The sequence below is a fragment of the Schistocerca cancellata genome, chromosome 9 (assembly GCF_023864275.1).
Source record: "Schistocerca cancellata isolate TAMUIC-IGC-003103 chromosome 9, iqSchCanc2.1, whole genome shotgun sequence".
Classification (NCBI taxonomy): Eukaryota; Metazoa; Arthropoda; class Insecta; order Orthoptera; family Acrididae; genus Schistocerca; species Schistocerca cancellata.
Window position 1 is genome coordinate 55,046,522 of NC_064634.1, and position 288,358 is coordinate 55,334,879.

A 288,358-nucleotide genomic window follows, 5' to 3' on the forward strand; every position below is an offset into this window, starting at 1 on the left:
TTGCCCTACAAAAACAAACGCTAATTGTGTCTGTCTTTTGACTTCAATGATTTTTCCTGGAAATGCTCCCTTAACTTTAGTTTTGTGTAACGGGAATACTGGATAATCATTATCGCTACTGCATCTGTTAAATGTGTCTTCGTTAATTACACACATTGGTGAGACTGAATCAATTACTGCTAAAACATTTTGTGACATTGAATTTATCTGGATTATTGGGTGGCATATAGTTTTCTGCATGATCGGTTTTACGTGTAACAATGTGTCTCGAACGTCGTCAAATGTAATGGCATTCTCTATCGTTATCTTTTCTCCGCCTTTATTCATAGTGTCGTCATTTAGAGATTCATCACAGGCTATCTCTAGTCATAAATGTTCTGACGTTTCATTTTCTGTTGGAGAGTGTTGTGTGTTTTCTATGAGCTGTACTGTTCTACCGTTTTGATTATTAGCGGTAGGTGGCGGATGAAATCTTGTGTCTGGTATATTCATACGATAACTTGGTTGTTGTGCACTGTTTGAATTTCTATGAAAATTATCATTGTAGAATGTCCTTTGCGGTCGGTGTTCGTTTTCTCTCCTTCTGTCCTCATAACTGTGGTTGTACGGCGAGGCAAGCGTGTTTCTCTGAAAAGGCTGTCTTTGTTCTTTTTGTGTATTTTGCGGCTGACCCATATAATTGTTTGCACCTGTCGCATTTTTTTGGCGATGAGTCATGTGAAAGTTTGACCGGTTCGGCATATGTGTCGTGTTATTTGGATGGATTTGTTCTTGTCTTGAATTGTAACGTACATTGTTATTATACTGCTGTTCACTGAATCCCTGTGTGTATTCTCGATTAAAGTTTTCATTTTCGCTGCGAAAGCGTCTATTATGATTGTTATTGCCAAATCGTGTTTGCTCAAAATTAGTATTGTTTGTCTTGTTTGCCTTATGTCGTGAAAAGTTCTTATTAACAAACGCATACTCTGCTTGGTGTACCTCTAGCAATTGCAGGATGTCTCTAAATGCGTACACGCTGTCCTTTTGCTCTGGGGAGTTTTGAAATCCACAGCTGTATTAATGCGGATTGACTGTATGGCTCATTGAGGTATTGGTTTTGTTCTACCATATACTCGAAAAATTATGTGATTGTTGGGACAGTAGAATTCTCGAAATTTGGCAGACTAATTAGCAGAACTTTAATGCTACTCTGTGTGGTATCTGACCAATATGCTGCTAGAAATGCTTCCTGGAATGCTTCTACTGAAAAACACTGTCTAGCAATTGGTCGCATTCTTCTCGCTGGTTCCCCTTCAAGAAAACTGATAATAAATTCTAGCTTATGTTGAACTGGCCATGGTAGTGGGAGGGCCGCATTGAATTGTTGGATCCAGTCCAGTGGATGTATTTGCGTCCTGTCGTTTTTAAATGTTTTAAACTTTCTCACTGAAAGGAAATGCTTGTGGTCGAAACCGTCATGTCTTTGTGTGTAATTATTTTCGTAATGTTGTGAGTATGAATTTGTGTGTCTTTCTGCCTGGTTAAGATCTCTTACTCTCTGAAGTCTGCTGACATTATACGTATTGTGCATCTGAGGCATGTCGTAATGGTGTGTGTTCTGTTGGAATTGATTGTTTGCAGTTGTTTCTTGTGTGTCAGCTATCCTTTGCTGTAAAGAATTGATTTTCGGATGTAACAAATTATTACGTGATTCTAGGTCTACGACTGCTTGTTGCAAATTTGTAATTTGCGTATCTTTACTATTAGAAATCTGTTGAACTGAGACTGGTGTAGTGTCATCTGCTTTACTGTCATTGGTAGTATCTAACAGGTCTATTTTTGTAGTGAGTTCGTTGATCTTTTCTGTCAATTCGTTTCGTAATTTACGCTTACCTTTGCTTGCTTTCTTAAAATCTGCTTTCAAATTTTCTGAGTCTTGATTGATTTCTATGTGTTCCATTTTGTCAGTTAGTGTCAGAACTTCTTCTGTTAATTTATCCATAATATTCTGGATTTCAGTGTGTGTAGAAATTTTCGCCTCAATTTTATGTGATTGGATTTCCGTGAGCCTCTCTTGTATTTGAATATTTGTCTCCTTAACCGTTTCGAGTGTATGTGATTGTCCACGTAAGTCTTTCCCTGGGCAAACACTTTCTTTTTGTCGTCCTGTCGCTTTTTATTAATTGTTTGTGATAGTTCTTTTCGTTCTTTATCCTGCGATCGAATCATTTTGCGGTGACGTATCAAACAGTTTTCTGTGTGATTGTTAAAACGTTCATCAATGTGAGCGTTTTGTTTAGAAAAGTTCTCTGTCATTGTTTCTCGTATGCTTACCGCGAATCCTTCTTGTTTATCTGTTATTTCTTGAATCTTGGCGTGTAATTCTTGGTTTGATTTTTCAGCGACCGCTTAAATTTCTACTTTGATTTCGTGTTTTAGATTTTGGTACATTTTGTCTAATTTCTGATCTGTGTGTGTGCGTTCTGCCTTGATTTCGAGTTTTAGGTCTGCTGATTCTTGTGCCCTTCTGTTAAAGTTTTGATTCATGTCTTGTCTGATTTGCAGCAAAAATGCCATTATTGGATCCGTTTCGGACCGATTTCTGTGTGTATTTGTATTCGTTGTTAAAGGTTGTACATCTGTGTTCACTTGAACATCCTCAGACGATTGTAATCACCTCTTCCGTGGTTTCGGAATTTTTGTCAATAAAACTGTGGTATCTGCTACGCAGATTGTGTAGCTGTGTACCGTTTGAATCTGTTTCGGCACGTAATGGAGTCACACTGTTTGACTGCATTCTGGTGGTCGTTACTGATACTATTATGTCTGCTACGCATAATTTGTGACTGTGTAGCGTCTGTTGTATTTAAAAACAAATTATTTTGCACTAATGTCTCATTATTAGTTGGCATTTCTGAAGTCGATTGTTCGTCAAAAGATTCCATATTATTACTACTCTCGAATGTCTGATCATCTAACGTTTCACTGTCGGGTTTTTCACAAGTATTATTTCTGTCTATTCCTGAAAAGAATTTCTCGCCAGTATTTTCTGCACTTTTATCGCTTTGAGAACGAGTAATTATTCTGCAACGGATTCAACACTGAACAAACACTTTTTAAGGAAGAATCAATAAAGCAAACAGAATTGCCGATGGGCTGTGACTTAAAGGTATACAGTTTAGTATAAGCGTTGCGCCACTTAACACTAGCTTATTCATACAATTGTCAGAAGTCAGTATATTCATTTTCATAGTAGATTCACTAAAGAGTCTTACTGATTGGATGTCGCCAAGTGAAATCTTCCCGTCTCCTTCATACCTCTTTTGTTAATACGCAATAACCGCCTCCTCTACACCTCTTTTCTTAATGATAACCTTCCCTTTTACAATAACCTATATAACCTTCCCTTAGGATTTCTATCTCTTGCTTAATAATAACAAATGAAATCTTCCCTTTGAAATTTATTCTCTTTCTCAATCTTCGCATACAAATTTGATTGCTGCTTATTAAAAGTGATTTTCTGATTATTTCGACGAAACATAGAATGTGTCGTCGTCGTGGTCCTCAGTCGTTATCTGCAATAACACAAAACTGTTCCTTACATATTTTATTTTTACTGTTACTGGATCGCCATCTGACTGCTACATCGAACTGCGACATGAATATACTTTGGTTTACTATACTCTATTAACTACTGGTGGGCTGTCATAATAAGTGGCTGTATTTATTACCAAAGCTGACGTTATTATTTATTAGCAAAGCTGACATTATTCTTTAATTAATTTGACTGAAGTTACGTAATTCTTAGTTAAACTTTTTCTCGACAAGAATAAAATTTTGTAAAGTTTTACATTGATGGTTTTTGGGATGGATTATAATTAGAAATGCAATATTGATGGCAAAAGTTAATTATATTCTGAATGAACTGATTTTACAAACGTTCAAATGGGACTTACTTTTTACAATAATCTTAAACTAGCAATGCGCAAACAGATCTTCAGTAGTCTTGAGTTTCTCAAAAAATTAATTCAGTAATATTAGTTCCTCTTATTATAATAGTTAGCCGATGTCTCTGTACATCCGTGTATAATCTCTTGTAAATCATAGCTGGTGGCTGGCAGGCACACCGCTCCTCTCAACCTCTCGCTTCAGACCTGCTACCGACTCGCTTCACATCTCGCTTACTGCTGACTTCCTACGAACGCTAAAGTGCGGTCTCACCTGCCAACAATGCTTTCTGGTGCAGACAATCCCTGCTACCATTAGAAAATGTATCAACGGGCGGTCTTTCCCGCTCTTTTCTTAAAATGTATACATATGTGGTCTCACTTGTCAACAATACTTTGGTGCAGAAATTCCCTGCTACCACAATTATTTCCAACATGACAAATATTAATTATTCCTACTAAATCCTACTAATAAAATATAAACATCTTTCATAAATTGTGGTTTTACAATAGACAATGTATATTGTCAAACCACAATTTATGAAAGATGTTTATATCTTATTAACAGGATTAAGAAGGAATAATTAATATTCGTCGTGTTGGAAATGATTGTGGAGCTAAAGGTTATATCTACGGCTTGTGTAAAGACTTGATTGCAGTTATAAAAATCGAAGGTCATGAAAGGAAGCAATGGGTGAGAAGGGAGTGAGGTAGATTTGTAGCCTGTCCCGACGTTATTCAACCTACGCGTTGAGCAAGCAGTAAAGGATGGGAAGGAGAAATTTAGGTAAGGAAATGAGAAACTGAGATAAGGGAATTATTGTCCAGAGAGAAGAAATAATGAATTTGCGATTAGTCGATGAAGGGATGTTAAAATGAAATTATCATACGGCATTATTGGTCGGGAAGGGAAGAAGATTGGTCCTGCAATTTGGTCTGCTGCAAAATCCTTGAACACATTCTCAGTTCGAATATAATAAATTTTCTTGTCCACGAATCAACATGGTTTTAGAAAGCATGCTCGTGCGAAACTCAGCTTCCCCTTTTCTCACGTGATGTACTGCGAGTTATGGATGATGGGCAACAGGCAAATCCCGTATTACTAAATTTCCGGAAACCTTCTGATACGGTGCGCCATGGCAGGCTGTTAAATAATGTACGAGCATATAGAATAGGTTCGCAATATTCGTGTGAATCGAAGACGTCATAAGTTAATAGAATCCAGTATGTTGTCTTCGAAGGCGAAGGCAGCAGAGTTTCTATTACTGCGCTGTATGAGAAATGTAGCCCCGAACTACAGCTTTTATCAAACTTCCTGGCAGATTAAAACTGTGTGCCCGACTGAGACTCGAACTCGGGACCTTTGTCTTTCGCGGGCAAGTGCTCTACCAACTGAGCTACCGAAGCAGGACTCACGCCCGGTACTCACAGCTTTACTTCTGCCAGTACCTCGTCTCCTACCTTCCAAACTTTACAGAAGCTCTCCTGCGAACCTTGCAGAATTAGCACTCCTGAAAGAAAGGATATTGCGGAGACATCGGTTAGCCACAGCCTGGGGGATGTTTCCAGAATGAGATTTTCACTCTGCAGCGGAGTGTGCGCTGATATGAAACTTCCTGGCGGATTAAAACTGTGTGCCCGACCGAGACTCGAACTCGGGACCTTTGCCTTTCGCGGGCAAGTACTCTACCATCTGAGCTACCGAAGCACGACTCACGCCCGGTACTCACAGCTTTAGAGTACTTTAGAGCTTTAGAGCACTTGCCCGCGAAAGGCAAAGGCCCGAGTTCGAGTCTCGGTCGGGCACACAGTTTTAATCTGCCAGGAAGTTTCATATCAGCGCACACACCGCTGCAGAGTGAAAATCTCATTCTGGATACAGCTTTTATCATTTGCAGCTCAGATCACGCACTGACTGTAAGTGAACGACATGTTTTACTAGTATTATGCACTCAGTAGTTAACCTATTTTCTCCAAAATTCGCGTTATTAATACAATGTTATGAATTGTATTCGGAAATAAGGAATACGATTGTACAACGGCTGTGCAATTTACCAGTAACAACGGTCCTGGACTCGAACCCAGATTTCCCAGTTTACGCGAACATTCGCTTTAACCGCTTCGTCTATGCATGCACGACTCTTAAGTCAGACCTTAATTTCCGTATCGCCTAACGTCTAAGTGCCACTACCTGAAGCCACATAGAGCTTCGTCTATGCAGATGATTGTGTCATCACCGTCCAAGCCCGCTGCTTTGAAACTTTTGAAGAAAATCTGTCCAAACCATTGAGAGAACTGTCAGCTTACTACAGGGAAAACCAGTTGAGACTAAATCCTGGAAAAACACAGACCAGCTTAAAAACCGGCAGGCAGCTAGAGTCCTTAAAACCACCTGGGAAGAAACAACGCTAGAACACTGTACGTGTCCCAAATACCTACGGGCCACCCTTGACCGGGCATTAGCATATAAGAGAACTGCCTAAATACCAAGCAAAAAGTGACTGCCAGGAACAATATCATCAGAAAGCTAACAGGCACAACGTGGGGAGCACACGCCAACGCTGTGAGAACCTCTTCCCTTGCATTGTGTTACTCTGCCGGAGAATACGCAAGCCAACTGTGGTTCAATTCTTGCCACGCCAAAACAGTAGATGTCGCTCTTAATGCTACTTGTCGTATCATTACCGGGTGCCTGAAGCCTACTCCTCTGGATAAACTGTACAGCCTCGCGGGAATTGTACTCCCCCGACATCGGCCGAAAGGTAGCAGCAAAAATTGAGAAGAAAATATCAGAAACTTCTGAAGCTCACCCCCTATGTGGCTGTCAACCAGCAAACACAAGAATAAAATCCAGAAAGAGCTTCTCAGATATACCAGGGATCTAGTTGGGGCACAACAGCAATGCCGAATCGAACTATGGCGTGCCAGGTTTAACAGTACTGCGGGATGGATTACACCAAGCGAAAGACTAACACCCGGATACACAGCGAATTGGAGAACATGGAGATCCCTCAACAGACTAGGCTCGGGTGTCACGAAATGTAAGAGCAATCTGACTAAATGGGGTTTCCTAGAGGAGCCGCCACTCTGTGAGTGTGGAGCATCGCAGACGACCTCCCGCCCGCTCCAGTGTACTCGATGTCCAGCGACATGCACAACAGAAGACCTGCTACATGCAACGCCAAATGCAATAGAGGGCCGGCCGCGGTGACCGAGTGGTTCAGGGCGCTTCAGTCCGGAAAGGCGTGACTGCTACGGTCGCAGATTCGAATCCTGCCTCGGGCATGGATGGCTGTGATGTCCTTAGGTAAGTTAGGTTTAAGCAGTTCTAACAAGGGAACCTCCCCATCGCATCCCCCTCAGATTTAGTTATAAGTTGGCATAGTGGATAGGCCTTGAAAAACTGAACACAGATCAATCGAGAAAACAGGAAGAAGTTGTGTGGAACTATGAAAAAAGAAGCAAAATATACAAACTAAGTAGTCCATGTCCAAGATAGGCAACATCAAGGAGATGTGTACGCTCAGGAGCGCCGTGGTCCCGTGGTTAGCGTGAGCGACTGCGGAACGACAGGTCCTTGGTTCAAATCTTCCCTCGAGTGAAAATTTTGCTCTTTTTATTTTCGCAAAGTTCTGTCCGTTGGTTTATTGACGTCTCTGTTCATTGTAATAAGTTTAGTGTCTGTGTTTTGCGACCGCACCGCAAAACCGTGCGATCAGTAGACGAAAGGACGTGCCTCTCCAATGGGAACCTGAAACATTTGATCGCAAGGTCATAGGTCAACCGATTCCTGATATATTCTATACGACACTGATGACGGCATCTGCGTCACATGACAGGAATATGTTGTCGACCCACCTAACTAGTACACTTGGCGAATGGGTAAAAAGATTCTTCTACCTTGCCCGATTTAGGTTTTCTTGTGGATGTGTCGAGGTTTGTTTAGGTGTAACGTCCCCATACTACGGCGCAGTTATCTCGCATCGGACGGACGGACGGACAGATAATAGTTGTCTGAAAATACACTCCTGGAAATTGAAATAAGAACACCTTGAATTCATTGTCCCAGGAAGGGGAAACTTTATTGACACATTCCTGGGGTCAGATACATCACATGATCACACTGACAGAACCACAGGCACATAGACACAGGCAACAGAGCATGCACAATGTCGGCACTAGTACAGTGTATATCCACCTTTCGCAGCAAAGCAGGCTGCTATTCTCCCATGGAGACGATCGTAGAGATGCTGGATGTAGTCCTGTGGAACGGCTTGCCATGCCATTTCCACCTGGCGCCTCAGTTGGACCAGCGTTCGTGCTGGACGTGCAGACCGCGTGAGACGACGCTTCATCCAGTCCCAAACATGCTCAATGGGGGACAGATCCGGAGATCTTGCTGGCCAGGGTAGTTGACTTACACCTTCTAGAGCACGTTGGGTGGCACGGGGTACATGCGGACGTGCATTGTCCTGTTGGAACAGCAAGTTCCCTTGCCGGTCTAGGAATGGTAGAACGATGGGTTCGATGACGGTTTGGATGTACCGTGCACTATTCAGTGTCCCCTCGACGATCACCAGTGGTGTACGGCCAGTGTAGGAGATCGCTCCCCACACCATGATGCCGGGTGTTGGCTCTGTGTGCCTCGGTCGTATGCAGTCCTGATTGTGGCGCTCACCTGCACGGCGCCAAACACGCATACGACCATCATTGGCACCAAGGCAGAAGCGACTCTCATCGCTGAAGACGACACGTCTCCATTCGTCCCTCCATTCACGCCTGTCGCGACACCACTGGAGGCGGGCTGCACGATGTTGGGGCGTGAGCGGAAGACGGCCTAACGGTGTGCGGGACCGTAGCCCAGCTTCATGGAGACGGTTGCGAATGGTCCTCGCCGATACCCCAGGAGCAACAGTGTCCCTAATTTGCTGGGAAGTGGCGGTGCGGTCCCCTACGGCACTGCGTAGGATCCTACGGTCTTGGAGTGCATACGTGCGTCGCTGCGGTCCGGTCCCAGGTCGACGGGCACGTGCACCTTCCGCCGACCACTGGCGACAACATCGATGTACTGTGGAGACCTCACGCCCCACGTGTTGAGCAATTCGTCACGCTTCCAGTGCAACGCTGGATCCAAATTTTATTCACTTTAACATCTTCCTCCTTCCTGTTAAAATTATTACGGTGTTTATCAACCTCGATAGCCTCTCTATAACTGCGCACATGATAATGCAAGGTTTTACATTTGACGCTCGTCTCGCTGAATTTTATTTCGTGATTATTTTCCTAGTAAACATGTTCTGCTACGGCCTATTTATCCGTGTGACCCATGCGGCAATTCCTCTTACGTCCAACAGGACAGGTCTTAACACTTCTCTTTGCGGTATCGATTGAAACCTGTCCACAACTATAAGGAATTTTGTATACCCCGGTATAGCAAAAGGACGTCATGCATCTTTTGCCGATCTTAAGTATTCCTTTTTTTTTCCTGGTGGGTCTGAAAATGAATGTGGTCTGCTTACTCCAGACTTCCAAGAAGACAATACCCGCGTTCGCACAGCTTCACACATACATTCGTGGTCTGATGTACATTCTGGCACCTCACCATACTGCGACTACCCACTATATCACCCGATCTTAAACTCGTAGATAATGTGTGGGACTGTTTCGGACAGTGAGTGAAACCTAGGAGTCATCACTCCCCCATCTGGTAGCTCTGCGATACCCCATTATTAAGGAATGGCTTCACCTGGGTACGGTACACCTGAAGAAATACTTAGATTCTCTTCCTCGCAAAACTCCAGTCATTATCAAGACAAGAGGCTGTGTTACGTGCCCTTAAGCCCTTAAGCCCTTTTCACACGAGCGAGTGTCTGGTCAAAATCAACTACTCAAATTGAGTGCACGCTGCATGCCTGCTAGTAAATTAGCAACCAACCACGGCCCTAATGTATCGATGACGTCAATGATCTATAGCTTGTGGCAAGTGTGCAATCGTAAATTTCAGAGTATGCTGCACACTGCACTAGCGCGGAGACGTGGGACTCTGGCAGCGTCTGCTAACATTGCAAGTTATAACCCATTCTGGCCGAGCTCACCCCTATCATAGAAATTAATTTTGTGCTTCAATGTCATCTTAGTCTCTATTATATTGCAGTAAAAAAAAATTTTATCTATCATGTCCATTATAATTATCCGGGCTGTTATGCCGTGGTCGGTTGATGAATGCTGTGGTGCTTCCCAACGTTTCGTCTCCGACTGCGGGAGACATCTTCAAGGGGGTCCGTAGCTCGATGGAAGGTCCAACACACACACTGGCTCGCTACTGACTGCCGCTAAATTCCGTGACCGCGCGCCCCCGCGCCGCGGCGTGACGTCACGTGTTTTGAAAACGTCAGTGCAATTGGCCGCTGTCCGTCGCCGTCGATCGCCGTTGCCATCACCCAGTAGTGGACGAGTGGTACACATCTTCTTTAACACCGGCATCCATATACCGTTTAATTTGACGCCCTCCTCTTTTCGGTTGAAATTATTTGGGTGTTTAGCGATTTCGATCGCCTCCCTGTAGAGCCTTTCGTAATATCCGCTCGTGGCCGCTAGTACTTGCGTCTCCTCGAAACGAATATTGTGGTTCCCTGGCTGGAAAGCATGCTCTGCAACAGCTGATCGTTCCGTTTCTCCTCTTCTACAATTTCCCTTGTGCTCTTCCAAACGTTTACAAACAGTTCTTTTAGTGGTACCCACATAAACATCACCACAGCTGCATGGGATCCTATACACTCCAGATTTTTCCAATGGTTTGCGAGCGTCCTTGGCAGGCCTAAGGTATTCCTGTATCTTCCTGGTGGGCTTGTAAATTACGGTAATATTCCGCTTCGTCAAGATCCTCCCTATTCTTTCCGTTACATTTTTAACAAACGGCAGGAAAACCTTAGATTTTGCAGTAGCCTGTACGTCAGTATGATTTCTGCGTGGCTGCCTCAACGCACGTTTTATTTCGGCGGACGAATATCCGTTCTTCGTTAGTGCATTGTGGAGATGTTCCATCTCAGCGTCGAGCAACTCAGGTTCACAAATATTTCTAGCTCTGTCCGCTAACGTCTTGATAACACCCCGCTTCTGTTGTGGGTGGTGGTTCGAATCCCGGTGCAAATAACGGTCCGTGTGCGTGGGTTTGCGGTACACTGAGTGGCCCAAACTACCATTTTCGTTTCTAAACACAAGCACATCGAGGAAATGTAGTTTGCCGTCTGCCTCCTCCTCCATTGTAAACTGAATTCTTGAGTTTATACTGTTCAGATGTTCGTGGAACCGGCTTAGTTCCTCCCTACCATGTCTCCACAACACAAACGTGTCATCCACGTATCGGAACCATGCATTTGGTTTCTTGCTGGCAGTACCTAAGGCCTGTTCTTCGAATTTCTCCATAAAGAAGTTTGCAATTACGGGACTTAGGGGGCTTCCCATAGCCACGCCATCCGTTTGCTCATAAAACTGTTCATTCCACTTGAAGTATGTGGTCGTCAAACAACACTTAAACAGCTCTAAAATATCGGCAGGAAAAATTCGATCCAGCTGTTCCAATACATCATTAAGTGGAACCATGGTAAACAGCGATACCACATCGAAGCTGACCAATATGTCATCCGGCTGGACCACTATGCCATTCAATCTGCTAATGAAATGTGTCGAATTCTTTATATAAGAGTCCGAACGGCCCACATGTGGTTTTAACAGCGTAGTCAAAAACTTGGCTAACGAGTAGGTGGGCGAACCAATGGCACTTAGTATCGGTCTTAACGGAACATTTTCTTTATGAATTTTGGGCAATCCATAAAGCCTCGGTGGTAGCGCAACCGAATTGCAGAGACCTTTCTGTACACTCTCTTCAATGGAGGACTTTTTTATTAACCGCGACACAGTTCTGAGAACGTTGTTAGTGGGGTCCTTATTCAGCTTCCTATATGCTTGCGGATCCAGTAGATCCGTAATTTTTCTCTGATAGTCGGCCACATCCATAACCACCGTTGCGCTTCCTTTGTCAGCTGGGAGAACCAAAATACTATCGTCGTCATTCAGGAGTTTTAAAGCTCTTCTCTCACCCACAGTTATATTACTTTTCGGCGGTTTTGCATTGGCTAATATTCTCACTGTTTCTATACGGATTTCTTCAGCTGTTACAGAATCTACACTGCGAATTCCTGCTTCTACATTGGCTATAATTTCTTCCGTGGGCACAAAACGCGGACTAACAGCAAAATTTCCTCCCTTGGCAAGCACAGATGTCTCATCGTCAGATAACGAACGTTTGGACAAATTGATAACGGTCCGGGAAACGTCTAAATGCCGAACAGTCTGATTAGGTAGCAAATTATCAAACTTCTTCTTCTGTCTACTAGACGTCGTCAACATACGCTTCCCCATGGTATCATGCAGTAGTCTATCAATTTTATCCCAGTCACCGCTGCACAGTTTATTACTGATCGTAATATGGAGAGACATTAACTTACAGTTTGTGCTTGCCAAGTCCCGTCGGGTCTGCTGAATGCGCTCTCGTAGTAAGGCCTCCTCAGTCCGTTTGAAAATGCGTTGTGCCTTTCCCGAATAGAACAGTCGCTTTATCTTCAGAAACTTCGGTATAACGCCGACGGCTCTGCAACGAGACAGGAATGTGAGGGAACACAAAAGCTGCACTCTCTTCTTCTGGAGTCCTTCCAGGCGTCGCACTTCTCTTGACAACTCCTCACCGTAGAGGCGTCTGATACTAAAATGTAAACTTTCACGGCCGGAAATATCATGTCCATTATAATTATCCGGGCTGTTATGCCGTGGTTGGTTGATGAATGCTGTGGTGCTTCCCAACGTTTCGTCTCCGACTGCGGGAGACATGTTTATGTGGGTACCACTAAAAGAACTGTTTGTAAACGTTTGGAAGAGCACAAGGGAAATTGTAGAAGAGGAGAAACGGAACGATCAGCTGTTGCAGAGCATGCTTTCCAGCCAGGGAACCACAATATTCGTTTCGAGGAGACGCAAGTACTAGCGGCCACGAGCGGATATTACGAAAGGCTCTACAGGGAGGCGATCGAAATCGCTAAACACCCAAATAATTTCAACCGAAAAGAGGAGGGCGTCAAATTAAACGGTATATGGATGCCGGTGTTAAAGAAGATGTGTACCACTCGTCCACTACTGGGTGATGGCAACGGCGATCGACGGCGACGGACAGCGGCCAATTGCACTGACGTTTTCAAAACACGTGACGTCACGCCGCGGCGCGGGGGCGCGCGGTCACGGAATTTAGCGGCAGTCAGTAGCGAGCCAGTGTGTGTGTTGGACCTTCCATCGAGCTACGGACCCCCTTGAAGATGTCTCCCGCAGTCGGAGACGAAACGTTGGGAAGCACCACAGCATTCATCAACCGACCACGGCATAACAGCCCGGATAATTATAATGGACATGATATTTCCGGCCGTGAAAGTTTACATTTTAGTAAATTTTATCTATGTTGGTGACCACACTGCCAATATATAACACTACCGAAGTTTCGGTCACTGTTGCAAGTGACCTTCTTCAGACCTTTGCAACAGTGACCAAAATGTCGGTAGTTTTACATATTGACCAAGTTGTCACAAACCCAGGAATATTTTACTGACTGTGACAGTAGCTACGGAAGGCTAAGCTTATATCTCTATTATGTTGTTTGCTTTGAAATCGTAGCGCATTGAAAAGTTACATACGCTTCCGGTTTTTTTACCTGCTACTGTTCACCTGCATGAGAGACGAAATATCTGACAGCAAAAAGTGTTTATGTTTTGCAGAGAAAAAGACGATACTAAGGGAAAAAAATGTAAACAGATAGGGCAAACCGCTGTGGCCGAGCAGCTCTAGGCCCTTCAGTCCGGAACCACGCGGCTGCTACGGTAGCAGGTTCGAATCCTGCCTCGGGCATGGATGTGTGCTATATCTTTAGGTTGGTCAGTTTCAAGTAGTTCTAAGTTCTAGGGGACTGATGACCTCAGATGTTAAGTCCCATAGTGCTCAGAGCCATTTGAAACTTTTTTTTTTTTTGTAAACAGAGAAGGGAGTTTTAATGAAAATTGTTTCAACAGTGAAAACGTCATATTTACTGGACGAGAAAAATAATATTCGATCTTATTTGGTACTTAGCAAGAAAACAAGACACAAACGATAAAGCAAAAACGCACTATTTACTGCTTTCTGCGTTTTGTACAATGTGTTTACAAGTACATATTTTCTCGAGCGATTAAATGCACATGTTCTGAAATGTTTTGATGACACTTTTCCTATTCTTTCAGTTCTCAGGAGTGTAGAGACTTTACCACACGACCGTTGACTACAACTTACACTACGAATTCTGATTTGGTCATTAATAAACTGTGTTGTCATTTTGTTAACTACATTTAGATTTTTCCGTAAAAAGGGATGGTCCCTTGTAGCCTCACTGTAGCAAGAAAACAAGACACAAATGATAAAGCAAAAACGCACTATTTACTGCTTTCTGCGTTTTGTACAATGTGTTTACAAGTACATATTTTCTCGAGCGATTAAATGCACATGTTCTGAAATGTTTTGATGGCACTTTTCCTATTCTTTCAGTTCTCAGGAGTGTAGAGACTTTACCACACGACCGTTGACTACAACTTACACTACGAATTCTGATTTGGTCATTAATAAACTGTGTTGTCATTTTGTTAACTACATTTAGATTTTTCCGTAAAAAGGGATGGTCCCTTGTAGCCTCACTTTCACCAATCAGATCCAAAACTGAGCGACAAACACCTCTCACAACATCGGCACTCTTTTCGTTGACGTGTAAACGAAAATGACCGCTCTAGACAGACAAGACGCAGTACTGGAACAGAAAGCGCGGGCGCTGCAGTAGGTGGCACTTAAACTGAGCCGTAAACTGAGAGAAGAAAGTCCATCATGCAAATGGGGCCTTAGCGTCATGCCTTCTAGAATCTCTATTACCCGAATTGTGTTTGCCTGAGATTGATTCTTTGTCAGTGGTCAATCGCAGATTGAATGACTCATGTCGATTAAGTGCAGGATGCCTGAACCGTACAAACCGTGATCTCCTTTATATGTGTTCTGGAATAGACCCCCCCTCCCGCCCCTCCCCCCTCCCCCACACACACGCAAACATATCAGATGGCAAACTTTGGCGATGGCCGAACGAAACTGGCTGTGCGCAGATAGAACACATCCCCTGTACGCACATCAGCCAGCGGTGAGAAGACTTAAAACTAGGAAAGGTTTCATAAAAGTTGGAAGCCCACTAAACGAAAGTCAATCCACAACCAGAGAATCAGTGTGGAAACAGACATTGGATAAAGACAGCCTGAAAAGTTGGAACATTAATGAAAACTTCCTGCTGGATCACAGTTGGAATGGAGACTCTGAAACAGCCTAAACAGACTTAGGTGTCAAGTGGAAAGATACAAAGGATAACCTGTTCAAGTCAGGGTTCGCCAAAGAAGAGCCCTCCCAATGTGGAGGAAAACAAACGATGAGACACCTGTTGACCTGTCCATCCTTGCTGGCCCCATGCACTTTCCAAGACCTGTGGTCGGCCAACGACGCTGCAGTGAAGTGTGTCGAACACTGGAGAGAGATATGAGCCTTGCTATAGACAGTAATGACGACTTACGATGTGCGAAGATCATAAATGTATATATGAATGTATAACTATTATTTAGTTGTAGGTGTAACCTAGTATATACATCTTCGTACATCCATATTTAAACTGGATGAAGGTGGGACACAGCCGGTATAATTTTTATTAAAAATTCTGGTAGCGCACGCCGAGAATTTGAAACCGCACCAGACGTCATGAACGTCGAAGACCCCTAGAGGTCTCTGCACCATCGCGCCATAAGCCGTGGCGGCGCGCGCCTCCTGGCCCACATTTAGTGTGAGGGCGCCACCGCGGAATACGTGGTTCAAATGGCTCTGAGCACTATGGGACTTAACTTCTGAGGTCATCAGTCCCCTAGAACTTAGAACTACTTAAACCTAACTAACCTAAGTACATTACACACATCCAGGCCCGAGGCAGGATTCGAACCTGTGACCGTAGCGGCAATGCGGTTCCAGACTGTAGCCCCTAGAACCGCTCGGCTACTCCGGCCGGCGAATACGTGGTCCCAGCGGCCAATAGCGCTCAGCCAGTGAGTTTTGTCGTCGCGTGCGTATTGACATATCGCCTCGACAACAGACAGCGTATTTACCGTTCTTTGTTTTCATTACCAGTGGACGTCTTGGGTTTGTTTTTTTTTTTTTTTTGTTGTCCCTGTCACCCCGTTGCTTCTCGCCTGTTGTCGTCCTAAGGTCTCTCTCGATCGTCCGTTTTTGTTTCGTGTCCGTCCTTTCCGCTCTCCGTTTGGTCCCGCCGCGCTTTCTCGGCCAGCCCGCCACCGTTCCGGTCGCGGTTACAACAAAAATGTAATTCTTCCAGCTGCACTTAAGATTTTATATTTACTTCGTTCCTAGTTTCGACGTTGCGTCAACGCCATCTTCAGGCTCTTACACTTTGATGAAATCAGTTGAGTGTGGCTCAGTCTAGCAGTCCGCGGTGAGACGAACACGTGCTCCAAATGGATGGCGGGCAGTAACATGAGTTACGTTGTCTGGAGTGTGGCCACAAGCGGAAGTGTATCGTGATCGTAGTGTAGTTCAGACAAGATGAGAACAAAAGGACTGAAATGTAGTGCTAGAGATGATTGCTGAAGATTATGTGGGTATGTAGAGTTATGTAACATGACTTACTGCCCGCCATCCACGTGCAGCACGTGTTCGTCTCACTGCGGACTGCTAGACTGAGCCACACTCAACTGATTTCATCAAAGTGTAAGAGCCTGAAGATGGCGTTGACGCAACGTCGAAACTGGTAGCGAAGTAAATATAAAATCTTAAGTGCAGCTGGAGGAATTTCATTTTTAATAAGAATAGTATATATATATATATATATATATATATATATATATATATATATATATATATATATATATATACTCATGGAAATTGAAATAAGAACACCGTGAATTCATTGTCCCAGGAAGGGGAAACTTTATTGACACATTCCTGGGGTCAGATACATCACATGATCACACTGACAGAACCACAGGCACATAGACACAGGCAACAGAGCATGCACAATGTCGGCACTAGTACAGTGTATATCCACCTTTCGCAGCAATGCAGGCTGCTATTCTCCCATGGAGACGATCGTAGAGATGCTGGATGTAGTCCTGTGGAACGGCTTGCCATGCCGTTTCCACCTGGCGCCTCAGTTGGACCAGCGTTCGTGCTGGACGTGCAGACCACGTGAGACGACGCTTCATTTAGTCCCAAACATGCTCAATGGGGGACAGATCCGGAGATCTTGCTGGCCAGGGTAGTTGACTTACACCTTCTAGAGCACGTTGGGTGGCACGGGATACATGCGGACGTGCGTTGTCCTGTTGGAACAGCAAGTTCCCTTGCCAGTCTAGGAATGGTAGAACGATGGGTTCGATGACGGTTTGGATGTACTGTGCACTATTCAGTGTCCCCTCGACGATCCCCAGTGGTGTACGGCCAGTGTAGGAGATCGCTCCCCACACCATGATGCCGGGTGTTGGCCCTGTGTGCCTCGGTCATATGCAGTCCTGATTGTGGCGCTCACCTGCACGGCGCCAAACACGCATACGACCATCATTGGCACCAAGGCAGAAGCGACTCTCATCGCTGAAGACGACACGTCTCCATTCGTCCCTCCATTCACGCTTGTCGCGACACCACTGGAGGCGGGCTGCACGATATTGGGGCGTGAGCGGAAGACGGCCTAACGGTGTGCGGGACCGTAGCCCAGCTTCATGGAGACGGTTGCGAATGGTCCTCGCCGATACCTCGGGAGCAACAGTGTCCGTAATTTGCTGGGAAGTGGCGGTGCGGTCCCCTACGGCACTGCGTAGGATCCTACGGTCTTGGCGTGCATCCGTGCGTCGCTGCGGTCCGGTCCCAGGTCGACGGGCACGTGCACCTTCCGCCGACCACTGGCGACAACATCGATGTACTGTGGAGACCTCACGCCCCACGTGTTGAGCAATTCGGCGGTACGTCCACCCAGCCTCCCGCATGCCCACTATACGCCCTCGCTCAAAGTCCGTCAACTGCACATACGGTTCACGTCCACGCTGTCGCGGCATGCTACCAGTGTTAAAGACTGCGATGGAGCTCCGTATGCCTCGGCAAACTGGCTGACACTGACGGCGGCGGTGCTCAAATGCTGCGCAGCTAGCGCCATTCGACGGCCAACACCGCGGTTCCTGGTGTGTCCGCTGTGCCGTGCGTGTGATCATTGCTTGTACAGCCCTCTCGCAGTGTCCGGAGCAAGTATGGTGGGTCTGACACACCGGTGTCAATGTATTCTTTTTTCCATTTCCAGGAGTATATATATATATATATATATATATATATATATATATATTAATTACAGATGTAGCTCAGACACGATTAAATAAATAAATCGCGATTCAGCGGCAGTTTTGTATTTGATCTGACTATGGTGAAGCTTTCACACTACCACTTCACCCCAGGCCCCTTTTTAGACCAGTGAGCGCAGCGTACCCGTAACTTCAAGATGGAGCCACAACTGACTTCATAATTGACAGCAATTTCAGATTTCGAAAGTATGAACGTAGCAGGGGTAAGATACAGTGAGCGAAAAGTTATTTACAACTTATATAGAAACCAGACACAAGACAGGAGTTATATGAGTCAAATGACATGAAGCGAGTGAAGCAGAGTTTTACCCTATTCCTCTCGTTATTCCATATGAGCAGTGAGCAAAAGTAACTTAAGCGAAAGAGGAATTTGGTGAAGAAGTTAACATTTAGGAAGAAGAAATATAAACTTAAAGGCATGTCGATGGCATTGTAATTCTGTTTGTGACGGCAAAAGACATGGGAGAGACATTGAACAGAACGGGTAATATGCTGAAGAGCAGCTGTAACGTATTTTCGACCGAAGTTAAACAAGCAAAATGGAATATATCGGAAATAAATCGAGTGATGTTGACGGGATTAGTTCCGAAAAATGAAGCATTATATGAAACCTGCTGTCCGTGCAGCAAAATAACTTATGACAGCCGAAGTAGAGGGCATATAAAATAAAGACGCAGTAGCAAGAACGGCGTTTCTGTAAGAGATAAAAGGATTTGTGAAACACGGAAAGTCTTTTTTACTTGAAATGTTGCGAGATATTTTCTGAATGTGTTTGTCTGGAGTGTGGCCACAAAAGGAACTGTATCGTGATCGTTGTGTAGTTCAGACAAGAAGAGAACAAAAGCTTTGAAATGTAGTGCTAGAGAAGATTGCTGAAGATTAGGTGGGTAAGTAGAGTTATTAATGTGGAGATACTGAATCGATATGAGGAGAAAAGATATTTCGAGGCACATTGTCTAAAAGAGGGGATCGGTTAATAAGAGAAAACCAGATGCATCACGGAGTCGTCCATTTTGTAATACAAAAGAGAAGAGGGTGGGGCAAATTGTAGAGGGAGACCAACACTCGAATACAGCAAGAAGGTGGGAAAATGTGTTACACAGAACTTTAAAGATGGACACAAACCTGCTCGACTGCAAAAATCTTTATTTTCTAGTAACCAGTTTCGGTTAGTCTTTAACCATCCTCAGACCGGTAGCAGTGAATGCAGCGTCTGTTATAACTCCACGAATGTCAACTGCTGAGCACCCAGGCCATCTTCCCCTTTCTACACACGGACTGAACACCATTGTTACAACATGCACCATACACGTGTCTGACTAGCTGTCATTCTTCGCCAGACTACGCTTATATCGACAGTAGGCCGCAGGTCATAATGTTCTAGCTCATCAGTTTCGTTACGTATGAAGCTATTATACACTGAACAGCCAAAGAAACTGGTACACCTGCCTAATATCTTGTAGGGCCCCAGCGAGCACACATAAGTGCCGCAACACGACGTGGCATGGACTCGACTAATGTCTGAAGTAGTGTTGGCGGCAACTGATACCATGAATCATGCAGGGCTGTTCATAACTCCGTAAGAGTACGAGGGAGTGGAGATCTCTTCTGAACAACTGTAACGTCCCCTTAGAAAAATTACTGTGCTGATAAATCTCTTACATTATTTGATTTTCAAACAGCTGAGCAAAACTGTACGTACTCAGACATTTCGCTCTTTACCTATTCTGATCAACACTAAACTGACACACAATATTTTTTAGCGCAACGCAATCTGACTTTCAATCATCCCTACAAAAGAATGGCCCTGACTAACATTAACCTATACCTTTCACAAATCACTTACCTCACAAAAATCTTCGTTACTCAAGCTACTGCAATACAGCGAGCGCCACTACTGCCAGCTAAATAAAAGATTCAAACTACTGATAGGCATAGGTAGCAAATGAAAGATTTTGATAGAGAACAAACAATGTATTTACCTTAATTGTGTTCAAAAGTCATTATATATATATATATATATATATATATATATATATATATATATATATATATATATATATATATATATATCAGTTCATGATATCCAGTCTTACAAATTTACTTTCTCTATCCAGATCATCCGCTATCAAAACTCCGCCATCTCACTCCCCACATCCACCACTGCTGGCGGCTCACCTCCAACTGTGCAACGCTACGTGTTGTTAACATCCAGCTGCCCAACACTACAATGGCAGACAACAATGCAAACTAGCCACAGACTGCACACAGCACAGCCAGTGATTTTCATACAGAGCGCTACGTGGCGTTACCAATAAGTAAACCTAAACAGCCTACTTACATTTCCCCCATGTACCCCACAAAAAATTTTACAAATTGTTTTGGGCACTGGCCAATACATATTTGTTAAAAAATTTTCACAATCACAATAAAAAAGAAATCAAATGCACACACTTATTGATACAACGTTGGTCAAAAGCTAAAATTTTCTCACAGACCATAAAGACAGTCCTGATCATTCATCACAGTAAAGTTGCAGTGTTCTTTTCTCAAAGTCTGAGCAGTAAGAGAGAATGCACACGGAAGTAGTGGATTTCCATGGAGTCTTGAAGAAGTAGTGTTGTCCTTCCAAAGGAAAGACAGTGCTGACTCTTGACATGCAGACAGCTAATGGGCCACAACAGAGCAAACCCACAGAAGAGTCAGTCGAAGTTGAAGAATATTGGTAGGTAGGTCATCACAGAGCAGACCCACTGTAGTCCTGCTAGAGTGTATGGTATTGGTGGGCCACCAGAGGTGCAGACCCACTGTAGTCCTGCTAGAGTGTATGGTATTGGTGGGCCACCAGAGGTACAGACCCACTGCAGTCCTTGTAGAAATAATGGTATTGGTGGGCCATCAAAGGTGCAGACCCACTGTAGTCCTTGTAGAGACGGCCAGCAGCCATCTGTTGCGACTGTGCAGGTGCACACTCACCATCGAAGAGTCTTGCGGAGAATATAGCAAGTCCATAAACCACTCACAAACCACTCACAAAGTTTTTGGAATTGTCCTTAGAACCAGCAATGCTGTTAACCAGTCCCTTGCTGAATTATCAACACACTTGCAAACACTAACAGTTCCTACTTCTCACATATTGACCATATACTATGACCAACAGAAACGTTTGCAGTGAAATGTAACTTACAAGTTACTTAATTTGATGAACTGGTGTCAATTATAATTTTATAACATGAGAATACAATAACAAAGGTATAAAATACATCATTAAAGAACATAACAATACAGATAACATTTGTAGTAACATGGTCTTTACAAAAGAATCGAACTAACATATACATCAGTGTTACAGGAATTATGACATAAGTAAATATATAAAATAATGAGAATAGTTTTCAAAACATTAATTTCACACGTGAGCATTGAAACAGAACAGAATTAATAATGTCTATAAACATCTTTACAAAGAAAATAACATATTATTAATGCAAATTATATTTGAGGATAACAGTATTCCTCATCACAGTGAATGTACCTGAGTATTAGAAAAATTCTACAACATAAATCGTATTAGCTAAACACATAAAGACAGGAAAAACACAAATACACAAGAGCACACAAACACATAGCAGAATAACACAGGAGGAAAGGACAGGGTTTGTTTTCAGTGTAACGTTTGGTACTGCAGTCCAACCCAAAACTTCATTCCATAGATGTTTGGTCTTATTTCAACATTTGTTTCCACCAAAAAAATTCTATCCAAGCATGCTTTCTGTATTTATATGTTCACATATTTCTTACCTCATTATTTTTCTTCCATTATCTTACTTCATCATTTATTTCCAAGAAAATCCTACCTAAGCCCATTGTCCCTAAACCCCACTTCTTTGTTCATATCCTCTTTCAAAATACTTTTTTGGCCAAACCATTTTCTTATAGCTTCTCAATGCATTTCTTCCAATTCATCACAACCTGTTCTCTTATATAGCCTACCCCATCGTAAGCAAACTTAAATCTACTGAGCTCAGATGCTAAACTAAGGGACAAGGCAATGCAGCAGCACAAAACAATTAACACAAACAGCAATGACAAAAAATGGAAATTGGCAAAGCAAGCAGCATTATAGAAATCAGCAAAGCAAATACAACTAATATGAGGCAATGAGCAGCAACAAGAAAAATAAGTCAGTAGTAAAACTAGCTTAATACAATGTAAAATTCAGTAGAACTATGCCTGGCAAACAGCAGCAGCAAATGCAATAACTTATACCTAAACATGACATTTTACGTCATTTACTGTAATGTGAATCACAGGATATGCAATGTTGTTATGTTTTACGTCGTGTTCCTGGAGTAACATGTCCCTAATGTCTTCCATTTTTAGGTAATTACTAGCTACGGCAGCTGCGTCCTCAGTTTCATTTGTATGTTTTGTAGCTGCCAGTGGTATGAGTCATTGCCTATTGTCTCTTTGTTGGCGCGCATCGTTATTGGGATTTGGAGGCTTAACTTCTACAAATTCACCTTGTCGAGAGGGCCCTGCCCTGTTTGAATCCCGCAAGTTCTGATGCAATTCAGGTCTGTTGTTACGATCTAATTGTCTGCCGTCATGTCGGTAGATTCCATAGTTTCTTTCTTGTCGGTCAGATGGTGGAGAATTTCTCCCTGAATCGTAACTGTGTGCTGGTCCGTTGCATCTAAAGTTATTCTGTCTCCCTTGATAGTATTTACTTTGGTTCCCATATTGTCTGTTTCTCTGATAGTCTCTGGGATGGTCATTACCACAGAGAGGTGATCTTTCCCTGTAATTATTACTACTCTGCCAACGGTTGTCATACAGGTGGCGTCTGTTTTGGTCACGAATTGTGTTGTGAGAATAGGCTTGTCGTGTCCAGTTATTATTTCTTTCATTGCGGAATTGCGACGGATGTGACATGTAATTCTTGTGTTCCTGTTTTCGCGTTCCGCGATTGTCATGTCAATTTCTAATTCTTGTAAGAGTCCCTGAAAAGCTTCAATGTCGTCTTCGCAACGTCCTGCCAAAATAATATGTCTTCAATGTTCAGGTAATTTGATTAAGCAAATGCGGATGAGTTCTGAGGGTCTGTATGGGTTTGACAGGTACTGATTCTTGTGCAACATGTCTTCAAAATATTTCACAAGACTGGAAAATTCAGATTGTTCGAAATGTGGCTTGAGATCAATATGCTGAGAGGAAGGCATGGTAAAATTCTCCTTCACTGTGGCAGTCGTGAATGACCGATCGCATTCTTACAGCTGGTTCATTCTCTAAGTAGCCACACATAAATTCTAATCTGTGTTATAATGACCAGTTGGGAGGAAAACAATGAGAGAATTGATGGAGCCACGCTTGTGGATGAATGTCGTTGCCAGAATACTTAAATGTTTTGAATTTACGTGTAGTAATGAACAGCTTATAGTCAAAATCATCGTGTCGGCGAGTCGCATATCGGTCATTGTTACGTCGTGTCGGCGGTTCCATCTCAAAATTCGGTGCACCTTGCCAATTTCTTTCATAATTTCCGAAATGCCCTGTGTTATTATTTTGTGGCTTTTCCGTATTTCTAAGTTCCTCTTCCCGTGTTGGAGCGCGAGTGTCCTCTGAAATATGTAATTCTTGTATTACTTGTGCCAACTGATCTTGTACTTCCCGGATTTCTCTTTTGTGTTGCGTATTAATTTGATTCTGATCTTGTTTGAATTTCCTAATTTGTTCACACTCTTCTGTGTCATTACAGACTACCGGTTTTGTGTCATTCAGATTATCATCTACCTTCGGAGATAAATTATTTAGCTGATTCGAAAGTTCAACTACTTTCTCTGATAATGAACTAATTTCCTCCATGTGTCTTTCTGAACCAATTTTCAGAGTATCTACTGTGTCCTTTAAGTTTTCCTGAGTTTTTGCAAGTTGTGTAACCGAATCGGTAGATGCAACTGAGTCAGTTTTAGCTTGCAAGGCCTCATGATTTTCATGAACAATAGTTTGCAGTTCTTATATGGCTGCTTCGTGATTCTGTAATGCATTTTCATGCCGCGAAAAGATAGGTTGAAAATGCTCTCAAATTTGTGTTTTTACGTCATTACAGACTTTTTACATTTCGATTCAATGTTATGTAACTCAGTAGTTAAATCTTCACGTGTTTGTTCAAGTGTGGTGTCCAACTTTTGAAGATTTTGTTCCATTATGTCTAACTTTTGAAGATTTTGCTGTGTTTGTCTCTGATTTAGTTCCATTGTGTCTAACAGTTGCTGTGTTCATCTCTGATTTTGTTCCATTGTGTCTAACTGTTGCTGTGTTTGTCTCTGATTTTGTTCCATTTGTTGCATTAATTGCAATATTAATGTATTAGTGTCTGGAAGCTGTTTCTCTGTGCTTTTTGGCAGTGCATTTTCACCGGCAACATTCACATTTTGACAAGCAGAAAAGCCGGCCGCTGTGGCCGTGCGGTTCTAGGCGCTCCAGTCCGGAACCGCGCTACTGCTACGGTCGCAGGTTCGAATCCTGCCTCGGGCATGGATGTGTGTTATGTCCTTAGGTTAGTTAGGTTTAAGTAGTTCTAAGTTCTAGGGGACTGATGACCACAGCAGTTGAGTCCCATAGTGCTCAGAGCCATTTGAACCATTTTTTTTGAACAAGCAGAAAATGTGTCTTGACTCATTTGAGAAAACGGTGAGGACCCAAAACCTGAGTCTACAGTATTTGCAATATTGTGTTCTGTCATTTCAGATTTCTGAGGCGAGCTGTTGCCGACCGATCGATAGATAATGCTTCCCTGTTCACTACTTGTTTCACTGTCTACACCATTATTTGCCGCCCGTTCCATTTCCTTATGCACTATTACCAAATTACTACTTTGAATGTCTGTTAATTCATTACACAGTGGTGCTGATAAGCTACGCTCGTCGTCACTATTATTTCTCAGTTTACTTTGGAGCCTAGTGTTACGTTTTTCACACGCCATTATTGTCACAATATTTCACACGATAACACAGGAAAGCACAATTTGAAGAGCAAAATAAGAAAACACATTAACATAGCATTGAAAATAATACCTCGTTAATTGCTAGTGCAGCTGCGTAATACTTGGTGCAAATATACCTGCATGCCACAACTGTTTTACTGTACAACAATGAAAGACTGCAACTACAAAGGAGATTCTCTCTACAATTACGCGCTAGCAATAAACTAAAGCTACACTAATTACACAAACTACAAGAAAAAATCTGAAGATTCCAGTGAGGTATCCTCGGCTAAGGGTCGACATATGTAACGTCCCCTTAGAAAAATTATTGAATTACTGTGCTGATAAATCTCTTACATTATTTGATTTTCAAACAGCTGAGCAAAACTGTACGTACTCAGACATTTCGCTCTTTACCTATTCTGATCAACACTAAACGGACACACAATATTTTTTAGCGCAACGCAATCTGACTTTCAATAATCCCTACAAAAGAATGGCCCTGACTAACATTAACCTATACCTTTCACAAATCACTTACCTCACAAAAATCTTCGTTACTCAAGCTACTGCAATACAGCGAGCGCCACTACTGCCAGCTAAATAAAAGATTCAAACTACTGAAGGCACTAACTACTGATAGGCATAGTTAGCAAATGAAAGATTTTGTTAGAGAACAAACAATGTATTTACCTCAATAGTGTTCAAAAGTCATAATATATATATATATCAGTTTATGATATCCAGTCTTACAAATTTACTTTCTCTGTCCAGATCATCCGCTATCAAAACTACGCCATCTCACTCCCCACATCCACCACTGCTGGCGGCTCACCTCCAACTGCGCAACGCTACGCGCTGTTAACATCCAGCTGCCCAACACTACAATGGCAGACAACAATGCAAACTTGCCACAGACTGCACACATCACAGCCAGTGATTTTCATACAGAGCGCTACGTGGCGTTACCAATAAGAAAACCTAAACAGCCTACTTACACAACACGTTGCAAGGCATCCAAGATATGCTCAATAATGTTCATGTCTGGGGTATTTGGTGGCCAGTGGAAGTGTTTAAACTCAGAAGACTGCTCCTGGAGCGACTCTGGAGCAATTTTGGACGTGTGGGGTGTCGCAATGTCCTGTTAGAAATGCCCAACTCCGTTGAAAGGCATAATGGACATGAATGGATGCAGATGATCAGACATCATCGGTAACATTACATTTTTTTTCGTTGTTCCGAAGTGGAAAGTATTAAAAGCTTAGCGCACTGAAGTCCGCGAAAAATTTGAAGCCTCTATAAAACACCGAAAATCTTGGAGATATTGTGTTCTTCAAAAATTTGGCATGCCATTTCGTTGGTTCTGCAATCTATGTTGTGTACCATGGACGATCAGTTTCGTCTCTTATTAATTTCCTTGGTATCAATCTCTTAATTGCTGTCGATATTACTTCTCTGAATTCAATCCACAACTAGTCTACGCTTACACTGTCAGTTTGAAAGGTTTGGGGCCTGACACATAGAAAGCGAATTTTTATGTGTTTCATTAAATAGATATATTTTTCGTTTATTTTTCGAATTTGGAAGTTAATGTATTCCTCTGGCTACAAGGACCTCATGGTCAAGTAATCCATGTATCCATAATTATTTGCTCAGGATTATGGAAGTTTCCAAGAGGTGAAATGTGCATTCGCAACCATTCACACTTCGAGTGCGCTCCTGAATCAGTACCTCTAAATAATTTTCGCTCCTACGGACGATGTTTGTGCCTACCACCGCCTTTCTACATCTACGTCTACATGACTACTCTGCAAATCACACTCTGCAAGTGCATGGAAGAGGTTTGAACGAACCACTTTCATGCTAATTATCTGTTATTCCGCTCTCGAACAGTGCGCGGAGCTAACGAACATCTACATTTTTCCGCGAGAGCTCTGATTTCCCCTATTTACTTTAGACGATCATTTATCCCCCTGTAGGTCGGCGTCAACAAAGTATTTTTCGCATTCGGAGGAAAAACCTGGTGATCGAAATTTCGTGAAAAGGGCCCGGCGTAACGAAAAGCGCCTTTGTTTTAATGATTTCCACGACAAATCTCGTATCAAGCCCATGACAGATTCTCCCCTTTTTCTGAAATAATACAATACTGTAAGTAGGGTGTTTAGGTTTTTATGTTGGTAACGCCACTCGGCGCTGTGTCTGAAAATCACTGACTGTGCTGTGTGCAGTCTGTGGCTGGTTGGACTCATATTCGCTTGTATAGTGTTGGGCCCGGCCATCCTGATTTAGGTTTTCCGTGATTTCCCTAAATCACTCCAGGCAAATGACGGGATGGTTCCTCTGAAAGGGCACGGCCGACTTCCTTCCCAGTCCTTCCCTAATCCGATGAGACCGATGACCACGCTGTCTGGTCTCCTTCCCCAAACCAACCAATAGTGTTGGGCAGTTGGATGTGAACAGCGCGGAGCGTTGGGCAGTTGGAGGTGAGCCGCTAGCAGTGATGGATGTGGAGAGAGAGATGCCAGAGTTTTTAGAGGTTGCTGTAAGCGGACGAACTGGACGTCTGTCCGCCAGAAAAAGGAAATTTGTAAAGATGGATGTCATGAATTTATAGATATATATATATATGATGACTTTTGAACACTATTAATACATTGTTTGCTCTCTATAAAAATCTTTCATTTGCTAACCATGCCTATCAGTAGTTAATGCCTTCAGTAATTAGAATCTTTTATTTAGCTGTCAGTATTGGCCCTCGTTGTACTGCAGTAGTTAGAGTGAGGTAAGTGATTCATGAAAGGTATAGGCTATTGTTAGTCAGGGTCATTCTTTTGTAGGGATTATTGAAAGTCAGACAGCATTGCGCTCAAAAAAAGTTATGTGTCAGTTTAGTTCAAAAATGGTTCAAATGGCTCTGAGCACTATGGGACTCAACATCTATGGTCATCAGTCCCCTAGAACTTAGACCTACTTAAACCTAACTAACCTAAGGACAGCACACAACACCCAGCCATCACGAGGCAGAGAAAATCCCTCACCCCGCCGGGAATCGAACCCGGGAACCCGGGAAGCGAGAACGCTACCGCACGACCACGAGATGCGGGCTCAGTTTAGTGATGATCAGAATAAGTTAAGAGAGAAATGTCTGAGTACGTTCAGTTTTGCTCAGCTGTTTGAAAATCATCAAAATTTTCTAAGGGGACGTTCAACCCGAATTGCCCCTCTTTGAAATTTCTCGATGTGCTAGGTTAAGCCTGCCTGGTAAGGATCCCACACCGCGCAAGAGGTGCCCCAAAAGGGGAGAGACAAGTTCAGTGTTGGCAGTCTCTTTAGTAGATCTTCTAGATGTTGAAAGTGTAAGTACTATGCCAATAAAATTATGTCTTTGGCTCGTCTTCCACACAACATTTTGTGTGTGTCTTTTCCATTTAAGACGTTCGTAACTGTAATTCCTACGCATTTAATTGAATTTACGACCTTTAGATTTGATTGATTCTTCGTATAATGGAAGTCTAACGCATTCCTTGTAGCACTCTTGTGGAAAACCTCACACTTTTCATTATTTACGATCAGTTGCCAATTTTAGCTCCACACAAATATCTTATATAAACCGTTTTTCAATTGGTCTGGATCTCCTGATGACTTTATTAGACGATAAACGTTAGCGCCATTTGCAAACAACCTAATGCAGCTGCTCGGATTGTCTCGTAAATCGTTTACAAGGATAAAAAACAGCAGAGGGCCTATAACACTACCTTGTGGAATGCCAGAAATCAAATGACTTCCCTTCAGTTACTACGAACTGTGACCTCTCTTACAGGAAATCACGAATCCAGTCACATAACTGAGATGATATTCCACAAGCACGCAATCTGGTTTCAAGCCGCTTGTGAGGTATGGTGTCAAAGGCCTTCTGGAAATCTGGGAATACGGAATCAGTTTTAAATTCCTTGTCGATAGCACTCAACACTTCGTATGAGTAAAGAAAAAATGGTACAAATGGCTCTGAGCACTATGGGACTTAACATCTGAGGTCATGAGTCCCCCCAGAACTTAGAACTCCTTAAACCTGACTAACCTAAGGACATCACACACATACATGCCCGAGGCAGGATTTTAACCTGCGACCGTAGCGGTCGCGCAGTTGCAGACTGAAGCGCCTGGAACCGCTCGGTCACAGCGGCCGGCTGTGAGTAAAGAGCTAGTTGTGTTTCACAAGAGCGATGTTTTCTAAATCCGTCTTGACCATCTGTCAATAGACTGCTCTCTTTGAGGTAATTCATAACGTTCGAACCCAATATATGTTCCAACAACCTGCTGCATATCGAAGTTAATGATATGGGCCTGTAATTTAGTGGATTACACCTACTAACTCCCTTGAATATTGACGTGACCTTCGAACAAGTATTTTCGCCAACATAACGAGAGTAGATTGAGACATAATAAATGTGTGAGTTGAGTGTCTATTTGAAAAGAAAATCATGTTTCATTTGAACCGTCGAGTAAATGAATCATCTGAGTCTGGAGGAGGGAAGGGATGGTGTGAAAGTATAAGTTCGTGGCGAATGACGAAATAGTTTTCACAGTTTTTAACTGATGGTTTTGTGTGATCTGGTCCGACACCATTACGTGTTGCGGGACTGGAGCAATACAGACCACCGTTTAATGGTATTGCATGCTTATTCGGTTCGGGTGGATCACGCAAGTGACGAAAGCGTCATCAGACCGGTCCGTCAAGGACGGGTCTTTCTCCATTATCAATATGGCGTACATTTAAGGACATGTCCAGCCTTTAGTGGAAAGCTACCGTAGCAAAAACATGATTTCTCGCCTCCCAGCCTTTTCTGCGAAACCTGTCGTTTGAGGAAGAGCGCCAGGAATAGCGCACTTGTTTATGTGCGCGTGGCGGAAGCGCGGCCGCAAGTGTTGACGTCAGACGGTCGCCCGCTTCCACCTAGAGTCAGTCCAGCTGTGGCTATGAAATGATATACTAGTTATGTTTCTTAGCTTTTTGGACCTACTTGTCCAAATCACTGTTCAGCCCGATTAATCTTTTCTATTTTATTTTTAGTCATTAGTCTGGTTTGATGCGACCCTCCCAGACTTCCTCTCCAGTGCCATCATTCTGTCACAGAGTAGCACTTGCAACCTACGTCCTCAATTATTTGCTGACCGTATTTCATTCTCTGTCTCTCTTTACAGTTTTTACGCTCTACAGCTCCCTCTAATGCCACGCAAGTTATTCTGTGATGTGTACACAGATGTCCTACCATCCTGCACCTTCTTCAAAATGGTTCAAATGGCTCTAAGCACTATGGGACTTAACATCTGAGGGCATCAGCCCCCTAGAAATTAGAACTAATTAAACCTAACTAACCTAAGGACATCACACACATCCATGCCCCAGGCAGGATTCGAACCTGCGACCGCAGCAGCAGCGCGGTTCCAGACTGAACCGCGTAGAATCGCTCGTCCACAACGGCCGGCTGTCCCTTCTTCTTGTCAGTGTTTTCAATATACTCCTCTTCAAGCCGATGCTGCGCAGAACCTCCTCATTCCTTTATGGAGATGGTATCTGTTCTTTTGGACATGTCCGAAAGACCATCGGTGATCATGCAGCGCTCTAGAGTCAAATGATAATTCAATCAAGACCCTACGCTATCGACAGGTGTTGATATACATCAACGGGGACAGTTGAAAATGTGTGCCCCGAGCGGGACTCGAACCCTGGATCTCCTGCTTACATGGCAGACGCTCTATCCACCTGAGCCACAGAGGGCACAGAGGACAGTGCGACTGCAGGGATTTATCCCTTGCACGCTCCCCGTAAGACCCACGTTCCCAACTTAATGTGCACACACTACATTCGTAGTGCCCCTGCCCATTACACTCATTTCTCAATCTTACCGACTCCCGTAAGAATTCGGGCAATGTGTGTGCATCGACACAGAAGAAGAAGGTCAATGGCCGGTTAGCCTTAATTATATGAAGATGGTATCTGTTCTTTCGGATATGTCCGAAAGAACAGATACCATCGTGGCACACATTTTCAACTGTCCCCATTGACGTATATCCACGCCTGTCGACAGCGTAGTCATTTCATCATTCCTTATCTTATCCGCCAAATTTTCAACATTCTTCTCTAGCATCGCTTCTCAAATGCTTCGATTCTCTTCTGACCCGGTTTCCCCACAGCCACGTTCCAGTGCAACACAATTCTGTGCTCCAAACATACATCCTCAGAATTTATTCCTAAAATTAAGGGCTACTTTTGAGACTAATAGACTTTTCTTACGCAGAATTAACCTTTTTTGCCACTGCCAGTCTGCTTCTTTTATGTCCTCCTTGCTCCGTCCGTCATGAGTTACTTTGCTTTTTCTTAACTTCATGCACTTTGTGATCATCAATTCTGACATTAAATTTCTCGCTGTTCTCATCTACATCTACATCTGCGTGGATACTCTGCAAATCACATTTAAGTGCCTGAAAGAGCGTTCACCGAACCACCTTCACAATCTCGTTTAGCGCACAGAAGGAACGAACAGTTATATCTTTCCGTACGAACCCTGATTTCCCTTATTTTATCATGACGATGGTACCTCCCTATGTAGGTCGGTCTCAACAAAATATTTTCGTATTCAGTGGAGAAAGTTGGTGATTGGAATTTCGTTAGAAGATTCCACCGCAACTATGTTTTAATGATTTCCACCCGAAATCCAGAATCATTTCACTAACACTCTCGCTCCTGTTTCGAGATAATACAAAACGTGCTGCCCTTCTTTGAACTGTTTCGATGTACTCCTTCAATCCTATCTAGTAAGGATCCTACACCGAGCAGCAGTATTCTGAAAGGGGACTGACAAGCGTAGTGTAAGCAGTCTCCTCAGTAGATCTGTTACAATTTCTAAGTGCCCTCCCCATAAACCGCTGTCTTTGGTGGTTAGCCTTCCCACAACATTTTCTATGTGTTCCTCATTTCAAGTTGTTCGTAACTGTAATTCCTAGGTATTTAGTTGAATTTATGGCCTTTAGATTTGACTGATTTATCCTGTAACCGAATTTTAACGGATTCCTTTTAGCACTGATTTGGATGACCTCACACTTTTCGTTATTTAGAGTCAATTGCCAATTGTAGCACCATACAGATATCTTTTGTAAATTGTTTTGCAATTTTTTTTGAGCTTCTGATGACTTTATTAGGCGATAAACGACAGCGTCATCTGTAAACAACCTAAGAGGGCTGCTCAGATTGTCTTCCAAATCGTTTATATACATAAGTAACAGCAAAGGGCCTATAACACTACCTTGGGGAACGCCAGAAATCATTTCTGTTTTACTCGATGACTTTCCGTCAGTTACTACGAACTGTGACCTGTCTGACAGAAAATCACGAATCCCGTCACATAAATGAGACGATATTCCATAAGCTCGCAATTTCACTACGAGCCGCTTGTGTGGTACAGTGTTAAAAGCCTTCCGGAAATCCAGACATACGGCATCGATCTGAAATCCCTTGTCAATAACACTCAACACTTCAAGCGAGTCAAAAGCTAGTTGTGTTTCACAGGAACGATGTTTTCTAAATCCATGTTGACTGTGTGATAATAGACCGTTTTCTTCGAGGTAATGTTCGAACACAATGTATGTTCCATAATCCATATCTTAGTGATATGGGCCATAATTTAATGGATTACTGTCGCTACCTTTCTTGAATATTGCTGTGACCTTTGCAGCTATCCAGTCTTTGGGTACGGATCTTTCGTCGAGCGAACAGTTGTATATGATTGTTAAGTATGAAGCTACTGTATCAGCATACGCTGAAAGGAACCTAACTGGTATACAGTGTGGATCAGAAGACTTGGTTTTAATAAATGATTTAAGTTGCTTCACTACTCCGAGGATATTTACTTTTACGTTACTCATGTTGGCAGCTGTTCTTGATACGAATTCTGGAATACTACGTCGTCTTCTTTAGTGAAGACATTTCGAAACGCTTTGTTTAGTAACTCTGCTTTTCCGGTACTGTCTTCGATAGTATATCCATTGCTATAGCGCAGGGAAGGCATTGATTGTGTCTTGCCTCTAGCATACTTTACATACGCCCAGAATCTCTCTGGATTTTCTGCCACGTTTCGAGACAAAGTTTCGTTGTGGAAACTATTATAAGCATCTCGCATTGAGGTCCGCGCTAAATTTCGAGCTTCTGTAAATCTTGGGGATTTTGCGTCTGTTCATATTTGGCATGTTTGTTTCGTTGTTTCTGCAACAGTGTTTGATGCTCGTTATTAACTCAGTATTAAATGGCTCAGATGGCTCTGAGCACTATGGGACTTAACATCTGAGGTCATCAGTCCCCTAGACTTAGAACTACTTAAACCTAACTAACCTAAGGACATAATACACATCCATGCCTGCGGCAGGATTCGAACCTGCGACCGTAGTGGTCACACGGTTCCAGACTGAAGTGCCTAGAACCGCTCGGGCACAACGGCCGGTAACTCAGTATTATTTGTTGCTAAGAGTTCAAGTGTGTTTTCAAAGCCGTTTACTATTCGCGTGTGCTCCTGAACTAACTGCTCGAAATGATTTTCAGAGAATGAGTTTAGCACAATTTCGGATGATTTTTTATGCGTACCTCTGGAATTAAACATCTATTTTCGCCAACATATCGAGGGTAAATGAAAGTCACCACCAAACTCAAGTTTTATTTGTACCTTTCAGCGTTTGTATCATCTGAATTGGGAGGTCGTTAAAAGGCCCCAATTACCATTTTATTCTGGTCTGCCCATACTAACTGACTAACTACTTCAGTTTCGTGACAAGATAAACTACTTCTAATAGCAACAAACACGCCACCGCCAACCGTGTATAGCCTGTCCTTTCGGAACACCATAAGGTTCTTCGCAAAATCTTCGGCTGAGCTTATCTCTGGTTTTAGCCAGCTTTCAGCGCCTGTAACGATTTGAGCATCAGTGCTCTCTATTAGCGCTTGGAGCTCTGGTACTTACCCAACACAGCTACTACAGTTTACAACTGTAATACCATTCGTTCCCGTTTCTGCGTTTTCCTGTTTTCGGCCTGTACCCTTTGTGACTGAAGCCCTTTTTGTATTTTTCCGAGACCCTGTAACCCGAAAGCCCGCCCAGTCCACGCCACACAGCCCGTGCTACCCGTGTAACCGTCTCCTGTGTGTAATGGGCCCCTGACCTATTCCGCAGAACACGAAACCCAACTACCCGATGGCGCAAGTCAAGGAATCTGCAGCTTATACGTCGCAGAACCGTCAGAGCCTCTGATTCAGACCCTCCACTCGGCTCTGTACCAGAGATCTGCAATCTGTCGTGTCAACTATGCTGCAAATGGTCAGCTCTGTTTTCATCTCGCAAGCAAATCTGGCGTCCTTTACCACTTCTGTTAGCCGCTCGGAACCAGAAAGAATCTCTTCTGATCCAAAGTGACACACACCATTGGTACTGACGTGAGCTACCACGTGCAGTTGGCTGCACCATGCGCTCTTCATGGCATCCGGGAGGACCCTTTCCACGTCTGAAATGACTCCACCTGGTATGCACACGTAGTGTACATTGATTTTCTTTCCATTCTTGTGAGCCAAGTCCCTAAGGGACCCCATAACGCGCCTAGCGTTGGACCTCCCAACTGTCAGTAATCCAAACCTCTGTGACTGTCCGGGTCTTGCAGGCTGAGTGGTTTCCTCTGAAACGGGACAGGCGACGACATCTGGCTCGGCGACAGTGTCAGCCACAGACAGCACCTGGAATCTGTCTGTCAGACTAACTGGCGACTATCGGCACGGGCTATCTGCACGTGCTGCGAAACTCTACTGTAGACACTGACGAAAACGCAGGTACTGTGTCTAATAAATTAGATTAATACGCAGAGATTCAAAAACCTAACTACCGGAACTTGTAATATGTCACAAAATTTCTACTTCTGATTACTTTCGTCTTTCTTCGATTTACTCTCACTCCATATTCTGTACTCATTAGATTGTCCATTCCATTCAACACGTCCTGTGACGCTTCTTCACTAACACTGAGTCTAGAAATGTCAGTATCGAATCTTATGTCTGACATCCTTTCACCATAATTTTTAATTCCATACTTGCACTATTATTTGCGACATTTCCTCTGAGTCAAGAAATGTCATTATTGAATCTTATGTCTGACATCCCTTCACCATAAATTTTAATTCCATACTTCAACTATTATACGTGACATATAGTTCTTTGATCTGTAGACTGAAAATTAGGGATGAAAGACTATATCCCTGCCTTACACACTTTTGACTGCGAGTTCAAAGGAAGTAGTTTAAAGTACACTTGTTCGCCCACTGCTTGAATATCGCTCACCAGTATGGGATCCGTACCAGGTAGGGTTGATAGAAGAGAAAGAGAAGATCCATCGGAGAGCAGCGCACTTCGTTACAGGAACATTTAGTAATCGCGAAAGCGTTACTCAGATGACAGATAAACTCCAGTGGAAGACTCTGCAGGAGAGACGCTCAGTAGCTCGGTACGGACTTTTGTTGAAGTTTCGAGAACATACCTTCACCGAGGAGTCAAGCAGTATATTGCTCCCTCCTACGTATATCTCGTGAAGAGACCGTGAGGATAAAATCAGAGAGTTTAGAGCCCACACAGAGGCGCAGCGACATCTTTCTTTCCACGAACAACAAGAGACTGGAATAGAAGGGAGAACCGATAGAGGTACTAAAAGTACCCTCCGTCACACACCGTCAGGTGGCTTGAGGAGTATGGATGTAGATGTAGATGTACTTCGTTCTTGATCTTCCAATCTTCTGGTTCCCTCTTGACTCTTGTACAAATTGCATATTACCGGCCTTTGCCTATAGCTTGCCCATATTTTTCTCAGAATTTCGAACATCTTGCCCCATTTGACATTGTCGAACGTTTTTTTAGGTCGACAAATCTTATGAAAGTGTCTTTTTTTAGTCTTGTTTCCGTTACCAACTCCATCAGATCAGGCTCCTTGGAGCCTTTAGCTTTGCTGCAGGCAAACTGGTCGGTAATAAAATTGCAGTCGACGCTTCCTCTGAATGAGGCCGCTCCAGCGGACCCCGGCGGGTCTCGACCATTGGAGCGTCGTCCCGGCATCCTCAGAAGTCCTTCCTCCGTGAGGCTGCGAACAGTAAGAGACAGCTCTGCAGCTTTTTCGTCTCTTGTCTTTCTGTTGGCAGCATCCTCATCACAGACATCTCCGGCTTCACATTTTGAGAAAATAAATACACTTTCTATAAATGATTTTTTTTTTAAGTTCGCCTGGGTAGGAGCAGAAGAATAATGGTCGACATGAGCTCTTCCGTATGGAGGTCGCCTCCCTGGTGAGTGGAGCAGTAGACGAGTCTCTTTCTCCAAGGCGGGTGTGGCATCTTGGGCGAAGGGATGAAAGTTTTTTATACATTTAAACTCGTGTTCGTAAGTGTCCAGTTGCTATTTGAGAAAAGTGTAAAATTTCTCTTTGATCTCGAAATACATAATTCTCAGCGCAGGGCAGTCGAACAATATGGCGGCACCTCTGCTGTTCCTCCGCTTGCACCCAAAGCCGGATTGTTGTCTATCGTCTCAATCCTCTCCTTGACCATTCTAACAGTTCACACCAACTCCGGAGTGGACATTGGTCTACGTTTTCTGATACTTATCACTGCGGGAAAGAAAATATTCTGCTTACGATTTGGAGACGCTAGCTAAAAATGGTTCAAACGGCTCTGATGAACACTATGGGACTTAACTTCTGAGGTCATCAGTCCCCTAGAACTTAGAACTACTTAAACCTAACTAACCTAAGGACATCACATACATCCTGCCCGAGGCAGGATTAGAACCTGTGACCGTAGCGGTGGCGGAGGCGCTAGCTGTTTATTTCGCCCTCGAGAGATTCAAATACCATTTGGAACATCAAGAGTTTATACTGGAGACCGATAATCACGATCTGCCCGCCCTCGGTAGCTGAGTGGTCAGCGTGACAGACTGTCAATCCAAAGGGCCCGGGTTCGATTCCCGGCTGGGTCGGAGATTTTCTCCGCTCAGGGACTGGGTGTTGTGTTGTCCTAATCATCATCATTTCATCCCCATTGACGCGCAAGTCGCCGAAGCGGCGTCAAATCGAAAGACCTGCACCAGGCGAACGGTATGCCCGACGGGGGCCCTACCCACACGACACTTCATTTCATTTTTTATCACGCTCTCATTTAGGTTCTGGCCCATTCCTGTAAAACTGGATGCATTGCGCTGTGGACAGTTAGCATTTGCGCCTTTCGGCTCAGCGTGTAAAACGGTGTAATAACTTTGTAGCGGTACCATGAGTTGCGTGTTAGAGGAGCAACAAGGAGTGCTCTCTAGGTACCGCTGAGCTGGTGGAGCAGCAGGTTAATTTTGTTCTTACCGATATTCCCACATTATTTGGTTATTTGGTCAGTCGTCAAGAGGGGGACCTGCGCTAGGTGTATCGGAGGGCAGTCAGCATCGGGCCAGTCGGTGCCGGGTACGACTTGAGCGGAAACATCGTGTCATAATGTGGGGGTCAGGGGCAGGAAGCGAAGGTCATCCTTCTGACCGTGTTGATCAAGGTGGTACTTAAACAATGTCATAGTTCAGTGGCAGGAGGCCACATACGTTTCTACAAAACTATCCATAAAATCCAGGAATCACTTACCCGGCGCCGGCTGCTGTGGCCGAGCGGTTCTAGGCGCTTCAGTCAGGAACCGCGGTGGTGCTGCGGTCGCAGGTTCGAATCCTGCCTCGGGCATGGATGTGCGTGATGTCCTTAGGTTAGTTAGGCTTAAGTAGTTCTAAGTTCTAGGGGACTGATGACCTCAAATTTTAAGTCCCATAGTGCTTAGTGCCATTTGAACTTAACCAGCCTATATTGTATCGATATGATAGGAGGATGGTTGCTCAGTGTAATTACTGCCAGACAGCCAGCCGAAGGGCGCTACTTCAATATACTCGAGCTGAGACGCCCGTGGGGCTTCTGCCTCTTGCCCAAGGTGAGTATCGAAATATTTCTATCGTCGTTGATGGGTTTACCAGGCTCAGCTGGTTGTTGCGTCGTAGGTGTTAGCCATTTGAGTAGAATTTCTGGTTAGTGGTAATGCTCCCCCTACTTGTATGGAGTTTTGTGACTTTCGTTTCCGTTCTGGAGTTAAGCATGTTTCCACAGCCGTCATCCGTGCAGCAAGTGAATCGTAATTGGAAATCTTCACTTGTTGCCTTCCCCTCTGAGGCTCAAGCTAGTTGGGACTGTATCTTGTCCTCCTTAAATTTTGCCATTGATATCGCTAGACTTGAAGTACCTCACACTACTCCCACTTCGCTTATGGTATCTTAATTCTCCGTTGCCCAGTCTGTAGTACATACAAGATTTCCTGCCTGGCAATCCCACGGCTGAGTCTATAAAGGATGTGTGGCGGAGAGCGAAGACTAATATTCAGCGCGCCCATAGCAGCGAAGCACAGAACTAGGAGCATCGACCAGGAAATATCAAAGTCGGCGAAGTAGTCTTTGTCAAAAATGTTGGAGGTGGAGATTCAGGTGTAAAGGTTCCTTGTAAGTTATCTAGTTTTCTGGGACTGTATAGATCATTGGAAGTTCCCAATCCAGTCACACTCAGGGTCAAAAATGACTCTGGAGACGAACTCAGGGCCCATCTAAGTCAACTCAAATCAGATCAGAAACAGTGAAAAGTTTATGAACGCTCCGGTTGAGGTTCCAATGAGGAAGAAGGGGGAGGGGGCGGAAGAGAGTGAGGATTGAGCCATACTACGTCGATGGGTCGTGGTACGTCTTTGCCATGCCATCTTGGCCTCTAGCGGAGGCATGGCGTTTTTATGTAAACAAGTCATTGTGTGGAGCTAGTCGGACAGCGGCAGGCAGCGCAGGATAACGGGTTCTTCAGGGATGGCGCGTTGTTATTTTGGCTGTGCAATTTGTCAGATGACACTGCCTTCAGTCTTCCACCTGGGGGTTCGAATGTACGAGAATCTTTTTATAGTGGTGCTTCTAGAGGGCACCAGACGGCCGCAGCTATTCCTGTTGCGGAAGTCTGTGGTTGCGGTGCTTTGGTTAAGAGGGATGCATGCCGCCTTATAATTACTATGAGGTCCCGTTCTTTCGGTGAGTAAATTTGGGGACAGCGTGAGTTTCGCAAAATGTTCCTTTCTATTGACTTTCCAGAGCATTGCCATCCACGTATGAGCCTTTACCCGCCTTTAAGGCTAGTGCAACTATGAAAATACCGGCTCAATTTTCTCGCTTCCTTAAGCCCTGGTCGTCAGCACGTGGAGCGCGAGTTCTGCAAGTTTTTGTGTCAACTGCGTATTATACCTGCGTAAATTGGCAATTTTCTGTAATTCAGACATATTGTGTTACTACTTTATATATGATAGCACTGTGGACTTTGCTTTAAGTTACCTCATTCATTGCTGTGAGCGGCTTTAATGCTTGCCAGTTAACTTGTTAATTCTGAGAGAAAACCATTCAGCGTTATTTCTTTGTATATGAGGGACTGTCTGCTTAATGTAATCGAAGTTGTTTCTGCCGGCGGATGCATCCATTCAAATTGTTTTATTGTACCGCGTGGTGGCCCCTTGCTACCACTATCATTGGGTGTTGCTTTGAAACTGAATTGTCGTTGGCGGCCGAACCTTCTTCCCTCCTTGTTGAGATATTGGTGTGTACAGTAACAAACACCTGATTGGCTCTGAGCACTATGGGACTTAACATCTGAGGTCATCAGTCCCTTAGAACTTAGAACTACTTAAACCGAACTAACCTAAGGAGATCACACATATCCATGCCCGATGCAGGATTCGAACCTGCGACCGTAGCGGTCGCGCGGTTCCAGATTGAAGCGCCTAGAACCGCTCGGCCACAAAAGCCGGCTCTCCATTATGAATTTCAACGGAGTTGGGCAGTTTCAGCAGGACAATGCGACACCCTACACGTCCATAATTGCTACAGAGTGGCTCCAGGAGCACTCTTCTGTGTTTAAACATCTCCACTGGCCACCAAATACCCCATACATGAACACTATTGAGCATATAATAATAAATATTTTGGTTATGAATTAAGATGTCGGTAGCTTACAAATTTTTCTTGAATGAGATTTTCACTCTGCAGCGGAGTGTGCGCTGATATGAAACGTCCCCCTGGCTGTGGCTAAGCCATGTCTCCGCTATATCCTTTCTTTCAGGAGTGCTAGTTCTGCAAGGTTCGCAGGAGAGCTTCTGTAAAGTTTGGAAGGTAGGAGACGAGATACTGGCAGAAGTAAAGCTGCGAGTACCGGGCGTGAGTCGTGCTTCGGTAGCTCAGATGGCAGCCGGCACGGTAGCTTAGCGTGTTCGGTCAGAGAGCGGGTTGGCCTCTGTAATAAAAAACTGAGTGGAAGGATCAACCACTGAACTTGAACAGGATGTCTTGCGACGTCCGCAACGAGCAAACACCACGATCAATAACGAACAAAATGAAAAAAAAAAATATGGCAGAGTACTTGCCCGCGAAAGGCAAAGATCCCGAGTTCGAGTCTCGGTCGGGCAAACAGTTTTAATTTGGCAGTAAGTTTCAAATTTTTCTTAATTGGTTTGATTGTATATTTTAGGCATACATTGTTCAATAAACAATTTGTTTACAAATGATTGTCAACCCTTACTTTGGCCTAGTTTTTCCCCTTCCACACAACCATGGCAGTAGCTTTGTGCCATACCCATATGTGCTTTGGATTCTCTTTACCATTTCTTTCACAACCAGGGTTGGCCATGCAAAGCACGCCTTCTCCTCTTCATACTTCAAAATGGCTCTGAGCACTATGGCACTTAACATCTGAGGTCATCAGTCCCCTAGAACTTAGAATTACTTAAACCTAACCTAAAGACATCACACACATCCATGCCCGAGGCAGGATTCGAACCTGCGATCGTAGCGGTCGTGTGGTTCCAGACTGTGGCGCCTAGAACCGCTCGGCCACTCCGGCCGATCCCTCTTCATACTTGACAATAATGCATTCATTCTTATCAGCTACATCCTTACGAATGTTGACATACCTGGATCCTCCATTTAATGGATCATAGATATGTGTATGGATGTCCAGGTGTAGTTTTTGGCTGAGTGATTTAACTGAACCCCTAACTTCGATCTCTGAAAACTGGGCCAGTATAGCTCTCAAGGTCATTTCATGAAACCTCTTGGTGATTGATGTGTTCCACATTACAACGCCATTATCCTCCGAAAGATAATGAAGATTTGCCTTCAACGCCAGAGGCAAATTTAAGGGGGGGGGGGGGGTGATAGTTCAATGCAAAACACTGCACTGCTTATAAGAGAGAGATATTGTGGATCATTAAGAACCTTGAGTAGCGTTTACGTGACAGGAAGGCATGCTCTTAGAAGTTCAACAGAGTCGCAGTACCCTCCTGCCAGATTATCGATTCTAGTGAACGACATTCGCTCCTCAAAGGTGTCTGCAATCACTGAGTGTTCTGTGATCTGATGTTCTTCACTAAAAGGGCAGGAGAGGAAACTGCTGCTAGTCACCAAATCGTTGCTATTACTACAACTATAACTAGATGATGAACGTGTCCACCCTGTTGGCGAAGGTGGTTGTGGTGAAGTGTTGAGGGGTTTGTGCTCTCCCCTGCAAGATTGTCGAGGGCGAGGTGGAGGAAGAGGAGATACTGCAGTATTTGGCCAGTGTGAGCAGCCTGGGTGCCGGTGGTGGTGATGGTGAGTTATTTGCCAGAGGGAGTGTGGCCCGTGGACGCCAAAGCAGTGCTGTGACTGCGGTCACGGCTGTGGCGTCCCTTGCAGTAACAAGTGGCGCCCTCGCCAGTGATCCATGCCTCACCGGAAGCTGCTTCAGTGTTATGGGCTTCACCATTCCTATAACTGACGCCACATCGCAATGTGGGAGCTATTCTCTTATGCAGCCGCTATAGAACAGAGACAGTAATGACAATGAAGCACAACATTCCAGACATCACCAGCTGCTGCTACTGCTGCAAGGAAAGAAAGAACACGGATTTTATCTGTTTGTGAGTAGAATGACTACATGTACAAAAATTACCTGTTTCGCTCTGGTTCCTTAGTATCTCAATCAGGTCATCAAACACATCCCCATGCTGATGGCGTTCTCCACTTCCTCTACCCACTGTGACATTTAGTCCTCACCTGAATTGGGAAGATCCATTTGTCCAACTGACTATCACCTACAGCCACACATTATTTTAGTAATAAAAACAAATACACACGCATAAAACTAAAAGAATTTTAATTTAGAATATACACTAACATGAGATATGCGATTCCTCCTACTTATTCTCCACCTATACCCCTCCCTGTTCCTTTCCTTCTACCACGAAATCATCTACAACAACAATAATATGAGCCGTATTACTGTATGACGAAATTTTTATCAACACCAACATAATATGTATACACAATACCATGGAGAAGACATTTATACTCTACTTAAAATGCTGTTGTTCCTGTTGCTGCTGCTGCCGAGTTTTGTTCCTTGAAATCATACACAGCCAAGAATAGGCAACACATTATGTATACAATGAAATTTTTTAGAATTAAATAATGTATAGTACTAAGAGAAAGTGTATACATATGGTGTACCATAATTAATGGCGTAAACGCATACAGTTGAAATTACACGATACTAGAAGCAAAAGTCTCAGTAAATATGTTGTTGTTGTTGTCTTCAGTCCTGAGACTGGTTTGAGGCAGCTCTCCATGCTACTCTATCCTGTGCAAGCTTCTTCATCTCCCAGTACTTACTGCAACTTACATCCTTCTCAATCTGCTTAGTGTATTCATCTCTTGGTCTCCCTCTACGACTTTTACCCTCCACGCTGCCCTCCATTGCTAAATTTGTGATCCCTTGATGCCTCGGAACATGTCCTACCAACCGGTCCCGTCTTCTTCTCAAATTGTGCCACAAACTCCCCCCAGTTCTATTCAATACTTCCTTATTAGTTATGTGATCTACCCATCTGATCTTCAGCATTATTCTGTAGCACCACATTTCGAAAGCTTCTATTCTCTTCTTCTCGAAACTATTTATCGTCCATGTTTCACTTCCGTACATGGCTACACTCCATACAAATACTTTCAGAAACGACTTCCTGACATTTAAATCTGTACTCGATGTTAACAAATTTCTCTTCTTCAGAAACGCTTTCCTTGCCACTGCCAGTCTACATTTTATATTCTCTCTACTTCGACCATCATTAGTTATTTTGCTCCCCAAATAGCAGAACTCCTTTACTACTTTAAGTGTCTCATTTCCTAATCTAATTCCCTCAGCATCACCCGACTTAATTCGACTACATTCCATTATCCTAGTTTTTCTTTTGTGGACGTTCATCTTATATTCTCCTTTCAAGACACTGTCCATTCTGTTCAACTGCTCTTCCAAGTCCTTTGCTGTCTCTGACAGAATTACAATGTCATCGGCGAACCTCAAAGTTTTTATTTCTTCTCCATGGATTTTAGTACCTACTCCGAATTTTTCTTTTCTTTCGTTCACTGCTTGCACGATATACAGATTGTATAAGATCGGAGAGAGGCTAAAACCCTGTCTCACTCCCTTCCCAACCACTGCTTCCCTTTCATGTCCCTCGACTCTTAAAACTGCCATCTGGTTTCTGTACAAATTGTAAACAGCCTTTCGGTCCCTGTATTTGACGCTTGCCCCCTTCAGAGTTTGAAAGAGAGTATTCCAGTCAACATTGTCAAAAGCTTTCTCTACGTCTACAAATGCTAGAAACGTAGGTTTGCCTTTCCTTAATGTTTCTTCTATGATAAGTGTTACGGTCAGTATTGCCTCACGTGTTCCAACATTTCTGCGGAATCGAAACTGATCTTCCCCGAGGTCGGCTTCTACTAGTTTTTCCATTCGTCTGTAAAGAATTTGTGTTAGCATTTTGCAGCTGTGGCTTATTAAACTGATTGTTCGGTAATTTTCACATCTGTCAACACCTGCTTTCTTTGGGATTGGAATTATTATATTCTTCTTGAAGTCTGAGGGTATTTCGCCTGTTTCATACATCTTGCTCACCAGATGGTAGAGTTTTGTCAGGACTGGCTTTCCGAAGGCTGTCAGTAGTTCCAATGGAATGTTGTCTACTCCCGGGCCCTTGTTCCACTCAGGTCTCTTAGTGCTCTGTCAAAGGGTTGAAAAATCATACCTTAAGAGCTACGTGCAATCTTTCATCTTCGATACTGTGAAACAAATCTCTTCTGCTGCAAGTTCTTTGCTTTCCACATTATGAGAGATTGTTGTATGGACCAACATAACGAAAAGATTTTCAGCTAACATGTGCACTAAAACGCATATATTAAAAGTTATAAGCACTTGCTCATTAGAAGAGTTGTCTCAAAGTAGCAAATATATCTATATAATATTGCTGCAGCAGACACAGCTGCAGCTGGCTCTCTGCATTCTGACAATCTATTACACGCTGGACAAATACTTAAACAATGAGACAATATGCATTCATAACGAAATTCTTGTCACTCAAAATCATCTACAGCAACCTCAGATAAGCTGGTTTCCACATATTACATATACTGCAAAGATGACGAAAAAATATACTACTTACGACGATAATGCTCTCTACAGTTGCTACCGTTGCTGTTGCTGATCTAGTTCATAACTATGGTCATGTCATTTGGCAAGACAGTACTCAATAGGGCAGGTCTGGCGATTTGTGTCCGAGTAGTAAACCAGCATTTTTGAATATCGCCCACAAGTCTGCTAGTGGTATGCTCATCCTATAAGCACGTGACAGAAGCACGAACGAAGCGAAAAATCAATTTTCTGTGGCGACTGTGTGTTGGCAGCTGGTCACTCTCACAGCAAGATAAAAATATCTGTTGCCCTAGCGAATCACGCCATACTTCCCGTGGTTTAGTGTTCCTGCGGAAGGACCTCCGACACGCGTAGCGTTATATAGAGCCCGTGCTGCCTGAGGTTCGCACTTCCCTGTATTCCGGCGTCGGTCTCAACAGCCAACAATGTCTGCAGAGGGCGTAGCGGCGTGGTTGTTGGCTTTGCTGGCAGCAAACGGCACTTCGATGTTCGACTGTTTCTGCAACCAGTCTGCCAACCGCGAGTTGAGTTACAGCGAAGAAGTGATAGGGTTGGACTACTGCTCTTCTCATAGTAAGTACTGTTTGTTACTATACGGACTACACGCAACGTTATCGACTGCGCGGTTTTGAAGTACCTACTAAGAGGCAACGTGGACTGCACATAATGTTATGAAGCAAGGTAAAACGTCCTCAGCCAGACAGTGAATGACTACGTATTTCACGGAAAAACTACACTTAATTTTCAAACTTTCAGGTCAGTGGATTGTGTGCAGCCTTTTTCCAATGAGAAGGTAACGTGATGTAGGAATCGGAAAGACTATAAATTGACCGTCTACATACCTTCGTGGAGCCCATGACGTTTTACCAGATATGTGAGAATAGCTGGAAAACAGCGGTTGGTAAATGTGTAGGGTAGGTTCCACATTACCAAACAATGTTCGTTAGGAGTTTGTGACACTTGGCATAATCGTCACATTTTTCATTTCCTTTGTTATGTTTCTTATATAATAACAAAAATTCAGGCCTTGCAGTACAGAGTAATTCAGTATGGCTATTGAGACTAGAAATGGCTGTAACTCTTTAATGCATACTGATACATCAATTAAAATTACAGACAATGCATAGGAAAGTTCAGACTTTCGATCGTCACTCAAGCGCAGTGAACTGGAAAGTGATGCATGTCCGACGGTACGTGAGTGAAGAAAATTGCACTCTGTGTGTTACATTTTAAGAAATCATCGTTCTCTGATCTCACTGAAGATGAGATATTGTCCGGGACAGAACTGAGCACTTCCAGACGCCAACAACATTCACAGATAGCATCGGCGCTTAGAAGAAAGACGACCTTTGTAAAAAAGAAACGTATTATAGCTAAGATGTTGCCCGTGAGTTACATGAAATACATTTCAAATACGTAATTTTTTTAACTTTCTTTTATATTCCCTGCAATTCATATCGACTTATTGTTATGCACTGAACAGTTACAGACGATTGTAGTCGCAGTACTTGCTTAATCTGATTGGTTCATCTTTGAACGAAATACATCACCGATTCTGCATATCAGGGATTCGAAAGTTTATTGGTAGGATTGTAGAGTTATTTAGTATTTGATGTCTAGGCACAGGTCATGAAATTCGCGTAAATAACGAGCCGCTGAATTTGGCCGCTGAAGTATCAACATTAGTTTACTATAATGCTTCTCGAACCACTGTAGCACGGTTGTGGCTCCGAGACACGGGCAATTAAAATGCTGAAATATGACATCGAAGTCGGGGAAGACACAAAGCATGAAAAGCTGCAAGTGGGTCGCAGCTGTTACCGTATCTTCGATTACTAGTGCAGGTACCATGCAATCGCAGGGGAATGTGTCCCGTAGCATAATACGACTCCCACTAGGCTGTGTCCGTCCTTAGCGTGCCGCAGGTTTCGAGCCGCCGTTCATCTCGATGACGGCGTTTGTGGTGGAGACGACCATCAACCTGGTGTAGTGAAAATGTGATTCACTCGAAGAGGCGACACGTTCCCATTGATCCACGGTCGAATCCCTATGGGCCCGTGACCATCGCAATCGCAGTTGACGATAGTTTGGTCACCATGTTAATACGTAGGGGTGGTTTTCTGCAGAGCTCTATGCTCAATAATGTACAATTAATGGTGTGCTCCAAAACACCGTGCGTGCATCAGCATTATGCTCTTTCGGCAGAGACGCCATACATCACCATCTGCACAGAGTACACAGAGTACGCGAAAGAACTTGCCCCCCTTCTAACAGCCGTGTACCGCAAGTCTCTAGAGGAACAGAAGGTTCCAAATGATTGGAAAAGAGCACAGGTAGTCCCAGTCTTCAAGAAGGGTCGTCGAGCAGATGCGCAAAACTATAGACCTATATCTCTGACGTCGATCTGTTGTAGAATTTTAGAACATGTCTTTTGCTCGAATATCATGTCGTTTTTGGAAACTCAGAATCTACTATGTAGGAATCAACATGGATTCCGGAAACAGCGATCGTGTGAAACCCAACTCGCTTTATTTGTTCATGAGACCCAGAAAATATTAGATACAGGCTCCCAGGTAGATGCTATTTTTCTTGACTTCCGGAAGGCGTTCGATACAGTTCCGCACTGTCGCCTGATAAACAAAGTAAGAGCCTACGGAATATCAGACCAGCTGTGTGGCTGGATTGAAGAGTCTTTAGCAAACAGAACACAGCATGTTGTTATCAACGGAGAGACGTCTACAGACATTAAAGTAACCTCTGGCGTGCCACAGGGGAGTGTTATGGGACCATTGCTTTTCACAATATATATAAATGACCTAGTAGATAGTGTCGGAAGCTCCATGCGGCTTTTCGCGGATGATGCTGTAGTATACAGAGAAGTTGCAGCATTAGAAAATTGTAGCGAAATGCAGGAAGATCTGCAGCGGATAGGCACTTGGTGCAGGGAGTGGCAACTGACCCTTAATATAGACAAATGTAATGTATTGCGAATACATAGAAAGAAGGATCCTTTATTGTATGATTATATGATAGCGGAACAAACACTGGTAGCAGTTACTTCTGTAAAATATCTGGGAGTATGCGTGCGGAACGATTTGAAGTGGAATGATCATATAAAATTAATTGTTGGTAAGGCGGGTACCAGGTTGAGATTTATTGGGAGAGTCCTTAGAAAATGTAGTCCATCAACAAAGGAGGTGGCTTACAAAACACTCGTTCGGCCTATACTTGAGTATTGCTCATCAGTGTGGGATCCGTACCAGATCGGGTTGACTGAGGAGATAGAGAAGATCCAAAGAAGAGCGGCGCGTTTCGTCACAGGGTTATTTGGTAACCGTGATAGCGTTACGGAGATGTTTAACAAACTCAAGTGGCAGACTCTGCAAGAGAGGCGCTCTGCATCGCGGTGTAGCTTGCTCGCCAGGTTTCGAGAGGGTGCGTTTCTGGATGAAGTATCGAATATATTGCTTCCCCCTACTTATACCTCCCGAGGAGATCACGAATGTAAAATTAGAGAGATTAGAGCGCGCACAGAGGCTTTCAGACAGTCGTTCTTCCCGCGAACCATACGTGACTGGAACAGGAAAGGGAGATAATGACAGTGGCACGTAAAGTGCCCTCCGCCACACACCGTTGGGTGGCTTGCGGAGTATAAATGTAGATGTAGATGTAGATTCTACTTTACACTCCATATCTACATCTACAGCTACATCCATACTCCGCAAGCTACCTGACGGTGTGTGGCGGAGGGTACGTTGCGTACCTCTATCGGTTCTCCCTTCTATTCCAGTCTCGTAGTGTTCGTGGAAAGAAGGATTGTCGGTATGCCTCTGTGTGGGCTTTAATATCTCTGATTTTACCTTCATGGTCTCTTCGCGAGATATACGTAGGAGGGAGCAATATACTGCTTGACTCCTCGGTGAAGGTATGTTCTCGAAACTTCAACAAAAGCCCGTACCGAGCTACTGAGCGTCTCTCCTGCAGAGTCTTCCTCTGGAGTTTATCTATCATCTCCGTAACGCTTTCACGATTACTAAATGATCCTGTAACGAAGCGCGCTGCTCTCCGTTGGATCTTGTCTATCTCTTCTATCAACCCTATCTGGTACAGAGTGTTGTGGGTTGGCAGGAGAGCCAACACCGTATTATTAGAGGAAGCCGAAAGGCACGCGTTTTAGCTCACGCAGGCTGGCGTGAAGTCTGGAAAAGGACAAGGAAATTAGACTTTAGAAAAAACGAACGTAGCTGGTGGAATACTTAACTTTAATCCATTAATGATGAGCGTCGCTCTTGACGGTACATGTTTTACAGTATCAATAGTAACTGGTAATGGCGCCTTGCTAGGTCGTAGCAAATGACGTAGCTGAAGGCTATGCTAACTATCGTCTCGGCAAATGAGAGCGTATTTTGTCAGTGAACCATCGCTAGCAAAGTCGGTTGTACAACTGGGGCGAGTGCTAGGAAGTCTCTCTAGACCTGCCGTGTGGCGGCGCTCGGTCTGCAATCACTGATAGTGGCGACACGCGGGTCCGACGTATACTAACGGACCACGGCCGATTTAAAGGCTACCACCTAGCAAGTGTGGTGTCTGGCGGTGACACCACACAGATCCCACACTGGTGAGCAATATTCAAGCAGTGGGCGAACAAATGTACTGTAACCTACTTCCTATGTTTTCGGGTTGTATTTCCTTAGGATTCCTCCAATCAATCTCAGTCTGACATCTGCTTTACCGACGATCAACTTCATATGATCATTCCATTTTAAATCACTCTTAATCCCTGCTCCAAGATAATTGATGGACTTAACTGCTTCCAGTTGCAGACCTGCTATATTGTAGCTAAATGATACAAAGGATATTTCTTTCTATGTATTCGCAGCACATTTACTTATCTACATTGAGACTCAATTGCCATTCCCTGCACCATGCGTCAATTCGTTGCAGATCCTCTTGCATTTCAGTACAATTTTCTGTTGTTACAACCTCTCGATATACTACTGCATCATCCGCAAAAAGCCTCCGTGAACTTCCGATGTTATCCACAAGGTCATTTATGTATATTGTGAATAGCAACGGTCCTACGACACTCCCCTGCGGCACACCTGATATCACTCTTACTTCGGAAGACTTCTCTCCATTGAGAATGACATGCTGCGTTCTGTTATCTAGGAACTCTTCAATCCAGTCACACAATTGGTCTGATAGTCCATATGCTCTTACTTTGTTCATTAAACGACTGTGGGCAACTGTACTGAACGCCTTGCGCGAGTCAAGAAACACGGCATCTACATGGGAACCCGCGTCTATGGCTCTCTAAGTCTCGCGGATGAATAGCGCGAGCTGGGTTTCACACGACCGTCTTTTTCGAAACCCATGCTGATTCCTAAACAGTAGATTTCTAGTCTCCAGAAAAGTCATTATACTCGAACATAATACGTGTTCCAAAATTCTACAACTGATCGACGTTAGAGATATAGGTCTATAGTTCTACACATCTGTTCGAAGTCCCTTCTTGAAAACGGGGATGGCCTGTGCCCTTTTCCAATCCTTTGCAACGCTACGCTCTTCTGGAGACCTACCGTACACCGCTGAAAGAAGAGCGCAAGTTCCTTCGCGTACTCTGTGTAAAATCGAACTGGTATCCCATCAGGTTCAGCTGCCTTTCCTCTTTTGAGCGATTTAAATTTTTTTCTATCCCTCTGTCATCTATTTCGATATCTACCATTTTGTCATCTGTGCACCAATCTAAAGATGGAACTACAGTGCAGTCTTCCTCCGTGAAACAGATTTGGAAAAAGATATTTAGTGTTTCGACCTTTAGTCCGTTTCAGTACCATTTTGTTTTGATCCACCTACCGCTTTGGAACAAGACCAGAATTTCTTAGGATTTTCTGCCAAGTCAGTACACAGAACTTTACTTTCGAATTCATTGAACGCCTCTCGCATAGCCCTCCTCACACTTCATTTCGCTTCGTGTAATTTTTGTTTGTCTGCAAGGCTTTGGCTATGTTTATGCTTGCTGTGAAGTTCAAATGGTTCAAATGGCTCTGAACACTATGGGACTTAACATCTGAGGTCATCAGTCCCCTAGACCTTACAACTACATAAACCTATCTAACCCAAAGGACATCACACACATCCATGCCCGAGGCAGGATTCGAACCTGCGACCGTAGCGGTCGCTCGGTTCCAGACTGTAGCGCCTAGAACCGCTTGGCCATTCCGGCGGCGCTGTGAAGTTCCCTTTGCTTCCGCAGCAGTTTTCTAACTCGTATGTTGTACCACGGTGGCTCTTTTCCTTCTCTTACGATCTTGCTTGGCACATAGTCATCTAATGCATATTGTACGATGGTTTCGAACTTTGTCCACTGATCCTCAATACTATCTGTACTTGAGACAAAACTTTTCTGTTGAGCCGTCAAGTACTCTGAAATCTGCTTTTTGTCACTTTTGCTAAACAGAAAAATCTTCATACCTTTTTTAATATTTCTATTTCCGGCTGAAATCATCGATGCAGTAACCGCTTTATGATCGCTGATTCCCTGTTCTGCGTTAACTGTTTCAAATATTTCGGGTCTGTTTGTCACCAGAAGATCTACTATGTTACCGCCACGAGTCGGTTCTCTGTTTAACTGCTCAAGGTAGTTTTCAGATAAAGCACTTAAAAAATTTCACAGGATCTTTGTCCCTGCCACCCGTTATAAACGTTTGAGTCTCCCAGTCTATATCCGAAAAATTAAAATCTCGACCCAGAATTATAACATGGTCGGAAAGTCTCTGAACCCCACGTTCTGTGAAGAGTCGTGGATGTCTAACCATTTAGCGGCAAGTGGTAGTTTCACTGTCCATCTACCTGTTACCGTAGATGCCCACGACAATAGCACGCGAACATTCGTACAACTTCGCCGTTTTAGAGGTACCAGTCCACAGACTCTGCGTAATAATACTCTGCCCTTTGTCGTAGCCGCTTATCCCAGTGAATTTCCCCATTGACAGCCCGTATTTTGGCTTGGGTGATCCCCCGTCAATGTGTGCTCGACGTACATACTTTGTTATCGCGTCATGAGGCCAGAATGCCGCCAGGCAGCATCCAACGTCGCAGCTGTTATAATAATTTTGCTTATCAGTGTATTTACTTTAAAGTGGCGCGTGTTCTCTCAAGCAACAACTGGTAGAGATACCAGGCATTAGGGGGTGTGCGTATCCACGCGTGAAGAATCTGAGCATTTCACATGGGCCACAGGGTACATCTACGCTGCAGCCTCGCTGCTCGCTGGGGAGAGCTTACCTTGCAGCTGTTCACTTAAACTAGCAGAGTGTACGGCACAGCTGGAGGTAAGAGTTGTCGACGTTTCGGGACATGCGGCAATGGTCGCCGCGAAAAACGGATAACAGCTTTACGCCACCGCCTCGGAGCAGTGTAACAAGTGGCGTGACGACGAGCAGCGATGATGCAGCCAGTAAGTGAGTCAGGAAGGCTCGTCGCTGGGCAGCGCCGGCGAGCGGCGAGATGGCAGCACAGTCGCACCTGGTGTGCCAGTTAAGGCCAGTGGTGTAATGTGCAGCTTGCTACATGAGAAGGCATCCTGGATATGGTGTCACAGCGCGGCGGTTCTCTGGAGAAGGGGCGCCACACAGTTACAGGTATAATTACAAATCCTAAACATGGCTGCGAAACAGCAAGTGTGTAAATCTGAAGAGGTTGAAAAATCAGCCAACCAGTTGGAAACAGAGGTTTATTAGACCTTTGACCTACGTTTCGACATTTGCAAAAATATCTTCCTCAGAAATAGTGGACTGTTACATCACACGATTTTACAATAGAGTAGATGAAGCCAAGCGGCTCTTCTCATAGGCATAACTGACAAAACAAGAATTATCGCAAGCCGTGGCTTTAGATAGCGCCAGATACACGCAACTTACACAAATAATTTATCTTGTGACCCCTATTATAATTTCATGTTGAAAGGAGCCTCTACCTGTGGGCTCAGATGGTAGAACACTTGCCCGCGAAAGGCAAAGGTCCCGAGTTCGAGTATCGGTCCCGCACACAGTTTTAATCTGCCATGAAGTTTCATGTATGCGATTTCTGTCATCACTCCTCTGTACCGACGAAGTATCCTTTATTAGAAATGGCATCACAAATCTGCATAATCGTTACCTGTGGGCTACAGACAATTCTCGGGGAACGGTTGAGGCGTCCCTTCAGCATTGATTTAGCTTCAATGTGTGGGCAGAGATTGTCGGCAACCATATAGCCTACTTGGAGCGGTTATTACTCCACAACGCCTCGACGGGGGGACGTGCCTGGACTTCGTGCGGAGTACCCTGCTTGAGACTGTGCCTTTGGCGACACCCAAGATAATGTCGTTCTGTATGACGGAGCATCACTCCACTTCAGCATTACCGTTCGCCCACACCTCAACAACATGTTCCCCGGAGGTTGGATAGGACGCGGAGTTCCTTTAGCACGGCCTCCTAGATCACCGGATATAAAACCCCTGGATTATTAACCTCTGGGGGCATCTGAAAAGCGTAGGGTTTGTTGATGTGCGGACTCTTCAAAAGCGTGTTCACGACCCCTGTGACGCTGTCCGGAGAGAAGCCGGAACGTGCGAAAGAGTGCGGCAATACACGACGTGACACATTAACGCATGCATTGCATTCCATAAAGGCCGCTCCCAATCAATCCAAAACACAGGTCTGTGCGTTTCACTCGAGAAATAGACAAGCTAAAACAATAGTGGAAATAACTTGGAGGACAAGAGCCGGCCGAAGTGGCCGAGCGGTTAAAGGCACTACAGTCTGGAACCGCACGATCGCTACGGTCGCAGGTTCGAATCCTGCCTCGGGCATTGATGTGTGTGATGTCCTTAGGTTAGTTAGGTTTAAGTAGTTCTAAGTACTAGGGGACTTATGACCACAGCAGTTGAGTCCCATAGTGCTCAGAGCCATTTTTTGGAGGACAAAACAACTAGAAAACTCTGGTACTTATAAGTACCTGAGGGTAAAGCTCGACCGCACACATACTCCCGATGTTCTATGGACGTCTGCTGTAACCCTGTTTCTCTGCGGCATAATAAGCCGCACCAGTCTGGAAAACTCCGCAACACTAAGAACTTTGACACTGCTCTTTATAGGCCGCATTGTAACTGGGTGTCTACGAACAGCTCCATTTGACAGAATCTACCGTCTTACACGCATAGCAGTCCCCGATATCAGACGAACAACAGCGGCAGTGGTTGAGAAGAAGAAAGAGGAAAATGATTACAGGCATCCGACGTTTGGAAGCAAAGCGTGACATCTTAGCTCTCTCTGATTAACTGAAGCCATTCCATAACCGCCTTCCGCTTACCGGACAGAAGTATGGCTAAACAAGGCCACTGGAGCTAACGAACTAAACCTGAAGGAAGAACCCGGTGCTGGTTTCCAACTACCTTAACAAACGCTAACCGAACAGACGTGCAAGACTTTGAAAAGACTGCGAATTGGTCGCGAATTGCAGATAGAACTTTAAGCGGCGGGGCTACATTATTGCAGGTGCGACCTGCGAATGTGGTGAACTTAGATAGTGAACACCTCTTTGTCTGCCAGAAGTTGCCTGCAGGGTTGAGGACCTGGTTTCAGCAAATGTCCCAGCACTCAAGACGGCAGAATTTCGGGCTTCAAAATCAATTTGACATGTACAGTGTCTAATTTATATATTGTAGCTACTGTATTATATTGTGTTCTTTTGAATTTGTAAATAACTCTGTTGTACTGTACTGGACACGAAAAGCATAATAATGGAGGCTGCTTTAGACATCTGTGTTGATGTGGATGCGATGCAGCCCTGTACTGAGTTCCGGGCGATTTGTTTCCGTCGCCTGTACACCGCCCACATCCGGACACATGTTTGTAGGACCTCCATTACCAGTCAGGCATCCGTTCCTGCAGTTTGTCGGTTTTATTAACACGAAGACAGTAACTTGTTCTCGAAAGAACAGTTACTGTTGATGACCGTGCAGCTTTTCCCTGGAGTAAATGATGACTAACTGAAAACCTCAGCTGCCGACAGGTGTTGTTGATATACCTCGATGTGGACAGCTGAAAATGTGTGCCCCGACCGGGACTCGAACCCGGGATCTCCTGCTTACATGGCTGACGCTCTATCCATCTGAGCCACCGAGGACACAGATGAATAGCGCGACTGCAGGGACTTATCCCTTGCACGCTTCCCGTGAGACTCACATTCCCAACTGTCCACAATTCTACATATGTATTGCACCTTATAGACATTTGCCCAACCACTTATTACTCGCGCACGCTTTGACGATTCCCGTAAGAGTTTGGGCAACCTGTGCGCATTCGCACAGACGAAGTTACTGTCTTCGTATATATACACTCCTGGAAATTGAAATAAGAACACCGTGAATTCGTTGTCCCAGGAAGGGGAAACTTTATTGACACATTCCTGGGGTCAGATACATCACATGATCACACTGACAGAACCACAGGCACATAGACACAGGCAACAGAGCATGCACAATGTCGGCACTAGTACAGTGTATATCCACCTTTCGCAGCAATGCAGGCTGCTATTCTCCCACGGAGACGATCGTAGAGATGCTGGATGTAGTCCTGTGGAACGGCTTGCCATGCCATTTCCACCTGGCGCCTCAGTTGGACCAGCGTTCGTGCTGGACGTGCAGACCGCGTGAGACGACGCTTCATCCAGTCCCAAACATGCTCAATGGGGGACAGATCCGGAGATCTTGCTGGCCAGGGTAGTTGACTTACACCTTCTAGAGCACGTTGGGTGGCACGGGATACATGCGGACGTGCATTGTCCTGTTGGAACAGCAAGTTCCCTTGCCGGTCTAGGAATGGTAGAACGATGGGTTCTATGACGGTTTGGATGTACCGTGCACTATTCAGTGTCCTCTCGACGATCACCAGTGGTGTACGGCCAGCGTAGGAGATCGCTCCCCACACCATGATGCCGGGTGTTGGCCCTGTGTGCCTCGGTCGTATGCAGTCCTGATTGTGGCGCTCACCTGCACGGCGCCAAACACGCATACGACCATCACTGGCACCAAGGCAGAAGCGACTCTCATCGCTGAAGACGACACGTCTCCATTCGTCCCTCCATTCACGCCTGTCGCGACACCACTGGAGGCGGGCTGCACGATGTTGGGGCGTGAGCGGAAGACGGCCTAACGGTGTGCGGGACCGTAGCCCAGCTTCATGGAGACGGTTGCGAATGGTCCTCGCCGATACCCCAGGAGCAACAGTGTCCCTAATTTGCTGGGAAGTGGCGGTGCGGTCCCCTACGGCACTGCGTAGGATCCTACGGTCTTGGCGTGCATCCGTGCGTCGCTGCGGTCCGGTCCCAGGTCGACGGGCACGTGCACCTTCCGCCGACCACTGGCGACAACATCGATGTACTGTGGAGACCTCACGCCCCACGTGTTGAGCAATTCGGCGGTACGTCCACCCGGCCTCCCGCATGCCCACTATACGCCCTCGCTCAAAGTCCGTCAACTGCACATACGGTTCACGTCCACGCTGTCGCGGCATGCTACCAGTGTTAAAGACTGCGATGGAGCTCCGTATGCCACGGCAAACTGGCTGACACTGACGGCGGCGGTGCACAAATGCTGCGCAGCTAGCGCCATTCGACGGCCAACACCGCGGTTCCTGGTGTGTCCGCTGTGCCGTGCGTGTGATCATTGCTTGTACAGCCCTCTCGCAGTGTCCGGAGCAAGTATGGTGGGTCTGACACACCGGTGTCAATGTGTTCTTTTTTCCATTTCCAGGAGTGTATATATACGAAGACAGTAACTTCGTCTGTGCGAATGCGCACAGGTTGCCCAAATTTTTACGGGAATCGCCAAAGCGTGCGCGAGTAATGAGTGGTTGGGAAAATGTCTATAAGGTACAATACATATGTAGAATTGTGGACAGTTGGGAATGTGAGTCTCACGGGAAGCGTGCAAGGGATAAGTCCCTGCAGTCGCGCTATTCATCTGTGTCCTCGGTGGCTCAGATGGATCGAGCATCTGCCATGTAAGCAGGAGATCCCGGGTCCGAGTCCCGGTCGGGGCACACATTTTCAGCTGTCCACATCGAGGTATATCAACAACACCTGTCGGCAGCTGAGGTTTTCAGTTAGTCATCATTTACTGCAGGTTTTATTAATGTTCACGCTGTGCAGTTTAGCAGGCAGAATACACAGGAGAGTGGGTGGAATACTGGGTGCAAAATGCAGTACGCAGTGCCGCCAGGTAGGCCACCGAGAAATGGCTTTAACTTGACTGGGCATCGATTCGAAATGCGCTGGAATGGAGGGGTCCGTCACTGTGTGGTGCTCCAGCGCTGTTCCAGAGTCCAGAGTCTGCGTGCTGTCCTGCCAGCCTCTCGCTAAGCCCTGACCAGATTTTTACTGTGTGTGTGCGACCTCCGCTTAACATTCTGTTCGGGTCAACCTTCCTATACTGTCTGTAGCGAGGGAGGTCGGGACGTCACGGGCGACATGCAGTCTTGGGTTAAGTTGTTCAAGGGTAACGCCACAGGCATCTCAAAGATGGAGCACAGCCACCAGTCCAAGTTACGCACTATGTATTCTGAAGAACACGGAACCCTACGCAGTGACACCAACTGCAGGGCATCTATGAAGACGCCGATTGCAACCCAACGACGTTCGGTCTCCTCAGACCGTCCTGTGTCGTCGATGGGTGCGCGCCTTACTCTCGCGCGTCACGGGAAGCCGCAGGAATGAACAGTGCCCTACGTCTCAGAAAAGTTGGCAAAAAAAAAAAAATGGGAAAAAGAGCTTCAGATTTAAACGTAAATTAGTATGTAAGGGTTCTCGAGGTCTTTCATTACGAATTTACCATAATTCCCAAATTCAAAGTAGCAGCTCCAATATGGCCGAGCACTTCATTCAGAATTCGTTATAATTTCATTTTAATCAGTGTGTAATAGGTTTTTAGGTTGCTGGTCACGAATTATAATTTCAGAATGAAAAATAGCAAATAATGACCAATGAATATTACAACAAATAAAAAACCTGTCTTTCTTTGATTTTTATTGTGAAACTTGTTGAGTTACTAGCAATGTACGGTTAAAATAATGTAAATAAGCAAACACTGTAAAAATCAGTCACTTTCACTGTCAAGATAGTTACCATGTTCGAAATCAAAGTCAGTATCATTCTTATCAGAAATTTCTAGAAAATTTTCAGACTCATCATCAGGAAAAAGTAGAACCTCTGGGGTGTTCATTGATAATTTTTTACTTTTTATGGGTTCCATTTCTCTGAGGCTGGAAATAAGTGGATGTGAAAACGCCAGGAGACAATAAAGTACATCGTTCACTTTATTTGTGCGTATAATTTTCCTGGGAAACCCTTCACGATATATTTTGATATCTGTACTTCTGGCTTCCTGATAGTCTTCAGATGGTTGGCCTATTGCTAATATAGCTGATTCTGTTATATGAGCATCGTGCATTAATACTTTATGACCCGTCGTAGACATTTAAAAGCAGGAAAATTTGGTGAAGCACATTTTAACTATATCATGACAAAGTTTTCGAAATTTTTCAATGTTCACGTTGTCTTCACATTACGTGACATGACGTCCAAGATAACGTGAAATGTATGAATGAAATCCTCGTCCTGTCCCAGGATTTGAGCAGACACTGATAATTTCTCCAAAAAATTGACGAGCTTTATTGCCGTCATTGGAGTTCCTGAAACCAACTTTTTAATTGATCAAAAAGAAGCTCTAGCTGCGTTTGAAATTCGTTGTGAACTGTTTTTTTTCTTTTTTTCGAAACTCTCAACGCTTTTTGTCTTCTCTTGATCGCGTTTGCCATTTTTTTGTTTCATAACCCGAGGTGACTTAAATACTCAAACAAATCTTTGCGTGGAGGGTTAATAATCCGTAACGTAAATTGGGAACAATCGCTTCATTTCTTACAAAGTCGAGATTAGTAAATTGCTTTTCACACAATTAGCATCGGAATAATACACATCAAAACTATAAGAAAAGGCAGTAGTGATCGTAGTGGTAGACCTCAGTCTATGAAAACAGCTGCCGAGCATGACTTGGCGTCTTTTGTTCCTTATCTCAAAACTACAGGGAGATAGCCGGAATTTTGTTTCACACTCTGTTACAATATCGTATGCTATATTCCCCAAGTCAGAAATTCCTAAATACCACTTTTTTTTCTTTTTAAAGTATTCTGACAGGAAAGAAACTTACTGGCAGATTAAAACTGTGTGCCGGACCGACACTCGAACTCGGGACCTTTGCCTTTCGCGAGCAAGTGCTATTCTGGCTGGTTTGAAGCGGCCAGCCACAAATTCCTCTCCTGTGCCAACCCTTCATAGTAGCAGTTGCAGCCTACATCCTCAGTTATTTGCTGGATGTATTCCAGTCTATCTTTCTCTACAGTTTTTTATCTCTTACAGCTCCTTGTAGTATCATGAAAGGTCTTCCCTGATACCTAACAGATGTCCTAACATCCTATTCTTTCTTCTTGTCAGTTTTTTCCATATGCTCGTTTCCTCGCAGGTCCTGCGGGGAACTTCCTCATTCCTTTGAGTCCAGCTAGTTTTCAACATTAGTCTCTAGCACCACTTCTCAAATGCTCCATTTCTTTTCTGTTCTGGTTTTCTCACGGTCCTTGTCTCACTACCACACAAAGTTACGCTCCAAACATACATTTTCACTGAAACTTCCTGGCAGATTAAAACTGTGTGCCGGACCGAGACTCTAACTCGGGACCTTTGCCTTTCGCGGGCGAGAGCACTTGCCACCGAGTTCGAGTCTCGGTCCGGCACACAGTTTTAATCTGCCAGGAAGTTTCATATCAGCGCACTCTTCGCTATAGAGTGAAAATTTCATTCTAGATACGTTTTCACTGTTTGTTACCTCAGATGAAGACCTATGTTTCAGGCTAGCAGAATTCTCAGGGCAAGACATGCCCTCTTTCCTAACGCTAGTCAGCTTTTTATATCCTCCCTACTCTGTCCATCATGGGTTATTTTGCAGGTTAAACAGCAGAATTCATCACCTACTTCGTGACCGTCAATCCTGGTGTTGTTTCTCGCTGTTCTTATTTCTCCTACTTCTCATTACTTCCGTCTTTCTTCGATTTACTCTCAGTCCATATTCTGTACTAATAAGAATGTTCATTCCATTCAGCAAATCCTGTACTTGTCCTTTACTTTCACGGAGGATAACAATGTCATCAGCGAATCTTACCATCGATATCCTTTCGCCATGGATTTTTATCCCACACCTGAACTTTTGTTTTATTTCCATCATTATATGATGGATAGATTCAACAGTAGGGAAGATTGCACCCCTGATTTACACACCCTTTTGAACCGGATCTCGTAATGCTTGGTTCTCATACGTTATTTTTCCTTCGTGGTTCTCCTACTTTTTGTAAATCACCCCTATTTTTCTGAGAATTTCGAACATTATGCACCGTTTTGCATTGTCTAACCCTCATTCCAGGTAGACTAATCCATTGGGCGTGTTTCGATTCTGCTTACGTTACCAAAAGCATAAAATAGTCCCCCATTCGGATCTCTGGGTGGGGACTACTCAAGAGGATGTCGTTATCAGGAGAAAGAAAACTGGCGTTCTACGGATCGGAGCGTGGAATGTCAGATCCCTTAATCGGGCAGGTAGGTTAGAAAATTTGAAAAGGGAAATGGATAGGTTAAAGTTAGATATAGTGGTACTTAGTGAAGTTCGGTGGCAGGAGGAACAAGACTTCTGGTCAGGTGACTACAGGGTTATAAACACAAAGTCAAATAGGGGTAATGCAGGAGTAGGTTTAATAATGAATAGGAAAATTGGAATGCGGGTAAGCTACTACAAACAGCATAGTGAACGCATTATTGTGGCCAAGATAGATACAAAGCCCACACCTACTACAGTAGTACAAGTTCATATGCCAACTAGCTCTGCAGATGACGAAGAAATTGAAGAAATGTATGATGAAATAAAAGAAATTATTCAGATAGTGAATGGAGACGAAAATTTAATAGTCATGGGTGACTGGAATTCGAGTGTAGGAAAAGGGAGAGAAGGAAACGTAGTAGGTGAAATTGGATTGGGGCTACGAAATGAAAGAGGAAGCCGCCTGGTAGAATTTTGCACAGAGCACAACTTAATCATAGCTAACACTTGGTTTAAGAATCATGATAGAAGGTTGTATACATGGAAGAACCCTGGAGATACTAAAAGGTATCAGATAGATTATATAATGGTAAGACAGAGATTTAGGAACCAGGTTTAAATTTGTAAGACATTTCCAGGGGCAGATGTGGACTCTGACCACAATCTATTGGTTATGACCTGTAGATTAAAACTGAAGAAACTGCAAAAAGGTGGGAATTTAATGAGATGGGACCTGGATAAACTGAAAGAACCAGAGATTGTACAGAGTTTCAGGGAGAGCATAAGGGAACAATTGACAGGAATTGGGGGAAGAAATACAATAGAAGAAGAATGGGTAGCTTTGAGGGATGAAGTAGTGAAGGCAGCAGAGGATCAAGTAGGTAAAAAGACGAGGGGTAGTAGAAATCCTATGATAACAAAAGAAATATTGAAATTAATTGATGAAAGGAGAAAATATAAAAATGCAGTAAATGAAGTAGGCAAAAAGGAATACAAACGTCTCAAAAATGAGATCGACAGGAAGTGCAAAATGGCTAAGCAGGGATGGCTAGAGGACAAATGTAAGGATGTAGAGGCTTATCTCACTAGGGGTAAGATAGATACTGCCTATAGGCAAATTAAAGAGACCTTTGGAGATAAGAGAACCACTTGTATGAACATGAAGAGCTGATGGAAACCCAGTTCTAAGCAAAGAAGGGAAAGCAGAAAGGTGGAAGGAGTATATAGAGGGTCTATGCAAGGGCGATGTACTTGAGGACAATATTATGGAAATGGAAGAGGATGTAGATGAAAATGTAATGGGAGATACGATACTGCGTGAAGAGTTTGACAGAGCACTGAAAGACCTGAGTCGAAACAAGGCCCCGGGAGTAGACAACATTCCATTGGAACTACTGACGGCCTTGGGAGAGCCAGTCCTGACAAAACTCTACCATCTGGTGAGCAAGACGTATGAAACAGGCGAAATACCCTCAGACTTCGGGAAGAATATAATAATTCCAATCGCAAAGAAAGCAGGTGTTGACAGATGTGAAAATTACCGAACAATCAGTTTAATAAGCCACAGTTGCAAAATACTAACACGAATTCTTTACAGACGAATGGAAAAACTAGTAGAAGCTGACCTCGGGGAAGATCAGTTTGGATTCCGTAGAAATACTGGAACACGTGAGGCAATACTGACCTTACGACTTATCTTAGAAGAAAGATTAAGGAAAGGCAAACCTACGTTTCTAGCATTTGTACACTTAGAGAAAGCTTTTGACAATGTTGACTGGAATACTCTCTTTCAAATTCTAAAGATGGCAGGGGTAAAATAAAGGGAGCGAAAGTCTATTTACAGTTTGTACAGAAACCAGATGGTAGTTATAAGAGTCGAGGGGCATGAAAAGGAAGCAGTGGTTGGGAAGGGAGTAAGACAGGGTTGTAGCCTCTCCCCGATGTTATTCAATCTGTATATTGAGCAAGCAGTAAAGGAAACAAAAGATAAATTCGGAGTAGGTATTAAAATCCAAGGAGAAGAAATAAAAACTTTGAGGTTCGCCGCCGATGACATTGTAATTCTGTCAGAGACAGCAAAGGACTTGGAAGAGCAGTTGAATGGAATGGACAGTGTCTTGAAAGGAGGATATAAGATGAACATCAACAAAAGCAAAACGAGGATAATGGAATGTAGTCGAACTAAGTCGGGTGATGCTGAGGGAATTAGATTAGGAAATGAGACACTTAAAGTAGTAAAGGAGTTTTGCTATTTGGGGAGCAAAATACTGATGATGGTCGAAGTAGAGAGGATATAAAATGTAGACTGGCAATGGCAAGGAAAGCTATTCTGAAGAAGAGAAATTTGTTAATATTGAGTATAGATTTAAGTGTCAGGAAGTCGTTTCTCAAAGTATTTGTATGGAGTGTAGCCTTGTATGGAAGTGAAACATGGACGATAAATAGTTTGGACAAGAAGAGAATAGAAGCTTTCGAAATGTGGTGCTACAGAAGAATGCTGAAGATTAGATGGGTAGATCACATAACTAATGTTGAAGTATTGAATAGGATTGGGGAGAAGAGAAGTTTGTGGCACAATTTGACAAGAAGAAGGGATCGGTTGGTAGGACATGTTCTGAGGCATCAAGAGATCACCAATTTAGTATTGGAGGGCAGCGTGGAGGGTAAAAATCGTAGAGGGAGACCAAGAGATGAATACACTAAGCAGATTCAGAAGGATGTAGGTTGCAGTGGGTACTGGGAGATGAAGAAGCTTGCACAGGATAGAGTAGCATGGAGAGCTGCGTCAAACCAGTCTCAGGACTGAAGACCACAACAATAACAACCAAAAGCAACCATGAGAACTGCCTCTCTGGTGTCTTTACCGTTCCTAAAGTCAAACAGATCGTCATCTAATACATCCCCAATTGTCTTTTCCGTTATTGTGTATATTATTCTTGTCAGCAACTGGAATCGATGAGCTATTAAGATGATTGTGTGCTAATTCCCGAACTAGTCAGCTCTTGCAATCTTCGGGAATTTTTGGATGATGTTTATCCCAAAGTCTCATAATATATCACCAGTCTCATACATTCTACCCACCAAAGTGAGTAGCCTCGTTCTTGCCACTTTCAAACTTATTTGAGAAATTCGGAGGGAATGTTATAGATCCCTACTGCCTTGTTTGGTCTCCCAGAGCTCTTTTAAATTATGATCTCTTCCTGTAGACTAGTGTTTCTTCTGCTATCACTTCTTCAGACAAGTCTTCCCCTTCGCAGAGACCTTCAGTTTACTCTTTCCTCTCTCCTCTGTATTTAACAGTGGAATCACCATTGCATTCTTAATGTTACAACCCGTGCTTTCATGTCACTGAAGCTTGTTCTGAATTTTATAAATGCTGACTCAGCCCTTCTGATAACCATTTCTTTTTATATTTCTTCCCATTTTTTCTTGCAGCCATTTTGCCTTAGCTTTCCTGTACTTCCTGTTTATTTTTTTTCCTAAGTGACTTGTATTTCTGCATTCCTGAAATTCAGCGGACATTTTTATACTTCCTTCTTTCATGAATCAACCGAAGTATTTAATCTGTTACCCATGGTTTCTTCGCAGTTACCTTCATTGAACATCAACAAAAGCAAAACGAGGATAATGGAATGTAGTCGAATTAAGTCGGGTGATGCTGCGGGAATTAAATTAGGAAATGAGACATTTAAAGTAGTAAAGGAGTTTTGCTATTTGGGGAGCATAATAACTTATGATGGTCGAAGTAGAGAGGATATAAAATGTAGACTGGCAATGGCAAGGAAAGCGTTTCTGAAGAAGAGAAATTTGTTAACATCCAGTATTGATTTAAGTGTCAGGAAGTCTTTTCTGAAAGTATTTGTATGAAGTGTAGCCATGTATGATGTATGGAAGTAAAACATGGATGATAAATAGTTTAGACAAGAAGAGAATAGAAACTTTCGAAATGTGGTGCTACAGAAGAATGCTGAAGATTAGATGGGTAGATCACATAACTAATAAGGAGGAGTTCGTATTAATCTCACCTGATTTGTAAAAAAATGTTGTAAAATCACTCACTTCTCACTATCAGCACAATCAGAAATTAAATGTCAGTTATTTTCATACAGGCAAATCGGGATCGTCTATTTTACCCTTTTCTATTACGTAAAGTTCTGATATCTAAATCAAAGTTTTTTATTTAAGCACTTCCATATTTTAAGCATTTGTTACGCCTTAGCGTGCGCTTGTAACGTCCCCCTCACTTATCGACTTTAATGACATTGAAAACGTAAACCGCGTACACCTAATGGAAATTTGGGAAAAGCAATCGTCACCGAAGTTAATTTTTCGGTAAAGAGGGAGGAAAGGGTTACATCTAAATGAAAGGAAAAATGCAAATGAAATTGGTGGAAATTAATTTTGAGAAAAGGGTAAAATTAATAAAGAAAGTAAATGTGCGGTCGTTACGTTATCAATTAATTGCTGTTAATTAGATATTTGGGGAAAATTACGGTCGCCGGTCCTACGGACAACTACTATAATAACTAAAAATGAAAGATTAATGCACATATAATTAGCACTAAACGCGTGGCAACTGAAGGTTGCCACGTGTTGTGTGAAAACTGAATGTTTGTCAGAAGTAATAAATTTCGCTACACTCTGACTTAATTTAGCAAAAGAATTAATAAAACCGGAAAATTGAAAGTTAATTTAGTGACTGAAATTAATAGTGAACTTTGTTTCTGAATCACTACGAAATTCAATAAAATAAGATTAGTCTTGGGCTAGTTCAACAACCATTTCAAAAGCTACTTCAATCTACGCAGTTTAGAAATAAGGGATTTACCTTCGAACTTAAATTAAATGATTCTGAACAATTAACAATAGTAAAATTTAGTACGTACCAAGCTGAGCTGCAGTCACAGGTAAGGTAAAATATGGTAACAGAACTCGCACTCTTAATTTGTGCTTGTGTAATCTAAATATTGTAGCCAGCTATGAATACCTTAACTGAACTTTGAAATTAAAGCAGTGAAATCGAGTGATATTAGTTTAATGCTGGCGTTTGAATTTCAACGACACTCGGGTTCATTCCGGAGAAGAAGGGACCCTGCTTGGTAGTGCAATTGGGACAATGAGCAACAAAGGTTCATGCTACGTTGCTGTAATTTCGTGAGGCAAATTGAACACTTGGAAAAGCTTAGGTCTGCCATACAGTTCTATAACTTTACGTGCCTTTAGTCTTCCTTGTTGGTTGATTGAAAGTTTGAAGTCGTCGATCGAGGAGGTGGCGACAGTCACTCATTGTCGGCCGTCGCTGTTGCAGAAGCTGGATGTTGGCGCGCCTTCTTCTCGACACGGTCACCAGGCGAAACGGGCTCTTGATGTGCGCCAGCTAACCCGTCCGCGACACCGTGCCAGAAACTATCATAGCAAGTCGAGCGCAATTACATGCTGCCCAACCCCGAAAGCGCGGCAACTCGCGGGAGCTTCACTCAACACACCTGCTCCACCGCCCTAGCCCAGCCAGACTCCCTCTGCCCCCGTTCCATGTGGCAGAGTTAACACTACCCAAGATCCTAAACACTTTGGTTCTCCATACGACCTATCGATGTAATAGTTCGATAGCACAGTTTTCCCTAGGCAAGACCCAGAGTAAAAATACAAATAATATTTACAAAGCAAACCAATAATACATCGACATAAATGCATAAATATATATATATTCAAATTGTAAAACAATTACAATATATAAAAGACAAAGAAATGTCATATCTTCAGGTAACAAAATAAGGAAAAAATTTATAGTAGAATAGGTGGAAATAGGAGGATATGCATTACCGGCGTTAAACGCTGTTGATTCTAAATATACGGAAATTTAAAAATTCCGCGTGGTGGCGGATCAAATGGTGGTTAGCGATAATCCTTTTCACCTCTGCAGCACCCGAGCTAAATTGCTGGAAAATCTCAGATGAGAGGCAAATGGAGTTTATTATCTAATTATTGAATACCTGTACTCTGTGTTGCTTTAAAATGTATATCCATAATACATTTACCACAACACCGTCCTATAAGTCCAGGTAAGAATTGCCATTATAACAAACGAAATAAAAGTAGCTAGATACGACATACGAGCAACACGATCAATAACAAACGAGCAATAAAGATCAACAAAGAAAGAGATTGTAATTGTGATTTGCTATTTATACTCTGCTTACAGTGGCAGTGGTTCTTGTGTGTCTCCTTGCATCTACACCTCTTTCATTGTCTTTCATGCAATTAATATTTGTCATAATTACACAATGTCCCTGCGTCAGAGTTTGTTCATTGTTATACGTTTAAAAATATTGTTTAATTTTTAATGTCACTTTTTCTCTACGTTATGTACGATTTATTGAATTCACTACCAAAGGACGCAACAGTACTCTTTACGATCCAGTGTCTGATTTCGAAATCTGGCTGACCTTTATGTACTCTAGTTGGTATCTTCCCTAAACTCTCTGCCTTTTCCCTTTATACACTCCTGGAAATTGAAATAAGAACACCGTGAATTCATTGTCCCAGGAAGGGGAAACTTTATTGACACATTCCTGGGGTCAGATACATTACATGATCACACTGACAGAACCACAAGCACATAGACACAGGCAACAGAGCATGCACAATGTCGGCACTAGTACAGTGTATATCCACCTTTCGCAGCAATGCAGGCTGCTATTCTCCCATGGAGACGATCGTAGAGATGCTGGATGTAGTCCTGTGGAACGGCTTGCCATGCCATTTCCACCTGGCGCCTCAGTTGGACCAGCGTTCGTGCTGGACGTGCAGACCGCGTGAGACGACGCTTCATCCAGTCCCAAACATGCTCAATGGGGGACAGATCCGGAGATCTTGCTGGCCAGGGTAGTTGACTTACACCTTCTAGAGCACGTTGGGTGGCACGGGATACATGCGGACGTGCATTGTCCTGTTGGAACAGCAAGTTCCCTTGCCGGTCTAGGAATGGTAGAACGATGGGTTCGATGACGGTTTGGATGTACCGTGCACTATTCAGTGTCCCCTCGACGATCACCAGTGGTGTACGGCCAGTGTAGGAGATCGCTCCCCACACCATGATGCCGGGTGTTGGCCCTGTGTGCCTCGGTCGTATGCAGTCCTGATTGTGGCGCTCACCTGCACGGAGCCAAACACGCATACGACCATCATTGGCACCAAGGCAGAAGCGACTCTCATCGCTGAAGACGACACGTCTCCATTCGTCCCTCCATTCACGCCTGTCGCGACACCACTGGAGGCTGGCTGCACGATGTTGGGGCGTGAGCGGAAGACGGCCTAACGGTGTGCGGGACCGTAGCCCAGCTTCATGGAGACGGTTGCGAATCTTCCTCGCCGATACCCCAGGAGCAACAGTGTCCCTAATTTGCTGGGAAGTGGCGGTGCGGTCCCCTACGGCACTGCGTAGGATCCTACGGTCTTGGCGTGCATCCGTGCGTCGCTGCGGTCCGGTCCCAGGTCGACGGGCACGTGCACCTTCCGCCGACCACTGGCGACAACATCGATGTACTGTGGAGACCTCACACTCCACGTGTTGAGCAATTCGGCGGTACGTCCACCCGGCCTCCCGCATGCCCACTATACGCCCTCGCTCAAAGTCCGTCAGCTGCACATACGGTTCACGTCCACGCTGTCGCGGCATGCTACCAGTGTTAAAGACTGCGATGGAGCTCCGTATGCCACGGCAAACTGGCTGACACTGACGGCGGAGGTGCACAAATGCTGCGCAGCTAGCGCCATTCGACGGCCAACACCGCGGTTCCTGGTGTGTCCGCTGTGCCGTGCGTGTGATCATTGCTTGTACAGCCCTCTCGCAGTGTCCGGAGCAAGTATGGTGGGTCTGACACACCGGTGTCAATGTGTTCTTTTTTCCATTTCCAGGAGTGTATTTCCACCTCTTGTGATTCTTGAACAGCGTATTATATATTACACTATTGGCCATTGAAATTGTTACACCAAGAAGAAATGCAGATGATAAACCGGTATTCATTGGAGAAACATATTATATATGGACTGACATGTGATTACATTTTCACGCAATTTGGGTGCATAGATCCTGAGAAATCAGTACCCAGAACAACCTACTCTGGCCGTAATAACGGCCTAGATACGCCTGGGCATTGAGTCAAACAGAGCTTCGATGCCGTGTACAGGTACAGCTGCCCATGCAACTTCAACACGATACCACAGTTCATCAAGAGTTGTGACCGGGGTATTGTGATGAGCCAGTTGGTCGGCAACCATTCATCAGACGTTTTCGATTGGTGAAAGATCTGGAGAATGTGCTGGCCAGGGCAGTAGTTGAACATTTTCCGTATCCATAAAGGCTCGTATAGGACCTGCAACATGCGGTCGTGCTTTATCCTGCTGAAATGTAAGGTTTCACAGGGATCGAACGAAGGGTAGAACCACGGGTCGTAACACATCTGAAATGTAACGTCCACTGTTCAAAGTGCCGTCAATGCGAACAAGAGGTGACCGAGACGTGTAACCAATGGCACCCCATACCATCACGCAGGGTGATAGACCAGTAAGGCGATGACGAATACACGCTTCCAATGTGCGACCATCCTGATGCTGTAAACAGAACCTGGATTCATCCGAAAAAATGACCTATTGCCATTCGTGCACCCAGGTTCGTCTTTGAGTACACCATCGCCGGCGCTCCTGTCTGTGATGCAGCGTCAAGGGTAACCGCAGCCATGGTCTCCGAACTGATAGTCTATGCTGCTGCAAACGTCGTCGAACTGTTCGTGCAGATGGTTGTTGTCTTGCAAACGTCCCGATCTGTTGACTCAGGGATCGACACGTGGCTGCACGATCCGTTACAGCCATGCGGGTAAGATGCCTGTCATCATGACTGCTAGTGATACTAGGCCTTTGGGATCGAACACGGCGTTCCGTATTACCCTGCTGAATCCACGGATTCCATATTCTGCTAACAGTCAGTGGATCTCGACCAACGCGAGCAGCAATGTCGCGATACGATAAACCGTAATCGTGATAGGCTACGATCCGACCTTTATGAAAGTCGGAAACGTGATGGTACGCATTTCTCCTCCTTACACGAGGCATCGGAGCAACGTGTCACCAGGTTACGCCGGTCAACTGCTGTTTGTGTATGAGAAATCGGTTGGAAACTTTCGTGATGTCAGCACGTTGTAGGTGTCGCCACCGGCGCCAACGTTGTGCGAATGCTCCGAAATGCTAATCACTTGCATATCACAGCATCTTCTTCCTGTCGGTTAAATTTCGCGTCTGTAGCCCGTCATATTCGTGGTGTAGCAATTGTAATGGCCAGTGGCGTACTAACATGTTTATTGCGTAAATCTATCAGACTTTCTGCTCTCTCGTTCCTGCTACCAAACTCATATTCTGACGTATCCCGTTCCACTGCTCCTTCCTCTAGTACCTCTAGGTGACTGAAAGACGTTTCATAGGATTCTACAGCCTGTTCGAAATCTGCCTGAAGCCTGGACCGGCACCCGCCTGGATGGCAGCAGTGGCACGTCTGGTGCCGGTCAACTCTGGCCTGGAACTGCCTCAGCCTGAACTGGAAGGTCGGTGGGCCACAGGCGACGAGGGCTGCGGCGGCGTCCTGGCGGCGATCCACGAACTCTCCTGGGAAGAGGCCATCGAACTCGCCTGTCACCTCGTCTGCCGCATCCCTGCTGACTGCATCGACACCTGCTCTCTACAGGGGTACGTACGCCACTAGAGGCCACCGTCACCCACCCTACATACAGGGTGAAAAGTATTTAAACCGACAAACTTTGGGAGCTTGTAGGGGACATCAAAACAAATACTTTTCCCTAATGTCATCTTTTCCTATGAAGATTATTTAAGCCGGTGGAGGCCGTATTACGATCTTCAGTTGTTAGAGGGCGTATTACACTGTTCAGTTGTAGGCAACTGCTGTCCACCAGTGCAGTAGTGCACTGTCTCTGTTTGTTAGTGGAGCAATACGCTTGGAGTGAGTACACTGATATGGCTGGTGCGTACTACGTAGCGCGCCACAGCGGACGAGATGCACAGCGGATTTATCAACAACAATATCATAATCGCCGTAGCCCTCATCATACGACCTTTGCTGCTGTGTACCAGTGTCTACGTGAGACCGAATCATTTAGCAGATTACCTGGACAGGGACGCCGTCGCACGGTAAGAACGCTGCAATTTGAGGAAGCCGTCTTGCAGCATGTGGAGCGGGGTCCTTCAATCAGCAGTCGTGAAATTGCACGTAAAATGGCGACGAATCCCCACTTTTTTGTGTGCGGAACAATTCAGGACACACCTGATGTTTTTGCCCGTGTCAGACGGAACATGATCCGACAGTATAACCTTTGTTCACGTGTCAGTGGAGATATTTTTGAAAATCTACTTTAACTGAAATTGGGTTGTGTTAATGTGTTGTCTCTTGGTCATAAAAAACTGGAAAAGTGGTTCTTGGTTTAATTAATTTGCCGCCAGAGAAATCTTCCTCTACCGGTTTAAATACTCCTCATAGGAAAAAATGACATTGGGGAAAAATATTTGTTTTGATGTCTTTCGAGAGCAATTGCTACGTCCATTTCACTTATAGCATGTCCACAACCTGGAACCAGTTAATTATCCATCCAGAGCACAGTTTTCCCAGTGGTACCTGGAACAGTGTGAAATGCATCCTACATTTCCATCCTCTTTGTTGTTTACCGATGAAGCAACGTTCGGGCGTGATGGAATCTTCAACATGCACAATTAGCATATTTGGAGTGAGGATATCCCGCATGTCACAGTTACTAGCGCTCATCAAGTGCGGTTCTTCGTTAATGTGTGGGTCGGTGTTGTTGGGGACTGTTTAATTGGGCTGTATCTGCTACCTAGGCCATTAAATGGCAGGCACTGTTACAATTTTCTCGCTAGAGCATTGAAAGAATTGCTGGAAGACGTTCCGCTCCCTACAAGACAACGCATGTGGTTCCTACATGACGGGGCGCCGGCACATTTCAGTCATCGTGTGCGTCAGTTCCTGGACCGACGGTTCCCAGACACGTGGAGGTGGTCCTGTAACATGGCCCGCTCGATCCCCACTTTTTTGTGTGCGGTACAATTCAGGACACTCCTGATGTTTTTGCCCGTGTCAGACAGAACATGATCCGACAGTATAACCTTTGTTTACGTGTCAGTGGAGACATTTTTGAAAATCCACTTTAACTGAAATTGGGTTGTGTTAATGTGCTGTCTCTTGATCATAAAAAACTGGAAAAGTGGTTGTTGGTTTAATTAATTTGCCGCCAGAGAAATCTTACTCTACCGATTTAAATACTCCTCATAGGAAAAAATGACATTAAGGAAAAATATTTGTTTTGATGTCCCCTACAATCTCCCAGAGTTTGTCGGTTTAAATACTTTTCACCCTGTATAATACTCTTCTCAAAACAGTTGTGTGCGCCATCATCTGATTTTGTCTTTTTCCGAGACTAACATTTGTTAATAAGGACACCAGACAACACATAGGTCGCTCCCCCGCTCATCCCCACCACCTAGCCCCTCGTCACAGAGGAATGGACTCCAATACTCCGTATCCGGGAGGACGACGGTTCAATCCCGTCTCCAGCCATGATTTCCCTAAATCGTTTCACGCAAATGCCGGGATGGTTCCTCTAAAAGGGCACGGACGATTTCCTTCCCCATCCTTCCCTAACCCGAACTTGCGCTCCGTCTCTAATGACCTCGTTATCGACGGGACGTTAAACACTAACCTCCTCCTCCTCCTCCAATACTCTGTAACATCACGTCTCTCCTTGATTATGAATTGAACTAGATGTGGAAGAGAGTCCATAAGTTTCTTCAGAAATGTCACATACATAACGAATTCGTCTACTTGAGATCTGTTAGGAATTGAAATGCTATCTACTTGTGGGACATGTGATTTGTGCCGGACCGACCGGGACTCGTACCTGGAATTGCCGCTCATCGGAAACATACCCCATTACCATTACGGCTTCCCGTGCACGATCTCCGGATCAGTCCAAACCTCTAAATGCCACGCTTCCTGCGTCCCAATTGGTGGCAACATGACTTAGATTAGCGCATCTCGGTTCATGACAGAAACGTGTTCAACATTAGTACACACATCAAAAAAGTTTTGCATCACCTCAGTTCCGACAGTTCCGGAACCTCTACAGAGAATTGGAATAGAGACTAACTTAAACATAATTTCCGACCTTTTTATTGCTTATGAAAACCACTCATTGCACGTTGCACCACCATACAGCGAGGCCTTCAGAGGTGGGGGTCCAGATTGCTGTACACACCGGTACCTCTAATACCCAGTAGCACATCCTCTTGGATTTATGCATGCTTGTATTCGTCGTGACATACGATCCACAAGTTCATCAAGGCAATGTTGGTCCAGATTGTTCCACTCCTCCACGGCGATTCGGCGTTGATCCCTCAGAGTGGTTGGTGCGTCACGTCGTCCATAAGCAGCCCATTTCAATCTACCCCAGGCACGATCGATAGGGTTCATGTCTGAATAACATGCCGTCCACTCTAGTCGAGCGATGTCATTATCGCGAAGGAAGTCATTCAAAAGATGTGCACGATGGCGGTGCGAATTGTCTTCCATGAAGACGAACGTGTCCCTAATATGCTGCCAACCATGCCTTCCATGACCACCAGCGGCGTATGTCGGCCCCTCATAATGCCACCCCAAGACAGTAGGGAACCTCCACCTTGCTGCACTCGCTGGACAGTGTGTCTGAGGCGTTCAGCCTGACCGGACTGCCTCCGACGATTGTCCGGTTCAAGGCATATTCGACACTAAATAAACAATTTTTTCAGCCTTCAGTTGCAAGGTAATTTTACTCGTTTACCTAGGTTTCGATTCCAGTAATGGAATCTTCTTGAGAACAAAAAATAAAATTAATATTTTTTTTTTTTGTTCTGAAGAAGATTCCATTACTGGAATCGAAACCTAGGTAAACGAGTAAAATTACCTTGCAACCGAAGGCTGAAAAAATTGTTTATTTGCTGTACATTTCACAGTTGCTGACACGCTGCAATATGTTAAAGATCTCTATATTCGACACTCATCGGTGAAGAGAACGTGATGCCAATCGTGAGCGGTCCATTTGGCATGTTGTTGGGCCCATCTGTACCGCCCTGCATGGTGTCGTGGTTGCAAAGATGGACCTCGCCATGGAAGATAATGTGAATGCGCTTAGGGCAGCCAAGTGTTCTGAATTTCTCTGCCGGCCGCTATGGCCGCCCGGTTCTAGGCACTTCAGTCTGGAACCGCGTGATCAATACGGTCGCAGGTTCGAATCCTGCGTCGGGCATGGATGTGTGTGATGTCCTTAGGTTAGTTAGGTTTAAGTAGTTCTAAGTTCAAGGGGACTGATGACCCCAGATGTTAAGTCCCCTAGTGCTCAGAGCCATTTGAACCATTTGAATTTCCCTCAAATAAAATTATTGAGTCGGTAAACTGGCTAGCGACGATTTCAGTCATGTAGGTCATGGTCTAAAACGCATTGGGGAGCCAGTCAGCACCCGGAGACGGCCCGTCCACACTCCCTACATTAATACGGCATTCGAACCACGACATAGGGAGCACGGGTGGCAGCTTATGTAACAGTTTTTTATAGTAACGAAAAGTTTTGTAACCGCTCATATCTGAGAACAAGAACGGGTTTACATTCAATTTGGGCGGCAGCTGTAGCTCCACAATATTTGTTACCTCGTGCCTTCTAGCATGCTTGGATACCTTCAAAAATGGTTCGAATTGCTGTGAGCACTATGGGTCACCTAGAATTTAGAACTACTTAAACCTAACTAACCTAAGGACGTTACACATAACGACGCACAAGGCAGGATTCGGACCTGGGACCGAAGCGCTTGGATACTCCTCAGCATGTTGTCCAGGTGATGTTCCTGATGGCGCTATCCCAGCATGCTCCTCCTCTGCAGCGGTCTTCCTGCGGTCATCCAGTGTTTGGGGCTGGTACCTGCAAAGACGCACGCAGAGTTTCAATTGGTGTCAGTAGTCTCATTCGGTTCCATGTTAACAGACACCACTACCTATTTCACTCCTTTGATTCCTGCCTCCTGCATGAAGATGTTTGTGGGCAGGCTACGACGTTCTCGTGCAATATCGTGTGAGGTAACGGGCGAGCTGTGGCGCCCTGAAAATACACTCGTGGAAATTGAAATAAGAACACCGTGAATTCATTGTCCCAGGAAGGGGAAACTTTATTGACACATTCCTGGGATCAGATACATCACATGATCACACTGACAGAACCACAGGCACATAGACACAGGCAACAGAGCATGCACAATGTCGGCACTAGTACAGTGTATATCCACCTTTCGCAGCAATGCAGGCTGCTATTCTCCCACGGAGACGATCGTAGAGATGCTGGATGTAGTCCTGTGGAACGGCTTGCCATGCCATTTCCACCTGGCGCCTCAGTTGGACCAGCATTCGTGCTGGACGTGCAGACCGCGTGAGACGACGCTCCATCCAGTCCCAAACATGCTCAATGGGGGACAGATCCGGAGATCTTGCTGGCCAGGGTAGTTGACTTACACCTTCTAGAGCACGTTGGGTGGCACGGGATACATGCGGACGTGCATTGTCCTGTTGGAACAGCAAGTTCCCTTGCCGGTCTAGGAATGGTAGAACGATGGGTTCGATGACGGTTTGGATGTACCGTGCACTATTCAGTGTCCCCTCGACGATCACCAGTGGTGTACGGCCAGTGTAGGAGATCGCTCCCCACACCATGATGCCGGGTGTTGGCCCTGTGTGCCTCGGTCGTATGCAGTCCTGATTGTGGCGCTCACCTGCACGGCGCCAAACACGCATACGACCATCACTGGCACCAAGGCAGAAGCGACTCTCATCGCTGAAGACGACACGTCTCCGTTCGTCCCTCCATTCACGCCTGTCGCGACACCACTGGAGGCGGGCAGCACGATGTTGGGGCGTGAGCGGAAGACGGCCTAACGGTGTGCGGGACCGTAGCCCAGCTTCATGGAGACGGTTGCGAATGGTCCTCCCCGATACCCCAGGAGCAACAGTGTCCCTAATTTGCTGGGAAGTGGCGGTGCGGTCCCCTACGGCACTGCGTAGGATCCTACGGTCTTGGCGTGCATCCGTGCGTCGCTGCGGTCCGGTCCCAGGTCGACGGGCACGTGCACCTTCCGCCGACCACTGGCGACAACATCGATGTACTGTGGAGACCTCACGCCCCACGTGTTGAGCAATTCGGCGGTACGTCCACCCGGCCTCCCGCATGCCCACTATACGCCCTCGCTCGAAGTCCGTCAACTGCACATACGGTTCACGTCCACGCTGTCGCGGCATGCTACCAGTGTTAAAGACTGCGATGGAGCTCCGTATGCCACGGCAAACTGGCTGACACTGACGGCGGCGGTGCACAAATGCTGCGCAGCTAGCGCCATTCGACGGCCGACACCGCGGTTCCTGGTGTGTCCGCTGTGCCGTGCGTGTGATCATTGCTTGTACAGCCCTCTCGCAGTGTCCGGAACAAGTATGGTGGGTCTGACACACCGGTGTCAATGTGTTCTTTTTTCCATTTCCAGGAGTGTATTCTAAGTTCAGAGTTGGCGGCCACCGCTTGGGCCGTTTGGCAAGGCGCGTGGTGCCTGACAACGGTCGGAGCACGCAGTCCGTCGTCTGCGTGGCTGGGAATTCCGCTGTGACGAGGACGGAGCTTCGTGTCGATGAAGGAGACACGCCGGGAGTGCCGAAGATGGCGGACTTTGTGAAGCCTTAATGGCAGACATTTCACAGTTCGTATGGAAATTAGTAGTAGCCACGTGAATCAGGATACATAAAAAAAAAAGGAACATGTAAATTATTATTATTTGCACGACGATTCTGATGGTGAAGTCAGATTTTCAATATCTTTATTAGCTTACAGTTTAGTATCTGACGGTAAATTTTACAAGTATCACCCAGCAACGAGTTTCCAAAATACCGGGTGATCAAAATGTCAGTAAAAATTTGAAAACTGAATAAATCACGGAATAATGTAGATAGAGAGGTACAAATTGACCCACATGCTTAGAATGACATGGGGTTTTTATTAGAACCAAAACATAACAAAAAATACACTCCTGGAAATGGAAAAAAGAAAACATTGACACCGGTGTGTCAGACCCACCATACTTGCTCCGGACACTGCGAGAGGGCTGTACAAGCAATGATTACACGCACGGCACAGCGGACACACCAGGAACCGCGGTGTTGGCCGTCGAATGGCGCTAGCTGCGCAGCATTTGTGCACCGCCGCCGTCAGTGTCAGCCAGTTTGCCGTGGCATACGGAGCTCCATCGCAGTCTTTTAACACTGGTAGCATGCCGCGACAGCGTGGACGTGAACCGTATGTGCAGTTGACGGACTTTGAGCGAGGGCGTATAGTGGGCATGCGGGAGGCCGGGTGGACGTACCGCCGAATTGCTCAACACGTGGGGCGTGAGGTCTCCACAGTACATCGATGTTGTCGCCAGTGGTCGGCGGAAGGTGCACGTGCCCTACGCAGTGCCGTAGGGGACCGCACCGCCACTTCCCAGCAAATTAGGGACACTGTTGCTCCTGGGGTATCGGCGAGGACCATTCGCAACTGTCTCCATGAAGCTGGGCTACGGTCCCGCACACCGTTAGGCCGTCTTCCGCTCACGCCCCAACATCGTGCAGCCCGCCTCCAGTGGTGTCGCGACAGGCGTGAATGCAGGGACGAATGGAGACGTGTCGTCTTCAGCGATGAGAGTCGCTTCTGCCTTGGTGCCAATGATGGTCGTATGCGTGTTTGGCGCCGTGCAGGTGAGCGCCACAATCAGGACTGCATACGTCCGAGGCACACAGGGCCAACACCCGGCATCATGGTGTGGGGAGCGATCTCCTACACTGGCCGTACACCACTGGTGATCGTCGAGGGGACACTGAATAGTGCACGGTACATCCAAACCGTCATCGAACCCTGTTCCAGCAGGGCAATGCACGTCCGCATGTATCCCGTGCCACCCAACGTGCTCTAGAAGGTGTAAGTCAACTACCCTGGCCAGCAAGATCTCCGGATCTGTCCCCCATTGAGCATGTTTGGGACTGGATGAAGCGTCGTCTCACGCGGTCTGCACGTCCAGCACGAACGCTGGTCCAACTGAGGCGCCAGGTGGAAATGGCATGGCAAGCCGTTCCACAGGACTACATCCAGAATCTCTACGATCGTCTCCATGGGAGAATAGCAGCCTGCATTGCTGCGAAAGGTGGATATACACTGTACTAGTGCCGACATTGTGCATGCTCTGTTGCCTGTGTCTATGTGTTTGTGGTTCTGTCAGTGTGATCATGTGATGTATCTGACCCCAGGAATGTGTCAATAAAGTTTCCCCTTCCTGGGACAATGAATTCACGGTGTTCTTATTTCAATTTCCAGGAGTGTACAAACGTTAAAAAAATGTCCGACAGATGACGCTACATCTGATGGGAATAGCAATAATTAGCATAACAAAGTAAGACAAAGCAAAGATGACGTTCTTTACAGGATATGCTCAATATGTCCACCATCATTCCCCAACAATAGCTGTAGTCGAGTAATAATGTTGTAAACAGCACTGTAAAGCATGTCCGGAGTTATGGTGACGCATTGGTGTCGGATGTTGTCTTTCAGCATCCCTAGAGATGTCGGTCGATCACGATACACTTGCGACTTCAGGTAACCCCAAAGCCAATAATCGCTCGGACTGAGGTCTGGGGACCTGGGAGGCCAAGCATGACGAAAGTGGCAGCTGAGCACACGATCATCACCAAACGACGCGCGCAAGAGATCTTTCACGCGTCTAGCAATATGGGGTGTTTTTTTTTTTAGGTTCTAAGGAAACCCCATGTCATTCCAAGCATGTGTGTCAATTTGTACCTCTCTATCTACGTTATTCCGTGATTTATTAAGTTTTCAAATCTATACTGACTTTTTGATCACCCGGTATAAACGCTTCATCCGATTTCGACAATCGCCGTGTCTTTAGAAAGCTATTAGTGTAAACCTAAATCGGTATGACTTACATTCACGTAACTTAAATAGTACATGAGTTATTGGAGGTCAAATTGGCCGATTACTACCGATCGCGTCAGGCCATATGTGCTCCACAGTTACACGAAAAAACGGTAGCAGCGTGCATATAAACATATTGATTCATCTATGTCTTTTGTCAATATCCGATGTATGATATTGATGAAGAGACTGGTCAATTATTTACTGTGTTTTAGAAAGCACAGAGATATTAGACTCCTGGCCTACCTTTCGCTTATTTTCTTTTTATATGTGTTTATTTAATTGTTTAAGTATTTAATAATGTGTGTTGGAGCGGGTTTATGGTCCAGCCGTAGGAATAATCATTTAATATCAAGTAGTTAAATGTAAATCCAGTATTTCGTATGTGCTTACATATGTCTCATTATGATTGTGACTGTGTGTTGGCATGAAGACACGGCGTGAGCGCTCTAACCGATCACAGCGCTCGTGCATGGGGAGACTGGGAGGAAGCGAGTTTCCGGAGAGGACAGGAGTGAGTTCTAGCAGTGCGGCAGTTCTGGACGGTACGGCTCTGGACACGGGAGTGAGTGCTGGAAGCGGACAGTACAGCGCGGCGGACGCTCAGTCACGGGAATGACTTGCAGTGGAGCAGTTTGCGCGTGACAGCGAGAGATAGAAATATTTCTGAGTGCCGACCTGTGCTCTTGCGTGATTTCCGTGGCTTCTGCAGTGAAGATTTAGTGTGCGCTTTGAAGTGAATACTTCGCGAGCTATGTTGTTGTTCATAACTAATTATGTGCAGTTGGAATCTATTGTTTCCCTGTTATTCAGCTTATATTTTATTTAATTGCTGGACCATCGACATCAATATATGATTTGCAGTAATATACCGCATTCTCAAATGTACTTATACAATTGTACTCATCATTTAAAGTCGTTAAGGTAGAGCCTGCAAATTTTATTTAACTGCAATCTTTCATTTATAGATGTCTATATTACGTTCAAAATTCGCAATTGCCGAGTGACAGGAACATTCGACCATTCGATTTATGTGTCTGTTCATATTGTATACTGTAGACGCAGCAGTATTTGGCTTGTAATGCGGCAACTACTTATCCCAGCCCCTAGACAACGAAACCAGCCAAAACGTTTAATATTGCTACTCTGAGTCAGAGGGTCCGTAGTTATTTTGAAAGACCGCAATCGTTTTGAAAGATGAAACCATGCCCGAAATGTTATCTGTAAGACTGGACAACAAGTTGAATGATGCTCTTCCGATACTGCAAAGCACTCAAGTTGTCATCGATATCGATGAGACGTATCAGTTATCCGTGCATCATGACAGCCCGAAATATGATAGACCCAACCCAGCTGAGCCCGTGCCGCTTCATGTATGAGACCTGCGTTGGTACATGGTTTCCTCCACATTCTTCTACGATGAACTTCAGGCGTTATTTTACTTTTCATTTTACGCATCTAGATCTAGTTCCGGCTGACAAAACTCAGAGCAAATCCCCATGATCATAGAAAGAGTCAGTACATCTATGAATATCATAAAAGGCTAATAACATATTAAACAAAATTTACATGAATCTTACCCTAAGACTGGAAAGTTGCTCAGGTTGCACCAACAAAAACTCAAATGGCTCTGAGCACTATGGGACTTAACATCTTAGGTCATCAGTCCCCTAGAACTTAGAACTACTTAAACCTAACTAACCTAAGGACATCACACACATCCATGCCCGAGGCAGGATTCGAACCAGCGACCGTAGCGGTCCCGCGGTTCCAAACTGTAGCGCCCAGAAACGCTCGGCCACTCCGGCAGGCCTTGTACCAACATTCAAGGCCGGCAGTAGGAGTACTCCACAAAATTACAGCTCCATGTCATATGTAGCTGGATTTTGGAACATGTATTGTTTCGAACATTATGAATTACCTCGGAGAGAACGGTCTATTAACACACGGTCAAGACGGATTTGGAAAATATTGTTCTTCTGTAACACAACTAGCTCTTTACTCACACCAAGTGTTGAGCACTATTGACAAGTTATTTCAAATTGATTCCGCATTTATAGGTGTCCAGAAGGTTTTTGACACTGTACCTCATAAGCATCTTGTAAAGAAATTGTACACTGATGGAATATCGTCTCTATTACAGTACTGGATTCGTGATTTCGTGTCAGAGAGGTCACAGTTCGTAACAATTGATGAAAAGTCATCTAGTAAAACAGAAGTGATTTCTGGCGTTCCCCAAGGCAGTGTTATAGGTCATCTGCTGTTGCTTATCTACATAAGCGAATTAGGAGACAATCTGAGCAGCCCTCTTAGGTTGTTTGCTAATGACACTGTCGTTTATCGTCAAGTAGGCAACAGAAGATCAAATCCAATTGCAAAACTATTTAGATAAGAGATCTGTATGGTACTAAAATTGGCAGTGGTCCCTAAATAATGAAAAGTGTGGGGGTCATCCACATGAGTGCTAAAAGGAAACCGTTAAACCGTTAAACATAGGTTACACGCCGAATCAATGAAATCTGAAGGCCGTAAAGTCAAGTAAATACATAGGAATTACAATTACGAACAATTTAAATTGGAAAGAACACATAAAAATGTTGTGGGAAAGGCGAACCAAACACTGTTTCATTGGCAGAACACTTACGAGATGCAACAGATCTACTAAAGAGATTGCCTAATTATGCTTGTCCTTATCCTTTTGGAATACTGATGCACAATGGGGGATCCTTACCAGATAGAATTAACGGAATACGTCAAGAAAATTCAAAGAAGGGCAGCATGTTTTGTATTACCGAGAAATAGGGGAGAGAGTGTCACGGACATGATACAAGATTTGGGGTGGACATATTAAAACAAAGACATTTCTCGTTGCGGCGAGAACGTCTCACGAAATTTCAATCACAAACTTCCTCCTCTGAGTGCGGAACATTTTGTTGACACCGACCTACATGGGGAGGTGCGATTCACTTGCAGTTTTGATTTCTGGGCAGTATTAACTGAGTAAAAGCTGCTATTTTTGGAAATAATCTTGTACAATTAACAACAAACGCCGTTAAAGAGAATGTATTGAGAGGACAATGTCAGAATTCTGAGACGTCTGAGCAGGGTACACAAGAGGTACGCGAACTCACACCGCACGTTACCCGAAGATATATATATATATAGGGTGCTCCATTGATCGTGACCGGGCCAAATATCTCACGAAATAAGCGTCAAACGAAAAAACTACATCTTCGGCCGGACATGACTGCTTGTCCTGTTCCAGAGGTTGCCCCTCAGACTGCAAGATCCGGGCGGTCGCAGAGGGTGGGCTTACTGGTAGTTGGGAGCTCCAACGTCAGGCGCGTAATGGGGCCCCTTAGGGATATGGCAGCAAGAGAGGGAAAGAAAACCAATGTGCACTCCGTGTGCATACCGGGGGGAGTCATTCCAGATGTGGAAAGGGTCCTTCCGGATGCCATGAAGGGTATAGGGTGCACCCATCTGCAGGTGGTCGCTCATGTCGGCACCAATGATGTGTGTCGCTATGGATAGGAGGAAATCCTCTCTGGCTTCCGGCGGCTATCTGATTTGGTGAAGACTGCCAGTCTCGCTAGCGGGATGAAAGCAGAGCTCATCATCTGCAGCATCGTCGACAGGACTGACTGCGGGCCTTTGGTACAGAGCCGAGTGGAGGGTCTGAATCAGAGGCTGAGACGGTTCTGCGACCGTGTGGGCTGCAGATTCCTCGACTTGCGCCATAGGGTGGTGGGGTTTCGGGTTCCGCTGGATAGGTCACGAGTCCGCTACACGCAGCAAGCGGTTACACGGGTAACAGGGGTTGTGTGGCGTGGACTGGGTGGTTTTTTTTAGGTTAGATGGCCTCGGGCAAGTACAGAAAGGGCAACAGCCTTAAAGGGTGCGTGGCAAAGTCAGGACATGCGGGGACTAAGCAGCAATCGGTATTGTAATTGTAAACTGTCGAAGCTGCATTGGTAAAGTACCGGAACTTCAAGCGCTGATAGAAAGCACCGAAGCTGAAATCGTTATAGGTACAGAAAGCTGGCTGAAGCCAGAGATAAATTCTGCCGAAATTTTTACAAAGGCACAGACGGTGTTTAGAAAGGATAGATTGCATGCAACCGGTGGTGGCGTGTTTGTAGCTGTTAGTAGTAGTTTATCCTGTAGTGAAGTAGAAGTGGATAGTTCCTGTGAATTATTATGGGTGGAGGTTACACTCAGCAACCGAGCTAGGTTAATAGTTGCCTCCTTTTACCGACCTCCCGACTCAGCAGCATTAGTGGCAGAACAACTGAGAGAAAATTTGGAATACATTTCACATAAATTTTCTCGGCATGTTATAGTCTTAGGTGGAGATTTCAATTTACCAGATATAGACTGGGACACTCAGATGTTTAGGACGGGTGGTAGGGACAGAGCATCGAGTGACATTATACTGAGTGCACTATCCGAAAATTACCTCGAGCAATTAAACAGAGAACCGACTCGTGGAGATAACATCTTGGACCTACTGATAACAAACAGACCCGAAATTTTCGACTCTGTAAGTGCAGAACAGGGAGTCAGTGATCATAAGGCCGTTGCAGCATCCCTGAATATGGGAGTTAATAGGAATATAAAAAAAGGGAGGAAGGTTTATCTGTTTAGCAAGAGTAATAGAAGGCAGATTTCAGACTACCTAACTGATCAAAACGAAAATTTCTGTTCCGACACTGACAATGTTGAGTGGTTATGGAAAAAGTTCAAGGCAATCGTAAAATGCGTTTTAGACAGGTACGTGCCAAGTTAAACTGTGAGGGACGGGAAAAACCCACCGTGGTTCAACAACAAAGTTAAGAAACTACTGCGAAAGCAAAGAGAGCTTCACTCTAAGTTTAAACGCAGCCAAAACCTCTCAGACAAACAGAAGCTAAACGATGTCAAAGTTAGCGTAAGGAGGGCTATGCGTGAAGCGTTCAGTGAATTCGAAAGTAAAATTCTATGTACCGACTTGACAGAAAATCCTAGGAAGTTCTGGTCTTACGTTAAATCACTAAGTGGCTCGAAACAGCATATCCAGACACTCCGGGATGATGATGGCATTGAAACAGAGGATGACACGCGTAAAGCTGAAATACTTAACACCTTTTTCCAAAACTGTTTCACAGAGGAAGACCGCACTGCAGTTCCTTCTCTAAATCCTCGCACAAACGAAAAAATGGCTGACATCGAAATAAGTGTCCAAGGAATAGAAAAGCAACTGGAATCACTCAACAGATAAAAGTCCACTGGACCTGACGGGATACCAATTCGATTCTACACAGAGTACGCGAAAGAACTAGCCCCCCTTCTAATAGTCGTGTACCGCAAGTGTCTAGAGGAACGGAAGGTTCCAAATGACTGGAAAAGAGCACAGGTAGTCCTAGTCTTCAAGAAGGGTCGTCGAGCATGTTATAGACCTATATCTGTGACTTCCAGCTGTTGTAGAATTTTAGAACATGTTTTTTACTCGAGTATCATGTCGTTTTTGGAAACCCAGGATCTACTGCGTAGGATCAACATGGATTCCGGAAACAGCGATCGTGTGAGACCCAACTCGCTTTATTTGTTCATGAGACCCAGAAAATATTAGATACAGGCTCCCAGGTAGATGCTATTTCCCTTGACTTCCGAAACTTGAGTTTTCGAGCCGCTCACGTGTGGTCCCTAATTCTGGCCGGCGTAGCTCCGTCTACGTTCGCCTTAATGGTTTTAATTTTGACTGACATAATCTTATGATTATGCGTCTTTATTGTTTTAATTTTTAATCTGGGACTTGGCCAGTGTTTGGCTCTCAAAATAATTAAATTTTTTGTTCTGAAGAAGATACCATTACTGGAATCGAAACCTAAATAAACGAGTAAAAATTTCCTTGCAACTTAAGGCTGAAAAAATTCTTTATTTTCTGTACATTTCACAGTTGCTAACAAGCTGCAATATGTTAAAGATTTGTAAACTTCAGGTGCTTACTGACGTGTTGGTCGCTAGAAAATCGCAGGCGCTAAAAGCTGAGGCCACAGCATCACCGTAGACGAATCATAGAGGATACAGACATCCAGAGCCCCCTGCTGGAGAAACGGGCCACGGTAATCGCATGCGCGACGTGGGAAGAGTGCGTCCGCAAAACACGGCCCAGCAGACAACTGGCCGTCAGTTAACTGTCTGAAACTCAGTTCCCAACCTGTGTTGACTCAGATTCGTTCGTCAGCGGCCGGCGATGCCTTAGTACGGACAATGTTGTCATGTCTTTCTGAGTTGAAATTCCGTGTCTCTAGATGTATTCCCATATCTGCCTTACCCTCTACAGCTCCCTGCGGTACCCTGCAAGTTATTCAACGGTGTCTAAACGGATGTCCTATCATCCTGCCACTTCTTCTCGTCAGTGTTTCCCATATATTCCTTTCCTCTCCGGTACCGCACATTCATTCCATTCGGAAGGTACTTCTTCACTTTCACTGAGACTATAAATGTCATTAGCGAATCTTGTGATTGATATACTTCACCTTGAATTTTAATTCCAATTTTGAACCATTCCTTTGTTTCTGTCATTGCTTATTCGATAAATAGATTGAACAGTAGGGGCGAAAGGTTACATCCCTGTATTAGATGCTTTGCAATCGGATCACGTTGTTCTTCGTCTTCCACACTTACTATCCCTCTTGGCTTTTGTACAAGTTGTGTATTACCCGTCTCTCCCTATAGCTTACCGGTATTCTCCTCAGAATTTTGAGCATCCTGCACAGGTAGACATTGTCGAATGCTTTTTCTAGATCGACAAATCCAATGAACGTGTCTTGATTTTTCTTCAGTCTTGCTTCCAGTACCAACCGCAACGTCAGCACTGCCTCCCTGGTGTCTTTATCTGTCCTAAACAAACAGACAGTATTCTAATACACAACAAATTTTCTTTCCCTTTCTTCTGTATATTATTCTTGTCAGCAACTTGGATGGATGAGCTTTAAGTTGATTGAGACATAATTCTCCTACTTGTTAGAATTGTTCAGAATTGTGTGGATGATATTTTTCCGAAAGTCCAGGTGGTGTATCTCCAGACTCATACATTCCGCACAGCAACGTGAATAGTCCTTTTGTTGCATCAGCCCAATGATTTTAAAAATTTTGATGGAATGTTATCTATCCCTTCTGCTTTATTCGATCTTAAGTCTTCCAAAGCTCTCTTAACTTCTGATTCAATACTGGATCCCTTATCTCCTGTTTCTTCTTCTGTCACGTCGTCGAACGAACAAGTATTTCTCCACATAGAGGACTTCAAATGGTTCAAATGGCTCTAAGCACTACGGGACTTAACATCTGAGGTCATCAGCCCCCTAGACTTAGAACTACTTAAATCTAACTAACATAAGGACATCAAACACATCCATGCCCGAGGCAGGATTCGAACCTGCGAGCATAGCAGCAGTGCGGTACCGGACTGAAGCACCTAGAACCGCGCGGGTCACTACGGCCGGCCGATAGAGGACTTCAATGTACTTTCTTTCACCTGTCTCCTCTCTCGCCTGCATTTAGCAGTGGAATTCCCACTGCACTCTTAAAGTTACCAACCTTCCTTTTAATTTTACCGAAGGTTGCATTGAGTTGTCTATAAGTTGATTCAGTCCTTCTGACAATCATAGATTTCTCGATATCTTCACATTTTTCAGGCAGCTCTTTCCCTTCAGCTTCCCTGCACTTCCAATCGATTTCATTCCTAAGCGACTTGCATTTCTGTATTCATAAATTTCTCTGAACATTTTTGTACTCCCTTCTTTCATCGATCAACTGAAGCATTTCTTGTGTTACCCATATTTTCTTTGCAGTTACTTTTTTAACATCTATGATTTTCCTTCCACCTTCTGTGATTGCCGTTTTTGGAGATATCTATTCATCTTCAACTGAATTGCCTACTAAGCCATATCTTACTGCAGTATCTATAGTTTTAGAGAACTTGAGGCGTATCTCTCTATTCCTTAGTATTTCCCAATCCCGCATCTTTGGGCACTGATTCTTACTGCCTAGTCTCAAACTTCAGCCTGCTCTTCATCATTACTAAATTGTGTTTTGAGTCTATATATGCTCCTGGGTACGTTTTGTAATGCAATATCTGATTTTTTAATTCCTGCCTGACGATGATGTAATCTAACTAAAAGCTCCCCGTATCTCCAGGCCTTCGCCATTTCATCATCATTCATGAAAATGGCGAGATTGGGCTGAGGAAAGGTTGGGAATTTGTACGGACGCTGATAATCGCGCAGTTGAGCGCCCCACAAACCAAACATCATCATCATCATCATCATCATCATCATCCAGGCCTTCTTAAGTACACCTTCTCCTGTTGTGATTCTTGACCAGAGTGTTCCCTACTAAAAGCTGAAATTTATTGCATAACTCAATTAGTCTTTCTCCGCTCTCACTCCTATTACCAAGCGCCCGTAACTATTTCTTCCATTTCTTCCCCTACAAGAGCACTCCAGGGCCCAATGACTATTAGATTTTCATCTTCCTTAAATGTACTGAACTACCCGTTCTATATACTCATGTATTTTCTCTGTCACTTCATTTTCAGCATGCGACGTCGACATGTACTCTGAACTGTTGAGGTCGGTGTTGCTTTGCTGACGATTCTAATGAGAACAACACTACCACTGAACTGTTCACAATAACACGCTCCTTGCCCTACCTTCATATTCATAACAAATCCTACTACCATTATTCCACTTTCTGCTGCTGTTGATGTTGCCCCATACTGATCTGACCAGAAATCCTTGTCTGCTTTCCGTTTCACTTCACCGACCCACACTATAGCTATCGAGAGCCTTTGCACTTCGCTTTTCAGATTTTACAGCACCCTGCCACGTTCAAACTCGTAAGACGTTATCCTCTCGTTGGTAATTGTCTAATTCTCGTTGTCACCTCCCCCTTGGCAATCCCTTTCCAGATATCTGAATTCGGTACTGTTCTGTAATGTTTTCCCAAAGTGCAATCCGTCTGGTAAAATTATGCACAGAGTATAACTTAATCATAGCTAATACTTGGTTTCATACTCATGAAATAAGGTGTTATACGTGGAAGAGGCCTGCAGACACTGCAAGGTTTCAGACATATTATAATAATGGTAAGAGAGAGATTTAGAAACCAGCTTTTAATTGTAGGACATTTCCAGGGGCAGATGTGGACTCTGGCCACAATTTTTCGGTTATGAACTGTAGATTAAAGCTGAAGGAACTGCAGTAAGGCAGGAATTTAAGGATATGGGACCTGGATAAACTGAAACAACCAGACGTTTTAGTGAGTTTCAGAAAGAACATTACGGAACAGTTGACAAGAAAAGGGAAAGAAATACAGTACAAAAAGAATGGTATAGCTTTGGGAGATAAAACAGTGAAGGCAGCAGAGGATCAAGTGGGTAAAAAGACGAGGGCTAGTACAAATGCTTGGGTAACAGAAGAGACACTGTAAGTAATTGATTAAAGGAGAAAATCTAAAACTGCAATAAATGGAGCAGGCGAAAAGGAATACAATTAAAATTAAAGAGACCTTTGGAGTAAAGAGAACCACTTGTACGAATATCACGAGCTCAGATGGAAAACCAGTCCTAAGAAAAGAAGGAAAAGCAGTAAGGTGGAAGAAGTATATAGAAGTTCTATAAAGGGGTACGTACTCGAGGGCAATAGTTTGGAAAAGGAAAACTACGTAGATGAAGATGAAATGGGAGATATGATACTGCGTGAAGAATTTGACAGAGCATCGAAAGACCTAAGTCAAAACAAGGCTCCGAGAGTAGACAACATTCCATTATAACTATTAATAGCCTTGGGAGAACCAACCATGACAAAACTCTTCCATCCGGTAAGGAAGATGTATGAAACAGGCAAAATACCTCCAGACTTCAAGACGAATATAATAATTCCAATCGCAGAGAAAGCAGGTGTTGACTGGTGAAATGGAAAAACTGGTAGAAGCCGAACATGAGATAGATCAGTTTGGATTCAGAAGAAATGTGGAAACACATGAGGCATTAATGACTCTACTTTGCATAGAAGATAGGATAAGTAAAGGAAAACCTACGTGCCTAGCATTTGTAGGCCTAGAAAAAGCGTTTGACAATGTTGACTGGAATTCTGAAGGTGGCAGGTGTAAAATACAAGGAGCGAAAGGCCATTTACAATTTGTACAGAAACCAGATGGCAGTTATTGTAGTCGAGAAGAATGAAATCGAGGCAGTGGATTGGAAGGGAGCGACACAGGGTTTTAGCTTATCCCGATGTTATTCAATCTGTATACTGAGCAAGAGGTACAGCAAACACAAGAAAAATTTGGAGAAGGAATTAAAATATTAGGAGAAGAAATAAAAACTTTGAGGTTTGCAAACGACGGTTTTTTTCTGTCACAGACAACCAAGGACCTGGGAGAGCAGCTGAACGGAAAGGACAGTGTCTTGAAAGGAGTATATAAGATGAACATCAACAAAATCAAAAAGAGGATAATGGAATGTCGTTGAATTAAATAAGGTGAAGCTGGGGGAATTAGATTAGGAAATGAGGCACTTATAGTAGTTAATGATTTTTGATATTTGAGGAGCAAAATAACTGATGCTGGTGGAAGTAGAGAGGATATAATTTTTAACATCGAGTGGATCACGTAAGTAATGAGGAGGTACTGAATAGAATTTGGGGGGGGGGGGGGGGGGGGAAAGAGGAATCTGTCGCACAAGTTGACTAAAAGATGAGATTGGTTGATAGGATACGCTCTGAGGCATTGATGGATCACCAGTTTGGTATTGGAGGGAAGCGTGGAGGGTAAAAATCGTAGAGGGAGACCAAGAGATGAATACACTAAACAGATTCAGAAAGATGTAGGTTTCAGTAGTTATTCGGAGACGACGAGGCTTGCACAGGATAGAGTAGCATGGAGTGCTGCATCATACCAGTCTCTGGAAAAAAAAGGGAGATAATCAAGAAAGTTGGCTACACTTCATTTTATCGGCATGTTGAGTGAAGCTGTGTGTTCGTGCTGACAGACGTTGTGAGAAGCTCGTATTGTTGCGTTGTTACAGAAATGGGGCAGTTTGCATTAGAACAGCGAATTAATGGTTTGGAGAGTTATATGTAGACAAGCTCCATCAGGGAATGTAAAGAAATGTTTCTGGCGAAGTAGCCTGGTAGGAAACTCATCACGATCACCACTATTCAAGATCTGTGCGAGAAATGCAGGGACGCAGGATCTGTGTAGAACACTCAGAAGAACAGGCGACCTACAGCGAGGACCCCTGAAACTATAGACAAAATTCGCATGGACATTACGAGAAGTTCCTACAAGTCGGTGAGGATGTTATCACAGCAGGTTGGTTTACTTCGTACATAGCATCATCGTGTACTAAAAGACATGAAATTAAAAGCCTATCGTGTGAGTGTGGTGCAAGAACACTTAGGATCATGAAAAAAAGAGTTCATTGTTGTAACTGGCTACTAACATCATCTGGTACCGGTTACTTGGATCCCTTGCTTTACTTCATATCAGATGAGGCCTGATTTCATTTAACAGGCTATGTAAACTCCATGAATCGCAGATACTTGTCGCAGGACAACCCACATACTCTCTTCACTCAGAGAAGTTAGACATTTGATACGGTTTGTCGACACGCGAATTATTGCGTTCTATGTTTTTCAATTACACCTTAAACAGTGCCAGATATCTAGAGGTCTTTGATTCTTTCTGTGCACAAGTGATAGAAGTAGAGAAGCTTTATACGCTATTCCAACAAGACGGAGCAACTGCTAACGCGTCCAAACAAAGTATGGCCCAGATTACCAACGCGCTACTTGAAGACAGATTTCTCAGTAGAGGCCTCTAGCCACAAGATCCTCGGATTTGGAACAGTGTGATTTTTATTTATGGGGGACACTAAAAAGCTGTGATTTTTGACAATTTTTGCGCAATAGACGCTTTTAAACGAAAAATTACTAGAGAAATTTACAACATCACGCCTGCAGAATTACATCGTGTTGCTGCTACCGTCATTACACGAAGTCAGCTAACCTTGGACGCCCAAGGCCACTACCGACAGCATCTCTTATGAACAGGTAAATACACTACTGGCCATTAAAATTGCTACACCAAGAAGAAATGCAGGTGATAAACGGGTATTCAATGGACAAATACACTCCTGGAAATTGAAATAAGAACACCGTGAATTCATTGTCCCAGGAAGGGGAAACTTTATTGACACATTCCTGGGGTCAGATACATCACATGATCACACTGACAGAACCACAGGCACATAGACACAGGCAACAGAGCATGCACAATGTCGGCACTAGTACAGTGTACATCCACCTTTCGCAGCAATGCAGGCTGCTATTCTCCCATGGGGACGATCGTAGAGATGCTGGATGTAGTCCTGTGGAACGGCTTGCCATGCCATTTCCACCGGGCGCCTCAGTTGGACCAGCGTTCGTGCTGGACGTGCAGACCGCGTGAGACGACGCTTCATCCAGTCCCAAACATGCTCAATGGGGGACAGGTCCGGAGATCTTGCTGGCCAGGGTAGTTGACTTACACCTTCTAGAGCACGTTGGGTGGCACAGGATACATGCGGACGTGCATTGTCCTGTTGGAACAGCAAGTTCCCATGGCGGGCTAGGAATGGTAGAACGATGGGTTCGATGGCGGTTTGGATGTACCGTGCACTATTCAGTGTCCCCTCGACGATCACCAGTGGTGTACGGCCAGTGTAGGAGATCGCTCCCCACACCATGATGCCGGGTGTTGGCCCTGTGTGCCTCGGTCGTATGCAGTCCCGATTGTGGCGCTCACCTGCACGGCGCCAAACACGCATACGACCATCATTGGCACCAAGGCAGAAGCGACTCTCATCGCTGAAGACGACACGTCTCCATTCGTCCCTCCATTCACGCCTGTCGCGACACCACTGGAGGCGGGCTGTACGATGTTGGGGCGTGAGCGGAAGACGGCCTAACGGTGTGCGGGACCGTAGCCCAGCTTCATGGAGACGGTTGCGAATGGTCCTCGCCGATACCCCAGGAGCAACAGTGTCCCTAATTTGCTGGGAAGTGGCGGTGCGGTCCCCTACGGCACTGCGTAGGATCCTACGGTCTTGGCGTGCATCCGTGCGTCGCTGCGGTCCGGTCCCAGGTCGACGGGCACGTGCACCTTCCGCCGACCACTGGCGACAACATCGATGTACTGTGGAGACCTCACGCCCCACGTGTTGAGCAATTCGGCGGTACGTCCACCCGGCCTCCCGCATGCCCACTATACGCCGCGGTTCCTGGTGTGTCCGCTGTGCAGTGCGTGTGATCATTGCTTGTACAGCCCTCTCGCAGTGTCCGGAGCAAGTATGGTGGGTCTGACACACCGGTGTCAATGTGTTCTTTTTTCCATTTCCAGGAGTGTATATTACACTAGAACAGAAGTGTGATTACATTTTCACGGTATTTGGGTGCATAGATCATGAGAAATCAGTACTCAGAACAACCACCTCTGGCCATAATAACGCCGTAGATACGCCTGGGCATTGAGTCAAACATAGCTTGGATGGCGTGTACAGGTACAGCTGGCCATGCAGCTTCAACACGATAACACAGTTCATCAAGAGTAGTGACTGGCGTATTGTGACGAGTCAGTTACTCGGGCACCATTGACCAGACGTTTTCAACTGGTGAGAGATCTGGAGAATGTGCTGGCCAGGTCAGCAGTCGAACATTTTCTGTATCCAGGAAGGCCCGTACGGGACCAGCAACATACGGTCGTGCATTATCCTGCTGAAAAGCGAACAAGAGGTGACCAAGACGTGTAACCAATGGCACCCCATACCATCACACCGGGTGATACGCTAGTATGGCGATGACGAATACACGCTTCCAATGTGCGGTCACCGCGATGTCGCCAAACACGGATGCAACCATCATGATGCTGTAAACAGAAGCTGGATTCATCCGAAGAAACGACGTTTTGCCGTTCGTGCAACCATGTTCGTCGTCGAGTACACCATCGCAGGCGCTCCTGTCTGCGATGCCGTGTCAAGGAAAACCGTAGCCATGGTCTCCGAGCTGATAGTCCATGCTGCAAAAACGTCGTCAAACAGTTCGTGCAGATGGTTGTCTTGCAAACGTCCGCATTTGTTGACTCAGGGATCGAGACTTGGCTGCACGATCCGTTACAGCCATGCGGATAATATGCCCATCATCTCGACTGCTAGTGATACGAGGCCGTTGGGATCCAGCACGGCGTTCCGTGTTACCCTCCTGAACCCACCGATTCCATATTCTGATAACGGTCATCGGATCTCGACCAACGCGAGCAGCAATGTCGCTATACGATAAACCGCAATCGCGATAGGCTACAATCCGGCCTTTAACAAAGTCGGAAACGTGATGGTACGCACTTCTTTTCCTTACACGAGGCACCACAACAACGTTTCACCAGGCAACGCCGGTCAACTGCTGTTTGTGTATGAGAAATCGGTTGGAAACTTTCCTCATGTCAGCACGTTGTAGGTGTCGTCACCGGCGCCAACCTTGTGCGAATGCTAGTCATTTGCATATCACAGGCACTACTTTTCATGTCGCTCTATCACTTACTTCAGATAGCCTTCGGTAGTAAAAATGGCAGCATTAAGCCTTTGAACAAGGTCCTGAAAGTGGGCTTCATATGACAGTTTACTATCTAATGTAACACCTAAAAATTTTAACTGTTCAGTTTCACTAATCATATGCCCATTCTGTGAAACCAAAACGTCGGATTTTGTTGAATTGTATGTTAGAAATGGTCAAAACTGAGTCTTACTGTGATTTAGCATTAGTTTATTTTCTGGAAGCCATGAACATATGTCGTGAATTGTTCTATTTGAAACAATGCCAATGTTGCACGCAACACCCTTTGGTACCACTCTAGTGTCATCAGTAAACAGAATTATTTTAGAATCACCTGTATTACTAGAGAGAATATCATTTATATAAATAAGGAAGATGAACCGTCCCAGTACTGACCGCTGTGGCTCCCTCTATTTGACCATGACTCCTCAGACCCCACGTCACAGCAATTCTCAACGCTGTGGATAAAGACCTGGTGCTGCCTGTTGTTAAAGTAAGAGGTGATCAAGTTGTGAGCTACTCCCCATATTCCATAATGGTCCAACTTTTGGAGCAATATTTTGTGATCAACATTATCAAATGCCTTAGTTAAATTAAAAAAGATCCCTAGCGTTCTAAACCTATTGTTCAACCAGTACCTCAAAGAGAAAAAAACAGTATAGCTTTTTCACTTGTTAAACCATTTCTAAACGCGAACTGTACAATTGATAGCAAATTATGTGACTAAAAATGATTAATTATTCTTACATACCAAGCCTTTTCAACAACTTTAGCAACACTGATGGCAAAGAAATAGGTCTAAAATTGTCTACATTATCCATTTCTCGCTTTTTATGAGGCGGTTTCACTACTGAGAGTGCGCATGTGCGTGTGGGCGCTTGCGTGTACTGTGTATTGAACTGGGGTCCTAGAAAGGACGGAAAGGCTTGACCCCCCCCCCCCCCCCCGTAGCACTCATTGGTTCACAACCCCAAAACAGGCCACAGCAGTCCACCCACCTCACCGCCGCCCCGCACCAAAGCCAGGGTTACTGGAGGTTCGGCTCAGAGTGGAATGATCCCCCACCATGGTGGGAACGTCTCATACCAGACGAGTGTAACCCCACAATGTTTGCGTGGTGGAGACATTATGGTGTACGTGTAGATGGAGACAGTGTTTACGCAACAATCGCTGACATAGTGTAACTAAGGAGGAATAAGGGGAACCAGCCTGCAGTAGCCGAGGCGGATGGAAAACCGCATTAAAAACCATCCACAGGCTGGCCGGCACACCGGACCTCAACACCAATCCGCCTGGCAGATTCGTGCCAGGGTCTGGCACACCGCCGGCCGGAGTGGCCGTGCGGTTCTTGGCGCTACAGTCTGGAGCCGAGCGACCGATACGGTCGCAGGTTCGAATCCTGCCTCGGGCATGGATGTGTGTGATGTCCTTAGGTTAGTGACGTTTAATTAGTTTTAAGTTCTAGGCGACTGATGACCTTAGAAGTTAAGTCGCATAGTGCTCAGAGCCATTTGAACCATTTGACTGGCACACCTTCCTGCTCGGGAAGCAACGCATTAAACCGCGCGGCTATGCTACTGAGTACTTTAATTGTTTTGGAAACTGGCCATTCTTAAAGCAAAAAATACAAATTTGGCTAATTACAGAGCTAACATGTGCAGCACAGTACTTTAATATTCTGCTAGTTGTTCCATCACATCCACGAGAGTCCTTGGTCTTCAGTGACAAAAGTATTGACTCAGTCTCCCCCTTGCAGTATCACAGATAAATATTTCAGACATCAGTCTCGGAAAGGCATTTTCCAGGAGAGTTCTATGATCCCTTGTGGAAACTAAATTTTTATTTAATTCACCAGCAATGCTAAGAAAGTGATTGTTAAATGCGGTACATATATCTGACTTATCAGTAACAGAAATATTTTTACTACGAACTGAGTTTATATCGTCGACCTTGTCCTGCTGACCAGACACTTCCTTAGCGATGGACCATATTGTTTTAATTTTATCCTGTGAATCAGCTATTCTATTTGCATACCACATACTCTTGGCGTTCCTAATAACATTTTTAGCACCTTACAATACTGTTTGTAATGGGCTACTGTAGCTCGATTGTGACCACTTCTAAAATTTTGATATACACTCCTGGAAATTGAAATAAGAACACCGTGAATTCATTGTCCCAGGAAGGGGAAACTTTATTGACACATTCCTGGGGTCAGATACATCACATGATCACACTGACAGAACCACAGGCACATAGACACAGGCAACAGAGCATGCACAATGTCGGCACTAGTACAGTGTATATCCACCTTTCGCAGCAATGCAGGCTGCTATTCTCCCATGGAGACGATCGTAGAGATGCTGGATGTAGTCCTGTGGAACGGCTTGCCATGCCATTCCCACCGGGCGCCTCAGTTGGACCAGCGTTCGTGCTGGACGTGCAGACCGCGTGAGACGACGCTTCATCCAGTCCCAAACATGCTCAATGGGGGACAGGTCCGGAGATCTTGCTGGCCAGGGTAGTTGACTTACACCTTCTAGAGCACGTTGGGTGGCACGGGATACATGCGGACGTGCATTGTCCTGTTGGAACAGCAAGTTCCCATGGCGGGCTAGGAATGGTAGAACGATGGGTTCGATGACGGTTTGGATGTACCGTGCACTATTCAGTGTCCCCTCGACGATCACCAGTGGTGTACGGCCAGTGTAGGAGATCGCTCCCCACACCATGATGCCGGATGTTGGCCCTGTGTGCCTCGGTCGTATGCAGTCCTGATTGTGGCGCTCACCTGCACGGCGCCAAACACGCATACGACCATCATTGGCACCAAGGCAGAAGCGACTCTCATCGCTGAAGACGACACGTCTCCATTCGTCCCTCCATTCACGCCTGTCGCGACACCACTGGAGGCGGGCTGTACGATGTTGGGGCGTGAGCGGAAGACGGCCTAACGGTGTGCGGGACCGTAGCCCAGCTTCATGGAGACGGTTGCGAATGGTCCTCGCCGATACCCCAGGAGCAACAGTGTCCCTAATTTGCTGGGAAGTGGCGGTGCGGTCCCCTACGGCACTGCGTAGGATCCTACGGTCTTGGCGTGCATCCGTGCGTCGCTGCGGTCCGGTCCCAGGTCGACGGGCACGTGCACCTTCCGCCGACCACTGGCGACAACATCGATGTACTGTGGAGACCTCACGCCCCACGTGTTGAGCAATTCGGCGGTACGTCCACCCGGCCTCCCGCATGCCCACTATACGCCCTCGCTCAAAGTCCGTCAACTGCACATACGGTTCACGTCCACGCTGTCGCGGCATGCTACCAGTGTTAAAGACTGCGATGGAGCTCCGTATTCCACGGCAAACTGGCTGACACTAACGGCGGCGGTGCACAAATGCTGCGCAGCTAGCGCCATTCGACGGCCAACACCGCGGTTCCTGGTGTGTCCGCTGTGCCGTGCGTGTGATCATTGCTTGTACAGCCCTCTCGCAGTGTCCGGAGCAAGTATGGTGGGTCTGACACACCGGTGTCAATGTGTTCTATTTTCCATTTCCAGGAGTGTAATTCAAACTTTGTTCTACATGGTATCCTTATTGCATTAGTTAGTCATCTAGTCTTCCTTTTACTGCTAGTACCGTGTTTAGAACGTTTTAATGGAAAGCAACTTCCAAAGAGCATAAGAAATGTGGTAAGGAAAGCATTATATTTGTCATCTATTTTATTGGCCCTATAAAAATCCTGCCACACTTGTACCTTAACGAGGTTTAAAGGACACTGTGTTGCCATTGGATTAGCTTGTAATTATAAATAACATTTGTTTGAGTACAAAAGCATTTTAGTGTTAAAATTTGTGCGCGATGGTTTGAAAGGTCATTCACCCTTTTACTAACAGAATGTCCATCTAATAATGAAGAAGGAATATAAATACTGTCTATGGCTGTGCTACTATTCCCCTTCACCCTGGTTTGGAAAAACACAGTGTGCATCAGATCATATGAATTTAGGAGATCTTCTAGCGTCCTTTTTCTTGCACAGTCACATACAAAGTTAATATTGAAGTCACAATGTGTAACTAATTTTTGGTACTTCCTATAAATTGAACCAAGAGCCCTCTCTAGATTCATCAGAAATGTTTTGAAGTCAGAGTTAAGGGATCTACAAACAACAACAATTAGAAGTTTAGTTCCACAAAATTCAGCTTCCCATGGAGAACATTCAAATACCTGTTTATTGCAGTGCCATGATACGTCTACAGGCTCAAATTGAATTCTGTTTTTTACGTACGTGGCCCTTTTCCCACTCCCCAAAAAACCTCCATAAAAGCAGCCAGCTAATTTGTATCCTGGTAAAGGAAGCCTGTGAATTGTCAAATTATTTAATTGGTGTTCCAAAATACTAATAATGTCAGAGTCAACATCTATAAACATTTCACTAACTTTATCTCTAATAACTCCTGTATTTTGATGAAACATGCTAATGCCTTCACTACTTGGATACTTGACCTCCCTTGAAGATGGTTCCTTTGTTGGAGGGACTTCCTTTAAGTAAGGGTATCAGCTAACTTCACTCTAAAAAAAAAGGTGCAGGTTCAAAGCCACCAACTACTACAGGAACTTTCCCGTGAGTGGTCCGACCACCCACTACATTGTCACCTATAAGTTTTTCCAGCCTCCCCTCTCCATGCCTATTAAGGTGCAGTCAATGCCTAGTGAAACGCGATCTAGTACTAGACTCAATACGCACGACTGCAATGTGAGCCATGCTCCCCGTCATCAGCGCCTTGTCCAGCCCCATGTTAACATGCCTAGCAGTAGCGTTAAGATGAGGCCGATCATGACGCTGAAACAGTCGCAAGAAGACTATTTCCAGCTCCACCCACGTTCAGTGCCTGATCTTCTTTCGTAAAACTCCTACATAATTCTCTCACGTTAACAGTCACCTGAGCCAATCCTGTTCTATGCTTCACAATACTGGTGACCTGGACTTGAGTCGCCCAACACTTCCTGCAACTTCTAGCCCACATCTCTGCCATGCAAACTACCTAGCAGCGGAACCTTCTTTTTCCGGTAGAATTTGCAACTGAGGACTTCTGCATGATTCCTACACCTACATCTACAACAGGTTCCTCTCCATTAAACTCTAACAGTTGGTAAAATCTTTTGGTTACATACAAAGCAGAACTGCCTTAATATTTCCTCCTCTTAGCTGCCTTCTTACCAACTGTCAGTCCCCATCCCCCAGCGCCCTTACCCTCTTCAACTTATCTAGTTCCTCCTTTACATTTTGAAACTCCACCTGAAGGGCTCACATCTTACGCTCCTGCCCCTTTATCAGCTTATTTCCGCTCCAAATTCTGCATTTTAAGGAGAGGGTCTCGCGAGAATTCCCAGTGGCTTCCCCACTGCAATCCCCCAATGAAAATGCCTTGAACAAATATCTCACCGTAACCCACTACTCACAAACCTACGATAAAGCCCACACTTCTCACTCATGGTAAAATGTTAACAGTTACTAAAAAAAACTAAACCTGTGCGTTACCTAAGTTCGATTACAACAGTAGAACAATTTAAAGAACTAACAATTCCGTACATATATCTGACTTACCAATAACAGAAATATTTGCATAGGTATTATTGTATTTTAACAGCGACCAATTTCAGAAGTCTAGAATACCAATCACAATTTACGTCATAATAACTCTATCTAATATCTTGGATCATCTGTTAACGACCCGCGCACCCCTGTCAAAGAAAAACATAAAAATTTTCGGAAGCGGTAAACTGAGTTTAGCTTTCACTGTTCCGTTCTATAAACTACAAAAAAGTTTCAGAGTATAATTTTTACATCAAATTATACAGTAACTAAGCGTCTTTTTTTTTGAAAAAACAGGTTGAATGACACGGAGTGGAACGCGGAATCGCTGACAGCTGATCATGTACGGCGTCCCGTCCTCTCCCAGTTAGTGAACGCCGTTCAGCGCATCACAACTGCCATAGTCGCTAGCAGAAGATGTGATGACTATCAATACATCCATTTTGGAGCGGACACATCCAACAGAACGGGTAACTATGTTAAATGGAAATACTTTGTTGTCAAATAAAGTGTACCATAGTATGCTACTAAGAAAATCTTGTTTAAGGTAATAAGCAAGTCTACATCTACATCTACATCAACATCTATACTCCGCAAGCCACCTGACGGTGTGTGGCGGAGGGTAGCTTGAGTACCTCTATCGGTTCTCCCTTCTATTCCAGTCTCTTGTTGTTCGTGGAAAGAAAGACGTCGGTGCGCCTCTGTGTGGGCTCTAATCTCTCTGATTTTATCCTCATGGTCTCTTCGCGAGATATACGTCGGAGGGAGCAATATACTGCTTGACTCTTCGGTGAAGGTATGTTCTCGAAACTTCAACAAAAGCCCGTACCGAGCTACTGAGCGTCTCTCCTGCAGAGTCTTCCACTGGAGTGTATCTATCATCTCCGTAACGATTTTGCGATTACTAAATGATCCTGTAACGAAGCGCGCTGCTCTCCGTTGGATCTTCTCTATCTCTTCTATCCATCCTATCTGTTACGGATCCCACACTGCTGAGCAGTATTCAAGCAGTGGGCGAACAAGCGTACTGTAACCTACTTCCTTTGTTTTCGGATTGCATTTCGTTAGGATTCTTCCATTGAATCTCAGTCTGGCATCTGCTTTACCGACGATCGACTTTATATGATCCGTCCATTTTAAATCACTCCTAATGCATACTCCCAGATAATTTATGGAATTAACTGCTTCCAGTTGCTGACCTGCTATTTTGTAGCTAAGTGATAAGGGATCTATCTTTTTATGTATTCGCAGCACATTACACATGTCTACATTAAGATTCAATTGCCATTCCTTGCACCATGCGTCAATTCGCTGCAGATCCTCCTGCATTTCAGTACAATTTTCCATTGTACAACCTCTCGATATGCCACAGCATCGTCCGCAAAAAGCCTCAGTGAACTTCCGATGTCATCCACCAGGTCATTTATGTATATTGTGAATAGCAACGGTCCTACGACACTGCCCTGCGGCACACCTGAAATCACTCGTACTTCGGAAGACTTCTCTCCATTGAGAATGACATGCTGCGTTCTGTTATCTAGGAACTCTTCAATCCAATCACACAATTGGTCTGATAGTCTATATGCTCTTACTTTGTTCATTAAACGACTGTGGGGAACTGTACAGAACGCATTGCGGAAGGCAAGAAACACGGCAACTACCTGGGAACCCGTGTATATGGCCCTCTGAGTCTCGTGGACGAATAGCGCAAGCTGGGTTTGACACGACCGTCTTTTTCCAAACCCCAAGCTGATTCCTTCTGAGTAGATTTCTAGTCGATTATGGACTGTTTCGGAGCCGACAACGGTTTCGTAATCAAATACAGGATGGAGCAAATAAAAGCGGCCTGGACGAGTGGGTGCGACTGGACTTGAATGTATGCATGTAACAACTCGCCGTGACACGCATGCCACGTGTTGCTCGCCAAGTAATCCGCACCGATTCGAGCATAGTGCGAGCTGTGTCATTGTAAGTGGAGCAGTGCAAAGAGGGCTCCGGTACTCACAGTGGAGCAGCGGCTATGCGCTGTAGGAAATTACGTGACAGCAAAGTCGTAGAAACGGTGTGGCCAGTTGTTTGCCGTGAAGTTCAGTGGTGTCAAAGTGCTAATAAAGAGTGCCCGTGGAACTATTAGTCCGAAAATGGAGTCAGACAGGATCTCTTTCGAACAAGTCAAAATTCGTTCCGAAACATGCCCGCACACCAGAACATGTGGCTGCGGTTTACCAGAAAATGCTTCAGGGTCCTACCAAATCAACCCGACGCCTCTCGCAAAACACCACCATATCACATCGATCATGCGGGCGAATACTCCACATGCACCTGCACGTGTATCCCTACCGAGTCCTGTTGTTGATGCATCAAAAGCAGCAGATGCTCCTCAGCGCCTCCCGTTTTATGAGTGGGTGTTCACTGGGAAAACAATTAATGGCTTGGGCATGAATCTGTTCTTTTATGTCTGATGTAGCCTTGTTTCACCTGATTTGTTATGTCAACTCACGGAATCAAAGGTTCTGGGCAGTGGAGAATACCACTGCACGATCAGAAGGTTGGGGTTTGGTGTGCAGTGTCTGCACGCCGCATTATTGGTCCCGTCTTTTTTCTTCAGACGCTGGCTTCTGCGCGTTAGATAGCCCACATTTTGGAGCCGTTTGTGGGAGCATTAACGGAGGAGGGAAAGACCTCCAGTTACCTCCAACAGGATGGAGCAACTGCCCACGCAATCGGCCGAACCTCGGAGCACATTTACACAGTCTTCACGCCTGACAGAGTTGTTAGAAGAGGTCAATGTCGTCGCTGCCGTAGCTGGCCACATAGGTCACGTGATCTGTCAGTGTGCCATTACTTTGTGTGGGGAACCCTCGAGCCTAAGGTGTATCGCAATAGCTCTTCTTCAAGAACTGCAACAGACCATTCCGGATGCGACTGCAGCAATTCCAGCAATCCAGCTTCGATCCGCCTTCACCAATTTGCTGACTGTTATATTCTCCAACAGTTTATTGAACGTAAGTTCTTCTACAATACGATAGCTGGCTGTACAATAGATGTAGACGTCCGTCGATCTAGCCGGAGATGTGGTTCCTCTCGGTCGGCTGGTACTTTGATCGGCGGTGCAGCACAGCGGCTTGTGTGATATCTTCTCGGAGACTCTGCTATAGCGGTTGCCATTAGCAGCGGACGAAGACTGGTCTGCCTTCGACCGGACGGGCCTATATAGTGAGCTGGAGCCAATAGAAACCCGGCGTAGGAATCCGTGGCCGGATGTGTCCCGGCGACCTCTGCAAGGAAAGGTTCCTCTTAATCGACTGGAATCTTCGGCGTGTTTACCTGATGTCTTCGCCTGTTTGGCTGTTGGTTTGTTTCCCTCGTAGCGTGGCTGTTATGCGTGCTGCCTGCCATTTAGGGGAACCCGATGGCAGACCGTACAATGACCATGGCCGAAAAGAGCCAAGACTTGAATGATCGTCACTTTCAACCTTTGCTATAGTGTAGTTAGCACTGTATTTCCTCTCCTCTGCTGTATTTCCTTGCGCCCTTGAACTTGTTCTCTGGGACACTTTTATATGCCTCAACCTGTACATAGGAAGCAACAAACTTAGAACAAATAATAACAAAATTACAAGAAAAATCAGTATGTGCTGGCAACCAGATTGCACTTATGGAGTCTGTTAAGCCTCATAATGAACGTGAACACTGGGAACGAATTCAGTTGAAGCATCGTATTAGCATATCAGACACCAAACTATTAACATCCCATGAAACCACACCGACATACAGTACATTAAACTGCCTCTAGATCTCATCTATTTTCTGGAAGGCGGAGAGGTTATCAGTTTCTACAGGTGCACCAAATCCAGCTGAAGTCTATCACTAGATTACATGGAGTTACCAGACGGTGGTGATATTGCCTGCTATTTTTCAGAGGGCACTACCATAGGTTTTCTGTGCGAAATATATCGTGTGGTTTAGTATACCAGTTGAGGTGCAATATGACACCAAAGTATTTCTCAAGCTGGAAACGTATAAATACAGCCTTGTAAAATAGCAGTTGTATCGGGAGATGAAAGTGTTAATGGGATACTCAGCATGATTATATTAAATATTTGAAACCCTGATATAATCTAGACAGCACTAAGGACCAGTTTAAGACCCAAGCAATACAAATTGCTGCTTGGGATGCCAACAAGAAAGGGAGACATCCAAGTCAAAGCTATAAGATTTCTGTAGATGACGAAACGTAGTAAAAAGCGGCCACTAGTGGTGCCAACATGAGGGAGGTACCAGATGCACTGTAGATCCTAGATCTCTGCAAGAGAAGTTTTACAATGAGATGTGCTCACTAGAGTCGGCAAGTTGAGAGATAGGCTAGACGTGTCACACATGCAAGATGCCTGTACATGATGTATCACAATTAGAAGCGGGCACTGGTTGTCCCAAGTTAAGAGAGGTGACTGAAGCACGCCAGATATAAGATTCCTGTGTTTCACATACCACATTCAGAGGCGGCCACTACGCGCGGCGATTTGATGGACGTGTCAGATGTACCACAGATGTAAGATCTCTGTACAAGATGTATCTCTGTTAGAAGTGGCCACTAGGTGCGGCAAGTTGATAAATGCAGCAGATGCTCCTGAGATGAAAGATCTCTGCATGTGACATATTCTTATTAGATGCCAGATGTGCTAAACATGTGCGATCTCTGCTTGTGACGTATCATAATTAGAAGGAGCCACTTAGGTTGCCAAGTTGTGAGAGGAACCAGAGGTGCCCCAGATCAATATATCCGTTCGTGAGGTATCACAATTAGAAGCAGCCACTACGCATGGCATGTAGACAGACGCGCCACATGCGACACAGATGCAAGATCACTGTAGATAATGTATCACAGAAGTTGCCACTAATTTTGGCAATTTGAGGGATGTGCCAGATGAACCACAGATGTAAGATTTACGTTCGAGACGTATCACAATTGGTAGTGGCTACAGATGTAAGATTTCTGTATGTGATATAACACAATTGGAAGCGGCTACTACAGTTTGTCAGATTGACACAGGTTCGAGATAAGTCACAGGTGTTACATTTCTGTACAAAACAAATTGCAATCAGAAATGACCACTTGAGGTGCCAAGTTGAGAGAGGTGCCAGATATGGTAGAGATGCAAGAGTTCTATTTACACACAAAAAAGTTTTGTATCACCTCGGTTCCGAGAGTGTCGGAACCTGTACAGAAAATTGGAAAAGTGATCAACATAAACATCATTTCTGCCATTTTTATTGCTCATGAAAAATACACATTGCATTTTGTACCAACGTACAGCGAGACCTTCAGAAGTGGTGGCCCAGAATGCTGTACACACCGGTGCCTCTAGCATCCAGTAGCAGGTTCCTTTGCATTGATACATGGCTGTATTCGTCGTGGCGTACTAACCACAAGTTGATCAAGGCACTGTTGATCCAGATTGCCCCACTCCTCAACGGCGATTCGACGTAGATTCCTCAGTGGTTGGTGGGTCACGTCGTCCATAAACAGCCCTTTTCAATCGATCCCAGGCATGTTCGATAGTTTTCATGTCTGGAAAACATGGTGGCCACTCTAGTCGAACGATGTCGTTATCCTGAAGGGAATCATTCACAACATGTGCACGATGGGGGTGCGAATTGTTGTCCATGAAGACGAATTCCTCGCCAATATGCTGCCGATATGGTTGCACTATCGGTCGGAGGATAGCAATCACGTATCGTACAGCCGTTACGGCGCCTTCGATGACAACCATCGGTGAAGAGAACGTGATGCCAACACCGAGCGGTCCATTCGGTATGTTGTTGGGACCATCTGTACCGCGCTGCATGGTGTCTTGGTTACAAAGATGGACCTCTCCATGGACGTCGGGACTGAAGTTGCGCATCATGCAGCCTATTGCGCACTTTTTGAGTCGTAACACGACGTCCTGTGGTTGCACGAAAAGCATTACTCAACATCGTGGCGTTGCTGTCAGGGTTCCTCCGAGACATAATCCGTAGGTAGGGGTCATCCACTGCAATAGTAGCCATTGGGCGACCTGAGCGAGGCATTCATCGACATTTCGTGTTTCTCTGTATCTCCTCCATGTCCGAACAACATCCTTTGGTTCACTCCGAGACACCTGTTGAGAGCCCTTCCTAGCACAAAGTAACAATGCGGACGCCATCCAACCGCGCTATCGACCGTCTAGGCATGGTTGAACTACACACGACACGAGCCGTGTACCTCTATCCTCGTGGAATGACTGGAACTGATAGGCTGTCAGACCCACTCAGTCTAACAGGCGTTGCTCAAGCACGGATGTTTACATCTTTGGGCGGCTTAGTAACTTCTCTAAACAGTCAAAGGTACTATGTCTGTTTTACAATATCCACAGTCTACGTCTATCTTCAGGATATCTGGGAACCGTGGTGATGCAAAACTTTTTCTGATGTGTGTATGTTGTATCAAGTTTACAAGTGGTCACTGGAGGTTTAAAATTGACAGACAACACAGATGCGCCACAGGATTGACATTTATGTTTAGAAGTTTTGAACATGGCTGCGTGGTTGGCGGCCGTTTACAAAATAAAATTAAAGCAATAATAGCCCTCGGTCGCCAAAGTAAGTGTAATTTCTCTACCAGTATGCGATAGGCATAACCTTAAGAAAGTGTGAGCAACCGGTAAATAAATTAAATTTCTTTTATGTAACTACATCTACATCTACATACATACTCCACAATCCACCATACGTTGCGTGGCGGAGGGTACCTCGTACCACAACTAGCATCTTCTCTCCTTGTTCCACTCCCAAACCTAACGAGGGAAAAACGACTGCCTATATGCCTCTGTACGAGCCCTAATCTCTCCTATCTTATCTTTGTGGTCTTTCCGCGAAATGTAAATTGGCGGCAGTAAAATTGTAGTGCAGTCACCCTCAAATGCTGGTTCTCTAAATTTCGTCAGTAGCGATTCACGAAAAGAACCCCTCCTTTCCTCCAGAGACTCCCACCCGAGTTCCTGAAGCTTTTCCGTAACGCTCGCATGATGATCAAACCTACCAGTAACAAATCTAGCAGCCCGCCTCTGAATTGCTTCTATGTCCTCCCTCAATCCTATGTGATAGGGATCCCAAACGCTCGAGCAGTACTCAAGAATAGGTCGTATTAGTGTTTTATAAGCGGTCTCCTTTACAGATGAACCACCTCTTCCCAAAATCCGCCTTCCCCACAACTGCCATTACAAGCTTGTTCCACTTCATATCGCTTTTGCAATGTTACGCCCAAATATTTAATCGACGTGACTGTGTCAAGCGCTACACTACTAATGGAGTGTTCAAACATTACAGGATTCTTTTCCCTATTAATCTGCATTAATTTACATTTATCTATATTTAGAGTTAGCTGCCATTCTTTACACCAATCACAAATCCTGTCCAAGTCGTATCCTCCTACAGTCACTCAACGACGACACCTTCCCATACAGCACAGCATCATCAGCAAACAGCCGCACATTGCTATCCACCCTATCCAAAAGATCATTTATGTAGATAGAAAACAACAGCAGACCTACCACACTTTCCTGGGGCACTCCAGATGGTACCCTCACCTCCGATGAACACTCACCATCGAGGACAACGTACTTGGTTCTAGTACTTAAGAAGTCTTCGAGCCAGTCACATACTTGGGAACCAATCCCATATGCTCGTACCTTAGTCAGGAGTCTGCAGTGGGGCACCGAGTCAAACGCTTTCCGGAAGTCAAGGAATATGGCGTCCGTCTGATACCCTTTATCCATGGTTCGCTAGATATCATGTGAAAAAAGGGCGAGTTGCGTTTCGCAGGAGCGATGCTTTCTAAAGTCGTCCTGATGCATGGACAGCAACTTATCTGTCTCAAGGAAATTCATTATATTCGAACAGAATATGTTTGAGAATCCTGCAACAAACCGATGTTAAGGATATTGGTCTATTATTTTGAGGATACGTCTCTCTACCCTTCTTATATACAGGCGTCACCTACGCTTTTTTCCAGTCGCTTGGGACTTTACGTTGGGCAAGAGAAGTAAGGAGCCAATGCAGTACAGTACTCTCTGTAAAACTGAATTGGAATCCCATCAGGACCTGGCGATTTATTTATTTTCAACCCATTCAGCTGCTTCACAACCCCAGGGATGTCTATCACTATGTCCTCCATACGGGAATCTGAACGAGACTCAAACGGCTGTATGTTTGTACGATCCTCCCGAGTGAAAGATTTCTCAAATGCTAAATTTAAAATTTCAGCTTTCGTTTTGCTGTCTTCCGTTGCCAGGCCAGACTGATCAGTGAGTGACTGGATGGAAGCCTTCGGCCCGCTTACCGATTTTACGTAAGACCAAAATTTCCTTGGGTTTTCAGCAAGTTCTTTGGCTAAGGTATGACGGTGGTAGTGGTTGAATGCTTCGCGCATCGCTCTTTTTACAGCAGCACGAATCTCTACTAACTTTTTCCTGTTCTCATTCTCCCGATCTTTCTTGTACTGCTAACTAATTCGTTATATTTGTACATGACGTATTACATTTAGTTGCGGTTACTACGGTCGGCAAGGTTAGATATGTGGTAGATGCGCCACAGATGAAAGACGCCTGTATGTGATGTATCACAATCAGAAGCCGCAAAAAGTGGCGATAAACTGAGAGAGCTGCTAGCAGTGCCATAGATCTACTATTTCTGCATATGAAGTATCACATTTAGACGCGGCCACCAATACTGCCAAATTGAGAGATTTGTCAGATGTCCCGTAACTGTATGGTCCCTATTCATGGCATATCACAATTAGGAGCAGCGAGTTAGGGCTCGAAGTTGAGAGAAGACCCAGATGCGCCACAGATACAATACTTCCATAGATGACTGTTCACATTTAGTAGCAAATTGCTGTGGCCGGCTAGTTTAGATATGTGCCAGCTGTGCCAAATAGGTAAGAGCTCTGTACATGATGCATCGAAATTACAAGCGGGTAATGGTTGTGTCTTGTTTAGAGGACTGCCAGAAGCGCCACAGATGTAAGATTTCTGCATATGACAAATCACATTTAGATGCAGTCACTAGGCACGGCAAGTTGAAAGGAGTGCCACAGGTCACAGGTGCCACAAATGTGAGATATCTGTACAAGATGTATCACTATTAGCTACGTCCACTAGGTGCAGCAAGATGAGGGATGCGTCAGATTTTTCAGACATGTAAGATGCGTGTACGCGACACATCACTGCTAGAAGCGACCACAATGGTCGCCAAGTTGAGTGAGGCAGGACACGCATCTCAGGACATGACGTATCACAATTAGAGTGGGGCCCTACTATAGTTCAATTCTTTTATCTTGGTAGGTCGCGCATGCCCGCCCAGACGAGGGAGACTGCTGCATTGCGAGTTGCAAACGACGCACGCGCCAAGAGAAGCAGTGCCATAGTATAGTATAGTACGCAAACTTACGTTTAGGGGGGAGCGCGCAGTTCATGAAGTAAAGCCACCACGGCCGCATTAACCCTTTCGCTGCTACAGAGACGTGCTCACCGCATTCCGTGCTGTGCGCGATTTTGTCATCACTGCACTGCTCGGCTGTGCAGACACATGGTGTTCCGACTGCTATGACGCACTTATCGTTCGATTTCACAAAAACTATTTGGCCCAAAAATTTGATTTTTACACATCTTCTTGACTGATACCTTCCACCCATAAATGACTTAATTTTGTTTCGATGTTCAGCGCAGTTATTGTGCAGCATTAAATGTAGTAAACCACTGCACGAAATTTTGAAGAGTTTGCAGGGGTGAAAGTCCATAGCGTATACTTTCTGTATGGTCGATTTTAGTTGCCACTAGAAATTTCAAAAAATTACATTCAAACGAATAAAATTCATGAATTAAGACACTTCGATATTGTTTTTAAATAAAGAAAATATTAAGCATCGTACAAGGCTTGAACTCAGAACCTGTTGTTTAGCAGCTAACCACCTTAACCATTACGCTAACGCAGCTCATCATTCAACAAAAATACTGGAGTACTTTAAAGAGTCACGCAAAATACCGACAAACACTGTTGGTATGACTATGAATTACTCACGTTTCGTGGAAGTACGATAGGAAAAAAACAATTACTGCTGTTCTTTATTGCGAAAAAGCGGTTAGTGAGAATGAATTTCCTTGCTATCCCCTGAATTAGGAGGCTTATTACTTGTTTGGTTTAATTAATTAATAGAATATGAAGCAATTTGTATAAAGAATGATTTTTCCAAACTTTCTTTTATAGAAAGTCTGCTATCAAGACATTGCTTTTGTTCAATTACTTTATTTATGACTGAACGTTTCTAAAACTGAAGACACTCGTCCATGCTCTGCACTGCAGTCGAGCTCTGGCAACGTCGTTCTCTGTTCATTGGCTGACTGTGTTTTGTGACGTCAGATGCGCAGAACGAACCTAAACTCGGCAGCCGTCGTAAATGACGCGCACTTTAGTGCCAAGCTGAGACACGCTAGATGCGCCGCTGGTGTAAAATCGCTTCACATGACGTATCAAAATTAGAAGTGGCCACTAGAGTGCAAGTTAAGACAGGTGTCAGATGCGAAACATATGTAAGATTTCTGTTACGACGTTTCACATTCACACTATGTGATCAAAAGTATCCAGACACCCGGCTGAAAATCACTTACTGACGCCTTCCGTCGGCAATGCTGGAATTCAATACGGTGTTGGCACACCCTTAGCCTTGATGACAGCTTCCACACTCGCAGGAGTACGTTCAATCAGGTGCTGGTAGGTTTCTTGGCGAATGGCACTCGATTCTTCACGGAGAGCAAAACTGAGGAGAGATATCGATGTCGGTCGGTGAGGCCTGGAACAAAGTCGGCCTTCCAAAACATCTAAAAGGTGTTCTATAGGATTCAGGTCAAGACTCTGTGCAGGCCAGTCCAACACAGGGATGTTATTTTCGTGTAACCACTCCGCCACACGCTGTACATTATCAATAGGTGCTCGATCGTGTTGAAAGAGGCAATCGCAATCGCCGAATTGCTTTTCAACATTGAAAAGCAAGAACGTGCTTAGAACGTCAATGTAGGTTAGTGCTGTGATAGTGCCACGTAAAACAAGAAGGGGTGCAAGCCCCCTCCATGAAAAACACGATCACGCCATAACACCATCGCCTCCGAATTTTACTATTGGCACTACACACGTTGGCAGATGAAGTTCACTGGGCATTCGATATACCCGCAACTTGCCATCGGATCGCCGCATTGTGTAATGTCATTCGTCACTCCACACAACGTTTTTCCACTGCTCAATCTTCCAATGTTTACTCTCCTTTCGCCAATCGAGGCGTCGCTTGGCATTTACCGGCGTGATGTGTCGCTCATGAGCAGCTGCTCGACCATGAAATCCTAGTTTTCTCACCTCCCGCCAAACTGTCATAGTACTTGCAATGGGTCCAGATGCAATTTAGAATTCCTGTGTAATGGTCTATATATATATGTCTGCCGATTACACATTACGACCGTTTTCAACTGTCGGCTGTATCTGTCAGCGAACAGACGAGGGCGGCCTGTACGAATTTGTGCTTCACGTTTCCTCTTGACTATCACCTCGGAAACAGTGGACCTAGGAATGTTCAGGAGTGTGGAAATCTCGCGTACAGACGTATGACACAAGTGACACCCACTCACCTGACCACGTTCGAAGTCCGTGAGCTCCGCAGAGCGACCCATTCTGCTATCTCGCGATGTCTAATGACTACTGAGGTCGCTGGTATGGAGTACCTGGCAGTAGGTGGAAGCAAGATGCACCTCATATGAAAAACGTATGTTTTTGGGGATTTTAACCTCCCCCTCACTTATCCACCTTAATGACAGTAAAAATTAAACCGCGTGTACCTAATGGAAATTTGGGAAAAGCAATCGTCACCGAAGTTAATCTGTCGGTAAAGTGGGAGGAAAGGGTTACATCTAAATGAAAGGAAAAATGCAAATGAAACTGATGGAAATTAATTTTGAAAAGGGGTCAAGTTAGTAAAGAACGTAAATGTGCGGTCGTTACGTTAACAATTAACTGGCGTTAATTAGATATATGAGATTTGGGGAAAATTACGTTCGCCAATCCTGTGGACAACTACTATAATAACTGAAAAAGAAAGGTTATCGCACATACAATTAGCACTAAAAGCGTGGCAACTGGAGGTTGGCACGTGTTGTGTGAAAACTGAATGTTTGTCAGAAGTAATAAATTTCTCTACACACTGACTTAATTTAACAAAAGAATTAATAAAACAGGAAAATTGAAAGTTAGTTTAGTGACTGAAATTAATAATGAACTTTGTTTCTGAAGCACTAGGAAATTCAATAAAATAAGGTTCGTCTTGGGCTACCTCAACAATCATTTCAAAAGCTACTTGAATCTACGCAATTTAGAAATAAGAGATTTAACTTTGAACTCGAATTAAATGATTCTGAACAATTAACATTAGTAAAATTTAGTACGTACCAAGCTGAGCTGCAGTCACAGGTAAGCTAAAATATGGTTACAAAACTCGCACTCTTAATTTGTGCTTGTGTAATCCAAATATTGTAGCCAGCTGTGAATACTTTAACTGAACTTTGAAATTAAAGCAGTGAAATCGAATGATATTAGTTTAATCTGGCGTTTGAATTTCAACGACACTCAAGTTCGTTTCGGAAAAGGAAGGGACCCTGCTTGGTAATGCAATTGGGACAATGAGCAACAAAGGTTCATGCTAAGTTGCTATATTTTAGTGATGCTAATGGAATAGTTTGAAAAGCTGAGGTCTGCCATACTGAACTTCCGATGTCATTCACAAGGTCATTTATGTACATTGTGAATAGCAACGGTCCTACGACACTCCCCTGCAGCACACCTGAAATCACTCTTACTTCGGAAGATTTCTCCCCATTGAAAATGGCATGCTGCGTTCTGTTATCTAGGAACTCTTCAATCCAATCACACAATTGGTCTGATAGTCCATATGCTCTTACTTTGTTCATTAAACGACTGTGGGGAACTGTATCGAACGCCTTGCGGAAGTCAAGAAACACGGCATCTACCTGTGAACCCGTGTATATGGCCCTCTGAGTCTCGTGGACGAATAGCGCGAGCTGGGTTTGACACGACCGTCTTTTTCGAAACCCATGCTGAATCCTACAGAGTAGATTTCCAGTCTCCAGAAAAGTCATTATACTCGAACATAATACGTATTCCAAAATTCTACAACTGATCGACGTTAGAGATATAGGTCTATAGTTCTGCACATCTGTTCGACGTCCCTTCTTGAAAACGGGGATGACCTGTGGCCTTTTCCAATCCTTTGGAACGCTACGCTCTTCTAGAGAACTACGGTACACCGCTGCAAGAAGGGGGGCAAGTTCCTTCGCGTACTCTGTGTAAAATCGAACTGGTATCCCATCAGGTCCAGCAGCCTTTCCTCTTTTGGGCGATTTTAATTGTTTCTCTATCCCTCTGTCGCCTATTGCGATATCTACCATTCTGTCATCTGTGCGAAAATCTAGAGAAGGAACTAAAGTGCAGTCTTCCTCTGTGAAACAGCTTTGGAAAAAGACATTTAGTATTTCGGCCTTTAGTCTGTCATACTCTGTTTCAGTACCATTTTGGTCACAGAGTGTCTGGACATTTTGTTTTGATCCACCCACCGCTTTGACATAAGACCAAAATTTCTTAGGATTTTCTGCCAAGTCAGTACATAGAACTTTACTTTCGAATTCATTGAAAGCCTCTCGCATAGCCCTCCTCACACTACATTTCGCTTCGCGTAATTTTTGTTTGTCCGCAAGGCTTTGGCTATGTTGATGTTAGCTGTGAAGTTCCCTTTGCTTCCGCTGCAGTTTTCTAACTCGGTTGTTGTACCACGGTGGCTCTTTTCCATCTCTTACGATCTTGCCGGCACATACTCATCTAACACATATTGTACGATGGTTTTGAACTTTACCCACTGATCGTCAACTCTATCTGTATTTGAGACAAAACTTCTGTGTTGAGCCGTCAGGTACTCTGTAATCTGCTTTTTGTCACTTTTGCTAAACAGAAAAATCTCCCTACCGTTTTTAATATTTCTATTTCCGGCTGAAATCATTGATGCAGTAACCGCTTTATGATCGCTGATTCCCTGCTCTGCGTTAACTGTTTCAAATAGTTCGGGTCTGTTTGTCACCAGAAGGTCTAATATGTTATCGCCACGCGTCGGGTCTCTGTTTAGCTGCTCAAGGTAGTTTTTAGATAAAGCACTTAAAAAAATTTCACTGGGCTCTTTGTCCCTGCCACCCGTTATGAACGTTTGAGTCTCCCAGTCTATATCCGGCAAATTAAAATCTCCACCCAGAACTATAACATGGTGGGGAAATCTACTCGAAATATTTTCCAAATTATCCCTCAGGTGCTCAGCCACAACAGCTGCTGAGCCAGGGGGCCTATAGAGACATCCAAATACCATGGCTGAGCCTGCTTTAACCGTGACCTTCACCCAAATTATTTCACATTTCGGATCTCCGTCAATTTCCTTCGATACTATTGCACTTCTTATCGCTATAAACACGCCTCGCCCTTTACTGTCCAGCCTGTCTCTGCGGTATACATTCAAATCTGAGTTTAGGATTTCATTACTGTTTACGTCTGGTTTCAGCCAACTTTCTGTCCCTAGTACTATATGGGCATTGTGACCGTTTATTAATGAGAGCAGTTCTGGGACCTTTCTATAGACGCTCCTGCAGTTAACTATTAGCACATTAATATTGTTATCCCCTGTTGCATTTTGCCTACTCCTACCTTGCCGCGTCTCAGGAGGCGTCTTGTTGGGCCTAGGGAGGGAATTCTCTAACCTAAAAAACACACATGTGCACTCCACACGTACTCCGCTACCCTTGTAGCCGCTTCCGGCGTGTAGTGCACTCCTGACCTATTCAGGCGGGCCCTACATTTCTCCACCCGATAGCGGAGGTCGAGAAATTTGCACCCCAGATCTCCGCAGAATCGTCTGAGCCTCTGGTTTAAGCCTTCTACTCGGCTCCAAACCAGAGGACCGCGATCGGTTCTGAAAACGATACTACAAATAGTTAGCTCAGATTCCACCCCGCGAGTGAGGCTTTCCGCCTTCACCAATTCCGCCAACCGCCTGTACGAACTGAGGATGACCTCTGAACCCAGACCTTAGGAGTCATTGGTGCCGACATGAGCAACAACTTGCAGTAGGGTGCACCCAGTGCTCTCTATCGCCGCCAGCAAAGCCTCCTCCACATCTCGGATGAGACCCCCCGGCAAGCAGACAGAGTGAACACTGGCCTTCTTCCTCGACCTTTCCGCTATTTCCCTAAGGGGTTCCATCACCCGTCTAACGTTGGAGCTCCCAATAACTAATAAACCCCTCTCCCCGTGTACCTGCTCGGACCTTGCTGAAGGAGCGGCCACATGTCCACTGACAGGCAGAGTGGGCGATGCCACACGGCCAGCTTCCACCTTGACCCTCCACCTTGTGCGCCGCGAACGCCGCTGAACCAGCCACTCCCCTTGGGGAGAGGGTGGCTGAACCGCGCCCGGTACCCGTGAAGATGTCTCGACAGCAGGGACAGTGGGTGAAGCATGTAACACCTGTGGTGTACCAAGCGACGCACCAGACTCCCCACTACTGCTACACTCCGAGGCAGCAGCCTGAAGAGGGCTGACCGCGGCCATCAACACGTTCAGCTGTTCGCGAACAGTGGCCAGCTCCTCCTGCGTCCGTACACAGCAGTCACACATCCTATCCATCCTAAGAAACCAATTTACTGTAGAAAGTTAATCAACTTTTAACTAGACTGCTAATTCACTAAAGGCGGCTGATAGTCGACTAAACTGTCGTTGCTAGACACTTCTTGTAGAAAACAATGAAAATAGCACTACCTGTCTCTGGACTGTATTGAAAGCAAACACTAGCACTACTGGCACTATGGTTTACTAAAGGGACTCACTGTGACTGTATTCAAAACAAACACGAAATATATGAACACTATTACTAGTACTCGACAATTAAAGCTTCCTAAAAGCAAAACCACATGGAAGAAGAAGTGACAAGTAAGAAAAATACAGTTAATAATTAAAATAACGTAGCACGCTGCACAGCAGACGTGAAGTACACGGCAGTTACGACGCCACTGACACTACCAGGCGAAATGGGCTCTTGATGTATGCCTGCTAATGTTTCCCATCCGCGACACCGTGCCAGAAACTATCATAGCAAGTCGAGCGCAATTACATGCTGCCAAACCCCAGAAGCGCTACGACTCGCGGGAGCGTCACTCAACACACCTGCTCCACCGCCCTACCCCATCCAGCCACCCTCTGCCCACGCTCCACGCGGCAGAGTTAACACTAGCAAAAATCCTAAACACTATGACCTATCGATGTTATCGCTCGAAAGCACAGTTTTCCCTGGGCAAGACCCAGCGTATAAATACAAATAGTTTTTGAAAAACAAACCAATTATACATCGATCAATTACATGACGCATTACAATTTGATGTGGCCAATAGGGTCGATATGTTGAGAGATGCGGCAGATACGTCACGTATATGGGATTTCTGTACATGACGTATCACACTTATAAGTGTTTGCTAGGGACGGCAAGTTGAGTGATGCGCCACGGAATTAAGAGTTATATACTGACATATCACAGTTAGAAGCGGCCCCTGAGAGAGACCAGATGCGCCACATCTGTAGCATATTTATAGATTATGTATCGCTATTAGTAGTGGTTGCCTGTGATGCATAGGGTCAAAGGGCTCCAGTTGCTTCAAAAGTGTGAGATGTCTACATATGGGTATCACAACAATCGATATTTTTTAGAAGGGGTTAAGTCAATATAACCAACTGAACGAAAGATTAAAAGTGTGGGAAAAAAATACCAGGAAATAAGAACATCTTAGTTGTTCATTGATTGTTAATAGTTACATGAATAAAAATACATACACTGTTATGTCCATTTAAAATGTGGAAATGTCCTATCTTTTCAAGAAATTTTATGTCATTGAAAGGAGATGCAGAAAAAGGCTGATATTTGGCTACATTAGTGAATTAAGTATTACAAAAACTTCTTTAAGCCGCAGAAAATAAACACAATACTGTTAAACTTACGAAGGAAACACATAGAAATATTAGAAAAGGTAATTAAAAGTCAAGTCTTTCCACTAGTGATGAACTGTTCGTCAATCATCGTTAACTGCATGTCAGTAGTTCCCCATAGAACTGCATATGCTCACTTCGAATGTACTGCTACACCTTTCCCAAGTCTTGAATTTTTTACACTTCTCACTTAACTGGCATCCATTCTGCTGGTTAGGCAGAGTCTGAAGGTTCTCGCTGAGGTGCCATAAACAATGTGTGACCAACTAACCTGTTGATACACGTCAAACCTTTGATGGACCCAACTCTGGCACTCTAATATACAAAGTGAAAGAAACTGCTGACTGTAAAGTTATATCTGTCACATCCTCGCTTTTTCCTTATTTCCTCTGAGATTGTCGTCTTCTTATAGTATTATGTTCACCAGCCTTTAAAGTCCAGAGTGTCAGATGTGTCAGCGTACGTAACTATAAACTTTTCGAGTTTTGTACTACTTTGTTGAATGTTCTGTACTACGTGATGAACAGTGAATATCCTGTCATTCTGCCGAAGCTTCTTTGAAATGACGCCAAAGTCTCGGTCGTGTGGTAAAAAGGTGTGTCCCGTACTGAAATATACTGCTCAATAAGTCTGAAATATCCAGAATCTGTCAGTGAAAGTAGGAATCTAGAGAGCGTCTGGTTTTTGTTGTGTTCTTTGCAATTATCAGAAAACAGTCGAAACTCTGTGATATTTTCGCGGATGGACTTAACATAATCAAATAAAAACGAGCAGACTTTATTGGCAGCCGATCCACCGGTTGCTTCGTGGAGACATACAAAGTGTTTGGCCCGTTTTTTATGTCGTGAATGCAGAAAACACTGAGAGATCTTTCTCAAATAAAATAGATACTACACTGGTACTTTCGGCAGGCTAATATTTTGAACATAGTCAGATGCTATGGATAACATATGCACCTCTGTCTCGGCTTCATCTTGTTTTCGGTAGGCGAGAGGATACTGAAGTTTTCTGCTTCGGCGCTGGTGTATCATAAGTTCTGCCGCAGCTGCCGTTTTGCGGTATCATTGAGATGAGGTGATGTAAGATTCGATTTCAACTTTTCATACATACAGGTAGTGTCTGCATGAGGCCACACACATATCGATAATTGAATTTCTCTTGAAATAATTTCAATGGAAACAGTAATCTATTTTGGTATCAGGATGCTTCTCTAAGAACAACTTCCACATCGATTTGACATCTAATCTTAAACAATTTTGCAGGACAGGGGGGTGATTATTGAAATGAGAAAGGACTGAACACACTCCCTCACTTGATCGCAGACGGAGGAGGGGGGACTCATCTACCTCTCTCGTCTTCTGGGGTTTCACCAGCAATCTTCAGTTGCCTTTTCTTCGTTTTCGCTTTTCAATGATATCAAACACTGCGAGGAAAGCTTTCGTACATTCCTCTTCTCGAGATCTGCCTACTGAAACGTGTTAAGTGAAGCTAAAAGATTGTACCACCACCGGTTGTCCATATTTTCTTGGGACAGCTCCGCTTCACTAATGTTCAATCTATTAGCCCTTTAAAGAATAGACGTTGGTAATTCTGAGTTCAAATATCACAAATCTTTGTAAACATGTGCATGCAATTGTCTTCTCCAAGATGTTCTGTACATATTTCCATGCACTGGGAAAATACAAGGGAACGCAATTACGTTTAGGAGAATACGCAAGCAAGGATGTAAAACACAACAGTGCTCACCGACGGTAACGTACTATATAGGTTAATTTGATACAATAACAAGTACCAGTTCAAACCCACAAATCTGTAGATGATGCACAACCAAATTACCAGCTTACCTGTAACACAACGGTGGGTCGTTTAAACTGAATTGGATTCCCATTGTCATTTCCGTAGGCTTAGCCTTTCAACCGTGATACTTTTATTTTCGTGATCTCGTAGCAAAATTAGATATTGCCCTATTCTTCGTTTTCCTATCTCATCTTCAGTATCACTGTAAACCCCTTCCTTTTCACACACTCTGCTCTTAGTAAACATACCACAAACTCATTAGACAAATGATTTCGGCAGTCAGCTCTTCAACAGTCTGCGCGTCACCGGACCATTACCAACTGTTCACTGCTAAAAAGGTGCGTAAGTGACTTATGTCCATTTAAAACAAAATGTAATTTTAGAATTCGATGTTACAAGGCAACCGAATTTGTTATAGACGCCCTTTCAGACACAAATGATAGATCTACTCTCATTATGTATGAACCACTATACAACGCAACGTTGGCAAAGTAGTGACTTACGCCCTTTCAAAAAAGACCAATTCAGTTTCTAACGTGTGTGCGACTGCTTCTGATCTATCTCCCTACCACAACTGCGCAAGGACGTCCCGTGAGTGTTTTAGGAATTTGTGTTGAACCCACGGCCTGCAAGTTAGGAAGACACCAGCTCACCATGCAGAGTTCAGAACAGTGCAGCAGTACGGACAGTGATGTAATCAGACAATGAACTCAATGTCGGTTCCACTTCACTCCCTGTGAAGAAAATTAGTGTACTGTTTCAGGCGTAACTATATGTTAGCAAAAATGATACTCTTAGATTTCCATTATTAAGATTTATTTTTACTCATGACTTCATGACAGCAGTGTTAGCAAAAATACATGCAGGATGGTAAAATATTGATATTGGGTGTTCACAACTGTGAAGCGAAATTCCTAACTATTCTATGGTTCTTTTATAGTAAGATGGTGAATCATAGTGTCTGGGAGTCGATAAAACACAAATAAATTAAATACAATTGGGACCACGCATATCAATGAAGCTAAAAATGTACAACGAAAAGAATCAAATAATTGATGGTAGTCGGCAAAGAGCAGTCAAAAAAGAAGTGCACAATTAAAACAATTCAGTAGCTTTAGAGTATAAAGCACTCTAAAGTGGCTGACCAATTCTTTTCGTTAAATCGGATATCTCGCGTTTCTGCTTCAATTAAACGCGACAGTCATGAATATTACAATGAAATGAATACCCTTAGCTGCATACAAGCGTTGACATAAGTCAACGGGGACAGTTGAAAAGGTGTATCCGACCGGGACTCCAACCCGGGATCTCCTGCTTGCATGGCAGACGCTCTATCGAACTATTCATTTTCTTTCAATCTTTCAATCTCATTTTGTTCTATAGTTTTCGTTGTATTTGATCGAGGCGGACGTCCGGTGACACCCATTTAGGTTCTCCATTGATGTGTTAACTCAGTTTTTTTGTTACAGAGGGTAGTTAACCCTCTGACAGAACGCGCTGGGCTACCGTGCCGGCAATGTCCGCACTATATTCATAGTGCCCCTGCCCATCATAGTCATTACTTGCGGCTTTACCGCCGATTCCCGTAAGATTTCGGGCACTGTTTGTGCATCCGCACAGAAGATGATGGTCAAATGGCCGGTGAGCCTTATCTATATTTGTATGTTGTATCTGTTTTATATATATATATATATATATATATATATATATATATATACATATAATAGAGGGAAACATACCACGTGGGAAAAATATATCTAAAAACAAAGATGATGTGACTTACCAAACGAAAGCGCTGGCAGGTCGATAGACATAGAGACAAATACAAACATAGACACAAAATTCAAGCTTTCGCAACCAACGGTTGCTTCATCAGGAAAGAGGGAAGGAGAGGTAAAGACGGAAGGATGTGGGTTTTAAGGGAGAGGGTAAGGAGTCATTCCAATCCCGGGAGCGGAAAGACTTACCTTAGGGGGAAAAAAGGACAGGTATACACTCGCACACACACCCATATCCAACCGCACATACACAGACACAAGCAGACATTTGTAAAGGCCTTGCGAAAGCTTGAATTTTGTGTGTATGTTTGTGTTTGTCTGTGTGTCTATCGACCTGCCAGCGCTTTCGTTTGGTAAGTTACATCATCTTTGTTTATATATATATATATATATATATATATATATATATATATATATATATATATATGTTTAACTACAGGTCATGGTTGAATGTACGAAAAAGATTGAAGAGATGCAGATGGCCGCAATTTTGAGTGTCAATTGAATACCACTTGCTGGCGTAGCGTGAGCGCGCGTGTTTATCTTTCGTCGGCGGCCATAGTGCCTGCTGTCGGCGCGAGCTGTGGACCTGAGAATCTATTCTAAACCTCTCTCGACCGTTAAACACCAGTCTGCCACATTTCCTACGTCTTCGATGAAGCCGAGACTCCTAGCTGTTCCCAGCTAAGTTAATTGGCGTTGTACACGCTAGCTGGCGGGAATAGCGCGTACGTCGTTGCCCTCAAATCGCTCGCAAGAATTAACTGTCAGTGCTCGATGCAATTCTCTGTACTAGGAGACTTTGCAGTCCATCTCCTTAACAGTTAAGACCAGCCTGTAAACAAGAGTTCACATAATAGCTCTCGCAACCGTCTCAACGTGGCGCGAGTCGCCTTGTCAAACACTAGACGATTTGCTGCAAGAGAAAAAGCAAATTTTTTTCTACAATTTGCCTATAACAAAAGTGGTGGCCAAGCGTTTTATTTCTGGCCAATCAGCGTTCGTACTTGTTATAAGTCCACCCACTAGAGTTTCTGTAGCCTATAACAGGCATCGTTTCTTTCGTGGGGCAGAGTATGACTTCTGCTATGTAATACTGATATATACAGATTCTTTCCATGCGGGTTTTTATACAGGTGGCCATAGTGAGTCACCAATGTTTTGAGTTGGATTTCTCCAGACGTTTATCTGCCATCTCCTCCAACCATGTTCCTGTAGAAAGGCTTTCCGAAGGGTTGTCGTTAAAAGCAGGGGAAAAGGCAGCTTTTCCCACCGGCCTGCGCAGTGGCTCCGACGTTTCATTGTGTCCGCTTGATGTCCCACTGCGAAGGTTTCGAAGAACGTGGGATGGGCGTTGCCGTCATAAAATTCTCCTTCCCTCAGAACTGCGTCTCGTAGCTCGGAGCTGGGAAATTACTTATGTGCAATTACTGTGGTGAGTGTTAAGTACTTATATTCACGAAACGCTGACTTTCTTATGCGATTTGCCTGTCAGTAAAATCCGTACAATTTCGCAAAACTATGTTGTGTGACAAGTCGATTTAACCGGAATTGTTTCAGGAATTCAATGTAAGGTGTGTTATTTGCTTGACACCTTACAAGTTATTAGCGATTAATTGGGGCACAAAGATGAGAGTGGCACCAGAGGGGGCGGAACTGTAATATGCATCACAATTAGAAGCAGGCACTAGGGGCGCCTAATTGAGAGAGGACGTATGCTTAACAGTAAGATGTTCGTGATGTATCAATTAGTAGCAGCTGTTTGGGGTCATCAAAAGAGAGAGGCTGTGGTTACACCACAACTGTAAAATTTCTATACAGGATGTATCCTAGTTAGAAGTGGCCAGTAGTTGTGTGAAGCTGAAAGAGGCACCAGACCGGCCACAATTGCAAGATCTCTATACATGATGTGTCACAATAAGTAGCAGCTGCTTGGGGATCATGATAATAAGGGCGCTGGATGCACAAAAACTCTAAGATATTTATACATCATGTGTCATAATTAGTAAAGGTTCCTTGGACCACAGAGCTGAAAGAGACACCAGTTGTATCACTTCTGTACTTTCACACAACGTATCACAATAGGAGATTCGTTTGGGTTGCCAAGCTGAGAGACTTGGATGAGGTGCCACAACAGTCACTAATTGTGACACGATGTGTCACAATTAGTAGCAGCTGCTTGGGTTGCCAAAGTGAGGCGGGGCCCAGATTCAGCACAACTGTAAAATTTCCATACACGATGTGTCACAGTTAGAAGTGGCTGCTAGGGATGGCAAAATAAGAGAGCACCAGATACACCACAGCTATAATATTTTCGTTCGTGATGATGATTATTAGCAGTAGCTACTTGCGGCGCCAAGCTGATGTGGGTGCCGGATGCACCACAGCTGTAAGACACCTCTACTCTACGTGCCACCATTTGTGACGCAAAGCCGGCCGCGGTGGCCGTGCGGTTCTGGCGCTGCAGTCCGGAACCGCGGGACTGCTACGGTCGCAGTTTCGAATCCTGCCTCGGGCATGGGTGTGTGTGATGTCCTTAGGTTAGTTAGGTTTAAGTAGTTCTAAGTTCTAGGGGACTGATGACCTTAGAAGTTAAGTCCCATAGTGCTCAGAGCCATTTGAATCATTTTTGTGACGCAAGGCTAATGGGTGTGTCAAATGCATCACAACTATAAGATATCTATACTTGACATGCCACAGTTACTAGCGGCCGCTTAGGGGTCGGAGCCGATAGCGACACCAGAGGCATCACAGCTGTAAGATTTACATATTTACATACACAGTGTATCGCAATTAGAACTGGTCGCTTGGAGCTCTAAGGTAATATTGTTGCCTATATGTCCCAGTGCACGACACAGCTGGGAGCGAAAATACCATGTTTGAAATGTGAGAGTGGGGGGGGGGGGGGTGAAGAGGAGGGAGCGAGCATGACAAATAATATATTTTATATGTACAAAACATTCTCAAAATGACCCAAACTGCATGTACACTTACGTCTATGTGAGACCCCCACACATGGCCTCTTATGACTCGTACATTTTGTTGTGATAGTAGTGACGATGCAGACAGGTAGTCTGTGTCTTTCGACAGCTTTTGGGCTACCTGATGCCCTGCCTGGAAGTTTATCGCGACCTGCAGGCACACATGTCCTACAGAGGGCACGGGGCTCCACCAAACCCCAGCAGAACCGACACTATGAACTGGAAGAAAATAATAAATCGTTCACTGTCTTTTGAAATAATTAAAGGTAGATTGAAAACCATAGCGGAATTTGACACATTCTCTTTACTTCTTTTTGTATGCATTTATTATACCTGATACAATTAGGGCACTCATAAGTAACCAGACATCTTTGATGGATCGCCATTACCACATGCATAGCACATGAGCTGTACATTGTTATAATAACAATAATATTAACGATACTGGTAATAATAACAACAATAGGAACGGTAATAATAATAATAATAATAATAATGAAACTTCCTGACAGATTAAAACTGTGTGCCGGACCGAGACTCGAACTCCGGACCTTTGCCTTTCGCGAGCAAGTGCTCTCCCTACTGAGCTACCCAAACACAACTCAGGCCACGTCCTCACAGCTTTACTTCTGCCAGTACCTCGTCTCCTACCTTCCAAACTTTACAGAAGCTCTCCTGCGAACCTTGCAGAACCAGCACTCCTGCAAGAAAGGACACTGCCGAGACACGGCTTAGCCACAGCCTGGAGGATGTTTCCGGAATGAGATTTTCACTCTGCAGCGGAGTGTGCGCTGATATGTTGGTTCTGCAACGTTCGCAGGAGAGCTTCTGTAAAGTTTGGAAGGTAGGAGACGAGGTACTGGCGGAAGTGAAGCTGTGAGGACGGGCCGTGAGTCGTGCTTGGGTAGCTCAGTTGGTAGAGCACTTTCCCGCGAAAGGCAAAGGTCCGGAGTTCGAGTCTCGGTCTGGCACACAGTTGTAATCTGCCAGGAAGTTTCATATCAGCGCACACTCCGCTGCAGAGTGAAAATCTCATTCTGGAAGAATAATAATAATAACGGTAATAGTAATAAGTAACACAGTAACAAATACATGGAATTTTAACATACCGTTTAGCAAGTCTCTTTTGATGCTCTTGGTGAATGTGAGTAGTGACCCCAAAGTGAAATTATTACAGCACTATAGAAAGTATCATTGTGGAGAAGAGGTTATCTGGTCAGCTAAGAGCGAAAAATGCGAGGATAAGATTATACGGTGAGATGAAAGGAAGAAAACGGGAAAAGAGAGTGGTGAGGAAAGCATGGATACTGTTGACATTAAGGCAGAAATACTAGTTAGCTGTTGGACAGGCGCAAGGCAATTGGGTTATGCCGAGAGGGAGGATAAAGAAATGATAACTGATAATACTTTTAGCTTCACTCGGATGCAAGCTGATTTTGGATGAGATGCAGGTTACATAGTAGTTCGTTCCAGAGCTGTATGGCTGTTTGTTTTGTTTTGAATACAGTCAGAGAGAGTCCCTGTAGTCAACCATAGTGCCAGTAGTGCTAGTGTTTGTTTTCAATACAGTCCAGAGACAGGTAGTGCTATTTTCATTGTTTTCTACAAGAAGTGGCTAGCAACCACAGTTTAGTGAATAAGCAGCCGCCTTTAGTGCATTAGCAGACTAGTTAAAGGTTGATTAAGTCTCGTCAGTAAATTGATTCCTTAGGATGGATAGGATGTGTGACTGCTGTGTACGGACGCAGGAGGAGCTGGCCACTGTTCGCGAACAGCTGAGCATGTTGATGGCCACGGTCAACCGTCTTCAGGCTGCTGCCTCGGAGTGTAGCGGCAGTGGGGAGCCTGGTGCGTCGCAAGGTACACCCCAGGTGTTACATGCTTCACCCACTGTCCCTGCTGTCGAGATATCTTCGCCTGTACCGGGCGCGGTTGGGCCACCCTCTCCCCAAGGGGAGTGGCGGGTTCAGCGTCGTTCGCAGCGCGCGAGGCGGAGGGTCAATGTGGAGGCTGGCCGTGTGGCATCGCCCGCTCTGCCTGTGAGTGGACATGTGGCTGCTCCTTCAGCAAGGTCCGAGCAGGCACACGGGGGGAGAGGTTTATTAGTTATTGGGAGCTCCAACGTTAGGCGGGTGATGGAGCCCCTTAGGGAAATAGCGGAAATGTCGGGGAGGAAGGCCAGTGTTCACTCTGTCTGCTTGCCGGGGGGTCTCATCCGAGATGTGGAGGAGGCCCTACCGGCGGCGATAGAGAGCATTGGGTGCACCCGACTGCAAATTGTTGCTCATGTCGGCACCAATGACTCATGCCGTCTGGGTTCAGAGGTCATCCTCAGTTCGTACAGGCGGTTGGCGGAATTGGTGAAGGCGGAAAGCCTCGCTCGCGGAGTGGAATCAGAGCTAACTATTTGTAGTATCGTTCCCAGAACCGATCGCGGTCCTCTGGTTTGGAGCCGAGTGGAAGGCTTAAACCAGAGGCTCAGACGATTCTGTGGAGATCTGGGGTGCAAATTTATCGACCTCCGCTATCGGGTGGAGAAATGTAGGGTCCCCCTGAATACGTCAGGCGTGCACTCCACGCCGGACGCGGCTACAAGGGTAACGGAGTACGTGTGGAGTGCACATGGGGGTTTTTTAGGTTAGAGAAACCCCTCCTTAGGCCCGACAAGACGCCTCCTCAGACGCGGCAAGGTAGGAGTAAGCAAAATGCAACAGGGAATAACAATATTAATGTGCTAATAGTAAACTGCAGGAGCGTCTATAGAAAGGTTCCAGAACTGCTCTCATTAATAAACGAACGCCCATATAGTATTAGGGACAGAAAGTTGGCTGAAACCAGACGTAAACAGTAACGAAATCCTAAACTCAGATTGGAATGTATACCGCAGAGACAGGCTGAACAGTGAAGGAGGAGGCGTGTTTATAGCGATAAGAAGTGCAATAGTATCGAAGGAAATTGACGGAGATCCGAAATGTGAAATGATTTGGGTGAAGGTCGCGGTTAAAGCAGGCTCAGACATGGTAATTGGATGTCTCTATAGGCCCCCTGGCTCAGCAGCTGTTTCTGGCTGAGCACCTGAAGGATAATTTGGAAAATATTTCGAGTACATTTCCCCACCATGTTATAGTTCTGGGTGGAGATTTTAATTTGCCGGATATAGACTGGGAGACACAAACGTTCATAACGGGTGGCAGGGACAAACAATCCAGTGAAATTTTTTTAAGTGCTTTATCTGAAAACTACCTTGAGCAGTTAAACAGAGAACCGACTCGAGGCGATAACATATTAGACCTTCTGGTGACAAACAGACCCGAACTATTTGAAAAAGTTACCGCAGAACAGGGAATCAGCGATCATAAAGCGGTTACGGCATCGATGATTTCAGCCGTAAATAGGAATATTAAAAAGGGTAGGAAGATTTTTCTGTTTAGAAAAAGTGACAAAAAGCAGATTTCAGAGTACCTGTTGGCTCAACACAAAAGTTTTGTCTCAAGTACAGATAGTGTTGAAGATCAGTGGACAAAGTTCAAAACCGTCGTACATTATGCGTTAGATGAGTATGTGCCAAGCAAGATCGTAAGAGATGGAAAAGAGCCACCGTGGTACAACAACCGAGTTAGAAAACTGCTGCGGAAGCAAAGGGAACTTCACAGCAAACATAAACATAGCCAAAGCCTTGCAGACAAACAAAAATTACGCGAAGCGAAATGTAGTGTGAGGAGGGCTATGCGTGAGGCGTTCAATGAATTCGAAAGTAAAGTTCTATGTACTGACTTGGCAGAAAATCCTAAGAAATTTTGGTCTTATGTCAAAGCGGTAGGTGGAGCAAAACAAAATGTCCAGACACTCTGTGACCAAAATGGTACTGAAACAGAGGATGACAGACTAAAGGCCGAAATACTAAATGTCTTTTTCCAAAGTTGTTTCACAGAGGAAGATTGCACTGTAGTTCCTTCTCTAGATTGTCGCACAAATGACAAAATGGTAGATATCGAAATAGACGACAGAGGGATAGAGAAACAATTAAAATCGCTCAAAAGAGGAAAGGCCTCTGGACCTGATGGGATACCAGTTCAATTTTACACAGAGTACGCGAAGGAACTTGCCCCCTTCTTGCAGCGGTGTACCGTAGTTCTCTAGAAGAGCGTAGCGTTTCAAAGGATTGGAAAAGGGCACAGGTCATCCCCGTTTTCAAGAAGGGACGTCGAACAGATGTGCAGAACTATAGACCTATATCTCTAACGTCGATCAGTTGTAGAATTTTGGAACACGTATTGTGTTCAAGTATAATGACTTTTCTGGAGACGAGAAATCTACTCTGTAGGAATCAGCATGGGTTTCGAAAAAGACGGTCATGTGAAACCCAGCTCGCGCTATTCGTCCACGAGACTCAGAGGGCCATAGACACGGGTTCACAGGTAGATGCCGTGTTTCTTGACTTCCGCAAGGCGTTCGATAGAGTTCCCCACAGTCGTTTAATGAACAAAGTAAGAGCATATGGACTATCAGACCAATTGTGTGATTGGATTGAATAGTTCCTAGATAACAGGACGCAGCATGTTATTCTCAATGGAGAGAAGTCTTCCGAAGTAAGAGTGATTTCAGGTGTGCCGCAGGGGAGTGTCATAGGACCGTTGCTATTCACAATATACATAAATGACCTGGTGGATGACATCGGAAGTTCACTGAGGCTTTTTGCAGATGATGCTGTGGTGTATCGAGAGGTTGTAACAATGGAAAATTGTACTGAAATGCATGAGGATCTGCAGCGAATTGACGCATGGTGCAGGGAATGGCAATTGAATCTCAATGTAGACAAGTGCAATGTGCTGCGAATACACAGAAAGAAAGATCCTTTATCATATAGCTACAAAATAGCAGGTCAGCAACTGGAAGCAGTTAATACCATAAATTATCTGGGAGTACGCATTAGGAGTGATTTAAAATGGAATGATCATATAATGTTGATTGTCGGTAAAGCAGATGCCAGACTGAGATTCGTTGGAAGAATCGTAAGGAAATGCAATCCGAAAACAAAGGAAGTAGGTTACAGTACGCTTGTTCGCCCACTGCTTGAATACTGCTCAGCAGTGTGGGATCCGTAACAGATAGGATGGATAGAAGAGATAGAGAAGATCCAACGGAGAGCAGCGCGCTTCGTTACAGGATCATTTAGTAATCGCAAAATCGTTACGGAGATGATAGATAAATTCCAGTGGAAGACTCTGCAGGAGAGACGCTCAGTAGCTCGGTACGGGCTTTTGTCAAAGTTTCGAGAACATACCTTCACCGAAGAGTCAAGCAGTATATTGCTCCCTCCTACGTATATCTCGCGAAGAGACCATGAGGATAAAATCAGAGAGATTAGAGCCCACACAGAGGCATACCGACAATCCTTCTTTCCACGAACAATACGAGACTGGAATAGAAGGGAGAACCGATAGAGGTACTGAAGGTACCCTCCGCCACACACCGTCAGGTGGCTTGCGGAGTATGGATGTAGATGTAGATGTAGATGTAGAAGGAGGAGATGCACGAAGATTAGCGTTATGCCAACATACAGCAAAGATGCTGGCTGCATCCAGTCTAGCATTGCTATTTGATGTGCGAGGAGAGCTATTGAGGACCCAAGTAACTTAAAAGCGATTTATTTATTTACTCGTTTCAGAAGCATGATAAATACTGCATATACTATTAAATTCATATGTGATTATATAACAATCACAGTCATACACACATTGATTACAAAAAATAAATTAACAAAACAAAGGGATTAACCAAATATACATTGAGATAGCATGCCACCAAAACTGAGGCACACCTAGGGCAATGTCACTGGTAGAGTATAAATGATGTTTTGAGCATGAAAATTGGCAGAGAAGGCATTGACACAAATATCTGACTCTTTGTTGTTGGCCATATTCCCACTTGGTGTCCTATTACGACTTTTATGCTATGAATTAACCCTGCCGGTATCAGTTCTTATGCGGTTAAGAATCCTCGATGTAGCCAGCCTTGAAGATGTTCACGTGACTCCATCCAGCCCTGGAGCTTAGACTTTCACAATGAAAACGTTGCCTTGTTGTTGTGGTCTTCAGTCCTGAGACTGGTTTGATGCAGCTCTCCATGCTACTCTATCCTGTGCAAGCTTCTTCATCTCCCAGTATCTACTGCAACCTACATCCTTCTGAATCTGCTTAGTGTAGTCATCTCTTGGTCTCCCTCTACGATTTTTACCCTCCACACTGCCCTCCAATGCTAAATTTGTGATCCCTTGATGCCTCAAAACATGTCCTACCAACCGATCCCTTCTTCTAGTCAAGTTGTGCCACAAACTTCTCTTCTCCCCAATCCTATTCAATACCTCCTCATTAGTTACGTGACCTACCCACCTTATCTTCAGCATTCTTCTGTAGCACCACATTTCGAAAGCTTCTATTCTCTTCTTGTCCACACTAGTTATCGTCCATGTTTCACTTCCATACATGGCTACAATCCATACAAATACTTTCAGAAACGACTTCCTGACACTTAAATCTATACTCGATGTTAACAAATTCCTCTTCTTGAGAAACGCTTTCCTTGCCATTGCCAGTCTACATTTTATATCCTCTCTACTTCGACCATCATCGGTTATTTTACTCCCTAAATAGCAAAACTCCTTTACTACTTTAAGTGTCTCATTTCCTTATCTAATTCCCTCAGCATCACCCGACCTAATTCGACTACGTTCCATTATCCTCGTTTTGCTTTTGTTGATGTTCATCTTATATCCTCCTTTCAAGACACTGTCCATTCCGTTCAACTGCTCTTCCAAGTCCTTTGCTGTCTCTGACAGAATTACAATGTCATCGGCGAACCTCAAAGTTTTTATTTCTTCTCCATGGATTTTAATACCTACTCCGAATTTTTCTTTTGTTTCCTTTACTGCTTGCTCAATATACAGACTGAATAACATCGGGGAGAGGCTACAACCCTGTCTTACTCCTTTCCCAACCACTGCTTCCCTTTCATGCCCCTCGACTCTTATAACTGCCATCTGGTTTCTGTACAAACTGTAAATAGCCTTTCGCTCCCTGTATTTTACCCCTGCCACCTTCAGAATTTGAAAGAGAGTATTCCAGTTAACATTGTCAAAAGCTTTCTCTAAGTCTACAAATGCTAGAAACGTAGGTTTGCCTTTTCTTAATCTTTCTTCTAAGATAAGTCGTAAGGTCAGTATTGCCTCACGTGTTCCAACATTTCTACGGAATCCAAACTGATCTTCCCCGAGGTCGGCTTCTACCAGTTTTTCCATTCGTCTGTAAAGAATTCGCGTTAGTATTTTGCAGCTGTGACTTATTAAACTGATAGTTCGGTAATTTTCACATCTGTCAACACCTGCTTTCTTTGGGATTGGAATTATTATATTCTTCTTGAAGTCTGAGGGTATTTCGCCTGTCTCATACATCGTGCTCACCAGATGGTAGAGTTTTGTCATGACTGGCTCTCCCGAGGCCATCAGTAGTTCAAATGGAATGTTGTCTACTCCCCGGGCCTTGTTTCGACTCAGGTCTTTCAGTGCTCTGTCAAACTCTTCACGCAGTAGCTTATCTCCCATTTCGTCTTCATCTACATCCTCTTCCATTTCCATAATATTGTCCTCAAGTACATCGCCCTTGTATAAACCCTCTATATACTCCTTCCACCTTTCTGCCTTCCCTTCTTTGCTTAGAACTGGGTTGCCATCTGAGCTCTTGATATTCATACAAGTGGTTCTCGTCTCTCCAAAGGTCTCTTTAATTTTCCTGTAGGCAGTATCTATCTTACCCCTAGTGAGACAAGCCTCTACATCCTTACATTTGTCCTCTAGCCATCCCTGCTTAGCCATTTTGCACTTCCTGTCGATATCATTTTTGAGACGTTTGTATTCCTTTTTGCCTGCTTCATTTAGTGCAGTTTTATATTTTCCCCTTTCATCAATTAAATTCAATATTTCTTCTGTTACCCAAGGATTTCTATTAGCCCTCGTCTTTTTACCTACTTGATCCTCTGCTGCCTTCACTACTTCATCCCTCAGAGCTACCCATTCTTCTTCTACTGTATTTCTTTCCCCCATTCCTGTCAATTGTTCCCTTATGCTCTCCCTGAAACTCTCTACAACCTCTGGTTCTTTCAGTTTATCCAGGTCCCATCTCCTTAAATTCCCACCTTTTTGCAGTTTCTTCAGTTTCAATCTGCAGTTCATAACCAATAGATTGTGGTCCGAGTCCACATCTGCCCCAGGAAATGTCTTACAATTTAAAACCTCGTTCCTAAATCTCTGTCTTACCATTATATAATCTATCTGATACCTTTTAGTATCTCCAGGATTCTTCCAGGTATACAACCTTCTTTTATGATTCTTGCCTTATCAGGAGGTAATTCTTTTGGCTTTGGTATCTAAAGGAAACTTTTCCTTGATTTCAGATTAGGATAAGATTGTTGATGGATAGAGAGTAGATGGGCCTCAAAACACTCAGCCTTCCGTCATTCTAGATCAGCAGCTACTTCTCGAGTAATACCTGAGCTGAAATCCCAGGAGAGCAGGTGTCGGTTTCAGGCAACCGACAGTTCACCAGCAAGCCCCGTTGAGGGCAGGCCCCACAATGCTGGCATGAGTTGACCTGTACCACGCCTAATACGCGTATTCTGCAGCACAGTAACACACAGCCAATGCTCTGGTTCTGAGAAGTTGTGGTTTTGCACCCCAATTTGTTCCCTTTAACTTCCTCAAGATGTTAATTTTGGCACTGACTTTATTCTTGACGATGGAGCAGTATGTTCTAAAAGTTGTAACGCCGGAAATGCATATCCTCCTATTTCCATCTATTGTACTGTAATTTTTTTCCTTGTTTTGTTACCTCAAGATATGACATTTCTGTCTCTTTGTATATTGTAATTGTTTTACTGTTTGTATATATATACATATATATTTATACATTTATGTCGATGTATAATTGGTTGTTTTGTAAATATTATTTGTATTTTACGCTGGGTCTTGCCTAGGGAAAACTGCTATCGAACGATTACATCGATAGGTCGTGTGAAGATTCAAAGTGTGTAGGATCTTTGGTAGTGTGAACTCTGCCGCGTGGAGCGCGGGCTGGGCGGAAGGAGTGTGGCGGGAGTAGCGAGTGGAGCAGGTGTGTTGTGTGACGCTCCCGCGAGTTGCCGCGCTTTCGGGGTTTGGCAGCATGTAATTGCGCTCGACTTGCGATGATAGTTTCTGACATGGTGTCGCGGACGGGAAACATTAACTAGCGCACATCAAGAGCCCGTTTCGTCTGGTGACCGTGTCGAGAAGAAGGCGCGCCAACATCCAGCTTCTGCAACAGCGACGGCCGACAATGAGTGACTGTCGCCACCTCCTCGACCGACGGCTTCAAACCTTCAATCAACCGACAAGGAAGACTGGACGCACGCAAAGTTTTAGAACTGTATGGCAGACCTCAGCTTTTCAACCTGTACCATTTTCGTAACTATAATTACAGCAACTTTGCATGAACCTTTGTTGCCCATTGTCCCAATTGCATTGCCAAATAGGGTCCCTTCCTTTTCCGAAATGAACCCGAGTGTCGTTGAAATTCAAACGCCAGCATCAATTTATTTCACTGCTTTAATTTCAAAGTTCAGTCATAGCTGGCTACAGTATTTAGATTGCACAAGCACAAATTAAGAGTGCGAGTTTTGTTACCGTATTTTAGTTACCTGTGACTGCAGCTCAGCTTGGTACGTACTAAATTTTTCTATTGTTCATTGTTCAGAATCATTTAATTCAAGTTCAAAGTTAAATCTCTTATTTCTAAATTGCGTAGATTCAAGTAGCTTTTGAAATGATTGTTGAGGTAGTCCAAAACTAACCGTGTTTTACTGAATTTCGATGTGCTTCAGAAAGAAAGCTCACTATTAACTTCAGTCACTAAATTAACTTTCGATTTTCCGGTTTTATTAATTCTTTTGCTAAATTAAGTCAGGGTGTAGCGAAATTTATTACTTCTGACAAACTTTCAGTTTTCACACTACATGTGTCAATCTTCAGTTGCCACGCTTCTAGTGCTAATTATATGCGTAATAACCTTTCTTTTTCAGTTACTATAGTAATTGTCCTTAGGACTGGCGACCGTGATTTCCCCCAAATCTCAAATACCTAATTACCGCTAGTTAATTGTTAACGTAACGGCTGCACATTTACTTTCTTTATTAACTTTACCCCTTTTCGAAATTAATTTCCACCAGTTTCATTAGCACATTTCCTTTCATTTAGATGTAACCCTTTCCTCACTCTTTACCGACAGGTTAACTTCGGTGACGATTGCTTTTCCAAAACTCCCATTAGGTACACGCGGTTTCATTTTTCACTGTCATTAAGGTCGGTAAGTGAGGGGGAGGTTACAAAGTGAGGGAGTGATCCAGCGTTACCGCTAGGGACACTGACGTGAAAGAGTGTTCGCAGACGGTTTCATGGCAGGAGACACGTAATTTCCTTGAACCCTTTTTTATTCCTTGGATTCAAAGCCGAAGTTGTGATTCTGATGGACATGGCCCGAGGTGTTTATCCCTACGGTATGTACCAAGTTCCTTCAGAGCGCTATTGAGGGCGAGTTCTACCTCTTCGAAGGTTCCACCCTGGAAGTCTAGTGCAAGGTCGTCTGCATAGATAAAACTTTATGTTTTGTGGGGGAGCGGCTGGTGATTAGTGTAAATATTGAACAGTTATGGAGACAGCACTCCTACATGTGGAAATCAGTTTTCATGTATTTTCCATCTGTGTTGTTGACCTCGAAAGTCCACAAAAATCCCATGATTCTGCGACAAGGTTAACATCCATCTGGTATATTTACAGCTCTTCTGAGTGTAAACATTTTCTGCAATAGCATATGGCAGTGTCATATGTAGCACTTGGGTCAATGGAAGCATTTCAGATCCATTACCTATGTCCCGAGCAAGGTTCAGAACTTGTGCAACGGCACTTTTGCCTGCTCTAAAACCGGTCTGTTGAGAAATGAGATGTTTGTAAATAGCACGGACGAATGCGCTGAGTAACATCCTTTCAAAAATCTTATGAAGATGGTTGAGTTCGTGGGGACGATCTGTAGTGATTACTGAGAAGAAGAACTTCTTAACCAAGATCGCTATAACAACTTTGTTGTAGATAACCGGTTTCGCTAAGACTAAGCAACCATCTTCAGATCTTCATAACGGTTATTACAAACATCTTGTGCCATCTGCACACAAAATCTTTCCATTGAATTTCCAAGTACATAAAGCATGAAACGAGCGAAGCGTTGGCGCGTTAAAATTACCACTACTATGTACACCATAATTTGCTAAACGTCGTTCTCATAACATAAAATGTCCAGCCCACTAGGGCGCCATAAGATTATCTGTCAAGTCTGTCAGTTGTTCTTTCCAGGCTTAAGACAACAGTTACATGAGTTTTCTTTCGTAATTTTGAGATCCTGGGTGTCCTTATGCAGTCATCATACTCTGAGATGACGAAAGTCATGCGATACTTATATGCACATGTGCAGATAGCGGTAGTACTGCGTACACGAGGCACAAATGGCAATGTGTTGGCGGAGGTGTCATTTTTACTCAGTTGATTCGTGTGAAGAGGTCATTATCGTCGCATGACATGAATTAACAGACTCTGAACGCGGTATGGTTGTTGGAGCTAGACGCTTGATACATTCTAACTCAGAAATTGTTAGTGAATTCATTATTCCGAGGCCCACAGTGTCAAGAGTGTGCTGAGAATACCAAACTTCAGACATTACGTCTCACCACATACAACACAGTGGCCAACGGCCTTCATTTCACTACGGAAAGCAGAGGTCTTCGTGTAGAGTTGTCAGCGTTGACAGGCAAGCAACACGGAGCGAAATAACAGAAGAAATCAATGTGGGACGTACGAAGAAGGTATCCGTTAAGACAATGGGGTAAAATTTGGTGTTAATGGGCTGTGGCAGTAAACGACCGACGCGAGTGCCTTTGCCGACAGCTAACCACATTATGCGATACTTCTCGCACTTCTCTGCTCTCGGTATCATTAGAATTATGTGTATGATATTTTGTATGTATAGGTTCTACACACCAATTTGAATAGTCGTTTGATTGCTACTCCCCCAATGATTTTAGAAATTCTGATGAAATATTAACCTATCCCTTCTGCCTTATTTGATATAAAGTCATCTTTTAAATTCTGACTCCAACACAGTATTCCCTACCTCTTTCTTACCGACTCCAATTTCTTCTTCTCTCACCACCAGACAGTTCCTACCCCTCGCAGAGGGCTTCAGTGTGCTCTTTCCACTTATCCGCTCTTTCTTCTGCGTATAACTGTGGACTTCCCATTGTACTTCTAATGTTACCACCCCTGCTTATAACTTCCCAAAGGTTGCTTTGACTTTTCTACACGCTGAGTCAGTCCTTCCGACGAGCATTTCTTCTTAGATTTCTTCACATTTTTCCTGCAGCCACTTGGCCTTGTCTACCCTGCCCTTGCTATTCATTTCATTCGTAAGAGATTTATGTATCTGTGTAGCTGGTTTGTCATGAACATTTTTGCGCTTCCTACTTTCGTTGGTCATTTACAATATTCCTTCTGCTACTGAAGGTTTCTTCTGTGTTACTTTCCTTGTATCTACGTTGCTGTCCAATATTTTCGATTTCTCTTTTTACAGATGTCCACTCCTCTTCAACTCAATTGCCTACTGTGGGACTCGTGATCGCAGTAAGCAAATCATTAGCGAACTTCAAACGCATCATCTCTCAGTACTTGGGTAGTCCACTTCCATCCACACTTATTTTTGCAGGGAAGTACCTAAAACCGTGTCTACTCTTCATCATCAATAAATCATCACCTGAGTCTGTATGTGCTCCTGGGTATGCTCTACGCTTCAGTATCTGATTTCGGAATATTTGTCTGAGGATGATGTACTCCACCTGGCATCTTTCTGTGTCTGTAGATGTTTACCAAGTATACGTCGTCCTGTTGTGATCCTCGAACATATTATGCTCTATTTCCACCTGAAATCGGTTTCTCTTCTCTCACTCCTACTACGTATTCTCCCGCTACCCTCTCTACTTTCCTTCCCCTACAACGACATTCCAATCCACAATGCTCGTTAGATTTTCTTCTCTGTTTGCATACTGAATTACCCATTCAGTATGCTCTTGTACTTCCTCTACTCCTACATCTTTTTCTTGTAACATAAGCAAGTATACTTGTATTATTGTTGTCGACATTGGGTTGTTGTCGAATCTGATAAGAATAGCCGTATTACTGAAGGATTCCAAGTAACTTCCTTTCCGCCCTACCTTCTCGTTCATAACGAATTCTTCTCCATTTATACCTTATTCTGTAACTTTTAATATTGCAATGCATTTGTCTGATAAGAAGTCTTTATCTTCTTTCCGTTTCACTTCACCGACTCTACTACATCTAGACTGAGTGTACGCATTTCCCTTTTCAGATTTGCTAGCTTCTCTACCACGTTCGAACTTCTCGCATAGAATGTTATCTTGTCGCTTATTATTATGTCTTTTTCTCATGATCGCCTCGGCCTTGACGGTCCTGGAGATCTGAAAAGAGGACTCATCTGGAATCTTTTGCCAATGGACAGACGATCATGCCACTTTTCAGTTACAAGCCAAATGTCTTGTGGGTAAACCTTATATCTTTAATGGAGAGGTTTTTATTGCCATCTGCATTCTCATGCCACTGATGATTGCTGATTCTTCCACCTTTTAAGGGTAGTTTATTATCACACGATCAAGAGAGTACCCTGAACGCCTGTTTGCTCCTCCAGTCTCTTTTCAAGACCGTGGTCAGATTGAGGGTCACTTGTTAAGTGGTCACTGGTGATAATTTTTGTTCAAAAATCAAACAGTAACTGGGTACAAGGTGCACCCATGCAACCCGGGACCGAGGATGTTTCCGTTACCAATCCTGATGCTACCCGTAGACCACGGATCTACCATTATCAAACTTTCATCTCTCTTTACAAACTGCAAATCACGTTCAACATTCTCAAAATCTATCTCCACCTATTTATACTCTTCTCAGCGGATAACCTGAACTATGGTTATTAGGGTTGGTTTGTTTTCGATACTGGTGAGAACAATCCTGTCACTGAGGTGTTCACACAAACTCAATCTATGCCCCACCTTATTATCTATGCTGAATCCTGGACCTAACACATTACTTTCTGCTTTAATTGATGTTACCTCATATTTTGATGACCTTAAATCCTCAATTTATATCCATTTCGCTTCGTCGTCCCCCCCCCCCCACCCCACTTCCCACCCTCTGCTATAGCTAGGCCGAACGTTTGCATTTTCTTTTTCAGATTTTCTAGCTTCCCTACCACGTTCAGACCTGTGACGTTCCACGCTCCGATTCGTTTCATTGGTTATTCAACTTTTTTCTCACGGTCATGTGTCCTCTGCGAAGTCCCTCCCAGAGATGTACTTGCGCTACGGTTCTTGAATCTTTGCGAGCGGAGACATTATCATGATACTTTTTCACTTACAGGCCACAAGTCCTGAAGATTGCATCACGTTTCTGTAATGGAGTGGCTTCCTTTGCGATCTGCATCCTCCTCGCGTTCGTCAGTGCTGATTCTTCCGCCTTTTAGGGACACTTTCCCAACCCAGGGGCAAGACCATGACCCGAATACTTGTCCTCACCTGCGCCCTCTTTAACAAAGCCGAAATAGCCGAGCGGTCTAAGGAGTTGCAGTCGTGGACTGTGCGGCTGGTCCCGGCGGAGGTTCGAGTCCTCCCTCGGGCTTGGGTGTGTGTGTGTTTGTCCTTAGGATAATGTATGTTACGTAGTGTGTAAGCTTAGAGACTGATGACCTTAGCAGTTAAGTCCCATTTGATTTCACACACATTTGAACATTTGAACAAAGCCGTTGGCAGAACGAGGGTGAGTGCTTATATTGGAAGAAACTTCGGTTGCTTTTTCCCATGCTTACTTTAGTTTTATGGGACAATATCGAGAGTATTCTGCTCAATATGGCATATCTAAAGCAGCTTATGGACTCTCTTCGTCTCCAAATTGTGGCCATTATCGAGAAACGCTAGAGACAGTGTTATACGGTATTTGTATTACGTCTCCTAAGAGTAACTAATACTTTCTCGAGTGTGCTTGCATTTAACTAGCAAGGTGAGGATATTATGATCCTCTCTTTGTTTTTAACATGAGAGATGATCATTAAAATTGAATTTTTGATGTAGACATAATAATAGTGAGACTAATAACATAAACATTAACTCCTTCCAATAGGTCCTGTCTTGGCCATGGTACCGTCCGACCACCATGTCATCCTCTTCCAGTGTCTTCATGGGTTGTGGAGTAGAACAGAATGGGATAGTGCTACACTTTTTTTGCTATTGTTAGCTTTCGTGATATGGAACCGCAGCCACTCGGGCAAGCAGCTTCTCAGTTGGCATCACGTGAATGAGTGCACCCAGTTTCACTCCTCCCACCAGGGAAATATCCATGGGAGTACCGGGAATCGAATCTGGGTCCTCCACATGAAAGTCCATCGCACTAATCTTTCAGCTGCGGAGGAACGATATTACTGATAACAATAATAATGACAATAATAGTTATAATGAAAAATTGTAATGATAAGTGTTTTAGTCCGCTTAACTTCATCAGATGTACAGGATTCTAGAAAACGGCTTTGCTTTATACTATTACAGAGCAATGGTAACAGTACTGAGAGAATTGAATCTAGAGAAGAGGTTAACTGGTCAGCGGCGAGGAGGAGTCACAGGGCATGTTTGTGCGGCTATCTGGAAACATACTGGTGGTAACAGAAAGTGTTACCGATTGTGCATTATTCTTCTGGAATATGCTATTTAATTCCATGCACATGAACACTATGACAACAGTGCTTACCATTCTTGTCATATTCTGGAAAACTTTCAGACTCTCTTCAACAAATTTGAATGCAGTCTATAACTGCCCACGGCGTGTTGTGCCGACTCCACTGTAGCTTGAGTGGATTTTTAACTTTTTTTTATATGCCCGACTTCTAATTTCACCACACAAGTCTCCAGGGTTGAGCAGTTATTGCCCGATGACGACACGCAATACAGTTTGTTAAAGAGGAGTTCGCTGTTATTAATTATGTTTTTAGATTTAATTTTATTACTCGTACAGAGACTCAACGTTCCTTTGTTTAACAGCGCGTCGTCAAAATAAGTATGAAATGCTAATGTCTTTGCAATACATAATGTCGACTATTGCGTTAAAGTTCGTGCCTATTTTGCCATTTTAGAGAAGAGAAACCTTAAGCGCTTCTACTTCTATAGTCTCAGTATCAAATGTTCACTAATTTCAATTTATTTCCTATCTCTGTTCAGTATTTAACATAAATTATATATCAATGTAATTTCAGAGATATTACGTCGGTCCACACTAACGGAATAACACGTAATTGTCATTTAACATGACTTTTATTAATAATCCTTTTTCTTACGACGTAAATGTTATGAGTGATCACTATCTAGGAGGAAAGAGGGATTGATCCTAATCATGAGATAATAGCTTTTAATGAGCCCGCAATCGTTAATTAAATAAAAGTCACGTGCAAGGATGATATGCGAACAACTTTCGTTACGTCCGTTTTCACGTATCTGTCAAAACTAATCCTGTCGCCCACAATTCAAATTAACACTGACGTTAACCCCTTGTGTCGGAACATCGAATCGTAACTATTATGTGAAAGTTTATTCTAGTCCCCGAATTAATTCCTTTCAGATACACGCACCACCGAACAGCAGAACAGAACACAAACGACTTGTTTTAACAACCGAAGAACACAATGACGTTACATTACGACAATGTCCGCCCAATGAACATCTCTTTGACTTTATCTTCTCTACTCAGCTTAATTAAATTATTCCTAATTACAATTTATTCAGCTATTTAACGAAAACATCTAACAAAAAATAAAATAAATTTATCCCAACGTAAAAGATCGGTTATAAGTCCTATTGACGTATCCAATATCTTCCTTCTCCGTGACTTCAGGACATAGATCGGTATGTGTCTCGAGAACCACTACTTCCTGAGACCTTTTACCAGATCGTCTAAGGACAAAGGAGCGTCGATGTGACTGTCACAAATAGAAGCGAGATCCATCGCTGAACAACAAGTAATGCCCCTCAGTGTCCCAGTTGACTCTGTCTTTACACCAACCACGTTTCTATCGTCTGTGGCATGGTGTCAGTGGCAAAGGACAAGTAGAAACTCCCGATCACAACGCAGCTTCCATTTATCGATTCCCAGTGCTTAGTGGTCTTCTTGGCACATTGTTGTCTGGGCCCAACGTCTCGTCACACGTTCTCAAGTCACTGCACTACAACCCACTGTTTGTACGATCTGTCAGTACGATGTCCTGAAGTAACTCATTCCGAAGGTTCGAATACTCTCAAAGTCAGAAAGATGGCGATAAAATGCATGCGCACATCCTCCTGACATTCTGTGATGCAGTCTACCCCCGAAAAGCTCTAGCAGCGTTAGCCAAACACAACAGCCATCACATACCCACACGATTCTTCATAGATAGGAACCTATTTCTTCTGTATTGAAAGTACTAAAGGTAAGTTCGCATAAGGAGGAAGCTCCGATCAATATATCCACCAGTGATAAAAATACTGTGCTATGAGTTTGGTAAAGTTTAGTCATTGTGTCCATGCTAAAACTGGTAACACTTCCGACAGTGTGCATTGATCTTGTTTCAAAAAAGTAAATTCTACTTTTATACGCTCTGTAACCTGGTGAAGACAGAAAGCGAAAATGGTGCCTCTACAAGAAATCTGATCCATTGAGTTCTCTAGTATGTCGTATGTTTTCTTTTCCAGCACTCAAGGCCAAGGTGCAGGTTCGCCTGGAATCCTTCTCCACCTACTGGCGAAACAGTGCGCAGCTCTTCTCACTTGGTGTTACATACATTTCTCAACTGTTCATTCCACTCGCATTCGAACACATGGTAAGTAATGTTTCTTTTTTTCCTTGTTTGAGGTGTGCTGTATGTAGTGAGAAGTTGAAGTTTCTCGGAGCCTGTTTCCTATTTTATCTGGTTCATACTGTCGTTTTCTTCGTCGCTCCGAGTGTAACGTAAGTCTCTGCAAGAGTTAGGAACCCACCTCCGCGTCTTTCATCTTTGTGGGTTTCTTAGACAGAGAGCGATAGCTCGGAATGGACTGTGATAGGGAGGGAAGTCGGTTGTACCTTTTCTTCGTACTTTCCCTGAACTTACTTAATAGAATTGGGAAACTTCACCTCAAATGCTACTGTACAGGCCTAAGCCTCTTGAATACGTATTCTTCGATAGTATAATTATGTTGTTTTAATTTACGATTTCCCGGTTTTTGAGTTACCAGTTGTAACAACATTAGATATTCCATTATATTTAATACACAATGTTTTTATTTATTACTAAATATGGTTTGTAGTAAATATAAGCAGTTAAGTCCAAGAAATGCCAGCATTGTGAAGTGGAAAAGTCGCTTGATGACTTCCATTCACATGGTTATTCAGAGGATAAATATCAGCATATCTATATGTAAAAACGTCTTAAAATTTATCAAACAAGTAGGCACAGCGGAGTTGTATCTGTATATGGAAAGTATATGACACCTGTATATTATAAGGGTCATTTAGAATCAGTTATGAACTATGAGCGCACTAAATTAATGTCATCCTGGAAAAACAATGAAACTGGTAAGTGTGAAAACGAATATCCAAAACAGTATAAACTGTCAAGAAGTTAAAGATTCTCTTTGTTTTTCTTAAATCCTACAGCTAGGGACAATCGTTTAAGTAGATTGCAATATATACCTCCAAAAATGTAGAAAATATGTCAAAATCGTTTGTAAGTGTGGAGAAGACATCTACTGACAATCGAACACATAAAATTACCAGACCACAAGTCGGAATCTACCAGTTACACAGTAATACAAGAATGTGAAAATGTTGTGTGAGCTTTGCAATCCAAAAATTCTTCTTAAATTTACCTACTTTTTCTCACGTTTTTTAATCATTTCGTTTCCTAAATTAATATTTTTTTCCATGATTAAATACCATACCTATTGAACCAGATCACATTCGTCCAACTTCATGATTACTGTAAGAAAAATATTGTAATATAAACTACGTTTAAAAATTTGATGATGTTGTCTTTGGAAAAACTTGAACAGAAAGAGAAGAAAACAAGTGATTTTTGATCAAGATTTTCCATTTATCAGTAAACTGTTTGAGAAAGGAGAACAGGATAAGCTGTCGAAAAAAAGAGTCATTTGACATTAAAGAAATAACATCAAGATTTTTTGATAATTTTAAAGTGTGTTCTGTTGACTGTAAAATTGCTTTTAATAATGATAATATTAGTAAGCTCATTTATATAACAAAAACCCTTAAATCTATGTCACAACTATATAACAAGAAAACTAACCACAGAAAAGGAGATAAGCTGAATACAGGAACTACAAACCCAAATAAGGTTTAATCAAAGTAATACAAGATTTAGAACATCTGTTAATAATGAACAAAGCATTACAGTTTTCTGCAATAAAATCTGAGAAACATAAACATGTGACGAGTGTACTGCTATAGCGAATACTACAATTAGTATTCAAATGTTAGCGATTCCAAGCGTTACGGAGATGACAGATAAACTCCAGTGGAAGACTCTGACAATCTTTCTTTCCACGAACACTACGAGACTGGAATAGAAGGGGGAAGCGATAGAGGTACTCAATGTACCCTCCACCGCTCACCGTCGGGTGGCATGCGGAGTTTGGATGTAGATGTAGGTGTAGTAGAGGTAGTAAAATATTAAACCTAGCTGACGATAAAAAGGTTGAAAAGTTCATCACAAGAATTACTGATAACACTAGTTAACAAATTTAAACCTTTTTTCTACATCTGGTTTGTAAATGGGTAGCTTTACCTAATTTTGGGGTGCTGAATACACTGGTAAAATCAGTTTTCTCTATGATATCAACATTTCCTAGACACACAGTATAATAAAACAAGGTACTAGCGAAAATTGACACAATTAAGTGAAACAAAAATACACATTCAGAAACGTTTGAAATCAATACTGTTTCTTAAGTATATATGTGCATGAGCCAATGAAAGGTCCAAATTAGTTCAGAAGAAATTTTCACCTTTAATCGTCTTTGGTTTTTGAAAATGAGAAAAACGTGACGACGACCTCTTCTTTTGTTTGCCGTTTCATCACTCTCGCTAATAAGACCCTAGCAGTAGTCACCTATCATTGAACGGTTCCAGTTGCCTTGGTAATGGTGTTCCATGCTAAGAATGGCTTGGTGAAACCGTCACCACGCTCAACCCTTACGGCTCCCAAATTTTCCTGGAAGAAATCAACGTCACAACGTAAAAAGTGAATTTTAAGCGACATTCTACACCCAATGTTCTTATGGTTATCCAACAGATCATTCAAAAAGGTAACATGGTTTTTGTATTTTCTGTTACTCAAAAAGCCCTTCACAATTGCTTTAAAATAAGACCGAGCAGCTAACTGGATATCTGTGAGTTTGGTATCGAAGGTTAAATCTTTCAGAAATTTTCTTATTTGACAAGAAGAAGGGACCGGTTGGTAGGACATGTTCTAAGGCATCAAGGGATCACAAATTTAGCACTGGAGGGCAGCGTGGAGGGTAAAAATCGTAGATGGAGACCAAGAGATGTATACACTAAGCAGATTCAGAAGGATGTAGGTTGCAGTAAGTACTGGGAGCTGAAGAACCTTGCGCAGGATATACTGAAGACTGAAGACCTCAACAACAACAACAACATGGCCCAACAAATATACCCTCCTTCCACTTTTCCTCACTTAATTTGGGAAACTTTTCTTTTAAGTGATTGAAGGCCTCATCTTCTTTATCCAGAGCTTTTACGAAACTCTTGATAAGGCCCAACTTGATATGAAGGGGCTCAACCAACAGGGTATTGTTCACATTTACGTTTCCAGGAACATATGACTTCCTTGTAGGGCATTACTTGACTGTATAGTTGTTTTTGGTGTCACGGCTGCCCCAAAGGCACAAAAAGCAGCAGTATTTCTCGAATCCAGCCTGTAAACCTGTAAGGAGTGCAGCAACTTTTAAATCACAGCAAAGCTGCCATTCATGAGCCTTATATTTGATTGCCTCAAGCAGAAGTTTGTTTCATGTCTACTGCGTAAGCCAAAGGTACCGATGGGAATGCATTGCCATTATGTAGTAGTATTACTTTCAAACTGGTTTTACGGGTGTCAATAAATAGTCGCCACAACTGTGGATTATGTTGTAAACCTAGCTTCATCATCAGACCATTGACATCTACATCTACATCTGCATCTACGTCCATACTCCGCAAGCCACCTGACGGTGGCACACAACGAATCCTGCATATCGAAATACTGAACGAAGAAAGCACCTCTTGATCTGAAACAGGAAAGTTTTGTTCCTGGAACTAGAAGGTTCCGTTGTTGCAGCCTCGACTGCAAGAGTTCAGCTTTCTGTTTCCCCAAAGTCTTAGATCGCAAACCAAATCGTTCAGTTCCTTTTGATAAAAGAGCTGGGGTGACATGTCATTATACTGAGGGCATTACTCTTCTATATCTTCAATACTTTCTGATTCACTTGACATGGTGTCTGGTTCTGTGGCTTTCAAGTTACAGGCAAGAACAGGCAACCCCTCATCATGGGGCAAAGGCAAATGCACTGAGATACTTTTGGATACTTTATTTTATGTCTAGTGTTGCTTGAATGTCCCAAAATATTTGTAAGACAGAAGTAACAGGCTGAATAATGGTCATTAGGATCACACCACGCCACCGGAACAGCGAATAGCATGGCTCGGCGTCTTCCTTTCAACCACTCAGTAAGGTTGTGGTACAGGTTAGTCAGGGCATATGAGGTGCAACATTTTTATCTTGATCACCAATGGGACAATCAAAATACAATTTGTATGCCTTCTTAACCAATGATTGGTTTTCTTTGGACTTTTGGAGTGAATTTCCCACACATAACAAAAGTTGTCGGGGTGGTTTGGACAGCAACGAGATTTACTAGTTGCCATTTTACTTAGTGTAAGTTTTAAACATAAAAAGTTTGCACTTGCTTTCACAGGAAACATTCACTGATGTTCTCTTTCATACCAGGCATTTATTGACGATTTGTAGATCTTCTAGCTCTCCTCTGCAAATCAAAAACAAACATTTAAACATCAAAACAGGACAGTAAAAAGCGAGATACTGAAAACGAAAAATAAAAAGCCTTTAAAAACTAAAAAATGGTACGTGCTAGACCATTTTGAAATAAGTATTCAGTTTCTGCACACCAGAATACATACTAGTTGATGTATCACATCCAAGATGCAAACTGGCTGTTCACCAGTGTAACTATAATCTATGCTGTCCTAGAACTGTAACAGTTGTATTAACGCATCACACAAATATTATCTTAGGCAGAGGACTGACTGCAGCTGATATTAAGAAAAAAAATTGGAGAAGGAGGTAAATCAAATTACAAAAAGAGTTAACTAACATATTGTGTAACCAATTAGGAAAATACAATGACGAAGGGTTTACTCTAGAAGATATTAAAAACTTTGAATCACTATTACATACCAAAATAACTGTTTTTTTAAATTCTGAGAACTACCACTCCTCTTATGTTCCATCGAAATAGGCATAATGTAGATCCACTACACCTCACAAGGTAACACACCATGTCTAGCAGCTGACCTACTAATAATAGAAATTGCCCAGTTGCTGCTCACACCTCCACTGAAACCTTCCAAGTTTTTATTACATTTGTGTTCATGGACCTTATTGACACAATCTTTGCACTGTTTCGTCATACATTTTTAGTCCAGCGCCTTGCCTGTATCTACAGACGTAACTGTGTCAATCCCATTCAGCAATGGATGGAATCTTTTCTGCCCGGAATCGTTAAATGCAGCAACAATGTTTCAATGTTCATAGATGTTTCATTGGTTTCCATTAGGGCAGCATGCAAACGTTCATATTACTTTATTTGACAGGTGGCAGTGGGAGATCTAACATATCACAGAATATGTGGACCTCTTTTCTTGTAAATGCAATACACTTCAGGGCAAAAGCAACGCAAATATAAACATCACTCTATTTTGTGCATGTAACAGGATACGTCACTGTACATTTTGTTACTTTAAACACTTGGCATTCCATTGTAAGTTTGCTGGATAGGACTCTTCGTCCTCACTCTTCATCCTCATACGAAATTTTTGAACTTTTCACTATTGCAGTATTTACATTTAGCAACAAACAAAAGCACTTCTATAGAATTGGACTTACTAATTAAAATATAATCGTTATTTCACTGTTAACAATACCAACATGTTGTTGATTTTCGGTCAGATGTTTCAACTTGCGTTTTGAAGCATTGTCTGGCAAATTTTTAAGCCTAACCTCACTTCTCTGCGGCATAACAATCCCCTCACTTTTACGATTTCCAACAGCATGCTTGTGTTGATTACTTTAAAATATAAGGCTGCAATTAAACTTCTTCGTCTTGGGCATTTTAGGATGAAAAAGACTGAAATACGCAATCAGTACAAAAATTTTGCAACAAGAACGTGCACGAAACACGAGAGAAAAGTGAAGTAATCTACTTGTATCGACAGAAAGATCGACAGAAAGATCCCTCCACATAGTACAGTTGATGTGTTCAAGACATTACACAAACGAGTTGCTATGGAAACAGTGGTACCAAAAATTAATAAAGAAAAATTATAGGCAAGATTTTGTGTTTGACTGTAGTCTAAGAGCTAGGCATTCACACACCACATCTGCTTTAGAAAGGCATATAAAAATGATATGATGGCGCTCATACATATAAAGTACATATCTTTAGCATCAGAAACAATAGCAGAATTTTATTCAATAAAAAAATCCAATTTTGGACACTCACGACGTAAGGATCCGATTAATGATCACGGAATAGTAGATAAATTTTCTTTGAAAATGTCACATACTTCATTGGCCACCCATATTTGACGAGAATGTTCCATTTTAATAGTGTCAATACCAAATGTAAGAGCTACAATCATATTTTCAACCACATTTTGGCCTGAACCTTCTGGCATTACGTTGTATTTAACTATCTTTTATGAAACGGATATTTCTTTTGGCATAAAATTTATTTCACTGTCATTAAAAATTGCATTAAAAATTTTGTTATCTGACTTTTGAAAGACATGGTAACAAAAGATTACTCACAGGTAAAACACATCTAAATTTAGTCAACCTTCATGCTTACTAAAAATAACAATATTATAACTATCTAACACTTCATTAATAAAATCCTACATAATATCAGTATCATAATTAAAATGCACAAAAATAATTTAATAGCTGTAAGAATAAATAGCGAGCTCATTAACTTAGTCTGTCTTTCATTTTGTAAATATCACAGATTTTTTTTAGATCTTTTCTTCCTTTTCTTGCACCAGGCATATAAATAATTCTGATATTTCTATCCAATATCTCACGCTGAGTAAGGCTTTTACATAAGAGGGCAACAATCCCACTTCTTAACAATGATTGTTATAGTTAATTTCCATATATCTGTTTAATAATTTTCTTCTCATATTTTTGTACTTTGTCACAGACTTGGATACTTGGTTTGGTAAAAATCATAGTCATGAACGTGTTTAATATACAGCAACAGTATTTAAGTTTTAATAAAGGATAGAAACTGCAAACTGCTGTCACAAATTTTATAGCATTGATCTTGTTTCGACACTGATTAAGGGTATCTTCGTCAGAATAACTGTAGTTCCCTACAAAGTTTTTTAGTTAATGTAGGTGAATCAGAAACATCTGAAAAACCTTCAGTGGCACAAGACATACTAAAAAACAGAACAGTTGTTAATTACTTATCTACACATTGCATAGAAAGATAATAAAACTGACAGAATGAGTTTTTCACTCAGCTTCTGATATGAAACTTCCTGGCAGATTACAACTGTGTGCCGGACCGAGACTCGAACTCGGGACGATTGTCTTTATCGGGCAAGTGATCTACCATCTGAGCTACTGGAGCACGACTCACAACTTGTCCCCACAGCTTCAATTCTGGCAGTACCTCATCTCGTCGTAATGTATCAGATCCGTATCAGATGAGGTGCTCAAATCAAATAAACAAAAATTATTTTGTGAACATTAAATGATCAAGCATAACAAGCCGCTATGACTGACATCAGACTGAAAGGTCTGGCAACTGATTATATCACTTTGTGGAAACAGTGCTGTGCGCGCCATGTATGGGTTGCGAAAAATTAAAGTGCTACAAATTTCTTTATAAATTAATTTAGTTATAATAATTGACCAACTTTAACAAGAAGTATAAAAATGCGTTCTAAGTGATATTTATAGGAAGTGCTGAAAATTGAAGCAGAGATTGATACGCACCATTAATTCAGGGTAGATAACATTAAAGTGCTCAAAGCAATTAGAATTAGCATTGTAGGATAACTAATTACTTGGTCATTAACAGAATTCGGAATTAAAATAAGAGCTTAGAATCTGGTCAACATACAAAATTACTTTCATTCGATATTAACAACTCATAAAACGATGTACCTGTTCAAAGAACACTCAATGTAACAGAAAATAGCTTATATGTCTTTAAAAAAGGTACTTATGAAGAAAAAAGTACTGATCTCATTCACTTACTTGATAGTAGTGAAACAAAACCGCTTTGAATATAATGGATTAAATATAACAACAGCCTGACGGCCTCACAATGAGCAATCCGTTAATAGGCATCTTCATTAATTCACTAAAGACTTTTCAGTCTTTATGCAGCAGGTAATCTTGGTATTCAGTCATGTTCTATGTATGCAGACGATGTCCTGGTTGTTTGCATCGGACATGATAACGGAACTGATCACTTGTTTAAGATTCATAACAAAATCAATGAAAAAATTCTCACCTGCGAACTAGAGAACGAGAAAGGTCAGCTTAATTAATTGAATCTCACTTGAACTACAATTAACGATAAGACCTCTTTCGATATGTTTCGAAGAAACTAGCACAGACCATATGTTACCCTCCGGCTCAAAACAGCTCCGTTTTCACAAACAGCCTTTTTCCATTCAGCCTTTCATAGGGCTGTTGCAACGCTTTTATTTCCCAAAAGACGTAAGGTTAACACGAATTTCGTGAAAATTGTAGCAAGTAGTTATGACTGTGAATCTTGCAAACTCACTACTTCACGGAGAATTGCTAATAATGACAGTAATGGAGGCCAAATGTTTTCCTCTGTGCCGTGCTTAGTAACCTTTTGCTAAAGAATTCATTATCTATTAGACGAAAGGTAAGGATACAAAGTCACTGTTTCCACTATTAATAGTTACTGGAAGATCTAATTCACAATTTGATATCTTCGATTACCCCTAAGCATAATTCAGGAGTCTATAAAATTAACTATGATACTGAGTCAGTTTATTACACAGGACAAAACGGAAGGGCCGTCAGTGTCAGATGAAATCAGCATATATAAGAAAAACAGGGTGCTAATGTGCATAATTAATCTTATCATTTGAAGACATTAAGTCTGAAAATGAGCCAGTGATCATATTTTTGGCACTTTATTTTACATGTCCGGCCTGATCACGCAAACTTTTACACTTGACTATTTTCGGTTTCGGCTACTGCCATCTTCAGATCATAAAATATTCTGATGTAGTATCAACATGAAACTAAACGTGAAGGTACATAGTAAGTTAGAGCACTTACCATGTACCTACATGTTTAGTTTGACGTTGATATTACATCAGAATATTTTATGATCTGAAGATGGCAGCATCCGAAACCGATAATAGTGAAGTGTAAAAGTATGTGTGATCAAGACGGACCTGTAAAATAAAATGTTACAATTAGTCCATTGTGCATCATTCATTTAATACAGGACACAAACCGACGGGACCTGATGTAGTTACTATTATTGATAAAGAAAAGAGTGGTTATAGACTAAACAGACTTGAAGAGCTGGACATTTCTAAGCATGTGTATGGTAATGATGTACTCATTGCTTTCAACGAACAGCTGTAACTTTGGAATAAAAGCTTCTTTAACGGCTTCAAACTGCTATTCGCAACTTTTTGACCTACTGTCGTTCTTTGGCTGAAGATCTTTACACACAGTTGTCAGATTTCGTTTTCATCCTCTTTTAATTGTTTCTGCAATGATACACAGCTGTTATTCCTACTACGAAAATTTTGTTTATATTGAGCTCGTAAAGGTTATCTACACTGGGCAGATGGTGTGTACCAACTTCTGCATCAGTTGGCAGTATTTCTGTATATTTCCTTAATCACCTATTTTTATACTCCTATTATTAACCTTGATCTCTCGCTATAAGTATTTTCGTTTATAACGTAGTACAGTGATGTCCTGGAACTGTACTGCTTCCTGTGCTTAGCCGTGTTGGTGGTCTCGAACTGCTGTAATCGAACATTCTGTAGAGATCTATCACACGAGTAGCACTGGCACACCTATTAAGTTTTCTGCACACCGGCTCATGAAGCTGTGGGTTGGAAAGGGTCACACAAACAGGAACATCATCCTCAAATTTAATCCAAAAGTGAAAATCAGTTACTTTAAAACTGAGATAAGGCTTCACTGTGCCTGTGAAACTACAGCCTCTCTATGCCAATCATATTACACAAATAGGTGCATCATCTATAAATTTAGTCAGTCAGTTAATTTAAACTGGTTTCAGTGTAGCTGTGACCTTACACAAAGGTGCATCACGTTTAAATTTTATAAAACAGTGAAAATCAGTTATTTTAGTGAAGTTCACTCATTCTGCACGACTAACAGTTATCACAACAGTTTTTTATTTCTTTTCTTTCTTCTGAAAAGATCATTATCCCGAGAATCTGCTCTAACTGCAATATTCGCAACCATTCCTCACTACTAACTATCGATAACATATTCTTCATAATACTAAACTCAACATTCATCCTTACAATCATACATAAGTAAAATTCAGTCATTTTTTGAGACATGTCATCAGTGAACGTTAGTTCTAGTTGAACTTGTCAACACACCAAACTCATTTATAATGTAGAATTTCTTCCCTGTAGACAATCGTTGACAAGAAACAAAGAAATTAGTAATCATAATTTACCTTCAAGTGCCAAGGATAATTATATCAGCATGTAGAGATGAATAATTCCTCAACGTGGGTAGTAATGCATGGGATTCCCAAATAAACAAAAACAGTATTAATAAAATATGTTCGCGGCCTTATACATCGGTTAGGTATAATCAACACTTTCATTATTACAATGTTCTGCATTATCACAGAAACGCGAAATATGTAAGTATTAAAATAACAAGATATATCAGCACTTACAGCACGAAACGTTATCTGAACGTCATTAACTCAAGCTCATCTAAGTAGGGATCAACAAATCCCTTCCAGATCACATACTCACAGACTAACATGTTGGTTTGGTAGTTTACAAGTATGAATATGAGATTCCACTGTGAGAGAGAGAAAGGAAAATAACACATAATGAATGTCCACATAACGATACCACAAGAGCTGTTACATCAGGACCGCTCTACAATCATGCGAAAGGTGGATACACCCTATTTTTATCACTTCCTGTCAGTTCACAATAAATACGATACGTCTTCATCTGTAGCGGGTAATCAACCTCTCCATTCCTTACCAGGTCGTAATTGCTAATGGATTTAGTTACATTAATACTTCCGAAAATTTATCTGAAAAGTAAAGGATACATATCTTTACTAATATTTCTAATGAATTAGTTATAAATATTTAGACAATTTAACTATCTGGAAAGTACAATATGCATACTATTACATGAACAGCACCTCACACGTAAATAGTAAAATCAATTGTAACCATTCTCTCCAAATTGTAAATACACTCCTGGAAATTGAAATAAGAACACCGTGAATTCATTGTTCCAGGAAGGGGAAACTTTATTGACACATTCCTGGGGTCAGATACATCACATGATCACACTGACAGAACCACAGGCACATAGACACAGGCAACAGAGCATGCACAATGTCGGCACTAGTACAGTGTATATCCACCTTTCGCAGCAATGCAGGCTGCTATTCTCCCATGGAGACGATCGTAGAGATGCTGGATGTAGTCCTGTGGAACGGCTTGCCATGCCATTTCCACCTGGCGCCTCAGTTGGACCAGCGTTCGTGCTGGACGTGCAGACCGCGTGACACGACGCTTCATCCAGTCGCAAACATGCTCAATGGGGGACAGATCCGGAGATCTTGCTGGCCAGGGTAGTTGACTTACACCTTCTAGAGCACGTTGGGTGGCACAGGATACATGCGGACGTGCATTGCCCTGGTGGAACAGCAAGTTCCCTTGCCGGTCTAGGAATGGTAGAACGATGGGTTCGATGACGGTTTGGATGTACCGTGCACTATTCAGTGTCCCCTCGACGATCACCAGCGGTGTACGGCCAGTGTAGGAGATCGCTCCCCACACCATGATGCCGGGTGTTGGCCCTGTGTGCCTCGGTCGTATGCAGTCCTGATTGTGGCGCTCACCTGCACGGCGCCAAACACGCATACGACCATCATTGGCACCAAGGCAGAAGCGACTCTCATCGCTGAAGACGACACGTCTCCATTCGTCCCTCCATTCACGCCTGTCGCGACACCACTGGAGGCGGGCTGCACGATGTTGGGGCGTGAGCGGAAGACGGCCTAACGGTGTGCGGGACCGTAGCCCAGCTTCATGGAGACGGTTGCGAATGGTCCTCGCCGATACCCCAGGAGCAACAGTGTCCCTAATTTGCTGGGAAGTGGCGGTGCGGTCCCCTACGGCACTGCGTAGGATCCTACGGTCTTGGCGTGCATCCGTGCGTCGCTGCGGTCCGGTCCCAGGTCGACGGGCACGTGCACCTTCCGCCGACCACTGGCGACAACATCGATGTACTGTGGAGACCTCACGCCCCACGTGTTGAGCAATTTGGCGGTACGTCCACCCGGCCTCCCGCATGCCCACTATACGCCCTCGCTCAAAGTCCGTCAACTGCACATACGGTTCACGTCCACGCTGTCGCGGCATGCTACCAGTGTTAAAGACTGCGATGGAGCTCCGTATGCCACGGCAAACTGGCTGACACTGACGGCGGCGGTGCACAAATGCTGCGCAGCTAGCGCCATTCGACGGCCAACACCGCGGTTCCTGGTGTGTCCGCTGTGCCGTGCGTGTGATCATTGCTTGTACAGCCCTCTCGCAGTGTCCGGAGCAAGTATGGTGGGTCTGACACACCGGTGTCAATGTGTTCTTTTTTTCCATTTCCAGGAGTGTAGTTTGATGGTATAGTCTCTGTCTGTACCATATTACTAGGATCAGGTGATCTGAGCGACACAATCTCTGGATCAGAATTTTTATCAGTGCAGTGCGTAGTTCTATTACCACCTCCATGACCTTGATTACTGAGACATGTACCATATTTGTTGTTTCTACTTATTACACAATTACTATTGAAATTCCTTCCTCATACATCCATTATTCCCTAACCACCACTTGTCATTTCCATATTTGACATGTCACGAATTATTTTCGTCTTTATCATACGTTCCTCCTTGATAAGACCTCGAAACTGACATGATTCTTCTGAAAAGTTTGCTCCTCAATTTTGTATTCCAGTTCCTGTAACAAACTCTGAAAACTTCCTAAATCATCCTTAAAATGACCACAAGGCACAGTCTGGCGTAGATACTGACGTAACTTCGTGAGACAGACGCAACTCAGCTCAGTAGCAACAAAAGGATTAAATAAAAACTGATCTTTCTGAAACATATGTTCAAAGAATTGAGCAGGACTGCTGAAATCAGAATTCTAAAAATTTTCCATCTTCAGGATGTCATACTGAAGCCTGTCATTCACTATTTCAGACCAATATGCGGATAACAATAGTTGTTGGAACTGTTAACATGTTTCATAAAATCTAATTAATGCCTGAATTCAGACTGTGTGATCACTTTCTAGAGAACCATACAGTAATTCAAACTTATGGCTATCTGGCAAGTAGGCGGTAGGGGACAATGAAATTGTTCCAACGAAGCACAGGAAAGAATGGTGCTGAGCGAATTTTTAAAGACTTGAAACGTTTTTATAGTTTAAAAGTAATTACAACCGAAACCAGATATTTTCTCACTATACACCTTGTCTTTATAAGTATTTCCACTACTCTGCTCTAATACTCCCTTTCACATATACGTCTAGAATTTGGCACACCTGAATTGTGTGTATGCATATATTCCTCAAATATTTGATGTCTACTACTTTGTAGCTCTTTACTGTCACCTTTACCAATCTGCTTTTCAATTTCTGGGAGTCTCTCATTTAATACTTTCACTGTTTCCATACTCCTCTTATTGCTTTCGGTTTGCACATCTTTCAAGCTCAATTATGGTTTTATTTCCTCCTGTTCACCATTCGTGACCATGATCGAACTATTAGGACACTAAGTTGAATCATTCACTAATTGAGAAACCAAATGACCTATTTCATTTACTTTTCCCCCCATTTTTTCACTCTCCTTTTCAGCGCTACGCTTTATTTCCCTCGAGTATCAATTTGGTATGCTCAAAAACTTGTTCTATCATTTGAGTAACAACATTTTGACCATGAATCATCTCTATTCTTTGCGATGATTCCAATTTCGGTTTTTCAGTTTCCTTTCTTACAACTTAAAAATTATCGTGCAAGTGCTCAACCTGATCGTTAATATGTAGTAGGAACGATTTTTCTGGTTCTTCAATAGCGTCAGACTAATTCTCATGACCAGAAATTCCACCGTCGAACTACCTTTTCAACTCTTTCCGTAACAACATAATTATTCATTCCAGTCTGGGCGACTTTTTCCCTCGCGGGCACATACTTTTGTCCTTTTATATTATGCAGTCCTTCTCTTCAACTGAATGGCAGCAGAATTCTAAGACCACAGATTGTCTGATATTAAGAACTGCGGAACAGCCCCTTCCAGCTCTGCGCAGTCTGCCTACACAAACCCACAATAACAAGCGTTTCACATGTGTAGCTGCTCAGCGCCGACTAATTTACAACAAGATACACTGCGTTACATGGCGAGACCGGTCAGAACAGCCCACGTCAGACCACATCAGACCGACTGACTCTCTACAACTGCCTCTCTTTCTTCCTTTCAAATTGTACTTGCTCAGCCGGCAGTGTGGTCGAGCGGTTCTAAGCGCTTCAGTCTGGAGCGGCGCTGCTGCCTGGGGCATTGATGTGTGTGATGTCCGTACGTTAGTTAGTTTTAAGTAGTTCTAAGTTCTAGGGGACTGATGACCTCAGATCTTAAGTCCCATACTGCTTAGAGCCATCTGAACCATTTGTACTTGCTCAGATAGCACGACCACGCTCTAGTTGTTCATCGGCCGATCACCGACTCCAAAAACCACAAGTAGAACTTAAGCACTTGCCATGTAGCAGAGATAAATATCGGAATCGATCGACGTGCGATCGAAAAATGAAGCAAACAGCTCTGCTGTATTCGGTGCCAGATTACGTGTTACGAATGAAGGGATGCCGAATCAATAGACACCCTTCAATCTGATCCAGTAAAATTACTTCTGCTCAACAAGAACGATTACGGAATTTAACTCTTCTAGTTTCTCTTCACATCAGTTAATACAGAGTGGTTATGATTAAACTTTCACTACTTAAGTCAGTGTAGATGGAAAATATTCACCGTATGAATACCCCACTTAACAGGAATTATGTCCAGACTGTGCCCTGCAGGATTCGCTTCGTTAGTAGTGTTAGGTGTTGACAGATGTGAAAATTACCGAACTATCAGTTTAATAAGTCACAGCTGCAAAATACTAACGCGAATTCTTTACCGACGAATGGAAAAACTGGTAGAAGCCGACCTCGGGTAAGATCAGTTTGGATTCCGTAGAAATGTTGGAATACGTGAGGCAATACTGACCTTACGACTTATCTTAGAAGAAAGATTAAGAAAAGGCAAACCTACGGTTCTAGCATTTGTAGACTTAGAGAAAGCTTTTGACAATGTTAACTGGAATACTCTCTTTCAAATTCTGAAGGTGGCAGGGGTAAAATACAGGCGAGGGGCATGAAAGGGAAGCAGTGGTTGGGAAAGGAGTAAGACAGGGTTGTAGCCTCTCCCCGATCTTATTCAATCTGTATATTGAGCAAGCAGTAAAGGAAACAAAAGAAAAATTCGGAGTAGGTATTAAAATTCATGGAGAAGAAGTAAAAACTTTGAGGTTCGCCGATGACATTGTAATTCTGTCAGAGACAGCAAAGGACTTGGAAGAGCAGTTGAACGGAATGGAAAGTGTCTTGAAAGGAGGATATAAGATGAACATCAACAAAAGCAAAACGAGGATAATGGAATGTAGTCAAATTAAGTCGGGTGATGCTGAGGGAATTAGATTAGGAAATGAGACACTTAAAGTAGTAAAGGAGGTTTGCTATTTGGGGAGCAATATAACCGATGATGGTCGAAGTAGAGAGGATATAAAATGTAGACTGGCAATGGCAAGGAAAGCGTTTCTCAAGAAGAGGAATTTGTTAACATCGAGTATAGATTTAAGTGTCAGGAAGTCGTTTCTGAAAGTATTTGTATGGAGTGTAGCCATGTATGGAAGTGAAACATGGACGATAACTAGTTTGGACAAGAAGAGAATAGAAGCTTTCGAAATGTGGTGCTACAGAAGAATGCTGAAGATAAGGTGGGTAGATCACGTAACTAATGAGGAGGTATTGAATAGGATTGGGGAGAAGAGAAGTTTGTGGCACAACTTGATTAGAAGAAGGGATCGGTTGGTAGGACATGTTTTGAGTCATCAAGGGATCACAAATTTAGCATTGGAGGGCAGTGTGGAGGGTAAAAATCGTAGAGGGAGACCAAGAGATGACTACACTAAGCAGATTCAGAAGGATGTAGGTTGCAGTAGATACTGGGAGATGAAGAAGCTTGCACAGGATAGAGTAGCATGGGGAGCTGCATCAAACCAGTCTCAGGACTGAAGACCACAACAACAACAACAACAGTAGTGTTAGTGTCATGACTTGCAGTTAGATGCCGTACTGGTGCAGGCGAGTGGGGTTGAAACACAGGTTAGGCCACGTAGGGCTGGAAAACAAGCGTCAGTGTGCAATACAGCTGGAGACAGGCAACATGGGTCTAGGGCTTTACCCGCGGAGCTGTTTTATCAAAACAGCTCTAGCACTGGAACTCTTCGAGAGTAGTGACGCATTAAAGGAGTACGGAGAGATCCTCTTTCACACCGCGGTTGAAAAACATGATTCGTATGTTCGAATTAACTGGCGCATTGTGAATCGCTCTTGGGCGACGCCGGGGGCCAGTTGTGCCGTACATCGCTGAAGAAGTTGCTGTTGCACACAGCTGAGTATGCTGGACGCAATGTGCTCTCTTCAAACAGTGCGTGAACTGTGTCACAACAGCTGGACATCCATGGTCCACCATTCGAAAATTGCTGTGAACAAATTTGAAGTGATGTTTGTAATGCAGGCTGTCGTGGATGCAGGTGGTAGTCACACTGTGCAACGTTTGTAACCTGGAACGTAAACATGGCACGCAACTAACAATGGAAATTAAAACATGTTTCATTCAGTTGTTTTTCCGTTAGTCCTCTTCCGCATGTCCTTACAAATATTTCAAAAAGTTTCGTTGTCCTACGATCGCTCGTTTTTCATGTGATCGCTCAAGTAACGAATTTTTAACTATAAACACACTGTATACTGCTCGATATAACGTCTTAACCACTCCTCACCTAAACATTCACGTGTCTCTTTCCTGCAACTCTTATGACCAGTTGATAAGGCAGCCGATCTCAGCTTCCGACCCGATACCAGTGACTTGCTCGCCAATGCTAGAATTGTTGCGAAACGATAATGATCCAACAACGGCGAGAGACAGATAACAATGATGAAAACTTGAAGGTAACTCTCGTTGGCTAGGGTATGCAGCATCAACGAGCACAAGTGTTAAAGACACTGTGCTCTAACAGCAGTCACCATGCAGAATATAATTATATTGAATATGTCTTGACCAATGAAAATTTGTGCCAGACGCACTTGAAACAGGCTCCTATTTATCGTGGGCCTTCATCTTAACCATTGCGCCTTCTTTGCATGGCTCCGAATCTTACTCAAAGCGTTAAGGTCCCTGATGTTTCCACCTAACTGGATGTAATCTGCCAGTCCTGCCCCAACCTGCCACAAAACCCATCTAGTAACTATATCGAGGACAAATCGAGGAAAGGTCATGAAATTTCAAGTGAAAAATCAAGATTTTGTCAGAATGAGCGGTTTTTGTAAGAAATAAGGGGAAAAACAGATGCTTCAAGGAAAATATTTTTATTTTTCTGACGAAAAAGAGCAAAACGAGCCCCACATACGTAAGCTTCGTATGTCTCACACATGAATGATTTTGATAATAAATATTTTTCTAACGAAAAAGTGCAAAATGAGATCCACATACACTCCTGGAAATGGAAAAAAAGAACACATTGACACCGGTGTGTCAGACCCACCATACTTGCTCCGGACACTGCGAGAGGGCTGTACAAGCAATGATCACACGCACGGCACAGCGGACACACCAGGAACCGCGGTGTTGGCCGTCGAATGGCGCTAGCTGCGCAGCATTTGTGCACCGCCGCCGTCAGTGTCAGCCAGTTTGCCGTGGCATACGGAGCTCCATCGCAGTCTTTAACACTGGTAGCATGCCGCGACAGCGTGGACGTGAACCGTATGTGCAGTTGACGGACTTTGAGCAAGGGCGTATAGTGGGCATGCGGGAGGCCGGGTGGACGTACCGCCGAATTACTCAACACGTGGGGCGTGAGGTCTCCACAGTTCATCGATGTTGTCGCCAGTGGTCGGCGGAAGGTGCACGTGCCCCTAGACCTGGGACCGGACCGCAGCGACGCACGGATGCACGCCAAGACCGTAGGATCCTACGCAGTGCCGTAGGGGACCGCACCGCCACTTCCCAGCAAATTAGGGACACCGTTGCTCCTGGGGTATCGGCGAGGACCATTCGCAACCGTCTCCATGAAGCTGGGCTACGGTCCCGCACACCGTTAGGCCGTCTTCCGCTCACGCCCCAACATCGTGCAGCCCGCCTCCAGTGGTGTCGCGACAGGCGTGAATGGAGGGACGAATGGTGACGTGTCGTCTTCAGCGGTGAGAGTCGCTTCTGCCTTGGTGCCAATGATGGTCGTATGCGTGTTTGGCGCCGTGCAGGTGAGCGCCACAATCAGGACTGCATACGACCGAGGCACACAGGGCCAACACCCGGCATCATGGTGCGGGGAGCGATCTCCTACACTGGCCGTACACCACTGGTGATCGTCGAGGGGACACTGAATAGTGCACGGTACATCCAAACCGTCATCGAACCCATCGTTCTACCATTCCTAGACCGGCAAGGGAACTTGCTGTTCCAACAGGGCAATGCACGTCCGCATGTATCCCGTGCCACCCAACGTGCTCTAGAAGGTGTAAGTCAACTACCCTGGCCAGCAAGATCTCCGGATCTGTCCCCCATTGAGCATGTTTGGGACTGGATGAAGCGTCGTCTCACGCGGTCTGCACGTCCAGCACGAACGCTGGTCCAACTGAGGCGCCAGGTGGAAATGGCATGGCAAGCCGTTCCACAGGATTACATCCAGCATCTCTACGATCGTCTCCATGGGAGAATAGCAGCCTGCATTGCTGCGAAAGGTGGATATACACTGTACTAGTGCCGACATTGTGCATGCTCTGTTGCCTGTGTCTATGGGCCTGTGGTTCTGTCAGTGTGATCATGTGATGTATCTGACCCCAGGAATGTGTCAATAAAGTTTCCCCTTCCTGGGACAATGAATTCACGGTGTTCTTATTTCAATTTCCAGGAGTGTATGTAAGATTTCTATGTCCTACACATGAGCTGTGTTTCGGGCTACTCTGGTCCTGTGTACGCGACACTACATGAAGACTAACTTCATACTTTACTGAAGTGTTGCATTTATTCAGGCCATTGTTAAGTACATAGGCGAGATGGAACATCGTTTTGCCAGATGGCTAGTTCTGTCTACGCATAACGTTGTACTGATCTCCATGTATGGCCACTGCATGGCCAGTCCCTTCGGTCCATAGGCAGAGCATTTTATTATTGTGTTTCTCAGCTGTATCCTGCTGTATGACTGCGATGGTGCTAAGGTGGGAACGAGATAAAGACAGGGCAAGCAGGAACGCAAATTTTTTATAGGATTGAGCGGCTGCTAAAGCAGTATTTGGACCGCATCCGGGTTCCTGAGTCATTCAGTGCGATAACAAGACATGGAACAAACAGTTACATCAGCTGCGTGCAGTTCCTCTTTCTTTCAGTTGATATGATGTTGTTATGGAGGCAAGAGCTATGCTGTTCTTTTTCGTTTCTTATTAAAATTTCTCCCTAGTAAATTAAATGAAAAATGGAGCAGTTCACAGTCGCTTAACTTCGTCTTGTTTGTAGGGCAAACGGATTAACTAGCTACGGTAAACTAAGAAAAAATTACATAACTGCATTAATTAAGAAACATGTAAATATTCAGAGAAAAATTTAAAAAAAAATGGAAGCGACTGCCTTTCTGTAAATGAATCATAAATGTAGGTAAATGGATGGTAAACAAACGGCAAATGAATAAAAATGTAGGTAAATATAGGCAAATGAATGGAAAACGAGGACAACAGAAATCGACAATGATAAGTAGGGAGATGGAGAGCATCGAAGAAAATCAACTAATTTGAAGCAAATATCATAGAACAAGACGGAAACTTTGAGGACAACAGGATGGACCATAATAAAACTGTCTATATTTTTATATACATTAAATTGACAATAATTTAGACAACATAGAGCAGGCAGTAAAGGCATATACTAAACGTAGTGTGTTGAAGGACATGACCGAATATGATATGAAGTTATCTAAACCAAGACTGACTTGTAAGAAGTTTATAAACAAGGATCCACATAATACATATTATTAAGACACAAGCAACAATGGTATAAAGAACAGTACAGAAAATGTAGGGAATGAAAATTGGAATATGGAAAGAAGTTAGGTAAACCAAGATCAGCCTGTAAGAAAAGTTCAAACAATGGTCGTATGAGTAGATATAATTCTAAAAAAGTCTGTAACACATGGAATAGTATGGAAAATATGCAGACTGATATGGATTACAAACAGGAAAGTGACTCACAGGAAGGTATAGACAACAACGACACAAACTGCAGCAATTCGGAAAGTCTGAAAATATGTACACCATGTAACATAATGAAGAATTTAAACTGTTTTGAGAAAAATCATAGAAAGACTTTGTCTACTTGTTGACATTGTAGAAAATTAAGGAGGTCAGAGAATAAGGCCAAAACAAGCTGATTTCTAAAGCTTGATCCTTTTCTGAGAAATACGAAGCTTAGTTAAAAATCCATCAAAAAACTTACCAATCAGTTTTGACAAAAAAACATCTGAAAAGACACGAAATAGGTTCTCCTGAATGAGCTCATGACACTTGCGGAAAATTAAGAAAATACTGGAATTGTACCGTATCTGCACATGCATGGACTTCTGAAGGGGAATGAAGAATTTATCAGAAAATTAAAAAAAAAACTAAAATTTTTGTAAATCTTGCTTTAGGGAGAAGTACAAAAAATACGGAAAAAGGGAAAATCTTGACATCTGTCATGACTTGTCGTGTCTGAAGGGACTAACAGACGGTAACTTTTACTTTCGATCGCCACATACTTCATGTTTTGTATGAACTGTACTTCCGAATAAGTGGAAAATGATTACAATAGGTTCAAAGTGTTTTTCAGTTTTGGGAAGCTAGAGAGTGAAAGATATTTTAAAAAATGCTTTGTTTCTTGTAGTAACTGGAATTACGGATACGTTTACATAAATGTTTTCGGTGTTGACGACTCGATAAGTGCTGTACATAGTTGACTCAACAATTCGTACCGGAAAAATATGTGTTTAAATACAGGTGTTAAAACTGCTTAAATATAAAACTGAACGAAAAATTCAATAGTCCGCTGTAGCTGTATTTATTTAATTCGATTAGAGACCCACAAAAGAGGTTTCGCAACTTCCTAGTTACGTCTTCTGGTGTATATCCGTACAGAAACGTTTATAAATTGCGTGATAGGGAAATGAAGTTATATGAGACATCTTAAGGTACTGCGTGAACAGACTTGAACAAGGAAGAAAATTTTACTAATAAGATAAGAAGACTAGATGTGGATCAAACACTCTTCCCAAAGAACGGGCCTATACGCATTTAATAAAGAAAGAATGTAATTTCATACCAACAGATGGTTACTTACAAATGCTGTACCATATGTTGTTGGAGGTTGTTATATAATGTCACAAAGTAACACTTGAAGTAGCTAGGAAAAGCTCTGTCTCCCTCAACTGATAAAAACAATCATCAATGATGAACGTCCGATCTACACTCCTGGAAATTGAAATAAGAACACCGTGAATTCATTGTCCCAGGAAGGGGAAACTTTATTGACACATTCCTGGGGTCAGATACATCACATGATCACACTGACAGAACCACAGGCACATAGACACAGGCAACAGAGCATGCACAATGTCGGCACTAGTACAGTGTATATCCACCTTTCGCAGCAATGCAGGCTGCTATTCTCCCATGGAGACGATCGTAGAGATGCTGGATGTAGTCCTGTGGAACGGCTTGCCATGCCATTTCCACCTGGCGCCTCAGTTGGACCAGCGTTCGTGCTGGACGTGCAGACAGCGCGAGACGACGCTTCATCCAGTCCCAAACATGCTCAATGGGGGACAGATCCGGAGATCTTGCTGACCAGGGTAGTTGACTTACACCTTCTAGAGCACGTTGGGTGGCACGGGATACATGCGGACGTGCATTGTCCTGTTGGAACAGCAAGTTCCCTTGCCGGTCTAGGAATGGTAGAACGATGGGTTCGATGACGGTTTGGATGTACCGTGCACTATTCAGTGTCCCCTCGACGATCACAAGTGCTGTACGGCCAGTGTAGGAGATCGCTCCCCACACCATGATGCCGGGTGTTGGCCCTGTGTGCCTCGGTCGTATGCAGTCCTGATTGTGGCGTTCACCTGCACGCCGCCAAACACGCATACGACCATCATTGGCACCAAGGCAGAAGCGACTCTCATCGCTGAAGACGACACGTCTCCATTCGTCCCTCCATTCACGCCTGTCGCGACACCACTGGAGGCGGGCTGCACGATGTTGGGGCTTGAGCGGAAGACGGCCTAACGGTGTGCGGGACCGTAGCCCAGCTTCATGGAGACGGTTGCGAATGGTCCTCGCCGATACCCCAGGAGCAACAGTGTCCCTAATTTGCTGGGAAGTGGCGGTGCGGTCCCCTACGGCACTGCGTAGGATCCTACGGTCTTGGCGTGCATCCGTGCGTCGCTGCGGTCCGGTCCCAGGTCTAGGGGCACGTGCACCTTCCGCCGACCACTGGCGACAACATCGATGTACTGTGGAGACCTCACGCCCCACGTGTTGAGCAATTCGGCGGTACGTCCACCCGGCCTCCCGCATGCCCACTATACGCCCTCGCTCAAAGTCCGTCAACTGCACATACGGTTCACGTCCACGCTGTCGCGGCATGCTACCAGTGTTAAAGACTGCGATGGAGCTCCGTATGCCACGGCAAACTGGCTGACACTGACGGCGGCGGTGCACAAATGCTGCGCAGCTAGCGCCATTCGACGGCCAACACCGCGGTTCCTGGTGTGTCCGCTGTGCCGTGCGTGTGATCATTGCTTGTACAGCCCTCTCGCAGTGTCCGGAGCAAGTATGGTGGGTCTGACACACCGGTGTCAATGTATTCTTTTTTCCATTTCCAGGAGTGTACAAAACGAAGGAACAGAGTTAAGAATCAGAAACTTATCCTTGACTTAAAACGGTAAAGCAGTAACTAAAACGAGAAGGAGGTGGGGATAGTCCACAAGCAACATGGGACAACGGCAAAAAACGAGACTGACCTGTGTTATAAGTAAGAACCATCATCACTTTACCGATTAAAACATGTTCCTGTGGTCCTGTCTCGAGCAACAGATGAAGTCCCTCGTAAATATTATCCAGAAGTGATTGTAGGATGAAATAAAGTTAGGGATGATAACTAATACGATTTATGTATTGAAATCCACTGAAGAATTATTTTAACATTTCTTGCGGGCCACCAATGATTGAAAGGAAGAAGCTTTTGCTGACGATCAAACTTTCCGAGAGCCGACACCCTTGCGTTTGTTTGTCACCAACACAATATTAACGGTGGAAGGTGACAACACAAACTACGAGGTGCCTAGTGCGTTGTCGGAGCGCGTGCGGTTACGGAGGCGGTTAAGGACATCGAGATAACGCGTGGAACACGGAAGCTAATGGAAGCGCGCAGCTACTGCTATGCTGAGGAACTGCGGTCGGCACGCGAACTCTTACACTCGGTTATCTGTAGTACACAAAATCTGAACGTGGGTGATAACTAATATAATGACTTTACTAAAGCGAAAATTTTAAAATTGCTACTTATTTCTGTATCATTGAAACAGTGAATACATTAAATATATCAGATGACGTACATGTAAACTTAGATTTTGACACTGAAAACCTGTAATAAGGTAACCAGCTAGTTGGATGCTGAGAACCCTTACTTCAAAAACTCAGTCAGAATTGGCTAGGAAATTTTCGTGTCCTAATTCCGTTTAGTTGTTGAGGGTGTTATCAGAATACTGTCTTATGGAATTAATTATATATACAGGGCTATTACAAATGATTGAAGCGATTTCATACATTCACTGTAGCTCCATTCATTGACATATGGTCACGACACACTACAGATACGCATAAAAACTCATAAAGTTTTGTTCGGCTGAAGCCGCACTTCAGGTTTCTGCCGCCAGAGCGCCCGAGAGCGCAGTGAGACAAAATGGCGACAGGAGCCGAGAAAGCGTATGTCGTGCTTGAAATGCACTCACATCAGGCAGTCATAACAGTGCAACGACACTTCAGGACGAAGTTCAACAAAGATCCACCAAATGCTAACTCCATTCGGCGATGGTATGCGCAGTTTAAAGCTTCTGGATGCCTGTGTAAGGGGAAATCAACGGGTCGTCCTGTAGTGAGCGAAGAAACGGTTGAACGCGTGCGGGCAAGTTTCACGCGTAGCCCGCGAAAGTCGACGATTAAAGCAAGCAGGGAGCTAAACGTACCACAGGATGGTGCTCCAACGCACTTCCATCATGATGTTCGGCATTTCTTAAACAGGAGATTGGAAAACCGTTGGATCGGTCGTGGTGGAGATCATGATCAGCAGTTCATGTCATGGCCTCCACGCTCTCCCGACTTAACCCCATGCGATTTCTTTCTGTGGGGTTATGTGAAAGATTCAGTGTTTAAACCTCCTCTACCAAGAAACGTGCCAGAACTGCGAGCTCGCATCAACGATGCTTTCGAACTCATTGATGGGGACATGCTGCGCCGAGTGTGGGAGGAACTTGATTATCGGCTTGATGTCTGCCGACTCACTAAAGGGGCGCATATCGAACATTTGTGAATGCCTAAAAAAACTTTTTGAGTTTTTGTATGTGTGTGCAAATAATTGTGAAAATATCTCAAATAATAAAGTTATTGTAGAGCTGTGAAATCGCTTCAATCATTTGTAATAACCCTGTATATATATCCTCAACCACATTGAAAACACCGCCCTTTCTCTCTTTCTGCGATATCTCTAAGTTATTGAGGAGATACTGCACACAGAGAGAAAGGGCGGTGTTTTAAATGTGCCTCAGGAGATACACATGGTGGTCAGACAAAGTCTGAAAAGCTCGTATCAGTGTCGCAGGGTAGCTTGTAACGCGAAGTAATTTTAATGAAAAAAAAGTACGTTGCGCCATTTCCGAGTTAATGACACTACTGCCATTAACATTTCTACACCATGAAGATGACGTGCTACAGACGCGAAATCTAACTGACGGGAAGAAGATGCTGTGATATGCAAATGATTAGCTTTTCAGAGCATTCACCCAAGGTTGGCGCCGGTGGCGACACCTACAACGTGCTGACATGAGGAAAGTTTCCAAGCGATTTCTCATACACAAACAGCATTTGACCGGCGTTGCCTGGTGAAACGTTGTTGTGGTGCATCGTTTAAGGAGGAGAAATGCGTACCATCACGTTTCCGACTTTGATAAAGGTAGGTTTGTAGCCTATCGCGATTGCGGTTTATCGTATCGCGACATTGCTGCTCGCGTTGATCGAGATCCCGTGACTGTTAGCAGAATATGGAATCGGTGGGTTCAGGAGGGTAATGCGGAACGCCGTGGTGGATCCGAACGGTCTCGTATCACTAGCAGTCGAGATGACAGGCATCTTATCCGCATGGCTGTAACGGATCATGCAGCCACGTCTCGAGTCCTGTGCCAACAGATGGGCACGTTTGCAAGACAGCAACCATCTGCACGAACATTTCCACGACGTTTGCAGCAGCATGGACTAACAGCTCGGAGACCATGGCTTCGGTTACCCATGACACTGCATTACAGACAGGGGCGCCTGCGGTGGTGTACTGAACGACGAACCTGGGTGCACGAATGGCAAAAGGTCATTTTCTCAGATGAATCCGGGTTCTGTTTACAGCATCATGATGGTCGCATCAGTGTTTGGTGACATCGCGGTGAACGCACGTGGGAAGCGTGTATTCGTCATCGCCATACTGGCGTATCACCCGGCGTGATGGTATGGAGTGCCATTGGTTACACGTCTCGGTAACCTCTTGTTCGCATTGACGACACTTTGAACAGTGGACGTTACATTTCAGATGTGTTACTAGCCGTGACTATACCCTTCATTCGATCCCTACGAAACCCTACATTTCAGCAGGATAACGTGCATGTTGCAGGTCCTGTACGGGCCTGTTCGACTGCTGCCCTGGCCAACACATTCTCCAGATCTCTCCCCAATTGAAAACGTCTGGTCAATGGTGGCCGAGCAACTGGCTAGTCACAATGCGCCAGTCACTACTCTTGATGAACTGTGGTATCGTGTTGAAGCTGCATGGGCAGCTGTACCTGTAAACGCCATCCAAGCTATGTTTGACTCAATGCCCAGGCGTATCAAGGCCGTTATTACGGCCAGAGGTTGTTTTTCTGGGTACTGTTTTCTCAGGATCTATGCACCCAAATTGCGTGAAAATGTAATCACATGTCAGTTTTAGTATAATATATTTGTCCAATGAATACCCGTTTATCATCTGCATTTCTTCTTGGTGTAGCAATTTTAATGGCCACTAGTGTAGCATTGAAGTTAGCCACTCAGGCCGTTGCTTGAGCATATCCTAGCGGCCCGGCAGAGACGATGTCGCAAAACGTGTTACTCGTCTGATTACTTAAAACAGCAAAGAAAGCAATACAAAAACTGGACATGGGACGATACAAAGGTTGAGCAGTGTCGTTCGGTATCATCTCCGCTATGAGTACAACTGAAGCTAATGAAAAATGGCGGGCCGCTTGAATTTGCCCGAGCAACTGTATCATTGGCTTATTTCAATGCTAATTAACCCGGAAACGGAGCAAGGCATCAATTTTTTGTTAAGAACTATTTCGCAGCACAACCTACCCTGCAACATCCTTACGATTTTTTCAACTTTTTCTGGCCACCCTGTATATGGCAAAGTCCATAAGATAGTCCTGCGATTATTCAAAAGAAAAATGTAGCAATTTCAAAACATTGTTGTTTCAGTATCATCTCAGTTCGATTTCCTTAACTGTCTCACTACCCGGACGGCAGTTACCGCACACGCGTCGACAACGCACTGAACACCTCGTAGCTTGTCTTGTGCTGCGATTAGAAATTATCTTAGCGAGAAACACACATAAGCGTGTCGGCTCCCGGTAAATTTGACCATCAGCACAAGCTTCTTGCTATGGGTCACAAGTGCCCCAAAACATGTTAAAAACAGCTTTTCAATACATTAATTTTACACTCCTGGAAATTGAAATAAGAACACCGTGAATTCATTGTCCCAGGAAAGGGAAACTTTATTGACACATTCCTGGGGTCAGATACATCACATGATCACACTGACAGAACCACAGGCACATAGACACAGGCAACAGAGCATGCACAATGTCGGCACTAGTACAGTGTATATCCATCTTTCGCAGCAATGCAGGCTGCTATTCTCCCATGGAGACGATCGTAGAGATGCTGGATGTAGTCCTGTGGAACGGCTTGCCATGCCATTTCCACCTGGCGCCTCAGTTGGACCAGCGTTCGTGCTGGACGTGCAGACCGCGTGAGACGACGCTTCATCCAGTCCCAAACATGCTCAATGGGGGACAGATCCGGAGATCATTGCTTGTACAGCCCTCTCGCAGTGTCCGGCGCAAGTATGGTGTCAATGTGTTTTTTTTTCCATTTCCAGGAGTGTATTAGTGTCCATCAAAAACTTTATTTTATGCTTCAATCACTCCAGGATCCAATATTTTCCTGGATAATACTTACGAGAGACATCATATATTGCTTGACCCAGGATCACAGGATCATATTTTAATCGGCAAAATGGTGACGGTTCGTGATTCTACCACATGTCAGTCTCGGATTTTGGCTTTGTTTCACGTTGTTTGTGGACTAACCCACCGCTTTTTCATTTTAGTTTCTGCTTCACTGTTATCAGCCAAGGATCAATTTCTCATTCTTAATTCCAGTTCTTCGTTTTTTAGACTACACATTCATCTCTGATGATGGTTTTTAACAATTGAGGAAGACTGGGGATTTTCCTTAACCACGCCAACTGTTATTTTGTGACATTATGTAATAACCCCGTACACCACATGACATAGAATTTGCAAGTAATCTTCGGTTGGTAGGAAATTACTTTTTTTTTTATTAAATACGTACAGGACCGTTCTTTGTGAGGCGATTTGATCCACATCTAGTTTCCCAACAAGATGAGTGCAATTTTGTTCCTTGTTTAAGTCTATTCATCCAGTACTTTAAGAAATCTGAGAGAACTTCATATCCCCATCATCAAATGTATAAACTTTTCTTGTACAGATACATGCCAGAAGATCCAACTTGAAAGTTGCGAAACCGGTTTTGTAGGTCTCTAACAGACTGAAATAAATACAGCTACAGCGGACTATTCCACTTCTCATTCAGTTTTATATTTTAGTATTTTTAACACCTGTTTTAGTGCATGAATTGGTCTATCAGTTTTGTATAACCACTTAAGCTGTAGCTGCCCCAGCTTTGAAATTATCTGTAACGATAGGCTCTACTTCAACTTTTATTCGTGAACATTTCTAACCAGACTAAAGTGATGGACAAATTCTTTACTTCTTGAGGCAACACAGTCTAATAAACTAGAAGAGTGAAGAGGCTTCGGGTAACATATGATTCGACAGCCGTGCACTAGTTAGAAATGTTCACGAATAAAAGTTAAAGTAGAGCCTATCGTTACAGATAATTTCAAAGCTGGGGTAGCTACAGGTTAAGTGGTTATACAAAACTGGTAGACCGATTCATGCCCTAAAACAGATGTTAAAAATGTTGTTGTTGTTGTCTTCAGTCCTGAGACTGGTTTGAGCTGCATCAAACCAGTCTCAGGACTGAAGACAACAACAACAACATTTTAACACCTGTTTTAGTGCATGAATTGGTCTATCTGTTTTGTATAACCACTTAAGCTGTAGCCGCCCCAGCTTTGAAATTATCTGTAACGACAGGCTCTACTTTAACTTTTATTCGTGAACATTTCTAACCAGACTAAAGTGATGGACAAATTCTTTACTTCTTGAGGCAACATAGTCTAATAAACTGCAAGAGTGAAGATGCTTCAGGTAACATATGATTAGACAGCCGTGTACTAACCGGTTTTTTATCTACGTTAAGGGCTCACTAGATGAGATAGTTACTGCATTATGAGTCAACAATGAAGAAGAAGACGAACTAGAAGACTTAAATTTGTTTAAATTTTTTCAAGAATCTCTCTTCAGGAAGTGCGTCTACGTGACTTCATAAGCAGATTTTCTGAAGACTTGTAGAAGATTTGATCCAGAGATGAAAGACAGATATCTTAGGATTTCTTTATAACAAACGTAATAAAAGACAGAAATGAGTTGAAGAGACAGATGATAAACAACATGAGATGTTTTGAGATTTTTAGCAGATTTGCTTACCGAGAGCAACTAGCTGAATGATATTTACGACATAGAACTCGAAGACGAAGAGAATACCGTAATTTAGAAGGCGTTTTCCTCACGCAAATTGACCCATTTGTGGAACAAAACCTCAAAATCATGTACCTTCTCGAGGAGAAAAGAATTCTTGAGAACCAATCTCGGTAGACCACGCAACAAGTGGTTGTTTACTACCGTTGGGTGCAAGGAAAACTGATAATTTCCACAGGAACACGAATGTGTCTAGACTAGAGTTTACCCAACAGCAGTCATTGTTGCAGAGGAAATTTCATGTGAAAACACCGTCTTTCGTTCTCCTTCAAAAGTATCGGTGCTCCTAGGATCGGTCAAAGACGACTTAGTGTTGTCCAAGGTGGATGTTAATAAGATTCCGTGCGAGTGCGGCAAATCACATACGGGGCAAACGACGTGGACTGTTCTGGAGCGCACAGTGGAACACAAAGGATAGACTCCACTCCTCCGAGCCGGCATATCCGATTTCGCAGAACACTGTGTTCCTATTGGGCATTCGATGAAATAAGGTGCAGCAGAGATTGTGGCACTGGCTTCAAACTTTTGGAACTCAGTTATCGAAGAAACGGTGGACGGCACTTTCCAGTCCGATTCTACATGGAGTCCTGTCATAGAAACACTTCGTGCTCTGCGTAGCTGGCTCCGTTCAGCTATTTTACAGCGTCAAGATGGTGAATCGGACATCGACGAGGAGAGTTTTCACCTCGAAGTGCGCCCTCAGTAGTTCACAGGTCTGCAAGCAAGCAACGCATGAGCAGCTACATCTAGCAGCGTCCGGGTCCTAAATGGATGAGCTATGTGTTTTTCTCTCCAGTATACATCTTCACCGAAATATCGTGACGGAAAGTCACTGGCACCCAGCAGTTCGCCAGAACTTTTATGGAACGCTCTATACACTGAGAATGTATTGAATTTCACTTTCTTCGAAACTGTTACCCTAAAAGTACGCCGTCTTTCCTGCAGGTATTACCATTTGAGTTCGCAGAGCATTTTCATTATGCTCCCTTGTTAATTGCAGCTATTTGTTGTGGACTTCAGGCCACAGACTAGTTTGATGGAGCTCTCCAGGCCAGTCTATCCTGTGCAAACCTCTCCGAGTACCTACTGCAACCTGTGTCCTACGAAAACTGATTACTATATTCATCTCTTGGTCTGCCTATACAATTTGCTCCCCACCCCACACTTCTCTCCAGAACTAAATTGGTGATCCCTTGATGCCTGAGAATATGCCCTAGCAACTGATCACTTCTTCTAGTCAGGTTGTGCCACAAAATACTTTGCTCCCAAATTCTGTTCACTTGTTCACTACTACCTAATTAGTTACGTAATCGCAATCTACCTATGTAATGTTCAGCATTTTTCTGTAGCATTACATTTCAAAAGCTTCTATTCTCTTCATGTGCAAACTGTTTATCATGCGTGGTTCACTTCCATGCATGGCTACATTCCATACAGATACACTACTGGCCATTAAAACTGCTACACCAAGAAGAAATGCAAATGATAAACGGGTATTCATCGGAAAAATATGTTATACTAGAACTGACATGTGATTACATTTTCACGCAATTTTGGTGCATAGCTCTTAAGAAATTAGTACCCAGAACAACAACCTCTGGCCATAATAACGGCTTTGATATGCCTGGGCATTGAGTCAAACAGAGCTTGGATGGCGTGTACAGGTACAGCTTCATCAAGATACCACAGTTCATCAAGAGTAGTGACTGGGGTATTGAGATGAGCCAGTTGCTCGACCACCACTGACCAGACGTTTTCAATTGGTGAGAATTCTGAAGAATGTGCTGGCCAGGGCAGCAGTCGAACATTTTCTGTATACAGAAAGGCCCGTACAGGGCCTGCAACATGCGGTCGTGCATTATCTTGCTAATATGTAGGGTTCCGCAGGGATCGAATGAAGGGTAGAGCCACGGGTCGTAACACATCTGAAATGTAACGTCCACTATTCAAAGTGCCGTCAGTGCGAACACGAGGAGACCGAGACGTGTAACCAATAGCACTCCATACCATCACGCCGGGTGATACGCCAGTACGGCGATGACGAATACACGCTTCCAATGTGCGTTCACCGCGATGTCATCAAACACTGATGCGACCATCATGATGCTGTGAACAGACCTGGATTCATCCGAAAAAATGAAGTTTTGCTATTCGTGTACCGAGGTTCGTCGTTGAGTACACCATCACATGCGCTCCTCTCTGTGATGCAGCGTCAAGGGTAACCGCAGCCGTGGTCTCCGAGCTGATAGTCCATGTTGTTGCAAACATCGTCGAACTGTTCGTGCAGATGGTTGTTGTCTTGCAAAACGTCCCCATCTATTGACTCTGGGATCGAGACGTGGCTGCACGATCCGTTACAGCCATGCGGATAAGATGCCTGTCATCTCGACTGCTAGTGATACGAGGCCGTTAGGATCCAGCACGGCGTTCCGTATTACCCTCCTGAACCCACCGATTCCATACCCTGCTAACAGTCATTGGATCTCGACCTGCGCGTGCAGCAGTGTCGCGATACGATAAGCCGCAATCGCGATAGGCTACAATCCGACCTTTATCAAGTTGGAAACGTGATGGTACGCATTTCTCCTCCCTACATGAGGCATCACAACAACGTTTCGCCAGGCAACGCCGGTCAACTGCTGTTTGTGTATGAGAAATTGGTTGGAAACTTTTTCCTCATGTCAGAAAGTTGTAGGTGTCGCCACCGGCGCCAACCTTGTGTGAATGCTCTGAAAAGCTAATCATTTGCATATCACAGCATCTTATTCCTGTCGGTTAAATTTCGCGTCTGTAGCGCGTCATCTTAAATCTATACTAAATGTTAACAAATTTCTCTTCTTCAGGAACACTTGTCTTGCCGTTGCCAGTCTACATTTTATATCCTTTCTACGTGGACCATCATCAGTTATTTTGCTACCCTAATAGCAAAACTTATCTACTACATGAATGTGTCTCATTTCCTAATATAATTCCCTCAGCGTAACCAGATTTAATTCGACTCCATTCCATTATTCTCATTTTACTTTTGTTGATGTTCATCTACGACTTTAAGTGTCTCGTTCCATAAGTGCCTCATTCAATTCGACTGCATTCCATTATCCTCGTTTTTCTTTTGTTGATGTTTATCTTATATCCTCCTTTCAAGACGCTGTCCATTCGTTCAGCTCCTCTTCCAAGCCCTTTGTGATCTGAGAGAACTAAAAACCTTAAAGTTTTTCTGTCTTCTCCCTGGACTTTAATACCTACTCCAAAATTTTCTTATGTGTCCTTTACTGCTCGCTCAGTGTACAGATGTAGCTATCGGTAACAATTCTATCAGCCTCTGAATTTTTTGCATCTGGTAGGAATCCCAAATACTCGAGTAGTGCTCAAGACTTGGTAACTAGCTGTTCTGTATGTTGCCCCCTTGACAGATATGCCACAATTTTCTAGAATCCTCCCAACAAACCAAACTCGAAAATTCGCCTTCCCTACAGTGTGCTGGATCTATTTATTTTCTGCCTTGATGTGTAGTCAACGTTACTACGAGGGCAGTTCAATAAGTAATGCAACACATTTTTTTTCTCGGCCAATTTTGGTTGAAAAAACCGGAATTTTCTTCTGGAATATTTTCAAACATTCTCGCTTCGTCTCGTATAGTTTCATTGACTTCTGACAGGTGGCAGCGCTGTACGGAGCTGTTAAAATGGCGTCTGTAACGGATGTGCTTTGCAAACAACAGGCAGTGATCGAGTTTCTTTTGGCGGAAAACCAGGGCATCTCAGATATTCATAGGCGCTTGCAGAATGTCTACGGTGATCTGGCAGTGGACAAAAGCACGGTGAGTCGTTGGGCAAAGCGTGTGTCATCATCGCCGCAAGGTCAAGCAAGACTGTCTGATCTCCCGCGTGCGGGCCGGCCGTGCACAGCTGTGACTCCTGCAATGGCGGAGCGTGCGAACACACTTGTTCGAGATGATCGACGGATCACCATCAAACAACTCAGTGCTCAACTTGACATCTCTGTTGGTAGTGCTGTCACAATTGTTCATCAGTTGGGATATTCAAAGGTTTGTTCCCGCTGGGTCCCTCGTTGTCTAACCGAACACCATAAAGAGCAAAGGAGAACCATCTGTGCGGAATTGCTTGCTCGTCATGTGGCTGAGGGTGACAATTTCTTGTCAAAGATTGTTACAGGCGATGAAACATGGGTTCATCACTTCGAACCTGAAACAGAACGGCAATCAATGGAGTGGCGCCACACCCACTCCCCTACCAAGAAAAATTTTAAAGCCATACCCTCAACCGGTAAAGTCATGGTTACAGTCTTCTGGGTCGCTGAAGGGGTAATTCTGTTCGATGTCCTTCCCCATGGTCAAACGATCAACTCTGAAGTGTATTGTGCTACCCTTCAGAAATTGAAGAAACGACTTCAGCGTGTTCGTAGGCACAAATATCTGAACGAACGTCTCCTTCTTCATGACAACGCAAGACCTCACACAAGTCTTCGCACCCGAGAGGAGCTCACAAAACTTCAGTGGACTGTTCTTCCTCATGCACCCTACAGCCCCGATCTCGCACCGTCGGATTTCCATATGTTTGGCCCAATGAAGGACGCAATCCGTGGGAGGCACTACGCGGATGATGAAGAAGTTATTGATGCAGTACGACGTTGGCTCCGACATCGACCAGTGGAATGGTACCGTGCAGGCATACAGGTCCTCATTTCAAGGTGGCGTAAGGCCGTAGCATTGAATGGAGATTACCTTGAAAAATAGTGTTGTGTAGCTAAAAGATTGGGGAATAACCTGGTGTATTTCAATGCTGAATAAAACAACCCCTGTTTCAGAAAAAAAATGTGTTGCATTACTTATTGAACTGCCCTCGTATTTCAAGCAGCGCACTACTAATATTGTATTGGAACGTAACACAGTTATTTTTCCTTCTCATCTACATTAACTTATAGTTTTCTACATTTAGAGCAACTGCACCACACTGAACAGAAATTACATCCAACTCATGGTGTACGCTCCACAGTCACTCAACGATGACACTTCCGCGTACACTAGTGCATCATCAAGCAATAGCTGCAGATTGCTCCTGTCCATCAAATCATTTAAGTATAAATGTATAGAGACAACAAGACTGCTGCTATGATACTTCCCAGTGGAGCTCCAGATAACACCCTTGCCCCTGGCTAGCACTTGCCTTCCGGACAAAGTACTGGGTGCCTCTAGTGTATGTAAGAGAATGTTTCTTTATAAACAACGGAAGTATTTCGAGATATCAGAATTTCGTTAACCTCAGCCAGAACAACAGGTACGTCCGGCCGGTGTGACCGAGCGGTTCTAGGCGCTTCAGTCTGGAACCGCGCTGCCGCTATGGTCGCAGGTTCGAATTCTGCCTCCGGCATGGATGTGTGTGATGTCCTTAGGTTAGTTAGGTTTAAGTAGATCTAAGTTCTATGGGACTGATGACCTCAGATATTAAGTCCCATGGTGCTCAGAGCCATTTGAACCTTTTGAACAACAGGGATGGACTCACTTTTCACTGTCTGAGACTCGTAAGATCTGTCAAGTGTGCTACATCCCTTCATATCTGCAAGATATCGAGCGACAAACGGAAATTTTCAGCAAGAGCGAGCAGTGAGAAACGACGCAAGTGCGTCAAAGTTTTGAAAAAATCACGTTTGAATCACTTAGTTTTAAAAGCCTATTAGTCACTCTTTATGACAATTCCGTTTTATGAGACAAAATGAAAGTTGAAGAGTAGATGTGTTGAATCTGGTAAGCTTGCTGTATACAATGGCTGTAAAGGTATGGTAAATGTTTGCTTTGGTTTTGAAACGCCTTAAGTCACTGACATGCAGGGTTTACCGTTAGAATGTGTTGCAGGCATCAGCTGTTGGCAATACGAATTGTCACTTGACAAAGACAGTTCTATTAACCAGTCATTTCCAGTGAGAGGTCATTCCTTCCTTCCTTCCTTCCTTGTGGCAGAGACTTTTCTGTCATCAAGAGAAAGGTAAGGAAATCTAAAAATCTAATAACATGTACACATTGACAGCAATGCATCCCGTAATAAAAGATTCGCTGTCAACGTTGTAAAAGGTAATGATCTTGTTGCTTACAAAATCTGTTGCCTCCCCCCCCCCCCTTTATTCAAGAAAACTGCTCTGTCCATTGAATTCATGGTTGAGCACTGCCTCCCAACGTAACCATTTAGCTTACTCTGGAGATTATTTTGGTGTATTTAAGATTAGCCAATGGATTAAAGGTGTTGTACTTCATACAGTCGTACTTGTAAACTGTGATCCAAGCACCATTACGATGCCAGAAAAAGCGTATACTCCATCTACCTTCCTGTCGATATCAACCAAGTAAAGGATATTACAAAACTAGATGGATACTTATATAATTACGAGGAAACTAATATATTTAGAAGTACTGTGTATAACTGGACCACAAAAAACAAGGAGTGAAATGGGAATTTCTATTTTGATTGTAATGTAAGAAGCAAATCCCACGTATCAATATGTATGAAATATTTTTCTTGCGAAAGCTGGGCGCTAGTTATTAGTACTTCAAATGTTTATTACGTTTTATATTCAAATAAAGTAGATACACGAATCAGCAAATCCTATGAGTATGAATTTTCTTCTTTTCTTTAAGATATTAATAGAATATTGTTCATTCAATTTTAAAATTTCGTAAGTGACAGAGTTTTAAACTTATCTGTGGGGAAATTTAATAAGTAATTGAAGTTCGTGTCATACGTGCATGATGTCCTTCCATAAGTAAGGCAAAACGGTTTACAAATAGCTTCCAGTTTGTTCAGAAATCAGTTTTTTCTGTTTTCTCACAAGTTTAAATTACGAAATATACGGGGTTTCGAACATAACTGATTCATTTAGTATGTGGATATCTGATTCAGATTTGGAACGGTTATTACATATGTAAATGGCCACAATGTGTTTCCACACTTCTCGCAGTATTGGTTAAATGAGTAACATTTCGATGTAATAATCTCACGATTTTCTTAAAGAATATCGTATAAAAGTTTGAATAGAATTTTCTCCAGCCCCCAGCCGTGTCGGTTGGCTATACACGTAGGGGAATTACGCTGCTGATTGCGCTAAACCATTTTATTGCGATAGATTGCCGTTAGAGCAAGCGCTTTTACTGTAATTGCCTAAAGATAACTGCTGCTCTATTATGTAATGTTTCAGATAGGGAATTCCATGAGGCTCATAAGACATCGCTGGGCACTTTCTTTCCATTAATGTTTTACTCGATGTACAAAACTGAATATGTAGTCAAGTACTGACAATAATTTAAACGTTTTGTAATTGCGGGACCTGTAAGTATAAGTTAAGATTGGCTGCCGCTTCTCAGTATTATGCTAGGAATTTGAACTATTTTCTGTCTGTCACAGGGTAACCACACGAATGATCAGCAACTCCATGAATGGGTTAAGAACATGAAACATTTGAGAAACATACTTGACACGAAATTGAGGGGTTGGCTACATGACGTACAAGCCGTCAGCGAGCTGATAATGAACTACAAGATAGAAGAAGAGAAAGACCAGCCTGGGAATTTTGTACTCAGGTAACAGCCAATCTACATTCAAACCTTTATCAAACTCATTATGGTTGATGGACATTTATTTCACTTTAGTCCCTGGGAAGTATTCATTACTGTTATGCAAACTACTGATATCATTTAATTAAGGAAAGAAGACAACAGTGTAGGAGACGAATACAGTAAATTTTTCAGATTGTGTTTAGTCTTCAATTTTTGTGTTTGTCTTTATTCTTTAAATGAGCCACACATTGCGGAGCAGATAAGCAGACCACGCCATTTCAATCAACGGCATTATTACTTTGACTAGAGATAATACCATTGCTGCCAGATACTATCTAAGTTTTCATAATTTATGGAACCACTGATATCATGGGAAGACCTTTCTACCGGACACTGAATAAGTCGTTTACATAGTACTACTGTAAGAAACTACCACTCGTGACAAAATAAATTAGTCTCCTCCAGCGGAAATCACGCTAATACGGTGTAATACTGCCTCTAGCCTAGATAACCACAGGAATGCGACGAGGAAGAAAGTCCACACGACATGTCACGGACACTGAATAAGTCGTTTACATAGTACTACTGTAAGAAACTATCACTCGTGACAAAATAAATTAGTCTCCTCCGGCGGAAATCACGCTAATACGGTGTAATACTGCCTCTAGCCTAGATAACCACAGGAATGCGACGAGGAAGAAAGTCCACACGTCATGTCACTCTCTGTAAATGAAGAGAAAAGTTAAGCAGTGCTCGGGATTAAACAAAAATGTGGAGGGATCGTCTGAATGGATACGGTGATTTCTGTGCTTCTTATACCTTGCGCTGTGATTAGCGCGTTTAAATACACTCCTGGAAATTGAAATAAGAACACCGTGAATTCATTGTCCCAGGAAGGGGAAACTTTATTGACACATTCCTGGGGTCAGATACATCACATGATCACACTGACAGAACCACAGGCACATAGACACAGGCAACAGAGCATGCACAATGTCGGCGCTAGTACAGTGTATATCCACCTTTCGCAGCAATGCAGGCTGCTATTCTCCCATGGAGAAGATCGTAGAGATGCTGGATGTAGTCCTGTGGAACGGCTTGCCATGCCATTTCCACCTGGCGCCTCAGTTGGACCAGCGTTCGTGCTGGACGTGCAGACCGCGTGAGACGACGCTTTATCCAGTCCCAAACATGCTCAATGGGGGACACATCCGGAGATCTTGCTGGCCAGGGTAGTTGACTTACACCTTCTAGAGCACGTTGGGTGGCACGGGATACATGCGGACGTGCATTGTCCTGTTGGAACAGCAAGTTCCCTTGCCGGTCTAGGAATGGTAGAACGATGGGTTCGATGACGGTTTGGATGTACCGTGCACTATTCAGTGTCCCCTCGACGATCACCAGTGGTGTACGGCCAGTGTAGGAGATCGCTCCCCACACCATGATGCCGGGTGTTGGCCCTGTGTGCCTCGGTCGTATGCAGTCCTGATTGTGGCGCTCACCTGCACGGCGCCAAACACGCATACGACCATCATTGGCACCAAGGCAGAAGCGACTCTCATCGCTGAAGACGACACGTCTCCATTCGTCCCTCCATTCACGCCTGTCGCGACACCACTGGAGGCGGGCTGGACGATGTTGGGGCGTGAGCGGAAGACGGCCTAACGGTGTGCGGGACCGTAGCCCAGCTTCAGGGAGACGGTTGCGAATGGTCCTCGCCGATACCCCAGGAGCAACAGTGTCCCTAATTTGCTGGGAAGTGGCGGTGCGGTCCCCTACGGCACTGCGTAGGATCCTACGGTCTTGGCGTGCATCCGTGCGTCGCTGCGGTCCGGTCCCAGGTCGACGGGCACGTGCACCTTCCGCCGACCACTGGCGACAACATCGATGTACTGTGGAGACCTCACGCCCCACGTGTTGAGCAATTCGGCGGTACGTCCACCCGGCCTCCCGCATGCCCACTATACGCCCTCGCTCAAAGTCCGTCAACTGCACATACAGTTCACGCCCACGCTGTCGCGGCATGCTACCAGTGTTAAAGACTGCGATGGAGCTCCGTATGCCACGGCAAACTGGCTGACACTGACGGCGGCGGTGCACAAATGCTGCGCAGCTAGCGCCATTCGACGGCCAACACCGCGGTTCCTGGTGTGTCCGCTGTGCCGTGCGTGTGATCATTGCTTGTACAGCCCTCTCGCAGTGTCCAGAGCAAGTATGGTGGGTCTGACACACCGGTGTCGATGTGTTCTTTTTTCCATTTCCAGGAGTGTACATTCATATTCACAGCATGAAACGTTAACATTGGAAATTGGGAGCAAATTGGCCTACGTGTACGTCTCTGTACAAGTGGACATATGGGGCCACGGAGTGCAGTGGTCAGGACAAGAACGTCGACGCTCACGAATATACCCTACTGGCCATTAAAATTGCTACACCAAGAATAAATGCACATGATAAACGGGTACTTATTGGACAAATATATTGTACTACAACTGAAATGTGATTACATTTTCACGCGATTTGGGTGCATAGATCCTGTGAAAACAGTAACCAGAAAAACCACCTCTGGCCGTAATAACGGCCTTGATACGCCTGGGCATTGAGTCAAACAGAGCTCGGATGGCGTTTACAGGTATAGCTGCCCATGCAGCTTCAACACGATACCACAGTTTATCAAGAGTAGTGACTGGCGCATTGTGACGAGCCAGTTGCTCGGCCACCATTGACCAGACGTTTTCAATTGGTGAGAGATCTGGAGAACGTGCTGGCCAGGGCAGCAGTCGAACATTTTCTGTATCCAGAAAGGCCCGTACATGGCCTGCAACATGTGGTCGTGCATTATCCTGCTGAAATGTAGGGTTTCGCAGGGATCGAATGAAGGGTAGAGGCACGGGTCGTAACACACCTGAAATGTAACGTCCACTGTTCAGAGTGTCGTCAATGCGAACAAGAGGTGACCGAGACGTGTAACCAGTGGCACCCCATGCCATCACGCCGGATGATACGCCATTACGGCGATGACAATTACACGCTTCCAATGTACGTTCACCAGGATGTCACCAAACACGGATGCGACCATCATGATTCTGTAAACAGAACCTGGATTCATCCGAAAAAATGAAGTTGTGCCATTCGTGCACCCAGGTTCGTCTTCGAGTACACCATCGCAGGCGCTCCTGTCTGTGATGCAGCGTCGAGGGTCACCGCAGCCATGGTCTCCGAGCTGATAGTCCATGCTGCCGCAAACGTCGTCGAACCGTTCCTGCAGATGGTTGTTGTCTTGCAAACGTCCCCATCTGTTGACTCAGGGATCGAGACGTGGCTGCACGATCCGTTACAGCCATGCGGATAAGATGCCTGTCATCTCGACTGCTAGTGATACGACGAGGCCATTGGGATCCAGCACGGCGTTCCGTATGACCATCCTGAACCCACCGATTCCATATTCTGCTAACAGTCATTGGATCTCAACCAACGTGAGCAGCAATGTCGCGATACGATAAACCGCAATCGGGATAGGCTAAAATACGACCTTTATCAAAGTCAGAAACGTGATGGTACGCATTTCTCCTCGTTACACGAGGCATCACAACAACGTTTCACCAGGCAACGCCGGTCAACTGCTGTTTGTGTATGAGAAATCTGCTGGAAACTTTCCTCATGTCAGCACGTTGTAGGTGTCGCCACCGGCGCCAACCTTGTGTGAATGCTCTGAAAAGCTAATCATCTGCGTATCACAGCATCGTCTTCCTGTCGGTTAAACTTCGCGTCTGTAGCACGTCATCTTCGTAGTGTAGCAATTTTAATGGCCAGTACGGTATCTCGAAGGTATGAGGCGAAAAGTTCTACTGTACGTAGATCGCCATGAAGGGGCTTATTGTTGAGAACTGGTTAGTGGCAGGATTGTGGCTCACCAAGCGGTAGAGGGCTTCTCAATACTTACGTGTGTTTATAAATGGTTTGGTGTTCAATTTAGAGAATGTCTGTTACCCGTCTAGTCGCGTTTCTGCATTAGCGTTCACGTAAACGAGTGTATTTGCTAGTGCTGCGTTAGTGTGTCCCAGTCAGGAGTGCGGAGGAAGAAGCAGTAGAGCAGTAGAGAGTTTCAAGAGCCCACGTGGTGAAGGGCAGTCAGTTGGATAGATGGGACGAGTGTGTATAGTACAAGGGCTGTATGCATTTCACCGACATTTCAAGGAGCCGCTGTTTGTCGGCGCTGTAATCCAAGATGGCGGTGGTGTGAAACTGAAAAACACAAAAGACGTTTGTGGTGGAAAATTTAAAAAAAATAAGCAAGAACTTATTGGCAGGCAATTTAAAAGAAAATGCAAGATGGTTGTGGTGGCAAATTTTAAACAAAAATTGTAAGATGGCATTGGTGTGAAATTGCAAAAACCTATCCAAGGTGGCAGAGGTACCCCAGGTGCGCTTTGCAGTCCAACCGATATCAGAATCCGAGATGACACCATGTTAAATGGTATCCAGACGATTAGAACTTAGTGTCATATTCGAAACTAACCAAATAGAGTGAATTTACTATCAAATATATATATAGAAATATGAACAATACTACAATATTTCCATCTGAAAAGTAAATAACCATCGCTTGAATTACGTAATTATTTCATTTTCAGCAACCAAAGTTCAGTACATGTACTACGTGTGGTGCAAGGTACAGTGGGTGCTTAAATACCTGCATGTCTAAAATGACTGTATTATTTGTCAGAATACATGTGACAATGGTACTGATATAGCTTATAGGTTGCGTTGTGTTTGTCAACAGTGTAGAAAATGATGTATTATTGTGCTCCTTCCCTAAACAGGTGTCTGTTCAGTTCGGTTTTGTACTATCAGTAACATAGTGTCATTAAGGTCTAGGAGGAATAGGTTATATATTATAGCAGTTTCTGCTACATGTGCTTTGCGCTGTTACGAAACAAATTAGACGTGCAAATGTCGTTGTGGCAGTAAGTTCATAGTCAAGTTATAGCCGTCAAGTGGAGTTATACATTAATTGTATTCTTCTGATAACTGACACTTACAGAAAAATAATTCAGCCTTCCTATTTGTATGTGTCTACTGCCGCTGCTTGGCTACACAGCATATTATTTCAACCAAACTGTTTTTTGTAGAGTTGTGAGCTTTTCCAGGTTCGTTTCTGTCCATACCATCATTTTTGACCTTAATAACGTAGTGAGAATTTACATATAGATTGTGACATCTTTTATTTTTGACATATATTTTAGACATGGGACTACTCCAAGTTACACCTTTAAGTATATTAGTTACGGGAATAACATTGCGACAATAAACAAAGATCATTGTGTATGCGCTGCTGTCATAATTTTTCACGTTCTTTGTCAATATTTTAATACTTTATGTTACACTTTTTACATACTTCAACATTTTAGACATAGTAATAACACTGACATAACGGTTCATTATATGAATACATATTTGTCGTAAGTAATATATCGTTTTTCATCTACCAATAACACGGGCTCATTTAAACCTAGGAGGAATTGCCAAATGCTACTGTGGAATTGTGGTAAAAATTGAAATAAGTATTGTGTGTACTTATATATATTTTTGATAAATAATTCAGGTGCTTCAGATACATTTGAAGAATGATCAATATTACACAATTCACATGAAGAATTATTTTTGACATAGAAGTATTGTGGTGTTGTCAGTATCAGATGGTTTGGATAGTTTTGAGCATGGCTCTAAATTCAGATATTTTACATACTTTTGAACATGACGTCATCTTGGCTTATGACGTCAGGAGCACCGTAAAGCATAACTCTGATAGCTGTGACGCCTTTCATTTGTTTCAGGATTTCGACCACTCCTATCCTGCATTTCCTTTTCAATTAACCCCCCGCAATCATCCTGCATTTCCTTTAAAATTTCCCACCAGGTCCATCTTGAATTTTTCAGTGTCGTACCACCACCATCTTTAATTTTTGAATTCTCACCAATATGATCTAAGGTTTTTGAATTTACCAGCATCGCCAACCTGGATTTCAGCAACTGCAGTCTGACTAGATCCTTATCAACACAGGGCTGGAATGCCTATAGGCTACAGACATTTTATTATAAACATCTCTTTTGACCTCTCTCTCTCTTTCTCTTTCCCTCTCTCTTTCTCTGTGTATGTATGTATGTGTGTGTGGTGTGTGTGCGTGTGTGTGTGTGTGTGTGTGTGTGTGTGTGTGTGTGTGTATGTGTATGTGTGTGTGTGGATGGGTGGCTGCAGCTTGGTTTGTAGGAAGGAAGAACTGTTAAAGTTATCGTTTTTGGTGCCGGATGACAAGGTAGCTGCCAACTTGGGTATGGGTAAGCTACATATTATCATCCTGGATTTAAAAGTGGTGTTGTTGGGTTATCTTAGGTAGATTACTATGGGTGGATATGAAGATGGGAAGTTTGGATTGGGACTGACAGCTGTACTAGCCTTACTTACTAACAATCAGATCAAGGACTTTTACTGTTATGTGTGTGAGGAGGTTGGCACAGGATTCACTTTCAGGATGGTTGTATCCAGGTAGTGTACTAGGTCTCCTGAAAGACAGGTGACAAACTGAAGCCCTAACTGAAGTTCAGCATGAGGAATGCTGTGCATTGTATCCTGTCTACTCGCCAAACATGAGGTGCCTAGAAAACCTACTTTCTCGGATCACTAGACAACAATTTAAGCAAATCGTATTAAAGACGTTTATTAAAAAGTAAATTATTGCAATACTTCGTGAAATACAGATGAGTCACAGGCAAAGGACTACAGACAATATAAGAATTCTCTTCAGTATAGACAATGCTACATAGTAGAAGCGAAATGACTAATCGTGATGCTGTTCTTGAACCCACTGCTGTAGAACTGGTAGAACTGGGCCGCAGCTAGTCGGGTGCAGCGTTTATGTTCTCTTTGTGTAGAGGACGCTGCCGTCGCATTGTCGTCCTAGAGAGGAGTCGGTCCGTGTACAATTGACTGACGCCTTCTTCACAGCCCTTTATGCTCTAACGTTCCTGACTTCACACCGGAACACCGTGAATATACAGGTCAGGAACATTAATATAAGTGGAGAAGTATTATTCTGTGTCAGTGAGGAAGCTGTGATGGTTGTCGTGGTGGTATGTAGAGGGCGCTCAACAGCGAGGCTGTTAGCATCCATACTCAACTAGCAGAATATAAGTGTGATTATGTTGTATAAAGAAGTTGTATAGGGTAGCATAACTCAAACTGATGTAGATGGTGGCACAGGTGGCTTTAGTGTTATAAAATACATGCTGAGTTAAAGTATCCAGCACAGTGATTGAACAGGATACATGGCCAAATGCAGGTGTTTTTGAGGAATCCAGTTGCTAGTCCATATATGGGTGTGCATCAAAGTAATTGGTTCACTACCCCACTTTCGGCATGGCTACAGGATGTGGGTTGTTGATGCACTGTAGGTTGTAGGGAGACATGCAGATCACACGTTGGAGTAAAGCAATGGGTAGTTTGTTGATACAGCATGTTGGTGAATTAGGCGTTTTTGAAACATGTTGGAGTAAAGGATAATGTTCTGCTGTTATGCCATTTTGGTTTAGGAAAATCGTATAGGTAAGTAGTACATTGTAAACATGGTTGATAAACCATCAAAGGTGCAGTTCGTTGTGGGGGTAAATTCAAGTGGATTATAGAATGAGCAACGAGAGATAATCGATGAAAGGTGTTGGTACATTCGATAAAATGAATGGTATTGAGGACTACAGTAATAAATTTAAGTTTATATTTGTCTATAGGTTAAGAGGTGACATCATCAGTGGCAACAGTTCGATGGATTACACCACTCGTTTGTATAGCGCTCATTGTACTAGAGACATGTAATGGTTGGCAGTAGTAAGGTAGGGTGCGAATGATACCAAGGTGTGTCGCTGATGATGTCAATGATGAACGATCGATGACATCACAGGGTACCATCGCCCACCTTCCTCTTCCCCTGTCTGACGTATGTCAATAGCCCTGTGTATAAAATGGCATGAAACTAAAAATTTCCTGGAAAATTCAAATTTTGGTGGGAAATTTTAAAAAAGCCCAGTTGTGCTACTTATTTCGTGTAGAATCACGTTCGTTGTCCCATGTATCAACTGATGGGAAATTCTAAAATGCAAGATGGGGCAGTCTCATGCTGGGTGACCTGGAATACTGGGCCTAGCTTTATGACATGACAATCCGAGACTTGGAATACTACTGCTGCGTTAGTATGACGTTAGAATGCACGTTGTCTGACATCCATCTTGGTCATTCTTACACAGCACTACCATGTCAGAATAAAGGTCCAGGAATACTGGGACAGGCTTTGTGACGTTAGAATCCGAGATCTAGGACATTGGGACTGTAATATGATATTATCTGAGGCAAATTATATTTGTGCATGTTTAGGAATTCCAACCCCAAAGAAAGCAGGTGTTGACAGATGTGAAAATTACCGAGCTATCAGTTTAGTAAGTCACAGCTACAAAATAGTAACACGAATTCTTTACAGACGAATGGAAAAACTGGTAGACGCCGACCTCGGGGAAGATCAGTTTGGATTCCGTAGAAATATTGGAACACGTGAGGCAATACTGACCTTACGACTTATCTTAGAAGAAAGATTAAGGAAAGGTAAACCTACGTTTCTAGCATTTGTAGACTTAGAGAAAGCTTTTGACAAACTTGACTGGAATACTCTCTTTCAAATTCTGAAGGTGGCAGGGGTAAAATACAGGGAGCGAAAGGTTATTTACAATTTGTACAGAAACCATATGGCATTTATAAGAGTCGAGGGGCACGAAAGGGAAGCAGTGGTTAGGAAGGGAGTGAGACAGGGTAGCAGCCTCTCCCCGATGTTATTCAATCTGTATATTGAGCAAACGGTAAAGGAAACAAAAGAAAAATACGGAGTAGAAATTAAAATCGATGGAGAAGATATAAAAATATTGAGGTTCGCCGATGACATTGTAATTCTGTCAGAGACAGCAAAGGACTTGGAAGAGCAGTTGAACGGAATGGACAGTGTCTTCAAATGAGGATACAAGATGAACATCACTAAAGCAAAACGAGGATAATGGAATGTAGTCGAATTAAGTCGGGTGATGCTGAGGGAATTAGATTAGGAAATGAGGCAATTAAAGTAGTATAGGAGTTTTGCTATTTGGGGAGCAAAATAACTCATGATGGTAGAAGGAGAGAGGATATAAAATGTAGACTGGCAATGGCAAGGAAAGCGTTTCTGAAGAAGATAAATTTGTTAACATCGAGTCAGGAAGTCGTTTCTGAAAGTATTTGTATGGAGTGTAGCCATGTATGGACGTGAAACATGGACGATAAATAGTTTGGACAAGAAGAGAATAGAAACTTTCGAAATGTGGTGCTACAGAATAATGCTGAAGATTATATGGGTAGATCACATAACTAATGATGAAGTACTGAATAGAATTGGGGAGAAGAGGAGTTTGTGGCACAACTTGACAAAAAGAAGGGATCGGTTGGCAGGACATGTACTGAGGCATCAAGGGATCATAAATTTAGCATTGGAGGCCAGCGTGGAGTTTAAAAATCGTAGAGGGAGACCAAGAGATGAATACACTAAGCAGATCCAGAAGGATGTAGGTTGCAGTAAGTACTGGGAGATGAAGAAGCTTTCACAGGATAGGGTAGCATGGAGAGCTGAATCAAACCAGTCTCCGGACTGAAGACCACAACAACAACAACATGTTTAGGAATGTCTGCTGGACAAAGGCTGTCCTAATTAACATGTTCCACCAAGCTGCTGTTCACTTAGATGTGTATGGTCACTGTTTCACAGTGTACGTTTCTGGTATACTGCTCTGGAGCCGGAATGCTAGGACAGTCTAACAATGACATCAGAATGCAGCTCCGATCTTGTAGGATGTTTATACCAGTGTAGAATTTAGGTATAAGTGCGCAGCTCTGGGCGTACTAGCACTATTTCTGTGATGTCAGAATCAAAATTCTTGAAGCCCACGAGAGAAAGACAGGCCGTAGCATGTACGTCTCTCATAGCACATGGCACTGCATGTCTTAACAGTGTCAGGAGCCATCTCCAGCGTGGAATGAGTAAATATTTCAGGTGAGTTTAATAATTCTTGAATGTGCCTTTAAATAAATGGTAACTCTCGACAGCACTCGCCAAAGTTAAGATCTTTAATAGGTAACTATTCAATTACATATTGCTTTTCCATGGGACCTGCACAGAGCTGCACATCCGCAAATTGTGGAATACGAGCCGACTAGTGTGACATCACAAGTGCTTTGTGGGGGCGGTATGTCTTGTGGCCCCAACAAACTTATGGAATATTGACATTGTTCAGGAAGGGACAAAAGATGTGTGTGTGCAGGTATTGGTGTGTCTGTTAACCTACTTGACACCTTTTCCCAAGCTACTATTCCCTCAGGAGTGTATGTTCACTGCTTCTCATAACTCGTAAGTTTATATCTCTCCACATGCGACTCTATTTAAGCAAATACCTTTTCAGGGAGAGACCCCTATTCCTTGTCACAAATTTCTTGATCACCCAACCAGTCGAGAACTCAAGCACCACCCTGTCCTCTGCAACCTCACCAAGAGCCAAATTGCTTTTTTGTCACCCCACCATGCACCAATGACAATTACATTCACAGAGGAAAGACACATATGCTACCAATTCGGCAACCTACCGCAAAAAGGAGTACAGAAGTTCCAATTCACAACGTTAGTACGCTGCTGTGACAGCATCGTTGCCACATATCACATGACTCGAATTACAATAACCGGAAACATGAAATGGAATGGAAATGAGCGTATGGCATTGTGGACTGGGAGTCCCCCAGTCGGGGAAGTTGGGCCGCACAGGGCAAGTACTTATTGCATTCGACTCCACATTGGGCTACTTACGCGTCGGAGATGGGGATGAAATGATGATGAGGACAGCACAACACCCAGTCCCTGAGCGGAGAAAATCTCCCGCCCCAGCCGGGAATCGAACCCGGGCCCCTTGGCGTGGTATTCCACCACGCTGACCACTCAGCTAACGGGAGCGGACGGAAATATGAAAAATGCAGGAACAAACCCCCTGTCCTTCCAGCAAGCTGACGATATTCCTCAGGCCTCATCCTTCCTGCAGCAGACTTTGTCAGACGCTATATCCACGCACATTCCTACCAAGACCATATATCTTTACCGCCCCAACTTACCATCACAAACCATACTACTCCTCCAAAAACCCCATTGTATGTACCGCTCCTTGTTACAGACTTGTAGCCATGATACGCTCACACGCCACTGGCAAATAAAAGAGACATATCAGGAATTTATTAAATGCGAAAAACGCTATAACTGGCGCCAGACAGGCACCAAACTCAACGCTTAACTCCCCATACCTTACTAACTGCTTCTCTTTGGTAACCATCCGTTGCCTGACAACCTGAGCGAAGCTAAGCGTTTTGCATCCTATATGTCTAACATCTTCTCCACCGCTGAAGACCCACATTTTTGTTATTTACTTTTCCCTACCATCCTTGAGCGTACAAATAACGCTGTCCCATCCCTGGCTCGCAGCTGCCAGTACTTGCATGACATACCATACACAGAATTCAATACACCAATTACAGTAAGTGACCTAAAATAAGTACTCCGTAAGAAACGCAACACTTCTACTGGTAGCAAATGCATTACATATCGACACTTCAAAGAGTGCCCCTCCCCTTTCTCATCACTCTTTCAACCCCTTACGCCACTATCAATACTCAACAGTGAAAAACATCCAGAATCCTACTATTCCTCAAATACCACAAACCTCCTCCCACCATCCCATCTACGTCTAATGAGGACAGAACATAGATATAGAGTAATTCGAAGAAACACGAAAGGAATGGGGAGTAGCAGAAATGAGAACAGCGAGAAGCTTAACATCAGGAGTGGTGATCACGAAGTAGATGGAGTTAAAAATTCTGCTACCTAGGCAACAAAATCACCTATTACGATCATGGCAAGGAGGACATTAATAGCAGACTAGCACTGGTGAAAAGAACATTCCTGGTCAAGAGAAGTGTACCAGTGATAAACATAGGCTTTAATTTGAGGTTTTGTTTGGGGCACAGCATTGTAAGGTAGTGAAACATGGACTGTGGGAAAACCGGAAAAGAAGAGAATCAAAGCATTTGAGATGTGGTGCTACGTATGAATGTTGAAAATTTGGTGGACCTGATACGGTGAGGAATGAGGAAGTTCTCTGGAGAATTGGAGAGGAAAGCAATATATGGTAAACACGCACACGGAACAGGATGCTAGGACATCTGTCAAGAAACCACGGAATAACATCTATGGTAGTAGAGGGAGCGATAGTTGGTAAAAGCTGTAAAAGAAGACAGAGCCTGGAACACATCCACCAATTAACTGAGTATGTGTGTTGCAACTGCTGCTTTGTGATGAAGAGGTTGGTGTAGGAGAGGAATTATTGGTTGGCCACATGAAACCGGTCAGAAGATTGGTGAATCAAATAAAAAGGGGTTAGGAAATTTAAAAAGGGAAAGTTAGATATAGGGGGAATTAGTCATGTTCCGTAGCAAGAGGAACGGGACTTCTGGTCAGGTGAACGTAGGGTCATTAGCACAGTATCACGTGGGGGGGGGGGGGTAATGCAGGAGTAGGTTCAATTGTGATTATGAAAATAGAAATGCAGGCAAGCTACAAGAACAGCATGTTGAACGCATTATTGTAGCAAAGATAGACATAAAACCCACACCCACCACAACAGTGCAAATTTATATCCCAACTAGTTCCCTATATGAATAAGATATTGAAGAAATGTACGATGACATAACAGACATTATTCTGAAACTTTAATGGTGATGGGGCACTGAAATTCGATAGAAAAGGAAAAGTAGTGGGTGAATGTGTACTGGCGGAAAGGAGTGAAACGGGTAGACACCTGGGAGAATTTTGTGCAGAGCATAATTTAATCATCGCAAACTATTGGCTTAAGAATCATTAAAGAAGGTTGTGCACATGGAACAGATTTCTAGCCATGGAAAGTTTCAGACTGATTAGATAATGCTAACACAGATTCCGGTAACAGATTTTAAATTGTAGGACATTTCTAGGGGCACAAGTGGACTCCAACCAGTATTTATTGTTTATGAATAGGGGATTAAAAATTAAGAAATTGTAAAAATGTAGGACATTAAGGAGATGAGAGCTGGATAAGTTGCAAGAACCGGGAGTTGCTGAGTGTTTCAAAAGAAACTCTAGGCAACGATTTACAAGAACAAGGGAGAGCAGCACAGTAGAAAAGGAATGATTAGTTTTGATGGATGAAATAGTAAAATTAGTAGAAGATCAAAGAGGTAACGAAGGAAATATTGAATTAAATTGATGAAAGCAGTAATGTAAAAATGTAGTAAATGAAGCAGGCAAAAGAGAATCCAAACGTTTAAAACAGGACATTTGAAATGGCTAAACAGAAATAGTTATAACACAAATGTAAGGATTCAGAAGCAAATATCACTAGGGGATAGACACCTACAGGAAAAAATAAGATGCATTTTGAGGAAAGAGAAGCGCAGTATGAATATCAAGAGCTCAAATGGAAAACTAGTACCAAGCAGAGAAGGGAAAGATGAAAGATGGAGGGAGTATATAGGGAGTCTTCACAAGGAAACGTAAGAAATATTATAGAAATGGAGGACACATAAATGAAAATGCGATGTGAGATATAATACAGTAGCAAATATTTGACAGAGCACTGAAAGACCTAATCTGAAAGAAATCTCAGGAGTAGAGGACATCCTGTCAAAACTTCTGATAGCCCTTGGAGAGCCATGGCAAAACTATTCCATCTCATCTGCGAGATGTATGAGATGGGGATAATACTTTCAGACTTCAAGAAGAAAAAATCATTCAAATTCTAAAGATAGCAGGTGCCGACAGATATGAATATTGCCGACCTATGAGTTTAATATTCCATGGCTGCAAAATAGTAACATGAATTCTTTAATGGGAAAACTGGTACAATCGACCTTGGTGAAGAGAAGTTTGGACTTCAGAGAAATGTAGAAACAGGCAAGGCATTACTGACTCTATGACTTCTCCTAGAAGATAAGTTAAGGAAATTCAAACTTATGTTTATAGTGTTAGTAGACTTAGAGAAAGGTGTTGACAGGACTGAGTGCTCTCTTTGAAATTCTGAAGGGGCATGAAACGGAAGCAGTGGTTGAGGAGGTTTGTAGGTTATCCCCAATGTCATTTAATCTGTACACTGAGCAAGCAGTAAAGGAAACGAAAGAAAATTTGAAGTAGAAATGAAAGTCCTGGAAGAAGATATAAAATCTTTGAGGTTTGCCAATGATATTTTAATTCTGTCAGAGACAACAAAGGACTTGGAAGAGAAGTTGAAGAAAATGGACAGGAGGAGAGAAGATGAACATCAACATAAACAATTCAAGGGTAATGAAATATATTCTGATTAAAGCAGGTTATGATGAGAGATTTAGATTACGAAACTGCACATACATTAGTAGATGAGTCTTTGTATTTGGGCATGAAAATAACTGATGAGGGCCAAAGTAGAGAGGATATAAAATGTAAACTGGCAATGACAAGAAAAGCTTTTCTGAAGAATTCACTATTTGGGCTGCAAAATAACTGATGATGGCCGAAGTGGAGAGGATATAAAAAGCAGAGTGTCAACAGCAAGAAAAGCTTTTCTGATGAAGAGCAGAGTATTAACATCGAACTTAGATTTAAGCATCAGGAAGGCATTTTTTTAAAGTATTTGTATGGAGAGCAGCCATGTACCGAAGTGAAACGTGGACTGCAGCGGCTCTACACTTTCTCGTCTATACTGTACTGTACTAATGTCTACAGACTTTTCTGTTAATGTTTACTAAATAATCTATAAAGAACAATTACTTAATTGTCTCAGTGTTCTATAAAAAATGTAAATGTTTAATAATGTTAAGAAAATCGTCGCCTTGTTAACATTTATCTACACGCTATGGTTCTGTATGTAAAAGAAATAGTTCAGAAAATTTTGTTGTTTAGTTCCTGAATAATGACAGTAATGAGATTTCATTTACAATGGATACAGTCACTAACCAGATAATTTCCGAACAGCAGCACTGTGTTTTGACCATAACATAGCTAACAAATAGGCTATCACAATCCTAAGACCCCGCACAGTGTACAATGACCGTTGTTATTTCACTCATTTCACAGTAATACCACTTCTTACCTACTCACTGATTTCTTCTTCAAAGCCCCACTGTACTGGGACAATGCTGGAACCACAGTTTATACAGGAACAATTATTCGTCAAAAGTTACCACCTAGAAACCTGAAAACCTTGGGCTTCCTATGTGATTTTCTTAGTAAGAAAGTTTTGCAGCGTTTCATTTTAGATTTACTGTTGAAGCTCTTTGATAGAAACAGTACTTTGTTGTAAAAAACAAGCTTAAATTCAGAAGCTTTCAAGAAGAGTCTTATCTGTACAAATCATACGTTTTTTAAATTCAGCTGTGAGATCAGAAAATATCTATACTTTACAGTAAAGCCTGGCTACTTCATTTCGTAGTGGCTAAATATTAATTGCCTTCCTGTCCGTTTTCTACTGCTATTATGAATGCTAGAGAAAAACTACTTACAATTCAGCTTCATCTAGTGCTGTTTCTGTAATGTGTTGCACAATTATGTTAATGTGAACAACTTTAATTCTGTATAGATGCGTACACTGACTGTATGAAAATATGGTAGGAAATATTGTAATGGCAGAAATGTATATTATTTAAATAATGTCCTGTACCACATCTAGTTATCCCAGTATGTATACTTTGAGTAAATTACAGCCTGTTACTAATGGTATGAACTAAAATCATATTATGAAAACTTTTAATTATATAGCAAAAATATTCGTTTATTGTTAAGACTGCTACTTTCAATTTAGTTTCTACCCGGAAAATCGAGAAACTGCCATGCCTGCCATGCAGTAATACCAGTAAAGTTTGAGTACAAAAATTAATGGAGAGTTTCTTATTAACTAGCTCTGTAAAGAATATGTACAATTTATCCACTGATGCACTCTAGTCAACACAAATGACTTTTCTCCTCTATTCAAAGTTCAGGATGTGGGTGTGTGTGATGTCCTGAGGTTAGTTAGATTTAAGTAGTTCTAAGTTCTATGGGACTGATGACCTCAGATGTTAAGTCCCACAGTGCTCAGAGCCATTTGAACCATTTTGTTTTTAGCAGTGCTCACGTAACGACGAAGATTGAAAATAAGTCGTCTGCTCGATGTGAAAACTGTAAATGTTTTGCTCTTATTCCTCTCGGTGTAACAGCTTTACCATTTATATTCCTTTTGAAGTATTCTTATGCAAACATCCATTTCTAGCTTGTAAGTACTATTTATAAATCAATTACGCCTTCACCACCTACTTGTTCTCTCGACTGGTAATATTCCATGCATACAAAAGCCCGCTCCTGCGTAGTTACTCTTTACACAACTACAAGCATTGAATTTCACTTCACCAGCAAACAATTACTTTTATCAATGATTTCGTACACACCGAGTTTTTCTATGCAGTCTTTTGCGCTTTCAGACTGATCTTACCGTAGGTCTGTTTAAACTATGGATGTACAGAGGAATGATCTTCCCGCAGTCATGCCGTAGTAGTACCCTATTTCACTTTCCTTCCTGCTACAGTAGCGCGAGCTTCTCATTTTCGGCGCGCTCCGCATTATTGCTAAGCTCATACCGACTGTAAAACATATATATTGTGATGAAAAGTAGCCGGACACCTGGCTGAAAATGACATATGTTCGTGGCGTCCTCCATGAGTAATGCTGGAATTCAATATGCTGTTGGCACACCCTTAGCCTTGATGACAGCTTCCACTCTCGCAGGTATACGTTCAACCAGGTGCTGGAAGGTTTTTTGGCGAATGGCAGCCCATTCTTCACGCAGTGCTTCACTGAGGAGAGGTCTCGATGTCGTTCGGTAAGGCCTGGCACGATGTCGGCGTTCCAAAATATCCCAAAGCTGTTCTCTAGGATTCAGGTCAGGACTCTGTGCTGGACAGTCCATTACGGGGATATTATTGTCGTGTAACCACTCCACCAGAGCCGTGTATTCCGAACAGGTGCTCCATCGTCTTGAAAGATGTAATTGCCATCCCCGAATTGCTCTTCAACAGTGGGAAGCAAGAAGGTACTTAAAACATCAGTCTACGCCTGTGCTGTGATAGTTCCACGCAAAACTACAAGGTGTGCAAGCTTCCTCCATGAAAAACACGACCACACCATAACACCACCCCTTAGGAATTTTACCGTTGGCACTACACACGCTGGCAGATGACGTTCACCGGGCACTCGCCATACCCACATCCTGCCATCAGACAGCCACATTGTGTACCGTGACTCGTCACTCCACACAACGTCTTTCCACTGTTCAACCGTCCAATGCTTACGCACCTTACACCAATCAAGACGTCGTTTCGCATTTACCGGCGCGATGTGTGGCTTATGAGCAGCCGCTCGACAGTGAGTTCCGAGTTCTCTCACCTCACGCCTAACTGTCGTAGTACTTGCAGTGGATCCTGATGCGGTTTGGGATTCCTGTGTTATGGTCCGGATAGATGTCTGCCTATTACACTTTACGACCCTCTTCAACTGTCGGTGTTCTCTGTCAATCAGCAGATGAGGTCGGCCTGTACGCTTTTGTGCTGTATGTGTCCATTCACGTTTCCACTTCACTATCACATCGGAAACAGTGGGCCTAGGGATGATTAGGAGCGTGGAAACCTCGCGTACAGACGTATGACACAAGTGACACCCAATCACCTGACCACGTTCGAAGTCCGTGAGTTCCCCGCAGACACCCATTCTGCTCTCTCACGATGTCTAATGACTACTGAGATTGCTAATATGGAGTACCTGGCAGTAGATGGCAGCACAATGCACCTTATATGAAAAACGTATGTTTCTCGAGGTGTGCGGATACTTTTGATCACATAGTATATACACTCCTGGAAATTGAAATAAGAACACCGCGAATTCATTGTCCCAGGAAGGGGAAACTTTATTGACACATCCCTGGGGTCAGATACATCACATGATCACACTGACAGAACCACAGGCACATAGACACAGGCAATAGAGCATCCACAATGTCGGCACTAGTCCAGTGTATATCCACCTTTCGCAGCAATGCAGGCTGCTATTCTCCCATGGAGATGATCGTAGAGATGCTGGATGTAGTCCTGTGGAACGGCTTGCCATGCCATTTCCACCTGGCGCCTCAGTTGGACCAGCGTTCGTGCTGGACGTGCAGACCGCGTGAGACGACGCTTCATCCAGTCCCAAACATGCTCAATGGCGGACAGATCCGGAGATCTTGCTGGCCAGGGTAGTTGACTTACACCTTCTAGAGCACGTTGGGTGGCACGGGATACATGCGGACGTGCATTGTCCTGTTGGAACAGCAAGTTCCCTTGCCGGTCTAGGAATGGTAGAACGATGGGTTCGATGATGGTTTGGATGTACCGTGCACTATTCAGTGTCCCCTCGACGATCACCAGTGGTGCACGGCCAGTGTAGGAGATCGCTCCCCACACCATGATGCCGGGTGTTGGCCCTGTGTGCCTCGGTCGTATGCAGTCCTGATTGTGGCGCTCACCTGCACGGCGCCAAACACGCATACGACCATCATTGGCACCAAGGCAGAAGCGACTCTCATCGCTGAAGACGACACGTCTCCATTCGTCCCTCCATTCACGCCTGTCGCGACACCACTGGAGGCGGGCTGCACGATGTCGGGGCGTGAGCGGAAGACGGCCTAACGGTGTGCGGGACCGTAGCCCAGCTTCATGGAGACGGTTGCGAATGGTCCTCGCCGATACCCCAGGAGCAACAGTGTCCCTAATTTGCTGGGAAGTGGCGGTGCAGTCCCCTACGGCACTGCGTAGGATCCTACGGTCTTGGCGTGCATCCGTGCGTCGCTGCGGTCCGGTCCCAGGTCGACGGGCACGTGCACCTTCCGCCGACCACTGGCGACAACATAGGTGTACTGTGGAGACCTCACGCCCCACGTGTTGAGCAATTCGGCGGCACGTCCACCCGGCCTCCCGCATGCCCACTATACGCCCTCGCTCAAAGTCCGTCAACTGCACATACGGTTCACGTCCACGCTGTCGCGGCATGCTACCAGTGTTAAAGACTGCGATGGAGCTCCGTATGCCACGGCAAACTGGCTGACACTGACGGCGGCGGTGCACAAATGCTGAGCAGCTAGCGCCATTCGACGGCAAACACCGCGGTTCCTGGTGTGTCCGCTGTGCCGTGCGTGTGATCATTGCTTGTACAGCCCTCTCGCAGTGTCCGGAGCAAGTATGGTGGGTCTGACACACCGGTGTCAATGTGTTCTTTTTTCCATTTCCAGGAGTGTATATACACTGCTGGCCATCGTAAATGCAACACCCTGAAGGAAGCATCCGAATCAAGTGAAATTTACACCATGGGTTTGCAGCGATGAGATATGCAACTGATTAGAATTTCAGCGCAGACGCACATCACGCGCGCCTGTGGCGCCACCTCATAGCGCCATTTAACGCTTGGCGATTTCGACGAGTGTACGTTCGGCACGTGTGTTTACCTTGTGGTTGTTTCACAAGACGATCAGTTATGCCTCGTAGACAACAGCGAACATCGTTTGATCAAGTATCCGAGTTCGACAGAGGAAGGATAGTTGCTTACCGAGATTGTGGATTATCATACAGAGAAATCGCTAGTCGTGTTGGACGAAACCAAACAACTGTAATGCGAATATGTGACCGTTGGATGCAGGAGGGTACGACGGACCGACGTGGTCGATCACATTCACCTCGGTGCACCACTGCACGTGCTGATAGGCAAATTGTGCGCATGGCAGTGACGGATCGCTCAGTGACATCCCGAACCATAGCACAGCACATTGCGTCTGTAACGCATCATCCAGTGTCTGCGCGTACCATTCGGCGCCGTTTACAGCAGAGTGGTCTGTCCGCAAGACGTCCATTGCTTCTTCTACCATTGACGCAGAACCACAGACGTCTCCGTCGCCAATGGTGTGATGACAGACGGATGTGGACGGCAGAATGGAATGACGTTGTCTTTACTGACGAGGCACGGATGGTCGGATTCGAGTGTGGAGACACCGTGGAGAGAGGATGCTGGACAGCTGCATTATGCACCGCCACACCGGTCTTGCACCGGGTATTACGGTATGGGGCGGTATTGGATGTTACTCTCGCACGCCTCTAGTTCGCATTGCCGGTACTTTAAATAGCCGGCGCTACATATCCGAGGTGCTGGAGCCAGTTGTCCTTCCTTACCTTCAGGGCTCGTCCACAGCCATATTTCAACAGGATAATGCGCGACCACACGTGGCACGCATTGTCCAAAGGTTCTTCGTCAATAACCAGATTGAATTGCTTCCCTGGCCGGCTCGCTCTCCGGATCTTTCGCCGATAGAAAACATGTGGTCCATGGTTGCTCAACGAGTGACCCAGATTACATCCCCAGCTGCCACAGCAGATGATCTTTGGCAACATGTGGAAGCTGCTTTGGCTGCTGTACCCCAGGAACACATCCAACGTCTCTTTGACTCAATGCCGAGACGTGTGGCAGCGGTGATCTCCAACAATGGCTACTGATTCTGGCAGGAACCACATGTCACAGACGTCTGTAAACGTAATCATTTGATACTTGGGCAACATGTTATCTACAAAATAAATTTTGTTGTGCTACCTCTTGTCTTTCTTGGTGTTGCATTTACGGTGGCCAGCAGTGTATAAACACTTGGTAGATATGTCTACAGCAATGTACACACAAGTTAAAATCACTATAACTTCACAACATTACAGAAAACATTTTGTAAGAAACTTCTTGTCGTATGGAGGAAAAAAAATTAAAAATGTTTTCAGAAATATTCGTATAACCGGTAGAGCATGATGAATAGTTTAGACCAGGACCGGCCACGGAGTGCCAAATATCACACGTGCAGCGTGCGTAGGCCGTCTGTGAGTCAAGGCGCGGACTGTCACTCGGCTTTGCTCACTACTTCTCTGAAATACCTAGAAGTGCGCGACATTTCATTCAGCATTGCGGTGCGAAATTTTTCGGTCGGCAAAACGCTCTGAGTTCGGCAGAATCATGACGTCACCGCTGTTTACCCTCTCGCTGTTTGTTCGTGGTATGAAGGGCGTTCACGGCTCCACTGGCAGTTTGCGCAAAAAGAGGCAATCTGGCCATCTGTCGTCACAATCCTTCAAAATGCAATGGATTGATCGAAGAGAGGGATGAGAATTCTCAGTTCCCATTGTGACGGTACAACGCAGTCCTTGCTATGAATTTTTTCGCTTACTTAACACACGAAACTGTTTGTATACGATGTATTGTCTAGTGTAAATATGTACTGTAAATACTGTGTTTAAATTATGTAATATTTAACACTGGCAAGTCAGGGTATATTTAGTTAACGTTGAAGTCAGAGAGATTGTTTTGTCGCGCCTCCGGGCGCGGGAGCGCGCCAGCGGGTAGTAGTAGCAGCGACGCCGTGCTCGGAGTAAGAGGTACAGTCGAGTGCTGCTAGTCCTAGCTGTGTTACATCTAACGGCTAGTGTGTGGATCTAAGTACGACGGGAAAGTAATGGTCGGCATATCTAGAATCATGGCCGGGCAAGTTATTATGGATTAATGGGCATAGTGCTGCAGAAACGAGGACTTAAATGTGAAACACACTGTGGGCCCAAGTCGCAACGGTAAAAGCCCGATGCCACATTGTGTCCCTGCCGTGGTCTTCCGTCGATCCACCGACAACGAGGGAAGTAAGATCTACGTAATTTTCGTAGGATAAAATTGTAGAAGGTTTCCCAGTGACTGTGCTTTTCTCTGAAGTTGAACAATTAATAACAAGCACTTTTTAATCGAAATGTTGCAGTTACATTCCACCCGACAATAACACCAAGTAGGTTCCTTCCAATCCTTACCTTACTGAACCGAGTGTGTCACGCCATTATCAAGTGAAAATATGTTAATTATCAAGTTATTTGCATAGACGGTGAAGAGTAAATTTCAGACTGGTTATCGTAGTTAATTGTTGCACTCAATAAGCTTACGCCAACCGTAGTAAATAATAGACTGAAGTAATAAATTTAATTATTAAGATTTATTTCAATGCATATTTAGCTAAAGTTAATTCAAGGATATTTCATGAAACTATAAAGCTTATTCCACCTGACAATCCCCCAATTAATGAATTATTATCATTCAAAACATAGTTAATCAATTATTGGCAATATATTTCATTATCAGTAGATTAAACTGTGCAGAGTACCTAATTTTAAAGACAGAATGACAGTCCATTATTCAAAACCTCGATAGATAATTATCTGTGTTGTCAGCATTGCACTTAGTTGACAAATTATGAACAAAATAAGTGTAGTTAGATTGTTATGACATTGTTTTATATGACTGTTGAGCCTGACACAGCACTTACATAAAAGTTCCCGTTCCACTAGCTGCGCTACAAACAGGTAAACTTTATTTTTGACACAATTATTCACCTACTTAACAGTACTATCGCTCATCAGTTGAGCTGGCGACCGATTTTTTAATTGCTTTTACAACTTAATCATTTCTTTCCGCAAAATTTCCACTGGCAAAATTTATTTCCAAATTATTTCCATTAATTCATTTACCGATAGTTATTGAACGAAATTACTCATTCAATAACCATCAAGTTATAACGTCTCCTGTTTCCCGCGGAATAATCATTATTTACTTCGGATTCGGATGCCTTATCGCGACGCGGGTCAAAATTCATAATTCACGGTCATTGTCAACTTGTAATTTCGCAAATCCCGGGAAGCAGGGGGGTGTTATACCATAAGCGACAGGTACCGTTTATTTGATATGAAACGACATTATAGTTCCACGCAAAGAGAATTTAAACATTTAGATGCCAACAAAAGCGCAAAATGTAACAGCGATCGACAGACGAGATTCATTCATTGATCTGTAGGTTTGTGCTAAATTTGCACGAATGGAGCACTTGAAGAAATAGGTGGTACGAATAGGAAAATTTCTGAAGTTGCGTTTCCATTTGCAACAGTTTTCAATTGGACTGAACGAAGAGCATAGAGACTTTATATATTACTGCAGAGTCAAGGGACATTCCTACGTGATTTCCCAATTTGAAACTCACTATTGTTGAATGTATGAAGGAAACATAAAATAGTACCTATGGAACGGATTTCAGACTTGGCATTTTTAAGTGGGCTGGGCTGCACTCTGCCCACAGTACAAAATTGCAAAAATGTTCAAATCTGTGTGAATTCCTAAGGGACCAAACGTCTTAGGTCTTCGGTCGCTAATCTTACACACTACTTACACTAACTTATGCTAAGAACAACACACATCCTGCCCGAGGGAGGACTCGAACCTCCGGCAGGAGGGGCCGCGCAGTCCGTGACATGGCGCCTCAAACCGCGCGGCCACTCCAAGCGGCTACAACACTACAAGGTAACTTCATTCTTAATTTATAGGGATGCATCTAAGAATAAAATAACGTTGTATAAAGGACATATTTTGACAAAGACAGTCGCCAGCCGTTGTGGCCGAGCGGTTCTAGGCACTTCAGTGTGGAACCGCGTGGCTGCTACGGACGCAGGTTCGAATCCTGCCTCGGGCACGGGTGTGTGTCATGTCATTAGGTATGTTAGGTTTAAGTAGTTCTAAGTCTAGGGGACTGATGACCTCAGATGTTAAGTCCCATAGTGCTCAGAGCCATTTGAACCATTTTTGACAAAGACAGTTTGCTTAAGCTCACTGGCTTTTAAGAAACCGCGACGTTTTCAGAATTCGTCGTGGCCTTTTAAGAATTAAAAGGATAGTTTTATAAAGGTTTCGAAGACATCATCAGCCTTACATCAGTTATCGAATCGATTTCGAGACAGTTTGCCGTTTCAATTGAAAGAGTCCCTGTGCATGTGCAGACGTAATTGACTGACCAGCGAGGTAATTCCAATTTCAATAACAAATATTCTTACGTTAAAACTGCCGAGGACGTCTGCATCGCTTTCCTCAGGTAGATTTTCCAAGACTCCATAGTCAGGTTACAAAAATGCTACAATACTTCGATCGTCATACTTGTCCGAAAGCCCTTTTTTGGATTTTGAAACTAAGTAAGTCACAATTACTTGTCAACTTGAGTGTGAAACTCTGTGAAATTGTCTGCGTCTCTGCGCATGCCGACAGTCAGTACCAGATAAAGCTTACGTCTTTAGTGGACCAAAAATAATTAATTAATTAAAACTTGTTTTCTATGATCTATGTTTTTGAGAAACGTGAAATATGAAACCATATCGTATGTGGTGCGACTGCACCGCCATTTAAATGCGGTGCTTTCGCTGTTTCCCATTCGCCCTCCTCGAGCACAGACAAGGAGGCGTGGCGGTGGGGAAATGTGAAGCAGGTTAAGCACTTTGGCACTCGGTCCCACAAGCCGAAATCCTGGCCACTCTAGGTTCGGACGAAAAGTGAATAGAAGATTTTGAGATATGGTGCCACAGAAGAATACTGGACATGAGATGGGTAGATCATGTACCTAATTAGGAGGTACTAAATACACTCCTGGAAATTGAAATAAGAACACCGTGAATTCATTGTCCCAGGAAGGTGAAACTTTATTGACACATTCCTGGGGTCAGATACATCACATGATCACACTGACAGAACCACAGGCACATAGACACAGGCAACAGAGCATGCACAATGTCGGCACTAGTACAGTGTATATCCACCTTTCGCAGCAATGCAGGCTGCTATTCTCCCATGGAGACGATCGTAGAGATGCTGGATGTAGTCCTGTGGAACGGCTTGCCATGCCATTTCCACCTGGCGCCTCAGTTGGACCAGCGTTCGTGCTGGACGTGCAGACCGCGTGAGACGACGCTTCATCCAGTCCCAAACATGCTCAATGGGGGACAGATCCGGAGATCTTACTGGCCAGGGTAGTTGACTTACACCTTCTAGAGCACGTTGGGTGGCACGGGATACATGCAGACGTGCATTGTCCTGTTGGAACAGCAAGTTCCCTTGCCGGTCTAGGAATGGTAGAACGATGGGTTCGATGACGGTTTGGATGTACCGTGCACTATTCAGTGTCCCCTCGACGATCACCAGTGGTGTACGGCCAGTGTAGGAGATCGCTCCCCAAACCATGATGCCGGGTGTTGGCCCTGTGTGCCTCGGTCGTATGCAGTCCTGATTGTGGCGCTCACCTGCACGGTGCCAAACACGCATACGACCATCATTGGCACCAAGGCAGAAGCGACTCTCATCGCTGAAGACGACACGTCTCCATTCGTCCCTCCATTCACGCCTGTCGCGACACCACTGGAGGCGGGCTGCACGATGTTGGGGCGTGAGCGGAAGAAGGCCTAACGGTGTGCGGGACCGTAGCCCAGCTTCATGGAGACGGTTGCGAATGGTCCTCGCCGATACCCCAGGAGCAACAGTGTCCCTAATTTGCTGGGAAGTGGCGGTGCGGTCCCCTACGGCACTGCGTAGGATCCTACGGTCTTGGCGTGCATCCGTGCGTCGCTGCGGTCCGGTCCCAGGTCGACGGGCACGGCACCTTCCGCCGACCACTGGCGACAACATCGATGTACTGTGGAGACCTCACGCCCCACGTTTTGAGCAATTCGGCGGTACGTCCACCCGGCCTCCCGCATGCCCACTATACGCCCTCGCTCAAAGTCCGTCAACTGCACATACGGTTCACGTCCACGCTTTCGTGGCATGCTACCAGTGTTAAAGACTGCGATGGAGCTCCGTATGCCACGGCAAACTGGCTGACACTGACGGCGGCGGTGCACAAATGCTGCGCAGCTAGCGCCATTCGACGGCCAACACCGCGGTTCCTGGTGTGTCCGCTGTGCCGTGCGTGTGATCATTGCTTGTACAGCCCTCTCGCAGTGTCCGGAGCAAGTATGGTGGGTCTGACACACCGGTGTCAATGTGTTCTTTTTTCCATTTCCAGGAGTGTAGAATCGGGGAGTAAGAAACTTTGTAGCACATCATGATTAGAAAAGGGGTTCGGTTGTTAGGACACATTCTGGTACATCAAGGGAGCACCAGGGTGGGGGGGGGGGGGGGGGCAGGGACAAAAATCCAGAAGTATGTACGTTTCAGTAGAAGAGTGAAGAGGCTTGCACAAGATAGTATGGTATTGTGAGCTGCATCAAACCAGTCTTGGGATTGAAGACCACAACAACACCAGTAGCTGCAGAAACGGACTTGAAATATCATATGTGATCAAACCAGGCAGCCCTCAGCATTTGGATTAGGTGCAAAGGACTGGATAACTAGAACTGTTTGACATAACATTCACATTTATCTATTAGCTGTCGTCTTACTTTGGACACTACTGGTTTCACCTGTCCTACCAGTATCGAGAAACAAAACTATTGCAGCTGTACCACGGGTTACTCCTGATTCGAAACTGCCTGGCAGATTAAAGCTGTGTGTCTGACTTGACTGGAGCCCAGGACATTTGCCTTTTGCCTACAAATACTGTTATGGCCGAGCTACCCATGCACAGCTCACTACCTACCCACACAGCTTTCTTTCCACCAGTACCTCATCTCCTACTTCAAAACTTCACAGAAGTTCTGCGTCATGAATTTATGGACTATCACTTGTGGAAGAAAGGATAATGCAGAGAAATGGCTTAGCCACAAGCAAGGACGCGGGAGTGTTAAATCAGTGCATACTCCACTACTGAGCGAAAATTAATTCGAAAAGCTATCCTGTAGGTTGTGTCAAAGCTACTTGTTCTCATTTTTCCAGCAGTGTTAGTTCCGCAAGGTGTACATGAGAAATTTTGTGACGTCAGAGAACTAGGACCTGAGCGAGACTACCGGCAGAAGTAAAGATACGAGGGCAGGTATTGGCTGGTGCCTAGATAGCTCAATGCATGTTGTATTTCCCGTCTGTAAATTTATTGTGTGTGCAGTTCCGTTTTCAAAAACTTGAACAAATTACTGTCGTTTATAACAAATTTGAGGAAATCACTCACATCCGTAACAGTAAAGTCACGTGTTCACTGTCGTGCAGCTGATGAGAAGTGTTATTTAAATTTAACCTATTCTCTGGTAATTTTTCCTATTCTGCTGTTTAATATCTCTAGTTAACATCTAAAATCACTTCAGACTATGTGTCTGTATAGAGACGAAATGTTTTTCAGGAAACACAGTAGTTAAAATTATATATATATATATATATATATATATATATATATATATATATATATATATATATATATTGTGTACACAAAACGCACACTAGTACTGTCATCTTCTTTTAAAACCTGCGTATTAAATAAATAACTCGAAAGACGTGTTGATAATGGTAAAACTTTCCGTCAATAATTGCAGTAAGTTGTAGTTCATAGCAATTCAGTACAATAAGATATTTTTAGTTGGCAAAGGCAAAGGTTACATGTCCGAGTCCCGGTCCATCAAACATTTTTCATCTGCTAACATGTTTCAAATCGACGACACTCGACTGTGAGTGAAAATATACGAGGGCAGTTCAATAAGTAATGCAACACATTTTTTTTTCTGAAACAGGGGTTGTTTTATTCAGCATTGAAGCACACCAGGTTATTCCCCAATCTTTTAGCTACACAACACTATTTTTCAACGTAATCTCCATTCAATGCTACGGCCTTACGCCACCTTGAAATGAGGGCCTGTATGCCTGCACGGTACCATTCCACTGATCGATGTCGGAGCCAACGTCGTACTGCATCAATAACTTCTTCATCATCAGCGTAGTGCCTCCCACGGATTGCGTCCTTCATTGGGCCAAACATATGGAAATCCGACGGTGCGAGATCGGGGCTGTAGGGTGCATGAGGAAGAACAGTCCACTGAAGTTTTGTGAGCTCCTCTCGGGTGCGAAGACTTGTGTGAGGTCTTGCGTTGTCATGAAGAAGGAGAAGTTCGTTCAGATATTTGTGCCTACGAACACGCTGAAGTCGTTTCTTCAATTTTGAAGAGTAGCACAATACACTTCAGAGTTGATCGTTTGACCATGGGGAAGGACATCGAACAGAATAACCCCTTCAGCGTCCCAGAAGACTGTAACCATGACTTTACCGGCTGAGGGTATGGCTTTAAACTTTTTCTTGGTAGGGGAGTGGGTGTGGCGCCACTCCATTGATTGCCGTTTTGTTTCAGGTTCGAAGTGATGAACCCATGTTTCATCACCTGTAACAATCTTTGACAAGAAATTGTCACCCTCAGCCACATGAGGAGCAAGCAATTCCGCACAGATGGTTCCCCTTTGCTCTTTATGGTGTTCGGTTAGACAACGAGGGACACAGCGGGAACAAACCTTTGAATATCCCAACTGGTGAACAATTGTGACAGCACTACCAACAGAGATGTCAAGTTGAGCACTGAGTTGTTTGATGGTGATCCGTCGATCATCTCGAACGAGTGGGAGCGCACGCTCCGCCATTGCAGGAGTCACAGCTGTGCACGGCCGGCCCGCACGCGGGAGATCAGACAGTCTTGCTTGAACTTGCGGCGATGATGACACACGCTTTGCCCAACGACTCACCGTGCTTTTGTCCACTGTCAGATCACCGTAGACATTCTGCAAGCGCCTATGAATATCTGAGATGCCCTGGTTTTCCGCCAAAAGAAACTCGATCACTGCCCGTTGTTTGCAAAGCACATCCGTTACAGACGCCATTTTAACAGCTCCGTACAGCGCTGCCACCTGTCGGAAGTCAATGAAATTATACGAGACGAAGCGGGAATGTTTGAAAATATTCCACAAGAAATTTCCGGTTTTTTCAACCAAAATTGGCCGAGAAAAAAAATGTGTTGCATTACTTACTGAACTACCCTCGCATTTATTTTTACATTCATGCATACACTGTACATGATCTGACATGATTTCATTTATTTAATTTTAACATTTAACGTCGTAGTTTGTATGTTACAGCGAACCACATTTGTATGATGAGGTACTGGACTATCACGAACAACAGCTCTTCCTACGTGACAACTTCAGCGCGCTGTGTGAGAACCAACAACCACAGGCATCTCAAATGTTCGGCCTCGCCGACGCTCTGTACTCCGTCTACCGTTCCTTCAGATTCAACACTCTACAGACATTACCTTACGCCATAACGAATACAATAGGTAAGTTTAATAGTAGGACTCACCCCTTATGTTTACGCAATGATGACTGTCGACTGTGTTCAAGAACGTTTGTGAATAACCAGACTTAGATATCCCACGATTTCCAATTTCATGCAACATGATTTCTGGTTTTATGGAGTTCAATGCATATTTTTCGATTAGTTAGCAGTTCTCCAACTGCATCTTGGTCATCAGTCTTCTGACTGTTTTGATGTGGCCCGCCACACATTCTTCTCCTGAGCTAACCTCTTAATCTTAGAGTAGCATTTGCAACCTACGTCCTCAATTATTTGCTGTATGTATTCCAATCTCTGTCATCTCTACAGTTTTTGCCCCTCTACAGCTCCCTCTAGTATCACAGAAGTCATTCCCTGATGTCGTAACAAATGTCCTATCATTCTGTCCCTTCTCCTTATCAGTGTTTTCCACATGTTCCTTTCCTCTCCGATTCTGCACAGAAAGCCCTCATTCCTTACCTTATCAGTCCACCTAATTTTCAACATTCGTCTGTAGCAACACATCTCAAATGCTTCGATTCTCTTCTGTTCCGGTTTTCCCACAGTCCGTGTTTCCCTACTGGATCTACTGCCAACTAACTACCTCATTTCGTGGTATTTTTAACTCCTGCGCTATACGGAATGTAAGACAACTTACATGTACAAAATTTTAATGTTTAGAAGAAACAAAAATATTTTTTTTTATGAGACAGATGTCACAGTTACACCGTATCCCTGCTAGGAACGATTGGCCGCTAGCGTCGATCAGGAACGGTGTTCAAACTGCTGAATAGTGAAAGTCGTGTTGTAGACGTTGCTGAAAACGTCGCCAGTTTACATTACTGCGCAACGGTCATCTGCGTGCTAAAGGTTGCCTAATAAAATCAAAACATCCACGTGTGCTCGTATCAGAAACGCCGTTAGGACCTTTCTTAACTGTTGCAATGAAATCTATAGCCGGTCTAATTCTTACGAACTGATACACGTCTTTGAGATAGATCTCGATATTGACAAATGAAGGACGAAAGGATTGGTTGGTTGGTTTAAAGATGAATGGGACCAAACTGCAGAGGTCATCGGTCTCAAGGACGAAAGGAAAACCTGCTGTATTGGTAGGGTAAAGAACAAACAAAGTTAGGGAAGTACGACCGACAGTAATTGATAGCTGGAAGAGAAACAACGAAGAGAACACTCGGAAGACACCACAGTCAACTTTCACAGAACCGCGAAGTCCTCAGGATAGAAAGAGACGTCAGGTTTGGGACAATAACATACGGTGTACGTTCAAAGTATCGACAGATATATTGGTGAAGACCCTACGGCCGTTGATAAATAAATTTATTCAAAAGTCCGGTTAATGAAGACCTATAATGTGAATGTGGCATCTGCTAGCAAGAACTGTGTAAAAATATAACTTACCAAAAGTGAGGCTGCGAACCAGTGAGAAGGTCAAAAAGTTTTCAAAAGGAGTAATTGTGGCGTGCATACTCCCTAACATATTGTCAGCAAACTAGGAGTAGTTATAGGTGTCGGTATCTCGTGAAGTGAAGATGTTGGTTGTACTACAAAGTTACAAAAGTACACAGGTTTTCAAAGCGAGTTATGCAAAATGGAGAAAATGCTCTGGAAACACCAAACGTGTGTATTAAAAGTTGATGCTCAAAATTTAACTGTATTTGTATACATCTATGGAAACAGGTGTTTTGTAGAATCTTTTGCACCTGCTGTGAGACGATGTTTCAAACGGCTATACTACAGCCACATTAGCTGCCAGTGCAAAAGTGGACAAGGTGCGAAAGACATGGTGGACAACACATACCATAGATATACTCGTTTCCATCCATTGTATGTATTTGCTGCCAAGAAGATCATTTAGTGAAAGACAGAAGATCCCATGAATGGGAAGAAAATGAATGAAGGAGTATAAGAACCTTATAACGAAGCAAGTAATTTAAAATTTCTATAGCTGTCTCTATACTGTATACCATCCATTACGGCAAAATGTCCCAAAAAATACGGCTATGGTGAAGTGATGCATACATAACACGCAAGTATTTCCTTTACTGAAGAGTGCAGTTAAATCAGACCGGGTAGTGAACATAAGCCAACGAGGGCAACTCATCGCAGTTCATGACACAACATGAAACGAAACAATGGTAATCTGTAACGTGATAACACCAACAACTGGAATGTATATCGCTCAACACACGTACCAAGTCAGCAACCAAACACAGCTAATAATGCAAAACTACAATAGCCCTTAACCTCACAGGCTAAATGTCTCTAAGAGGCAATCCATAGACGATAACAGATTCGTGGGCGGTGTTCAAAAATGGTTCAAATGGCTCTGAGCACTATGGGACTTAACATCTGAGGTCATTAGCCCTCTATTACTTAGAATTACTTAAACCTAACTAACCTAAGGACATCACACACATCCATGACCGAGGCAGGATTCGAACCTGCGACCGTAGCGGTCACGCGGTTCCAGACTGAAGCGCCTAGAACCGCTCGGCCACTCCGGCCGGCCCGTGGGCGGTGTCTTCGGCTTAACATTGACTGAAATGGAACATATATAGTTAACGGGCGGTGAAAATATACAACTTCAAGAAATCAGGAGAAGCATAAAACATTAGAAAAACAAGTTAATGCTTAAACTGTTAAAGAGGGATCCACGATATGTAGTATCCAACAAAGAAAGTTGTCCACAACAATTACACCAAAACCAAGCAAATTTCGCAGCAGTCTCGGAAGCATTGTTTAAGCCTGCGTTGTTGAAAGTAAGGGCAGAATGGATGGAAAGGGCTGGAATAGCGAATCTTGTCGAGAGCAATCTTACATACACAAGTCTGCCTGTGCAACATTACCTGACCTAGAGCATTAAGTTGTAGCAGCTACAGTTTATCCACACGTAAAGAGTTATTGCCCACCTAGAAAGAGAGTCCAAGACAGAACATGGGAAAATCGAGATGAGCATGTCGGTGGACCATCACCCCAGGGTCTGAATGGCCAGTGGACGGGTGGGTGGGCATCCAGAAGGCATCTGATGAGACACCAAAGAAATAGCTTTGAGAAACAAAGCATTTATTATCCAGAATACATCAGCTGATGTGTCATTGCTCCACACAGTTGGTGTTCGAGGGGTGTTGGAGGCACCTGCCCCATTGAGGTTGGCGCTGTCCGGGATGTGGCTCGCAGGTGGCAGTGGGGGAAGGACGGAGTCAGCACGAACAGCGCCGCAAGGACGTTGACAGCACAGAGCTAATTTGCTGTTCCACCCACACCAACCTGTGGCTCCTAGCAGCCGTGGAAGAAGGCGTTCAGGGCGTGTATGATCTCGATATCGACTATGCACAACAGAAGCAGCCATCAGCAGTGAACTTGGCCAGTAGGGGGTCTGTACTGGTGTGGGAACAAAGGGCCCAGTGTTTTTATCCCGCTTGCCCTGGCTCATCTTATGTAAAGTAACAGATACTTGGGCACTCGCTTTTCTTATTTAGGACATAATTAATGGGTAATAATTGTCATTTAACTACAATTAATCATCTTTAACTGTCACTATAGTAACCATAATTTATAGCCGAGATTATTGACGAGTATTGCACTTGAACTCATATTTACCTACGTGTCAGCGTAAAGATGGTAATAAACGAAAAAGTACCAGTCTGCTTTTATTCTACAATATTACTTTTATTGTTAACCGGTTTTCGGCTTACAAACCATCTTCAGACATTTACTGAGTATTATCACCTAAGAAGTTAAAAAAGTTTGCAAACAACATTGGAAGATAAGTAACATATCTAGAATGAATAGAGACATACAATAAGTAACATCTTTGCAATGAAAAAGTAAAAATTGAACAGTACATTAATAACAATGGGGTAGACAGGAAAACCCTTAGCACAAAATAGGAATAGCATGCCTACATAACAGTTTCTGTTAATAAACAAAACTAATAAAATAAAATAAAATTAGTACTAGACAAGGCTACATCAGGAGGTACGAAACGTGGAGAGTGATACACAAACCAATTAAAAGAAGAGACAATTATCAATGTAACTACAGAATACATACGGAACTTAAGCAATATCAATTTCTTTAACTGGTACTTGTATTACTGTTCATGTTTAATACCCCTTGTAATTGTCTCATCAAATACTGTTCATATTTTACTTTGCTCATTTATTTAATGAAAACTGTTACACAGCCACTGCTTTGATTATAATGTTAATGTTAAAATGCAGCACCACCACACTCTGAAACTGCATGTTCCCTCTAACACCTCCATTTTCCTGCATTTATCTATTTCTGTTTATCTTATTGATAATGCTTAAGAGCGGCGCGTTTCGTCACAGGGTTATTTGGTAAACTTGATAGCGTTACGGACATGTTTAGCAAACTCAAGTGGCAGACTCTGCAAGAGAGGCGCTCTGCATCGCGATGTAGCTTGATGTCCGTGTTTCGAGAGGGTGCATTTCTGGATGAGGTATCGAATATATTGCTTCCCCCTACTTATACCTCCCGAGCAGATCACGAATGTAAAATTAGAGAGATTCGAGCGCGCACGGAGGCTTTCCGGCAATCGCTCTACCCGCGAACCATACGCGACTGTAACAGGAAAGGGAGGTAATGACAGTGGCACGGCTAGAGATGTTGTCTGGTCGCTGCCCCACGTGACAGCACAAATACAGGGCTCTATTCCTGTTGTATCAGTGAAATTGTATTTTTATTCTAATTAATGACTGTTTGGTGGGTGTCACTCCTTCCTGTTACCTGGGGGGTATGGACCATTTTTGGGGAAACGAACTTGTGTCATTGAGCCGTGGAGGAGTCGCTGGCACCAGTGATTCTGTTATCTAGTAATCGCGAAAGCGTTACGGAGATGATAGACAAACTCCAGAGGAAGACACTACAGGAGAGACGCTCAGTAGCTCGGTATGGGCTTTCGTTGAAGTTTCGAGAACATACCTTCACCGAGAAGTCAAGCAGTATATTGCTCCCTCCTACGTATATCTCGAGAAGAGACCATGAGGATAAAATCAGAGACATTAAAGCCCACACAGAGGCATACCGACAATCCTTCTTTCCACGAAAAATACGAGACTGGAATAGAAGGGAGAATCGATAGAGGCACTCAAGGTACCCTCCGCCACACACCGTTGGGTGGCTTGCGGAGTGTAAATGTAGATGAATTACAGTAACAATAATTTCAAACCAATTCAAGAAATAAGACCTTAAAATATTGGCCTTTTTATAATTTTTAAATTACACAATTTGAAACAAAGCAGCCAATTAAAATAAGTAAATTAGTTGTTGATGCGTTTCTTCAATACATTAGGCATGCCCTCAAAAGGCTTACACAAAAAATTTGCAATAAAACTAGCTCAAGAATACTATATGTATTAAACATGAAAGAGAAAATTTCCTGCGCGGAGCCTGTTAATCAAATGCCTCTTGGCCGGCAACAAAATTTCATTTACAATACCAGTCACATAACATAAAATATTCAGCATGAGCACAGACAGCCATGCCGCGCTACTGCAAACAAACAGCACGCCGCGCTAGGAAATGCTAGAGAGCCGTGACACGGCTTCACGGAAGCCAGACCCACGCGGCGAGAAGGCGCCGACACGAAACACTCCCTCAGCAACTTAGTACCTGCTGTTAACAGTAGGAGAGATAAGTGTCTGACTATACTACAAGTGAATTTATGGTTTAATCATGGTTGCACTAACGGAGCGTTTCTAAAACTCGAACCGCCCTAGGAAATAAGCTTCGCGCCGGCCGAGGTGGCCGAGCGGTTCTAGGCGCTACAGACTGGAACGGCGCGATCGCTACGGTCGCAGGTTGGAATCCTGCCTCGGGCATGGATGTGTGTGATGTCCTTAGGTTAGTTAGGTTTAAGTAGTTCTAAGTTCTAGGTGACTGATGACCTCAGAAGTCAAGTCCCGTAGTGCTCAGAGCCATTTGAACCATTTGAGCCAATAAGCTTCGCCAAGGGAACTACAGAAAGGAATCTGTAGTTTCTTCCAGGAAGGCATGCAATAAACAACTCGCTAGGGTCTTACCATAAACTAGAGCTAATAACATGCTTAAAAGGGCTGGAAAATAGTGATACCAAAGCTCACCATATTCTAAAACATAGTGAGAACAAATACTAAAACATGGAAACAGCTGTTTTTATTGCACAAGAATTCTTAAACAAACAATTTTTTTTAGTCAGATAAGGCTTAAGCTCCTGATACAGCTGTGCGTGGCAACTGGGCACACTACAAAACCTTTACAATATTAACCATGGCATGTTTTCTGAGAGAAAAGGCTGGCCACTAGATTAAAACAAGTTACTTCAAAATCACACAGAGCAGACAGGACAATACGCTATTCCAAAATCACAAATCCAAGTAACAAGGCGTGCATGACGACCCAATGAACATAAACACGAACATCTGTTCAAAGAGCTTGCGGAGCAGGAAATCGGTTCGAAGAGTTGAACAACTAACCGCGCACAACATAAGCGAATCAGACCTCTGCGCCGGCCGGAGTGACCCAGCGGTTCTAGGCGCTACAGTCGGGATCCGCGCGACCGCTACGGTCGCAGGTAGGAATCCTGCCTCGAGCATGGATGTGCGTGGTGTCCTTAGGTTAGTTGGGTTTAAGTAGTTCTAAGTTCTAGTGGACTGACGACCTCAGATGTTAAGTCCCATAGTGCTCAGAGCCATTTGAACCATTTGAAACAAAAACTTTACTGTTACCAGTCATTGTTTATTTATCTCCACGATGTGTTTCAAAGGTTTAAACCTGCATCATCAGGTGGATTTACATTTGTTAGTATGACATTTTTGTGTGTCTTGTGTTACGATTTTTTGGAAGAACTTGCCTCATTTGACATAGAAAACTTTTATTCCTCTGTGCCAATAGATTCCACACTACAGATAAGCAATGCCAACCTACAAAAGCACAAAAAAATCATTTCAACACACATTACAGAACTAACAGGCCTGCTCTAATTCACACTTTCACACAACTATTTAAAATTTAACAATGAAATCTACAAAGAAACAAATGGTCTGGCAATGGGCTCGAATCTTTCCAGATTGCTAGCTGCAATATTTATAAGTAATTTAGAAGACAAACTCCTGAATTCCAATCACCATCTCCTGAAAAATATCATCTACTACTATAGATATTTAGATGATACCATCATTTTAATCAAAGGCACTCAAGATGACATCAGTCAGTTGAACCAATTATTCAACAACTCTCATAACAACATAAAATTCACAGTTGAACACCAAGCAGGGGACAATATAAATTTTTTGGACCTTACCATTAGAATAAAGAATAACAGACATCAGTTTGAAATTTTTCGGAAGCCTACCACAACACATACTACAATACACAACTCCTCTTGTGACCCCACAGCCCACAAAATGGCAGCATTCCGGTACATGATCAATAGAGCTATCCTACTACCACTCTCTGAAGACAAATGTGAACAAGAAATTGAAATAATGAAACAAACAGCTATAGCAAATGGTAATAACAGCTCCATAGTAGACACCCTAAATGACTCAATAGTAGCAAAGCAATCACAACACAAAAACCAAAAAGAAAATGACATCTTCCATAAAATCTCCTTTCTAAGTAACATTTCATATCATATTGGCAGTGTCTTCAAACGAGAAGGCATAAGCATATCCTATACCACAGACGACAAGATTGGACAGAAGTTACACCAAAACATCAGCACACGAAAACCACTTCATCACACAGCTGTGAACAAAATTCAATGTTTGGACTGTGACTGCTTGTACACAGGCCAGACAGGCACATCATTTGAGATTAGATTCAAAGAACACATGGTAGCAGTTAAAAACAAAATATGGCATACATCAGCAATAGCCACCCACCTGCATGAAACAAAACACCATCTTAACAACACAAGTATCGGCATCCTACACATCCAACCTAAAATAACCCTTTCCACCCTCTCTCTCGCTCTCACCTTCTCTTCCTCTCACTCTGTGAATCCCAACCAAAACTGTTATTTGTGTTTCGTTCTACCACTGTAACCAACATGATTATTGAACTGAAAGTTTGTTAAGTGTCACCTCATTGTATAAACGATTGCGAAGCCTAAGTTATCCAACTGATGATGGAGGTTTAAACGTTTGAAACGTGTCGGGGAGGTAAATAAACAGTGACTGGTAACAGTAAACATGTTGTTTCATTTAATGTCAATGTGGTAAAACCTAACCTACAATGTTCGCATTTAAAGACAATTCAGCACCATCTCCAGTGGCATTCCAGCTGAGTCCACGCTGTGCTCATAGTGATTCTCTTCTAAGCATTTTGCAGAACTTACATCCAACTCATAGTACAGTGTCAATAACTCCAGAATAAGCACCAGAGCCAGCCACTCTACGTCAAGCATCATCCAACATCCCAAATACTTTTGCAACAAATAGATTGTTTGTGGTGTGAAATTCTTGGGAATAAAAAACCATGTCGTACATGGCTCTGATACTGCAGCTGTCAGCACTCAGACTAAGACTGATTTTGTTTCTAACCAGACACATCTACACTCCTGGAAATTGAAATAGGAACACCGTGAATTCATTGTCCCAGGAAGGGGAAACTTTATTGACACATTCCTGGGGTCAGATACATCACATGATCACACTGACAGAACCACAGGCACATAGACACAGGCAACAGAGCATGCACAATGTCGGCACTAGTACAGTGTATATCCACCTTTCGCAGCAATGCAGGCTGCTATTCTCCCATGGAGACGATCGTAGAGATGCTGGATGTAGTCCTGTGGAACGGCTTGCCATGCCATTTCCACCTGGCGCCTCAGTTGGACCAGCGTTCGTGCTGGACGTGCAGACCGCGTGAGACGACGCTTCATCCAGTCCCAAACATGCTCAATGGGGGACAGATCCGGAGATCTTGCTGGCCAGGGTAGTTGACTTACACCTTCTAGAGCACGTTGGGTGGCACGGGATACATGCGGACGTGCATTGTCCTGTTGGAACAGCAAGTTCCCTTGCCGGTCTAGGAATGGTAGAACGATGGGTTCGATGACGGTTTGGATGTACCGTGCACTATTCAGTGTCCCCTCGACGATCACCAGTGGTGTACGGCCAGTGTAGGAGATCGCTCCCCACACCATGATGCCGGGTGTTGGCCCTGTGTGCCTCGGTCGTATGCAGTCCTGATTGTGGCGCTCACCGGCACGGCGCCAAACACGCATACGACCATCATTGGCACCAAGGCAGATGCGACTCTCATCGCTGAAGACGACACGTCTCCATTCGTCCCTCCATTCACGCCTGTCGCGACACCACTGGAGGCGGGCTGCACGATGTTGGGGCGTGAGCGGAAGACGGCCTAACGGTGTGCGGGACCGTAGCCCAGCTTCATGGAGACGGTTGCGAATGGTCCTCGCCGATACCCCAGGAGCAACAGTGTCCCTAATTTGCTGGGAAGTGGCGGTGCGGTCCCCTACGGCACTGCGTAGGATCCTACGGTCTTGGCGTGCATCCGTGCGTCGCTGCGGTCCGGTCCAAGGTCGACGGGCACGTGCACCTTCCGCCGACCACTGGCGACAACATCGATGTACTGTGGAGACCTCACGCCCCACGTGTTGAGCAATTCGGCGGTACGTCCACCCGGCCTCCCGCATGCCCACTATACGCCCTTGCTCAAAGTCCGTCAACTGCACATACGGTTCACGTCCACGCTGTCGCGGCATGCTACCAGTGTTAAAGACTGCGATGGAGCTCCGTATGCCACGGCAAACTGGCCGACACTGACGGCGGTGGTGCACAAATGCTGCGCAGCTAGCGCCATTCGACGGCCAACACCGCGGTCCCTGGTGTGTCCGCTGTGCCGTGCGTGTGATCATTGCTTGTACAGCCCTCTCGCAGTGTCCGGAGCAAGTATGGTGGGTCTGACACACCGGTGTCAATGTGTTCTTTTTTCCATTTCCAGGAGTGTAGATTCTCTGCAAGAATAGACCACTACCAGCCACACCTCTTGCTCCCTGTTGGCTTACAAAACTGGTGGGATCAATTTCTCCCACCATGATCTGCCAGCTGCTAGATGTTGAATAAATAAACAGTAGTATTTTAGGAAAGACATAAATTTATATACAAATATGCAATTACCCCGCCCCCCCCCCCCCACATACCACGAATACAGCTTGTATCTGTTTAACACTCATGAAGATGATCGAAGCAACATCATCCAATTTGATCTAAAGAATCTAACACTGTGTGTGTCTAAACAAGAACAACAACAGTATTTACTCTCTACCAGTTACCTGGATAAGTTCGTGTAAATTATCATGTAGACTCCAACAGAGACGAATAGGAGCAAAGATAATATTCATGTCAGAACCACAGTAGTAGCAGTGTGGCAATCACATAAAGTGTGTGTCTAAATAGCAGGTATGTGGGTCTTACTAGTAATAACTCTGAAGTTACTTACTTACCTGCTGCACACATGTTCGTTGATAAACAGCAAATCTACGAGTAGATAGGACACGGATGCAAGGAAATAACAATACTTTATTTACAAGATTAACATTGGTACGCAGTATTTCTCAAAGAGCTGTCTCCTATTAGCCTTAAATTCAGCCTGCATTGCATTCAGTCAATAGGCTGTACAAATTCATTGGAATACCGTCGTAAATTCAGCCCCCATGGACGTGATAGCCTTAACGCTTAAACACTTTGTTATAGACAGAATACAGGCACTGATGGATTGGTCCACTTGGTCTATATCTATGCTGTTGTTTTGCAGACACTCAGCAAAATTCATAGTACATCCCCTCCCCCCCCCCCTTACAGAAAGACACTACTTGCACAACCTACCTGTTCTAACTGATGATTGATAATAAATTTCCTTCGTTTCACGACTATGGTTACAAATTTTTATGTATTCAGGCTACAGGTTTCGGTTTATAATGACCACGTTAAGATCTATTTCATGAAAACATGTCCTAATTCCTAGAACCATATTAGGACATTCTTTTACAAAACACATCTGAAGAGGTCATTATAGACCGAAACCGTTAGTCTGATGACATAAATATTTGTGACCATAGACGTGTTGTTAAGGAAATTTATTCTATTTTCAGGTCAGTGTTCAGTTCGCGACCATGTTTCAGCTTATGATAATAATGCATAATACCAGTCTTTAATTTTAACAACACTTCAATGTTTTAGATATGTTTTTGTGCTACATGAAGTTAATTCTAGCATAGCCTCACCATATGTACCTACTGCAGACACTTTACAATTAAACCTGTGAATGTCAGTTGGAGTATGAGATGTCTTATTCTGATTGGAAAGCAAGAAGAAATAGGAACATAAAATTAATTAATCCTCCCACGAATTATAACTTAATCAACTCTCAACCAGCTGACTGAGAGTTTTAAAATATCCTCTAAAGTCTCCTAACAACTGTTCTGCAATGCTTCTGTACGCAACAGACAGCTTATGTCGTATTGCATATGCAACTGCGTCATCAGAAACACGCTAAAATATTTCAAAAAGCAATACTGCGATCCATGGGGTAATTGCAGCAATTACTGCCATAAATTTATACGTAGAAATTCAATGATCGGGAGGGGTTTGGTCAACTAACCTTGCGATGTAAATAAAAATGAAAGAAACCAATAAAAACTTTTAATTCACTATGTTCAGAACATTGATGTTTTAAATGCTGACAAACTTTACACAGACTTTTAATTATTCCACAATGTCTATACTCAATAAACACAATTCTGGCTACAACAAAAAGATACGACTGTTGGTCTGAGTGTATCCTTACAGAAATCTCAAAGAATCCCCCCAGTGCGCAAGCAAGCAACAACTACGTGAAGCGAAAGGGCAAGTTACCAAAATACCCTAAATTAATACCAAAGTCTCCTCCGGCGCTACCAGCACGATCACGGCAGGCTGTGACCTCTCACGTCGTGGGGCTTCTCTCCGCCACTTCCGACTTCCCTCGATAACTGCTCGCTCGCTATTCCTCGCGATAATAATATCTCACACAGCAGAATTGTAGCCGTCCAACTTTAAAGTTCATTGCCCTTTCACGAAAGGATTTCACTGGAGACAGCTCAGGTGATTGGGGAAGTGCGGCACACGTTTCCTCTTGTGTTTTATTACGTCCAATACTCAGTCTATCTTGGCACTTCAGTGTTACCAGGTCGCTACAGAATGACTGTGTCGCCACGGATACAGAACTCAAACATTCCAATACTGAAGCAATCCAATGCGGAGTGAGAACAATCGAAAATCAGAAGTATCAGTAAAATCTATTTATTTCCTTAACTGAACAAAGTGAGAAGGGGTAAGGGGATTTCTCGTACATCCTATAGATGAAATACACTTACGTGTATTGGTTCAGTGAATGCAACTGCGTTTATTATTTCAATTAATCCCAAATACTTGCCTTTCTGAATACTAAAATTTAAATTCCACCAGATCAATAGATTACCTACACCGAGGTACGAGCAGGATTTCCCATCCGTACACAAGCTGGGATGGCATTCCAATACTGGAGAGCCTCAGAAATACTGACAGTTTAGGAAGGAGAAAATTTTCTTGAAGGCGTGGACTGAAGTTTGTGTCACGGAGGGCACTGGAGAAGCGTAGTTCATGCAGCTGGATTAGCCATACTGCTACAGTGGTGTGATGGTTCTCACATCTGCGAAGTAAGCATGAGACCATGGTTCAAGTTCTGGGCGTGGTACAAATTTTAATTCATTTCTTAAGCTTCTATCATCATCGAAGATACAGTTGAGACTTACTTGACTCAACGAAAATGTAAGTCCATCAGACTAAAATTTATGTTGGCATTCCGCCTTACATCATTCTGGGTAACTGCTCCTTGTTATGTGTTGGTTGTGACCAATTATAACCATTGATCATCGATGATTTAATTAAACAATGCCATGTGTTAATGGTGACAGGCGACACTTCAGTTAAGCTACCTATAGGGTACGACCACAACCACCACCACCTACTTATTGTGATTGTGTTGCAGATGAGGCGTGGCAGCTTGAGGACCAAAGCAACGCCACTCTCAACGTGGACACCGACTGCATGCAGCTGTTGGCGAACGCCCTGGACCACCCCACGTGTCCACTGGAAGAGCTGCCACCAGAAACCATCAAGCAGCGCCAGCAGTGTCGCGTGCAGCTGTGGGACGACATGGTGCAGAGGCGGCCCCACATACCTGTCACCAGCTACCTGGCCTACACGCAGAGGGCGAACGTCAACCTATGTCTACTCGCCTGGATGACAGCCAACTCGCTCAGCATTTGTCAGGACGTCCCCTTTAGTATCACACAGTCAGTGCGTGATGCTCGCTGCTATTTTGATACTCCTAACAACCAATCGTGTCTGGAATCGAAGGTTACAGATGCGATCTGCTCTGTTTCCAGAGCTATTCTATTGCTGAAGTGTAGCGATTTTTATTCCTCTGAGCGTGTCAAGCATTGCAGTGTAGGCCTAATACTTGAAACAAAAGATCGATATGGATCACTGAAATATATATCTTACGACGAAAGAAGGCCAACGAGAACAACACTGAACTACAAAGACAGTTTAAACAGAGCCACCTTGAAATACAAGAATTTTAAAATCGATTTTTTAAAACCTTTAGAAATCTCGTTCATAGCAGTAAATTTTGTTTTCCGCCTTTTGACTGCCGCAGTGTACGTGTACCTTCCCGTTTTACGTAATTTACCTGGAAAAATATTCTTGTCCTTTCAGATCACGGGAATCATCCAGATCTTGTGTTCAGAGGTCGTGTATCGTATGACAGGTGTCCCCGACTTACCTACAATCGTACTGATCGATAGCTCCCTCACGCTTCTCAGCTGTATCTGGCTAAACACATTCTGTTACCAAATGTACGCTTGCGTTCGTCATCTGAGGCTTCCTAATGATCTTCTACCTGCTGAGGCGAGCGAAGTATTCCGTCGTCAGGTGTTGTATGCACTAATGCCTTGGATTATAGCATGCACAGTATGTACTGCATTTGAAAAAACAAGCAATTATTACTTGATCCACAGTCGAGTAATATTTCTCGTGTGTATTTCGCTGTCAGTAGCTTTCAATTTGCTTTGTCTAGGACTGGCGGGGTACTTGTTTATCCGAAATCGGAACTCCTTGCAGCAACTCAAAATATCTACAAACAATAAATTCGCCTCAAAGAAACAACTTGTTTTTATGTCAGTTAAGGCTGTTATTTTAAGCGGAATAGGTGTAATAATTAGAATTGGGCTCCACCAGGCAGAAGGTATTGCACAGCTTGTGTACTATGTTCATATAGCTACGATGGTTCAGGGACCACTGCTGTTCGTTTTTTTCATTTGCAACGAGTCAACGCTCCCTGTACTCAAGAACAGGTTATTGGCACTTTGGTATCCGGACATCATCGTTCCGGGGCAGGAGCTCTGTTCGTCGGCAGAGCGAAATCTGGCAAACAGAATCAACGTACAGTTCCCGACTGCGGAAATTTCACTGTAATCCCCACGACTAAAGGGCCGCCTTCATTGTAGATGTGACCAGTTGTAAAGGTTGAATCTAGCTGATGGGTCAGTATGAACTGGAACCGATATCGTACAGCAAGTGCCTCAGTTTTCTCATTTGTTATTTATACATAATCAGGTGCTTATTTGTACATACTCGTGTCTGCCCACAGATTTTAATGCACTGAGATTAAGTAGTTACATACTAAATCTGAGTCTGAATAAAAATAAGAGGTAAGGTTTTGCCCCACTTCTTGTACCCAACCATATGACGAATTATTGACAGGAATTTTTTCTGTTCCACTTCAAATAGGACAGCCCGAGATTCGATCTTCGACTGCTCCTCGGAACTACATTTTTATGGAAATTTTGCAGGACTTTCTTCTCCGACAGTGCTTCGTTTACATGATAATTATTGTTTCACGTTAAACTCTACGTTGAGATGGAATTTTTAAGTGTGTCTTTAACTTTTTATACATAATTTTCATTAAAATTATTGATGTTATCTTAAATATGTAAATTTTATATATCTGTGCAAAAGTTGTACATGCGTATGATTTTCATGCTACGACAAATTAATACTGACATAACATCAGAACATCAGAACAAGATACTAATAAATAACTACCCCCTGAAATGTGGTTTGAACTCAACGCGAAGTGTTAAGGGACAGGGATTGGAGAAAGAGCGTTTTTGGGACGGTATGGTGACTCGTTCAGCGAGAGATACTTGAAGATATTACAGAAGAGAGTAAAGATCAAAATGTGTTCCCTGCGCTAATCTTAAATGATGAAAAACACTATTTAAAAGGGCGCTTGTATAAACAGCACTGGGGAAACAAATACTTTTGCCAGAAGTGAAACTATAAGAGCATACGTTTTCCAGGTGTTAAACTATATGAATGCAGTGTGTCTTTGTCCACGATATTGTGATTTGTAACCAATAAATCGGTCAGCGATTTGTTAAAACAAAAACTGAGTAAGCACACTATGCAAATGAAATCGGTGTCTATGTGAATTTTATATCCAGCCCATCTGAACATCTTAGCATACAAGGAGCTACATAGATTTCATTTTCACTGTCAGATTACAACGAATACCACTCTTTTAGCAGGCACAAATAATCTTGACAACGAAGGAGGAGTTGCCACATGGGATACAGCGGAACCAGTAACAGCAGCACCACTCTCCATATTCATACGTCACGCGGCAGGTGCCCTGGGTCACAGTAATGGCAGATGGTGCTACAAACTTGTGTTGCACGTAGCTTTGCAGCCGGCTTCACCATGTTATATCCCCAAACAAATGAACAGACTACTTTTAACGATTGATTTTTGTGATATTAATTTCTGTTGTAAGTAGTAAATACACTATGTGATCAAAAGTATACGGAAACCTGGCTGAAAATGACTTACAACTACGTTGCGCCCTCGATCTGTAATGCTGGAATTCAATATGGTGTTGGCCAACCCTTAGCCTTGATGACAGCTTCCACACTCGCAGGTGCTGGAAGTTTTCTTGGGAAATGGCAGTCCATTCTTCATGGAGTGCTGCACTGAGGAGAGATATCGATGTCGGCCGGTGAGGGCTGGCACGAAGTTGGCGTTATAAAACATCTCAAAGGTGTTCTATAGGATTCAGGTCAGGACTCTGCGCAAGCATGTCCATTACAGGGATGTAACCACTTCGCCACAGCCCATGCATTATGAATATGTGCTCGATCGTGCTGAAAGATGCGCTTGCCATCGCCGAATTGCTCTTCAATAGTGGGATGCAAGAAGGTGCTTAAAACATCAGTGTAGGCCTGTGATGTGATAGCGTCACGCAAAACAACAAGGAGTGCAAGCCCCCTCCAGGAAAAGCTAGACCACACCATAACACCACCGCCTCCGAATTTCATTGTTGGCACTACACACGCTGGCCGATGACATCCGCCGGGCATTCGTCATACCCACACCCAGCCGTCATCGGATCGCCGCATTGTGGACCGTGATTCGTCACTCCACACAACGTTTTTCCACTGCTCAATCGTCCAATGTTTACGCACCTTACACCAAGCGAGACATCGTTTCGTATTTACCGGCGTGATGTGGGCTTATGAGCAGCCACTCGACAGTGAAATTCAAGTTTTCTCACCTCCCTCCTAAGTCATAGTACTTTCAGTGGATCCTGATGCACTTTGAAATACCATTGTGATGGTCTGGATAGATGTCTGCCTATTGACATTACGACCCTCTTCAACTACCGGCGGTCTCAGTCAGTCAACAGACGAGGTCGGCCTGCACGCTTTTGTGCTGTACGTGAGCCTTCACGTTTCTACTTCACTATCATTTCGGAAACAGTGGACCTAGGGATGTTTTGGAGTGAGGAAATCTCGCGTACACACGTATGACACAAGTGACACCCAATCACCAGACCACGTTCGAAGTCCGTGAGTTGCGCGGATCATCCCATTCTGCTCTCTCACGATGTCTAATGACCACTGAGTACCTGGCAGTAGGTGGCAGCACAATGCACCTAATATGAAAAACTATGTTTTTGAGGGTGTCCGGATACTTTTGATCATATAGTGTATTACAGAGCTTCCTTGAATAACGCAGAGCAATAAGTGTTTTTAGACATTTCCCTGGTATGTGTATTTGATCCAGTAATACGAAGTACCCGCTCGCACGTTAAAGCGCCCACTTCCGGGGCAAGGTAACCGCCTGATCGAATCAAAGCGGTGAGAAGTCGGAGTGCCGATCAGCCTGGATGTGGTTTCTAGATGGTTTCCCACTGGGCATGTACGACGCTGGTTCCCGTGATCGGCCTCAGGTACACTTTATGCAAACATTCAGAACACTTCCTGACTTCATTCCGCAATTTACTCTAAACTCAGGCAGACTGGATGCACTGTTTCTGTCCTGAGGGGTGAATTGGAGACTGACGACCTTAGCTATTTAGGTCCCCTTAAACTCCTAAATCAGAATCACAATACGACCTTTTTGGTCTCATTAATATAACAGCGTCTTGAGGACAGAAGCATGTGATGTGAAAAGTATGTTTTAGTGAACTGTCATTTTCCGTAATGTGGACTGACGAAACAGATCTTCATTCTCTTTCCTCTCGCTATCTGGACGAATTCCAGTCTTTGCTTGTCAAGCTTTCAGGCACGGAGTGATAGGAAATCAACATCTGAGGCCCGAGCGGAAGCTAGTTCGAAAATTTATATCATACAGGGAGTTAGCGCATTTCCCCAACGAGGTGAATAATTAGCGATCAACGGGGACTCTGTTACGAGAGACGCTAGCGTGAATATGTATACGATTCTCATGCTAATGACTGTCTATTGCTAGAAGCCATTTGTAAAACAGATTGGAGCTGATTTATTTGACGAGTATAGACAGAGCTGAAGAAGCCACTGGTGTAAGTTTCCGGAAGAATGTGCTGATTAATTACTTCCAGAAGTTTAATTTGTGGGAAATGAACATGTGGCAAGCTTCTATATAGGAGCTTTGGAGAGTTGGTTAGTGATGTTTAGTGATGAATCTGCTGGCACAGGCAAGGAAATTTAGGACGTGTTTTCCTGCAATCAAGAGAAATCTGCTTTACATCTACGCATCATATAACCAAACGCGGATTGAATAGCACCGCATCAGTGTCCGAGGATTCTATATGAGTTCATGTTTATGAGCAGTAAATTCACAGGCGAAGGCCGGAGTGTCCGAGCAGTTCTAGGCGCTACGGTCTGGAACCGCGCGACCACTACGGTCGCAGGTTCGAATCCTGCCTCGGGCATGGATGTGTGTGATGTCCTTAGGTTAGTTAGGTTTAAGTAGTACTAAGTTCTAGGGGACTCAGATGTTAAGTCCCATAGCGCTCAGAGCCATTTTTGAAATTCACAGGCGACTGGAGATCATCGAAGACTGCTTCTGCACTACGAGATCGACCTGTTTCCGTAACTGAAGTTTTACTATTACTGGCGGGTCACAATTTCATGTCGGTACATCACTCAGTTTCGGCGAAGACTTAACGATTAATGCTTGTGTCCTGCGAGACTTTCACGACATAACACAGAACCTTTACACCTTGTGCGTTGGTTTGGACTTTGTATAATTAACGAGAATAATCTCACTTAATAACGAGATTAATTTTTATCATCGTAGATGTAGTATCCACAAGATATAATTATGTCTCCTTAGTAATCATAAGTTAATTACTTCAGTCAATCATCAAGTGGATCTTTAAGGTATCACATACATGACATACGTACGTACAGCCTAGAGTGACACTTCATTCTTTACAGTCGTAAATGATGCAGTGTGACATTTTACATCAAACCAGTTCAGTCAGGAGCTACTGTATGGGCGACTGACATTGCGAACGTCGGCTCCAACTTTTGGACGTGTTGACAACTAACCTCCACGTTAAACGTAGCATGCTTGCATACATTTTTGATCGTATAAGAACATTGACAGTAGATGCGAACCAAAGTAATGCACGTGTGCATTCAGAGTGCAGAAAACATTGGTATTTTGCACAGATCTAGATTTTATGGAGGTTCCTCTAATTTTTTTTAATGAACCAATTTATTTTAGAACCATTATGAGGGGGGGGGAGGGGGCGAAATTACTTGAACAGTTGTACTTGCGTAGTTGTTCTGTAGCACATTTATTACTCAGAGAGACTTACTGTGAACTAAGTTGTATGTAATTCTTACCGCTCCTTCGAAAGACAGACCGTTGTGCGCAGCACTATCAGGGTGCTCCAGGTCTAGGATCAGTAGTCTGGCCAGCCAGACAGAGTCGGGAACAGGAGTGAGAGAAGAAAAGACCGCGTCAGCCGAGGCTAAGGCGTGTAGCTCGGGGCTGAATGCGCGGTTCTGCGAGTATGGCGTGGAAAATGTGGACTACCGTGTTTCTAGGTGCAACAGCGACCTACAGCACACCAAAATGAGGTTGCAGACTCCACCTGCGCCAAAACTCCAGCAACGCTAAATAAAACGAATTAGCCAAGAACCCAAGGAAGAAACGTGGTGAAAACAGGCAAAGCAGCCCCAAACGCACCACCTAAAATTCAAAATGTTCACACTGATACAGCTACATCCCGTTAACAATATCAACCCAAATTACTTCCACTACTGGAACCCATGTCTCTCACGACAAGGTAGATATACAAGGTATTAGACCCAGATGCAGTGCCATGCCATCTAACGCATCCCAAGCAAGGGCTGTTGATAAAATATCGATATATCGATATGTTTTCAAAAGAAGAAAAAAAATAGTTTAACGTAACTTGTACGCTATTTCTTCATATCGACATTCTCCAAAAACAGTTTCTGGTGATGAAGAGCAAGAGTCTAAATGACAAGATTGGTCTTTGTGGTAGCCGGAGACGCGTGAGGAGAAATGGCGATGTAATCGTTGTTGCCAACAGAAACTGCGACTTTAACTTCACCACTCAATTTTGACGCTAAACCTGCTACGTGACTGGCATTTGCGGAAATGAAAAAACATGGAAGTCGACATGAAGTTGTAAGGTTGTTGCTTTACTTTGTTCTGAAAGCGGTGCTGATATTCAAGAACATAAAAGTGGGTTAAAAGCTGTGAGCTGTCTGGGGAAGTTAACCTTGCATTATTGAGCAACTGTTTCACCAGGTATCCAGTCTGGCTTAGCAAATTCCCAACCAGACAAACATTAATTATAATCTTTTAATCGTCATACGACAACCGATGATATATATATATATATATATATATATATATATATATATAGTCTATCGGATTCTGGGGAGACTAGGCTGAAACGCTATATCCCAAACCAGAGGAAATCGAAGTCTTTTGACCGACTCATGCCCAAGGTCGAAACATTTTTTGGAACTATCAATATTAACTCTCTCTTGACACCAGGAAAACTCTATAAATTAGGAGACACACTAAAAGAACAAAATATCAAAATTTTAGCCCTGCAAGAAACAAGGTTGCCTGATGAGAATACCATGGATTTTGGAAACTACCGATTGTTTAAAAGTAAAACAGACAAAAGAATTCTTAAAAACACTCCGCATCTGGGTGTTGCATTCGCAATTTCGCAAGACATTCTTGGCTCCGTAATCGAAGTAAATCCAGTAACCAACAGACTAATGACAATTTCCATGAAATGTGCAAATAAAATTTACTGTTTAATTAACGCACACATGCCTATCAACCAGGAGAATAAAACAAATCCAGAAAAAGTAAATAAGTCATGGGAAGTGTTAGAGAATACAGTCTCCAAAATTCCTCAAAATTATGTAAAGATTTTAATGGGTGACTTTAATGCACAGTTAGGGAAAGAGAGAAAATTTAGAAAAACGGTCGGTGAATTCCCTGCACATAAATGGACCAATCAAAATGGAAAGAGGCTGGTAGAATTTTGCAGAAATTTCAATCTCAAAATTATGTCAAGTCATTTTAAGAAAAAACCTTCAAAACAAAAGACATGGCGATCACCTAACAAGGACATAGGTGAATTCCAAATTGACCATATTGCAATCTCGTATCCATGTCACAAAGAAATTTTAAATGTTCAAGTTCGTAAAGGCGCCAATATTGACTCAGACCATTACTTAACCAGTGTGAAACTAAAGCTTTCAACAAAAGGACACCATTAATCCCCAAATTTGACACCAGTAAAATCCAACCATCATTATTAGCAGACGAATTTGACAAAACAAGTGCACAAAATTGGGAACAACTCAAACACAAGATTATCAAAACAGCTCAAGATCAAATTCCTTTACGAAAACACAAGAAACATGCTTGGTGGAATGAAAACTGTGATCATGCAATCAAAGCCAGACAAGAGACATTTAAAGCATGGAATAGCAACAAGACAGAAGACACATATGATACATTCCTGACAACTAGAAAAGACACTTCAAAACTAATTAGACAAACAAAAAGACAATATGAGAATAGTCAACTCGTAGAAATTGAATAAGATTTTCAGAAATACAATACCAGAAATTTTTATAAAACTTTTAAAACCAAAATAAAGGGGTACCAACCCCAGAATCTTTGCTTCAAGAAGGAAAATGGACAGTTGGCTCTTAACAACCAAGAAAATTGCAAAGAACTTTCTAAATATTTTAAGAATCTTCTAAATTGCCCCGAGCCCACAGAAAGATTTCCACCAAAAATTCCCCAACAATGCAATCCAGTTTCACTTGCACCAAATGAAGAGGAAATCATTAAAGAAATTCATAGGTTGAAAAACAACAAAGCATCTGGTGAAGATGGAATTGTTGCAGAACTTTTAAAGACAGCTGGTCCAAAAACCGTTAAAGAAATTACTTCAATCATGCAAAACATTTGGCACACTGAAAAAATTCCTGATGAATGGAAAACCGCCTTGATTCACCCACTTCATAAGAAGGGAGACAAAACTGATGTTAATAATTACAGAGGAATTTCTCTTCTTCCAGTCACATACAAAATCCTCTCTCAATGTCTTCTGAACCGAGCACAACAACAACTTGAATGGAAAATTGGCGAATATCAAGCAGGTTTCAGGCCAAATAGATCTTGCCCAGAACAGATTTTAGTCCTCAAACTAATTCTCAGACATCAAAAAATTTACAATAAAAAACTAGTTTGTACCTTTGTAGATTTTAGAAAGGCTTATGACTCAGTGGATCGTGAATCTCTTTTCCAAATTGTGAAAGAACAAGGCCTGGATCCTAAAACCACGGCAATTATCAGAGACACGCTAACTGGTACAAAATCAAAAGTAAAGTTCAGAGGAGAAATTTCAGAACCCTTTGAAATAAAAACAGGCGTGAGGCAAGGTGATGGACTCTCTCCGTTGCTATTTAACTGCGTTCTAGAAAAAGTAATACAAGAGTGGCGCGAACGAAAATTGGAGTTCAAAATTGACCAACCAGTGAAATTAGGACGAACAAATATTCGAATAGACTGTTTGGCCTTTGCAGACGACTTGGTTATTCTAACGCAGGACATCCAAATTGCTCAGAAACAAATAGAAATTCTTAAAGAAACAGCAGAAAGAGTAGGTCTCCAAATCTCATTTGAAAAAACACAGTATATGACTAGCAACAAACTGGCACCCAAACTTTTGGAAACTAAGTATGGAAAAATCAAAAGAGTTTCGCAATTCAAATATTTAGGTGAAACAATCTCAGAGACTGGTCTAGAAAAAATTGGAAATGAAATTCGTTGTCAAAAGATGGAGACAGCTTTTAGACTTACAAAAGACATCTACAACAAAAAATGTCTCTCGAGGTACTCTAAATTGAGACATTACAACACGGTCATAAAACCAGAGTGCCTTTATGGGGCTGAAACGCTAATTTTAAACAGAAAAAAGGACATTCAAGAAATCCAAAAAAGAGAAAGAAAAGTAATCAGAAAAATTCTAGGTCCAAAATATACTGAAGAAGGAACATACAGGCTAAGAGCAAATAGTGAAATTCAACAATACACCAGCATATATTCGGATATGAAAAACGCAGATTAAAATTTTATGGGCATATTAAAAGAATGGATGCTACCAGACTAACTAAACAAGTAGTGGAATTCTACGAAAATCGAAATAAAGCTAAATTTGAGACAATAAAATGGATTGCTGCTATAAAAGAGGACATGAAAGAGGCAGATATAAAACAAGATGAAATTCAAGACAGAAAATTATTTAGGCAAAAAATTCATGACTGGGTAGTTGGTCAAGCTGAAAAACCAAAGAAAACTGGAACCACATGGTCTGATGAAAGGAAAAGAGCTCATTCCGAGAGAATGAAAACAATTTGGGCAGAGAGAAAGTCTAAAAGAAAATAACTGAATGCCCCGTGATTGTACTTCGGGTGGTCCAGTAGGGCCCAAACGTGAAAAATAATAATAATATATACATACTCCTGGAAATGGAAAAAAGAACACATTGACACCGGTGTGTCAGACCCACCATACTTGCTCCGGACACTGCGAGAGGGCTGTACAAGCAATGATCACACGCACGGCACAGCGGACACACCAGGAACCGCGGTGTTGGCCGTCGAATGGCGCTAGCTGCGCAGCATTTGTGCACCGCCGCCGTCAGTGTCAGCCAGTTTACCGTGGCATACGGAGCTCCATCGCAGTCTTTAACACTGGTAGCATGCCGCGACAGCGTGGACGTGAACCGTATGTGCAGTTGACGGACTTTGAGCGAGGGCGTATAGTGGGCATGCGGGAGGCCGGGTGGACGTACCGCCGAATTGCTCAACACGAGGGGCGTGAGGTCTCCACAGTACATCGATGTTGTCGCCAGTGGTCGGCGGAAGGTGCACGTGCCCGTCGACCTGGGACCGGACCGCAGCGACGCACGGATGCACGCCAAGACCGTAGGATCCTACGCAGTGCCGTAGGGGACCGCATCGCCACTTCCCAGCAAATTAGGGACACTGTTGCTCCTGGGGTATCGGCGAGGACCATTCGCAACCGTCTCCATGAAGCTGGGCTACGGTGCCGCACACCGTTAGGCCGTCTTCCGCTCACGCCCCAACATCGTGCAGCCCGCCTCCAGTGGTGTCGCGACAGGCGTGAGTGGAGGGACGAATGGAGACGTGTCGTCTTCAGCGATGAGAGTCGCTTCTGTCTTGGTGCCAATGATGGTCGTATGCGTGTTTGGCGCCGTGCAGGTGAGCGCCACAATCACGACTGCATACGACCGAGGCACACAGGGCCAACACCCGGCATCATGGTGTGGGGAGCGATCTCCTACACTGGCCGTACACCACTGGTGATCGTCGAGGGGACACTGAATAGTGCACGGTACATCCAAACCGTCATCGAACCCATCGTTCTACCATTCCTAGACCGGCAAGGGAACTTGCTGTTCCAACAGGACAATGCACGTCCGCATGTATCCCGTGCCACCCAACGTGCTCTAGAAGGTGTAAGTCAACTACCCTGGCCAGCAAGATCTCCGGATCTGTCCCCCATTGAGCATGTTTGGGGCTGGATGAAGCGTCGTCTCACGCGGTCTGCACGTCCAGCACGAACGCTGGTCCAACTGAGGCGCCAGGTGGAAATGGCATGGCAAGCCGTTCCACAGGACTACATCCAGCATCTCTACGATCGTCTCCATGGGAGAATAGCAGCCTGCATTGCTGCGAAAGGTGGATATACACTGTACTAGTGCTGACATTGTGCATGCTCTGTTGCCTGTGTCTATGTGCCTGTGGTTCTGTCAGTGTGATCATGTGATGTATCTGACCCCAGGAATGTGTCAATAAAGTTTCCCCTTCCTGGGACAATGAATTCACGGTGTTCTTATTTCAATTTCCAGGAGTGTATATATAGAGAAATAAATCAGTTTATATTTGGAAATTTATTTTAACATTTATCATTGAAATTTCAGCATATTAAACTTGATTCATAACTAAACTGGTGCATTATTTAGGATTGTGAAAATGTGAGATTTGTAATCTTACGGAACACATCAAATATGGAGCCAAGATTGGGAGTCTGCATACAACACTGCATTCATAAAATAACACCCGAAGAACGTTGAAACATTTGCAAGAGGAAATTAATCACAACCAACCGATTCAATTTTCACCCAACGAAGTTACGTTCGTAGCGCAATCCTGTCCGTCATGTAATTACCACACACTGGTATACTAAATTCATACTAACTCTCTGTGAAATCTTCCCGAAAAGAATAGCTGAGGGCTACTTTGATGATTACACCACATGCTTCACGTGGTCAACTTGGTTTACACAAAGAGTGTAACTCCACAATAATTTTGATAATTAAAATAAATTAGATCGAAAAACAATTTGCAAAAGAAAAACTTCGAACTGGTTACTATCGTCTTACTATTAACCTGATGGGTCAAACAATTGTATAAGCACGTGGTACTGGTCTCACAAAGTACACCCCACGTGGGTTGAAGATAAATAAAAGTTGCTATATTGAAAAATATTGGCAAGACGAGACATTATAATCTCACACATTTGCATTTAAGATTGATGATCTTAGTTAGAGTTACGGATCCTCAACACATGGTTCCACTTTACTCAGAAAGTAGAGACAAAGCAACTACCGGAATATATTCAGAACTTCACACTCGAATTACACTGCGTTGTAATTTAAGATAACATTAGATATTTTAGAGCTAAACCTGAAATAAAGGTGATTAAATTTTCAGTTAGGCCGAACTTAAGAAATCCATTGTCATACTGACTTAGCAGACACGCGCTTAGCCGGAGATCTTACCACTTCAGACGCTCACCGCGGACAGACTGCCCTGGGCTCCTACGAAGGGTGCTTCTGTATACAAAAAGGAAGTGACCAGAGAGGCAGCTTCCTATACCAACATGACAAGGGATGGACAGGACCATACTAAGGATAGAAACCTCTTTGCTTTTAGAAAGCGTAGCTACCTGTTCTGACGTTGGTCCTACTGTTCTCTAGCAGACAGGCTTGTCTGCTACCGTCAAGCATGCAACTAGAAATACATTTGCTCATTCATCCTCTCACACAGAAGGGAAGGGGGATGACAGTATCTTATCATATACAGTATATAAAAGAAAGCGGATGTAGGTTCTTTATGAGACTGTGTGACATGAATTACATATAAACTGTGTTTATAGTGTAGTAGTGTGACAGCTCGTTCTTGTTTATGTGTAAAAGTAACACGTTTCACTGCTCAGTCTCCTCCCAGATAGTCAGAAACACCACAGTAAATTTAGAAGAGGAATTTATGCCGTAAATGACAACAGATGTAAGAAATTAACATGAAAGGAATCCAACAGAGACCTTTCAAAGTGCTTCAGATAACACTGATATGTGACGAAACCCAACGACGGACACATCAGACACCTTCTGTGGTGCCACTTACCTGCAGTTACCATTGTTACCAAAGTGATTATCGGCAAGCGTGAGGGTGCTAACGTGCTTAGTTTTCATTTTAGTTCTTGCTCTAAGGGGGATAAGCAGGCTGCTAGCTAGTTGTACAGAATATCTAATAATAAATCGTTACTTAAATATGAAGTCCTAAAACTGGCAACATACACTCCTGGAAATTGAAATAAGAACACCGTGAATTCATTGTCCCAGGAAGGGGAAACTTTATTGACACATTCCTGGGGTCAGATACATCACATGATCACACTGACAGAACCACAGGCACATAGACACAGGCAACAGAGCATGCATAATGTCGGCACTAGTACAGTGTATATCCACCTTTCGCAGCAATGCAGGCTGCTATTCTCCCATGGAGACGATCGTAGAGATGCTGGATGTAGTCCTGTGGAACGGCTTGCCATGCCATTTCCACCTGGCGCCTCAGTTGGACCAGCGTTCGTGCTGGACGTGCAGACCGCGTGAGACGACGCTTCATCCAGTCCCAAACATGCTCAATGGGGGACAGATCCGGAGATCTTGCTGGCCAGGGTGGTTGACTTACACCTTCTAGAGCACGTTGGGTGGCACGGGATACATGCGGACGTGCATTGTCCTGTTGGAACAGCAAGTTCCCTTGCCGGTCTAGGAATGGTAGAAAGATGGGTTCGATGACGGTTTGGATGTACCGTGCACTATTCAGTGTCCCCTCGACGATCACCAGTGGTGTACGGCCAGTGTAGGAGATCGCTCCCCACACCATGATGCCGGGTGTTGGCCCTGTGTGCCTCGGTCGTATGCAGTCCTGATTGTGGCGCTCACCTGCACGGCGCCAAACACGCATACGACCATCATTGGCACCAAGGCAGAAGCGACTCTCATCGCTGAAGACGACACGTCTCCATTCGTCCCTCCATTCACGCCTGTCGCGACACCACTGGAGGCGGGCTGCACGATGTTGGGGCGTGAGCGGAAGACGGCCTAACGGTGTGCGGCACCGTAGCCCAGCTTCATGGAGACGGTTGCGAATGGTCCTCGCCGATACCCCAGGAGCAACAGTGTCCCTAATTTGCTGGGAAGTGGCGGTGCGGTCCCCTACGGCACTGCGTAGGATCCTACGGTCTTGGCGTGCATCCGTGCGTCGCTGCGGTCCGGTCCCAGGTCGACGGGCACGTGCACCTTCCGCCGACCACTGGCGACAACATCGATGTACTGTGGAGACCTCACGCCCCACGTGTTGAGCAATTCGGCGGTACGTCCACCCGGCCTCCCGCACGCCCACTATACGCCCTCGCTCAAAGTCCGTCAACTGCACATACGGTTCACGTCCACGCTGTCGCGGCATGCTACCAGTGTTAAAGACTGCGATGGAGCTCCGTATGCCACGGCAAACTGGCTGACACTGACGGCGGCGGTGCACAAATGCTGCGCAGCTAGCGCCATTCGACGGCCAACACCGCGGTTCCTGGTGTGTCCGCTGTGCCGTGCGTGTGATCATTGCTTGTACAGCCCTCTCGCAGTGTCCGGAGCAAGTATGGTGGGTCTGACACACCGGTGTCAATGTGTTCTTTTTTCCATTTCCAGGAGTGTATTTAGAATGTGGAGCCGATATTTTCGCCGGTACGTCGATATTTATGATACCAATATATCGATATCGAGGGTCCATTAAGATGTTCTTTAAATATCGATACATCGGATTCCCGACTTTATTTTAAAAATATCAAGAGTCCAACTCTGGACTAAAGGTATATTCTCCTACGTGCGTAAATTTATCAACGCGTGCTGCGGAATGCGGTTGTGTCTTTCGTTGTCCAATGCGGTGCAGCAAGCTGTGAGAGATGTTTTCCTGGGCGCGAGGTGGTGCGCGTCAGAACGTAAAAAATAGAAAGTGGTGTTTCTTTCTATAATTTGACAACTGAACATGATAGAGTGATGCGAAAAATACCTCCTGACATCTTTTTTTTTTTTAATGTAGTGAAAATTTTGTACTACTGAAAGAGAGGAATACTTGGGTTTTAAAGAAAAGTTGGTTTTTCGCGTTAGTCGATACCTATCACGCCGTATCTCCTAAACTACACAGATGGCCATTAAAATTGCTACACTAAGAAGAAATGCAGATGATAAACGGGTATTCATTGAACAAATATATTATACTAGAACTGACATTTTCACGCAATTTGGGTGCATAGATCCTGAAAATTTAGTACCCAGAACTTTCCTCATGTCAGCACGTTGTAGGTGTTGCCACCGGCGCCAACCTTGTGAGCATGCTCTGAAAACCTAATCATTTGCATATCACAGCATTTTCTTCCTGTCGGGTAAATTTCGCATCTATAGCACGTCATCTTCGTGGTGTAGCAATTTTAATGGCCGGTAGTGTACGAGGTGCATTCAACTTCTAAGGCCTCCGATTTTTTTTCTAATTAACTACTCACCCGAAATCTATGAAACTGGCGTTACTTCTCGACGTAATCGCCCTGCAGACGTACGCATTTTTCACAACGCTGACGCCATGATTCCATGGCAGCGGCGAAGGCTTCTTTAGGAGTCTGTTTTGACCACTGGAAAATCGCTGAGGCAATAGCAGCACAGCTGGTGAATGTGCGGCCACGGAGAGTGTCTTTCATTGTTGGAAAAAGCCAAAAGTCACTAGGAGCCATGTCAGGTGAGTAGGGAGCATGAGGAATCACTTCAAAGTTGTTATCACGAAGAAACTGTTGCGTAACGTTAGCTCGATGTGCGGGTGCGTTGTCTTGGTGAAACAGCTCTTCCCGGACGTTTTTGTTGCAGTGCAGGAAGGAATTTGTTATTCAAAACATTTTCGTAGGATGCACCTGTTACCGTAGTGCCCTTTGGAACGCAATGGGTAAGGATTACGCCCTCGCTGTCCCAGAACATGGACACCATCTTGTTTTCAGCTCTGGCGGTTACACGAAATTTTTTTGGTGGCCGTGAATCTGTGTGCTTCCATTGAGCTGACGGGCGCTTTGTTTCTGGATTGAAAAATGGCATCCACGTCTCATCCATTGTCACAACCGACGAAAAGAAAGTCCCATTCATCCTGTCGTTGCGCGTCAACATTGCTTGGCAACATGCCACACGGGCAGCCATATGGTCGTCCGTCAGCATTCGTGGCACCCACCTGGATGACACTTTTCGCATTTTCAGGTCGTCATGCAGGGTTGTGTGCACAGAACCCACAGAAATGCCAACTCTGGAGGTGACCTGTTCAACAGCCATTCGGCGATCCCCCAAAACAATTCTCTCCACTTTCTCGATCATGTCGTCAGATCGGCTTGTGCGAGCCCAAGGTTGTTTCTGTTTGTTGTCACACAATGTTCTGCCTTCATTAAACTGTCGCACCCACGAACGCACTTTCGAGACATCCATAACTCCATCACCACATGTCTCCTTCAACTGTCGATGAATTTCAGTTGGTTTCACACCACGCAAATTCAGAAAACGAGTGATTGCACGGTGTTCAAGTAAGGAAAACGTCGCCATTTTAATTATTTAAAACAGTTCTCATTCTCGCCGCTGGCGGTAAAATTCCATCTGCCATATGGTGCTGCCATTCTGGGACGTATTGACTATGAACGCGGCCTCATTTTAAAACAATGCCCATGTTTCTATCTCTTTGCAGTCCGGAGTAAAAAAATCGGAGGCCTTAGAACTTGAATGCACCTCGTAAATGAGAAGAAAAAGGAGATCCATTGGTTCAAATGGTTCAAAGGGCTCTGAGCACTATGGGACTCAACATCTTAGGTCATAAGTCCCCTCGAACTTAGAACTACTTAAACCTAACTAACCTAAGGACATCACACACACCCATGCCCGAGGCAGGATTCGAACCTGCGACCGTAGCAGTCCCGCGGTTCCGGACTGCAGCGCCAGAACCGCTAGACCACCGCGGCCGGCGGAGATCCATTGTGAGAAAAAGTTGTTCGGAGCAAGCCTAGGAGAGAAAAAAACAAAAGCGAACCAGTTGGTACTACTGGCGGTATTCTGATAAGACTTGCGAATAACAAAATGGTATTTACTCTAGGCATCAACGATAATCTGCCAGCGTGTTTGCCAAAAGTAGCTAGCAGAATAGTTCCTGGCGCGCAGTGGCCGCAGTATCTGCGCAAGCGGTGCGTTGTACCTTCACACGTTCAGTTTGCTTATCTAAACCAAGCCAAGTGCAATGCTGGATCGCCAGCCGCTCAGTGCGAAATGTTGCCGAATGACCTCTATGTAGAAAACTGTTGCAATGAGGTGGGGATTAACACCTTTTTCTGTTCGTTAGGTTTGTGAAGTAGAATCACATCGTTCAGAAGAGAAACCGTTGCTGTGCACGAAGTACCTTCACATTAAGTGATCGGAAATACATTTCTCAGAGCTCGGCCAACCTTTACTATTTTAACTTTCCAGCAATCGTAACGTGGTCATGCTCTGTGGCTTCTGCAATCTGCCGTGAATCAGTTGGGAAAGAATCCAGTGATTGCGAATCAGAAGATTCCATATGTAAGCAAGAAGCTTCCAATGCGTAGAATGTTGCATCTGTGCTGACAGGTAAACAAGACTATGTGCCGGCATTTGCATGGTGAGCCGTCGAATGATACTGAATTTCGTACTCGAGAGTTTGACAAGAATAGCGACTAACGCTGGAGCTTTTGCACCGTGCGGTCAGGAACTTGTTTCGATGGATGAAACAATTCAGTCAGACACTTATTACGGTACGTGACCAGATAAAATTTTGTTCCATACAGATAAAGATGAAATTTGGTGCTGTATGTATGTTAACTGGGGACCTAGAAACGATGTAGAGGCTCCGTCCCCTCAGCAGCCGCAGTGGTCCACACTCCCCCGACGACTACCACAGTCCACTTCACCCCTCTGTCCACCCACACTGAACCCAGGGTTATTGTGCGAGTCGGCCCCTGGTGGATTTCCCCCCCCCCCCCCCCCCCCTATCTTTGCGTGGTAGAGTAATGGTGGTGTACGCATACATGGAGAACTTGTTTGCGCAGCAATCGCCGACATAGTGTAGCTGAGGCGGAATAAGGGAAACCAGCCCGCATTAGCCGCGGCAGATGGAAAGCCGCCTAAAAACCATCCACAGACTGGCCGGCTCACCGTTCCTCGACACAAGTCCGCCGGGCGGATTCGTGAAGGGGACCAGGTGCTCCTTCCCACTCCGGGAAGCTCAGCTAATCTGGTGGGCAGAAATTTGGTGACACCATACATTATAACCAGGGCTTCCTTCTCCACCTGACTATTATTAATCTGAGCACTGTTTAAGGTTTTAGAAGCAGACTCAATGAGGCGTTCCGTTTTGCCAATTTTGTGGGATAAACCGCCCCAATGCTACGGGATGAGGCACCTAGTGCAAGCGCAAGTGATTTGAGAGGTTGGTAGTGCGCAAGGCAAGGATGACGAATCAGTGAATTTTTTCTGTCTTCGACAAACTTCGTAACAGTCTTTTGTGCAGTGGAACAAACAAACTAAGGGAATATGGACTATCAAACCAACTGTGCGATTGAATTGAAAAGTTCTTAGATAACAGAACGCAGCATGTCATTCTCAGTGGAGAGATGTCTTCCGAAGTAAGAGTGATTTCAGGTGTGCCGCAGGGGAGTGTCGTAGGAACGTTGCTATTCACAATATACATAAATGACCTTGTTGATAACATCGGAAGTTCACTGAGGCTTTTTGCGGATGATGCTGTGGTATATTGAGAGGTGGTAACAATGGAAAATTGTACTGAAAAGCAGAAGGATCTGCAGCGAATTGACGCATGGTGCAGGGAATGGCAATTGAATCTCAATGTAGACAAGTGTAATGTGCTGCGAATACGTAGAAAGAAAGATCCCTTATCATTTAGCTACAATATAGCAGGTCAGCAACCGGAAGCAGTTAATTACATAAATTATCTGGGAGTACGCATTAGGAGTGATTAAAATGGAATGATCTTATAAAGTTGATCGTCGGTAAAGCAGATGCCAGACTGAGATTCATTGGAAGAATCCCAAGGAAATGCAATCCGAAAACAAAGGAAGTAGGTTACAGTACGCTTGTTTGCCCACTGCTTGAATACTGCTCAGCAGTGTGGGATCCGTACCAAATAGGGTTGATAGAAGAGATAGAGAAGATCCAATGGAGAGCAGCGCGCTTCGTTACAGGATCATTTAGTAATCGCGAAAGCGTTACGGAGATGATAGATAAACTCCAGTCGTAGACTCTGCACGAGAGACGCTCAGTAGCTCGGTACGGGCTTTTGTTGAAGTTTCGAGAACATACCTTCACCAAGGAGTCAAGCAGTATATTGCTCCCTCCTACGTATATCTCGCGAAGAGACCATGAGGATAAAATCAGAGACATTAAAGCCCACACAGAGGCATATCGTCAATCCTTCTTTCCACGAACAATACGAGACTGGAATAGAAGGGAGAACCGATAGAGGTACTCAAGGTACCCTCCGCCACACACCGTCAGGTGGCTTGCGGAATATGTATGTAGATGTAGATGCAGAACATTTTTACGTCCGAGGTGGCTCAGAGGCGCGCCAATTTCCGCCGCCTTAAGAATGAACTTTAGGAAGTGAATCAATTTTCCAAGACCGGCTTGCAGTTCATATGGTCTTAGGAGATGGCAATTGCTGAATTGCCTGCAAGTGTTTCATCGAAGGACGAGCACCACTGGCATCGACGATACGTCATAAGTACTCAATCACTGTGTTGAAGAATGAACAGTTCTCCAAGTTGAAACATCCCCTTAGAAACATTTATGAATTACTGTGCTGGTAAACCTCTTACGTTATTTGTTTTTCAAACATCTGAGCAAAACTGAACGTGCTCAGACATTTCTCTCATTACTAAACTGACGCACAATATTTTTAGCGTAACGCAGTCTGACTTTCAATAATCCCTACAAAAGAATGGCCCTGACTAACAATAACCTATACCTTTCATGAGTCACTTACCTTACAAAAATCTTCGTTACTCGAACTACTGCAATACAGCGTGCGCCAATACTGCCAGCTAAATAAAAGATTCTAACTACTGAAGGCACTAACTACTGATAGACATAGTCAGCAAATGAAAGATTTTGATAAAGAACAAATAATGTATTTACCTTAATAATGTTCAAAAGTCATTATATATATATATATATATATATATATATATATATATATATATATATATATATATATATATATATATCAGTTCATGACATCCATCTTTACAAATTTCCTTTTTCTAGTGGACACACGTCCAGATCGTCCGCTCTCAAAATCCTGCCATCTCTCTCCCCACGTCCACCATTGCTGGCGGCTCATCTCCAACTGCGCAATACTGCGCGCTGTTCACATCCGACTGCCCAACACTACAATAGGAAATATTCCAACAATGCAAACGAGCAATAGATTGCACACGGCACAGTCAGTGATTTTCATACAGAGCGCTACGTGGTGTTACCAACATAAAAACTTAAACAGCCTTCTTACAAAGTTACATTTGAGGGCAGCCTCAGTTACAACTTGAAAGAGACAATAGAAATTTTTAGGGTGTTGTTCCGGTGTTTGAGCAGAGACGATTATGTCGTCAAGGCAATGAAAACAAGGAGGCACCTTCGAAGTTACGCGTTCGAGAAATTTTTGAAACTATGCAGGAGGGAAAACACTTCCAAAAGGAAGACATTCTTATTGAAACAAGCCGACATGAGTATTCACAACTAAAAGTTTCTTTTCTCTTTGTCCATTGGAAGCTGAAGACAGGCTTCTACAAGATCAGTTTTTGAGAAGAACTGTCCTCACGCTAGAGGATCAAGTATTTCATCTAACCATGAGACCGGGAAGGAATCAATGACTGTCTGTAAATTTACCATGCGTTTGAAATCGGTTCAAAGACGGATCTTCCCATATGGCTTACGAATGACGACTAAGGATGATGTCCACCGATTTAGTGACATAGGTTTTAAGACATTAACGAATCCTAGTCTCTGAATTTCTACGGCCACGACGTCGCGTAGCATATGCGGCACAGGACGTGCGCGACAAAATTTGGGTTGCGCGTTAAGTTTCAGCGTAATGAGATCCTGAAAATCTTTTGAACATCCAAGAGTACTGTCGAACAAATATTTTTTGATACTTGTCACAGAGTTGTTGAACTGCGGTATGGGAAATTCTTGTGCCGATGACAAGCCCACTGTCGTGGAAGTCTAATACATAGGAATCAAATGCATCCACACAGATAATATTTGGGCTCGTGCGTGGGCGGACTACAGTGAAAGGGATTTTCTTAGTCATGCTTTTGTATTTTGCTTGTCAGCGGCTCGTTCCAAGAATTGAAATGCTGTATTCATTACACGAAAAAAAAAATTGTTCAAATGTGTCTGAGCACTATGGGACTTAACATCTCAGGTCATCAGTCCCCTAGAACTTAGAACTACTTAAACCTAACTAAGGACATCACACATATCCATGCCCGAGGCAGGATTCGAACCTGCGACCGTAGCTGTCACGCGGTTCTGTACTGAAGCGCCTAGAACCGCTAGGCCAGCAGAGGCCGGCCTCATTACACGTGTTGAGATGCAGGCTCAATGTTTGCAACGGTGGTTGGCCAATTGTTTCATATGTATCTAGGTTAAGCAACGTGACAGAAGCTGCGGTGTCTAGTTGGAAAGGCACTGACTGGTTACAAATTTGCGATGTAATCCACAGTTGGTGGTGTATTCTCTGAATACAACTGTCTTGTCCGTGTTGTGGAAAACTGTTGACAGTTTCCACCTGTGCAGTAGACCGCTTTCGTGAATTTGGAGATTGGGAGAGCCTTTCCGAAGTGTGTGGTATTCGCATTAAACGCCTGTATAGATTCGTGTACCGCAAGGAAGCAAGGCAGAGGATGTTACGGGTAACCAGTACCAACTTTCTAAACACAAATGCACACATGGATTAATACGGTTCTTTATTTGATCTGGAAACATTTACTTGAATAGTGTTCCGGCGTAACGTCAAGCGCCAGCACGTCGACGTGGAACGTAGCAGCAGGGATGGCTGTGAGACAACGTCAGCCAACAAGACACTGACTGACCCCTCTCCAGAACGACACCGAGACCGGAGCTACCTCTACACGAAGAGAATAGAAGCGCAACGCGGCCTAGCCGCGTAAGAGTCTGTTGCCGAGCGGCTCTAGGCGCTTCAGTCCGGAACCGTGCTGTTGCTGCTGTCGCAGGTTCGAATCCTGCCTCGGACATGGATATGTGTCATGTCCTTAGGTTTTTTAGGTTTAAGTAGTTCTACGTCTAGAGGACTGATGACCTCAGGTGTTAAGTCCCATAGTGCTTAGAGCCTTTTTTATTTTTTTTATTTTATTTATTTTTTTCTTTTGCCTAGGCTTGGCCCGAGTGAAAGACGAACCGTCATTCAAATGATACAGCAGGTACTTATGAGCTGTATTGTTTTGCTTCCATTGGAATTGTACCGGGTGATCAAGAAGTCAGTATAAATTCGAAAACTTAATAAACCACGGAATAATGTACACTACTGGCCATTAAAATTGCTACACCACGAAGATGACGTGCTACAGATGCGAAATTTACCCGACAGGAAGAAGATGCTGTGATATGCAAATGATTAGCTTTTCAGAGCATTCACACAAGGTTGGCGCCTGTGGTGACACCTACAACGTGCTGACATGAGCAAAGTTCCCAACCGATTTCTCATACACAAACAGAAGTTGACCGGCGTTGCCTAGTAAAACGTTGTTGTGATGCCTCATGTAAGGAGGAGAAATGCGTACCATCACGTTTCCGACTTTGATAAAGGTCGGATTGTAGCCTATCGCGATTGCGGTTTATCGTATCGCGACATTGCTCGAGATCCAATGACTGTTAGCAGAATATGGAATCGATGGGTTCAGGACGGTAATATGGAACGCCGTGCTGGATCCCAAAGGCCTCGTATCACATCTTATCCGCGTGGCTGTAAGGGATCGTGCAGCCACGTCTCCCCTGAGTCAACAGATGGGGACATTTGCAAGACAACAACCATCTGCACGAACAGTTCCATGACGTTTGTAGCAGCATGGACCATCAGCTCGGAGACCATGGCTGCGGTTACCCTTGTCGCTGCATCACAGACAGGAGCGTCTGCGATGGTGTACTCGACTACGAACCTCGGTGCACGAATGGCAAAACGTCATTTTTTCGGATGAAACCAGGTTCTGTTTACAGCATCATGATGGTCGCATCCGTGTTTGGCGACATCGCGGTGAACGCACATTGCAAGCGTGTATTCGTCATCGCCATACTGGCGTATCACCCGGCGTGATGGTATGGAGTGCCACTGGTTGCACGTCTCGGTCACCTCTTGTTCGCATTGACGGCACTTTGAACAGTGGACGTTACATTTCAGATGTGTTACCACCCGTGGCTCTACCGGTCATTCGATCCCTAAGAAACCCTATATTTGAGCAGGATAATGCACGACAGGATGTTGAGGTCCTGTACGGGCCTTTCTGGATACAGAAAATGTTCGACTGCTGCCCTGGCCACCACATTCTCCAGATCTCTCACCAACTGAAAACGTCTGGTCAATGGCGGCCGAACAACTGGCTCGTCACAATACGCCAGTCACTACTCTTGATGAACTGTGGTATCGTGTTGAAGATGCATCGGCAGCTGTACCTGTACACGCCATCCAAGCTCTGTTCGACACAATGCCCAGGCCTATCAAAGCCGTTATTACGGCCAGAGGTGGTTGTTCTGGGTACTGATTTATGCACCGAAATTGCGTGAAAATGAAGTCACATCTCGGTTCTAGTATAATATATTTGTCCAATGAATACCAGTTCATCGTCTGCATTTATTCTTGGTGTAGCAATTTTAATGGCCAGTAGTGTATTTGCATGAATTGTTGTCTAGCGATCGGAGAAAGCAGGCTTCCTAGGCACCCTTTATTAGGCGAGTGGGCAGAACACAACAGAGTCCATGTTTTGTGGTACAAGCTCATCAGTAATAGACCACTTGCAGTCTGATGTAATGTCAGAATCGGTATCCTTGCCATTACAAACTTCCCTGCTAGGAAAAGTGCAATTCTGGTTGAGATAAACTAGCCCCACTATGTCACTAATCTGGTGGCAGTGTGCTGTGGTAGCCTGTGACGAGCTACACCCGCTCTGTGAGCAAACTGACAGACGCCAACAGACACGAAACTGGATGTCCGAGTAAGGCCCTCTGGTCAGCGACGGCAGCCTAAATACTCGCTGTCGAGAGAACGCTGGCGGCTTGTTGCTTGTGGGTGTGTCTCTGATCTCTCTCATTAAAGGCGCAGTTGATCCAATGCATACTAACCGATCTTCGTGCTTCATCTTTGCGGACCGGTGTGAAAGCGCCAGCTTACGCCAGCAGAGTTCATTGTTTGATTTTCGAGCAGGGAGAGCCGAAGAATCTGAACAGGAAATGACATTAGGTCCATCCATTTCTGCTTCGCATTGTTCCCGTGTGAAACACGTGACGACCCTCTACTCTTTTGCAGGCGGAACGGATTTTTATGCCCCGTTAGATGGCAAAAATTGCATTCGCCTTGTCTGATGAAGCAATTTTTTCGATCATGGCTGACAAAGCATTTCACACATGATTTCGCCTTGCGTAGGGCTGGGGCAGTGTAATTAGGGTTGCGCAGGTGCGGCAAACGCTGTGTAAGTGAAGCGATAACTGGTAGACATTGTATGGCTAAGTTATGAGTTTGGCAGGAATTGATAACTTTAAGCACTTACTATGGCTACGGTTGCGATGCATTGGAATTTTCGCCCTCGATCTCTGACCTGATATGTTCTGAATAATAGCATTGCCCCAAAAACACAATCGAATTTACAGTCTCTAGATATGCCCTGCAATTCCGTAACTCATTCTTTGTACGATTAATAACTGCGACGTTGCTTGCAGAAAAAAATACAATGCAGCAGAAACAACTATTTGACTCTCAAAAGATTCGTCTTGTCTTGCAATTATGACTGATACGCAGAGATACGGATTCAAAGGGGAAGTGAAGCCTAACCATTTTTTTGTACATAGCCTGAACAGTTGACAATGTACCCTACCATTTAGCCAGCCCGGTTAGCCGTGCCATCTCACACACTGCTTTCCGGGCGGGAAGACATCCGGTCCCTGCCACGAATCCGCCTGGCAGCTTGGTGTCGAGATCTGGCTCCAAGATACTTTCCAGGTGGGTATAAAATCAATGTGCACAATGGAAAATACTGAACACTAAATGAAGATTTGGCCATGTCTGATTACACCCTGAAACAGATCTTAGGATATCTTAATAATGATATCTCCTCCTTCTTTTCCTTAACATATAAATCACAACATAAACATAAATGGATGATTAAGGGAACTACTAAGTATAAAATGATGAATGCCCTTTCAGTTTATACGTTTATTGTAGATTAAAAAACATTTATATTACAACTCTTTATATATCAATGTCCAATGGACATAAAGAAATACCAAAGAATTTCATAACTAATACGATTGATCAATTACCCAAATGTGCCCCTTTTTATGGCTACGCGATCTAATATAAATAACGCGAAATGACTGATATCGGCTACGTGCCAAACACTAGAAGACACTACTTTCAAAGATGATCTACAGTGGTGTGCAACCTCAGAGGAAATAAAATTTACGTGATCACAGCTGTTTAGATTTATAGCTCTAATAAACCGAGGCAATTATCAATATCACCGTATGTACTGCATCTGGTGCGTCGAAGTGATGGTTCTCATACATGTCTGAAACTATAGAAGAACTCCAGACACAAAATAAAAACTCTTTCTAACACTATGACGGCAGAAGGCGGTCCTCTGACTAGTATTATCTAATACTGTGTTCTCCTCTCTGTGTTCTACAGATAAAAAACGCGAGTTCCCAGCCACAAGGATAGAATTCAGATAACGTCTCCACGTGAGTATAGACGAGTAAGTGCTCTCAACCACTGAACACTGTGTTCTCATTGACGACTTCCTACCGTGAGATGATGTCCACAATCATATAAGTTCGCAACAGTACAGTGCCTAACCGTTCTAACTATAAAACTTTCCTGAGAGCAAAGACAGCAAGTCCGTCTGTACCAACAAAAGCAGATACTGAGCGGCTGTCGAAGCCGGGCGCTCAAAATGGAAAACCTCTTCTCTCCACTGCTGGCATCCCAGCAAAACTCGGCTCCCCTAAATCGTAACTGCAGAAGGCCAATCCTATTCTCGAGACCACGGAGTATTCAACCTCTCTACAGATTCTTCCGACCGTCGACCAACAATATTTTAGTCTTTTGTCGTCCAGCGCGGAAAGTTTTTGAGGAAATGCCTATACTCATACAATGGTACACTTCTCAGAGTAAAAATCCTTGGCAATTACCCAGCCTGGGATTTCTGAGGTAACGCTTCCTCGTTCCCCTCTGCTGCATCCAACATTTTCAGAGTTTCCGAAGTATCCTTCCGGCCCCACTACAATATCGGGTGGCCGCCGCTGTATTGTGCTTCCACGCTCAGGTGCCCAGGCCGTCCGTCTTGGCGCTTCCTGTGTGAAGCAAGACCAACACGACTGTGCGGGCGTTACCACCCAGCGGTTGCGTTACGCCTCCCGTTTGATTTCCACTGGCGTTCAAACCTGTACTAGTATAGGCAATCATTCATTACGCCATTTTGATAATAAAGACACTCTGTCACCTTTCAAGCAATAAGCGTTAACAACTACTTGCAAGGTGTACATGACAGTGTCAGTCTTCTTTAAATACACTCCTGGAAATTGAAATAAGAACACCGTGAATTCACTGTCCCAGGAAGGGGAAACTTTATTGACACATTCCTGGGGTCAGATACATCACATGATCACACTGACAGAACCACAGGCACATAGACACAGGCAACAGAGCATGCACAATGTCGGCACTAGTACAGTGTATATCCACCTTTCGCAGCAATGCAGGCTGCTATTCTCCCATGGAGACGATCGTAGAGATGCTGGATGTAGTCCTGTGGAACGGCTTGCCATGCCATTTCCACCTGGCGCCTCAGTTGGACCAGCGTTCGTGCTGGACGTGCAGACCGCGTGAGACGACGCTTCATCCAGTCCCAAACATGCTCAATGGGGGACAGATCCGGAGATCTTGCTGGCCAGGGTAGTTGACTTACACCTTCTAGAGCACGTTGGGTGGCACGGGATACATGCGGACGTGCATTGTCCTGTTGGAACAGCAAGTTCCCTTGTCGGTCTAGGAATGGTAGAACGATGGGTTCGATGACGGTTTGGATGTACCGTGCACTATTCAGTGTCCTCTCGACGATCACCAGTGGTGTACGGCCAGTGTAGGAGATCGCTCCCCACACCATGATGCCGGGTGTTGGCCCTGTGTGCCTCGGTCGTATGCAGTCCTGATTGTGGCGCTCACCTGCACGGCGCCAAACACGCATACGACCATCATTGGCACCAAGGCAGAAGCAACTCTCATCGCTGAAGACGACACGTCTCCATTCGTCCCTCCATTCTCGCCTGTCGCGACACCACTGGAGGCGGGCTGCACGATGTTGGGGCGTGAGCGGAAGACGGCCTAACGGTGTGCGGGACCGTAGCCCAGCTTCATGGAGACGGTTGCGAATGGTCCTCGCCGATACCCCAGGAGCAACAGTGTCCCTAATTTGCTGGGAAGTGGCGGTGCGGTCCCCTACGGCACTGCGTAGGATCCTACGGTCTTGGCGTGCACCCGTGCGTCGCTGCGGTCCGGTCCCAGGTCGACGGGCACGTGCACCTTCCGCCGACCACTGGCGACAACATCGATGTACTGTGGAGACCTCACGCCCCACGTGTTGAGCAATTCGGCGGTACGTCCACCCGGCTTCCCGCATGCCCACTATACGCCCTCGCTCAAAGTCCGTCAACTGCACATACGGTTCACGTCCACGCTGTCGCGGCATGCTACCAGTGTTAAAGACTGCGATGTAGCTCTTTATGCCACGGCAAACTGGCTGACACTGACGGCGGCGGTGCACAAATGCTGCGCAGCTAGCGCTATTCGACGGCCAACACCGCGGTTCCTGGTGTGTCCGCTGTGCCGTGCGTGTGATCATTGCTTGTACAGCCCTCTCGCAGTGTCCGGAGCAAGTATGGTGGGTCTGACACACCGGTATCAATGTGTTCTTTTTTCCATTTCCAGGAGTGTATTAATATATACATTATACAATCTATCAAATAATACCTAATTGCAGTTGTAAATCACGGCAAAGTATGTAGATGAGTGCTTGTAAGGTGCGAAATTATAGCCACCTTACAATAACCCCAAGTAATGAACTATTTTCTACTGTGATGGGGTAATTCTTATAGTATTCTCTCATCCAGTACAAAATAATATAACCAACAATTATCTGTACAAAGGAATTAATAAAAATACGAGGACAGAGGAACAACTGAATCATGATATGTCCTAATACAGTCATTCTGCGTTCATTCATGGGCTTACTGCCATGCATTTCTTTACTACATGTTTATTTTAATCTGTCTGCTCCTTATGTTTGGACCATTTTTTGGGACATGCCTATTGGAATTTACAATGACACACAAAATAACCCATGTTATCGAAGGAAGTTTACTAACATCACACATTTTTTCTCTTTCAAAAATGGCAGTTCCCATCTTTCTTTAGACTTGAGGCCCATGCTCTCTGTCATTCATCCATCCCTAAGACATAGGTTGAGGCAAGAAATACTAAAGTAAAGTATCCTAATCTTTTCAGAGTGGTTGTCTAATAAATCACACGTTCTTCATTTAGCCATTATTGTGCAAAACAAGCAGTTACGTCAATTATTCTTTAGGTTTTCTATTGGGCGTTATACAATTATATAAAATTCTGTGAAAAATTCTGTGTAATTTTACTTGGTCATATTTCTTCTCTTGGCTTACATTTAAAAAACATCATTTCACAAACTGATTCTCCAAGTGTAGTGTTTCCCAAACGTGTATACTCTTTAAACATTGAAAAAATCTTATATTCTAAAGCGTTAGTTGACAAACTGCATTTACATATACTGTGAAAACTAATATTTGTAATAATTGTTCGTATCGACCACCAATTTTAACTAATGTTTACAGAGTATACAAATATAATACATTAAAACATTAAAATCCATAGCATCTTTATCAAAGAGAATGACATACAATAATTTTACATGAATAAATCCACAAATATTTTCTTAAGACTACCCAGAAAAAATAAGTACAAGATGTTTACAAAAATGATAAATATCGAAAACTTATTTTGTGAGTGTAACTGTTCGGTGTTCACTACATTATACACTTTTTTTTATCAAGAGTCACACACTGATTCAGATTTCACAACAGACTTTCATCTTCATTTATGTATGGGGATGAAAGCTACAGTTTTTGTGAAGTTTAGGAACTGAAGATTGATTGAGATTGGTCATGGTGGCTTTGCAAGTCAGTCTTTGGATCCTCAGCCCATTGTTGATCCTGTAAGGTTACAAGTCTCTCGCAGAGTTGATGCTGTGGAAGGATCCTCGGAATACACAGCAAGGTAAGTGGAAGTATGTTTTGAAACAGCCAAGTTTTCGTCCAATTTGCACACATTATGCGGGAGGTACATTCAGGTAGGATCTTTAAAGCTCACCTAGAATACTTCTGTGTCAGCTAAGAGAAGTGTAATTGTATCTAGTCTTCAGTTCTTCGTGTTTCTTCTTTTTACTATATTTGCATTACTACTCTTCTCTTCTTCATGTTGCTTCTTTCTCTTGATATAAATGTTGTGTTTTGGATATGGATATTGGTAATTTTGGACAGGTAGGCTATCTGTTTGGTGACATTATGCATGGTACCTGAGTCATTATATGTGACTCAGATTCCCCAGAAGTCAGTGCCAGGTGACTGACTGCTACAGATTATGATGTTCATCAGTCTGTGTATGGCAGAGAACAGCAGAAGGAAAAGCAAATAGAGTTTACAGTTTCATACAGCTATTAGCATATGTGCTGTAGGCTTAACTGACTGTATTATGTGTGCAATTTGTTTATCTTGTCTCCATCGTGTAGTGCAACAGTGGAGAAAAGTCATTAGCGGCCGTTTAAACACCCGTCTCGACCCGACTCAGCAGGGTTGCTGCAGATGGCCGCTTGTTACCTACTCTGTTGTAGCCGGCTGTCTTCAGGCAGCCCCATTTGAATAGGCGAAATGATTGCTCACGTCCATGACATGGCTTTGGCTTACTGACAGTGTCCCTTTCTTGCTTTTTTCCGCAGCTGTGAAGTTAGCCTCCCGTTCCATCTGCGCATCACATTGTTGCTTCTAGTGTGTCTCACAAAAGTTTCTTTTTGTGACACCTGTGCTCACTAATATATACAATTAGTTTCCGATTTACGCAAATACTATACAATACATAAAACAAAATCATTGACGTTTTTCTGTTATGAAGTATAAATTTTTAAGTAGCACTCACTAGTGAGGTCATTTATCTTTAATTTATTATTGTTCTAGTGGCACAATCAGCCCAGACACTCACTTATTTATCCTTATTATTCTGATCAAAATTTCATGTACAAAGTTAAAGTTAGTTATAAAAGAACATAATTCTCAACCTATGTACTTTAATTATTAAATATCTGTCGGTACCTGTATACCGATGAAAAAATGCACATAACAGTATAATTATGATCATCACCAGATTCCAATGTTAATAATTGCAATTTCTACTTGTTAAACTACTGGCAAGTAGGATGTTTATACTAGTCTAACTACAACCCTATTCAAAGTACTACACTGTCGTTGGGTGTCACAAGATTGTCCTATCACAAGGTTCTTGGTTTCGTCGTGGATGTCATCGTGTATATCTGTGAACAAGTAAGTGCACGTCTGCACAAATGAATGACTAAGTAGGTCTTTTCTTCATTTCATGCTTTGGCTTGCTTCCTGTGGACAATCATAAACTACATAGCAAGTTTAGTACAAAATTGCTGATAGCTTCTTTAATCACACTGTCATGTACCTTCTTTCACGTTTTTCCTTAGTAATACCTTCTCTGTCGCTGTCCTTCCTCTGGAGCTGCTGCTGTTACCTTCATCTGTCGTTAACTCTCCCTTTCAGGTTACTATAGGTACATTTTATTTTACTAGTGGTACCTTCAAATATAAAGATCTTAGTACATTACATAAAATCACTGCTGATCAACATGATTGCCATGCCCTTTTGTATTATCCACGATGTCATGTACTTTGAACATATAGCATTTTCTTACTTACATAACTGGCGGACCTCACATCCTACAATTTCTTACTTTCCTTTATTAAATTTTATGTGTCTATATCCCCTTGTGACACTTCCATTCCATGTCGCTATAACACTCATCCAACATTTTGGTGCACTCATACAGTATTCTGCAGAACTGGCCACCATGTACACAATTATTCCGTCTCTCTGAACAGCATAAACACGACATTTGCATATACAAACAACGCTGCGCTATCGCAAAGCCACATGGAGCAGGCCACCTAGTGAACTCACGTTTCTCTGAATGGAGACAAATCATATTTGGACGACACACCTGCGAGTCACTGCAAACCACTACCAGCAAGTCACTCATTTGAGATCCCACTGCTAAACATGGAAAATAAACACTCATTTCATGAAGTAGTTCTAAACCTTTTTCAAAATTCTGACGTTCTCTGCTAATACGTTCCACAGCAATTGGGTAACAAACTTACCTATTCACACATCTTTACAACATTTTTTTGCAGTACCACACGTTTCTCATTTTTACTTTATTCCTTCATGGACAGATCGCACATCTTAAACTCCAAAAATCTTTTAAATCGTACACGCAGCTTGCTGTTCACATAGTTATATCCTACACAAAGAAACATACCCTAATTTTCTCACCCTCGACATCCTGCCCTTTTTATGCAGTGTAGTACCTCTTTTAACATGATAATAGCACATGAAATATTGATAACTCTACATATCCCTTCAGTGCAATAACTTAATTTAATTGTTAACTATATACAATATACTTTACTTTCGCCATACAAGCTCACTTTAATTCTTCCTGGTCTAATTTCAATTGATTGTTCCCGATTCCTGTTGTTATTCATCCCACCCCATCCTTGGTCAGACCGTTGACGAGTTTCTCTATTGTCGCCCCATGATGCGCCATTACTTTGTCGCTCCCGCCTGTGTTCATTTTGTTACCTGTATTCTTTGCCATAGTTCTTCCATTGTACCTTGTTCCCGCGACGATATCTATGGTCCATGTTTTGGTGAGGCGGCCAATTTACATTGGTTTGCAAATTATGACCTCTGTTACTCCCTCCACTGTTCTCACTTCTTTCACTTAGCACGTCTCTGTGCCTATGTTTTTCTCGCGCCTGCTGCTCTTTGAAAGCGATCTCTAACTCTCTTAAGATAGTCTTGAATCCTGCTACATCACTTCCACATCGGCCGAAGAGTGTTTGCTGGTAGGAAATTGGCAACTTCATGTAGCACAATTTTATGATCTCAGCCGGTGTGCATGGGTCGTCCAAATACTGATTTTTATTTGTCAAGTTTCCGAAATACTTCACTGGACTATGAAACCCTAAACTCTCTGCTCATAATTATTTCCTGTTTGATCCTGTCCTGTTTCTCCTTGGACCAGTCTTAGCTTAAAAATGCGTCACGAAACTCGTCGTATGACGTGCACATTTTTGCAATGTTCCGCATGCATTCGGCTGATGTTCCCTCGATATGTGAACATACGAAGTCCAGTTTGTGCATCAGAGGCCAGTGAGGAGGTAAGAATAAATTAAATTGTTCAATAAAAGTTTTTTTGTGTAAAACGTAACCCTCGTCTCTATAATGTTGGAATTTTCGTACAGAGATAAAATGCTTAAAATCGAAAATTTAATTAGAATTTCTTCTCACTCGGCCTACCACATTCTCACTTGGCGCTAACGTTTCCGGTCTACCGTTACTTTGGGTATACTCTCCTCTACTCCCTGTCACGTTTTCGTCACTGCGTATTATCGGGTAACAATTATGCATATCAAATATCTCATTGCTGTTCTCCGTATTCGCAATTTGCGACCCAGTTGTGCCCCGTGTGGACGCGGGGGCCATATATCTAGCGATATTTCGTTGCTCTGCGATACGCTTTCAGTCAGTAGTTTTCAAGCAACTCTTACATTCGGGCACATTATTAATATCATCTGGGCTTGGACATGATCGTGCTGAGTTTGAACCGGCTCTTTCGGTTTCTGTTGTTTCCAAATCGCCTAATATTTTTTTCTGAGATGTGATTTTTTGCTAGGTTGCGACCTAACTTCCTGAGATAATCGCTTAATTTCGCTTTATATGTCTTGTTTAAATTGTGAGAGCTCTGCGGTCAATGCCTTATTTGGTGCGATTTTTGTCTTTTGCAGCTGCGTTACTTCCACCTGTTTCACGCGCCTCTACAACTTCGTTAATGCACCTCTACCCATCTTTGTCGTGTTTTTTGTCTTCTCTATTGCTGCAAGAGCAATCAGCTTTTCTCTCCTCGCTAGTAATAGCGCCTCGTTCTCAGTTCCTCTGACCTCCGCAATCTCTCATTCTAGTTTTGTTCGCAGCGTCACTACCTCATTTCTCACTTCCCTCATTTCATGTTTTATCTACTGAATTTCGACACTAACGTTTTGAATTTTACTTCCCATTTCACCACTAACGTTTTGAATTTTTCTTCCCATTTCAGAGCGTACTACATCGTTCCCCCTTTTTATTTAGCTTCCAAATTCATTTCCCATTGCTTTTAGGTGTGCAAGGATGTCCAACACACCTGTGTTACCTAAATCTTTTCTCCTATTGCGACTTTCCCTTCCTCTACTCTTAGGTGATCTTCTGCCCTTTCCATTTCTTGGTATTCAAAAATGCCATGACCACGCGCCCCTGATGTGCTGCCTCCTGACGATGTCACTTAAGGCGATCTACCACGACTCGTAGTTGTTCCGGGTTCACTTGAACTCCCTACGTTATAGTCCCGTATCTCTACGATTGCTTCAGCGTGCCTCTGTTCCTCATCTTCGCTATTCAGATGGCACACCACGGGCTTGACCGTGTCTATCATCCTCAAAAATTTCCCTTGGATCGGTATTCTCCTCACTTGTGCCTAGTGCTGCTAATAAAGCTAACTCTTTCTCATCCCACAGGCTTTCTTGACTACCACGTGTATCTGCCATTTCTATATTGTTACAACTAGTGATCTGTTGTGCTATTAAGCGCGCTTTCGCTATAGTTATCATGGACTGATCCCTGATAAGAGTTCTCTTAAAAGTACACACAATTTACACTACCCACATTTATTATGCAACGAACATGTAACATAAAATATCTACAGCAAAAAAGCTAGACTACTGGCACCCTCGTGAACGAGCAGTGTCGGTACAATACAAACAAACTAAAAGGACAACAATTTTTTGAATGTCATCCAGACACTTTACCAGTGCAAACTATACATGCAAACTAGTGATCAGTATCAATAACAACTAAACATTAGAAACGGGAAAAAATTTTTGAAAACTTCCAAGGTTTCAAACCACTGTATGGTTACTATCAGAAGACTCTAAGCAGAATCCTGGCAGGGTAAGCCGTATCCAAGACGCAACTCCAGGCGAGTGTAAAGTGAATCTGCACAATGGAAAATACTACCCGCTAAATGAAGACTTGGCCCTATCTGGCTACCCTCTGAAAAAGATCTTGGGATCTCTTAACGATGATATCTCCTCCTTCTTGCTCCTTAACGTATAAATTACAACATAAACATAAATGGATGATTAAGGGAACTACTAACTATAAAATGTTAAATGCTGTTACTGCTTATACATTTGTTGTAGATTAAAACCCCTTTACATTACAACTTCTTATGTATCAATGTCCAATGGACATAAAGAGATACCAATGAATTTCTTAACTAATGCGATTGATTAATTGCCAGAATGCGTCCCTTTTTATGACTACACGATCTAATATAAATAACGCGAAATGACTGACATCTCCTAGGTACCAAACACCAGAAGCCACTCCTTTAAGGATGATCGACAGTGGTATGCAACCTCAGTGGAAATAAAATTTACGTGATCACAGCTGTTTAGCTTTATAGCCCTAATAAGCCAAAGCAATTACCAATATCACCGTATGTACTGCGTCTGGTGCGTCGAAGTGATGGTTCTCATACATGTCTGCGAAGATAGAGCAACTCCAGCCACAAAGTAGAAACTCTTTCTAACACTAGGAAGGCAGAAGGCGGTCCTCTGACTAGTATTATCTAATACTGTCTTCTCCTCTCTGTTTTCTACGGACAAAAAACGCGAGTTCCCAACCACAAGGATGGAATTCAGATAACGTCTCTACGTGAGTATGGACGAGGAGGTGCTCTCAATAACTGAATGCTGCGTACTCAACAACTACTCACTACCCGGAGGCGAAGTCCAGAATCGTTTAAGTTCGCATCAGTACAATGCCTAACCGTTCTAACTATAAAATCTCCTGAGAGGAAAGACAGCAAGTCCGTCTGTACCAACAAAAGCTGGTACTGAGCGACGGTCAAACCCAGGCGCTCAAAACGGAAGACCGCTTCTCTCCACTGCTGGCATCCCAGCAAAACTCAGCTCCCCTCCCACGTAACTGCAACAGGCCAATCCTATTCTCGAAACCACGGAATATTCTCCCTCTTTACAGATTTTTCTGACCGCCGATCAACCATATTTTAGTCTTTTGTCGTCCAGCGCGGAAAGTTTGTGAGGAAATACCTATACTCATACAATGGTACTCTTCTCAGAGTAAAAATCCTCGGAAATAACCCAGCCTGCGATTTCCGAGGTAACGCTTCCTCGTTCCCCTCTGCTGCGTCCAAGATTTTCAGAGTTTCCGAAGTATTATCCGGTTATCCCTTCTGGCCCCACTACAACACCGGCCAGCCGCCACTATTGTGCTTCCACGCTCAGGTGCCCAGATCGTCCGTCTTGGCGCTTCCTGTGTGAAGTAGGACCAACACGACTGTGTGGGCTTTCCCACCCAGGGCTTGAGTTGCGGCTTCCGTTTCATTTCCACTGGCATTACAACCTCTACTAGTACAGGCAATCATTCATTATGCAGTTTTGATAATAAAGGCATTCCATCACCTTTCATGCAATAAGCGTTAACGACTATTTACAAGGTGTACGTGACAGTTTAATAAGTCACAGCTGCAAAATACTAACACGAATTCTTTACAGACGAATGGAAAAACTAGTAGAAGCCGACCTCGGGGAAGATCAGTTTGGATTCCGTAGAAATACTGTAACACGTGAGGCAATACTGACCTTACGACTTATCTTAGAAGAAAGATTAAGGAAAGGCAAACCTACATTTCTAGCATTTGTAGACTTAGAGAAAGCTTTTGACAATGTTGACTGGAATACTCTCTTTCAAATTGTGAAGGTGGCAGGGGTAAAATACAGGGAGCGAAAGGCTATTTACAATTTGTACAGAAACCAGATGGCAGTTATAAGAGTTGAGGGACATGAAAGGGAAGCAGTGGTTGGGAAGGGAGTGAGACAGGGTTGTAGCCTCTCCCCGATGTTATTCAATCTGTATATCGAGCAAGCAGTAAAGGAAACAAAAGAAAAATTCGGAGTAGGTATTAAAATCCATGGAGAAGAAATAAAAACCTTGAGGTTTACCGATGATATTGTAATTCTGTCAGAGACAGCAAAGGACCTGGAAGTGCAGTTGAATGGAATGGACAGTGTCTTGAAAGGAGGATATAAGATGAACATCAACAAAAGCAAAACGAGGATAATGGAATGTAGTCGAATTAAGTCGGGTGATGCTGAGGGAATTAGATTAGGAGATGAGACACTTAAAGTAGTAAAGGAGTTTTGCTATTTGTGGAGCAAAATAACTGATGATGGTCGAAGTAGAGAGGATATAAAATGTAGACTGGCAATGGCAAGGAAAGCGTTTCTGAAGAAGAGAAATTTGTTAACATCGAGTATAGATTTAAGTGTCAGGAAGTCATTTCTGAAAGTATTTGTATGGAGTGTAGCCATGTATGGAAGTGAAACATGGACGGTAAATAGTTTGGACAAGAAGAGAATAGAAGCTTTCGAAATGTGGTGCTACAGAAGAATGCTGAAGATTAGATGGGTATATCACATAACTAATGAGGAAGTATTGAATAGGATTGGGGAGAAGAGAAGTTTGTGGCACAACTTGACCAGAAGAAGGGATCGGTTAGTAGGACATGTTCTGAGGCATCAAGGAATCACCAATTTAGTATTGGAGGGCAGCGTGGAGGGTAAAAATCGTAGGGGGAGACCAAGAGATGAATACACTAAGCAGATTCAGAAGGATGTAGGTTGCAGTAGGTACTGGGAGATGAAGAAGCTTGCACAGGATAGGGTAGCATGGAGAGCTGCATCAAACCAGTCTCAGGACTGAAGACCACAACAAGAACAACGTGACAATGTCAGTCTTCTTGAAGTATTCATATATAGGATATACAACCTATCAAATGATACCTAATTGCGGTTGTAAATCATGGCAAAGTGTGTGGATGAGTGGTTGTAAGATCCGAAATTATACCCACCTTACGCAGTGTGCCGGCCAGTCTGTGGATGGTTTTTTAGGCAGTTTCCCATCTGCCTCGGCGAATGCGGGCTGGTTCCCCTTATTCTACCTCAGTTACACTGTGTCGGCGATTGCTGCGAAAATACTTTCTCCATTTACCGTACACTATAATTACTCTACCACGCAAACGTTGGGGTTACACTCATCTGGTATGAGACGTTCCCAGAGGGGCAGAACAGCACAACACTGGGCTCTGTGTGGGGCGAGGATGGCGTAAGTGGACTGATGTAGCCTGCCGTGGGATTGTGTACCACTGAGGCTACGGTGGGAACGAAGTCTCTTTGTCGTTTCTAGGTCCCCAGTTCAATACAATACAATACCCTACCGTTTCATTTTTTTGTTAAAGGCGAGTGTCAGTCCCTTCCTTTATTTAAGATCCAACAATAATTAGTTAAACAGCTCAGTCTTTCACAGCAATTCTTTTGTTTTGTTTTCTAACATTCGCTTACAAGAGCTTATGAAAAGACAATACTCATAATAATTTAAACAGCAATACTAAAACAAATTTCTAAAACGACCTCCATCGACCAAAGTTGCATTTCATCCCGTTAAGTTGAAACTGGAAAAAAAAGCTCATACAACTCACTGTTCAGACTACACTTAACTACTTTTGACCGTTAATAATCGGGTCACATACCTCTCAGTTAATTCTCAAAGTTTTAGTGCTTCAGCTATTTTCATGAAGATTTCCTTTACAATAATCTAAAACCTAACAATTCCAGAGGATACTTGCCATTAAAATTCTAGAAGTTAAGTCAGTCTGCCAAAACCATTTACGAGAGCTGTCGTTAACAAATAATTTAACCAAAGCTGTATCCGAAAATGATCACCTTCAGTTCTCACTCGATCATTTATAGTTAATTAACCAAAGGAAATGTAATTCATAAAATACAATTTACCAAGAATAGTTACCAACTTATTAATATGAGAGCTCTACACTATTTCCGGTAATTACTGCACTGTGTCAATACATACAATCATCAAACAAGAAAAATGCCAGTCACTTTATAACCGAGCACAGTGAGATGTTATAGTAACAGAAAAGACAACTTTTCGTCAAGGTACCATCTACAAACGAACGTTACTAAAAATTACTTAAAATCTACCCACCCCTTTGTAGTACTCGTACCACATTTCTCAGGCCTGACTACCAGAAAACTGGGTCCTCCTGGACCAATACTGCAGGTTACACTTTGTGCCTTAATTCCGTGAAACCAAATAAACTTACATGTCACCGGCACTGTCCATATTTCTCCCCCTCTTAGAAGATCAGCGTCACAACACACTTCCGTGAGGTTCTATGAAGTTCTAGCTCAAGATAACTTCATTGGGTGAAAGCAAAACCCGTCTCCTCGACGGAAAGTTTCAAAAGTTCCGAAAGCGACATACCATCGTTCTACACAAGATGGCTACCATGGCGTGTCACCTTCTTCCTCTGAATTAGCGAAAGTCTGTGCATGTGCCTTCGTTCGTACACCCATGCTCCTTTGCTCCCAGCAGCCTCATCAAAGCACGTCCTCTCGCCAGCCGTTACGCTCGCAAACTCTTCCTGTGGGCGCAGAGCCACATGCCATCCCCACCATTGAGCGCTCCACCCTCGCTAGCCTCGCACACCTGATTCGTACCACCAAAGACATTGTATGAAGACAAATCACGCAAAAGATCCCAGCGGAAATCTCGAACCATCTAACGTAGTTAAATCTCCCCCCCCCCCCCCACTCACTTAAATCTTCACTTCTTTGGTAGTGGGGTGGGGGCGGGGAGGGGGGAGGAGGGGGGGGAATAGGTCTCTAAAGGGTAGGACATCACCAAACGAAATCCTGCCAAGCGTACAAGCGTAGCTGCTTGAGTAGCCGTAGTTATATCTGTAATTCTGTCAATAGTTACACTAACGATTACATCAGTTGCAACAAAGTGTTACCGTGACCCCCGAACAAGGCCCCTCCTTCCCTCCTTAACATTACTCTTACTCACCAGCCTGCCTTATGCTACCTTAGTCATGGACATATGCACCTAATGAGTCTTCCCAGACGCCGCATCCTACACCAGAAGAAATACTGGGGTTAGATTATTAATAACCTCACAGGGACCCACAAACCTGGATAATATTTTCCCTGTTACTTTATCAGCCCCTTTGCTTGTAGCCAAAAAAATTCTTAATAAAGGCTTATCTCCCATTTCCACCTTCGTGGCCTGTCTCTCCTGAATGTATCTTTCCGCCTCTCTATGGTCGTGGCTAATATGTTGGCCCTCGCATTCTGCCAATTCCCTTTAATTGTGGCAAGATCATATTTTCTGGCCATAGATCATCAGTCTGCCAAAGATTAGATAACAGAGAAGTATTAGTGTTCGCCAGCATCAACTTAACAGGAGATGTCCTATGACGATCGCGGTTGGCAGTACTGAAGGCGTAACCCAGCCAAGGAATCAATTGGTCCCACTGTGGCGTATCTTGATGGTAATATGCAATAAATGCCGCTTTAAGGTTAAGGTCCCATTGTGGCGGATTTTGGTGGTAATATGCAATGAATGCCACTTTAAGGTTCCTGTTAGCTCTTTCTGCAAATGACGGGTGTGAATAATAAGGAGTGGTGGTTATGTGATCAATGTCCTGATTGAAACAAATTCTCCTGAATTGATTGGAAACGAATGTAGCTGCATTGTCGCTAACTAGACTCTTGCCGGCCCAAAGCTGACAGCGTGTTGGTACACCAAGTACCTACTCTCCATCACACACCAGAAAAAAACAGCGAGTTAATATCCAGTTAGGAACTAAGTTGAACATTTCTAGTCTATAACTTAACGGGAAGACACTTTAAAAACAATTGCAAAATTTGTACCGAACAGACACACACACCGAAAAAGAAAATACCCTCCGCCACACACCACACTCGAAAGCGAATTAATTTTGCCCTTTCATCCAGTTCTTACACCAAGTACCTATTTGCCACCACACGACGCCTTCTATCTGTTTGGGTGAAGGTGATAGAGATGTGGGGTGACTACATTGAGGGCATTAGTACAGTGTCTGTGAAAATGTCTGGTGTGAATTATAACAGTGTTGCCACTGATTATAATCCAACCCATGTATTTCTGCATGTAGTTACATTCCAACCTCCTCTGATTACTGTCACTCTTCCACCGTCACGGGAACATTGCTTCCCGCAATAAAACGAGAATTTTAGGAACTACAGTATATTTTGAACAATCACACTCAACTCGAAATCTGCTGCGGTGCTGCCAGCATAATCATTTCGGATTCATTTAAAAATAATTGTGTCCTCTAATTTGCGAAATCCACTTCGAAATTATGTTATTCAGAGAGTATTCAATCAATGTTTTAATTATTGTGGAAGAATTACATAGTGGAAATGTAATTAAAATTTAATTAGTTTCACAAGCGCAAACTGTTTTGTGCTCAATAGTTCAGTAGTATTTTGGCGTGGTAGTGCCACTTGCGAATCTATTACCACACTACATAATCCATAAATGTCATTAAAATGCATGTATGTAATTACATAAATATATATGTATGTAATTTTGTGTGTGTGTGTGTGTGTGTGTTGCAAGATGCAATTTCCATCCCCACACTACTACAGAAGTCAGACAGACGCTCCTAACGTTCTAAAGAGAAATGCCTGAAAAACTTTCAGCAATAAATATCTTCTGGAGTCGTCCGCTGTAAGGAAATGACACAAAAATTCACAAAATTTCTTACGTAACTTGTGGGATAATTGGGTACTGGAGTAGTGCTAATTAGTGTAAGAAAAACATGAAACTAACGAAAATTATTACTTATTTTGAGAAATACTGAGAAATCACAATGGCACCTTTAGTTATGAACTGAACAAGTTATTTACGGGTTCTTTTCGGAATGTGAAGTTACGTCTCAAGGATATGATTCGCTAATGAAATTTCTATACAGAGTTTAAGATTGTTATTGACTTGGCAGAATGGCTGAGAGCCGCGCCTACTCAACTTGAATAATTATCAGTTAGAATGAGATTTTCACTCTGCAGCGGAGTGTGCACTGATATGAAATTTCCTGGCAGATTAAAACTGTGTACCGGACCGAGACTCGAACTCAGGATCTTTGCCTTTCGAGGGCAAGTGCTCTACCAACTGAGCTACCCAAGCACGACTCACGCGCCTAGGTCCACCACACAGTGTTAATCTGCCAGGAAGTTTCATATCAGCGCACACTCCGCTGCAGAGTGAAAATCTCATTCTGGAAACATCCCCCAGGCTGTGGCTAAGCCATGTCTCCGCAATATCCTTTCTTTCAGGAGCGCTAGTTCTGCAAGGTTCGCAGGAGAGCTTCTGTTTAGTTTGGAAGGTAGGAGACGAGGTACTGGCAGAAGTAAAGCTGTGAGGACGGGGCGTGAGTCGTGCTTGGGTAGCTCAGTTGGCAGAGCACTTGCCCGCGCAAGGCAAATGTCCCGAGTTCGAATCTTGGTCCGGCACACAGTTTTAATCTGCCAGGAAGTTTTCATCCGTTAGAATGTTGCCAGGTACGGTCGAGGCTGCCACGTGTGAAATGCAGTGAAGTGTACTGTTTTGGAGGAAATAAGGGGCTCGCAAGAGCTGTAGCACGCAATACCGTAAGCTACGATGACAGCTGTCTGCGCCGCTCGCTCCTGACAAATAAGATAACTCTCGTTTTATCTGGATTGACCTTCGCCAGTAAAACTCTCCATATGCCTTGGTGAAGTCAAGGACTCCTGTTCGCTCCTAGTCTATCTATTGGCGTGGTACACCGGTCAGGTAACCAGTCCACCGCGATGCCACTCAAAAATTCTCTTGCAGGCGCTTAACTATAACTCTGTCCATTCACACCTCACAATAAGTGTGGCGGCCAACACAGTGAACAACGCTTAATTGCAAGGACTCAATATAGAGTCGCACTCCGATTCGCTCTCGACAGAGGTGCTCTCCCAGTGAAGTACTGAGGAGAGACTTGTTCCTCACTCTTTGAGTACACGTACGAGCGCGCGCGCTCTTGTTACATGTTCTTGCTCCAAGAGCGACAACGGAATGGCCCCTCTCCACGCCAGACATGAAGGGGTATATCTTTCGGTCTCTTCCATTACTCCTTCCACACAAGGCATCAGAAATATTGTCTGCCAATCAGCATTGCTCTTCTAAAACGAGAGAATGACGTTTCGTTTCAGGCGACCAATTCGGAAACCTGTAGCATCGGCGTTTGGCGTTTGCTGTCTCCCTGTGAAAATCTCTGAAACTGCGTGCTCTGTTTGTAAAGAATGTGTAGGCTGGATCCGCCCATACAATGTAGCGGAATTTGCTTTTAAGCTGAACATGGGGTCGTTCTTCCTTTCACTTGGGCAAACGCTGTCTGCTGCATGGGCGGTCGAGGTTGACTCGTCCTCTGAAGGGACCAGCGTCCCGTTGTGCGGTTTGCGTCTCCCGAATTAAAAGCCCCTGCGACCGTCTTGAAGGTGTGTGTGTATGCCAGCCTCGAGTATTTCAATCTCAGAACGCATTTGCGATTTACTAGTTATTTGCATATCGTTTACATGAATTCATACAACATTGACATTACCTTATCGAGTTTGGGTTCGAATGAAGCGTCTTCATGTGCAGAATATGATTGTGAGGGCTGAATATGTAAGCAATGAAGAGCAGGAGACCACGACGTCTTACATACCTCCCTCCTTCTGACAAATTTTTGTCTGGGGTTTGTGAATGCTGAGGAAAGCATTGACAAAGTGAGGCAAAAATTGTTCTTTTAGATTTTCCAATGAACTTTTCTCAGCCATTCTTAACAATATTTTTCTAATGATTTCTTTATAGATATTGTTTCTATTTTTTATACTACAATTTATGTTTTGTTGTTAGGCAAATATAGACATTACAAAATTGTTATTTTTTGTCATTGCCAGTATGTGTCTCTGTTTTTCTGTTTCATTTCCAAAAATTGTTTTCACAATATTAATTTTTATAAACTCGTAAGTGTACAGTGTGTTATGTCATTATCTCTTTTCTTCAGTTAGGCTTTGTATAAATGTTCGCAAAAGCTCTGTTGTGTTACTTTGTTTTATTTATTTAGGCATTATCTTTTTCTATATGTGTTACTGCTTTTTTTGTAAGAATGAAGAAGCGTTTCCTCTTAATTCTATCCTTGGTATTAATACTATTACCCCAAAAAGGTGTTTTTGAATGTTACTTAAAGAAGAAAAATCCTGCATAACTCCTTTTCTAATTTTACATATAAAAGAAATAAATAGACTTTCCATGTGTTTGTGAAATTATATAACTATACTAACTAATTTCTTTACAAAAGCTTTTAAGGTATCTATAAATTATGGACTTTACATACATAATAAAAATAATTACTTTTACAAAGAAAGAGAAGAAAAATATCATATTACAAATGTATATAATTTTCATAAATCTACACTTGTTTTATAGTCTTTTCATTTTGTGCTGATCCGTCAGTCTCTGTGCTTGATCTCCCTTGAAGTACTTTATATGGGTGTCACAAATCATGTGAGAAGCACTATAGCATGTGGTGTTGGGTCTTATTTGTTGACGTTATCATCATGGAGTGGTACTTTCAACCGATGATGATGACTGTGGTTTACTGCATAAACAGTGATGTCTTGGTACTCCTTTGCTGTCACACCTGGGACGGTATGGCAGTTTGATGATTGTAGTTGACTACCGACGATCGTCACCCTATATTGTGCTGTGACGTCTTGGTACTTCACACCTGGTTCGGTGTGGCAAAATTGGATGAGGTGGTAGGGAGACTACTGTTCATTTTGCTGAATTTATTTCTAGATAATGTTGGTCGGTACTACTTAATATTCCGTTTGCCGTTCGCTAGTATTTGTTTGAAGATTCAAGGTTTATTTTTGGAGAGATTGATGTAGTAGCTGCCATGCCTCAAAGTTCATGGAAAGACGTTTGTAGCAATTTGCTTTGTAGGATAGGAGAGAAAGGTATCTTGCTGTCTTCTGCCCTTCTTCATCTCACATCTTCTGATCTTCTCTTCTTTCTTGCATTCTTCTGTTCTTCTTGGGCTAGGAATATGTGAATTTTAGTATCGGAGTGATATAGGATTTGTAGGATCTGACTGCCTTTCCAAATGTTACTTGATGGGTTTGTAGATCTTAGTAATTTTTTGTACCTTCATTGTTATCTCATTGTATTATGATTTCCCCACACTCTTCTGATGTGTAGCAGTGTCATGGCATATGAAATGTCTGTGCTGCGTGTGGTCCTCCTGAAGTCCAACCTGGTTGCAACCTGCATTTCCAGTGTGACGTTGGTCTTCATGTTGTTGTTATTGCCCTAAGTGCTTTCTCAACATGTCTGTACACTCTCTGTCGCTATCTCGAAGAATCTGGTGTTAAGGGAGCTGGTGATTGGTGTTGGTGGAGATGTCCCTCTGATGCGTAGAAATATTTACAATTTTTGTTTTACATATATTTTTTATTTACAAAAAACTCTGATTTTATGTAATGCAATAATTTTCTGATAGTGGCAAAAATTACTGTATATATATATATATATATATATATATATATATATATATATATATATATGATTTCTTTTCTTTATTCTAATTCTATCCTACCACTTCTTCATTCTTTTAATTGTTGTGTACCATTTATTGTTTGCGTGCTTGTTGTAGTATACTTGATACTACAAGAGATTGTTAGTGTGTATTGTGTCTCTTTTTCTTTTAATTAATGTGTTATTTGGTTGATACTTAATTTATTTTTTGATTTAGTGGGTAGTATAAGATGAGGTGGGCGTTAGTTTGCCTAACATCTTCCGCATTTTTAAATTCAATCTTTACGTTTTGCAGTATTCGGTGGCCTAACTTCTACGTCTGGTTTCCCTTTGCTGTGTTGTTCTTGTCTCTGTGGACCATAATTTCCTCGCTAATTATTCGCGCCCTGGTCTCGCCAGTTGCTGTTTCTAACATCGTGACCTCTTTGAAAGTACCCTTGACCGTTGGCATTTTGATTCCTAAACCCATATCCGCCACTGTATGAGTGTCCATTACCGTTCCTATTTCGGTACCAATTATTCTGGATATCGTTTCTATGCCAATTGTCTCCATTGTGCCACTGTCCTCGTCTGTTAAATTGCCTGAAATTATTGGTGTTAGGATTACGACTATTATTATTGGAATATTCGTTCCTAGTCCTCTCCTTTTGCTGTTCCCTTCCCTTCCTTTTTTCTTTCACCTCGTCTTCTTTAAACATAAATTCAAGTTCCCTTAAAACCTCTTTGAATTCTTCGGTATTTTCATTTTTTCCTACTGTCGCCTGTTGATACTTTACCGGTAATTTCATTCTACATAAACGTATCAGCTCTCCGTTACTGTATGATTTGTCTAGGCATTGATTCTTTTTGTCAATTGTATCAAAGAATTAACCACGCTTTTCTCTATTGAGTGTCATCTGAAGTAACTCGTATTTAATTTTCTTTTGCGCTTCCTTAGACCAATATCTTTCGAGAAATGCTGTTTTCAACTGTAGGTAAGACGTACAGGTAGCCGCTATCGTTTGCATCACCTCTGCTACTGTCCCTGACATGTGTGCACAAATGAAGTCAAGTTTGTGAGCTACGCTCCAGTGGTTTGGTAAGCCTACTAGAAACTGATCGATGAACGTGCGTGCATGCAAGCTACCGCCTTCTTCCTTGAAATGTTGAAATTTTCTAACTGTAAGGAAGTGGTCTGTATCATATCTACTCATTAATCCGGTTCGTGGCTGATTTATGGACTCAAATAATCTGCCACTGTTTGTGTCGTTGTGTTTATTCTCCGGCAATCTACTGCCTGTCTGCCTATTCTCAATTTCCTGACTCATATCCGCGTCACATCGTGTCATTGCTGAACAAAAGTGTTGTTCGTGTGTTTCTACTCTCGTCATTCGCGGTATGGTACCTGTGCTGCTATTATGTTGTGTCCTTGGATTTACCGGTTCAGTTGCATGTTTTTCGCTTGTTATCGGCTGAATGTATGTGTTCCGTTTTTCTAGGTACTGTGCCTGGTCCTGTGGCATGTCATGTATTACTTTAATCGGGGTTTTCTGTTTCGATTTCTGCGCGAGTGTTACGTCTAACCTTGGTTCCACTTGAACTTTTTTAGACGGCGCGTGTTCCTGTACTGAATTAATGCTTGACGTGTCAGTTGTTTCGCTACAGGTGTAATCGGTCTCGATCTTTTCTTCGATAGTTTCTAGCAACTCTGTTCGAAGCTTTTCAAACTGAGCTTTGTTTTTAAGTTCTATTTTATTAATGCGCTGATCATATTTTTTCAGTGCAACATTTGCGACCTTGCTTTGAATTGCTTGTTCTTCCGAAATTCTTTTTTCGTAAAACGTTCCACCTTTTTGTCAACGTTTACCAAGTCCAATTGGACCTTGTCCACGTCAGTGCGTAATTGCTGCTGACCTTGTGTTAGTACCTGAATTCTTTCTCTAGGTTCATTTCCGTCTTTGTTTACCTGAGTGATCTGACTATCAATTCTGGCGATCCCTTCTTCCATATGGATTTTAACCTGTTGGATCTGTGTCTTAATAGCCTGATTATCCTGTTTCAGTTCATGATATTGTTTTGATATCTGTGTGTTCTGTTTCGTGATACTAGCGTTCATTTTTTGTAACACCTCAATGATCTCGTCCTGTCCTGTAGCACTACCTTCTGCTGAGCTATGTATTCTCGATCTATTGTTTTCTGCTCGGTCAGTTACGTCGTTTACTGGGCTATGCTGTGGCGTTTCTAAGTTTGATAACTGCAATAATCCGTGCTGTCTGTGTTGAGGACTAGTTGCGTTTGTCATTGAACCACTACGTGGCGCAAACAACTCTGCATTCTGCCCTCTCTGTTGTGTATGTCTTGTGTTTGCAGGTGCAGTTGCTTCTGTTACGGAACCTTTTCGTGGCACTCGTAACCCCGCAAAATTCTGTGTGTGTTGTTGGGGAATATTTTGAATATGTACGATAGGTTCGACGTATTAAAAATGTTCCCCCCCTTCCTCACTGTCTACTTCTCTTTGAACGTTAGCTAACTGCCGGTTCATTGATTGTATTGACGCGTATTCTGTCCCTGAATATGCGGCAAACAAATAAGCTCGTTTACTTGCTGTCTATCTGGTTGATTCTCCCCCATCTTTTCTAATTGCTGTCTCTCACGTATCATTTTGGCTTGTACTCTTGTTAACATGGAAATTCTTTCAACACACGACAACCCTATCTACAAAACTGTACGACCACTTACCAGTTGGTTGAACCAACAACAACAACAACAATGTCGTGACTTCTCGGCTAATGTTCTGTCTGCTCTACTAAAGTCTCCAATCTCCACCTGTGCGCTTGCAAAGGGAGAAAAATGTTATTTCTTAATTCTAACTTATATGATGCTGCGTCACACTGCATCTTTGAATCACTCTGCGTCTGTGCCTATCACCTGAAAATCCTATGTCCTAACAGCTACACAAAAATCGTACAAAAATGCAAACTTTTCCAACACAATAACACACGCTTTTTTCACTATCTGTATCTATTCTGATCCTAATCTTTGCTAATAGCTATTTAATACATGAAAGAAAGTTCTTCAAAGTGCTACTGCTGCGATCTGCCGCACCTAACTATCCTGACACTTTCCTATCCTGGTAGCTTGCCTATGTTACCTATCCTGGCAGGGTCCCCATTTTCTGTAAGCGCGTGGGTGTTATTCTGTCATTCTGCGCAACGGATTAATCTGAGATGTACCCATTACCCTGTGGCTCCTGCAAGATGCAATTTCCACCCTCACACTACTACAGAAGTCAGACAGACGCTCCTAACGTTCGAAAGAGAAAAGCCTAAAAAGTTTCAGCAATAAATATCTTCTGGAGTCGTCTGCTGTCAGGAAATGACACAAAAAATCACAAAACTAGTGAGATAATTGGGTACTGGAGTAGTGCTAGTTAGTGTAAGAAAAACATGAAACTAACGAAAATTATTATTTATTTTGCAAAAATTCTGAGAAATCACAAGGGCACCTTTAGTTATAAACTGAACAAGTTATATCCGGGTTCTTTTCAGAATGTGAAGTTACCTCTCAAGGATAGGGTTCACTAATGAAATTTCTAAACAAAATTTAAGATTGTTCTTGACTTGGCAGAATGGCTGAAAGCTCAACTTGAATAATTATCCGTTAGAATGTTGCTAGGTACGGTAGAGGCTGTCACGTGTGAAATGCAGTGAAGTGTACTGTTGTGGAGGAAATATGGGACTCGCAAGAGCTGTAGCGCACAATACCATAAGCTGCGATGACTGCTGTCTGTACCGCTCGCTGCTGACAAATAAGATAACTCTCGTTCTATCTGGATTGACCTTCGCCAATCAAACTCTGCCTATGCCTTGATGAAGTCAAGGACTCCTATGCGCCCCTAGTGTAACTATTGGCGTGGTACACCGGTCAGATAACCAGTCCACCACGATGCCACTTAAAAATTCGCTCACAGGCATTCAACTATATCTCTGTCCATTCACACCTCACAATAAGTGTGGCTGCCAACACAGTGAACAACGCTTAATCGCAAGGACTCAATATAGAGTCGCACTGCGATTCGCTCTCGACAGAGGTGCTCTCCCAGTGAAGTACTCAGGAGAGACTCGTTCCTCTCTCTTTGAGTACACGTACGAGCGCGCACGCTCTTGTTACATGTTCTCGCTCCAAGAGCGACAACGGAATGGCCCCTCTCCACGCCAGACATGAAGGGGTATATCTTTCGGTCTCTTCCATTACTCCTTCCACACAAGGCATCAGAATTATCGTCTGCCAATCAGCATTGCTCTTCTAAAACGGGAGAATGACGTTTCGTTTAAGGCGACCAATCCGGAAATCTGTAGCATCGGCGTTTGGCGTTTGCTGTCTCCCTGTGAAAATCTCTGAAACTGCGTGCTCTGTTTGTAAAGAATGGGTAGGCTGGATGCTCCCACACAATGTAGCGGAATTTGCTTTTAAGCTGAACATGGGGTCGTTCCTCCTTTGTCTCGGGCAAACGCTGTCCGCTCCATGGGCGGTCGAGGTTGACTTGTCCTCTGAAGGGACCGGCATCCCGTTGTGGGGTTTGCGTCTCCCAGACTAAAAGCCCCTGCGACTGTCGTGTCTTGAATGTGTGTGTGTATGCCAGCCTCGTGTATTTCAATCTCAGAGCGCATTTGCAATTTACTAGTTTTTTTCATATCGTTTACATGAATTCATATAACACTGATTTTATCTTATCGAGTTTGGGTTCGAATGAAGCGTCTTGATGTGCGAAGTATGATTGTGAGGGAGGAATATGTAAGCAATGAAGGTCAGGAGACGACGACGTCGTACAACGTTTAAATTTAATACTTTTTTGATCTTACCTCGAGTCGCAACATATTACGTAGACAGTATCCGCATACACTAAAAAGTACTTACACAAACATATCATTGTATGACACATATTTCAGGAGATACTATGTTGTAATGAATGAGTCGAATGAAAAGCTCTGCATCATGCAAGAAGTCTTAATGCATTAATTCTTTACTAATAAGATACTCCTCCAGTCGAGTCAACTTAAGAAAAGCCCTGACACATGACAGTGCTTTTGACAGCTTCCAGTTGCGAAGTCCGAGGACCAAACGGTTGTAGGCGCCAACTATTGCCATCTCTAGAGCTATGAGCAGGCGGTTAACAAAATCGCGTTGTAGACACATTTATATCCAACTGACCCAAGACTTTATTCATCTTAACTCCTGGAAATCTTACTAGAAATATTGTTTATAATCAACTACTGAGTTAAATAAACATTAAAGAGAATTTTTATTTGCATATTATGTTTATTCATTCTGATACTATACTTGTATATTTGTACACTGTGCATATTTCTTTGTACAACTGTTTCACAGTTTCAAAGGTGTTTTCGCTAATACAGGGAATGAAATTTTTTCCATACTCCACAAAAAAATCAATTTCTTTTTTGTTTTCGTTTCTATTAGAAAAATAGGTAAATTAATAACAGGCAGTATCGGGTTTGTCAGCTACTTTTGCTATAAAACAGAACGCGTAATTAAGGTAATGAGCTGACATACGTCCACAGAAAGCTTGTCATTTCACAAATGGAGAAGTTCGATATTACTAGAGGGCTCAACTTCATTGTTTCATGAATGAAATAGCACTTCTATGTAATTGCAAACTTCCTTGGCGTATTCTAATGTTAAAATCTTTCCTTTGCATGAAGGTGGAGAGTACGAAACACAAAGAAACGTTGCGACAAGACGACGCCACCATTCGGCTAAACTCCCGAGAAAATTTTGTCAATATAACTTCTGTTTATTTCTGTTTTAATGCGTGTGCGTGAGAGCTTGTGTGTGTCTGTTTGTTTGTGTGTGTGTGTGTGTGTGTGTGTGTGTGTGTGTGTGTGTGTGTGTATGTGTGTAGGTCGGACAAAGTGTGGTATTGCAACGACAAGTGGCAATACATTACCGTCAAGTGTTAGTAAAAGCTCACTTCGAGGAAAGGTTCCACATTTTTCTTCTACATACGGACGGGGCCGAGACAAGTTTGGAACGATGTCGGTATTCATAGTGAAATTCTATTTTTCTCGATGTCCTAAATATTATCGTGTAAGTTCTCTTGTCGGTACCACATATGGTGTACTGATGTACTGAGTGAAGGGGATTATTGTAGCTACACTTCGTCGCCAACCAGTATTTTGACAACAAACACAGAGGTGCCTCAGATGTGTGTGTGAACAGGGCCGCTACTCTCAACCAAATCGTAGGCAAGCATACCTATAACGATAACTGCTGAAGCAACAAAAATTCTAATTTCAAAACACACATTTATTCAGTGACACACAAATACGCTCTAAGACAAAAAGAAAAAAGAACGTCGCACCTCGAATGAATTATCTGAATGGTGCCGAAACCGGTAGTTGTGATTTACATGTATAGATATAAAAATAATTACAATTTAAGGAAAAACTGGATGACTTATTCAAGAGAAAGAGCTTGATATATTGAGAAAGTTAGTAACGCGGTGGGCTACTTCTGGCCCCCATGCAAGCTGTTACTGAGCTTGCCATTGATTGATAGAGTTTTGGGTGTCCTCCCGAGGAATGTCGCGCCAATTTATACGAAATTGGCGAGTTAGATCTTCAAAACCCGAGATGGTTCGAGGAGTCTTCCAATCACGCTCCTAAGGTTCTCCGTTTGGAAGGTATTCGGAGACCACGCTTATAAAGGTAGGGCTTGGCAAGCACGAAAACGAGTAGTAGAAACTCTCCGGCTTCGGCGGGCGAGCATTATCTTGTTTAAAGGTAAGCCCAGAATGGGTTGCCATAGAGGGCAACAAAACGGAGAGTAGAATAACGTCGATGACCGCTGTCCTGTAAAGGTGCCGCCGATGACATCCAAAGGAGACAGGCAACAAAAAGAAAAGCTCCCCAGATAATCACTCTTGTTTCCCGGGCTGTATGGTAGGTGACTTGATACCCCACCTCTGTCCAGGGCATCTCCAGACACGCCTTCGGATCGAATCTCATCGAAATGAGCCCTAATGAGACGACCAGGACAGCGGTGGGATCCCTGACTGTGGCTCACCATACGGCCCGACAACCATGAGTCACCTTTGATTGTCATCCAGGGCACTCTTACTGAGCAGTTCAAAAAAAACTGTTCAAATGTGTGTGATATCTTATGGGACTTAACTGCTAAGGTCATCAGTCCCTAAGCTTACACACTACTTAACCTAAATTATCCTAAGGACAAACACACACACCCATGCCCGATGGAGGACTTGAACCTCCGCCGGGAGCAGCCGCACAGTCCATGACTGTAGCGCCTTAGACCGCAGGGATAATCCAGCGCAGCTTACCTAGCAGCGTTACGTCGACATTATTTTACGTCCTTTCGTGTTGTTTTTCATGGCAAGCCTTCCTCGGCTTAAATTTCATCGACATAATCACTGCCCGCACACGGCGAGACTTTCTGCAGCTTGTTTCCTACACTATGTGATCAAAACTATCCGCACAACCCGGAAATATATGTTTCTCATATTAGGTGCAATGTACTGAAACCTACTGCCAGGTATTCCATACCAGCGACGTCAGTAGTCAGACATCGTGAGAGAGCAGAAAGGAGCCCTCCGCGGAACTCACGGACATCGAACGTGGTCAGGTGATTGGGTGTCACTTGTGTCATACGTCTGTACGCGAGATTTCCACACTCCTGAACATCCATAGTTCCACTGTAACCTATGCGATAGTGAAGCGGAAAGCTGAAGGGACAGAACAGCACAAAAGCGTACAGGCCGACCTCGTCTGTTGACTGACAGAGACCGCCGACAGTTGAAGAGGAGCGTAATGTGTAATAGGCAGACATCTATCCGGATCATCACACAGGAATTCCAGACTGCATCAGGATCCACTGCAAGTATTATGACAGTTAGGGGAGCCGTGAGAAGACTTGGATTTCATGGCAGAGCGGCTGCTCATAAGCCACACATCACGCCGGCAAATGCCAAACGACACCTTGCTGTCAGGAGCGCAAACAGTGGACGACTGAACGATAGAAAAACGTTGTGTGAAGTCACGAATCACGGTACACAATGTGGCGATCCGATGGCAGGTTGTGGGTATGGTGAATGCCCAGTGAACGTCGTCTGCCATCGTATGTAGTGCCAACAGTAAAATTGGGATGCTGTGTGTTATGGTGTGGTCGTGTTTTTCACGGAGGGGGCTTGCAGCCCTTATTATTTTGCGTGACACTATCACAGTATAGGCCTACATTGATGTTTTAAGCACCTTCTTGTTCACCACTGTTTCGAGCAGTTAGTCAACGAACCCATGCGAATTGTAAATGGTTGCGAAAACACACTTGACCTCTTAACCACAAACAATCCAGAGCTGATAGAGAGCATCATGACTGATACAGGGATTAGTGATCACAAGGTCGTTGTAGCTAGGCTCAATACCGTTTCTTCCAAATCCACCAGAAACAAACGCAAAATAATTTTATTTAAAAAAGCGGATAAAGTGTCACTAGAAGCCTTCCTAAGAGACAATCTCCATTCCTTCCGAACTGACTATGCAAATGTAGACGAGATGTGGCTCATATTCAAAGATATAGTAGCAACAGCAATTGAGAGATGCATACCTCATAAATTGGTAAGAGATGGAACTGATGCCCCATGGTACACAAAACAGGTCCGAACGCTGTTGCAGAGGCAACTGAAAAAGCATGCGAAGTTCAGAAGAACTCGAAATCCCGAAGATTGGCTAAAATTTAAACACGCGCGAAATTTGGCACGGACTTCAATGCGAGATGCCTTTAATAGGTTCCACAACGAAACATTGTTTCGAAATTTGATAGAAAATCCGAAGAAATTCTGGTCGTGTGTAAAGTACACAAGCGGCAAAACGCAGTCAATACCTTCGCTGCGCAGTGCCTATGGTACTGTTACCGACGACTGTGCCGCGAAAGCGGAGTTATTGAACGCAGTTTTCCGAAATTCCTTCACCAGGGAAGACGAATGGAATATTCCAGAATTTGAAACACGAACAGCTGCTAGCATGAGTTTCTTAGAAGTAGATATCTTAGGGGTTGCGAAGCAACTCAAATCGCTTGATACGGTCAAGTCTTCAGGTCCAGATTGTATACCGATTAGGTTCCTTTCAGACTACGCTGATACAGTAGCTCCCTACTTAGCAATCATATACAACCGCTTGCTCACCGATAGATCTGTACCTACAGATTGGAAAATTGCGTAGGTCAGACCAGTGATTAAGAAGGGTAGTAGGAGTAATCCATCGAACTACAGACCTATATCATTGACGTCAGTTTGCAGTAGGGTTTTGGAGCATATACTGTATTCAAACATTATGAATCACCTCGAAGGGAACGATCTATTGATACGTAATCAGCATGGTTTCAGAAAACATTGTTCTTGTGCAACGCAGCTAGCTCTTTATTCGCACGAAGTAATGGCCGCCATCGAGAGGGGATCTCAAGTTGATTTCGTATTTCCAGATTTCCGGAAAGCTTTTGACACCGTTCCTCACAAGCCACTTCTAATCAAGCTGCGGGCCTATGGGGTATCGTCTCAGTTGTGCGACTGGATTCGTGATTTCCTGTCAGGAAGGTCGCAGTTCGTAGTAATAGTCGGAAAATCATCGAGTAAAACTGAAGTGATATCAGGTGTTCCCCAGGGAAACGTCCAGGGACGTCTGCTGTTCCTGATCTATATAAATGACCTGGGTGACAATCTGAGCAGTTCTCTTAGGTTGTTCGCAGATGATGCTGTAATTTACCGTCTAGTAAGGTCATCCGAAGACCAGTGTCAGTTGCAAAGCGATTTAGAAAAGATTGCTGTATGGTGTGGCAGGTGGCAGTTGACGCTAAATAACGAAAAGTGTGACGTGATCCACATGAGTTCCAAAAGAAATCCGTTGGATTTCGATTACTCGATAAATAGTACATTTCTCAAGGCTGTCAATTCAACTAAGTTCCTGGGTGTAAAAATTACGAACAACTTCAGTTGGAAAGACTACATAGATAATATTGTGGGGAAGGTGAGCCAAAGGTTGCGTTTCTTTGGCTGGACACTTAGAAGATGCAACAAGTCCACTAAAGAGACAGCTTACACTACACTCGTTCGTCCTCTGTTAGAATATTGCTGCGCGGTGTGGGATCCTTACCAGGTGGGATTCACGGAGGACATCGAAATGGTGCAAAAAAGGGTAGCTCGTTTTGTATTATCACGTAATAGGGGAGGGAGTGTGGCAGATATGATACGCGAGTTGGGATGGAAGTCATTAAAGCAAAGACGTTTTTCGTCGCGGCGAGATCTATTTACGAAGTTTCAGTCACCAACTTTCTCTTCCGAATGCGAAAATATTTTGTTGAGCCCCACCTACATAGGTAGGAATGATCATCTAGATAAAATAAGAGAAATCAGAGCTCGAACAGAAAGGTTTAGGTGTTCGTTTTTCCCGCGCGCTGTTCGGGAGTGGAATAGTAGAGAGATAGCATGATTGTGGTTCGATGAACCCTCTGCCAAGCACTTAAATGTGAATTGCGGAGTAGTCATGTAGATGTAGATGTGAGTCTAACCGTGTTGCCAATGTTCCTATCTCTGTTTTTAATTCAGATCCTAGCTGTGATCCCAAATTTAATATTGCACTCATCAACTGCTCCATATTAACTGATTCGAAATACTTTTCGCCCCCAACATTTCCCGTAAAACTAACTTCCTTCGCCATAGCTGTAAAGCAATCTGTGTTCGACACTATTCCAGAATCTTCTGTCGTTAATCTCATATTATGAAAATTTTTTGATTATGAAAAATTTTAACTGGTTCCTGACTTTTTTCTCGGCTTATTAAATTGTTTTCTACTTCATTATTCATTATACTGTTCTCCCGTGGTGGCGAGTTCGCCATGTTAACAATTTCGTCATTCTATCTATCATTTTTCCCTTTTCAATCGATCGCGTAAACATTTACAAAACATACAAAACTCGTCACTATACGAAAATTACACACAATATAACACTTTATCACCAACAATACCATCCACACGAAGTGCTTCCCGACAAACATGATTAACGAACAATTGAAACCTTTAGAATTGCACAAAATTGTCAAACCCGTATACGACTCATGAAAAATTAAAATCTACAAAAATACCATCAGAAGAATGGCAGGACAACTACAAATGTTCAACTACAAAATCTATACCTGCAATATAGACTACAATTACTAAACTACAAATTACTACAACAATACTACTGTGTGCTATTTTTACTATCAAAAGAACTCCAAGGGACGGTCCGAAGCAGCGGTCGTCAAGTGCATGGGGGCTTAATTAAAAAGAACAATGAATAGATGCAACAACTGTAGTGACTGCGTGTCCGGTTACGAAGTCTCGTAACAGGTTGGCCCTGACTAGTATTAGCACGCAATCTGACTGCATAAAATAAAAGTAAAGAATGACAAGAAAAATCCATTAACACAATTGATTAATTAAGTCCCCGGCAACTATAAAAGCTACGAAACAACAAAGCACAAGTGTAACTGTTCTGTGTGTGGTGGTGTGACTCAACGTACATGTATCTGGCTCGGTTCTTCCTCAAGATATTTTAAACACCATTTGCCAAGAACTAATTGAAAAACCAGAAATACTATAATTGCACATAGAAACCAGAATTACGAGTCTAATACATGAACACGAGCCAGATGCTTTGTTGACTGAACATGTGACCAAGAGGCATTGTCATTAAAGAAATTTGTAATACTTTTTTTACCTCAATATATATTGACGAAAAATACACTGTGATAATTGCAACATCTTCCATCTATACATTACACCAACCGAACAGCATCTACTCTCTCGCCCGACAGAACAACAACTGCACTCGACATCCTCTGAACTACTACTGCCCTCTACATCCTCTGAACTACTACTGCACCAATGGAGGCGGCAGAATAATAATCTTTGGCGCAATCTCTGGCGCTGTGACTCAGTGTAGCTACCGTTCACTGTTGTGACGTTACTTATGCCTCGGGTAAGTAAAGTCTGAGAGCATATTCAGTATACCCTGTTACAAATCCAACTTGTGGGATAGAACAATGTAATGTGACGAATTCAATGCTTGCTGTCGGTTCTAGGCCTCTGATCCGTAAGTTCACTTGTGTTGTCAGCTTTTTTGTAACTATGTACGGCCGGCCGGAGTGGCCGAGCTGTTCTAGGAGCTACAGTCTGGAACCGGGCGACCACTGCGGTCGTAGGTTCGAATCCTGCCTCGGGCATGGATGTATGTGATGTCCTTAGATTAGTTAGGTTTAAGTAGTTCTAAGTTCTAGGGGACTGATGACCTCAGAAATTCCCATTGTGCTCAGAGCCATTTGAACCATTTTTTTGTGACTTTGTACAAAGTAAATTTTGACAAATTAAAATATATTTTAAAAATAGCTCAGTATGGTTTTGTAAAGAGTTCATAAAAGATGTGCACGACTGAAATTTGACGAGTTTATACACTGATGGCAACCTACATTTGGTTAGCATTCACAAAAATGAAAAGTATTGCCGGTTAGCTGCCGTATCTCAACAACGCACTCTCGAATGAGCCTTGCATCTCTATTAAATGTGTTTGCGTTTCTCCATCAGATTAAAGAATGCCACAAAACGAAGTAGCGCTATTTTAAATTGTGTAGGTGTTATGTTAATAGTGATCTCTTCTGCGTATTGTATCGGTCTAAATGTGTATTTTGGTAGGTGTAAACATACTTGAATTGATTACTGTTCTCACAAACCTGCGTATCACCTAATCAAAGTAACATAAATAATTTTCTATATAATCTAAACACAGTAAAAACTATGTACGAAGCTCGCATATTAAAGGAATTTTTGTGCTGATTACAAAAATTGTCTTAGACTTCGCACGCCTGTAAAATTTCTGAAGATATGGAAATTTTAATATTATGATTTGTATTTTAGTAATATTAAATCAGCTGGCCCGTTTGCATTACAGTTGCTTGTGTAAAATATGATCTTGTGTCCTTCACTATCTTTTAAATAAATATTACTTTTGAAAACACCCGCTAAATTGAATTTGGATATTATGCAACAGCTTCCTTGAGTCATACAGTTTTGGTATAAGTCAAATGTTTGTCTTCTATTAACCTGTTGTGTTGTTTATTTGCTACAAATAGTCAATTCTTGGTAGCAAGGAAAGGAAGAACATGTTAAAGTGGTTTCTACGTTAAATATAGCGATTTCTTATGGTAATCTTAATATACATTTTCGGAAGGATTGTATGACTTCAAAGAAATCAGCAATGTTGTGACGTTATCATAAGTAAGTCTTATGTATAAGAAAAAATTAGATTTAACTTGATATAAATTTAAGTCAAGGTCAAAGTGTTTGCTGTTAGGTGATGCGATCGTCTTTGTTTCTGTGATCGGTTATGAAGTTACAATACAGTGTGTATTATCTTCTGACTAAAAGGATAAGGGTCATCAAATCTGGTAGGACATTTCATCCAGGTTAGATCTGTTTCAAGAGCCTCTTGGATTAGCTTTCTCAAACTTACTCACTATCCCTCCACGTTCCACCTCACCCACCTCCCTCTCTTTCGCCCTCCGCCCCCCCCCCCCCAGACCCAGTTAAACATAACTTCGCGAATAACTTGCGAGCTGGGTAAACAAGGTGTTACAAGGTAGCAATTCAGTATGTTAAAGATTTGTATTCCCTCACCATGGATCTTCGCCACGTTATGGAGCCTTCCTCCAGTACAGCCCTTACAAATGATCTGTATAGGAATGGGGGAACCTTTGCAGATCAGAAATTTCTATTGTGGAAGCTTGGTGTTTTGCCATTCCTCTCTTTTTGAAGTGACTGACCAACGTTTAACCATGGTCGCATCTCCGGTGTTTCTTCCGCAATGAGTCCCTTGCCCAACAAAGAAGACAGCAGAAATTAGCCACAAGCACTGACCGAATCTGTATTCACTAGAACCCGTAAGTCTACAATGCGATAAGAGGTCTAACAATGGTTCAGTAAGTAGGCAAAGGACAACACAGGACAGTGTACCAAGGAACACAAGATGTCTCTTGATCGGGTACTTCAGTCTGGTGATGGATTTTAGGATCTCACCACATAATCTGCAGCAGGGACTGCTAAAATCAGTTTCCAGCACTTTCTGCATTTTCTCTTGTTGTGAGAGGTGATGTTTTGTTACTGCAGAGTTTGTAAATATTATGAATCCTACACATTTAAGTGCATTTTAAAATATTGTTAATTGTTTACCTACATAATTCTGTCATGAGTAAAATTGTATGCATTTTATGAGAACTTAAATTAGGTGTGGACGGTTAAGCCATATTTCATCGATCGTGTACCATCTCGTACGTCGAAGTAGAAGAAGGTCTTCTACCATGGAACATATGATACTGCTAAATGAACTGGGTTTCTTTCATGTCTTAACAATTTTCTCTGTCTTGAAAAGGAAACTTTGTATTAGTTTCCAAATGTATTAATCTTACAAGTGATTCCTATAATAATTTTCCTTACTTGAAATTCTGAAAGTAGCAGGAATAAAATACAGGGAGAAAATGGTTTTTGCAACTTGTACAGAAACTAGACGGCAGTTATAAGAGTCGAGGGGCATGGAATGGAAGCAGTGGTTCAGAAGGGAGTGAGACAGGGTTGTAATCTATCCCTCATGTTATTCAATCCGTACATTGAAAAAGCAGTAAAAGAAAGAAAAATTTGGAGTATGCATTAAAGTTCAGAGAAAAGAAATAAAAACTTTCAGGTTTGCTGGTGACATTGTAATTCTGTCAGAGACAGCAAAGGACCTGGAACAGGAGCTGCACGAAATGGCCAATCTCTTGAAACGAGAATATAACATGAACGTTAACAGAAGGAAAACAAGGATAATGGAATGCAGTCGAATGAAAACAGGTGATGCTAAGAGAATTAGATTAAGAAAGGAGACACTTGGTGTAATAGTTGAGTTTTGCTATTTGGGCAGCAAAATTACTGGCGAAGGTCGAAGCAGATCGGATATAAAATGTATACTGCAAAGGGCAAGGAAATAATTTGTAAAGAAGAGAAACTTATTAAGACCGAATACAGATTGAAGTGTTGGGAAGTCTTTTCTGCAACTGTTTGTCCGGAGTGTAGCATGTATGGAAGTGAAACCTGGACGATAAACAACTTAAACAAAAAGAGGATAGAATCTTTCGAAATATGGTGCTGCAGAAGAATGTGAGGTACCTCGGAACATTTTTTCACATTTGCAAAAACTTTTACTTTTCCGCAGTCATTTCTATAACTAGGAAAAAGAAGAACACAATAGGTGAATGCCTTCATTTAAAAAGTGACTAGAAAATATATTAAACTTCTGCTACAGGGGTTGCTAGAGGCAAAAGTTTGCAAAAGTGTTGACAGATACAACGTTCTCATCTAATTACCAAGCAGGAGAGGGGCGGGGCGGGATTAGGACGTCGTTATGGCACTGCACTCGCATTCGAGAGAAATTCCGTTCAAATTTCAACTCAATCATTCGGTTTAAATTTTCTGTAGCTTAGGAGTGAGCTATGTGGAAAGGTTCGTGATTGACAGTATGCGCAAGAGCCAGTAGGGAATAATGATGTACCGTACGCGAATTATAAAGGGAATGGGATTGGAATGGAGTATTTTCCCCCAATTCCTTAATTTTACATTGTATCGCCGGCCGGTGTGGCAGAGCGCTTCTAGGCGCTTCAGTCTGGAACCGCGCGACCGCTACGGTCGCAGGTTCGAATCCTGCCTTCGGCATGGATGTATGTGATGCCCTTAGGTTGGTTAGGTTTAAGTAGTTTCCATTTGAACCATTTGTACATAGTATCAATGACAGAAATATAATAACGTTTCACGAGTGAAAGTAAAACTCGGGGGAAGGAAAATCCATGATTTTCTAACGATATTTCTATTTATAGTACATATACATACAGGGTGAAGAAGAACTACAGCTCCTGTTGAATGGAGTGAACAGCTGAGGGCAGAATACGGATTGAGAGTAAACCTAAAGAATATAAAGTAATGACGAGTAGTTGAAATGAGATTAATGAGAAAACTAATAATATAATTGAGAACCAAGTGAAGCAGTCTTGTTCTTTCGGAAGCAAGATTAACGGATGAAGGACGAAACTGTGATTACTGATATGAAAAAGTCAAGTAGTAGACAAAGAGGCATTCCTTGGCAAGAGAAGTGGGTTAGTACTGAACGCAGACCTTAATTTTAGACAAAATATTCTGAGAATGTAGCACAGCCTTGTACTGACCTAGGACTGTGGTCAAACAGAGAAGAAGCAAATCGAAGCGTTTAAAATGTGGTGTTATAGAAGAACGTTGAAATTCAGTTTTTCTGAGAGATAAGAAAGAGTAGTTTCTCTAGAGCATCGGTGGTGAATATATGGAAAATACAGAGAAGAAGAAGTATCAGGGGACATGTGTTGAGCAGTTAGGGAATAACATCCACGAAAATACAGGAACCTGTAGACGCTAAAAATCGCAGGGAAGTACAAAAATTACGCCATAAGTGTAATTTTCTGAGGGTAAAAGCAAGAACAATTGAACCCTTTTTTGGTCATTATAATATATTGCTTTTGAAATATTATTACCGTTACCACTATTTCATGAGACTGTGATACTGATTACATAAATTACCAATAATTACATTTTGAAACACTTTCCCTAACGCATGACACAGTTTAGTGAAGGCTACAGCTTGTAAAACCAATGTATGGATATTTTATAAACACAGTTCACCCAACACCCACGTACTTTTTACTTTATACCATACACCTATGACGTATATATGACATATGGTTAATTATCTTATTTGAATGCCTTCTCCGAGTTGTATGTTGTTCCAGCAATAGACCAAAAATTGCTTAATATTCAGTTCGCAAAAACAAAGCAATTAATTCACAGTGCAAGACAGCAGTGTTATTATTATTATTATTATTATTAGTGCCAGTGATCAACACAAAGGTATGGCAGCCTGGAATCTTTCAGTTTCTGCCAGTTCAGAAGTAACGAGACCAACAATCAATTGATATACGAAGCCCGCATCTCGTGGTCGTGCGGTAGCGTTCTCGCTTCCCACGCCCGGGTTCCCGGGTTCGATTCCCGGCGGGGTCAGGGATTTTCTCTGCCTCGTGAAGGCTGGGTGTTGTGTGCTGTCCTTAGGTTAGTTAGGTTTAAGTAGTTCTAAGTTCTACGGGACTTATGACCACAGCAGTTGAGTCCCATAGTGCTCAGAGCCATTTTTTTGATATACAAACAGTAAATATAGTGCACAATTTTACGTGGTTGATTTTAAAAGTGGGTGTGAGTGACAAAATTTCCACTACTTAGAGAAGTGGTGCAGAGGAAGCATGCTTTGTAACAACTGTCTGCCCTCGATATGGATACTTGTATATTGTGCATTGAATTGGGCCAATGTAGACACTTAGTTTTCTTTTCTGTGAAGGAGTTGTAGGTACCCCTCTTGATGTACCGTACTAAGAATCACTTCATCATTTAAAAAAAAAAAAAGAAAGATGGTAGAAATAAGGAGTACCAATTGCCTTAACGACTTATGTATTTATTTTTTTTATTTGCTTATTTAGTCTGACCAGATTAGGACCTTAAGGCCCTCTCTTTCATCTGACCAGGAACAACACACACAGATATATTACGAAAACATCCTTGAAAATGATAACAATCTTAGAGATGATAATAAGCATAATAATAGTGATAATAATAGTAATAATAATAATAATAATAATAGTTGACAATAATGGAAGTAAGGATAAATGGCAATAATAACAGTAAAAATTAAACAAAGTACATTAAAAATAATATAGACTAGTTTAGAGCAACTTAAATCGTGTTTAGTATTGCCAGGAAAAGAAAGAATGCAGATCAAGAAAATTGGAATGACAGTAATAGTGGCTGTTAGGAGAGGACTTGATGTAAGTAGATAACTCTGTAAGCGAGGAGAAGGGAAAAGTCGTAGGGGGAGGGGGGATTGAAGAGTGTGGGCTGCAGACCAGTATGTGGGAGAGATAGCTATTGCGAGAGAAGGTGAGCCATTAGCTGCTTTTTGAAGCCTGGAAGTGATTTAATTTCTCTGCTATTTTGAGAAAGATTACTCCAAAGTCGGGTTCCGGATACAGAAAATGATTTAGAAAAAAGGATGTTATTGTGTGGTGGTACTGAGAGGATCTTACTTTGTTGAGAACGAGTATTTCTGCTGTGCTCTTCAGATATTAATGTAATGGCTGAAGATAAGTAAGAGGGAGTCTGATGACTGAGAAGACGATGGAGTAAACACAAAGTATGGTAGTCCATACGCATATCAGCATGTAGCCACAATAATTATTCAGAGGCTCGAGTGATATGATACTAATAACAAATGTATCGTATGCAGGCATTTATCGCCAGTTCAAGGCTGCAAGAGTTTTCGTACGAAAGTCCTTGAAGAATAGCATCGCCATAGCCGAGAATAGGGAGTGTTAGAGATTCTAGGAGCTTCTTCTTAAGCTCGAATGGAAATATGGCTCTGAGCACTATGGGACTCAACTGCTGTGGTCATAAGTCCCCTAGAACTTAGAACTACTTAAACCTAACTAACCTAAGGACAGCACACAACACCCAGCCATCACGAGGCAGAGAAAATCCCTGACCGCGCCGGGAATCGAACCCGGGAACCCGGGCGTGGGAAGTGAGAACGCTACCGCACGACCACGAGATGCGGGCGAATGGAAATACTTTTTTATATTTCTGTAGACAATGAGTTGCAGAAACTTTCTTACAGACTGCAGTAGTGTGTTCAATCCAGTCTAAGTGGTAGTCCAGGATTATCCCCAAGTTCTTTGCAGAAGGAGAAAAGGTTATTTCGGTGCCATGTAAAATTAAGCATGGTAGAGATTCTCCATGCTGTGTTGTAATAAACCTTTTGTGGGCGACTTACGAGGTGCATTCAAGTTCTAAGGCCTCCGATATTTTTTCTCTGGACTGGAAAGAGATAGAAACATGCACATTGTTTTAAAATGAGGCCGCGTTCATAGTCAATACGTCCCAGAGATGGCAGCACTGTACGACAGATGGAATTTTACCGCCAGCAGCGAGAATGAGAACTGTTTTAAATACTTAAAAATGGCGACGTTTTCCTTACTTGAACAGCGTGCAATCATTCGTTTTCTGAATTTGCATGGTGTGAAACCAATTGAAATTCATCGACAGTTGAAGGAGACATGTGGTGATGGAGTTATGGATGTGTCGAAAGTGCGTTCGTGGGTGCGACAGTTTAATGAAGGCAGAACATCGTGTGACAACAAACCGAAACAACCTCGGGCTCGCACAAGCTGGTCTGACGACATGATCGAGAAAGTGGAGAGAATTGTTTTTGGGGATCGCCGAATGACTGTTGAACAGATCGCCTCCAGAGTTGGCATTTCTGTGGGTTCTGTGCACACAAGCCTGCATGACGACCTGAAAATCCGAAAAGTGTCATCCAGGTGGGTGCCACGAATGCTGACGGACGACCACATGGCTGCCCGTGTGGCTTGTTGCCAAGCAATGTTGATGTGCAACGACAGCATGAATGGGACTTTCTTTTCGTCGGCTGTGACAATGGATGAGACGTGGATGCCATTTTACAACTCAGAAACAAAGCGCCAGTCAGCTCAATGGAAGCACACAGATTCACCGCCACCAAACCGGATAACCGCCAGTGCTGGAAAAATGATGGTGTCAATGTTCTGCCCGCAGCTCGTGGTCGTGCGGTAGTGTTCTCGCTTCCCACGCCCGGGTTCCCGGGTTCGATTCCCGGCGGGGTCAGGGATTTTTTCTGCCTCTTGATGGCTGGGTGTTGAGTGCTGTCCTTAGGTTAGTTAGGTTTAAGTAGTTCTAAGTTCTAGGGGACTGATGACCGTCGCAGTTAAGTCCCATAGTGCTCAGAGCCATTTGGTGTCAATGTTCTGGGACAGCGAGGGCGTAATCGTTACCCATTGCGTTCCAAAGGGCACTACGGTAACAGGTGCATCCTACGAAAATGTTTTGAAGAACAAATTCCTTCCTGCACTACAACAAAAACGTCGGGGAAGGGCTGCGCATGTGCTGTTTCACCAATACAACGCACCCGCACATCGAGCTAACGTTACGCAACAGTTTCTTCGTGATAATCACTTTGAAGTGATTGCTCATGCTCCCTACTCACCTGACCTGGCTCCTAGTGACTTTTGGCTTTTTCAAACAATGTTGCTCGATTTGGACGGGTTACTCCTGTAACTGAAATATCAGATCTGAAGATGGTTCTGAATGAACCAAAACCGGTCATATGAATAAAAAAATTGCAATCCAGCAACTTTCACATGCTACGTCACGTGAAAGTTGCTGGATTTGGACGGGTTACTCCTGTAACTGAAATATCAGATCTGAAGATGGTTCCGAATGAACCGAAACCGGTCATATGAATAAAAAAATTGCAATCCAGCAACTTTCACATGCTACGTCACATGTAAAAGTTGCTCGATTTGGACGGGTTACTCCTGTAACTGAAATATCAGATCTGAAGATGGTTCTGAATGAACCGAAACCGGTCATATGAATAAAAAAATTGCAATAAAGACGGATTTTGAGTAACATTATAACTCTTACAGAAGTACGTGAATAAGACGAACAGGCGTGGCAAGAAGTACCCCAGGACAGTATTCGCCATCTGTACGATCGCCTGGATGTCAGAGTCAGAGCCTGCATTGCTGGCGTTGGAGGCTATACAATGAACTGACATGAGTGTTTAAGCATGGGTCGATACCTGGTACCTGGCTCTGAGGACCACTTATGCTGTCGATATGTAAATGTAGTCATGTAGTTATTACATGTGCTCCACAAGCACTGTTGCTACAATAAATCTTGAGTGAACTGGAAACCTCTAGAAGGGTGTACTATTTTTTTCATCAGTGTAGCTCAAATTTAAAAGACTTTTCTTTTGTGAACTTATCTTGCCCTATTCTTAACAATATACGGGTGGACTGGTTGTAATAATTTATTTTAGTCTGCGAGACTAACGGCTAAATGGCGAGCCATCTAAGGGGTCGAGAGACTGTATGCTCGTGGCGCCACTGTGGCACCTGGTAGCTGGGAGCAGCCGGAGGGAAGGGAGGCGCCAAACGGCCGAACGCCCACTGCATCCGTAACGACCGCCTGCTGCTTTAGGGGAAGGGTGGGATGGGGGCGGGGCTAACGTGTACCTGACTCCAGCCACGGCAACGGGGTGCGACCACCTGCAGGGATCCACTCCTGTCACCGGCCTAGGAGGAAACCAATGTCACCCGCAAGTAGATTTATTTATTTACTAGCTGACAAACCCGGCATTGTATGGGTATTTATTTTGCCGGTTTTCTATTGGATACATAGTGTTTCTGTATACTGGGCGCAGCTGATTTTGTAGCTGTGTCGGTGGCAACGCCGCGTCATAGCTGTACAGCTATTGATTTCGCATACAGCCGATTGCACCTCGCAGTTAAAGGCTGTCAAAAGCGAAGTCAGGTGTCAGAGATTTACTGAAGTTGATTCGACTGCAGGAGTGTGTTAGTGGGAAAGAATAAATGTATTGAAACTTCATGCAGATCGTGGTATTTTTTCATGCATCTCATCTTGAATAGAGTGAGATTAAAATTCAAGGTGGAAAGTTATCCATGTTAAGATTCGCTGATGACATTGATATCCTGAATGAAAGCGAAGAATTGCATGGTCTCTTCAATGGAAAGCACGGTCTAATGAGTAACAGAATATGGATTGAGAGAGAATGGAAGGAAGGGGAAAGAAATGAGAAGCAGAAGAAATGAGAACAGCGAGAAACTTAAGATCATACTTGGTGTTCACGAAGTAGATGAAGGTAAGGAATTCTTGTTCCTAGGTAGTACAATAACTCTCGGTGGATGGAGCGAGGAAGACACAGAAAGTAGACTAGCACTGCCAAAAATGGCGTTCCTGGCCAAGAGAAGTCTACTAGTACCTAACATATTTCTTTTTTATTTATTTATCCATTATTTGAGAACGAGAGCACTCAGAGAATTGCAACAAACTTTGCACATAATTTCAAACCTTTGCGAAACTTTTTATCGCTCAGGACCACCGCAAAATGATAAAAGGAAAAAGTTTCTAGCTTACAATCCCCACTGTTCATGAAGTAAAGCTGCCACGTGAATTATGGCGTTTTACTAACAGTATTCGTGAGACATTGTGAAGACAGTATCCACACATACCAATAAACGTGCTAGAAAATGATCTGATGCAGAGTACGTTTTTTCCCAGCTAGGGTGCAGGGGAACAATAGTACAACCACAGACAATATTTTTATTCATTCTTCATTACTAGGTGGGCATTCTGTTAGTAAAAGGGTGAATGGACTTTCAGACCATGATGCACAAATTTTAACACTAAAAGTCTTTTGTACCCGAACAAATGTCACATAGAATTACAAACTATATAGGAAAGTTAATCCAACAACAATAGCGAGTTTTTTAAACCTTGTCAAGGAACAAGAGTGGCAGGATGTTTATAGTGCCGACAACACAGATGGTAAATATAATGCTTTCCTTAACACATTTCTCAGGGTTTTTGAGAGTTGCTTTCCATTAGAACGTTCTAAACGGGGTACTAGCGGCAGAAAGCAGCCTGGGCGGCTGACCAGTCGGATAAGGAACAGAGCGGAAATTATAGCAAAAAGTTAGAA

General features: G+C 43.5%; 1 protein-coding gene across 1 annotated transcript; it reads left to right on the plus strand.

The window, feature by feature from the left end:
• Positions 1-45,468: 45,468 nt before the first annotated feature.
• LOC126100505 (uncharacterized) lies at positions 45,469-222,018 on the plus strand. The gene is made up of 7 exons (XM_049911115.1): positions 45,469-45,625; positions 70,211-70,472; positions 99,349-99,521; positions 140,660-140,787; positions 177,582-177,757; positions 206,812-207,011; positions 220,073-222,018. Exons 1-7 carry the CDS (start codon positions 45,478-45,480, stop codon positions 221,560-221,562), a joined length of 2,577 nt encoding a protein of 858 aa, XP_049767072.1. The 5' UTR covers positions 45,469-45,477; the 3' UTR covers positions 221,563-222,018.
• The last annotated feature ends 66,340 nt before the right edge of the window (positions 222,019-288,358 follow it).

Bases quoted from the DNA above. Each gene is read 5' to 3' on its own strand.
- LOC126100505 (XM_049911115.1), top strand. From the start codon at position 45,478: ATGTCTGCAGAGGGCGTAGCGGCGTGGTTGTTGGCTTTGCTGGCAGCA. The intron at 45,626-70,210 runs GTAAGTACTGTT...GACGTTTCATAG, and splicing joins GGACTACTGCTCTTCTCATA to GATTCTACAGCCTGTTCGAA. The intron at 177,758-206,811 runs GTAACAGCCAAT...TGTATGTTACAG, and splicing joins CCTGGGAATTTTGTACTCAG to CGAACCACATTTGTATGATG.